The following is a 288,358-nucleotide window of genomic DNA, read 5'->3' on the forward strand; positions in this document are numbered from 1 at the left end:
CCTCTTAATCTGCAGTTGAAGACCCCTATATATTCATAAGTAACAGTATCATTTTAAGAAGAGTTACACTCTTCTAACTGCAATAAACCAGTAATCTGTAGAATTTAGCTGTACAGTTCTTTGGTTTCTGACACTGAGCATTCGGTGCAAAAGCAACTTTTATGAAAAGGTAGGTTTATACACAGAGATTATTCAAGGTGGTATTCTTTTTATACCTAGTGAAAATATATTACATATGGTTCCTGATACAAATGTTAAATAAGCAAACAAGGTACCATTTGTTTCAAATCCAAAGTATTTTGTGTTTTCATACCCTGTCCTTGTATACTGGACAATAAGTATGGCTGAGCTTGGTGAAAACTCCCCCAGCAAATGGGCAAAGCATAGCAGCCTAATTCTTGGGGGGGGGGGGCTTTCTATATAGCCAGACCAAATACCTTTTGTATGCAAGTCATTCTATTGCTATGTGATTAACTAAAGCAAATGAATACAGAGGGTCATTGCCATGCGAATCAAAAAACCCTAGCCTAAATTTATATTTAAAATTTGTGCTTTGATGCACAGGATAAAATTGCTCTGAACCAGAATTTTCAAATTATTTTTCCCGTTTCTTCGAATAAAAGGAGATTGGGTCTGAAACTCAGCCCCAGGTTGGGCTGCAAATGTTGTGCCGGAGGCTCTTTTCCATTATCAATTAACAATTGTTCTTCTTCTGTATCAAAGGGCCCTGGTCTAAGGGCTGCTGTTTAGAGATGTGCATAATGTCGCTTTAAATTTCATTGGGAAACTAAACAAAAACCTCTGGCCTTAAGGCTGCATGTTCAAATGCCACAGCCCCACAATGTGTTACACTAGTCAACACTTCTTTTCAAATGCCACCCGCATAACAATTAACCTCACTTCAACCTTGAGGTCTCTGATTAGTGATGGCCTATTGTTTAAGTTCCATTAACATAGCCCCTGTGTTGCCCTATTCTCACTCAAATGGACTAATCAAATCAGTCACCAAGGTCTTAAGCTCAAGGTCCAAGCTCTTGAGTGATCAGTGGCTTTCAATTTAAGGAGAATGGTTTATGTCACCAACACCGTCACAATGAGTATAGGCCTAGCATGGAAAAACATTCCTAATGATCCCCGAACTGGGAATATCAAGAGCCCCTGGAACCTACCATATGAGAATTTCTCTCTATGGATACTAGAAAAATTACAATATCAATGGAGAAGTCATTAATGTGTCCTGTTTGCAGCTAGCTTGAATCAGAGCGACGGCAGCAACTCCAATGGTTTCTGCTTCATTTCCGAATGCAAATAGTCCACTGAACTACTGGCAGGAGTGGGGCACAGAGTTGGTGGGTGCCTTGCAGACTTCCTCTGTTTGTTTACTATGCCATATTTCTCTGTTGAAAATGACGGTGCTGCTGTGCTTTCTTCAGATATAGTTAAATACAGTGTAACTAATCTACACAGGCCTCTATTATAATAATTTGGGATGTTCAAAGAAGTTAATATCATTCGCATTAAATGATAATATGTAGCCTAGTAGGTTTCAGTGATATATAATTAAAATTTCTGTAAGTATTGTTTTTGTGGCTGTTTTGTGGGGGGGATGTCTCCTCATTTCTTTCAATGTAATGAATGTTTATTCTATAACCTACTGGGATGCTACAGCTGGAAACATGGAAAGCCAGAGGTGCTTACAGGGCAGCTTTTTCACTAAACACAAATTGAATTCCTGTTTCAGGTAGGTAACTGTGTTTGTCTGCAGTAGAAGACCAAGATTCAGGTCCAGGAGCACTTTAGAATCAAGAGAGTTCGAGAGTCAAAGCTCTGTATCTGACTAAGGAAGTTTTGACTCTTGAAAGCTTATAACCCAGAAATCTAGCTGGTCTTTAAGCTGCTATTGGTCTTATGGAGACAGAAGACTTATGGACATACAAGATTCTTCCTTGTGTGGTAGGACACAGGGGAGGGGCAATAGCTCAATGCCTTACCTGATCTGGGAAGTCCCAGATTCAATACCTGAAATATTCCGGTTAAAGCATCTCAGCACGCTCTGAGGAAAGCTTTTCAGTACTCAGAGCTGAGGTATACACTGAGCTAGGTGGACTGATGGAGCAGTGTTCTGATTCTTCTGTGTATGTGTACTATGGTACATAACTCTGGGGAGGATCCCTTCATTGAATGGCACTGAGAAAGGATGTGAATTTTGATTGTTTTGATGAATTCAAAGGGGCCAAGATATGTTTTATGCAAACAGAGAATGGAAAGGGATGTACATAACAAAGAGTTTCCAGCTTTAGCAATTGGAACAGAGATAGGCAGGGAGCTCAATAATTTGTTTGAAGGACATTTTTACTCTATACATCCTCGAAGTTGTTCAGCTCAATGTGCATAATTCTTCCACCCTCAATTTTATCCTCACTTGTAAGATGTTAAATGGCGAGAGAGGCAGAGACAGTAGGCCAGGTTGACTTACTGAGCTTCATTTCCCCATAAGGATGTGAACCCAAGTTTCTTTTCTTCTAGTTTGATATTCTCACGACTATACTACTTGTCACCATATTGCAGCTAAGATAAAACTAAAAGTGATTTTGAAACTTCCTGCTCAGGCAGAAATGTTCTGTTTCATACAATTAGTGAAACCGTTCTGCTCAAGAGATAAATTATAACAATACAAGAATAGAAACATTTACTGGCACTCAAAAAGCTCTGGGAAAAGACTCACCTTAGAAAAGGCAAATTAGTGTTAATGATTTACTGCTCACTTATCTACATCCCTGTGTACCAAAAGGACAGAGAAGGCTGTACATTACAAAAAAATTAAGGAACTTTTTCATCATGACAACATTATCAAGATGAAGCTGTCCTAGCTTTTCTTGAAACTTTCTTTAAGTAATATACACACAATAAATAGTACTATTTACATTCATTCTCTTGCACCATTGAACATAAGAATGGGAACAAAGATGCTCTAATTTATGGCTACTGGACATTACCATCATATGCACACTATTTTACTTTCCCACATGACAGATGATTTCTTGGGGGAAAGATTTTCAGTCTCACGGTAAATTGGAATGTAGGTGCCTAGTCGGGTGTTCAGAAGATTCCTTCCGTCTTCTCCTATGCTACCCAGATGAGTTATATAAATTAACCTGATGGGCTTTTGCACACATGAGACAAAAACATCTTGGAGCATCTCATGCACTGATTCTTTGTTAATGTGAAACAGAAAGCAAAAGAGAGTCACTATAAAATGAACATTCTATTACAACCACTGTGAAGTTTTTCATTTTAAAACTCAAGAAATGCAGTTTCAACACCCTAGGGGTATTTAAGGTGCTGGTTTTAACCTTTAAGGACTTATGCAGTTTGGGACCTGCGGACCTGAAGAACCGCTTATCTGTATGCACCCCCCAAAGAGCACTCTGCTCAGCCAGTTCCACTGTTGTTTGATTTATGTAGTAATTCTAACCTGCTGGCAGTCCCTGGCCCTGGAGAAACATGCCTGGTCTCAACCCGTGGCAGGGCCTTCCCAGCCCTGGCTCCAGCCTGGTGGAATGACCTACTGATGGAGACTAGGGCCCTTACGGAACTCCCAAAGGGCCTGTAAAATGGCACTCTTCCACCAGGGATTTGGTTGAGTCCAAGGTCACACTGTTACCATCTCAAAGACCCCCCCTCTAAATCCCTGGCTCGGGCTATTGCCTAGGCCACTTTCCCTCTATTAAACTTGGGTCAACAACGAGACTACCTACTACTGTGATTCAGGCCTATGAAAGAATTATCATAGGATCGAGTGTGTGATCAGAAAATTTTTACAGCAATTTATTTTATGTGTTTTAACTATCCATTGTATGGGGATTTTATCATATTTGTTGTAATCCATCCTGAGACTACCATGCAGATGGTTGGCTCAGAAATACAAAAATAAAATGAAATAAAATATTAAAATGTGGCCTGTCCCTTTCAGCTGGTTCATCCTCCAGAATATTTTTCCAAGACAAAGTATATTTTAGAAGGTCACTGTGCATAGGGTATCACTTGGTCAAGCAGGTGTTTTGGAGCATCCACAAATCTTCTATCTTTAAAGGTTCATTTTTGGTGATTTTCCCTGCTTTCTTTCCATCTTCCCCAAATCTGACAAGGTATTAACATTTGTGTAAAGATCCCAGTCAAAGCAGGTTTGTATGCTCTGGAAAGATGCACATTTTTAAGGCCCTGCCCACATCAGCAGTATATTCCTTACTTTACCCCCACAACAGCAATCACAAGATGTGGAGGTAACCACTCCCTTAGATGGCTTTAAAAAGGGCAAATTTAGGGAGAACATGAGCCTCAACGCCTAAATTGCTTCAGCAGGGTCAGAGGCAGAAAATCCCTGGATACTTTGTGTTGTGGGCAAAAGTGAAAAATATGCTTTCATGCCTTGCTTTGGCTTCCCAAGGAATATCATGTTGGCCATTGTTAGAAACAGGATGCTGGACTGGGGGATCTTTGATTTGACATGGCAGGGCTCTTGAGCCCTTCATTCTATTCTTATGTAGTGCTACCAGAGCAAATATTGTTTGACCACTAAAAATGTCCCAGAATAAACGGAATTTGATTCTAAATTCTATCCCAGCTGTGGCACCAGATCATTAACTTCAAGAGGAAGATGGCCAAATGTGTATTCCGTGGCTTCATTAACAAACTCAAGGACTTACAATAATCAGAACTGGAGAATGCTTCACATTCCATCACCATTGTTTTTGTGACATCACCTCAGGGCTGTGACCCCCCCCCTCCCAGCCCCCATCTGCCTCCTGTTGCTCTTTTGTAGGAGAGGAAACTTTTGGTTCAGAGGCTGATTATTAGTTTTCTTTTCTTCTCCTTGCCCAAGTCCCTCTTTAACTAGATCATCCCCTATTTTCCTCCTCTCTTTCAAGGGAAAACAAAACAAAATAAATACCTCCTTCCAAATCCTTGTCAGAAACTTCTTACTGTCATCATTCTCTCCCCCTCCCCCTTAGAAAAAAAAAATAAAAGGAAGACACAACAAAAGCGGGGAAGGCTTTTAAAAGAAATCAGCAAAAGACACAAACATCATTTAAAATCAGTCTGTTTAAGCTGATTTTAACCATTTAACTTATGACTCGTTTTTGCAAACTGCCCTTCAGACCATGTTTTGAGATTAGCTTCCCTACTGTGTGAAACAGGTTCAGTTGTCTTTTTGCATCATAACGTGGTAGCCATTTTTAATGGCAAAATCTTCATTCAAACACTGAAAGCTGAAAATTCTGCAAGCTTTGCATCTTTGGGGAAGGGGAGCAAAAGCAAACCACAACAGGAAACAACCAATTTCATGAAAATTCCTCCCCCTCCCCGCCCCCAATTCATTTTTTTAGAAACCACACGTGTTTTTCATGCCAAATGCTGCTGTAGCATTCATCCATTCACCAGCAGAGGAAACAGTTTGCTATGCTTCTTGAGCGGAATATAATTACGTTGATACCCCAGCAATATGTTCTCCTTTTGGAAAATCTGTAGTGCCTGTATCATCTGGAATGGATTCTCAGCATTCGTGGGGTGCTGGTGGACTGAGACCACAGCTGCTACTAATCAGAACCGAGCTGCCAAACCTGGGCCTGAATAAACTTCAGCTGGCTAAGCTGCGCGCTTTCTTCGCCACTCTGCTCAGAGAGACCACATGACATCCACTCTCTGGAGAATCCACTCGCTTTCCATTTATTTCCAGCTGTAATTCAAGATGGCATAGCGATCCACAAGGGCCTTAGAGCTTTCAGTCCCGTGTAAACTGGTACGCCTTCTCTGGCGAGCTTTAACCTAGCATTTCAAGATCAGCTGGGCTGCATATGCCAACCTGAACACTCCTAGGCCTTTCTTAGCGACGTAATAAAGACTAACCAACAACAAAAAGGCTTGGATTTTCTGAAGGAGAGATGCCCTTACTTCTTTTAGACTGGATCCACATATTGTCAGATATCTGACTGTTCACCTTGTAGGTTGAAAAGGCAATATCCAGTGAGGCGTGGGTCCTATCTGAACCACGGTGCAAAGGCCAGACAAAGCAAAGCTATCTTTTAACTTGGGTTAGTTTATGAAACCGGGGTTTAGTTCGCAGATGACTACTGACATCCTGGCTTGCCATACCGATACAGTTTCCTTGTTTTTGTTCTTCTTTGGGGCATCACCACAGAGGCCCAGATGGCATCTTAGCCTACATTGCAGTGAGGGTGGTTCCAGGAACAGGCCTGGATTAAGTCAGGATGTTTGCATTCTTATATCATAAAACCACCACTAACTTCATATTGAATTCTGCATCATGATTTGATGCACCTTCGCCAACATAGTGGTCGGTGGTTGCAAACATTATTTTGATAGCACTTCCCGCAGTTCTCTGTCTGGGGTTACGCAAGAGCTCCCTGGGGTTACACGACCTTTCACAGAAGTTCAGATGGTTGCTGAGATCACTAGGTGTCACTGGAGCCCACTTCCTCTGTTGCTCTATAGGCCTAATCTCTTTCTCCACAGTGGAAAGGGTAAATGATTGATTGACTGGTTGGCTGACTGGCTGGCTCTTGGGTCTTACTTCTCTGTCCACTTCTTTGAAGGGATATGTCATCACTTCTGGGGTTCCGCAAAGCCTGAAAAATATTTCAGGGGATCCTCCACGGTCAAAAGTTTGAAAAAGACTACATTAGATTCTATTCAACAGGAGGAAAAGTACAATAAGAACCCCAAAGGGAAAGTTAAACAATAGAATTACTACTACTTTTTGGCACCTTCCTACTAATTCAAGTCTGCTTCAGCAAGTACCTGACAACTCTTCATTCTTCATGGGGAATATTTAGATATTTACATCCTGGGTTTTTTTCCATTTATGGACCCAATGTGCCTTACCACACTGTTCTCTTCTGTTTTATCCTCACAACACACCACCTTGGCTGGTAATGTAGGCTGAGTGAGAGAATAACTGGCCCAAGGTCACACAGACCATTTACGCACTGGAGATTTCATGCTGGGCTGCAGGCTGGAGTTTTAGTCATGGCAGGTTGCCCCACCTCTTCCTGCACCCGCACGGGGTTAGAGTGTCAAATCAGGCACTGTAAACCCCATGTTCAAATCCTCCGATGCCATAAAGCTCAATGGGCTAATCATTCTGCCTTAGCCTCACCTACTTCATAGGGTTGTTGTGAAGATAAAATAGAGATGGGAGGGTCATGTATGTTTCTCTAAGCTCCTTGAAGGAATAGTAGAATCAAAACAGATTCAATAGACATTCAAAATCCCCCACCCCTGGGTTCTATTTTGGCTGAAAATGTCAACAACACAGAGCAGAGGTGATTCAGACACTTAATATCGATATGTAACGGACCTTAAATTATTTTGAAACAACAGGTGTTTCATGTAACTAACATGGCCAAGCAATCCTAAGCAATAGGAACAATAATGTAATCACAAATGAAGCCATTTCCCCCAGAGACCGGGATGCAGTAGCTATAATATTAGGAACATCTTCTTCCAGATACCCAATATCCATAGGATTTGTACAGTCTTGGGATTTTCCCATCATTCATGTCCTGTAACAATATCAGCAGCCCTCTCAGTCTATTTCAGGTGGGCTGGAGAGGAAGTAGACCTCACACACTGCTCTAGGAAAAGGCACAATTTGCTGCCAGCCTAGCTCAGCCTAGGGACCCGAGAGAGATGCCCGAGGCTCCTTATTGGCAGTTGCTAGGGAAACATTTTAGGGAATCTTTTTCATAAATTCATAGTAATCTTCATTTCTCAAATGTCAAGGCTAATGACTCACCCTTTGATTACAAATGGGATTTGCAACCGCAGAATTGCTGGCAGCCTTCAAACCTAAATTGTATTTCTCGGCATTTGAAGACTTTTAGTATGCTGGATACCACTGCTCCCCTCGAGTGAGCAGACGTAATAGAGATCCATGAATATTTACCTCTTTCTAGAGCCCATTTAGCTGATGCCCTTACAGTCAGGCAGACAAAGACATCAGCTGTTTGGAAACAGAATGAAAAATTTGGAGGTAGTGTCTCTGGCTTCCATTTTGTTTCCAAACAGGAAAGGCTTTGTTGACCTCCGATACTTCTGCAAAATGTCAATAATTCTTCATTTTAGTAATTCATTGTTCTTCTAGAAATTGGCTCTCCCATCTTCAAGGCAATTGCTATTGGAACCCTGGGAAAGAGACATAGATTGGTAGTGGAGTACATGCATTGCATGCATCAGTTACCTCCGGATAAGGAAATGGGGCCGGGCCACAAATCAGGCCTTTCTTTGACAAAGACCCTAGAGAATCATGGCAAGTCAGAGAAGACAATACTGAGCTTGGTGGAATCACCGTCACAAGCCATTTGGGGAGTGGCAGTATAAAAGTTGAAATACAAATGAATGAATGAATGAATGAATGAATGAATGAATGAATGAATGAATGAATGAATGAATGAATGAATGAATGAATGAATGAATGAATGAATGAATGAATGAATGAATGAATGTGATAGAGTTTTAGAATTCAAACACTGGAAACTGCTCAAGAAGACACATTTGCTTAGCAGATGAGTGGAGTGGAAAGGTTGGTAAGTAGGAAGAGTCACAAACTGCATTTTTGCAGTTCCATTCATGGTTTGTGGATGAACCACAAACTGAATCACAAACCAATATGCTACTTCAGAAACCAAACTGATTTATATTGTTTTTTAAGCTATTTAAAGTTTAAGCCCCTGCTCTCTGCTCCCCATATCTTTTTGTGGCAGCTCTTCAGTTTGCGAACATCACTTTACAAATCATAAACCAGCCAAAATTCATGAAGTTCATGTCAGTTTGTGCCCATTCCTTCTGCTAAATGCGCATGCTACTGAATTTAAAAAGAGATCAAGGGAAAGCATCCTATAGATCTAGGACAAAGAGGACAAAGGCAAAAGTTTTTCCGATCTTGGAGAAAGTTTCTACAGGAGTGCAGGGTAACTATGTAGCTCAGATGGGGGCAGAGAGAGATTGGTAAAATAGGTTTACCAGAATCTGAAGAATGTATGAATTTACATTAGACCAAGAGCAGTTCTGTGAAATCTTTGAATCTCAAAGATGAGCTATTATTGCATTTTTATTAATTTAATTGCGTTTTAATTAGTAATTACATCCCTGAATTTTACTTGGCTGTGAAGAAAAACATATTTAGAACTATGGCAAAAGAAAAGCTGTAACTTACTCATGGCTTTTTCACAACATAAAGAAAGTTAATTTACTATACAATAGGATCCTTTGTTTTTATTTTCCTTTTCTCCCCATGTTGTATTCTCTTGGCTTTTCCAAGCTCAAAGATATCTCCTGTAATGCTGACACAAGGTTATGGGAATTAACTTAAAATATTATTATTATTAGTTATTCCACTATCATTTAATGATATTCATATTTAATATTAGTGTTAAAACTCATTTTAAAATCTGGTGTTCAGAAATTAACTTTGGATTTGGGATGGTCATTGAGAAACTGATGTTAAGCATTTTTAAAGTCCTGTTGTCTAAAATGGTACAAATGGGGGGAGTTAGTTCTTCAGTGTTTTCCTCACCGTTCAGGGAACATACAACAGTTTCTTCTGTGCTTATCTACTACAGACAAAAACCTTTGCTGTTTTCTTTTTGCTGAAAATAAATTAATCCACAACATGTTATTTCTTCACTTGTTTATGCAGAGGGACGTATATTTTGAGAGTTTCCCCAACTCCAAACATGGAAAGTATTCCCGTCTGCAATATGAAGGGGGAGGGGAGGAGTGATTAAAATACTTACTAGAGTCAGCTTCGAATGGTGTACTTCCACTTTAAAAAGTGCTGTGTGGTTTTTGTATGTATCCTTCATGGTGAACATTTTACTTGTCTGAACTGTTCCTGCCACTACTGTTACCCAAATTGCTGGGGATAGCAAGAGGCTGGGTAACACAGGATCTTTACTACCAATTTTTACGGGGTCCTTTCCCTGGAAGAAACCCTTTTTAAATGAAGAAGACAAAAGCTTACACTCATGGGATTTATTTGGGGAAAATATTGGGATACACTCAAAACACACACAGAGCAAAAACATACATACACTAAGTTCTACAGGGGGACAAGTTCACTAAGTTCTACAGGGGGACAAGTTCAAGATACTGTACCTTTCTTGGATCCAAGCAGCCCAGACACAGGGTTGACGACATCAGGGGATGGACAGGATGCCGGGTGTGGACAACAACACTCACACACACACAGGGTGTGCGCAAGGCTTGATATAGTATTTGAAATTCCCGGGCCAGCCCCAGAGACTGCCCACTGGGAGGTCCATGATTGATGATTGGTCTCTGATATTATGAGTACCTGATAGGTGGGTTTGAACTGTGAGGTCACTAGAGTGGGAGGTGTGGAGTAATCTCATCAAGTACCTTGGCTAGGTGTAATGTGTGGCTAATGGCCTTGTCTTTGTTTTATCAGGAAGGACTGGGGGAAGACATTTGGGGATAAGAGATGGTGCTAGACAGAAATTACACTGGACAAGAGAGACAAAAGAAGTTGCAGTTAGTACCTTGAAGGGATATTCCTTTCCTGTAGATAGTCTAATGGTCTTTGGCTTGGGGGGGGGGGGTGATTTAGATAACATGCACATTTAGCTCAGTCAGTTGGGCAAGGAGGAAATTAAGAAATCTAGTGAAGCCCAAACAAGATGGAGACTTAGCCTGGCTTCCTAGGTTTCTTAAGGGGCCCTACTGACTCCATAGTCAGTCTCTGCCAGGCTGGTTTCTGTGTGTGCCAACCTGCTCAGAGTCCAGTCATGGGCTTCTGTGCATGAAGGTATCTCTGTGTGAGGCACCCTTCCATTATGGGCTACCTCTCGGGTAACACTATTGGACTAGAATGTCACATCTGGTCTGTGGAAATCTGAGTTGAAATCCTATGTCATTTTCCAGATTTACTGGGTTATCTTGGGCTATTATCAAGTCACCTTAACATACTCCATAACCGTATAGTTAAACATAAAATAGCAAAACCTCCTATATGCCGTTTTGAGCACCTGGAAGGGCAGGATACACACAAAAGTGTAGTAGTCCATCTAATTATTAGTAGTTAAGACCTTTATACCAGTCACGGAATCTAGGCCAATGGAATACTTATGAAGAAAGGATAGACTCTGGGAATATTCAGTTTACAAAAAAAAAAAAAAAGACTAAATAGGCACATCAGAGGTTTGTAAAAATATGCATATGATCGAGGTTTTGGACGAAGAGAACTTTGTATTTCTCACCTCAAATGCTACAACTTGAAGGCCCCCAATGAAGTTGATGGGTTCAGACTAGGCAGAGGGAAACTCTTCTTTTATCAATGAGTAATTAAACTGTGAAAATCACTGCCAGTGGACATAGTGATAGGCATGATAGTAGATGGCTTTAAAAGGGAATTAGATACATTCATGGAGGTTAAGTCCCTCGATGGCTACTAGCCATGGTGAATACACCGTTGCAGAGGAAGTAAACCTGTAAATACTAGTGACAGGAGGCAGATCAGGAGAAAGCCTGGGGCTCTTATGCCCTGTTGCTTGGTTGCTGTGTGGATCAAGATGCTACGCTAGATGGACCACCAATATTATTCCAGTTGTCACCCTACATTAGAATAAAATTTTCTCAGTCTATATGGTTCCACAGGAATTCTGATTATTCTTGCTGCAACAGACTAACACAACCATCTTTCCGGTTTAATCATCTTGAAGCCAACACTTCATTTCAAGGTATACAGAAAAACGTTATACTATGCAAAGACATGGATTCAAGAAGGAGAAATAATTAGGAAGGAGGGGATAGGTTCTTGGGGGGGACATGCAAACATTTTGGAGGGTCCCCTTCAAATATTACCATAAGCCTATATGCTCCTCCTCCCCAAAACTTTTCTGAACAATGTCAGGTGTTAGCTCACCTCTGAACATAAATCAAACTGTCCCACTCTAGAACTTGACTCCAAAGTTCTAGAATGGGACAGTTTTCTCCAAAGAAATCATTGTTATTAAGAATTTCTGAGTACAGGACTTATTTCTGTTCTACCTTAAGACAGTGTAGTTTGGGAATGGTAAGCAATGCACATGAAAATCACTTTTTCTTAAAATTAATCCATATACAGTTAGGTTATATGATATGCAGAGAACAGAGTGACCTTTCCCTAGGAGCAGCATGAAAATTATTTCCCCAGAAATATAGAGGACAGTTTTAAAGAATTATAGAATCATACAGATGAAAAGGATCTAATGGATCATCTTGTCTAACCCTGAACTTTGAGAGGAGATGTTCTGAAGTATCTTTTGCCAGATGTCTGTCCAACCATTTCTTGAAAAACCTTCAGGGAATCATGTCTGATCAATTTATTGTAAAATGATTTGATTCATACCATAATTTCAGAAACGGAAAGGAATGGGGATTCCCTAAGTTGCTTCTTCCTCCAGTTCACGTAGACAGAGGCTCCAAGAACCTATTTGTTTTCTGTAATAAATTACTTTTGTTTATTAAATTAGTGTATATCTTGTCTGATTCAACATCTGTTCCAGGTGACTCTCAAAATGAATAAAAACCACATACATTTAAGATCCAGGAGTTACATTCTTGAGATTGCCAAGTCATGTGCCAACATGGATGAAAGTGAAGAATTCTGACATTTACATTAGGAATATTTGCCTGTGATTCCCATTCTTTTCCTTATGCCCAGTATGTTTATGGTGCTTTGAATGCTCACAAGATGCCAAATGTTCACAAAAATAGCTGGAAAGATCCACACTTTGTATTTGAGGGGGGGGGGGGGAGAAGCCCCTTACCTGAATCACACATATGCAACCACATCATGCACACATACAGACTCCTTCTGCCAGCTTCATTTGAATGAACACTGTATGGGGCTCAGCCTTTGAACAAAGCTTTGAATACTATATTCACTCCTAGGGCCTGTAATTAATAAACAATAAAATTCCTCTGTACAGGTTCATGGTTTATTTTTTACTACAGGCTACCTCTCACATCTAGCTCTAAGGGCAGGTCTCTTGGACTGATTTTGACTCCAGAGATGCAGAGAAATTAATAATAGAATTGTCTTCTTGGACTTTCTGCTTCAGAGATATTCCACAATGTCTAGACTTTTGTATCTTCTCTTCTCCCCACTCCTATGTAATGCACAAATTATACCCTCGTACTCGGAGAGAGAGAGATACAGAAGTTCCACTTCCAAAGGTACAGAGAAACTTTGATACAATAAGCACTAATACTGTTACTTTCTTATTTGCTACCATACATTTGTCTATGAAACTCTGAGATTGTTTGGATATTGCATAAAACCTAGACTGGCAATTGACTTGTCCTTATGCATTTGGTGCTTCCTGCCTAATGCCAAAGTAGAAACTCTCATCATAGATAGATGAAGAGACTACTGTTATAAAAAAGACCTGCCATTCTGGCTATTGTTTGAAATCTGTGATATGCAGGTCAATTGGGTAGAAGGCATGGCATACCTTCATATATTTGTTTGATATAGGACCCATTTTCCATGCATTACATAGATTGCTGTGATCAACTGGTGCCTAGCTCCACTGATCACTAAACATTACGAAGTTGAAGTTGCTTGTAGACAACTCAGTCCCTGCCTGATTGGCCCTCATGGGGTGTGTGTCACCAATAGGGAGAGAGCAGTCTGCCAATGAGAGCCAATAAGTTCAGACTGCACTCTGCCAATGAGGGCCAACCAAGTCAAATTACATGCAGACAACTCACTCTCCACCAATAGGGAGAGAGCACTGCCAATGAGGGCCAATCAGTTTCCCCATGAAAGCTGGCCTTTGAGAGAGGGTGGGAAGGAGGCAGACCCTCCACACACACACACACACACAGCCTTCCCCACCCGGCCTGTCCTTTGGGAGATGGGGATGGGTGGGAAGGAGGAAGCATATCCCCTTTGGTCTTCCCCAAGTAGCCTGGCCTTTGAAAGATGAGGGAGTTATTAGGAAAGAGGCAATCTCCCACCCAGCCTGGCCTTTGGAAGATGTAGAGGAAGGGATGGGAAGGAGGCAGCCCCTCTGCAGCCTTTCTTGCCTGGCCCAGCCTTTGGGAAAGTGGGGGACAGGAAGGTGGCTGCCCACCCCCCACCCCCCTGTGGCCTTCCCAGCCTGTCCTTTGGAAGATGTGGGGGTGGGAAGGTGGCAGCCCATCACTCCATGGCCTGCCTGGCTGGGGAGGTGAAGACCGTGGTGACCTGTGTAGACACTATTTTGGGGGTGCAAGATGTGGACCACTTTACCATACTAGATCTCAAGATCAAATGGGGAGCGGGGGGGGGGGAGGAAGGCCAGAGCCCAGGAAAGTCGTAACTGGTGTGTGTGCTAGCGCCCACTGTTTTCCTGGATGCAACAGGCTTTGCCTTTAGTATTTATTTATTAGACTTATTTCCCAGCTTGTGGCAGATCAGAAAAACAGGTTCCAATACAAAAAAACTCAATAAAAAACCATTAAAACACGGTTGAAACACAATAATATAATATCCTAACAACATGGTGGTAAAAATAACCCCATCTTATGGTGGAGCACCCACCTAGGAAGGACAGTAATGCAATAACCGGTCACCACCAAAGATGCCATAGAATTGGTAGTGAGTGTATTCCTTGGCGGGGGGGGGGGGGGTAGTACCAGATCTATGGCCTGAAAAACTGGCCTGGCAGAAGAGCTCTGTCTTGCAAGCCCCACAGAATGCTGAAAGCTCCCACAGGGCCTGTACCTCTTCCGGGAGCCTGTTCTATCAGGTAGGGGCCAGGACCGAAAAGGCCCTGGCCCTGTTTCGAGCCAGAGAGGCTTCTCTGGGGCTGGGAATGACCAACAGTTTAGTGCCCGCAGAGCGTAGAGCCCTGTAGGGGGCATAGAGCAGCAAGCGGTCCCACAGATATGTGGGTCCCAGACCGCAAAGATCAAAACCAAAACCTTGAACCAGATCCAGGCCACAACCAGCAACTAATACAGCCACCTCATCACAGGCTCTGGATATGCCCCCTCCAAGATGCACCCGTGAGGACCCTAGCAGCCGCATTTTGCACCAGTTGCAATTTCCGGGTCAGGGACAAGGGCAGGCCTGTGTTTTATTTTTTTATTTCTATCTTCAGCTTTCTTTTTAGCAGGATTTGGTTTCAGGGTAGGACCGAAGATCCTTTTTCAGCTGGAGAACAATACAGCAGCAGCCATTGTGTAGGGAGAAGAACAGCCTCTGATGGCGTTGCACCACATGAGACTGAGGGCATCTAATGCAATATCGCATATCACTTTCAGAAACCAACTGGTATTTTTCCTGGCGGTGCACAGGAGCACTCAGAGCAGGATGCTGCCGGAGGGGCAACGCCAGTGCAAGATCACGTTTGAATCACAAATGGAAGCTAGATCTAGAGCAAGAGATTGCAGAGCCACAGCCATTTGGCATCATAGTAACTTGAACTTATTTATTAGGGCACATCTGCAAGAGAATTTCTCCTGCTTTCGCTTTCGCATTCCGGAACTCCAATAGAACACTGTCATTAATGACTGGTTTAGTTTTTCTTTACTACAATGCAACGGTTCAGAAATCACCTGGGTCCTTAATAACACTGAGGTCCAAGGTCTTCTCTGTGAGAAAAGAGCCAGAGAGATTGAAAATTGTCTCTAACATTAAAGGTGTCACTGATTCCTTCATGCTTCTTTTAGACCCCTGCGAGCACCCCAAATGAGTTAAAATGACTTTGAACAAGATGGGCCCCCATTTTGACAAGCCCTTGCAAACTAGCTTCAAGCTAGAAATGTAGACTCATTTGCTCCAAGACGCAGCCTTACTGTTGCATCTTTATTCAACATCAGCTTCCAGATGGGAACTATTTTTCATGGTTCATAAAGCCAAATCCAGCTGCTACATTTGGACCTACATAAGGAATCGACATTTTTATTGCTTTAGCAGGGCTCAGAAAACAATTGCTGTTGTTTCTTCAGGACTGGTTCATTTCACATCTCTCCGAGATACTTACAATATCCGTATTTTCTCGTTTTAAATAGCTTTCTAGTTCAGCAAAGGAGGCCAGACTTTTGCAGATCTCTCCCACAACTGCAATAAAGGAGATCTCGTAGAAACAGCAGTCAACAGAAAAAGCCATACGTCTGAGCGACTTCCTTGACTGCTCTGGCTGTTTTTTTGCGGAAACCACAAACGGTTCTGAAATCACCGCTTATTTTCTTCAAAAGAGACCGGAAGTGGACCTACAATTTCCTCCTCTCTCTACACCCACCGTCCCTCTTTCCCCTCTCCCCAGCAAAAGCCATTCTTTGATATTGATGAGTTAGGGAATAACATGCCATTTCTCACAATGCATAATATTCCCACCACTTAAGCCAATATTTAACCCTCAATAGGCTTCTGGAGGGGAGGGAGTTGGAGGCTGGGTGCCTGAAGCAGAAGAAAGCAATCCCTCATTAGGAGTAAACCTAATATTATGTGAGGAATCAAGCAACACTCACAGCTCTTTTTATAGTCTGGCATAATTCATTTGCATTTTAGATGGGATTGTCAAAGCAACCAAAGCAAAGCGCATCAGTTCCGGAGGAGAATTATTCAGGCTGGTCAAATTACCCATCGCTGTGTTTTTGTCATTAGTCAGAGATTTTTAGTGGTGTGTGTGTGTGTGTGTATGCGCGCGCGTGCATCTGTGCACACGCACCCGTTTGCATTCGTTCACATGCATTAAGGCTTTCCTCCCCCTGCTCACACTCGGAAACCGTGTATGTCAGCAGATTCAAAGAGCCCCCCCCCCAAAAAAAAACAAGGAGAGGCATGCAGAGAGTTAATGTCCACGTATGACACGGAAGCAAGTTTGCTGTGAATTGGGAAGCACAAACTGTAGTAAACCATGGGCTAATCCCCACCCCGCTAAGTGGCTTCCCCAGAGGCCTGATACAGTGCCAAAGCCTCTTACGCATACTGAGACAAAGCCTCTTGCAAGGCGAATTCAGCTCCTGAAGCCACCATACTGCTCCCTGACAGCCTCCAATTGCATTGCCTCTGTGTTTGTGATTCCTGCTGCTTATATTTACTTGTTCCTGGGGCCACAACAGGCTCCATAAACAAACAGTTGCTGTTGCAACGGGCTTTGTGCAGGTACAGGGCTCTGTTTTCCCCTTCCAGGAATCCCCCCCCCCAATCTCTCCTTGCATAGATTTGTGCAAATAGGCTTTTAATACCTTGGAGAGATTAATTTGGCAATTACAAGCCAGTTTAGAAACACATGCTAAACAATTGGTCATATAATCACCATCCCTTCTAGCATAGCACTAGTGAAGCTTAGGGAAAAGGGTTTCCGAAGCGGAAACGGCATGTTTGCTCTATGGATTTATTAAGGAATAAACTTTAATGTGTTGATTGGTTCCCAGTGGATATTTTGTGGTGTCTTCTCTCTCTCTCTCTCTCTCTCTCTCTCTCTCTCTCTCTCTCTCTCTCTCTCTCTCTCTGTCTCTCTCTCTGGCCTGCAGATAAACAAAAAACTGCTATGCCTGATTTCAGGTGTTCAGCATCTTTACAAAGCCATGTAAAAGTTTTTTCTAATAGCGAGGCCTTAGTTCCCTGCTACCTCCCAACCTTTTCATTAGAGAATCATAGAGTGGGGCGGGACCTTCAGGGTCATTTAGTCCAACCCCCTGCATAATGCAGGAACTCATAACTACAATGCAGGAACTCACAGCAGCATAATCCACCAGCCAAGGCACATCTGTGACACAAGGGGCATGGCAATGGATACAAACGAGTAAAATTTGGTAGGAGAAGCGATGTGCTTTGCAAAAAGGACCCAGCAAAGGGATGCTCCCAGTGCCCCTCCCATCTGCAAGACAGTAACAGCATTCGGTGGATTTCATAACACTTTTAAATTCAAAGAAAAGCCCCTAACTAAGAAAGCAAATGTTACAGGGTAAAGTGAAGTGCTGAATTTAATTGCATGTGTAACAAGGGTGGATTCCCATGACATGCTTGTACTACAGCGCCACCCAGGTCAGGTGATTCTGTTCCTCTAAAGCAGGGGTAGTCAAACTGCGGCCCACCAGATGTCCATGGACTACAATTCCCATGAGCCCAGCGGTTGCTGGCAGATGTCCCATGGACATCTGGCCGGCCACAGTTTGACTACCCCTGCTCTTAAGCCACCATGCTTTTCAACCACCCCGAAGGCCAGTTCACAGGACCACTAAGTGTTTGGTTGGCCATTTTGCCCAGCTGTGACTCTTAAGCCAATATTGGACAGTATCCTCAGTTGTGATTGCATATGCGGTAGGACTTTCTCATGAATCAACAGCAAAGAGCAAACTGTTATCTAGCCTACATAACCAGCAGTCACAAACAATTGCTAAGGCTCCCCCAGAGCCTGAAGCTTCCCTATGACTTACATCCATAATCTCAGTTCTTCCTAATTAGGGGCCAATATCCTCAACAAGGACATTTATGGAGTCCACAGGGGTCTCCTCCCATGGTAGATGTTTCCTACAGTCAACAAACACGGTGGGTTGATTCCTGTGGCTCTGCTCCCCTATGGGTGGTGCTTTCCCCCCCCAAGAAAATGCCATTGTGAGTGGTGTTGAGCCATGGGATCCAAGACATTGTGTGCAGAAAGGAATCGGAAAAACAGCCCTCTAAGAGGGGAAGGAGCTTTTTATACCCCACTTTTCACTTCCCAAAGGAGTCTCAAAGTGGCTTACCCTTACTCTCTCTACAACCCACACCATGTCAGGTAGGTGGGGCTGAGAAAGCTCAAAGAAAATGGCTATGCGAGAACAGCCCCAAGAGAACTGTGACTAATCCCAAGATCACCCAGCTGACTGCATGTGGAGGACTGGGAGATCAAACCCAGTACTCCAGATTAGAGGTTACTGTGCCATGCTGAATGGTTGACCCAGTCAGCACTCATCTACCATCCTGCACTTATTTTGATTCCTTTGAATGGTTATTATGCAAAACACTTCATTAATTTTTTTTTTCACTGACTGAGTATGAAGCCCTTAGGACAAACCATTTGTAGCTTTGGGATTGATTGTCCTCAATAAGCTGATGATGCTCAGCTCCGTATACCAACATTCATATCTCCTGGGGGTGTAGTAGAAAGCCTGAATCGCTGCCCAGCCCTACTGATTAACAGACTAAAAATGAACAAATTGAAGTTAAACCATGAAAAGACAGGTAATGCTGGTTGAGAAAGTGGAAGTCCTGAAGGACATTGTTTGCCCCACTTTTGATAGAGCTCAACTGACCCTTACTGACTCAGTTAAAAGCCCTCGGGTCATACTGGGCCTGCCTTTATTACTGAAAAAGCAAATTAAAATAACTGCAAAAAAAAAAAGAGAGAGGGGCTTTCTTCCAGCTCAGCGTAGCTGATAAAATGGCCCCACACTGTGACGTGCCTGACTTGGCCACCTGGATCCACACTGCACCACAATGACTCTTGTCTTTTCTTAAGGTATATGCTCAGCTCAGTCATTTTAGCTTGCGTAGAGTATTTTGGTGTAGTGGTTAGGAGTGCGGACTAGATTACTGTAACATACCATACATTGATCTCTTCTCAGAATGAACTCAGAAACTCCATCTGGCCCAGAATGCTGGGAGCTAAATGGACCATGCCTATTACTCCCATTCTGCAGACCTGCCATCGGTTGCCCATTTATTACTGAACTCAGTTTAAGGTATTGGCTATCGTATATAGTACTCATCATGGCCTTGGCCCCTCTTCTTTCTGAATCGCCTCTCCTCCTATGCTCTGCTCATGTCTGCAGGAGTTTCTGCAGGTGCCAAAATCAACAACTGCCCAGCTCCCACCTTGTGGCATGACCTGCCCAAGGAGGTTAGAAAAGTTCTCCCTCTCCTGGCCTTCCGCAAACTATGCAAAACTAAACTATTCTAGAGGGTAATAAGCCTGCCCAATGCAGAATAGTTTTCACAAGCATATTTGGATAAATGATTGGGACTTGGGGGTCTTTACTGCTGCTGTAGGGGGTCTTATTATGTCATTTCTTTACTGCTTCATGTATCATGTTATACTTATGGTAGGCTTCTGTTTCTTTCTGGTGATTCCAGACTTCTAATAACCTAACACATTTGTTATTGAATGTTGCTTTTTTTAATTTGTACTGAATCATTACAAGTAATCCTCCTTTAGTCCAGGTGAGAAAGGCAGACTATAAATAATGTAAATAATAAAAACTAAAAATAAATAGAATGAGAACAAGGGTTGGGTTTTATACTCTGCTTTTTCACTTCCCAAAGGAGTCTCAAAGCAGCTTCCAATTGCCTTCCCTTCTTCTTCCTACCACAGGCACCTTGAGAGGCTGAGAGAGCCCTGATATTGCTGCTCTGTGAGAATAGCTCCAACAGGACTGTGACTGACCCAAGCTCTCTGCATGTGGGGGTAGAGCAGGGAATCAAGCCTTGCTCCCCAGATTAGAGGCAACCGCTCTTAACCACAATTATACCAAGCTGTTGGGGTCATAGAAGAAAACAAAACATACCCAAATAAAACAGTAGCTCAGAAGAAGAAGTAGAGTTGGTTCTTATATGCTGCTTTTCTCTACCTGAAGGAGTCTCAAAGCGGCTTACATTTGCTTTCCTCTTTCCTCTCCCCACAACAGACACCCTGTGAGGTGGGTGAGGCTGAGAGAGCCCTGCTATGACTGCTCAGTCAGAGCAGCTTTATCAGTGCTGTGGCAAGCCCAAGGTCGTCCAGCTGGTTGTATGTGGGGGAGTGCAGATTCAAACCCAGCTTGCCAGATTAGAGGTCTACACTCCTAACCACTACACCAAGCTGGCTCTCTCAGTCTATCAGCGGCTTTCAAGTGCCCTCACTGAAACCAATGCTTTGCAGAACAATTCATTTCTAAGTTTGCTCTTTGATACTAATTAGAAGCAATTACATAAGTTTTGAACTTTTGCTCAGAAAACAGCAACAGACTCATCAAACCGGAACTCAAATCCAAATTGTTATTCTTTCTCCCCGTTAAGTTACTGAATACTGATCTTCTCTTTCTGTCGCTGTCCGATCAGTGAAGTTGAATTACTGGGATATAAGAAATGTTTGTTTGGGAGAAACTGATAGGATAACAAGTTTTTAATCTGAAACATACTTCTGGAAGTGGCTTATACTTGGCCGTGCTAATTGAATGCAAGCGGAGACCCGTGGAGATTCACATGGAAAGGGGTGGGGGGTGGGGATTGAGACCAGAGGAAATGCATCCCCCAGCACCAGTTCCATTTTTGTGATGAAGAAACTGCCTTTTCATTGCCCAAAAGATCCTTTAGTGAAGGAAAACTAGGAGGCCACTTCCTCAGAACAATCCTTCTTGAGTGGAAAGGATCAGTGCAAAGTAATTTACCAAAGAACAGCCTGATGCCCTGAACCAAAATCATTCATCCCTATCCTAGAGCAGAGTTATTCGAAATATGCACAAAAGCAGCTCTTACAATACAACTATCTTTAGATGCAAGTTTTAGAATAAGAGCGTGTGTTGAGTGCTGTGGAGTCTCTTCTGGCTGTGGGTGACCCCATGAATTAATGTCCTCCCAAATGTCTGAGCCTTGACAGCCTTGCTCCAGTCTTGCAAATGGAAGGCCATGAATTCCTCTATTGAGTCAGCACATCTCATGTTGGATCTGCCTTTTTTCTGTTGCCTCCTGTTCCTTATTCTTAGCATACTTATTTCCCCAGTGACTCTTGACTTTTCTTAAGGTATATGCTAAGTTCAGTCATTTTAGCTTGCGTAGTGTATTTTGGTGTAGTGGTTAGGAGTGCGGACTTCTAATCTGGCATGCCAGGTTCGATTCTGCGCTCCCCCACATGCAGCCAGCTGGGTGACCTTGGGCTCGCCACGGCACTGATAAAACTGTTCTGACCGAGCAGTGATATCAGGGCTCTCTCAGCCTCACCCACACCACAGGGTGTCTGTTGTGGGGAGAGGAAAGGGAAGGCGACTGTAAGCCACTTTGAGCCTCCTTCGGGTAGAGAAAAGTGGCATATAAGAACCAACTCTTATTTATTTATTTATTTATTTAATTATTTATTTATTTATATTTATTTATTTAGATTTCTATACCACCCATTTCCTTGCAGCTATTCTTCGTCTTCTTCTTCTTCTTCTAGGGATAGTTCAAGTTTCATTTGGTCTAGAACCCACTTATTCATCTCTTTTAAAGACAGGCTCTTTTCTCAATCACCAGATTGAGTTTCCTGAAAGGTTAAGGAGTCTCTGTGGTGTATGAAAACCCTCACCAGCTCCGCAAAACCATATATGACTCAGCTCTCAGAGTCCAGACGTAGAAAACATGGACTGTTCTTTTGTTTTACTCAAAAGTTATTGCTACCATTGATAAATATTGGCCTATCAAGGGCCAGTAGCCTGGTAGATCTTTACAGTTTTGAGGATGCACTTTGAAAGAGACATAATAACTTCTTTACCATATAAATGAAAGCAATGTGCTGAAATAAAAGAGCGCAGTACTCAAATCTATTTGAGATGGATTCAATCTACACGTTAAATCCAACAGAATAGCAGGATGTCAGTTTGGCCCACTGGGATGACAGGGATCAGACTTGGCATGGTGTTGAAATGTATTTGCTGTGTTTAAATTATTGAATTCAGATATGAATAGCTTTTATGCTTTGAAGCTGAGTAGTCAACCATTGAGTCCCGTTCATTTATTATTTTGTTGCCATTCCTGGTTCAGACAGTTGGAGGCTAGATTACTTACTGCACATGAAAAATGCAATGTAGAGATAATCCTAAAAGCCAAATTTCAAACTATTTATATATAACCCAAGAGAGTTCTATGATGTTTTTATCCCCAGTTATAAATACAATGCAAGTCAGATTTAAACAGCAATGTTTGGATCCCTATGAAAATCTGAATAATCTTTTCCTGGAGCCCCATCTTTCCATCATCCCCATGGCTGCCATTGGCTGTCCACTTATATGGTCCTATTTTCAGACCTCAAATAGCATCAAGAGTTGGTTGCAGATTTCAGGACCTGTGACTGTGGCCCAGAAGCTATTCAGTTAGGATTGGCAAGTCCCCCTGGCCGCTGGTGGGAAGTGGGAGGGTAAAATTGCCAGAACTACACCAAGAAATTCCTGAAGATTTAGGGTTGGAGCCTGGAAGGACAGGGATCTCAATGGGGAAGAATGTCATAGAGTCCACCCTCCAAAGCAGCCATTTTCTTCAGCAGAACTGACCTCTATAGTCTGGAGATATGCGGTAATAAGCTGGGGATCGCCAGGTCACATCTGGCATCCCTATATCGAAAATACCCAGTGAGTGCTGGAAATTACCATTTGTCATGCCCCTGTCAAGTTTCCAATAAACAGATCTGTTGTAAACAAGAAATCTCTTTATTGAAGAAAGTAGTGAACAAAAGGAAATGTTTCCTTGCTGAAGGTGTCAAGGCAAACTACAATCATGCTCTTATGTATTCCTTGCAATCCATAGCTGTAATTCAGATTTTGGTAGTCTCACTCATGTGCCATGCTCCTCACTCTCCCAGGCCAAGTTTCCCAGCAAAAGCGCACGATAACCTTCGGACACTACATGCATTCCTACACACTTAAATCAGACCAGCTAGCAAGGTCAACATTATAAAACTGCTACCAGCAGAGAAGCTGTGAAAAAAAATCACACAATTAAAATACAGGTTAAATACAGAGGGAACAAGACCTAGGCAAAGCTAAAAAGAATATATCATAAGATGGTTCAAGAACATGGTACATATAAACAGGTCAAAAAAGCACTACATGGCAAGATCATAAAACCTAGAAAAGCAGGATCTTAACACCCTTAAATCTATAAGACAATATTCTTTACAGATATATGCAGAATTTTTAAAAAAACTTGATTCCATTTCATCAAATGGGTGATTAAAACTATTAATTTTAGCAATTGATTTATTTCCTTTCCAGGGGCTTCAATGGGGAACATATTTTAACTTATAATTTTTTTCTTCCCATCCAATTAAAAAGAAATACTCAAAGACTGTTGCCCTCACCCATGGGACCTGTCTGATCAAATATTAAAGATGGTTAGATAAGATGCTGCAGATGACAGGATGTACCACACTCTACTGCATACTCAGGTTTTGTTCTGGAATCAAGCTCGCTATCCCACCTTATGAACAACTTGTAAATACCCAAAGCTACACCTAGTTTGACCCTTACTTGAACTGCCTAAAGAAACCTGTCTCCCCTCCCCACACCCCTTAGCATCCTGCATGAGAAAAATAAAACAGGTCTCTGGTAGTCCCTTAGGGAGAATTCATTCCAACACAAACTCACTTCCTTAGTGTATGTTCATCAGATAGACTGCCAACCTCCAAGTGGTGCCTGGTGATCTTTTGCTATTACAATCAATCTCTAGACAACCAAGATCAGCTACCCTTTAAAAAAAATGGCTGCTTTGGAGGGTGGACTCTGCGGCATACCATGCTGAGGTTCATCCACAAATCCTGCCCTTCGCAGGCTCCCCCAACAACAACAGCCAGGTACTTCCCAACCCAGAGCTGGACACCCTATTTTTAGGTCAATCCATTTATGTACTCTACAGAAAGGGGTGATATGCTGCAAAGAGAGGCCATTTTAAAACAAGGTCCAATCAAAGGAATAATCAGTGAGGGAAGGGGAGCTTCTCTACTGGAAATGGTATATGGGGAAAGGGTCACCTCCCTTTCAAACTTTCCCAAGATGGTTGACTTTAAGGAAAATTAGGGATCTGAAAAACTCACTAAAGACCTCTTGTACTTTATCTGATAATAAGTTGTTATATTAGAAACTGGCAGGTCTAGCATTGGTTTTTTCTCCCTCTTATCTATCTGCTTTAGAGGCAATCCTGCATTTGTTTTTTCTCCCTCTTGTCTATCTGCTTTAGAGGCAATCCTGCATTTGTTTTTTCTCCCATTTGTCTATCTGCTTTAGAGGCAATCCTGCCTCCCTCCCTTGGGAGAACAGCATCCAATTGTATCCCCCTCTTCCAGTCTGCAGCAGTGATCGGATGTCAGGATACACAACAGTTGCCCACATCCAGTAAAGGCAACATCACAGATAATAGAACAGCAAGCAGCCACTGTGCATACAAACAGAACTCTCCCCAAACCACTCCTCATGACTGGGATAAATGTTTTGGAAAGGTAGACTTTTCTATGTGATCCTCTTCGGTGACAAGATCTGTCCTGTGACGGGAAGACATCCATGTCAGTTTCATACCAGCTGAGTTATTCCCTTGTGACTACCAACCAACCAGAGAGGCTCCAGAATAGTCAATGTGGATGTTGCCTAGAATATAAACTGTTAATTTTTTCCCCCCAGTTTGGAGTTGTTGTAATAATCATATGATGAAATATAAAAAAAATTTCCATCCCGGTTTTTATAGGTTCAACATCCAAATGTATCATTCTTACTCATTTACAGAACTGGTCCAATTGCTGAAGAGGAGTGCCTGGATTATCTGTGAGCAGAAGTGTTATGCTTGACAGGGCACTGAAGGCAGAGAGATCCACTAGGGTGGAACCAACCATCCTTTTAGTAGATTCAAATGAGTAGCCGTGTTGGTCTGAAGTAGCACAATAAAATCAGCTTGCACTCGAAAGCTCATGCCTTGAATGAATCTGTGTTGGTCTTAAAGGTGTTACTGCAGGGATAGTCAACCTGTGGTCCTCCAGATATTCATGGACTACAATTCCCATGAGCCCCCTGCCAGCAAACGCTGGCAGGGGGCTCATGGGAATTGTAGTCCATCAACACCTGGAGGACCACAGGTAGACTACTCCTGTGCTACTGGACTCTGATTTTATCAACCTTTTAATAGTCTTCCTCCAATTTGAGTAGCTCTTCCCTCAACAGAAGAACCATGTAAGTTAGAGAAATATGCTGTAAACCGGAAGAAGACTTCAAACATGAGCCCAAATGAAAAACACGCTATAAATGTTGCAATGAATGAATGAATAAAAGGATAAACTTTGTTCAGTGGTGCAGTAGGATCAGGGCAAGATCCACCTCGACATCTTTTTTTGCCAGGGTAGGTCTCTAACAGATCATCCTCCTACAGAACAAAGGAATTCCATGCCCCCCCCCCCAGATTTCTTCAAACAATAGTTTATCCACATTAACATCCACATCTATCACATTTTGCAAGTTACTGTAGCTGCAGGTGGTCTGGTAGAGCCTTTCTTACTGTCAGAGATCCTACTATTACTTTACAGATGCAACCAAGATGCCCTGAGAATAGCTTTGGGTGTTCTAAAGAGGCCCAGGGAGAGGAAAGACAAGCATGTTGTGCTTCCTATTCCCACACTTGTATCTCATTTGACACTCAATATGTGCCCCATCTGGAAATGTGCATGCTGTCTCATCTCCTCCCAGGACAGGAAGATGCTGCCATTCCCAGGAAACGAAGGAGGACAGAGGAAATGCTCATACTTAATTCTTCATTTTCTAAACTCACAATGGAACATTTAATTTCACTCTGATTTCCCCCACCGCCCTTGGCTGTCCATTTGTTCTACCTTTTCAGCCCATCCCATACAGATAGGCATTCATTAATTAACAAAATGAAACCACATGTCGTGATAACAAACATGAATTGGACAGCAAATAACCATTGTAATTCTTTTTCTTTTCATTCTTGTACCTGCCAGGCTTGTTTAAAGAGTTGCAGCACAGATCTAAGGTATGGACTGGTGAAGTCAGAAATTAAGGACACTGAGAGGAGACTTTTCCAATCATCATAGTCAAACAGATGCTGCCCCATGAAATATTTTTTTTCCCTAGAAGGCCTTTCTTTCCAGTTTCTCCACTAATCATCATTGTATTGGAGAAGGTAGTCATTCTCCCCCTCCTGCCAGCTTCTTTTTGTCTGAGTGCTCTTTGATACTAAGCATTTTTCAGGTTGTTTCTAGTGCTTTACAGATTGCATAGTTATGATCTTACTGTGTGACTGACTTGTGTGATAATGTATTTGATTTGCCATGTTTGTTAGTGTGGGAGAGAATCTGGTTGTACAGTTGATGAGGTTTTTCTCTAAATCTGCTTGGATCAAGGCACTCATTTATAAAGTCTGTTGGCAAATATAGTCAGGGAGCTCCATGCTTGGAACTGAATTCTCAGGCACGCAACAGCCGGATCTATACTGGGTCTGCAAGACATGGCGTGAGGGTATTTAAGCCTTCTCCCCGCAAGTCATTTTCTTACTTGATATGGCCCCAGAGAGCCACTGTTTTGCCCTTTGGGAGAACCAAACCCATCAGTACTTGTAAGTTTCTTACAAGTAGGGCTGTGGTTCCTTGAAGCAATTTTGGATCAGAAAAGTCATTTAAACCCCTTCTCCTCCCCATAATCCCAATCCTAATATATTACATTCTGAGCACAGAGAATGTCTGATTAACAGAATCCTTGGGAGATGTGAGGACTTTATAATGTGTGACTTGACCCTTCATTTGTCTATTAATTCTGTATTCTGTCAGTCTTGCAATATCACTGTCACTGACTTGGACATTACAGTGTTGATAGGCATACACATTGTGGATTCTTATATAGTGCATTTATCAATAATTGGTTTGTGTGAGAACGTGTGTGCTCAGAATTAAAATAATTTCCGTTTGGACCCTATAACGCCCAGTGTTTGTTTTCTACCAAGGGAAGACTCACCAAGCTGAGCAATAAATAAGAGACAGAGACTTTCTTGGGGTGTCAAATGCCTCTCTCTGACCATTCTGTATGGAAGAGTACAGATACCCAGAAATGGTATTGCAGCTTGCTGAACCGCAAAGGCAATACACATGAAAACATATATTGCACAGCTCTGCCATCTTCTAGGTCAAGCATCATTCATCCTAAGGTCCAACAGTGAGGTCTATTTGGTTGTTTTGAGAGCTGGCTCAGGTTCCTTCCCTCTTTTCTCTTTTTAATCTAGACAGCTTTCATCCTTTCTCTGGTGGAACTCAGGTCCAGTTTAAGGATTTGTGGGGTCCATAGCACCAGAGCCAGAGCAGCTTCCTTTTTGTATTGTCCTGTATCAGCCATCATGGAAATTAGTTTGGAAAGGGCTACAGCCCCGTGGGCTTCTTTTTATCTTCTTCCTCTTAGCACTGGGAAGTAAATGGCCCTGGAAGGGAGCCACTGCATGGGGCCCCTGAAAACTGGTTAGGGTGGAATTTATAGACTAAGAAATTTTAACTCATACTAAAATACTTAAGGAACAAAGTTTGAGTCCGGTGGCGCCTTTCAGACCAACAAAATTTTATTCAAGGTATAAGTTTTCATGTGCAGGCATCCTTTTTTGGCTACCTGAAATGTCAGGAAGAAAGGACCAGGCAACAGATAGTGTGAAAGACCCCGGAGAGCTGCTGCCAGTCAGGGTAGACAATACTGGCTTGATAGACCACTGGTCTGATTCAGTTCAACAAGACTTCTTTATGTATTTTTATTGTGATTTTTAATATTGAGTGAGATTCAGTAAATATGTCTTCTTTACAGTACCATTAAGGCATATAGCAAAAGTTTCTCATGGCCTGCTCAAGACTATGAAATTTTACCATCTTGGTAACAAGTTTTTAAAAGTTCTGAAAACTGTATTTCCCTTGGTTGGCGTTTGGAGGCCAGTGCCAGATCTATTAAAGATCAGTAACTGTAAGCTATCTGTTGCTGGATGTACTATCCTACTATATTCCCATGCCATGCTTTGTTTCCTTTCTTCTTGGTTTCAGAGTTTTGCAGTCCTAATCTTATTACTTTGCCTTTTGGATATCCCACCTAGTTGATTGTATTCACTTACAGTGGCACATGGAAGGTCCCAGCTTCAATTCCTGGAGTCTCCAGGTGAAAGGGTTGGGTAGGAACTCTACCTGAAATCCTGGAGAGCCACTGACAGTCTGCAAAAACAGTGCTGACCTTAGTGGACTCATGGTCTGATTCAGCATAAGGCAACTTAATTTTTTTAAAATTACAATACCCTCAAAGTATCAGGGCATATGTATATGCCAGCCATTGTGCTAAATGTTCTGAGTCACTTGTTACAAAGACATGCACTTGAGTTCAGTGCCACCTAGATGCATGAAGACTAGTCCAGTTTCGTTTGGGACCACGGTGAGAGATAGAGTGCTTAAGCCTTCTTCTCCCCTTGATACTTTCCTGTCCTGAAACAGCCTCTGGAGCTATTACTTGCCCCTGTGGGGAAATACAGGTCTTCCAAAAGTGGCTTGCTCCAACAGGGCAAACAGCAGTTTCTGGAGACATTTCAAGTTGAGAAAATGGCACCAGGGAAGGCTTAAGCACTCTGTGTACTGAGGTCCTGTTTCACAGCAGGCCCATATGTACATTGGAAGCAGTGAACTCCAGAACATGTGTGAATCAACTCATAGTAAGAAGATAAGATCACTGCTGGACCAGATCAGTGGTCCATCTAGTCCAGCATCTTGTCTCATGCAGTGGCCGACCAGTTTTTTTGGAGTGACAACAACATGGCATAGAGATCAAGGCCTTCTCCTGATGTTGCTTCCAGGCACTGGAATTCAGAGACTGACTGCCTTCAAACCAGGAGGGTCCCTTGGGTCACTGTAGCGAGTAGTGACCGATTGATGGATCCTCCATGAATCTGTCGAAGCCCCTTTTCAAGCTGCCTTTGCCTGTAGCCATCACTACATCCACTGGCAGGACTTCACTCCATGATTTTTCACATCCTAAATAAATGAGCATTTTTCTCTAAAGTTCTCAATGTAAGCCAGTCGATTTCATTTGGCTCAGGCTAGAGTCACTCAGCACAGGATGGCCCTGCTGTTCTCTTAGCCATAGGCTGGTATCCATTAGATGTTCAACAAAACAAAACACCAAAGAACTTTTGTTTTGGTCTTTACGTCAGCTGCTTGAAATGAATGCTTCTTCAGTTACTGGGTGCTTCACTCCTTCCTGCAAAATGAAAGAGACCCAAAATAATTAATTTCAATAAATCAGGAGACTTAAAATATACTTTTAAACAGTCCAAATATACTTTTAAACAATATTCCAAACTCTCTATAGACCATTATTTTTAAAAGGATTGAAAGCAAGCTTATAAATATATAGACCCAACCCAGAATATGAATATGGCCACATTGTTTTATCCCTTTAAAATTGTCATTTAAATGAACTCTAAAAAAATTGCAGGTTTACAAGACAGCACTAGTGGTTAAAAATGAGCAGTGGGGAGTGGTTGTAACATTGATATGATGCATCATCACCATGGGAGGAGCAGTGCTTCTGAATGTGGAAACAACAAGGGCAAGGGGTGGGAAGCAGCAGGCATCTGACTCCAAAACTTAGCCTAAGTTAAGAGCCAGCTTGGTGTAGTGGTTAGGAGTGTGGACTTCTAATCTGGCATGCTGGGTTTGATTCCATGCTCCCCCACATGCAGCCAGCTGGGTGACCTTGGGCTCACCACAGCACTGATAAAGCTGTTCTGGTCAAGCAGTGATATCAGGGATCTCTCAGCCTCACCCACCTCACAGGTTGTCTGTTGTGGGAAGATGAAAGGGAAGGTGATTGTAAGTCACTTTAAGACACCTTCTGGTAGGGAAAAGTGGCATACAAGAACCAACTCTTTTTCTTCTAAATCTGAATCCTGTTTGCTAGGCACAAGCTAGGCATCTCAGCCCTGGAAGTCAGGATATGGAATGTCTTGAAAGGTTAACCCTGAATCATACTTTGACAAACAGCAATGGCACACATTATAGCTCGCACAGAAACAGCAGCATAACAGTACACCCTGCAAAGCAAGTGGGGTGAATCAATATATAACAGCTTATATAATGCATCTAACTCATAGACCATTTACGCACTGGGAACTTCACTGCCTCAGCTTCCATGCAGAAGCACAAATTGGGGGCGGATGAGGTGCACCAGGCCAAATGCTCTCCCATGTGGGTGCAGGAAGAGGTGGGGCAACCTGCCACGACTAAAACTCTAGCCTGCAGCCTGACATGAGACCTCCAGTGCATAAACGGTCATAGTGTTGCACTACTACAGTGACTCCTTAACCATCAACAAGACCTTTAGATTAGTGAGTGGCTGATTGACCTAGTATGCACTATAATAAGAACATAAGACGAGCCCTGCTGGATCAGACCAATGATATCTAATCCAGGATCCTGACTCACACAGTGGTCAACTAGTTCCTCTGGACAGCCAATCTAAAGGCATAGAGGCTGAGCTCTTCCCCTGCTATTGCCTCCTGGCCCTGGGACTCAGAGAATTAGTGCCTCTGAATGTGGAGGTTCCTCTCAATCACCATGGCTAGTTCCAGTGATAGATTTATCCTCCATGAATCTATCTGATTGGTTTTTAAAGCTGTGTATTCCTATGGTCCACACCTATATCCTCTGGCAGAGAATTCCAAATTTTAGTCACTCTGTGATGGTGATGATGATGATGATGATGATGATGATGATGATGATGCCATAGGTTTAAGAGTGCTAACTAGGCCAGAAGAGGGAAAACAATAAGCCACATATAAACAATGACAGATGTATGCTTAGCAGCTCACTAGTCTCCCTTCATTTTTGTATGCTCCTCTCCATGTACACAAACGCATGCCTAGAGCACCCATTTATAAAAGCAACATGTCACTGAAAATCAACTGACTGCTCACTTTTACTAATGAGCAAGTGTACTAGACTTGCAAGATTATCACACCACAAAAGACTTTCATCTTTAACCATGAGCAAGGCATGGAAAGATGCTCGTGAAGCTCTCTGGGAGACTGACAAGTGATGCAGCTTGGCTGGTGTCACCGTTCCTCTGGCCAAAAAAAAAAAGTTTGTTGCTAAGCAACAGAATGTATATATTACATTTGCCTTTGGGAATTTAACATATGCATTTTCACTTTCATGTTTGACGTGTAGTTACGTTTCTTTGCTTTGAGCTCCAAGATGAATAGAAACTGTCCAGTATTTGGATATGCAAACATACTGAAAAGTGCAGGGAGTGATTTACAAAACCCAACCCATTGTTTCTCACTTTGATTCAGTAGGAAACCTAGTGAGGGCTATTCAAAAGTGGCCGGGCTGGTTTCTTTAATGAGAAAAGATGCTGGGTTTTGTGTATAGATGATTGACCTTCAGAAGTGCTGGAGTCCTTCCATATATCTTGGTCCACTAAATCCCAAAGAATTTAGACTGGAAAACGTTGCTGAAATGGAAGCGCCAGTTCCAAACATGAGGTTTCTCAAGTATTTGAGACTGGTGTTTAAATCCTGCCAAATCTCCCTAAGGAGATCAGGGCCCTGACAGAACTTGAACAGTTCCACAGGGCCTGCAAAAGGGAGCTCTTCCGCCAGGCATTTGGTTGAGGTCGACCTGAACCATTGCTTCCCATTGGCCCCCAAGCCTTCCTCCTACCACAACTACTACAGATCCGCCCAACCCACTGGGCCTCAGTATTAGACGAATTCAACGCTCTTCGCAATATTCTACCGTTCTATAATGTCGTTATTGTTATCACCACGTTATTATTACAATAATACAGCTACCTGTATCGTTCTAGTTTCGTGTATACCACCATAAGCCTTCAGGAAGGGCGGTATATAAATACAAAAATAGGTAGGTAGGTAGGTAGGTAGGTAGGTAGGTAGGTAGGTAGGTAGGTAGGTAGATAGATAGATAGATAGATAGATAGATAGATAGATAGATCTAAATATCCACTGAAAACTCACTATTTTGGCTTCATATTATGAGCTGAATTCTGTATAATTTTCAGTGCAATCTGAAACAGAGTTACATCCTTTGACTTCAATATAGATGGGGGATGCAAGAACTGCCCTGATAGTATAAGTCTGCTTTGATTCTTTCACTTACTTTCTTGTCCTCCCATACTGACTTTTCTAAATTAATCTATATTTTTCATCGTGGGGAGCAACTAGTTTTCCACAGATCATTGCTAACAGCTTTGCCCTCTCTCCCAATTTCAGTGCACTGGGCCTAGGACACAAAATAAAAGCGGTTACTGCTTACAAAAGACAACAGGATGTAGTGAGAACGTTCCTTTAAAACCCCACTTAACATTATTATAATTAGATATCAACCGAACACAAGGGTTATAAATGTTTTAAAAGCCATTGACATTTTATTCAGTGGCATTCCAGGAGAACCTTACTCATTCTTGTTTTTACATTTATTCACATTATGTTCTCCATAATTAAATTAGAAGATCTGGCATGGAATTTACCCAACAAAAGGCTCGTGTTATGATGAAAAAAGAACAGGATATCCGTCACTTCCCTTTAGGTTTACTATTGTCTTTATTAATAAGCATTAAAGAGAGAAAAACACTGGAGGAATTCTCCCAGTGTACGTGGCTTGCATTTTACTACGCTTTTCAGATTAGTTTAATTTCCCACTGGAAGCTGGCTCTTCATAAATATTGGCCTAGGATTATAAACATGTAAGTCAAAACTCTTGTGCTAGGGCTTTTCTGCTCCATTCCCATTTGCTCCTAATATGCAGAACTAGAAACATCAGCCGTGAGGGCTAACCATGCACTAAGTCAGACAAGGCCACATATGCTGATCTCCGTTAAAGAAGTTAAAATATTTGGAAACCTATCAACAGCACTGGAACATTTCTGAAGATATATCTGATATACTATTGTTGAATATGTTCAGAGTACCTCCCCCTCATCATTAAAAACCCTCTTCGGGTTCACAGTTGAGCAGTATTGGTATTATTATTATTATTATTAGATTTTTATACCACCTCTTTCATAGAATCATAGAATAATAGAGTTGGAAGGGACCTCATGGGTCATCTAGTCCAACCCCCTGCACTATGCAGGACACTCACATCCCAATCGCTCATCTACTCATTGCTCATCCCAATCACACATCCCAATCGCTCATCCTACTCATTGCCCATAAAGAGCAGGAAGAGCTTTGGGGTTAAAGGAAGCTACACTTCTTGTATGTGTATATTACTTCCACAGGATATAAAGACAGCCACAGCTTAAGGCTGGTGTAGTGGTTAGGAGTGTGAACTTCTAATCTGGTGAGCCAGGTTTCATTCCCTGCTCCTCCACTTGCAGCCAGCTGGGTGACCTTGGGCTTGCCACAGCACTAATAGAACTGTTCTGACCAAGCAGTGATATCAGGGCTCTCTTAGCTTCACCTACCTCACAGGGTGTCTGTTGTGGGGAGGGGAAAGGGAATGTGATTGTAAGCCGCTTTGAGACTCCTTTGAGTGGAGAAAAGCGGCAACTCTTCTTCGTCTTGGACAATATTTTTTGCCAATTGCTGTCCTGGGCAGCTCCTACACAGGAGAGAGATGACTGTGGAAGGGAAAGTGTCACTTGGGCTGACACTTCCTATTTGAGATGCCCCTTCTGCTTAACATATCAGTGGTACCTCCAAATATCGGTTCAAGGACTTAAGATCCCAAACTGGTGTACATATCACTAACCAGAAATGATTACTGACTGTGCAATCTGTCCAATAAGTCTATCCAGAATTTAAGTTCCCACGTGAATGTTTGAAAATGGGGCAGGTGCTTCATACAGCCAAGGCAGGTACGAGCATCTTTTATTTATTTATGTTTTCATTTATAATTTGATTTCTATACCACCGCTCCCAGCGAGCTGGCTCATGGTGGTTCACAGCATATGTATAAAAACATGTTTACATAAAACAATCTTATGACAATAAAATGCCCAAATCTTCACCCCATGAAATAAAATACAGTCGAACAATAAAATACGATAGAACAAGATGGCGGTACAACTAAAGCATCTTCCCCAGTCTCCAATGCAGTGGGCTGGAGAGGCTACAGATGTAGAATACAACAGGGGAGTTCGAGCCATGGTTCTGTGTAGGTCTAATACCCAAGAACCAGGGGTGGGGGGAGTTTGAAATTCCCCTGTAGATTTCTACTACTTCCACTGGCATTATTATGATCTGATCCAGCTCTTTGACTGTTTTCTTAAAGGATTTGACCCATTTTTGGAGGACAGGTCTACCAGCAACTGTGGATCGTGATAGGTGAATAAAGCCTCCAGATTCCTAGTCCGTTTCTTCTTCTTTTTTCCCCCTGGGAACAAGCAATACGTGATGAACATCAACAGCTTGCTCTGCTTATGACTTTCAAGAGGCATCTGGCTGGTAGCTGCTGGAAATGCAATGCTGGACTAGATGAACCTTTATCTGACCCAGTAAAGCAGTTCTTATGTTCTTATGTTCTTAGGTCACAAGTTTGTAGAGGGCTTTTCATTACAGGAGGTTGCTGCTTCTCTTGGTAAGGACGCCACGTTTCCTTTTGTATAGCGTTTCATTAATTTCAGGTTAGGCGTACTACTTATCAGCTGAACACATCAGATTTTTAAAATAGAAAACAAATGTCTCCGGACCACTCTGACCAGTCCTTTTCCCTTGCCAAACAGAACAGACTGAGGCTGATTGTAATTTAGAGGATAAAGTCACAGAGTTTACAGTACATAGAGATTTCCTGAGATTTGCCATTTATGCATGCAAATCAGATTGTAGCCTAAAGCCATGAGAGATTTGTGCTAAACCATCTCCAAAATTTGGAATGCATTAAACAGTGACAGCCGCTTCGTAGTTTCATTGTGGAGCTTGCTGCTATTCTGCCATCTGACAAATGAGAGACTTGCATTTCTGGTACCTCTGAGACTGGAAGTTTTGTTGTTACGCAGGTAGCTAGCTTTCTAAAAACAGCCCTAATGTTGTAAATGAACTTTATGCTACTATTTGAAATTAACTCTGCAGTAGTTTTACTAGAAAAACTGCTCTTGATCACACTTTTGTGTTTAAAAGGCATCAGTACCTGTACATTTCAAATGAAGTTGTTTGCCTTACTATCAGAGGTAAGGTACGAAGCTAGCAGGCTTCAGGTATTTTCCATGGAGGCACTCTAGTTATTGATTAATTCAGAGATATCTAGATGACACCTTTAGTGGTCTTATTTATGGCGTCCTTGTGTCGTTACAATATCAATGCCTTAGGCATCCTATTGATTAAAAAGAGAAATATTCAAAGTGCATCGTTTAGCATCGAATGCGGTACCATGTCAGATATCATGGGAAATAGATTACTTATTTGAATGCATCTCACTCTCCTAAAGTTGTAGCCTGGAAATTACATTGACTTCTCTAGCAGATACACAGCTGTGAGTGAGCATTTCTCCTGACCTGCCCTCGTTATTCACCATTCTCTGGTATCCGATATAGAGCTGCTTATTCTGGAATTTAGAGGCGAAGCATAAGTAAAAGTGACTCAGAAATAGCTGGGCAAGAGTCGCAAAGCTCTTGCTTCTTTTCAACTATAGATCTGTGAAGAAACAGTGTCCAGGTCAAGCTCTGGTGAGTAAGCTTGCCAAATGAGAGTCAGTTTGGTGTAGTGGTTAGGAGTGTGGACTTCTAATCTGGCATGCCAGGTTCGATTCTGCACTCCCCCACATGCAAATAGCTAGGTGACCTTGGGCTCGTCCCAGCACTGATAAAACTGTTCTGAGTTAGCAGTAATATCAAGGCTCTCTCAGCCGCACCCACCTCACAGGGTGCCTGTTGTGGGGAGAGGAAAGGGAAGGCGACTGTAAGCCGTTTTGAGCCTCCTTCGGGTAGGGAAAAGCGGCATATAAGAACCAACTCTTCTTCTTCTTCAAATATGCAGGAGAAAAATGTCCTGCCCTTTAACAGGGACATCATGGGATGATATTTACCAGGGGATTTTATTTACCTTAATGCCATGAAAAACTATTTCTGCACATTAAGCCAAATTAAGACTGAACATTTTTATCTGGGAATTTTGGTAATTCTACTGATGATGCTGCTCACAGCAAAATCTCCCTGTATGAAGAAAGATAGCATGTCCAAAAGGATCCTCCTAGCCTATTGGACATGCTTTCTACATGCAATGAAAGTATTGGTGGAGATGTGTTCACATATGACCTCCTACATAGGCAAACTGAAGCACTGCATCCCCAAGATGACAGTGTCATCTGCCCTTATGAATATATGAATCTGTTCTAAAAGAAAGGCAGTGTCACATACTGGTTAAGGTCTGGGAGAACCCTCATTCATTGTCATAGCTATGCTCAATGTGGAACTCATTTTATGAGTTTGTTGTTGTTAGTTGCGAAGTCGTGTCCAACCCATCACGACCCCATGGACAATGATCCTCCAGGCCTTCCTGTCCTCTACCATTCCCCAGAGTCCATTTAAGCTCGCACCGACTGCTTTAGCGACTCCATCCAGCCACCTCATTCTCTGTCGTCCCCTTCTTCTTTTGCCCTCGATCGCTCTCAGCATTAGGCTCTTCTCCAGGGAGTCCTTCCTTCTCATGAGGTGGCCAAAGTATTTGAGTTTCCTTTCAAGCTCATTTATGAGCTTGGACCTGTCTTTTCCTACTTTCGCAGATTATAGCAAGGATAAAAAGAAGGAAAGGAAATGCAGGCTATAAATAAATATACATGTGCATCAGGCACCAATGCTTGGGAGAAAGGTAGCCCTCGAAATTTTTTAAATAAATAAATTTGCACTTACAAAGATGTATTCTGTCCTTGATTTGGCATGATGTGACACCATAATTTTGATATGACTTCTATTTAGTGTTGGAGAAAGAGGGCGGACCCCCGCCCCCGCAAAAAAAACCCCAAAATACAGTTACACCTACAGAATAGCACATCCCAAATGTGAGCTGCATCAGTGCTGAAATCTAGAACAGGATATTTGCCGGCATCTTCTTTGCCTTTTAGAATAAAATCTCACTCAGCCTCTAGGAAAATATTCATGAGGTAAAGCTGGCAATAGAAAAATAATTATTTGAAAAACATTCTATGAGGAGAGTTGTGTGCTTCCCTACTGGATGCCAGTTAAAATGAGCTAATTTGTTTTACCAGTAGCTTAAGAAAACCCCTGCACAGCAGCTCAACAATTATATCCAGGTGCAAGGACTTAATTCAAGCAATTCTAGGTGGATCCTTCCAGGCTGCTCTCTGGGCCCCATCCTAGGCTGCAGTTAGGAACAGATGCCCTTGAAAATATGATCCAGTCAGCCTTGAATGCCAAGCCTGAAACGCTTTCAGAAGGGAAAGGGGGAGGGGGGAGAGAAGGGGATTCTCTTATAGCCAAGAAAATCAATTCAAACACGAGTAAGAAATATGAGCACTGCAAGTCAAAAGTGAATCAGCTTCGTCTCTCTTTTGGACACATTCCGATTCTCCCAGCGTACATGTTAAATCTCAGGCTCTGTGGCATATTTAAGAGAAAAAAAAATATGTGGCCCAAAACCTCAACATGTTTCTTCTGGAATAATATCATCTGCAGCAATGCAAGCCCTCAAGAATATTTGTGAGTCGAAATAACGGGATTATTTTTTTTAACTATAGAAATAAATTCAGCACATTATTTATGGTCCTGGTCCAAGGTGGAAATAAAATGGTTTGATATGTTCCATGTTGTGTCTAAATCCTGTTCTGTTCTGCAGGCTGGATGGGTGGGGAAGAGAAATGCCCACATTTCAGTGCTTAAGGTTGGCAGCCTCCAGGTGGGAGCTGAAGATCTTCAGGAATAACACCTGATTTGCAGATGACAGAGTTCGGTCCTCCTGCAGATGGCTACTATGGAGGGTGGACTCTGTGGCATTATGCCCCGCTGAAGTCCTCCCCTTCCCAAATTTCATCCCCCACCTCTAAATCTCCTGGAATTTCTCAATTTGGTGTAGAGCCAGATTGGTGCAGTGGTTAAGAGTGCGGATTTCTAATCTGGCATGCCAGGTTCGATTCTACGCTCCCCCACATGCAGCCAGCTGGGTGACCTTGGGCTCACCATGGCACTGATAAAACTGATCTGACCAAGCAGTGATATCAGGGCTCTCTCAGCCTCACCCACCCCACAGGGTGTCTGTTGTGGGGAGAGGAATGGGAAGGCGACTGTAAGCCGCTTTGAGCCTACTTCAGGTAGAGAAAAGCAGCATATAAGAACCAACTCTTCTTCTTCAGCCTGGAACTAGAAATCTTCTACGGCATTTTAATTGTGTTTTGGTTTCAGAGCAGATTTGCTCTTGCATCTGGATGCCTTTTGGCAGCTTGCCCATATCTTGGGGGGGGGGGGGGGAATGAGTCAGAACAGACTGTTTTGCCAGGATGAGAAGCCAGTATAATGCAGTGGTTAGAGCATCAGATCAAGACCTGGGAGTGTGGGACTCCAATCCCCACACTGCTATAAAAGCCTTGACCTAGATAGCCCAGGCAAGGTCAACACCATCTGATCCTGGAAGCTAAGCAGGGCCAACCCTGCCTAGTATATGGATGGGAGACCTTCCAAGGATTTGGATGTTCATTCCTCCAAGGAACACGGGGGTCATGACGCTGAAGCAAGAAATGGCAAAACCCCTCTGAATGTCCCTTGCCAGGCTGCCAGATAATCCTCGGCTCTCCTGGCTACATGACACACATGCCATATATAACAAATAAATAAATAGTTCTGCTATAAAAACTTGCTGGGTGATCTCGAGCTAATCACTCACACTTAACCTAACTGATCTAATGTGTAGATCTGCTGTGGATCAGTGGCAAAACACCCTTCTGAGGAGGATGAAACGGAGGGCCCGAAAACTGTACCCCACCTTGTTCTCTCCGGAGGAATGGTGAGATTAAAAAGTACTGGATAGGTAAAGGAATCTATGTTTGTTTCAAAGTTGGTTGGCCCTTGAAAGTGCCAAATATGATCAAAACAAAAGCACCCTTCAAAAAGTTTAGCTCTTTGTCTGTGAGGTACAAAGGGAAGAGTTATGCTTCAGTTGTTGTAAATCACAAATTATTATTTCATCCATTACTCAAACGTCCTGTAGCTCTCCTTTATCATATTCAAGGCCAGAGTTAGAAATAGGATAATTGGCCCATCAGGAGAACCTTTAGCCCACAGGATGGGAGGGAGAAAATCAGGAGTGATGAGGCAATTTTCTAGAGGATTCCAGCAAGAATGCATCCTGATTGGATTGTCATTATCACCTGATGATAGTTGGCAAAAACTATAATTGAGCCTGGAGAAGAAAGCTAGCTTGGATTCTGATGGACTAAAGGCCTGGACTATGATACTAGTAATCAAGCCCGCTGTATCTAAATACAGCGGGCGCTAGACCAGGGAGCCCCCGGCAGTCGCGTGGAGGGCGGCTGCCAGGGGCTCCCTTTGTCGGGGGCCTAACGCAGTGAGAGGTGCTTCGCGCCTATCGCTGCGTCAGGCCATCGGGCAGGGAGCTCCGCGCGGCTGCCAGGGGTTCCCTTTGTGGGCGGCCTGAAGCGGCGTCAGGCCACCCTCAAGGAAGCAACTGTGAGACGCACTCTGCACGGCTCACAGTTGCTTCCTTCAGCAGGCTGGGAATCGGCCAGGCCAATCAGCAGGTGCTCCGCGCCTGCCGATTGGCCCGGCCAATGGTCTGTCCAGAGGAAGGGGCCAATCAGGCCCTTTCCTCGTCACGGACAAAGCCCTCCCCCCAAGGACGAATTATTTAGTCCGTGTTTTAGGTGTGTTAAGGATGTTCCAGTGGACAGCTGTGTAGAGGATGCTAAAACTAAGGCCTTTGACTTTGGGACTTTTAAGACTGTGCCATCTAATGCAGGCTTCAAATGTGTTAAATAGTTAAGCTAAATTTGCTCTTTTTTCTTTGCTTTATGCTTTTAGAATGGTATGTTGCCTATCAATAAAACTATTTCTGAATATTCTTTAAATAAACATCATACATATTTTTACAAGGGTTGTTTTTCTTATGCATACTAGCACTGGGAATTCACGGGGTTCAGACTTGGAATCCTTGGCAGATCCTCTGCAGTTCCACTAAGAACTAATACCAGCTATTTCCGAAGGGACTCAACAGGTTTTATTTACATAAATACCACTGGGGCCTAGCAGTCCTAACTGCAACAACTCTAGCAGCCATGGCAACAACCACCACTTCTTCCTTGAGATCTCTTATTCAGCTCTCTGACCATGTGAATTAATCAGGAGTTAATTAAGAACTTTGCTAAACCTGAGCAGCCCCTGCCTAAAATTTCTCAAGATCTTCTTTCAAGGTCTTATAAACTTCCTCAAAGGGAGCTTGGATCATATTTACCTTTATTACCACACAGAGAACTGGCTTTAGATGCCAGTCCCCAGGGGGACCTGAGAATCCCCCATTTTTACAGCTCATCTCCGAGCAACAGAGATCACTTCCACAGGAGAAAATTGAGAGAGTGGACTCCCTAACATTATACTTCATTGAGGTCCCTGGCTTCCCCAAATCCCACCTACTCCCAGCTCCACCCCCAAAGTCTCCAGGTATTTCCGAAACCAGATCTGACAACACTAACCAGCAATGCTTTCCAAAGAGCTGGCGTGTGATTTTGCTTTGGTCTTGCAAGCTCAGCTCAACTTTCAGCAGGGCAGGAATCCAGCTCTTCCTCTGCCCTATAAGCCAATATAATTATTATAGTTTCATGGCCAGTTGTGCACGGGATGAAAACAAAACCCTTTTTTTCCACCCGGCAAAAGCAAAACCTTTAATGTGCAAAATTGGAAGTACCTGGATGACAACCCCCGATGCTATTTACATATAATCAAGGAAGCAGGTGTAATTTGCATAATCAAAAAATGCAAGGCTGGAACGTAGCGAAATCATTGACTGCCTTAGGATGCTTCCATACTGAGGACTTCTAGAATAGCTTGCTGTTTACTGATTCAGCACAGCTGACGCTCAAAACGCAGATGAGGACAATGTTCATGGTTACTTTAGTCCAAATTATAGATGGGGAGGGGGAAGAGAACAGCAGGACTGCTGCGGAGACACAGTCGACAACTGCATGTGCAGCGAAATACCCTCGTGCAACTTAGTACGTCTTCTGTACTATGTCCGTCTCCCCCCGCCCCCCCCCCCCCCGTTCCAGTATAACACTACAGCACTAAATCAGCCGTGGGGGGAAGCTGCCGTCTGGATGTTGCACAGTTATTGATTCGGTCCCATCATTAGAAGAGAAATAGTTAATGGTTGGCTAGCTAGGCCGATATGCTGACAACGGTAGCCTAGATGTGAGAACAGAACATCGGCACAGACTTTGTGGGCTGTTGTTTATTACAGAGGGTGCTGCTTGTGTTTCCTCCAAACGGACAAAGTGCTACTTAGGCGGGCTGTTCTAGGCTTGGGGAGATGTTGTCATTCCAATTTCACCGTCCTTACGGCAATATCAGATTGAATAAACAGATAAAGGCAAAGAACACGTAAGGGGAGATCCCGTGCAGTGGGGGCTTATGGCCCACTGACGCCATCTGTTTATGGGGGGAGTTCAGCGGGCTTAAAGCAGCCTGGGAGCCGGATTGCAGCCATGCTGTGGTGTGGGTGTTTTTTCCCTCCCCCAAAAGGCACAGCTCCAACGAGGGGCGAGCTTACACCAGCAAAAGCACTGGCACCACATTAGCCCTGCTGTCCGTTGACCCACTCGAAGGGTCGCCCAGCCCCGGCTCACACCCTGTTTATGCTGCAGATTTACAGTTCAAGAGTTTGCTCAACAGAACTCTGTTGGTAACAGTTTGCCTGGCTACGATTTCCCATCTTAACTAGCACTCATTAGGGGTGTACCAGACAACTCAGATTAGACTAGTGAGTCGTGCTTATTCAAATATAATGTGAGCAATCTGGACATCTTGAAAACCTGCCAAGATGGGCTCGTAAAGAAAAAAACCTGCCAGAAAAGCTAAGTCCTGAGTTCAGCCAAGCATGTGTGGCTGGTTCCCATGAACATTGCAAATAAAATTAAAACCAGTTGGAAGTCTTGTTTTTTGGGTCCCCCCCCCTCCCCCAGAGCAACAGAACTCCTTCCCCACCCTAAAGAAATACTTCAGCCTAATAGAGCCTGCCCTTTTAAACCACCTCTCGGCACCCAGAAGAAAACGCCGAGGACGAACTGAAAAGAGGTTTTTGTTTTCAGCCTCTCTCTTCTCTGTATGGTGGGTTCTTGACAAGGGTGGGGGGTGAGAAGGGAAGGGGAGGGGAACAGCCAATGGAAACACATTTCTCCAAGGGCTATACATTTCATCCTGGAATCAAAAGCACAGTATTTCACCAGCTCCTAATTTAAAACATACTTTACAGAGGCATATCTTATTCAGATGAGCCTTTGAAACTCTGATTTAAGGTGAGAATTAGGAATAAAAATATATAGGGCCAAATTTGCTGCCAGATAGAAAGGCACAAACGCATTACACCAGGTTTAAATTTGACTTTGTGGTGTCAGGTTTTGCTCTCAATTAGTTCAGATTTATTACTCCAGTTGGGAAACTGACTTCAGTTGCATATCTTGAGGCTTCCTGCAGTCCCAACGACTGCAAAATGTTCCTTGCAGACAGAGATAAAGCAAATCCCAGCCAGGAAGGAGAAGAATGACCTGGCTGCCTGTAGACTGCAGGTACACTAAACTGTATTCTACAAGGCCATCAAATTCCAAGGACTTTAATTATTAGTCAGAATGCACACTCTGTCCTCATATGTATTAGCCGCCTTGCCTCCCCCCCTCCAAAAAAAAAATCTTTATGAAGCCTTGAAAGAAGAGGTTGAATAGAACTGGCAACTTCCAGGTGGTGCCTGGAGATCTCCCAGAATTACCACCTATCTCCAGTCTATACAGATCAACTTTCCTGGAGAAAATGGCTGCTCTGGAAGGTAAACTTCATGGCATTATTCCTGGCTTGACGTCCTTCCCATCCCCTCCCCTCCCCAATCCCCACCTTTCTCAGGCTCCAGTCCTACACCTCTAAAAGGTAAAGGTATCCCCTGTGCAAGCACCGAGTCATGTCTGGCCCTTGGGGTGACACCCTCCAGCGTTTTCTTGGCAGACTCAATACAAGGTGGTCTTGCCAGTGCCTTCCCCAGTCATTACCGTTTACCCCCCAGCAAGCTGGATACTCATTTTACCGACCTCAGAAGGATGGAAGGCTGAGTCAACCTTGAGCCGGCTGCTGGGATTGAACTCCCAGCCTCATGGGCAGACAGCTTCAGACAGCATTTCTGCCACTTACCACTCTGAGCCACAAGAGGCATCTCCTAACTCAACGTTTGCCACCCAAGGGAGACAAGATTGACTAACTGCATGGCATAGAACAGACTCTGTCAGATCAGGGGCCTCCACAGTAAGTACTCATCTCAAAGCATCCCTCTCAGCCTTGTGACCTGCTTTTCTTTGCTAGTCTTGTTTCAGCCCCCCCCCCCCACGCACACGCGCACACACACACACACATACATACAGAGACAGTTTTCATCCAGCATTCTGTTGCAGGCCCATTCTCCTCACAAGCATTTTCCCCTTCATTGAACTTAACTCAGCACTCTGCATGTACTGGGGAAGATTTTGTTGGCAGAGTTTAAATATGCAAAGGAGGGCTGAAGTACCAATTGCTTAAATAATAAATAGCTTTACTGAGAAGATAAACAACTTTGTAATGAGAGAGGTGAGAGTGAGCCCTGACTGTCTAACTGACTGTGTTCTTCTGGAGGTAAAGAGAGAGGAAGTGTTCTCAAAGTGAAAAGGCAGAGCTGAAATTCTTGTTTAGCAGCAGAGCACGAGAAGTTCTGCCTGGAAACAAGATGGGTTGGAGAAGCAGCAGACTAGATAAAATCTAAGAATCCTGGCACCCTGTTTATCATGTAGACCACTGATGTAAAAATCAGCTTATTGGGATGAAGGTAAAGGATACGGATACTAATGCTTATGCAGAAGTATTAGCATTGTGGAATCATCACTCCTGGGGGGACTTAGAGCTCATTTTAATGCACATGTGATGAATGAAGTTGTATGTTTTGGGTGTATGAATGTGAGTCCACCCAGGAACCACCCCTGGGGCAGGGGCAGGGCAGGTGTTAAATAAACTAAACGTATAAAAGTTTGAGCGAGAACTCTGTTCTAATCAAAGAGGACAGGGGCTTGTCCCCTATTTGCAAATAAGCCATTCCTTTCACTGAAGACCTTCTGGATTGGAGTCTGTGAATTGACCTGACAAAAGGAGCAGGATGTCTCCAACTGAGCCAGTCAGGACACAGAAGTAGATTATTTGATAAATACCAAGAAGTTCCTGATCTAAATACACTAATTGCACATCTTCTCTGATGCCCCCTGTGGGATATTCTTCGTTCTCTATTGAATCATCCACATGACCGATCTGGCATACTCCAACACATTTTGGCCGCAAGTCTCTACTAAGGTGAGCAACGTCTTCCCCAGTGCAGTAGGGAAAGCAAGCCTATTTCTAGTGGTGAAGAAATTACTGGTAGACTCCGCTAACTAAAGGTTGGTTGGTTTGGAAAATTTCTGTGCAAGGTGGCTTACAAAATGAAACATCATAAACATATAAAAACAACATCATGCAATTATTAAAACACAGTATGCAAAAGCACGGCAGAGCTCCAAACAGCATAAAACATGGAGCAACTTAAAAATGGGTCATAAAAGTTTCTAAGGGTGAAAACAAACTGTAAAACAATGTTTTAAAGATACTTAGTTTAAGAGGCTTAGCCACTGTGAGCTATGCAATGGTCACCTCCAAATTAGACTTCTGTAACTCCTCCAGAAACTCCAGCTGGTCCAGAATGCTGCTGCTTGGCTCATGAAGAAAGAGTCTCATGGAGAGTACATGTGCTCCCAGCTGCACTGGCTCTACGCTGGAGACTGAATCAAATTCAAAATATTGACTCTTATGTTCAAAATCCTAAACAGTCTGGGATCCCTTATCTTTGGGACCAACTCCTACCTTATACGCCCCCCCCCAAAAAAAAACATTAAGATCACACAGTCTAAATCTGCTTAGGATCCCCAGCCACAAAGAAATAAACATCGCAAAACTAAGTTGTTCCACCAGGCCTTTGGTTGAGGCCAGGCAACAATATCATGAAATGCTGGCCTCATTACTCCAAACTTCCACCAACAGGAACCCCTCCAAATTCTGATCAAACCCCACAGGGAGACATATGATAGGAGGAGGTTCTTATGAAGGATTTTCTGTTTTACTGCTTACTGTATTGTTTTCAAGTGTCATTAATGGGCAGCGTGGACTTACCCGCATGCCCGGTTGACGGGTAGGGGGCCGGGGAAGAGCGCGGCTCTGGCTGGCTGAGTTTTGGCTGCCTGGTGGCTCGCTGCAGCTGCAGCGCGCGCAATGGGAGGCGGGGTTGGGAGCATCCTCTTAGGACGTTGCCCATCTCCTTCCCGCCTCTTTGCCAACCGCGCGGGGCAAGCTACCCTCCCACCCCCCCCTTAAGCTGTTGTTTGTTTAAATTGAGTTATGTCTATTGTCACAGCGGATGTTGGCACAAGAGAATGAAGCTGTTGGAGGGGAGCCGGTGTGCGATCGGTCTCCCCGCGGTGACTGGGGCCTCCTTAAAGAGGTGGTGGTAACGAGCCGCAAGCAGACCCTGCAGGGTAGGCTTGGGTAGCTCGTTCATGACCAGTTGACCCTGGAGGTAACCAAGGCGGTTTGCGCCCCTTGGCCCCCCATTGGGGTCAGCTCCCAAGATTAGGCAGATCCACATGGGAGACCCGTATTCTCAGCGGGGAAATTGATGGGCTCCCTGTGGGTTTTCATATTCGGGCGTTGCAGTCAGCGGACTGCATAGGTCAGCTTCAGTCCCTTGTTGCCTCCAACCCTCTTCATGGGTGTTGAATAAAAAGCTGTGGCCATTTTAATGCCAATGGACTGGAGTCGTGTTTTCTTTCCTAGTGACCCCTTGCCTGACAACTGCTAACAGGGACGGGGAGGTATATAAATAAAATACTGGTTGGTTGGTTTGTTTATAAGCCTGAGCAAATAGAAACATCTTGGCCTAGTTCATATGGTGGCTAAGCATTCAAAGTAGTATGTACTGAGATCAGGTATAGCCTCTGTAATCCCATCCAGTGTTTCTTTCCGGTTCCATGTATAACACTATTATTTGTTAAAGGGGGCTGGGGTTATTTGCAATTCAACCATTTATACTAGACCAATGATCTTCGGTTTGTGCACATGACTTTTGGACTAGAAATCACAATTGTTTATTTCATGATATGGATCCATCTGAATGTATTACTTCCCCCCTGATGCTGTATCCAAACTGTCTACTCCACCATAGGCTTTGCCGTGAAAGGATTTTTTTTACTTACATGAAAAACGGCAACCTATTCTTAAAATGTATTAATAAGATAATAAAATGTACCTTTTGGGACATATGTATTTAAACATATTATCCATCCCCCCCCCCAAACTCCACTGCATTAACAATATCCTCAGTATTAAGAAATGTTTGTTTTCAATTGTTCCTTAGGCAGTGGGTAGAAAAAAATATTTTTGGAAATATAATTGGAAAATGACTAGAACATTAGTATTCAGTTGGGGAAAACAGCTTACTGTATGCTTTTTGCCGATGAATTGCAAATATAAGTTTAGTATTGTTTAATAAGATGAGTAATTTTAGCTTCAAACACACTGATTTTAATTTCAGACTTTTTTCCCCCTCCTGTTTGCTTATACTTCATAACAGATAATTACTGATGTAATCATTACTGGTCATTGGCCATCAGTTTGCTTCAGAGCGGGTACCTCGGTGGGCAGTAATTACTGCACAGCCTTCAATAAGATATCATTAACAAAATGAGAAGACCAGAAAAAATATCTTAATTACTGTAAGTGCTGTATTGGTTTCTCCATGGGATAAACAAAGTCAAACAATTAAGATCGCATATGCATTTTACCAGATTATATTCTGCCATGCGGGAGAAGGGAGGGAAGCCAGAACGTGAAGATAAAGACAAATAACGTCTCTTTTAAAGTTTGTAACGGGGAATTATAATGAAAACAATAATGAGTATGAACCATTGGCTCACACCTTGAGCAATTATTCAGTCAAAATTCCCACTGAATTTAGCTGTCATTAGGATGTATGTATCAATCTGAGATGAGCATGTCAAGCTGCCATATACTGATTCACCCCATTGGTCCTTATGGCCCACTCTCTTGGGCAGCATCCTCCAGGGTTTCAAAAAGAGATCTTTTGCATTGGCTGCTTCCTGCTCTTCTACAGCTGGTGATTCCAGGGAAGGAATCTGCAACCTTCTACATGCAAGGCAGGTGTTTTAATTCTGAGGCAGAATCCCGCTTCTTTCCCTTGCACTATCACTGCTAGCTAATACAACAACAAGGAAAAACAATGTGCTGCTGAGTCCTTCATGGTACATCTAACTACAGGTATCATTTCTTTTTGCTATGCTGAAGGTCCCAGGTTCTATCCCCAGCATCTCCAGTTAAAAAGAGCAGGCAGTGGGTGAAATGAAAGAACTCTCTGCCAAGTTCTGCTACTATTCTCAGTTGACGATACATAATGGACCAACAATCTGATTCTGTACAAGGCAGGTTTATATAGGGGTGGACATAATTCAGCTCATGAAATAAAGCTCATTACTGATTTTTGCCTGTTCATGGATCACAAACTGAAAAGTCGCCATGAACTTTTGTGAATTTTGAGGCAGTTTGGGGTAGTTTGTGAAGAACAGAAAGCAAAGGTTTAAATTGATTGGCACCTAGAGCCCAGCCATTCAAGATCAGTGTCAGTATGGCCAGGACTTCATCCATTCATATCCTCCCACTGCAAAGTCTCTGAGCACCCTGAAACCAAAACGGAATGATTCATGGTATGTAACATGGACTGTGCACACACCCAGGGGATAAATAGAGACTTATAGCATAATCCTAAACAGAGTTAGATCCTTCTAAACACAAGGATTTCAAAAGATTAAGAAAGGTGTACCTCTAATTTTATTTTGGGTTGTCCAACTTGCCGGCACATAACACACATAATGCTGATTAGAATTGCACTACAAAGGACTCTTATCTGTCCCATATATTTCTGGTAGGGCCTTGGAGGAGGATCGTGTCTCATGGCTAGTGCTTAACACCCACTCAGGTAGATGTCCCACCCCTGAGTGTCTCCTTCTCCAACTGGCTTGCCTGTCTGTCCAGCAGCCAGCCAATTGCCTTCTGTGCCCCACCCCTGACCACCCCCACTTCCCTCTGAAGCTTGGAAGCTGGAGATCCCTGCCACGTGAGAGCTGGCCCTGCTGGTCAGTTCTATAACAGCTGCCTGCAGCCTTTCCAGGTCCTGGGAGGAGGGGGAGGCCCTCTGCAGAGTTCTTTGACTCCATCCCCCCCCCCCCCAATCTAGCACCCGTTGTATTCCTGAATGCAATGGGCTTGGCTCATAGTTTTTCTATAACATTTAGCATATGACTGGTATGGAAGACATGCCAAGGGATTGCTGTTACCATCATCACGGGCTTCTGAAAATATCTCTTCTACTTTCCCACATGAAGAGGGCAAAACGAGAATGTTGTAAGGATTTCTGACTAGGAATATACTATTTTACTTTTGTAGACCTCAGTGCCTTGCTTAATGCCCTTAACAAATCCATAAATTAGTTACTTAGCTGTAACCATGATAGATTTTTTAAAAAAAAACTCTGAGTTTATCCAATGAGTCCATTTCAGAAATAAACAGATTAAACATGACCCAGTGTTTTCCTTTCTGACAGCTCTACTATTGAATGGATCTTATTGACTAAACATGACAGAATAGACATATTTTTCACTTTTGAAAACTTCACTTTTTAAGCTCTCCGACATAGCAGTCAAAGCATTGCTAATATGATTTACAGCTAAATTAAACATAAAAACATCATTAAGAGAACTGGTGATCGGGTGAAGACCTATTGCCATAAATATTCTAAAGATAGCCGCTTAAGCAGGCTCTGCATAGACTTGGGATCATATCAAAAGACTGCATATTTAGACAAGAGGAGATAGTAAACACATTGCACTGCAAAAAACATTTTTCCATCTTTGCCAGGCAAGGCTACCAGTGCCCTACCTGTCCCTGGAACACCTGGCCACAGTGATCCGTGCAACGTTCACCTCCAGGATTGACTTCTGTAACTCGCTCTACACAGGCCTACTCTTGTCCTTGCCCCGGAAAATACAGCTGGTAAAAAATGCAGCAGGTAGGGTCCTCATTGAAACACCTTAGAGGGCCTATATTCACCTGATGCTGAGGCAGCTGCATTGGTTGCCAGTTGCAGCCTGAATCAAGTTCAAGATTCTGGTTCTGATCTTTAAGACCCTTCATATATCTGAGGGACCACCTGTAGCCTTATGCTCTTCATGGGGCCTTGTATTCTGCAGGTACTAACCTGTTGCTGATTTCTGGCCCTTGAGAGGTTTGCCTGGCCTCAACCAGGGCCAGGGCCTTTTCGGTCCTGACCCTGACTTGGTGGAATGAGCTCCCAGGAGAGCCTTCCAGGAGCTGCCACAGTTCCGCAGGGCCTATAAAACAGAGCTCTTCCTCCAGGTCTTTGGTTGAGGCCAGGGCACAGGAGATCCCTGGGGCCCCTCAACAACTAGAACTGTCAGCATCCCTAGGGTCTGAGTCCCCGAGGCACTGAGGGAGGGGTGGACACAGGAGTTGGAGAAAGGGGGGGGGGTTATTTTTCTCAACACTGGAGTATGTTGGGATTTGGTTTTATGGTTTTTATGCTTTTATGTATCGGGGTTAATTCTTCTTGTAACCCACAACGAGTCCACTCTGAGAGCAGTGGGTAAGAAATCTAAATGATGATGATGATGATGATGATGATGATGATGATGATGATGATGATGATGATGATGATGGAGGAGGAGGACGGCTAACATGTGGATTGCTGGGATTCATGTATTTGGGAGTTGGGAGAGTTTGTCTATGAACCTACTTTATGCCTATTGTCTCATTACAGGTCCATCTAGTTCAGTTTTGACAGGCAGCAGCTCTCCATGGTCTCACACACAGAAAGATCTTCCCCAACACCTGCTGCCTCAGGTACATTAACAAGAGATATTGAAGTAGAAAAGAGTAGGAGTCCAGTAGCACCTTAAAAACTGATAACATTTGTGACAGCGTGTCAGCTTTTGTGAGTCTCTAATCATTTCTTCGGATAAATTTAATAAGTGGACTCTTGTTCTTTTTTACCGCTGCAGACAAACATGGTGTCGAAACCCTGTGGTATTTGATATATGTTGTATTTCGGTTTTGAGTTGGTTTTATAAATGGACAGCCATTAAGCCCTACAAATCCCACATGTCTCTCAAACCTCACACGTTGCTCACAACCTCTAGTGCACTGCATGTTCCCCACATCCTCCTAGTCATCTTTTGTAATTCATATCACCCGCGGCTGGCCTGGCACCTATTGAGAGTAACCAGCCCCACCATTGCCATGCTGGCCACTTGCAATCCCAGGCAAAGTGTTACCTTGTAGGGGAGAGGGGGTAGGCCACTCAAAAGGTATTTAAGACCTGAACTGGGGGTATCTCTCCAGTTCAAGCAAGAACCATGCATGCTGTTGTTTCGATATTTTCCATTAAAGGATTCTGATTTCTACAAATCACAAGTCACCATGTTTATTGATATGCTGTGTGCTTCTGAACTTCTAAAATGTACTGGAAGCTGAATGGTTGCAGGCACAGGGTCGCAAGGTGGTTCGGCTCGGATAAGCTGAAAAGTACCTAAATCAGTGTTGATTTGGGTACATTTCAGCTCATCCTAACCACACCACCCATACCCAGCATTCAAATGTCTGAATCGGGGTGGCCAAATCGTGATTCACAATTTAGCCATGATTTGGCTGTTTAAACGCTTCCCCTCAGCTTTCTCGTCAGTGCCTGAGAAGGCAAGGTGAGAGAGTGTGCAACTAAAAGCTGACAATGTCTCTAGCCGCTCCCTTTAAATCCCTCCCTAGCTGAGGATGGAATAAAGGGAGCAGATATGGCCCTGTCGTCATCAGCTGTCCAGCATGCTGATCACTCCCTTTAAATGTAGCCAGCACGCCCAACAGCTGATAATGACAGGCGCCCCAGCCACTCCCTGTTAACACCTCTCAAGCTGAAGAGAGGAGGAGGTGGGACCCCTGTCATCATCAGCCATTTGGCAGATGCTCTCCCCCTCCCCTTCTAAGGCAGTAGAGATGCTGCTGGGGGGGGGGGAGCAGAAGCATGTGCACGAAAGCCCCAAAACTCTTCAGAGAAGGCCAGTCCAAAAAGTTGAAGGGATAACTGAATCACTTCTGATTGAATTGGAAATGGTACGTTTGTTGTTGTTGTTGTTGTTGTTTGCACATGCCTAGTCTCAGATGGTATCAGGCAGCTCTGAAAGTTTCATATCTTTCTGTAGTTTGGGTGTGAAATCCCAGGTGCCATGGGCTACCCAAATTGTTGACTTTTAAAAAATTTCCAGCACAGCCAAAGAAGAATAGTGTAGACAAGGCTGATTTTGATTGACCAATGGACTGACTCAGTACAAAGCAAACTTCAAGGCCGATGGAAAAGAATCGCTTGAAGAAGCACATTTTGATCAGAAGTATAACAATAATAAATGATAAAAAGAGAAAAGATGTCAACATGGTAAAGAGGTGAAAAAGAAGGCAAATACGGTCTTGGGTTGCCTCAACAGAAGCGTCATATCAAAATCACAAGAGGTCATGGTCCCACTGTATACCGCATTGGTCAGACCCCACCTGGACTACTTTGTGCCGTTCTGGAGGCCTCACTTCAAAAAGGTCGAGGACAACATTGAGAAGGTACAGAGAGTCCAAATAAAGCTTTGCTTCCATAGAGCTGCTAAATATAACAGAGGGTGCAAAAAGTTTTTTCATAGTTGTACAGAGCAGGTATCTTCACAGGAACAGCTTTTCCTTTCCGGGGGTTTCGATAAGGGAAGAAGTTCTTTCTTCCACGCCACAAATCAAGGCCCAGAAGTCCTAACTTGCATTGGTTGTGCTATCCCCACCAGTCAGGTGAACAACAGCATGGCTGAAATGTGATACGGTTGTGATATTCACCTTCAGATGTCCCAAAAGACTAGCCCACCATGCAGAAATTTTACAGTTGAGAGGGGAAAGGAACAACCTTTCTTTTCCAGCCCTACCACAACCCAGATGACATTACTCATGTCTGTAGCAGTGGAAGGTACAGAGTGTTTTGTTATGGGATATTAAGGAGTTTGTATGGGACATTCTGTGCAGAGAGAGATGCAGCAAAAGCTTTGGCTGAGAAAAGAAATATCAATCAGCAGATGGCCCTGAGCAATACAGCCTTGATAAACATGGGAGTCCCTACACACAGCTACTGGAAATCCCAGGTTAGCTAGAGGCTGCCTCATAACCAAAATAAGATATCAACAACTTCATTAGCAACCAAGGAAAATAGTGAGCTGTTGACTATTTATTAGATCTGCTGACGTCTATTTATTTGTTTTTGCCTTTATATTAGGCTAGCAGTGATGAGCCTAGAGCATTGGTTTAGAAGTCAGCTTGGCATCATTTGGTTTGTACCCCCAAATCATAGCAAGTTCTGAGAGGGGCTTTTAAAAACAGAATTGACTTCCTTATGATTAGAGAGAGCATACTGAACACAGAAAGAGTGGGTGGCCCTTGCGCCAGTCATAGTTCTGCCCCACTGCATTGCAGTAACATTATTAGGGCATACACGGCAGCAGTAAGATCTTTTCCACCAGGAAGAGCCATAGCTCACCAGCCAAAGTTTGTGAAAGGCACTGATGCCACCACTGCCACCTGTTTAAGCAAGAAGGGATTGGGGTCCAGGAGCACCCCATGAGCTACCCCCAAGCACTATCATTCTTCTGGGCCCTGTACAACTTAGCAACATGAGCCCCCCGCTGTATACTTTCCAGTAGATTAGCAGGGTGGGGAACAACATCCATCTGACCTTAACTTTGAAGTCCACACTTCTTGGCTTTGTTTATTTGTTTTTGTGTTGTTTTTCGGGTAGGTTAGGGGGTCCATTTTTCCTGTGTTCCGATGACTATTGACTTGGGTCCACAGTGAAAATGCAGCAAAAAAAATTATAAATACATTGTGCATAATTTTCATCAATAAATCATCAGTAAATGGTTCCTATGACAGCTACTGTGGTCTTTGGCTAAGCCATTAAATGATTTCCCCACAATCCCCTGAATCTACTTCCTGGCATGCCTCCACAAACACTCCAGTAAGGGCATGCCAAATGCTGACTCCTGAACACAGCAGGCTTTCCATGGGTGAGGATAGAGCGTTTGTCCTGGAGCTAACCTTTCCTGAGATGATCATATGAGAAGGCCCAGTGTAGGCTGAAAATCTAGGCATCACATCGAATAAACAGAGGCATTAAGAAAAGGATGTTGAGAATTACTTGCATAGGTAAATACACTTACATTTTTATAGGCACCCAGGAGTTAATGGCAGCTTATGTTAAAGCAAGAAATAAGAGTGTAATTATGAAAATGAATGTATAATTTATGCAGAGAAGATGGAAAATATGCAAGGTATGTACGGTATATGATTATATTGCACTTTCTTGTTTCTATTGATAGACGATAAATCTTTAGAGCCTGGAGAAACTACACATTAGCTTGCATTACTTTCAAGAGTACCGTGATTTTTGCAGAGAGTTTTTTTGCTGTTGTTGTTTTTAATTAAACTACATTTCTCTGCTTTACTATGCCAAAGAAGCAGAAGGAAATATAAACTTTGAGATCTTTCTGATTTATTTGGATAACGGAGCGTTTTGCTCTCGCGGAAACATTCCTTGTGACATGAATATGGATAGCTTCAAATCGTAGACGAGTTCATTACGAAAGGTAGCATATGTTTTTGACTCCTGAATCAGGAGGGGAAATGAGAACACCCAGCTTTGCCAAACAGTAAATTGTAAACAGTTGGTACCCCCGTAAGCAAAAGACTGAAATAATTACTGTAGCTGCGCCTGAGAGTAGCCAGCTCATTTTTATGTTTCTTCACTGTTTGCCTTTCATTTTGCTGATTTAATGCTCTTTGGCAAGTTTTGTAGATGCAGGCTAAATATATATGTTTTGAGCTTGCACCTTTGTGTTTTACAAGGTACAGATGCCACATAAATTCCAACTACCCCTGTTTGCCAGGGACAGCCCCTGTTTCTTGATCATTGTTAACGGTACATCACTTTGAGTTGCCTTTGTTTTTGCCTTTTGAGGATGCGATTTTTTTTCTTTTTTAGTGCAGATTGTTAGACTTGTCATTCTTCAGGGTTTTTCCAGCTCCTTTCCTAAGCTTTACAGAAGTGGAATCTTTGAGATAGGGATAGATTACATTGTTTCATGTGCACATCAATGCAGAAGTAGGTGTAAAAACACAAAGGGCTAAACAAAATTATATTAGAAACCTAAAACTGGACCTCCTCACATGTATTTTAAACTAGAAAAGTAGTCCTAGGTACCCTATTTGGATAGGGCTGCACACACAACCCAGTGCCCCATGCACATTTGCACACATAGATCATATTCCCCGCATGGAAATGGCACCTCCTTTTCCTGCTATTAATCCTGTCTTTTGTTTCCAACCAAGAATTATTATCACCTGGGGACAGGATCTGATTTCTGCAACATAAAGAAAGGCTAAGCCTGCCCCACTGTTTTGGCCCCAATCCTAAATCTGGGCACATATGCTTGCTCCCGTTCCATAATGGGAGAGTTGCAGTGCTATCTTAAGCAGAGTGCACCCTTCTAAGCCAGTTGATGTCAAAGGGCTTAGAAGGGCATGACTCTGTTTTGGATGGCTCTGCCAGTCCCCAGCATAGCATGTCACTTGGCCATTCGGCACCATCACAGACTGCAGATGCTGTGGCACATACTGAACTACTGGTCATGTTTCATAGGGCTGAGATGTTTTGGAATAGATCCCTGGTCCAATGCTTTTGGCTTTTCAATCCATACAGGCCAGTCTATGACAGGGGGAAGATAGCTGAGTTAGGGTTCTCAGCTTTGGGGTTGGGAAACTCCTGGAGAGTGGAGGTTCAGCCATGGGGAAGGGAGGGAGCTCAGCAAGGTTTAATGCCGTTGAGTCCACACTCTCAAGCAGCCATGTTCTCCAAGGGAGCTGATCTCTGCCATCTAGAGATCAGTGGTAATTACAGTTGTGATCTCCAGGTCCCACTTGGAGACTGGCCACCCCAAGCAGAGAATGCACTGCAGGGGAATATAGCAGATGTGGTAGAGCCTTTGACAAGTGGGGTGTGCTCATGGGTTGGATTGATCCTTTAGTTAGTTCCTTAATATCGTTGGTTATTTTTATTCATTTTCTTTATTATGGGTGACATTTTTATTCTATATTTCCCCACATTGATTTCAACAGGAACCCTCTTTTCTTGCTGTAACATTTTAACTGAAGAGTTGTACCCTTTACCCAACAGCATCTCTTTTTTTCCTGTTTTGGTTATAACCAGCTGCAGGAGAGGGGAAACCTTAGAGTTGCTAATACGTGAAGCCCAAAAGACCTCAGAGGAGTTCACAGGACCTTAGAAAGCTGATCCTCACTGATCTTTCACCTTCAGAACTCTGAGATTATCCTTCCTCTCAGATCTCTCACAATGTGTACATTTTAGCCTTGCCTTGGTTGGGTCGGGAGCACTCACCTCGTGCCCACCCCACCCAGCCTGCTTTGTGGCAGCCTCCTTGCCTGCCTTGCAGAGAACATGAGCAAAATGTTTGCCTCTCATCCCTGCATGCATGTTACCTGTCACAGAAGAATGGGATGGTATGATAGCCTTGCCTAGCCTAATCTGCCCCAGTCCTGGCCAGTGACCCATTTTAGTCTTTCTTCTGCAGCTGGCCGATCTATTTTGTGCAAATCCCCCTTCCCTCCCATTCTGCAGTGTTGTATGACAGAAAGTATGAACAAAATGTTTGTTTCTGGCAGGCAAGCAGCTACATCATGCCTTTTTCAATAGGATTAGCAGGCAAACAATATCAATTTATATAGAATAAAGAGATTTCCCAGAGCAATCAGTTGTGAAAGTGAACATGCTATGCACAGAAATGCCTGTTGAGATGGTCCTCTTTTCTTGGAGCATCTGCTAACTCTTCAGAGATGGGATTTTCATTCTCTGTCCCTGCACATGTTTTAAATGATTATCCCGCTGATGGCTCTCTTCTAGCAGTTAAGGCTCCAAGACCTGAGACATCATGTTGGAGAATCAGGCTCAACTGGGATAGAAGGCATCTCACTTGCTGACATACTTTTGGCTTACACCATGTTATTAAGACACCTCCAGGCTGTTTGCTTCTCCTTTTCCTGCCCTGTGATTCAGAATGTATGCATGGGTAGAAAGAAAGAAAGAAAGAAAGAAAGAAAGAAAGAAAGAAAGAAAGAAAGAAAGAAAGAAAGAAAGAAAGAAAGAAAGAAAGAAAGAAAGAAAGAAAGAAAGAAAGAAAGAAAACTGTGCAGCTATTATAAGAGTACACAGATATCCTATTGTCATGGATATGGCCAGATATATAGGTGAACAGTTGCTGGACTAAGAAACATAGAGGATATTTTTGCAGGCAAGAATCAGAGTTTGCCTAGTCTCTCAGCTAAACACTGAGACATGCCAAATATGAAGTGCAGAGATCCAGAATAAATCAGCATTGGACAGGGACATGGAACAATAGGAGTAACAGACTAATATGGCCTTTTGTAGATTAGAGAAGATCAATAAATATATTACGTGCCTTGGCCCAGGTGTGAGACACGTCTGAGAATGGGAAGAATAACTCAGTCAAAGATGAGTCCTTTGAAAGCCATGTGTATTAGAAATTTGAAGTCTCTTTTTAATATGTTTTTTTATAAAAACAAGTAGGCAAGAAAGAATTAGCACGGCTTTTATATATTTTAAGCAAGTGAAAAAATCTCAATAGCTTTGTGCGGCGGTATAAGATATATGTTATAAATTATAAGATAATTAGCTAGCCAAACATGAGCCCTATCAAATGGGAAAAGCTAGTTATCATTAGAAGATGCCTCTGGATATCTGTAAATATGGGAAACTGAATTGATCTGGAGTGGCTTGTCTGAAGATGTTCCTTGCCTGTAACCTGCTTAATTTTGATAAGAGATAACTAATGGGCTTAAGAAGCCCGAGGCATCAAGTTAGGTTTTCTATAACATATAATTATCGCAGTTCAGAATTTCCCCCACACCATACTCACACCATTGATATATTCATTAGTTAATTTAAATCTGTTTTTTTTCTGATCAATGGGGACCTGAAGTGGTTTGCAACATCATTCTCCCCTCCTTGATTCTATCCTCACAACAACCCTGTAAGGAAGGAAGAAGAAGAAGAAGAAGAAGAAGAAGAAGAAGAAGAAGAAGAAGAAGAAGAAGAAGAAGAAGAAGAAGAAGAAGAAGAGTTGGCTTTTATACCCAACATTTCACTACCCGCAAGGGTGACAAAGTAGCTTACAATCACCTTCCCTTCCTCTCCCTGCAACAGACGGCCTGTGAGGTAGGTGAGGCTGAGAGACCTGTAAGAGAACAGCTCTGTGAGAACAGCTCCAACAAGACTGTGACTAGCCAGCATGTGGAAGAGCAGGGAATAAACCTGGCTCTCTGGATTAGAGTCCACCATTCTTAACCACTACACCAATCTGGCTCTTAACCACTACTCCAAGCTGGTTAGGCTGAGAAAGAATGACTGGTTCAGGGTCACCCACTGAGTTTCCATGGCAGAGTGATGATTTCAATCCAGATCTCCCAGCTCTTAAACCAACACTTTATCCACTGATTGGAGAGAGTAAGAAAAGAAGACAGACTGAAAATATAGGCTCTCGCTGTTGTCAGCCGGACCTGTTCTGAAGTGGTTTGCACAGTTAGCCATTTTCTCAGGACTCTTTTTGCAAGTGCATTTTAACATGTCGTTGTGGTGACTCTTCCAGGAGCATAGCCAACTTCTTTCTGGCAAAGCTCGTGTGCCTTTCAGCAGCTGCCTGACACACAGATATTTATCGGATGAAATTTTCCCCATTACTGTCTCCATCTTCACCTTCTGTACATGTCATACAGCTGTTGAAGGAACAGGATAACAGCCAAGGGGAGGCGGGGAGGGAGTGGAAATTGGCAACCCCATTCCCAACACAAAAATACTTGTGAATCAGTACACTGCTGTTTTGTTTTTTGTAATAACATGGCAGCCCCAAATAATTTATTCCAGAACATGTAATGTGATTCCCCATTCCCACACAATGGAAAGTTTTACTGCGGAAGAAAGAACCATGATGCGAGGATCACTTATAGACTTCTCTTCTTAAATAAGGCAGATGTGCACTCCATCGCCGGAGAACTTAGATGTAAAGGGAATGAGTGGAGGGATAATGATTATTTACATAATTGTGGGTGGTAGATTACTTCAAGGCAAAGTGGTTCTCCGGTGGTCTCCAAGGATTTTCCTCTTGGATGCATTATTATTATTTAAGTCCAGTGTTCTAGATAGCGAGGTACCACAATGAACATCTAAAACAGAAATTGGATATTTTCAGCACTTTAAAAAATAATACTTAGATGGCATAAGAGAAATGTCATGCATCCCTGAGAATATTACGGGCATGAGCCAACAGATGGCTGGGATTCTGTTGTAATCAGATTGCATAATCAATGTGTGAGGTGAGGTGTCATTACATTGAAGGATTCATGATTCATGATCTGCTCAGATCTTATTTTTCATTCCCCGTCCCCATAAACTTTTTTTTCTTGATAAATATTATCCCCATCGTTCTTGGATAAAATTCTTCCATTTTCTCTAGGACAGGTACTTATTTAATCTTCCCTGTTTGCTCTCCTTGTCACATGGATACTCTGATGGAATGGTGAAGTGAGTGGAAGAGTCCTCTAGCCTGAAAATCTACCCAAGACAGTATAAACCAGTTCATTAGGGCTGAAGGAATGAATAAGAGATCAAAAACACGCTGATAGAAAATCTTAACGCTTAACGCTTCCAGATAATGATCTAAACATCTGAGAATCTAGACAGGTTCTACCTTGCAGAAAATAGCGGTCAAAAGTAGAACAATAGTTAGAACAGCTGAATTAAATTTGGGTTGAGTTTCTGTCCCTCCTCTGTTGTTAGGGATTTAGCCTGGGCAGGACCAGAGGTGCATTTGCATCAGCTGAAGGTTCTTGTCTCCATTCTTAATTTGTGCCCCTCAAGTAAATCAGGCCAATGAATCCAGGACTAGACCATTAGGATTTTGTCTGTTTATTGAAACTGCATTTTGTAGTCTGCTTGGATCTTCATAGGGGAGGGAAACTGTATAAATTAAATAAATCTGAGAGTGTACAAATGTCTACTGTTGGAAAATCCATTTTTCAGTCTTGTATACCAGAGAGAAGCAAGCATGCAATCGTCTCCTGGGACATAGAGAGATGGATTAGGAAGAGCCAGTAGATAAAGATTCGTCCACAGTTAGAATGGCAACATCTTTGAGGGGTGGTCTCTGGTAAATTGGGGGCAGGTCCTGTTTAAATTGGATACAGCATTATCACATTGGAGTTAGTGCAAGAAAATGTGGTCAGCAAAAATAAAAGAATAAGGCTCTGTTTATACATCTTTGAAGTGAGCTGCTTGAGAACTACATGTTTGCTTAGTAGTTTGTGTGTTTTATAAAAATTTATATATCCCACCTCTCTGCCCTCACAAGGCCCACCAAGGCAATTAACAAATTCAAATATATATGATAAAACCACATTTTGAAACCATTAAAATCAATCTCCCTCAAAAATACTCATCATTAAAACAATTATAAACAGAATCAGAAGACCTTTATTGGCATACAATTATAAGCAGAACCTAAAATACATAGAACTAAATAAAATGATTAAAACATCAATCAAGAAGGAGGTATCATTGGAAGAATGCCAAATGAAACATACACACAAAACCTTTTCCCACTGGTAAAAGGTAAAGGTAAAGGTATCCCCTGTGCAAGCACCGAGTCATGTCTGACCCTTGGGGTGACGCCCTCTAGCGTTTTCATGGCAGACTCAATACGGGGTGGTTTGCCAGTGCCTTCCCCAGTCATTACCGTTTACCCCCCAGCAAGCTGGGTACTCATTTTACCGACCTCGGAAGGATGGAAGGCTGAGTCAACCTTGAGCCGGCTTCTGGGATCGAACTCCCAGCCTCATGGGCAAAGCTTTCAGATGGCTGCCTTACCACTCTGCGCCACAAGAGGCTCTTTTTTCCCACTGGTGGAAGATGGCAACAGAAGGGGACAATTTCCATGGGAAAGTGAATTTCCTTGCTTTGGTGCCAAGGCCAAGAAGGCCCTCCCCTGGATTGTCACCTGCCTAATCCGGGAAGATGGGGGTCTCACAAATCAGGGCCTCTGAAGGTGACCATAGTGGTTGAGTGGGTTGGAGAGTAAGCAGTCATTCAAGTAAGTTGGTCCCAAATCATATGGGGTTTTGAAGGTCAAGATCAGGACCTTTAATTGAGCCCGCAAGCAAGTTGAAAGCCAGTGTAGATTGAACTATTGGCAGAGTTGAAATATGCAAAGGAGGGGTGAGGTAGCTTAAAAAATAAATAGTTTTATTCAGGTGACAAACAACTTTGTAAAGACAGAGGAAATAGTCCTAACAGTTTAACTATACAACTGTTGTGCTTCATCTTCATCTGAAGACAAACAGGGGGAAGTATGCTCAAAGGAGCAGGAAGTCTCCCGTTGAGCCAATCAGAACCCTGAAGGAGATTAATTGAAAAATACCAGGAAGTTCCTAATCTAACTATGATAAATACAAATTGTGTCCGATGCCCCCTGTAGGATTTTTTCATATGCTGCTGAATCACACATCCTGCAGAATTTACATATTCCAACACCCCTTCCAAGATCTTGTATGCATAGTCCTTGATATTCATCTTCTTCTATAAAGTCTTCTGGGATTCTTCTTAGAAAACCCACCTGTATCCTGCTGCTCTCTTGCCTGGAGGCAGGTCTGTGAATGTCCATGTTTGGTCCTCAATCAGAGCTCCAATTTCCACTTCTCCAGTCTTCTTTCACCTGTCTGCTGGTTTGTTGGACATTGTCTTCCCATGTGGAAGGCTCTGCCACAACCTCTGATTCGGTTAGACAGGAGAGCCTTCTTGGTAGCGCTCACTTATTTGCTCTAGTTGATCTGACTTCAGCTTCTGCACCCCCATCTGGTTCTTGTGGTTCTGCTGGTGTTTCATCTCTGAAGTTCATAGTGCTCTGTTGCACCGCTTCTGCCTGCTGTCCTCTGTTTTCTTCCCCCAGTGTGGATTCTTTGCAAAGATGTTCACTCTTTCTGTGTTGGTAGGTTTTTGTTTTTCATTGTATGATGACAGGTTTATTGGGTCCTAATGGAGCCAGTGAACAGTTTTAAGACCGTGATAAAAAATGGGGAGGGAAATAGTGATTCAAGAAAAAAATGATTTATTTGTCCAAACCCATTGACAACTTATTGTAACTTGTGCACTAGGAGAGGAATGGGAAGGCGACTGTAAGCCGCTTTGAGCCTCCTTCGGGTAGGGAAAAGCGGCATATAAGAACCAGCTCTTCTTCTATTGTGTATTTCCCCCTATGTCTTAGATTGGGAGAAGACCTTGGGATTCCTCACCACTACACAGCAGCATTTTCTTATTTATTGCTCGTAAAATGATCCTATGAAAAAATCCTTAGGGAACCTTCTGATGAATGCTTCAGGAGTCTTCATTTAATTGCTAAAAGGGATACGTATGTATCTGTGTGATGTCTATATTAGAGCTTCGTTTTTTATTGTCCCCTTTTATCTGCCTCAAATACAGAGCAACTGGCGGCGGTTGCTCAAGTTATGCAAAAACCTTCTTCAGCCTGACTTCCCAAAAACCAGCTATTGGATCCTACCCATCATTATCAGTTTATAGTAGTGTAAAGGGCTGAAATTGCTCTAGCATAGACCTGTGCTAATTATTCTTTATTAGACATTATAATGGGCAGGGTTTACAGGAACTTTTACATTTCAAATATTCTAAAACTAGTTTTGGAAAATGTGGTACTGAGTTATTGATTACCAAGTGCTTATTTTTTTTATTGTGCAATTAATCTCATGAGGAAATGAGGCAGCATTGAATGGGTAATTTAAAAAAAAACAACAACCCTGTAATCTTAATCACTCTAAATAACTCAAATATCAACATGGGTAGGATAGCTACAGACTTCCTGGCTGCCTTTCCTGCCCTATCCACTAGACTTTTGGATTACTTTTCAAATCCACTCTGTGGCTGAAAGCCATTGTTCTCGCTGGATTTGTTCTGTCTGTCATGTTGAATTGCACATTGCCTTCCCCACCCCCTCCACACTATCTCAGTATATCCACATTTGTACCCGAAATTTTGCAATATGAAAGCAAAACCCCAAACTGATGCAACTTCATTATGCTTGGAAACAAAACCTCCCTTTGAATTTGAAACAACGGTGGCAAACTTGGCCTGAGGTTAGAATGTTTAATGATGCCCAGCATTCTGCATATATCCCAAATCAATTCATGCATCTCGGGCAAAAAGCTTCTTTTGTTCCTAAGATAAATATTGGTAGAGTCTAGTATTTAGAATACAAAGGGCAATGCCTTTATTATCTGTTTAAATCTGTGGAAAAGGGGTGTCAAGGTTCAAGCAAATGAACATAGCTCTGAACTGCAATATAACTTGCTCCTTTGGGCAAAGAAAGAAATCAACGGCAAGGAACAGCTTCAACAGTAACAAGGCCATTGTTCTGACACTAAAGAGTATAACATGCCCTCTTTGTTCCACATTTGTTCCATGCAGTCCTCAAGTAGAATTTGTTCTGGCTTTATTCAGATTGCATTGTGTGAACGTATTCAAAGAATGCGCACACAATGATGGTCCAGAAGACAACTGACACATTTGTCTCTCTCTCTCGTCACTCGCTCTCAATCTTGCAAGCAAAAGCAGATATCAACCAACATTTTTTAAATGAACCATAGCCTCTTTCATTGTCCACTACTATAAAATATGGGAAATGGGGAGGTGGGCACAAAGACCATCATGGGGATTCCTTTCAAGTATATCTTAAAATACTGGCTGGAGGAGTGCAGCATCTCAGGAGAAGGCTTTGTGTATTTGTGATAGTTTGGGGAAAGGACTAGAAAAGACAAAACATTCAAATGTGATATTCATGCTATTCTTTGGGTCACACTTCCACACATCTTACACACCAGTGTCTCCTGCGGGTTACATAGAAAGTGGCACTTTTCCATTGTGCAATCAATAGGGCCTAAATTTATTAAAAAAGAAAAAAATGAGAGAGAGAGAGAGAGAGAGAGAGAGAGAGAGAGAGAGAGGGGAGAGATGGCGGACTCAAGGCACAAACAGATCTCTCAAAATACAGGTTTCATGAAGCCAGACTTAGCTTTTCAGTGCACACATTCAGAAATAAAATTAATTATATTTTATTAAAGAAAGAAAACAAGGCATTCTGTGAAGCTTCTCTGCCAACTAGACAAAGAAACCTGACAAGGACAGAGTTTTCCTGCCCTGGAGGTGAGGGCATTTCCAGGGCTCACTCCTAGCCCCAAAAGGGATTGTTGACCTGAACTCTGTCAAGCCACCAGGGCTTGGCCTGCAGTGCCATCCTCCTTTAACAGGCCACATAGGTCTCTAGTTCTGGACTCCCTATAAGAACAGAAAACAAGGATGTGATCCTATCACATTTCACTGAGAGTAAGCATCATTAAGTATTATGGGAATCCCTTCTATGGGAATCCTATGCGTGCATAGGATTGTGTTGAAAGTGTTGCTATATTGATATATATCCCCTCATTTCTTATTTTCTCCTCCCAATTCTCTATCATCTCTTTCCTGGCCTGGATAGCCCTGGCAAGCCTGATCTCATCAGGTTTTGAAAGTGAAGCAGGGTCAGCCCTGGCTAGTACTTGGATGGAGACCATCAAGAAATCCTGGGCTCACGATGTGCAGGCAGGCAATGGCAAACCACCTTGGAACATGTCTTGCCTTGAAAACCATGCAGGGTCACCTTAAATCAGCTGTAACTTGATGGCACTTTCCAAGACTATCCTCCATTTTCCATTCTCATGTTTCCTGAGTGATTCTGCCTTCTTCTGTTTATCCCTGGGCCATAAACATAAGTTAAAACTGATTTTAACAATGAAAAAGTAAATCCCAGCATTCTTCATAATCTAATTATGGTTTTCTTGTTTCTCATTTTAACTTCTTCTCAGACAAATCCTTGATACCTATCCTTTTGCCTACCTTCGGCCTTCCTCAGAATCTCATTAACTAGTACCACTGTGATGCATTTCTAAACTTGTTCTCCTTCTCTGTTATCATGACATACTGTATGATTGCATTTGTTCTCCTCCCTATAATTCTACCTTGATTACTTTTATTTATATATCAGCATGATGTATCAGAATGTATTTATCAGCAGTATTGCAGGACTTAAGCCTGGAAAATTTGCCATTCACAATTAAGCATCATTTTACTCCCAAGACTGGTCCTCTGGTGTCTTATTATAGTAGGAAATACTAGAGTCACCAATTTTTGATTGGGAAATGTCTGCAGCTTGAGAGGGCAGTGTTTGGGGACCCCAGTGGAGAATGAAGCCAGGCATATATTATACCCTCCAAAGCAGCCATTTTCTTCTCAGAACTGATCCCTAGTCTGGAAGTAAATTATAATTTCAGGAGGTTTTAAGGATCCAGCTGGAAGTTGGCAGCCCTAGGAAGCACAGTAACATAAATTACTCCAGCTCTATGGAAGGAAAAATTCTTGAAGAGCCCAGCTTCCCTACAGAACTTCTTAAGCATTATTCTAGTGCCCTATGTCCTTTGTGATGGTGGGGACACCCGATGGTGGGGGCACTCAAAGCAGGGCCTCCAGATGCCTCCAGGCATCTCCCTGGATTCTTCCGGAAACATGAGATACGGTTGAGTATCATCTGTGTACTGTCAAAACTCTACTTAGTGTCCAGATGACCTCTCCCAGTGTCTTTATGTAAATGTTGAAAAGCATGAGGGAAAAGATAGAACCTTGTGAGCACCCTTAAGCTAAAGGCCAAGTGGCAGAGCAGCAGTTCCTATATATGTAGAGATGACATTGTGGTATCACCATGAACTTGTAAGTGCATACAATAGCTTTATGCCTTCATTGAAGAAAGCAGACCCTCCTTCTTGGCCCTTCCCCCTAGGACCATATGTCCTTTTCTGCTGAGAGTTCAGCCAAAGCTGATCTTTCCCAGGCATTAGAGATGAAAAGCACACTGTCGTATTCAGTCAACTCCTCTGTCTTAGGGTGGGCTTTCCTTCCCACCACTGATACCAAACATAAGACCAATTTCATCACTTTTATAACTACCGTAAGCCTGAAATTACTCCAGTGACGCTGAAAGCCAGTTGCTTTTATATTTAGACCTTGAGGCAGGCCTTACTGAGACAAAACAGCCCTGAGCATAGGAGTTTCCAAACTGTCTCACAGTGAGCCTTCCCCAGCATTCAAGTTGGATAGCCAATACCAAGAGAGGCAATTCAGTGGGGACAGCCCTCCTCGCCCTGGGGAGAGAAGCCCAGTGACTGTCACTGCTGTGCTGTGGGTGAGGCAGACCTTTTCAGCCAAATCATATGCAGATGCCCTGAGGAATAAAAAAGTCCATGTGATCTAAGGTTCCCAACCTCCAGATGGGGCCTGGAGCTCTCCAAGAATCAGAACTGATCTCCAGCCTAGAATGATCAGTTTCCCGGGAGAAAATGGCATCTTTTAGGGGTGGATTCCTAGATGAGAGAGACACTCCTGAATAAGCTAGATCAGGGGTAGTCAAAGCTGCGGCCCTCCAGATGTCCATGGACTACAATTCCCAGAAGCCCCTGCCAGCATTTGCTGGCAGGGGCTTCTGGGAATTGTGGTCCATGGACATCTGGAGGGCTGCAGTTTGACTACCCCTGAGCTAGATAAACTACAATTTTTGGCCTTTAAATAATGCAGGAAGTTACATTACCCCCTCCCCCAGCCTAAGTGTCTGCCCAGTGGACCTCAGACCAACCCTGCTCCAGTAACCAAGACAGGAAGCCAGCAGGAATTTCTCATCCAGCTGCAATGCCATCATAGACTACTCTAGTGGAGCCCCTCATGCAGATGTGATTTAGTGTCTCGACATCTCACATTCCAGCCCTGCCCACTGCAACTCACCTTAAGTTTTGAAAGGATGACAAGTAATTTTTCTCACATTACTAGCAAGTTTTGACATTTTCACTTTTTCCCTCTTGCTCTTTTTTTGTTTAGTTTTTGTTCAAGACAAGGAAACACGCACACACCGTTGTCGTCTGAGAACAGGAATGCTTATCTAGCAATCACGCCTAATCGCTGCATTAGAGCCACCTCTTATTTCTCAAAAGGCAAGCCGAAACGTTTTTCATGCTTATACCTAATCAGAATAATTGGTGGACTATTTCTTGCACTATTAAACACAATGCAATGAAAGGGGAAAAAATAAGTTGCTGTATTGAACGGCTTCCACAATGTACTAATTGGAAGACCGGAGCTTAAGGGCCAAAATCCACATGCAGGCACAAAACTGTAGCACTTTGAGGCACAAAATGTTCAAAGGTGGTTTGCCATTGCCTGCCACTGTGTCGTGACCCATCCAGATACCAGCCTGGGTTGACCCTGCTTAGCTTCCAAACTTTCACAGTATCAGGCTTGCCTAGGCTACCCAGTTCATGTCAATGAATTCACTGAAACTCTAAAACAATTAATGTATTCAGAGCCATGCCCTAGATGTTTAAAGTGCTCTTACATACTGGGGGTAATACCAAGGGGCTTAAGTTTCCTTCTGATAAGGAGTGCTGCCACTTGACTATGTAGTCAGAACATTTGTTTGATTTGTCTGTATTGATCAGAACATAGAGGGAGCAAACTGGCTTCCCTGCAGCAGGCAGTAGCTCAACTAACCCTGCATCAGGATCTGAGAGAATGCTAATGAAACTCCAAATGCTTTCCCTCCAGCCAGCGCTCAGCTATCTACCTGTCCTATTCTACCTGGCTTCAAATTCCTTCTCCCACAAAGTTGAGAATCATCTTCCTGATGGTAATACACTCCAAGGCTGGAGAAAGATTCCAAGCTATCATAAGAACATTTCCGATCATCAACTCCCCCTGAATAAATATGAAAAAGCTGCCTAGACTGTTAGTCAGACAGGGACCAGTTTACGAAAAAGGGAGTCACTCAGTACCCAGAACAGTCTAAGGGATTCTGTGGATTTCTCACCACTCAGGTATGCCAGATTTCAGGGCTTGAAACAGCAAGTCTCAAGTGATTTATTTAAAGAGAACTTTTATTTTATTTTTAAGAAAATGAAGTGCTGCAGTTCTTTGCAGCGTTCAATCCATGTACTGCTTTAGGCACTAAGGTTTTGACAGGCCAAAAAGAACCAAATAAGATCTAATATGGATGGCCTGACAAAACTAAGCTAAACGGGGGTCATAGTTAATGTTAACATTGCAACTGTTAGTTATGAATTGTTATGAAACTAGTGCTATGAAACCACTCTTGTTCAATTGATGCTATTCTGGATTATAATGTATTTATCTTTATGTTCTATGTAAACCACTCTGAGCCTTAAGGGAAGGCAGTAAATGTGGACGGATGGACGGACGGACAGAGAGAGAGAGAGAGAGAGAGAGAGAGAGAGAGAGAGATTGTGATACAGGCCTATATATGACACACTTGTACTGTAGCCATCCAGTACTTTCTGCTGTAGCCATACATTTAAAAGTTTTGTCTTCTGATTACAAGTTATAAGGATTTCTAGTGTTTTTGTCAGTCTTTCGATTTGTATAACAGTCAGGGTATAAAATCTATAAAATCCAAACCCATCATAATATTTCAAACAGCCATGTGTTTTGAAGGGGGATAGTTTTGTCTGATAGTTTTTAAAAGCGGTTTTGTATTTTATTTATGGGCTAGTCAAACATACCCATGCTTCATTATTTTCTGTGTCCAAACATGCACCAGTGCAAAGCAGTGTGAATACAAATTTGTAATGTTAGTATGAAGCAGGGGGCCACCTTCCTATCTACAGTCCCATTTGAGGTTCCTTGTGCAGAGAGGTGGTGGGGAGGAAATGACAGCCAGGTCCAGAGTGGGGGGTTGGCTGCCTGGGGGCTGAGGAGCCAAATTCTGGCAACAACGGTGCAAAAGTACAGGCTCACCCCCTCCCTAGAAGGAGCCTGGAATTTTGCCTGGAGGAGGGGAAGGGGTCCACCAGCTGAGGACATGCCACAGTGCACATTACAACAAAACTTGGAATAAAATATTTGGAACAAAATTCATAGTAATGTAGTGCATATGACTCAGTCTGTAAGAGAATCGAAGATAATATGAGCTATGCACGCAAAGATTAGAATTTACCACTCATTTAGTTGAGAGCAAATCTACTAAAGTTAGATCAAATTATTAACAGCTTTCAGTTTGGCAACAAGACATGTACCCCACAGGAGAACTGTTTTACAAAGACAACACAAAAATACTCCAACAAATTTCCAGAGAACAGACTCAGATAGGCTGCCATTATCACATGGCCAAGATAGCCATGTCATGTCACTGTCTCTTGATATAAATCCTTGAGTGTGAAGATAAAATTCTGCTTTAATTAGATCTCTGTAGAGTCAATAGGAAAATCGTCAAAATACTTCTCTGAGCAGGTTGTGATTGAGTGACTAATAATGAAGCATGATCTCTGCAAGGATTAAAAAACATACATATAATATAACCAAATAAAATAAAGTTTTAAGGCAAGTCAGGCTATTGTTGTGGCCTGTTGCCCTTAAACTCCAACTTGGTTATTTACCCAACTTTGTGAAAACAAATTCCAGAAAGATCTGAGACAGTACAACAGGAATTATATACAAATAAACTGATTCCATCTCTTTAAATGATTTTTTTTCATCTTTCATTAAACTTAAGATTCATTCTATCTCAGTACCGGGTTTGTTGAAACTACAATGACCCTAAAGTTCATTCTGAACATTTCTGACATTACTTGTTCCTAGAGCTATTTTAACAATAAATACAACATTGTTGAGAAAGGGGAGGGAACCAAAGAGAGCATCTTATAAAAACAACTAATCCTTATAAAAGGTCCCAAAGTATGATTAGAAAAATGATAGCATAACGAGCATTTGTTGAACAAGTTAGTTCTACCAAACCCTTAAATACTAATACCAAATTACCATTTATCATGGTCTTTAATTAAATATTCAGTGGTTTGAAGAAAATATTAATCACTGAGTCATCCGCAGTTGCTTTTTTTAAATTGTTAGATAAAAGGAAGAGAAATCAAGCACATTTTCATAAACAACTTTACATTTGCAAGATATAAAATGAATTCTTATGTCTGCTGCTGGAAATAAATACTTGAATATGACTGTGAGTTTTCTAACCTGACACTATCCATGGAAGTGAGCCCAACTGATCTCAGGAAATCCCATTGATTTTCCTTCCAAATGGAAGTCTGGCATGCTTTTTATCATTTACTAGGGCAAAGCTTACTTTAAAAGCAGGCTGAGAACTGATGGCAGACCCCCCCCCTTCCTGCCAATACTCACTACTGGAGGCTGGCAGCTGGCAACCACCCACCACCCTGCCAACTCTTGCTTTGGGAGGCGGGTGCCCATGGTGGGGGTTGATGGTTGTCCTCGCCCTGTGCAGAGGTGGGAAAGCCAACCAGAATGGCAGGTGGCTGCAGCAGAGGCTGATGGCACTCCTTGCCCTGCACAAAGGGAGGAAGGCCTGCCAGAATGGCAGACAGCTGTAGTGGAGGCTGGTGGCACTCCTTGTCCCATGTGGTGGTGGGGAGGCTGGCCGCAGCTGAGGTTAACAGGGCTCTTTGCCCCATGCGGAGGTGGGGAAGAGCCTCTGATTGACCCTCAGGGCAGGAGTGCCTTCCCAGTGAGGGCCAATCAGAGGTCCTCTGATTGTGCTTCCCAACAGCTCCTCTGAGTGGCCCTGGGGGGGAGGGCCAGCACATTGTTATGTGGTATGATGTGAAACTGTTAGGGGAGGGTGCCCAAAAATTAGGGCTCTGTTGTCATCATCATACAGATGACCAACAATTCTCAGGACTGATTTTTCCAGCCATCAACTGGTGCTTGAGATCAGTGATGGACTAGATGAGGATAACAAAGTGAAAGCTAATCCAGGCAAAATGGAATTACTGTCAACAAGGAATCCATTAAATCAAGACCATGCAGAATAGTTTGCAGCTTGAAGAGTTTCCTTGATTCCACACAGATGTTCAGGTACTGATTTGGCCAAAGACCAAAACTGGTTTGCCTTTTCCAAGAACATCATATATCTAATTCTGAACTTGGCCGCAGAGTGTGGATTGAAAAGTCCACAATGGAGACAAGTACAGGAAAGATCCTTCCACAAAAATGGGACAGTCTCCAGGTTGGGGGGAAATGGCTTAAATGTCATCAATATGGAGAAACAATGTGTGCGCCTGCACATATTTTACAACTTAAAAAGATTTCATGAGAGTACAGTCAGTGTGATAGGGTTGCCTAGCAATTTGTTGTTATGTGCGAAGTCGTGTCCGACCCATCGCGACCCCATGGACAATGATCCTCCAGGCCTTCCTGTCCTCTACCATTCCCCGGAGTCCATTTAAGTTTGCACCTACTGCTTCAGTGACTCCATCCAGCCACCTCATTCTCTGTCGTCCCCTTCTTCTTTTGCCCTCGATCGCTCCCAGCATTAGGCTCTTCTCCAGGGAGTCCTTCCTTCTCATGAGGTGGCCAAAGTATTTGAGTTTCATCTTCAGGATCTGGCCTTCTAAAGAGCAGTCAGGGCTGATCTCCTCTAGGACTGACCGGTTTGTTCGCCTTGCAGTCCAAGGGACTCGCAAGAGTCTTCTCCAGCACCAGAGTTCAAAAGCCTCAATTCTTTGACGCTCGGCCTTCCTTATGGTCCAACTCTCGCAGCCATACATTGCAACTGGGAATACCATAGCCTTGACTAAACGCACTTTTGTTGGCAGGGTGATGTCTCTGCTTTTTAGGATGCTGTCTAGATTTGCCATAGCTTTCCTCCCCAGGAGCAAGCGTCTTTTAATTTCTTTGCTGCAGTCCCCATCTGCAGTGATCTTGGAGCCCAGGAAAATAAAATCTGTCACTATCTCCATTTCTTCCCCATCTATTTGCCAGGAATTGAGAGGGCCGAATGCCATGATCTTTGTTTTCTTGATGTTGAGTTTCAAGCCAACTTTTGCACTCTCCTCCTTCACCCGCATCAACAGGCTCTTTAGATCCTCTTCACTTTCTGCCATTAGAGTGGTATCATCTGCATATCTGAGGTTGTTGATATTTCTCCCTGCAATCTTGATCCCAATTTGTGACTCCTCTAATCCCGCATTTCTCATGATGTGCTCTGCATACAAGTTAAATAGGCAAGGTGACAGTATACAGCCTTGTCGAACTCCTTTCTCAATTTTGAACCAGTCAGTGATTCCATGTTCAGTTCTCACTGTTGCTTCTTGACCTGCATATAAATTTCTCAAGAGACCAATAAGATGCTCTGGTATTCCCATCTCTTTAAGAACTTGCCACAATTTGTTGTGCTCCACACAATCAAAGGCTTTAGCATAGTCAATGAAGCAGAAGTAGACGTTCTTCTGGTACTCCCTAGCTTTCTCGATGATCCAGCGTATGTTGGCAATTTGATCTCTAGTTCCTCTGCCTCTTCGAAATCCTGCCTGTACTTCTGGAAGTTCTCGGTCCACATATTGCTGGAGCCTAGCTTGTAGGATTTTGAGCATAACTTTGCTAGCATGAGAAATTAGTGCAATGGTGCGGTAGTTTGAACATTCTTTGGCATTGCCCTTCTTTGGGATTGGAATGTAAACTGACCTTTTCCAATCCTGTGGCCATTGTTGAGTTTTCCATATATTGCCTAGCAATATATGTCCAATAGTCCTTAAGGAGGGAGGGAGGAGAGGGAGAAAGGGAGGCTGGAGAATGGAGCAAGATGGTAGTGGGAGGAGAAAGAAGTAGCAGCAAGAAGAGGGAAGGTGAAAAGGGTAAAGTGTAGGCAAGCAAGAGAACAGGTAGCATTAACTCCTCTCCCTATTAGTCCCTGCAGATCCCTTGCTTGTAAGAGCCCCATGTTTTGTTTTTTTAACGCCATCTAGGATAGTCTAGGTGAGAGCCTCTTGTGGCGCAGAGTGGTAAAACAGCAGACATGCAGTCTGAACCTCTGCCCATAAGACTGGGAGTTCAATCCCAGCAGCCAGCTCAAGGTTGACTCAGCCTTCTATCCTTCCGAGGTCAGTAAAATGAGTACCCAGCTTGCTGGGGAGTAAATGGTAATGACTGGGGAAGGCACTGGCAAACCACCCCGTATGGAGTCTGCCATGAAAACGCTAGAGGGCTAGAGGGTCAGACATGACTCGGTGCTTGCACATGGGGATATCTTTACTTTACCTTAGGATAGTCTAGGTACATAAAGACAGCTCAGTGTTTGCAAAAAGTTCAAAATTCTGCCACCAGGCTATTGATGGGAGCTGGCTGCATGGATCATGTCAGTGTTGCATTCAGTCTCATTTCTAATTTATTTCTGGTTCCCATTCAGCGTGGGGAGTTTTAACCTCAAAGTGCTCAACTAGATCAAGACAGATGGCCGTGTAAGTCTGTCTGTAGCAGTAGAAAAGAGCCAGAGTCCAGTAGCACCTAGAGACTAATGTTTGTGGCAGGGGAGGAGTTTTCATGAGCTTTCTGAAGAGGTGAACTGTGAGTGACTCATGGAAGCTCATACCTTGCCCCAATTGCACTTAGTCTTTAAGCAGCTACTGGGCCCTTGCTCTTTTCTACTGCTAAAGCAGAAGCTCTGCTCTTGGTTCATTGAGGTGAGCTTCCTGAAATTTTTGTTGAGGGGGTAATGGTTCTCCAAAAATGCCACAAGTTTGATGATCACAGACTGAAATGGTCCAAGTTAAAGGTAATCCAAGTTAAAGGTAATCCAAGACCACTTTACCCCCATATGAGCCTAGCTCCAGTTTAAAAGCCCCCAGAGACCCCGTTGAATGTTCCCTCAAAGCCTGAGCTGATCTTTTCAACAGCAGCACTAAAAGTCTGAAACTCCTGACTCATTTTGTGATTTACTTTAGATGGCACCAGTCCTGTATTGCAGGACATTTGGCTTCTTCTCTTTTTTTTAGGTGCACTTGACTTTTACTTGGCTGCATCTCTATTTGTTGATTGCATTGTACTCCATTGTTGTGATGGTGTGATGTAATTAGCTGCCTAGGGGCTTTGGTAAAGAGCAGGATATAAATATTTTAATACATTAATCAATAAAATATACTTGCTGTGAACAGACCGCGCCAGTGCTCGTGTAAGGGCTGGCTATGGGGAGCCATCACTTAAATCCAGAGGTTTCTCATGAAGACTATTTTATGTGCACACAGATAGTTAGTCTTGTATGAACTACTCAGATCTTTTCATTTCTTGCTGCATATGATACTGGGCATAGAATGGCCCTCTGCACTGGAGTTCTCACATGCTGGAGTGCCATGTGCACATTAGACCAGGGGTAGTCAACCTGTAGGCCTCCAGATGTCCATGGATTACAATTCCCATGAGCCACTGCCAGCAAAAGCTGGCAGGGGCTCATGGGAAATGCAGCCCATGGACATCTGGAGGACTACAGGTTGACTACCCCTGCATTAGACCATATGTGGGGCTCTTGCTCAGGCTGGTGTTTGTGTGTTTGTTCATTGAGCATTAGCTGAAAAGTTTCCATGAATATACTGGATAGTCCTGCCTTCACACTCAGACAGTTCCCCAGTAAAGAGGAAAATAGGACCGCTCTGGAGTGTGTTAAACTGTGCTTGTACACAGAACTGATTCTGACTACTTTGGGAGGAGGAAGTTGAATATCATAAAATGTAAGAAAAATGGAATAAAAATAGTCAGTACACAACTAGAAACTACTATGGAATCCTAACCTTTTTTGTTTCAATTTGTATATGAGCCCAAAGCCATCTATCTCTTCTACTCTCCTGTCTTAATGTAAGATTGCCCCTTACATTGTAAAATAATATATTTTATTGTATATGTACGTGTGTTCCTTGTTTGTCTGCCTGCAATCTTAGAATGATTCTTTTCTCTCTTTTTTTCCCCTCCAAGAGCTTCAAGGTCACACTGTGTTGTTTACCTGCCAAAGGTCAGAACAATTTTTTGATTACATTTATGTTGACTCATTTAATCTTAGCAGATCCATTTAGCTATATGATTTCTTCCAGAAGAAAGCAGCAGAGCCACAATGTGAAAAAATAAACTCTCCAGTATGATTAGACCTCAAACTCCTACTGACTGCTGTCCTTTGAGTGGAATGAGGGCAACAATATATTCAAGACAGGCCAATGCAAGGTGGAGGCAGCACAATATATTTCAGTGTCTGATGTGATGGTTTTTAATGAACCTCTTATTAACTTTTAAAAAGCACAAGTCATCTAAATAATAAATGAAGGTTACCTAATCAATCTATGATCCAGCTATGTGTATCTGTAAGTTATGGCAACCAATTAGAAGCATTTGCATGGGCCTTGTTTTACCAATAAGCAAGAAATTCCAGTTCGGGGAGGGGGGTTGGGGTGGTATTACTGAGTTGTATTTCTCCTTGCGTTCTAATGTAAGATGTCAAGTTGTCCAGACAGCATATTCTCATCTATATTTTTCCATTCTATAATATTATGAAGTGAGAAATATTTTATATACATATTAATATTTTATATATATTTATAGAATATGTTTGTATACATATACATATATATAGAGCCTCTTGTGGTGCAGAGTGGTAAGGCAGCAGACATGCAGTCTGAAAGCTCTGCCAATGAGGCTGGGAGTTCAATCCCAGCAGCCGGCTCAAGGTTGACTCAGCCTTCCATCCTCCTGAGGTCGGTAAAATGAGTACCCAGCTTGCTGGGGGGTAAATGGTAATGACTGGGGAAGGCACTGGCAAACCACCCCATATTGAGTCTGCCCTGAAAACGCTAGAGGGCGTCACCCCAAGGGTCAGACATGACTTGGTGCTTGCACATGGGGATACCTTTACCTTTATACATATACATACATATATACATGTGTATGCACACACACACAAACACACACACATAGAGACTGTGTGTGTGTTTTGCATCATTTATTGTCATTGAAACATTCACATTAAAAACACATGTATAAATATGAATTTCTATATCTTTTATCCAATCAGCATTTGGATGGGAGAACACCAAGGAAAACTGGTGTTGCTACAAGAGAAAGGAAATGATAAACCACCTCTATGTGTCTCTTGTCTTGAATACCCTATGGTTGGGATTGCCATAAATTGGTTGAATCTCTATAGCACATTGTTCTCCTTATCACAATAATATCTACGTGTTTTAGTAATTTTAGGCTTAATTTTGAGTCCAGGGGCACCTTTAAGACCAACAAATGATTTTACATTTTATTCTAGTATAAGTTTTCAAAGCATAGATCTCATATGTGATGAGTAAATCTTCTCTTTGCTTTGAAGAACCAGAATATGATTCTATGATTCTATAAACTTTGTAAGAAATGCTCTACTAGATTAGACAAAGGATCCATCCAGCTCAGCTTTCACAGTAGCCAACCAGTTGCTCTAGAGCAGGGGTAGTCAACCTGTGGTCCTCCAGATGTCCATGGACTACAATTCCCATGAGCCCCTGCCAGCATTTGCAACCAACATTTAAGCATTTGCTGGCAGGGGCTCATGGGAATTGTAGTCCATGGACATCTGGAGGACCACAGGTTGACTACCCCTACTCTAGAGGGCTTACGGGAAGCTGAGGCTTCCCCTAATTTTGCCTCCTTAACATTGATATTCAGATGTTAACAGACTCTGAATGTGAAGGTTAATTTTTAGTCACTATGACTAGTAGCCACTGATGGACCAATCCACCATAAATCTGTCTTAACACCATTTAAAGCCAGAATAGTTCTTTGGATTGTAGGCTGTACATTCCAGAGACAAAGAAGAGAGAATCTAAGGTTAATAAGCACTGCGGTTTGGAGCAGTGTTTTCTGACATTGAGATTTCCCCATCTGGCTAGTCTGGTGGGCAAACCAGATAATTATACGGCTCTCATTCTAGCCAATGATAATGCATTGAATGAGATTGTTGGATTTAATAGGCACGTTTGGCAGCCTTCCAATATTGAAAAAGTTTTCCAGGATTCCAAACTCTGTTATGTCCCAATAGTACCTAATTCTGTTAGAAGGTACAATGGAGGTGTGCCAGAATTTAAGCCTTTGACATAATGAGTACAGATGGCATAGAACTACTCATGTGCTATCTATCACCCTTAGGAAGCACTGCCACATGGATCAGGTATTTGTGATCTGCATTTCTAATTTTAAGCTCTATTAACATCACTGCATTAAATCATGAGGTAGGACACTTTCTGTGTCACATATACAACTATATCCTACCGCTACTAAATAGTATTCTACTATTCCCTACTGTTCTTAGTAGAAAATAAGAATTGTCACTTTTCTCACACTTTATAAATTCTGCTAAAAGGATTGGCAACAGATCAGCAATACAATAAACATCAACTTTTAAAATTCAAAATCTACAAATATTACTAAGCAATTCTTAATATTAGTCATTAAAGTATAGCCCGTAGAATTGCAGATTAATGAACTGTGTTTGGGAAACCAAAGTCCTACAAAGTGCTATAGGTTATTTACTTATTTACATTTTAATTATATCAAAGACATCCATTAACTAACACTATTCTTTGACAAATGTAAAAGACCTGGAAAAGTTCTAAATACACACAATACAAAACAGAAGATAAATCATCCACTTGAAGAAGAATGAATCATATAGAACTGTCAGGGATGGGGTCAGGGTTGTCAGATCGAGGTTGGGATATGCCTGCAAATCTGGGGATGGAGCCTGAGAAGCACAGGGATCTGTGTGGGATACAATGCCATGGACTCTACCTTCTAAAGCAGGGGTGGGCAAACTGTGGCCCTCCAGATATCCATGGACTACAATTCCATGGTCATCTGGAGGGCCACAGTTTGCCCAGTCCTGTTCTAAAGCATCCATCTTCTCAAAGGGAACTAATATTTGTAGTCTGGGAATGAGCTGTAATTCTGGGGGATCCCCAATCTCCCTCCACCTTTAGGCTAGTATCCCTAGGTGTATCTGTGAATGACCATCCTGGTTGTAATGGAACTGTCAGGAGTCAGCCCATGGAGGCTTGTGATGAGGCAGAGGAGGAGGCAGAGGAGCCCCAGCTGAGTACCAACAGAGAAGCTGTGAGCAGGAGGAAGCCACAATAGAGCAGCGGACTTCTTGAGCAACATGGCCGAGACAAGACCTAAGTCTTTGACTGAAAAGTACCCAACTGGCTGCTCATTACAACCAAAGGCTAGAAGATTCACTTGAACCATTGCAGGATGAGGACTGAAAGACCTGAACTCCCTGTGTAAATCTTTGCAGGTGCTTTACTTGTTCTCTACCTGTGCCTATTTGAGGCTAAGGCACTGAGTGCTCATTCTGGATGCAACAAATGAGACTGCTGCCATGTCCATGGCTGTGCACCTGAAATCTTTCCCAGCCTGTTTTCCTGTCTGTTCTTGACCTGGATTGCCCATGACCTTGTTGACTGCCACCTGTCCTCAACTCTTAGACTGTTTAATGACTATGCCTGCCTGCCTACCTGCTTGCTGACTTTGGGACTGCCTATAGAACTGTCCGGCCACTCACGAACTGGTAAAAGACAAATTTTGACTCTGTGTTGCATTCCCACCTGCTGGCTGAGGCTTTGCACACATTCCTCTGCTGTACTGTTGGCCTCCATCCAGGACTGATAACAGCACAGCTGGAAACTCTGCCAGTTCCAAGGTCAGGATGGACCAAGCCAAGCTGGTGTCTCCTGCCCAGCCTGGAAGACAAGCTGGGGTTTCAGCCAGCTATCCCAGGAACCATGTAAAATAATATTCTGCATAGTGGGGAAGTATATCTAGCTTGTAGGTTGAGTCTGTGCGTGCAATTCTTAAAATATACTGCTTGTCTGTAGAAGAGCAGGGGAACTGAACCCACCCTTCCCCGAAGCAGCTGCTTCTACTGCCAAAGTACATAGTAGTGACTAGCTCTTTAGTTGGCATGCACGTGGAAATGTGCATAGCTGTAATGTGCATATAGCATGCCGCTGCATAGGAAGAAATACAAAGCGATTCTAGTGTATCATTTTAAATGTTAGTTGCAAACATAATTTTCCCTTCTTAATGCCATTATTATTTATTAAATTCCCATACCACCTTCCCAAAATGGCTCAGGGTGGTGTACATAATACAATTAATAATTAACAAAGGGCTAATACCAACATAATAAACATAATAAAACCGTAATTAACAATTCAGCAGCATTTAAGTAATAGCAGCCCATAATCACTGCCCATAAGTTTCCAGACTTATGGTTATATGTTTTAAAAGGCACTGAACTCTGAAAAGAGTGCTTTCAATATGGCTTACTCGGATATTTTGGAACAGAATTGCAAACTTTGAGAATATTTTTTGTATACATTGAATTACTAACTTTCTTGGTAATTAGCTATTTACCATGCACTATGCAGCTCTTTACTAGATATTTTCAAGTGCACAAGATATTGTCTAATTTAACTGCCCTATATGACTGGCAATGTACCAGGTCTATCTCGTAACTGTTCTACATCACGTTTATTCATGTGGTGAATAAATGTATGAGTTCTATTCATTTCTGCGAATGATGCAAGCTCTCTTTTTGCTCCTTCTAACATCTTAGCAAGAACTATGTCGTAGCAAGCCTAATGCAAACAAAGCAGCCTAGTTTCCTGTGGAAATCTCTTCCTGTCCGCCATCTAATAGCAATATTTCTGTAGGAATTTTCAAGACAAAATGATACAAAAAAGGTAGGTGGTTGTTACTGCTTTAAAAATGGAGGGTTTTTATTTAAGCAAATCATATCAGTGACTGAAGCCTACCGGATTATCTTCTAACATATGGTAAGTATTGGTTATATGGTATGCTAGCTTACATTTCATTGTTGCAAAAGCATAGAAAACTGATTTTAGTGTGCCTTTGCTTGCAGCAGCAGGATATAATCATTTTTAAAAGAAATTATGGAACAGAGCATTAGCATACTGTGTAAAGTCAGGATTTATGGAAGGATGTCATATATCACACACATAGCTGTTGGATGTATTAGGAAATCTGCAGGGCCACATGTCACTGTTTCCGATTGGTTTGAAAGGGTAACCATGAATAGTAACAGTAGTTTCATTTTATAATAGCAGTTTTACTATAAACGTATTCAACTGAATCCTGTCTGAAGACTGAATGGCTATTTAAGAGTTGTACTCTGTGGACAGAGCATTACATTTTTCACACTTTCACTACACTATTTAATCCAAGAGTATTTACAGTGCCATCCTAAATAGAGTTACACCCTTAGAAGCCCAAGACTGCAGTCAGCTGAGAATGATGTAGCTCTATTTAGGATTGCACTGCTGTATTGATCCCAGAATCAGAATCAGAATACTTTTATTGGCATAAATGTTGATCTCACCAAATACGGGTTTAAAGTGTTGTGAACCATCCAGAGTCCGCTAGCAAGGAAGGTGTGGTCAATAAATTAAATAATAATAATATAATAATAATAATATATCTTGGATTTTATTTATCTGTTTAGGCAGAAAGATAATTTGTTTAAAAAGGCTTTGTAAATCATTAATCTCAGTTTAGACCAGAGATCTAAGGAATTTATGAGCAAATTGGTCTCCTATTTTACAGGTTTCAATAGTGCTGGGGTATCTTTTAGGTACCTGTGGAAACAAAAAATTGAGTTGTATTCAGAATTTACCATGTTGATGTTTGGGTCCTGACATTATTTCCCAAGTATATACATCTGACAGCAGATAATATCCATGTTTGTCATGGAATTATGGAAACGTGGGTTGAAACAGGAAGGTAGGTTGAGATTTGAAGAAACAATTCCTACATTATTTCTTCTGCATTTGCATCCCCCTTAAAATTGCTATGCAAAGTCATGACTTTTTGGATAAAATGATGCTCTTTCCACATTATGCCACTGGTTATTTAGTTGCCTGCCAAACTTCTCTCGGATAATTTATTGTCACCTAACAGGCCATGAATAATATTTTCTCTGCTAATATTCATGTCAAGCCATATTTCTGCCAACTGAAGCTTAAAATAAACTACCTTCCAAACTGGAAAGGACAATCATCCTTCTCTGGGTCAGTTTCCTGTTTCCAACACAGCCATACCAGATTCTCCTACAGAAAAAAACAGTACAGCCATTGCTAGTTAACACAATTATAAGGTGATTTTTCCCCTCCTTATAAGCAATCTTGATCATCATACATTCACATGACTAAAAGTAACAACTGAAGCAGGCAAGGCAGATATGCCTAGAAGATATGGTTGTCACATAATGCTTTTTCCAGGCATCACAACAGTGGAAATTTGCCATTTGTACCACATAATGTATTTCTGGTAAGGCCTTGGAGGAGGAGTGTGTCTCATGGCTTCAGCGCCACTCAGTGGTGAACACCCACTAAGGGCGGTTGTCCCACCCCTGAGTGCCTCCTCCTCTAACTGGCTGGCCTGTCTGTCCAGCAGCCAGCCAATTGCCTTCTGTCCCCCACCCCTGACCACCACTCCACGCTCTGAGCTTTCCAAATTGAGTGCAGAACACTTTCTGTTTCAATTGGGGTGGGGGTAGAGGAAGGCCCAAGTTCAAATCAATCTGAATCCAGCAGGATCCACACCAGAAAAAACAAAGTAAGTGGAGAATCAGCACAGGTCCTGGGGGGAGGGAGAGGCCATCCACACAGTTCTTCCACCCACTCCCACTCCCCAATCTAGCGCCTTTTGTATTCCTGAATGCAATGGGCTTGGCCCCTAGTTACCCATATTCTGGCTCATCTTTAGTGCAACATTCATATGTTCTGCAAACTGTTTGCAAATATCCTGAAGATCAAATCCCATGACTCTCCATGGCACATTTCACTGCTCCATTTCCCACAAATAGGATAAGAAAGGTACAGTTGTAAGCAAACTTACAAGGCCATAGACACTACTGAGTGGAATGAGACTTATTTCTAAGCAGATAAATTCAAGCGGGCAGCCATGTTGGTCCGAAGCAGCAGAGCAAATTTTGAGTCCAGTAGCGCCTTTCAAGCCAACAAGGTTTTATTCATGGTACGAGCTTTTGTGTGCACGCACACATTATAGCTTGAATAAAACCTTGTTGGTCTTAAAGGTGCTACTGGATGCAAAATTTGTAAGCAAACATACTTAAGATTGCACTGTTACTCTTCTTTAAAATTTTGACTTTGTACTATGTGAATATTGTCTTCATTAATCTGGATAGGTAGATTTTGGAAGTTGTGCATTTGAGTCTGTATTTTATTTTGTATATACTGTCTTCTTGACTGTGAAGTGGTAAAAACCTCAACTATGCAATAAAGTTATGCTTCAAAATCCACAATAGCTGTGCAAATAAGATTTTGACCTGTCTTGATTTTGTTTCCTGTTTCTCACACTAGCTTGTCTAATATGTGTGCATTCAAAGTAAAGAGGAACGAACTCTTGATTATGTGCTATGATTATTCCAGTTGACAAAGGTATAAGGAAGGAAAACCATTTCTGTTAGTAGAGCTGCCAAGTCAGCAATAAATATTAAAGTCATACATTTCTACACTAGATTGGTTATGACACACAACACATGGTAAAACTGTTAACTCATATCAGCCCAGAAAATTTGTGGTCCTTTCTCCATTGTCTCTTTAGTTCCTCATCTGTATCCTCCATATAATTCCATAGACTTTATTAGGAAGGCAAGCTTACTTTTTCTCTTAACACTTTTACAAATACAGTGTTAATTCATTTCCAACACAGGGAGGCAGGGTAGCTTAATTTAAACCAAATTCCTTAATGCCTGTTAGGCCAGTGATGCTGTTGTCTGAGATCCTGCCATAGTTCAAATAAGGCATGGGAACTTATTGAGTAGGAACAGCAGTTGCCCAGGCTATAGGAGATGGCAGTGAGAGACCTGTATGGGCTGTCTGGCACATCCCATCCTGAATATGCTAACAGCTTTAAGTCATTTTCTTTACATAAAAAAACTAAACCCAAGAATGCTTTTTTAAAAAAAATCTGGGAGTGATTTTAGTTTGAAGTGTTACTTGAGCTTTAACACTGATTCTGCATAAGGAATCAGCCCCTGGACAGCCTCCGGATGTTGATGGCTTTTAGAGCCCTCTCCAAGTGACATCACCTGCATCCCAAGGCTGTCCAGGAGCTGCCTCAAATTTTGACCAGATTTAACTTGATATGAAAGAAATTACCAAAACTCTATTTGCCACCCTCAGTCACATGTCCCATTGGTGAACAACCAGAGAATATCCAGGAGTTTACCTGTATGGAGGGGGAAACATGTAATAGTCTAGGAAGCATTGTCCCGCCCTCGCACCCACCTCCCTCTCCCCAGTTCCTGACCATGGACATTTTTTTAAATGGTGCAGTACATGCAGCAATGTGAACGTGCATCTGCACAGATGCAAAACGGCAAACAAAAAAATCTTTTTAAAATGAGTGTCATACAAAGTGAACATTAATACATTCCATAGTAAATCAAAGGAATTCACAAAAATCTAATCATTTAAGGACACATGCTTATGTTGGAAGCGGGTGGCACAAACACCTAGATATATTTACTTTTGGGGTGGGTGGGTTGGAGAACATAAATGAGTGAGGAGGGGAATTTTATGTAGGAAACCTCTCATCCCTTGCTGGGCATCTCTGTTATGGGGGTATTTCCTCCGTGCTCAGAACACACAATATTTTTTGGTTTTAGACTTTGCTGGCAAAGCATTCCAAGATTGAAGTTTCCTTATTAACAGCTTCAAGGCTCATGATCTGAGATCAGAAGTAACTAAGGTTCAACTAAGGAATTGAAGAGGTGTGATGCGGTGGCTGAGAAGCATGGGATGAGTTTCCCCTATCGAGTGCCACAAATGTGAGCTTTATAATCCTGCATTTGTGAGTCAGAGCCCACACACGTTTTAGCTCTCCATGTGGAATCGGTCTAAGGTTCCCCTATGGAGTGCCACAAATGTTCTATCTAACTGTATAACCATCACCTGCAATCGATCTTCTGTTGTAGAGGCTAGTAGGGAGGAGGTATGCTCAAAGGGGCAGAGTGCCTCCAATCGAGCCAATCAGGACTCTGGAGGAGAGTATTTGAAAAATTCCAGGAAGTTCCTAATCTACCTATGCTAAATACACATCTCCTCCAAATCCCCCCTGTGGGATATTCTTGATATTCTGTACAACCATGCGCACTGCAGATCTTGCACATTTCAGCACAGCTTGATCAAGATTTGGAATTTATGGTCAAAACTACCCACCCTTGCTCCAGTGTTTAATGGCATACACATTCAACACTGAATTTTTGAAAGCAATTTTTGCTAGGACATAGGTTGTCTGCTGTTCCAGTGAAAAGATTTTTTACAAATGGAACTTGGGCAGGCATGCCCAAGCCCACACAGCCCCCATTAGACATTCTCTTCTGGTAGCCTGTTGAAATCAATGAGCTTTGTGCACAAACCTTTTCCAACTAGGTTGCCTAATGATCATTGCTTTCCCAATTCTTCATTTGCTGAACTCATTGCAGTCACTTTTCCCTCATTGTGTCAAAGAAATATAGAATTTTCATTAGCCCATATTCTATTCAATGTCATAATTTTAGGAATAAATTCAATGGACAGTATAACTGATGTTATAACTGAACTTCACACTGGTCTTTTTCATGCTTGCCTAATGTTTTCATTGCTCATCCAAGAATGCATTTTGCGGGAAGTATCAGATGACTTCTTGGGATAAATACAATTGCTTAAGGACAATCTCTACTCATCCTGCCATCAAAAGACAGTATTTCATGTAGGATTTAAAAGTGTATTCCTTCTGTACTACGTAAATACTTTGGTATGGTACTATTAGTAAAAATATATATACTTGTAAGTGAGTAGTTAAGATAGTATCAGTTTTGCTAAACAGTTACAGTGCATTGATTTTCACATCAATACAGAGGAAACTCATTGGAAAATATCCAAATATTAACTGGCTGTCCTGATTAGTACTCATCATAGGGCCATGTGAACCATCTAGCCCCTGCTGTTGCATGCACTAATACCACCATATAATTCTGCAGCATTCTCTGTTTCAGAACTAATAAACACAGTCAGAAGCAAAAGGTAAAGCTTTTTCTAAAGAAAAAAAGAGGCTCTTTCTAATCATTCTATACTCATTTTCTGTGTGTAAGGAAGCTCCCCCCCCCCCATCAACTCTACTGATGGGAGAAGAGTAGAAGCCAACAGGAAGTCTCTAGATATATACTGGTCTTCTACTAGAGGGGATAATATATTGCTTTCCCCTCCCCTATATATGTCTGGCTGATTTTGGATAAAATAACCCTGCAGGATAACATGCATAGTCCCCATGCTCTTAATTGTATCACTACTGACCTTCCACTCTGGTCAGAAATACAACAACAATGGGCTTTGGAATAAATATTGCCTTTTGCAATGATTTTTCCCACTATTTTTATCATGTTTTATGACTTGATGGTTTTCTAATGGGTACAAAGGTCTGAAAGGGACAAAGATTCAGCTAGTCCTGGGACATAACATCACAAATGCCTGTAGGATCAAACCATCTCATCCAGCATCCATCTGGTTTCTTCAGCTGGCCTAAAAGCAGAGCATGGAGGTCAAAAACTTTCTCTGTAATTTTCTCCCATCAACCGATATTCTAAGTGTAATTCTTCCAGGCATGAAAGTTTCATTTAGCCATTTGGAACTTTCCTCCATGAGAGTCTCTAGTCTTTTTTTGAAGCCATCTGTGCTAATGGCCATCACATCATACTGCATTGGATGGCACTAGTTAATTGTGCATTGTGTTCAAAACTCTATTTTAACAAAACAAATATTGCAATAAATGGCCTGTGGTCATTTTTTTTTTAGAAATAACACAAATGCTCATTCGCTCAAATGGAGGCATGTTAGTATATATTTTTTTGTTGTAAATAAAGTATAGGATTTAAATTAACCCACAATATGGGATGATGAGGATTTAGTTTAATTTAATTTGAATTATTACCTTGTTGTTTTACTTTGTATTACTTAAAAGAACCTTAATAATATGAGACAAGCCATTGATACAAATGAGTAGCTAATAATCTGAGGAGAAAAGCTTGAGCAGATGTTTCTTCTTTCAAGAAATTTCTTGTCACTCTTCCATTGACCTCTGCCATGGGTGAAAAAATGTGAACAATTGACTCATCATGTAAAAATTAAAATAAAGGTATAACAGGCACTAGGGGTTATGGAATGGTATAGCTTGATCTTGTCAGATCTCAGGAGCTAATGAGGGTCAGTACTTGGTTATTGTGTGGTTTCTGAGTTGTGTTGCCATGGTCTGGAAGTTTTAAGCCATGGTGTTTTGCCAGGCACTGGCTGGCATTTTCTGAGGCAGGACACGGCAAGATGGGGATCACTCCATCCCAATGTGTGGAGTGTGTAAACAGTTACTGGACATTATAATTATTTATTTTGTGTGTGAGAGAGACACACAGAGACAGAGAGACACAGAGAGTCAGTGATGCATCACATTTCTGTCTTATCTTGGAGTCTCTCTGGGGATGAACTAGAACAGGAAGTCCATTCTTCCAAATCCTTTAGATCAGGGGTAGTCAAACTGTGGCCCTCCAGATGTCCATGGACTACAATTCCCAGGAGCCCTTGCCAGCATTCTCTGGCGAATGCTGGCAAGGGCTCCTGGGAATTGTAGTCCATGGACATCTGGAGGGCCGCAGTTTGACTACCCCTGCTTTAGATGAATCCTGGGCCACCTTTAACATGTAAAATGTAGACCCATCAGAAGTGTAATGGCATCCCAAAGTCCTGATTAATGAAAGCATATGACCATTTAATATTATGCAATACTCAAAATAATGGTTAAAATAGCTGGGCTTACATTGCCCAGCATCCTGTATTATAAACAAATTGCATAAATCATTAACTGTCTGTTAAATGTTTGGACAATGCTATTTTCTTTAGAAATTGATAGCGCTTCAGTCAATTGAGTAAAGTATTTCTTTGTAGAGGTAATGTAATTATGTTAGAACTTGTCATATTTTTTTTAGCTAATAATCCTCCTTTTAGTCATGATTTTCAGCGCTATGAAGGCACACCCAAATGCTCAGCAGGGAAAGATTGGAGAGCATACTTCATGTTTCATGTTCATTAAGAGCTAAAGCAGCCTTCTTTGTGAAAAGCTGGGGTTTCATTCTCTAGCGCAGGGGTAGTCAACCTGTGGTCCTCCAGATGTTCATGGACTACAATTCTCATGAGCCCCTGCCAGCAAATGCTGGCAGGGGCTCATGGTAATTGTAGTCCATGAACATCTGGAGGACCATGCAGTTAGCACCAAGGCTCTTTTGAGGTTGCCCACATTATTGGCATGCCAAACTTCTGAGTTAGCCTTGCAGCTGGATCAGTTCGTTTTGTCCACAAACAGGACATCAGTGCAACCTTTTACTAATATTAGTTTACACCACTGCATCCTGTTACAAGCAACATATCTGATGTGCCCTGCACAATTGAACTTGAAGCATGAGACATCTAACCGTGCAGGCTGTTCATCGGACACGTTTATTGTGAAATTTTGTTTTTATTTTCTTTCTGGTATCATTCACTAGTGTTTATTTGTTTTGATATTCTGTTCTGGTCTTGAACGGTTTAGCATGCCCAGCTAAAAGTCAAAATGATGCACTATCCATTCAGTTCTGGAATATATCATCAGTATCATTCTTGTTGTTGTTGTTGTTAAAACTTGAATCGGAACCAGAAAAGTAATGCCCCTCTACAATCCAAATCTGAAAGCTTCATGGAAAGCCAGTCCTTCATGTGTGAATATCTATTTGAATTTTTTCCCAGATTGATTTTGTTCCATTGATTTATTATTCCCAGTAGCTTCCTTTAGTGTTTTGCTGTTTTGTTTTGTTTTAAGCCATTTTAGTGACTTCCAGTAGGGAAGAGGCCCAAATGTTTTCCAAATAAATATATTCATATCGTATTTTAAATGAATGGATTTGGAAATCATGCACAAATGACCTGCTTTTTTATCCATTGTTGAGCAACTACTATCAGCATCTCCTACGTTAGCAGAAACATTTGTTTTTCAGTTTTGCATTGCATTCCACCCCCCAAAAAAGCAATCTCACCTTTTTAAGAAAAAATAAACTAACAATGTTTAGGAAGATTTTTTTTTAATGATATGCTAAAACCTAACCCAACCTCTCCTCCCCAAAAAACAGTTTCATTGACAGCTACATTTTAAACCTCCATAACTTCATGACAGACTATATTTATACCAAACAATACCAAGATATCATACAAAGCACCATACAAAGCACTGTAAGGCCCACAAACTTGTTGCAGGAGTGGCCAAACTATGGCTTTCCAAATGTCTATGGACTACAATTCCCATGAGTCCCTGCCAGTGCATGGAGAGTCACAGTTTGGCCACCCCTGTGGAAACACTGTTTCCTGACATCTTATTTAAACACAAAGAGACTTCCATTTGAAAACATTGTCTACATGTTAGCATGACATACTAGTCTGTAGCTTCAATTCGAATTGCGAGGGTCAAGTCAACAGTGTGACCAGCTTGATCATCCATGTACTGCTTACTATGAGGTCCCAATATTAGCTCCAACCCTGCCCCCAGTTACTTGTGCAACGTCTGAGTGTGGTCAGTAGGAATTGTCTTCCTCATTATTAATACTGAGGTCCCCCCAACAATATCTCAATCCAGAAATATATATTGTATACCAATTAACGTCTAGAGCGATCACCTGTTTAGCAGGGATGAGGGCCAGTTTTAAATATTCTTTAATGCACCCTCAGCAGGGAAAGAGGTATTGGGAAGAAGAATAGATTTAATCCCAATTTTCTCATATTTTCAAAACTAGCAGTATTGACCCTTTTAGGAAGTGCAGTCCAGCCATCAGTTCTCCAGAAATATCACCAGTTTCTGTGGACACTGCATATTTAGGCCTAGAACTAAATTCAGAATGCCACCAGCAGTTCAGGAATGTGAAACCAGGTCCCCCCAGCTACTGTGGAGATGTAAGAGCCCACCTTCATTAGGTAAGGAAACATCCTTTCATATATGTGATTACTGCTAAAAGTGGTAATCTGTCCACAGAATCCTGCTTCCACATGATCACTTGGATTTCTATATGAATACTGAACAGTCATTCACAATTAAGCATGAATTAACACTTCCAGGAAATCTTCCTTATTTATGCATTTACATAGTAATCGGACAATTATATCCTACCTGCCTCTGTGTAATGTTATAATTTACGGTAAATAGAACATCTGGGGGGGGGGATATCAGTCAAAATGGCAGTGGAACTAGATAAACCTTCCCAGAAATACATTGAGTAACAAGAGGACAAGTAAAACAAAGGTCTGACTTTCTAGGCTTTCTTCACCAGTGGCCAGTATGTATTACAAACAAAAGAAGACCCATTGTCCATCTATGTCCAGCATCCTGTCTCAAATAGTGACCAGCCAGTTCCTCTAGAGTAGCGATCCCCAACCTGTGGGCCGCAGACCACATGTGGTCCGTCAACTAATTGGAGGTGGGCCACGAAGGACGTCTTCTCCCCCCCCCCGGTCCTTTACAACACACTTCGGGTGTCATTGTCTCCCATCACTCCCAGATGGGACTATCTCGTTGCAGAGAAACAAGCTCAGGGTTCCCATTGATTTGTCATTGTCATGAGTTAAAATTTCCATGAAAATAAAATGTTCCTTATGTGCATTGTTGTGGCATGTCTGTATCGTATTTTGAAGGGATGTTTAAGCATTACCATAGCGATCAGAGAGCGTTTGGGCAGTGGTTGAGAGTAGAGGAGTAAACTACCCCCCCCCCACCGGGCCTCAGTAAAATTGTCAAGCGTTGAGTGGTCCCCGGTGATAAAAAGGTTGGGGACCACTGCTCTAGAGTACCAACAGCTGGGCATAGAAGCTGAGGCCTTCCCCTGAGGTTATCTTCTGGCCCCAGGATTCAAATGTTTATATCCTCTAAATGTGGAAGTTTCCTTTAGTCACCATGGCTAGTAGTCATTGATAGACTTATCCTCCATGAATCTTCAGTGGTTAATGGTTTGCTGTAGTGGTTAAGAGTGGTGACCTCTAATCCAGAGAATCAGGTTTGATTCCTTACTCTTCCACCATGCAGCCATCTGGGTGAGTTTAGGCTAATCACAGTCTCTCTCAGAACTCTCACATCCCCACCAGGATGTCTATTGTGGGGAGAGGAAGCGTAGGCAATTGTATGTCACTTCGAGACTGCTTCAGATAGTAAAAAGTGAGGCACAAAATTCCAGCTCTTCTTCTTAAAGCTGTCTGTGCTTGCATGCATCACAACATCCTCAGGCAGCTACTTCTACAATTTAATCACTCATAGTGTAAAGAAGTATTTCCTTTTGTCCATCCTTTATTGAATAACATCACGGATTCACACATGCCCAGGAAACACTGAGGGAGTAACCCTCAGTCCCCACATCTTACTCCCACACATGAAGAAATGGAATGCATAACAACAAGTTGTATAGCATAGGTTCACTCCACACAGTCAGGAGGGTAGTAAAGGTCTTGGTCCCCAAACATGCATATGGAGTCTATTTTCATACCAGTATCAGTACACAGATTGGGCAGTATTGGTGGGCTTGGTCCCTCCCCTTCCCCTCCATGTATTCTGTGGCCACACAACAGAGTTACAGAAAAGGCAATCCCTGAGATACATTGTCATACAGTTATAGAAATGGCAATCCCTGAGAAAAAGCAATTCCTGAGTTATAGTGGTGGGATCCATGGCTTCCTGGGGCCACACACAATGCCTTCCCTCCATGGATCAAGGCCATAGCCTCTCCTCCACCTTTTCCTTCCTTTTGGCTGCAGTCTGGCTGCTCCCACTGCAATTGTACTCTGCTAAAGGCACGCAAATCCGCAAACTGGCTCTGGTGCTACGGGTCCCACAAATCTTTAAACCACTTCTGGTGGGATCAGGGGGAATCTTCTAACTAATTTCAGGATAGTTACTGGAATTAGCTGTTGTCAGCTGTCCTGAGCCTCTAGGGAAGGGCAGGGTATAGATTTCAGAAATTTCAGACAGCTACAAGAAAAGTTATGTTGGAATGGGTGATTCCAAGAATGTTAATTGAAACCATCTTCTTAGGTTGCCTCCCAAACAGTTGTAACATTATTTTTTTCTCTCAAAGTTTTTCTAGTACTTCCTTTTCAGGATAAATTCAGAAGAACTTCAGTAATGTTTTAATAGAAAAATTAAATATAATTGTCAGTTTTGATTATGAATAGGAGTTCCATAATTGCAACTGTCCTAAAGTGGGTGCATTCTAGGTAATATAGTGAAAGAACATGAGACAGAATGGGATGAAGGTAACCATTGCAATATAACCATATAAAGTATTTCTTGATAAGTCATTTTTCCCCAACTGAAAGACAGAACAAGACTGTATAATGCATTCCCAAAGAACCAGCAAGGGACTAACACAATTAAACCAATAATTGGTTGTTGAATGCTTCCACATTTAAAAATATTTTCAACAAAAAAGTTCCTTTTTTGACCTTAACATTTGAGTTTATGTTTCATTGATTTTTACTTAATCATGTTTGAATTGAGTTGCAAACTGACATCTTTGTCCATGACAAGGAATTCTATCTGCATTCAGATGCTTACTGATTTGTGGTATTTCAATAATAAAACAGCAGGATTGAAGGCTCATGATGAGATATCTGGCTAATTACCTGTTAGATGATAGATGGTTGTAACTTGGCAGTGCCAGTCACTAAAAACAAAACACTTTTAGATATCAATCAACTTCCCAGCAAATTCCATTTCATCATATACAGTGGGCAATGAAAGTGAATTTTTATCTAAGTAACTATGTAGCATTGACTTGTAGTTTTCAAATATGCATGATGGTGTGTTAATAAAGTAGAGGGCTTTTTTGGAAAAATGATAAATTAGTTTTTAAACATCTGATGTATTCATAGTTGAAGCTCAAGGTTGATAGAAATAATTAACGAAGTCTGATTCCATTCTGTCTCCTTCTATCTTGTTCCATCTGAGAGGGTAAGGTACAGTCTAGTTTTTCTAGAACCAAATTATTCACAACTTTAACGATTCAATCAGTTTCTTCTTTGTGGTATGTGAATGATTCACATCTGGCACACAATCAAAAAGATTTTAGGCCCCAATATCACTGCTAATGATTACCATAAACAGGAAAAGGAAGAGGACTATGGATTCACATGAGTTTTTTAAAAATAGGATTTAAAAAATGCAATCTTACTCTAATCTCATGAACACAGATTTGAAAGCACAGAAGTTAGTGTATATGCCAGTTTGGATGTAGGTTCATCCTCCACTATCAGATCACTCTTTAAGGGCTGCTCAAGAAAGTGTATTCATACATTATTTGGGCAAATTTACTAAAAGTTAGTCAAGATGCTTTATATTGTTAGGATGAAAGTATGTGAATGGTTCAAGGTTACTCAGTAAGCTTCCATGGCAAAGTGGGGACTCAACCCTGGCTCTCCTAGATCCTAGTCTAAAACACTAACCAAATACACCAGAAAGGCCTACATGTATTGTGTGCTGTTGGGTAGAAAGAAACTGGATTCACCATGGTTACTGCCATGCTTGGCCCTCTCTCAAAGGCCAAAACAACCCTGCCTCCTCGTCCACTGTCTCTTACTGACAGAAACCCAAGGTTTGAGACTGGCAATACTGTTGTGGTTGCCTAGCAATCCTCACAATGGCCAATTTGTTTGTTTCATAAAGGTCCAGCTGCACCTTTTATTACCTGGGGGTTAGCCCCCATGAATTATAATTATTACTATTATTACTATTACTATTATTATTACTATTATTGATCAGAGTATTCTGCAATCAAGAGCTTTTCTTACATTTGCAGAAAGAATTGTCCTGTTTGTTCTTGGCCCCGGTATCCACAGAAAGGATCACACTGAGAATTACATCTGTTGATAATCAGCTGGGACCAAACTGATTACTCTCACTGGTTTCTTAACTGGGCCCCATCCTTTAAATTTTATCAGTGGTGAAGCCTGTCTGTTCATACCACCCACATTTTTCACCGCATGGAAGGCCATGTCCAAATGAAAGGGATCCCAACAATTCCTCTGTAGAGTAAGTGGTCACCTGGCTGCTGAACAGTAAAAACTCTGCACGAGTGCGCCATTCATTTTGCACCGATAATGAACAAAGCAGAGCAGGGTCACGTCCTTTTAAAAGAGAAGCTCATATTTATTTTTCTTCTTCTCTTTAATTTGTCTTATGGAACAATACAGATGTTGAAGTATGTTAATGTTAAAATGGAGTAACAGTGGGAATAAAGTCCAAATAAAATATTTTGCTGAACCGCTGAGAAAACAAATTGCCCAGAATTTTCTAATATAAGTCTCCTAGCTCTAGAAAAGTAACCAGCTGATCCTGAAGTGAGGTTTTAGAAGTGAACATCTGTCAGATATAATTTACATTTAGTGAATTATTTTACAGTTCAAGGGGTTGCATCCTTAGGGTCTGTGCCAGTCTTATGATGCTATATTTAATATTGTATTAGAGGAAACGAAAACAAAATGTACACAAAGTTGTAGAGCAAGCCATTTTGAACATCTCAGCAACATTCAAGGTCTTTGGCTCTAGTTTTTAATTAAGGTTCTCTTTCTGTTAAGCTGTGTACACAGACATTCACACAAGTTGTAAAAGATCTTCCATGAACAGTGCAAGAAAAAAGCGGGTTCTTACACCAAATGGAAAAGGTGGGTTCTTTTACTAAATGTAGGCAGCACACCACCATTTTTTTTAAAAAAGGAACACATTGTCTAAACCCAACATGTCTATGAAAGGTCAACGAAGATTTTCTCGAGCAAAGTCATGCACAAAAAGTCACTGCAATGTGTTTCCACATGTACTGTTTTAAAGCAAACAACCACACTAAAAATAGCTGTGAGAGATGGCCTGATTTCTCATCTAAATATGAGTGTAGGAAAGTAGAGTTTTTTTCTCTTTGGGAATGGGTTCTTTCCCAAGCATATGACACCTCAGACTTGCATACTGCCGACACCTCTTGAACTAATAAGAGTTATACAGTGGAAAGTAGCAAAAAGGCCTTATTAAGGATCCTATTAGCAAGCAAATAAAATCAAAGTGTCAGCATTGGAGGATATGCCCCCTCTAAGTCATCACTGGAAATGATCTCCCTTTAGAAATAAAATGAATGTGGTCCAGGCCTTGAGATGGCTAGACTTGGGGTTTACTGAAGAATCATTGCATGTACACAAGTGGGAGCGATAGTAGTCAAAGTAGGGCTTATATAAAATGTTGTGGAAATTAGGCAAAACGCCCAGATCTGAACGCTTCACATGTAAAATACAGTTTTTGAGATTTAGCCAAACAGTACCTTAAAATATATTTTAAAATGTCTTGGTTTATTTATACCAATACAATTCAAACATACCAAAATTAGAACTTGGTCACTTTGGTGGGGATCCAATAGACTATCAAGGGAAATTCTTGCCAGTGCTGGTGGGGATTCTGATGAGGGAAACAGGAACATGATCACGAGACATTGCTTCAGGCCTGGTATGAACTTGCCCCAAGAGATCCCCCATATATACCACTCATCTACCCCAAACACACCATCCAGCAATGCATGAGAAAGGCAGCTCTTTCTTAAATAAGCCATATTTTAGGAATTGATTGCAGTCTGGGTTAAGATTTGCCAAATCCCTGAACCTGAATAAAGAGTGCTGTTTCCTCACCTCCAAACATGGATCTGGATAGGATAGGATAGGATAATCTTTTTTTTACAGTTTTCCCCAAATGCATCAGTACTTCATTATTTCTTAAAATAAAGCTTGTAAAGAAACATAAACTCAGCAGCTGATAAGTGTGAGTAGTTAGGCATCCCACACAGGGCATTGTCCCAGGAGCAAATGATGACTGAAGGAAGAATTCAGGGGAAGAATCATTCCAGTTATAGTTGCATGGTTGCTTTTCTGTGCAAGGCTACGTTCATTCTTTTTTTTTCTTTTCTTTTTTTAAGGATGGCAAAGATAGCTCAGGCATAAGAGTACTCCAATTGTAACTCAGGCAAGCGCCCAGATTAGGATTACCGTTAAAGAGCTGCAAATAGTTGTTTATGATTAAAATATATCATTTCTTTTTACCATCAGGACATGTAGAGACAGTACTGGGTTTTCCACTTCCAGTATATTTTTGACTGACTGTGGTTCTTTTCCCATTCCACCCCCAAAGTGACACTGCCGGCTGAAGTGCGATTCTAAGCAGAGATGGACCCGTCTATGTTCCCTGGATGGAGTCACTGAAGCAGTCGGTGCAAACTTAAATGGATTCCAGGGAATGGTAGAGGACAGGAAGGCCTGGAGGATCATTGTCCATGGGGTCGCGATGGGTCGGACACGACTTCGCACCTAACAACAATAACAACAACAACAAATGTTTCCTGAAGTCAATGAGTTTATAAAAATGTCCTCTGCTTAGGCTTGCACTGTTGATCGCTGGTAAAGCTCACCTTCTATTGCCCTGTGTAGGCTGCCAGGCCCCATACCAGCACCCCTGTGTAATACATACTGCAGGTGCCTCTGAACCTTATTTTCTGTTGACTCTTCATTGCATCATTCCTAGGCCCATGGCTAGGGAGGGAATACCAGACGTGAGGGAGAGAATATCAGATGCAATAGCAGGTAGATCGCCTGAACCTTTAGCACCTTTAGAAAAGGAGAGGACTGGCAGATCCAAAATGTCTCAACCCTGTGCTGGAAACTGTGTCTGCCAAATGTTTGTCTCCTTCACAGTCATTAAGAATACCCTTCCTTCCTTCGAGATGCCTCATTCAAGACTTAATTGTACCGTAGCTGACCTTCCTAAATCTTTTCTACAGTTGTCATGTTCTTGCTACAGTTGCCATATACAGGGCAAAGAAGAGTTGGTTTTTAAGAAGTCTCAAAGTGGCTTACAATCGTCTTCCCTTTCTCTCCCCACAACAGCATTCTGTGAGGTTGAGAGAGCTCTGAGAGAACTGTCAGTGGTCCATGATCACCCAGCTGGCTGCATGGGGAGGAAGAGTGGGGAATCAGACTCGGTTCTCTAGGCCAGTGGTCCCCAACCCGCGGGCCGCGGTCTGGTGCCGGGCCGCAAAGGCCTTGGCACAGGGCCACGGCTCCCTCTCCCCGCCCCCCCGCAGTAAAAAACTTCCCGGGCCACAAGCTTGTGGCCCGAGAAGCTTCTTACTGCGGGAGGGGTGGGAGAGGGAATCAGGGCCGCGCCAGCGCATTGTGCATGCATGGCCGGACCGCGCATGTGCACATGCGCCATGCGCGGATGAAATTGCGCATGTGCTGCACTTTCGCGTATGTGCGAAAGTGCAGTGCATGCGTGAAAGTCCTGCGCATGCGCGATTTTGCTTGCGCATGCGCAATGCGTGGGCGCAGCATCCACGGCATGCGTGGGCGGGCAGTTGCCCTGCCGGTCCCTAGCCTCAAAAAGGTTGGGGATCACTGCTCTAGGCCACCACTCTTAGCCACTATACCACATTGGCCAAGGCAGCCTTTCTCAACTTTTTACTGTTGGGAAACCCCTGAAATATTATTTAGGCTCCAAGAAACCCCAGAAGTGACACAATCATGCAGAAAATGGTTGACATGGTCATATCGTCCGATAAATTATATCTTCCGATAAATTATACATTTTTAAATGTATAAAAATGAATTAACTTCCACCCATTCAGGAAACCCTCCCAGGGCTGTCAAGAAACTCCAGTTTATGAAACCCTGGTCTGAAAAAGCAATATGTATCTGGACCTTAAAAAACTGGTAAAATGAGAAAAGTTTGCTAATCAAGGTTGCCAGCACACAACTGTGTCTGCCTGGGTGTTCAAAAAGCTGTGTGGTGTGGGGATAGTGAGGGCCATTTCCCACGGCTTAAAAATAGCACAATGGTTGCTAATTGAAAACGCTACTAATTTGGCATTACCCACGACGTCGTAGACAATCTGCAACACTCCTGAAACCGATCAGCAATAAGCGCTTCGTTTTAGCGCTTTCAGGGGAATCCAGAAAAGTGGATTCACCCTCCGGATAGCGATACACTCCTGCAACCAATCTGCAACACTAGCGCTAAAGACCTGTGCGTTACCATTGTTGCTGGTTCTTCAAAGCCCCTCCCCCTGGCTCTCTTCTCCAAACTTCCGGCGAAGCGATCGCCATTTTTTTTTCTCGGAGCGAGCGGGGATAAACGCACCGGCGAGCCTCTTTCTGTTTAGAGGCTTCCCTGGCTTCATTCCTTCACCTTTATTCACTAAGCACAAACCACTTAAAAGCCCGTTTGCTGGAATAAAGTCCCTTTATTTTTTACACATAAATTCAGCCGAAAATCGAGCCCGTGAGAAGGGGGGGGGGGAATTTTTTTTTATCACTCGAGGCAGCGTGCAAACGATCATACAATCAAACGACAGCTCACATTAGGCAGCTGGATGGGTCTCTCCGTAGCAAAGAATCTACACAGATTCGTTGCTATGGGTCTGTTTTTTTTTTAAAAACCTTTCTTAAAGGGAAAGGGGCTGTTTGGGAACATGCTAACGGCTGCCCATTGGCTGCTTGACGGCCAGGGGCGGGACGAGCTTGGCAATAGCGCTTCCTTTCTAGCGATTTCTGCCGAGACCGGAAGCCTGTGGGAAACGCTAAAAAACGCAACTGATTCCACTACAAAGCCAGGTGTGCAAAACGACGAATTCCACTATTTTAAATGGCGATTTTTCATTCCGCAAACAATTTGCAACAAAGATCCCCGTGCGAAAAGGCCCTGAGATTAGCAAGTTTCAGCAGACAACTGGAACATTTACCAACCCTGGAATTACAGCTGATCTCAAGACCACAGGGGTCAGTTCCCTTGGAGAAAATAGTGTAGAGCAGCATTATATCCTGCTGAGGTCCCTCAACCCTGTCCTTCCCAGGCTCTGTCTGCCAAATCTCCAGGGATTTCCCAAACTGGAGCTGGCAACCCTACCTACAGATCTTGTCAGTAAAGATCCTTGTTCCGATCAGTCTGTCTGTCCAAAGCATTGTTTACACCAAGCCCTGTCTTGAAGGAAGGATTTGAACGGATTCCCTGTTGGTTCCTGCCTACTGCCTAATTATTCTGTTCTGTCTCAGACTGAGCCTGCTAGATAGAAAGGAAATTTTGGTCATTGCACAGGCAACATGCAAGAAGGCCGTGCTACGAACCAGGCAAGACAAAGGTAAATATCCACTTTCACCCTTCTTCATCCACAGCAACAGGCAGCAAATCTGGTGTCCTCTTCGTATGAGTGTGCTGCCATCAGCAGCACGGAGACGGAGGGACAGAGCCAGACCAAAGCGGATGAGACGGAGGAAATCAGCGATGGGATTGAATCTACAATCTCTCCACATTTTATTTCAATTGAAAGCAGCCAGCCACTCTGTTCTCTGCGGGGCAGGGGGAGGAATCACACTCACAGCTGCTATTAGCCCAGGAGGAACAAAAATAGCCAGCTTCTTGTTCACACAGTAAAGAAATTGCAGGGAGAGCTGTTTTTTTTAATGTGGGAAAACCCTGTCCTGTCTTACTGCAGAACCTTAATGCTGCCCCCTAGCCCTGTTCATTTCCCTGGGATTCATTCATTTCAGCTCATCCTTGTTCAGTTATGGCACTGGCGGTGCAGTATTGGGTACGCTGTGGTTCTGTGGCAGAGCTTCTGCTTGGCATGAAGAAAGCCCCAGGTTCAGTCCCCGGCATCTGCAGCTCGTTTTGTATGTGTACATGTGTGTGATCAAGCACTGGGGCACAGAACAGAAAGAAAATGGTTTCTCCCTCTTATCCCGGCAGGGTTGCCAGCAGCCTGGAGGGAGAAAGATCTGTCCCTTCAACAGAGGCTTCATGTATGGAACGTTGGCAGAGTTTAAATTTGCAAAGGTCGAAGCACCAGGCCGCTTAAGAGATTAAAATAGCTGTATTCAGAAGAGAAACAACTTTGTATAGAAAAGTCCTAACTCTGCTTGCCTCCTCAACTGACAGAATTGCTACAGAACAGACAGTTAGAGTCTGTTCTGTAGCAATTCTGTCAGTTGAGGAGGCAAGCAGGGAGGAAGGCTGCCATTGAGTCAATCAGGATGCTGGGAAAAAATTATTTGAAAGATATCCGGAGATTCCTCACCTAGCTATGCTAAATACACATCTCCTTGTGCACACTAGAGGTCTTGCATATTTCAACCTGGGCAGCTGATAAATAATGTTCAGTTAAGCCTCTATTAGTATGGCAGGATGTTCCCCCACTCTCGGCAGTGGAAAGCCTATATGCTATTGGGGGAGGGCACATCACCTGATTAGATCTTTCTTATTACCCACTGCCTGATTAATCAGCAGCTAAATGCGTGCCTTTGCCCCTATGAAAGTAAAAAAAAATCTAGTTGCCTGTAAAGTGGAGGGGGAGGGGGGCTGGTCTGGCTGAAATTGGGCTAGGGGGGTTCTTTGAGTAACCATTATTAAGAATGTCATTCCATGGGACTAAAAGATAAACACTGCAGATCGTATTAATGAACAGAATAAAGACAATGAACATTTCTGAGAAGTACAACAAAGGAAATAAATTAAATCTAAAATGAATGGAAAGGGGTAAAAAAAAAAGAATATTCCTACTAGAAACCCATCCCACATGGAGTATTGCAAAGAATGACCATACTTAATTACGTAGAGAAGAGGTAGCTTATCTAAAAGGCCCTCTCTTTTCTGAAGCAATATTAATAAATGAAGAAGTATAACCTTTTTCTCTTATTCAATTTATGGCTTTGATGTTAGAGAGTCAAAGGTGAGCTCAGATGCTGGAAGTCATTGCTAGATTAGTCATCATGACTATCTTCACCTTTTGTTTTTCTTTTAATGAATAGTTGCAAGATTTCCTATCCCTTTCACAAAACAGTCCCATTCATCCTCTTAGTATGACATGTCCTTCAACTACCTGTATCTCTTGCCTCACTTATGACAATCCTAATACATGCTATTCTTGGATGCAAGGGTGGGGGAGAGATTTCTAGACAGATATAAATAAACCATAAACAGAAACCTGTGGGCATCTTAAAGGCTAAGAACAAAACTCAGGGGTGGCTAGACTGTGGCTCTCAGATGACTATGGAGTACAATCTCCATGAGCCCCTACCAGCATGTGTTGGCAGGGACTCATGGAAATTGTAGTCCATGGACATCTGGAAAGCCACAGTTTGACCATAACTATTTCATAGAGTAGAATTTACTTTGTGGACCAGAGGATATGCAAGCATTTTGACAATCTACATTTTGACGTAGTGGTCACTAGTTCATAAAAAAGTTATGCTAGAATAATAATATGTCAGTCTTTAAGATACCACAGAATTGCTGTTTATTCTTCTGGCTATTATGCTAGTAATCTTCTGGCTCGTAATTTGCTGCTAAGCCCCCCACCCTATCCCAGATATCTTAGCCTCATGATACTGTATATATATATATTCTGGTCTGGATGCATGTGTTTGGAACACAGGGCCCACCTCTGTCCTTCAGCCCATCTTCATGCTGTATATGGCGAATCTGTGAATCTGTGAATCTTCTGTGTTCTAATATCACTGTATATTTTCCTGTGGTTGAATTAGATGCCTAATGGGGAGGGGGGTGGAAAGTGTGAAAAGCTGCAGTTGATTTATAGTGAGGCCCTAAGTTTTTCAAGACAAGAGGTAAACAGAGATCCTTTGCAAAGCAATCATTAACTTGAGGGTTTCCTGTCCTAGTATTAACCAAAGCTGATCCTGCTTCATTTCCAACATCTCATGAGATCAGTCTAAGAATCTAATCTGCCAAGGATAATTCAATACCTTGAAAATTTGCCCCCCAGATGAAGCCATCTTAAGTATTGTACGCAAAGGCCCTGACTCAAGCACTCCACCAATAGCCATTATAATAGGAAACAGCATGCAGTTGGCATCCACATGTATCTCCTTGCATTTTAAAAGTGGCGTGACGGAATTGACCTCAGCCAGTACAACTCTCACCATGAAGCTACAATTACAGGAAAACCTGTACCCCTTTCTGGTATGCCATTACCCAAGGCTCCAGGGCCTTCCTTATATCGGAAAACTGGAAAACGTTAAAAGTGATTAAGAGCTGTTTATTATATATTTGTTTATCAACTGAAGGGAGGCTACTAGAAGTTAAAATCAGACCTTCCATCCATGACAGGCAGGCAAATGGTGTTCCGCCAGCATCTGCCACCTAATGCAAGTTCTTCACCTTCTTTGGAATTTTGAAAAGGCTGGGCTGTTGCTCCCAAAAAGAAAATAAAAGAATCAGGAAACCTGATTGAGAGAGTTTGCCTCAGACTTCTTGCTGAGTGACCACTCAGTTTCTGTTTGATTTGTTTGAAACTGCAGACTAGGATTTATCAAGAAGGCTCGGGGTGTTATCAAAAAAACAGCATGACTAGTAAACCTGTGGCAACAGGACGAGCACTGGCTTTCCTCAGTCAGTTGCTGAGGAAAAGACGCAAAGGGGAAGGATTCGTCTCTGGTATCAAGGCAGCCAGGTCCGTGCCCTGGGCAAGGAAGCTGTGGGAAGAATGAGGCCTGTCACAGATGAGAGGGATGGCTGGCAGCCAGTCTCTTCCTCTCCGTTTCTGTGAGGGGGGATTCACCTGGCATCCATGAGGTAAAAGCATAACTGCTTCCCCTGAAGGATCCGAAAATCATAAGGGCCTAGCACAGCATGTTAGGCCATTACCAGATCATCAGTAGCCACATGTGAGGATGAGCTCCCCACTTGCAGGCAAGCCCTACGCATAATACCTCTGGCAGACCAGCGTCCTCAACGTTGACCAAAAGCAGCTGGCTTCTTTCCCACAATGCTGCAGCTTGTCAGCACATATGGATCGTATTTGCCTGCGTGGTGTTAGGTTTGGTTTAAATGGTTTTTGCAACGGGAGCTGGAGCCAATTTGTCTTCTAAACCACATCACTATCCTTTTCAATGTAGTTTGTCATTTTGTATGCGCTGCCAGACTCTGGTACAGCATGTGCTGCCACAGATCTTTTCTCTCCCAAGTGAATTCAGATGACATTTTTTCCCTTCAGACATCGCATGGCGATGAGCATGAGGAAGGAATTGGACAAGGTGAAAGGTCCGGCATGCATCGGGATCAGAGACTGATATAAATTTGGCAAAGCTCAAAAACCAAGCTACTGAGAGGGCTTTTCCCCTCTGGGCTAGAGCACAATTTACACCTCAGATGTTTTGAGTGTGCATCTAAAAACATTAAACTGTCTGTGGGGGTGGGGAAGGCTTGCCACAACTAAGTCATACAAATGTGAGATGGAGTTGTATGGGTCCGGAGCAAAATCCCAAAACCAAAGCAAACCAAAAATGAAAGACACATCATAAAATAAGTCTGTTAGAACAAGCACAAAATGGTGTGCAAGCTCCAGAAAACTTCAACAGACTGCATATTAAAAGGAGAAAGAGAAAAGAAATTGGTGTTGCAAGCCATAATCCTGTGCAGAACACCAAGCAGGGTTATGAAGATAAATTGTACTGTGTGGAATCGATGTCAAGGTGTACCTCGTCAGAGAGGGTTGGTTCCTTCAGAGGCAAATCCTAGTTTGTCTCTGGGAAATGCATGCAATGGATCCCAATGGAAGCACACTCAAGCAAGCATTGTATCTGAGCAAAGGATGAACCAACTTTACCTTTTGAAGCACAGCCAAGGCTCAGCACTCGGACATATGAGGCAATAATAAAGAGAGGTTAGCAGTGTGAGTTTCTAAATCCTTGTCTTCCAGGCTGACTTGGCCATCGACGTCTCTCAAACAGAAATCAAGCAATTATTTTATCCATCACATACCAATTTCAGTGGGAGTATCTTGAGGCCTGCGTATTAGAATTTTAAAAATTTTCACATGTGTTCCTGCCTATGAGCCAGTTTATACATTGTGGGAAGATGGTAAACAGTTCTAGAACACTGGACTATTTCACTTCGGATTGTAAGGGGGGCTTATTGTTTTGATGTTCTACTGAATAAAAAGGTATCTCAGTGTAATAAACTAGAGGATCAAAACGTGGGATTTGTTGCTAAAGGAGAGTACAAATCCTCAATAGTTTTTCACTTCTGGCAGCTGATTTTGTAGATTTGTTTGCATTGTGTACACATGTTATACATTTTTTATGCACAATTTGTATATAAGTATACATCCAATGCATGTTATACATATATAATATATATATGTATAATGTTAACTTATTGGTGCATAATTCACATAGAAATATATGTGTATTTACAGGGGAAATTTAATGTAAAAGAAATAGAAAATAGTGCATACATTTAAAAAAAAACATTTTTTAGTTCACATAAGGGACAAAGGAAATGCATTTGGGAGTTAAAATAAGAATAATTTCAAAACCATCCCTATTTGTTGTCTGATGCTATTTTCTGTTTTGAGTTCAGTGGTATGAGGACCACCCATACTGATAAAATTAGAAGTGAATAATATTCAAATACACAAATCAGAAAATAAAAATATCAATGAGTCTGCCAGGTCCAAATACTTTAAAGAGAACTCAATCTAACTGAATATTGCTGACTACTTAAGTTTGAAGTATTTGATGATTGGGAAATATATTAAATATACATTGCTGGCTGCTTTCTGAAGGATTTGCTCAGCTGTGAAATCATGACCCTATACCAGGCATGCAGGTAATGCTGCTATAGCATTGCAGCCCCTGACATGTCAACATGGCTGCTACTTTAATTGTATTTTAGACTAGAGTAGTAAATAAAAGTTAAATGCCCTTTCAGTGAATATCAAGAGGCAGAAATACAGCGGCTTGAATACAATGTCATTTCCAATTTATTTTCAGGTAATAGGGTTGCAAGTGCCCAATTTGTAGGCTCAGTGCACAACAGCAATAAGGTCAGAACTTGAAAAAATTGTGATCATATTAGCCCCGTTTCCAGATGACCTTGTAAAAATGTCTTGTAACTCCACACATGTTCTACCATGCAAGAAGAATAGCTTGCCAAATGATTTAACTCAATTGAGGTTTATGTAAAAATGATTCACGGAGGGCACCTGAAATGGTAGCTATCATTAGCTTTCCCTCTCAGTCTGCTCCTGGAGTTTAACAAGGGCAGGAGGGGGTTGTCTTTAATAGGAAAACGCACGTAATAAAGTTTCATGCTCTCGGTAGAATTTCTGCGGACTGCAGTCAAATAAATTTCTAGGGTAAATAGCAGTAAGTGATGATGAATAACTCCCCAAAAGTACAGTATTTGGGAAGCCATATTCTCATCCTGAGTGTGAGCTGGTGAGGCTTTAGAACCTTTGTTGGACTTCATGTAAGTCTTTCTACCCATTCCTCAAACTGGACTACAAATGAACTGGGTGAACCCAGAAGTTGATGTGTCAACCTCGATGCTTGCTAAGAGACAGCAGCACCAGGGACAAGTGTCACAGTCAAGAGGAAGATGTATTCAGGTGGGTAGCCGTGTTTGTCTGAAGAATCAGAACAAAGTTTGAATCTAGTGTCACTTTTAATGTGTCACAGATATAGTGTTCATGCGCATGAAAGCTCATACCTGGAATAAAACTTGGTTGGTCTTAAAAGAGCCTCTGGATTCAAGTGTTGCTTTAGTCTAGGGGTAGTCAAACTGCGGCCTTCCATATGTCTTTGGGAATTGTAGTCCATGGACATCTGGAGGGCCGCAGTTTGACTAACCCTGCTTTAGTCACACAGAAGTGAATTAAACTTAAATTAACAGCTTTGAAACCTGTGTTGTAGCTTTGCAGAAATTACTTTTATTCTGTACTTTTTCACATAATTATTGTGGGATCCACTGTTGAGTTTGTATATATGCTGACTTGGGAGTAAACCCTATTTGAACGCAGTGGCACTTACAAGTATTCTTGCATGGGATTAGACCAGACTTTCTCAACCAGGGTTTTGTGAAACCTTGGGGTTTCTTGATAGCCCTGGAAGGGTTTCCCAAATAGGTGGGAGTTAATTATTTTGTTTTAAAATGTTAAACATTTATTCAGTGAAATGACCATATATGACCATGTCAACCTGCCTTCCCCCCCCAATGACCAATGATGGATTTGGAGGGGGTAGGAAGGGGAGGGGCCCTGGGTGGGCATGTACTCAGCTATGCTTCCGAACCATATTCCGAACAATCATGCCACTTCTGGGGTTTCTTGAAGACTGTTTCAGGGGTTTCTCAATGGTAAAATAGTTGATTAGATTAGACCAAGCATTGCTGAACATAGGAGCTGTGGTCTCAGAACCAGCACCTAACTGGACCTTTTATCACAGTCGTCTTCTGAGGAGCTCACAGCACGCAGTACATGTGCTCATTTTACTTTGCAACAGTCCTGTGAAGTAAGTTAGGCTAGGAGAGGCAGAGACTGTTGAAGATGACTCAATGAGCTACACAGCAGAGATGAGATTTTGTTCACTCAAAAGCTGACTGCTGACATGTGCTTAGTGTGAAATTGCCACTGATGACTATTAAAAAGCTGACGTTGGTACGAACGATGGCCTGACAGGAGCACAAGAAGCCCTGTGGTTTGCTATGCCTTCCTGGGCAGCCCTCTGCATTTCCAAATAGACATGTAGATGCAGCGTAGGACATCAGAAGCCTCAAGGGACCCTGGTACCGGGAGGCTATAGATGAAGGTACACTGCAGCAGAAAGGCACGGGTAGATCATATTCAGGGTTCCTCATTCAAATCCCGCATAGAGCTGGTCAGCCCAGGGAGGACACCAACAGCACAGCTGAGGTTTCACAGCATTAAACCCAACCGCTTGGGCTAAGTCACCCATCCTGATTAGCTCCTCTGTCTACCATTCCTTTGGGTCACCACTTCCCCTCCCTTCCCCTCCCTATGCTGCACAAAGGAAGTTCATTACCAGCACCTGCTCCTGTTCATCCCAACAACTCTGACCTTTATTTATTGCATGGCATGCGGTGTAATATAACCAGGCAGTCCTAAGATTGTCTGTCTGCCAGGCAAGAGACATTTGGAGGTGGTTTGCCAGTGTCTGCCCCAACATCACAACCTTGGAGGCTACCCTTCCAAGTGCTAGCCAAGGCTGACCTTGCGTAGCTTCTGAGATCTGATGGAACAGAGCTTGAAGAAATGAACAGTCCTGTGGGAAGTTTGCAGCCTGAGGTGATGTACTAATGAGAAATGCTTTAGCACAAAAGCACTACAAATGTACTACAATGATTTTTATTCTTTTCCTTGGCTGTTTGTGTCAAATACTCCCTTTTTGTGTCAGTGCACTTCCAATGGAGTTCCTGCGGCAATCATCCTTAAAAGTCCTGCCTCTCCTCCAGGGTTCTGACCTTGTGGTTTTGGTCTCATGCAAAGCCAAGTGACTGCCAGCCAATCGGAGTTCATGGAGCTCTAGTGGATGGGGGGGGGGCAGCTTTAGCTTAAGAAGGTGAAGAAAACCTCCCCCCTTTTGGGGGATGGGAAATTTGTGGTTCTGGAAAGCAGCATCAGCTTAGTCGGGCTTTTAACTTATATTTGTGAGACAAATAAGCATCCAGTTAAGAAGAAGAGCTGGGGGGTCCATACTTTTTACTAACTGAAAGAGTCTCAAAGCAGCTTACAAACTCCTTCCCTTCCTCTCCCTACCTGTGAGAAAGGTGGGGCAGAGAGAGAACTGGCCCAAGGTCCCCCAGATGGCTGCACGTGGAGAAGAAGTGCGGAATCAAACCCTGTTCTCCAAATCAGAGCCCACTGCTCTTAACCACTACACCAAGCTACATCATTCCTCATCCTAACTAGTTTGTGAGAGTTCTGTAGCACGGTGCTCTGTGAGAGAAAAGAGCACCCTTGAACCTGCTGAAGTAACCTGTCCAGAGAAAGGGGAATTAAATCCTCTCTTAGGGGTTATATACTCCTAAATAAATAAATATCAGAGCCAGCTTTACTTTATAAACCTAAATTGTCCACACATCATATAAAGGTAAAGGTATCCCCTGTGCAAGCACCAAGTCATGTCTGACCCTTGGGGTGACGCCCTCCAGCGTTTTCATGGCAGACTCAATACGGGGTGGTTTGCCAGTGCCTTCCCCAGTCATTACTGTTTAACCCCCAGCAAGCTGCGTACTCATTTTACCGACCTCGGAAGGATGGAAGGCTGAGTCAACCTTAAGCCGGCTGCTGGGATCGAGCTCCCAGACTCATGGTCAGAGCTTCAGATAGCATGCCGCTGCCTTACCACTCTGTACCACAAGAGGCTCTTAATACATCATATATACCTTTTTAAATACTTCATTTTCTGTTAAATAAGCCTTTGTTCCTCATCTCCATCTATGACTTCTCTGTCAAGTAAAAAATCTAAGGGGTTCCTGTTTACCTCACATATAAGTACAGCCTTAGTCTAGCAGGTTTCCAGATAAGGGACCTTTTGGGAGCCCATAGCTCACATCCTACCAATCTTTAATGTGAAGCTTATGTTCTCTTTTTTATTTGATTGTGGGCTGTTGAGATATAAAGAATCTATAGGAGAGGCCAGAATGGGAGGACTGGACATTTTTCAGATCAGAAGGCTTACCCCACCCCACAGCCACCATAGTTCCCATCACCAAAGTCTCTCCAAGGAGACTGATGCAGGGCTATTGGGAAGTAGCTAGTTGCCTGGAGAAGAGCCTAATGCTGGGAGCGATTGAGGGCAAAAGAAGAAGGGGACGACAGAGAATGAGGTGGCTGGATGGAGTCACTGAAGCAGTAGATGCAAGCTTAAATGGACTCCGGGGAATGGTAGAGGACAGGAAGGCCTGGAGGATCATTGTCCATGGGGCCGCGATGGGTCAGACACAACTTCACACCTAACAACAACAACAACAGTTGCCTTGCATGCTATGATCTGAGCTATTGGTCTCCTGGCTGGGAATTGTATTGTTTTGGGAAACCAAGCTGGCTATAGATGTAGCTGCTACCCTAAGTCATGCTATGGCATGTGTTTCTGTTATCTTTGAGCTCTGTGGATTTTTTCTAACTACACTATGCTCATCACCACTGCAAGACCCAGACTAGAGAAGGCTAATATGCCATCTAAGCCTTGCTCCTCCCCTGAGATGCTTCTCAGTTTTACACCCTCACTGGAGTTAAACCAGCACCCAAAAAGCTGGGAAGAGCTCAGTCAGTATCCGAATACTAGAGTTTTTTCTCTGATAACTTTTTGTGTTCAGCTGAGAGTGGTAAAGCTAGAGAGGGAGAAAGATCATTGCAAGCTACTAATAAAAAGACAGACACAAAGCAAAGCTATTGAAGTTTTGATTGTTCTGACAGTGACCAATTGTGCACGGCAGTGGCCACACCAGGCCGCCACTGCGAGTTTCCAATGGGGCTATTTGCTCTGTTGCTTCCTGGGCCCCCATGAGGGACCATTTTCAGTGGCAGACCCCATCCACCCCAGATTTCTGCCTCCGTGTGAGGCAGCCAAGGCAGAAAGTTTCCACCATATCGGGGGGGGGGGGAGCATTATTTCCACTAAGGCGGGAGTCCGTAACAGCACAAGCCCACCTTCGTACAAATAAAAATAATTTCCATCAGTTCTGCACCACCACTAAACACCATGAAGCCAACTGGGGTATTTTTGGTCCCATCCAGGACACCATAGCAGGGGGAAGAGCTGGGCCTGGAAGACAGAATCAGTCAGTGATGACTGTTGACAAGATCTGAAACAGAATGCAGCATGGGTCTAAGCAATGGGAGAGGTGGATGATATTGGCAGCAGAATTTTAGACACAGGCAACAGAACTGAAGTAGGACAGAACTGAAAATATAAAAATTTAACAGCAAAAGTCAATAAGGACGCTGAAGGGAATAGAAGTCATTGTTGTGTATTCATTGTATTTTTTTTATTTTGAAAATGCTACCTACCTTGTATATTTAAGGCATGGTAGGGCAAAATATACATTTAAGCCAAATGAATACATAAATTTTATTTGAAAACAAGTACCACTGATTTTTACAGGACTTCCAAAATATTATTTGGCTTGCTAGTAGTAGTAGCAGTAGCAGTAGCAGTAGCAGTAGCAGTAGCAGTAGCAGTAGCAGTAGCAGTAGCAGTAGCAGTAGCAGTAGTAGTAGTAGTAGTAGTAGTAGTAGTAGTAGTAGTAGTATTTGACTTGTAGGCTGCCTTTTAGCCATAAGGAAAGGATGGATTTTAAATGTTTTAATAAATAAAATCCAAATGTCTGGCCTCAGGAAAGGTCACTCTTCCTTGGGCTCTGCCAAAGCCTCAAAAACCAGGAATAATAATAACTTATTTTACTATGTTGGGCAATGATTGAGATCATAATCTTCTTTCAACATTAAGAATGGCCATTAAGCCAGCAATAACAACACTCCTCCTTGCCAGCCCTGCCACCTTAAGACTCATGTCAATGCACAGTATTTGGTAGATTTTGAAAGGATTCAAAACCAGCATATATTTTAATGCTTTAAATCCCTGAAAAGCTCAATGATGTGTAGAAACACCAGCTAATAAATTTGTTATGGGAAACACAATCTTATCAGTTCGGTCTGCATAATCTTCAGGGCTGTTCACTTACACAGTAATTTGGTTGTACGACACCTTCTGCAATTATTTAGAGCTTTGCCTTGTCAGCCATACAAATTTTAGCTGCTCTTCACAAGAAAAGGTGAATGATCTTGTGCGAACCAATAGTAGCTGGATCCAACCAGCACTTACCTCAATCTCACCCAGATCTCCTCCTAACTACAGCCTTCATTCCACATGGCCCTTTGTCATTGCATCCCATCACCATCACCACCACCCTAGCATTTTAGGTCAAAGGGGACTCCTTTATCCCTATTTCACCTGACAGAAAAGGCAGGATCCAACTGCCTATACATAAACCCATGCATTTCTTTATATCTCTATCTATATATTAAAAATATTTTCTATCATAAGAATAGTTACAAAGGCAGAAATTCATACATTTCTGATACAGTGGAGGAGAGTCAGAACAGCACGGAGCTGGAAGAAACCATCCAGCCCAACCCCTCCCCCTCCTTCTTGGGGGTTTAAAAATCACACACTCCTGACAGGTGCTCATTCAGTCGCCTCCTAATAACTTCCAATGAAGGAGACTCCACCACTCTCCAAGGCAGCTGATTCCATCTGCAAACATCCCTCACCAGCGTGGTGTATCACCATCTCATTCGATCTGAGAAGCCAGTTTGGTGAAGTGGTTAGGAGTGCGGACTTCTAATCTGGCATGCCGGGTTTGATTCTGCACTCCCCCACATGCAGCCAGCTGGATGACCTTGGGCTCGCCATGGCACTGATAAAGCTGTTCTGACCGAGCAGTGATATCAGGGCTCTCTCAGCCTCAACCCCCCCCCCCCCCAGGGTGTCTGTTGTGGGGAGAGGAATGGGAAGGCGACTGTAAGCCATTTTGAGCCTCCTTTGGGTAGGGAAAAGTGGCATATAAGAACCAACTCTTCTTCTTCTTCTTCTAAGCAGGGCTGAGACTTGGAAGGGCGACCACCAAGGAAGACTCTGCAGAGGAAGGCAAGCCACTTCTGCCTCTCACTTGCCTAGAAAGACCCTTGCTGATGTCGCCACAAGTCATCGGCAGATTGCTGGCACTGTGCGTGCACATTTCAGAGACGAGTATTTATTTGGAGCAAGTCCAGGAGAAGCAGTATGAATTCTGACTGTTCCAAACAAACATATCCCTTGAGATAAACATTTTAGCAAGCATCAGTACTTAACTAGGGATTTTTAAATTTTAATATTCCGTTTTCAATTTGCTTCTTAAGGATAAAAATCATAATCATCGTCTCCAAAGTGCCTGTCTTTTTAAATAGCTGTTAACATTTCCTTGCTTGCAGCTTTTTAAAAATTACAGTGGGATCATTTACATTATACAATAGATATATAGTATATAAAATAGTACACAATAACAAAAGCACTATGGGAAAAAAGCTGGCGCAACGCCCAATCGAACTGTTCCCATGCAGGCTGAATATTCTGTGCCTCATCTGAATTTTCACAAGAGTGAGCTTGTTGATTGTTAGGAATTCCAAAGGGATCCACCTTTAGTAATGTGGCTTCATTAATTTCTATAGTGTTGCTAGGTTAGAAACTTCTTTTAAGCCTTCTTGTGTTCATTCCTTAACATTAGTTTTATATTTACGTACAGCGGGATAAATACATATTGTAGAAAGCAAAGGAAACATGTCTAGCCTTTACTATTTTTGTTTATTATAGCATTATTTTAGGCAAGCAGGGATCTGCTTTATTTTCTGGAAAAAGCACTTCTGTGTAGAAAATTGCACACAAAAATTGCACATGCGTGTATTTTACTCTGTATACACTTACGAGCAACTCGCCCTGGTTACGAAGGAGAAATGCTCTTTGTCTTTCTGTCATTTAGGTATCTCTCTCTTTGGTATTTCGCACCAGCAGTATATCAGATATTATCATGTATCTTTGAAATGGAGCAGGGGGGAAGTGAAAGCTCTCCTTTCTCTTTTCTAAGCCCAGCAGCAAATTTCACAAATTATTGAAGATTGTTGAAGAAGACTACCGGGTTTTTAGATTTTAGGGGGTCTCTTGGGAAGTTGTGTGGTATAGACATTACTTTTAAAAACAGAAATCAAATCCCCAAAGATAAATTCCAAATTATGTTTGTAAAATTTAAGAATATTTAACATGTTCTGAATTTCAACACCTGAGTTTAGTGTGACTTGGATCCATCTTCGATGGATTCTGTGGAGCTATTGTCCATGTTCACATAATCAAGGACCAGTGATGGGACTACGATCTTTTTCATAATTCAGAGGTGAAAGTGTAATTTCCCAAAGATCTGAATTCCCGATTCCATGAACCTACAATTTGTTACTCATTTCAGAGCATTAGTCTTCCATCTTTTTATCTTCTGAATCACAGCACCACCCTGAGTCCATGGGAATAGGTGGGCTGGGAAGAACAGCTCTATTTGGAACCCAATTAAAACAGAAGTTCTTTTATTTAAAATGAAATAACCCCATTGAAATCAATTATGTTGCGGCTTTGGCTGTCAATAAATAAACTGAACTGCTTATGCGCAAATGGGCTCGAATTGCATGAACACTCCCTGCATCAGCACTAGAAAGGCAAATTATTTTATGTTCTAGTTAGCTGGCAAATGATAACATTTAACTGGCCCTCCTCTGAGGCAGGGTCTACACTGTTGCTTACTCCACCTCATCATTTCGTAGCACGTTTGGGCCTGGATGTCTGAATGAGGCCGCCTGGGTTGAAGAATTCTAGATCAACTGGGCTGTCCCTGCAGGTTACTATGAGAGTGGTTTGGTTTCCATCCTCCTCCTTGGCTCTCCTGTTCTGTATGGTTTCTACCATAGCAGAGCTGGGCATACACCAGTTTCCTGATGTTTCCTCCAGCACAGAACGCATAGCTCATCTAATGCACACTCCGTACACCTCTGATCAGTAGTGACCGTCATGGCAAATTCTAAGGCACTAAAGGCTAAATCACACAATGACTGATTGGGGAAGGGGAGGGAGACAGTCTCATTCTGTTTTTTCCTGTTCAAAGAAATATATGTTCCTTCACACAGTCCGAGAGCAGTTAATTTTCTCTTTGGAAAAAAAAAATCTATGAAAAATTTAGTGAGGAGACACTGAACAGAATGTAAGACAGAGAAGCATTTCGGCTTCCCTTAGACACCCCTTGCCTTGAAGCCACATGAAATATTGTTTTCAGAGTTAAGCGTCACAGAGCATCAGGGCTTTTGGATTTGTTTTAGGGCAAAGTAATAATAAGGGCGTTAGAATGACTCTATGGGACGTTCCAGAACTTGTTTGTCTCCAATCCATGATTGTCAATGAGGTGCTGAGAAACTAGTTTATCAAATCAGGCCATAAAATGGTGTCACATACAGCTGAGCAACATGTTGTCACAGCCTCTTTGTAAATCTTCCAAGATTTACGCGCCGTACGCCAGAGCAACGGTATCTAATATTTATATTCTTTCATTATTTTGTTTGCCTTGGAACTAAACTGACTGACTTATCTAAAATCCAGCATGGTGTGTTAGAAATAACAGGGCTCACTTGCAGGATTTATTGTCGAACACAAAGCATAGACCAGGCGCAATAGTAATTGCAAAGCTACCAAACAGCTGCATGGCATTTACTTAAAATACTTATTGAGAGGAATTTGAAATGGCTTAGCTGGAACTGGGTAATGTTACCCAAAAAAAAAATCCATATATCTTTTCAGTAAAATTTTTAAAGTAGAATTACAGATATACTGAAAGCCATATTATAAGAGTGTCCACCATCTTCCCATTTTTGTCCTGGTTTCTGACATGTTAATTCTTTGTTCGGGAAAGGAAAGTTTCTAGCTCTGATCATTCATGCTGAAAAGCTTCAGTGTTACTGTTTACCTTGCTTTCATTTTCCCCCCGTATACTCCACTGATCCCCAATAAACATGTATTTCCTTTTACTGTCATACATATAATCTATTTGCAAACATCCCAAACACCTCAATCTGAAAAAATATAATGAAACATCAAAGCCCCATAAATACTAGCCGCTATAAGTAAAAATGTAATGAATGTATACAGAATATGCAAAATGCATAGATTCTAGATATTTTATATATTATACACAGATATGATGAAATCATGCAGAAATCGAATTGATATAGAATCATAGCTTGGTCTAAACAAGAATATTAAAATACTCAAGATGCTCTGCAGATAGACAACACACCAAAATGTCTCAAATAGTAGAGAAGAGAGTGATGGAAGATGCTTTGGGTTCCCATTGGGAACAAAGAGGAGGTGTAAACTGAGTGGGGGGGGAAAAAGCCCCCAAAATATAAGATTTCATCACGGATTCCAGGTTACCTGGTCTTCCCCCCAGTGGGGTCCAATCCTGAACAAATTCACTTGCAATCAAATGATATCTGTGTTACTGTGCTTACTTACTTTCAAGTAAGTGTATATAAGACTAGGGAGTTTGGCTTCAGTCATTTGCTAGTACAATGCAGTATTTAGAACAAATGCCAGATATAACTAAAAGAGGGGGGGATCTCATTGCAAGTTACAGGTTTAAGAAAGTAAATATATTGCTTTTCTGGTTGGACTTTTAACTGGGCAAGGGAAGTTTCCTGGGTAAGCTTGTTTTGTTTGTCTCCCCTTCCTCACATGCCTTGAATGTACTGTGACACATGGAACGATGCAGCCTCTAGCCACAACCCTGCACAAAATTCGGGAAGTTTAAACTTAGTGTGTGGGGGTTCTTCATTGGATTGTGGCCCCTACCTGAAAAGGGGATATTAAGGTTTGTAGTTCATGCCAAGGTGTTTCTTTTCAGTGGCTCAGAGTTTCCTTAACATTTAAAGTGTACCAACGTGGTTTCTCTACATCGGGCAGATAAAGAAAATATATACAAGTTTATTGACAACATAGATGAAGGAAAATACTCCAGTTGATCACCAGAGAGGTTTCAGCACTTGTGACAGTACTCCACTATGGCTTAAAATTGGAATTTCTAAATACTGAGTAGATTTGCCTTGCAAGAAAATATTGCTGTTTTACTGGAATTCTGCAAAATAAAAAGTATAGCTGGGCTCTGGGTACCACCTGAGAATTTCATACACTACTGTAGAATACATGTGGTCATGAACCACATTTTTTGCTCTCTGAAATCTGAGACACTCTACTTAAAAGAAGCTTTATATCTAAAAGCAACTTTTAGATACAAAGGGATCCTTGCAAATACTATCTTTGATATGGAAAAACATTTCTGTGTGAAAGAGTTCTCAACTACAGCTGGCAGAAAGAACATGAAAATGATTTCCTATATTTTTGTATTAATTAACATCATTAAAATTGTTCTTTTTCCATGTGGTGTGCATATGTTGAACCCTGTAAAGTGTATTAATATTTGTATTGAATCAAGGTTTCAGGATTGGTTGGTTAAATCCCGAACCAACAGTAACAGTTATGTAATATCGGGAGGAACTAATATGTTGCAAATTAGTGAGCAAGTTTCCACATTCTCTGGAACGGGATGAAATAAAATATACCACACACCCACATGACCACACACACACACACACACACAAACACAGAACAAAGTTGCTGTTGGGCATGATTTTTCTTCCCTAAGAGGCCAGCACGGCGGCTTCTAATGTTCCAACAATATCCAAATCATTTTTATATGTTGGCCCTTTGGACAATTGTTACAAAGCTCCCTCTGGACCTAGAACATCCTACCTTATGAAAGTAGCCACTGTTACCTCAATATAGTTCTATTTTAAAGCTGGACAGCCACATCCAACAGGAAAGGATAAAAGGAAAACCAGGCTGGACTGCTGGACTTGAAGGGGGTGGGGTGGGGGTGGGGAATCCCCGTGAAAAATAAACTGGTGACTCCTTAAACTGGGTTTCTCTTTCAGGTGCCATGAAACTCCTGCTTATCTGTACCATACGCTCCTCAGTAGTCTTTTGAGGAGGCAAATTTATTTATTTCTCTTTTAAGTAAAAGGATGGCAACTGGGGGGGCGGGAGAGGTGGGATAACTTGGTGTCCTTGGGTACTTGAATGGCAAGGAGGATCAAAAGCAGCTCTGGAACCTGCTTGTCCTGACACCTGCGTGGGAAGGTCTGATCCAGTGCCCAGGAAAGCAACTGGGTCCCCCCCCCCCCCCGCTGATACTGAAGGAAGAGGGGAGAAGGTTGCCACGGGGGTCTCTCTCTTGCACGTTTGTGCTCATGGGCAACCCAGTCCGCAAGTGAGGGGGAAACAGGGTCCCTGCCGGGGGAAACCTCCAGAAGCCAGCATGGGAAAGCCTTTGGCCATCCACAGGAACTCGCCATGCTGGTTCAGCTGTGTCAGGGAGGGCAGAAGCCAAGGCGCATACTCAGAGCACAGCTTCCTGTGCCTGGAAGTGGTCTTATCCAAGACCCTGTATGCCAGCAATTACATAGCGAAAGAACTCCTTCCAGCTGCAGGATTTCATTTGTGTGGTTGACAAACATCCACGGGAAGGCTTTGGAGCTACTGGGCAGAAATTATTCGAGGTAGTAGAGAACAAGCTACTGGGGGGTAGGATGAAGCGGGGGGGGGGGTGTCCACTCTGTTACTCTTCCACCCAACCCCAAAAATGGCACCCCCCTCCTAGTTTCATTACATGAAAGAAAAAGCTTCTTGAGGCCAGTGGGACATGCTTGCTAGGGACGTGTAGGGTCGGAGTGTTAGATGATATTCTTAGTGTGTTCTCTAGAAAACCTGACATTAACTTCTGACTGGGAAGGGGGGGGGGGGGGCTGAGGCGTTGCTTCCTTTTACGATCATGTGCGCTCTCAGCCCTCCAGCCCTGGTTTGGACAGGAGCCCGACCAAGAGGTCCGGCGGAGTTCTGCCTGGCAGCAGCTGGCGGGCTAAAAGCAGAGAGAACAGCGGCCGTCCAGCCAAGCGGTGTTTGCCAGCGCACGCAAAAGTGGAGGCATCTCGTTTTCCAGAAACTGGGGCTTCAAGACAAGGAGGGGGGAAGGGGGGAGGCGCACATGATTAATTAGCTCCATGTTCTGGAGATGCAAAGAACGAAAAATGACGGGCTGCAGGATGCAGATAGGACAGGAAGTCTTTTCAAACGGCTTTTATGTGCAGCCGCGCCATGAAACGTTGCAAACCGGGGAGAAAGCCCCACCACTGATAGCCGTTTCCATTTATTTCCGGCACTCGTGGGCTCGCGGGCTATTTCAGTCAGACGAGTGCCCGTTTTGGATGCGGAGTTGTTACGCGACGTCTATTTTTAGTCCTCCTCTGATTTAGCCTCTCGGAGATTTCAGGCTTCCCTCCCCTGCCAAGAGTCTGTCATCGGGTACCTTTAGAAGCACTTCGGGATTCGACTTGGGGGAGGGGGCAGGATGCAGCGGCCGGGGGGGGGGGGAGAGAGGGAGCGCGGTTGGGGCAGCGCAAGGGGCCCCACGGAACAGGGTCTCTGGTCATCTCAGCGGCGGGCCAAACCCCTCGGGCTCATAGCCCGCGCAATCAAACCGAAGTCTTTGCCTTTTCCTCCCCGGACCCCCAACCCGCAATGAAACGGGGCCTTGGGAGAGCCTCCGGCTGCGCTCCCACGCCCCAGGTGAGGTCCCTGCAGCCTCCCTGGCGGGGAGGGGGCTTTCCGACTGCGGCTGGAGAAATGTGGTCGGTGGGAGCGAAAGCCCCCTCCGTGCGCCAGAGATCCCCTGGCCAGATTGGGTTCCCATTCCCCTGAGCATCCAGGGTGGGGATCCAAGGCGTTGCTCAGCTCCAGCTCAGTTGCGAGACGGGGGTTAATCTCTGCCCGGCTCTTCAGCACGCTGGTTGTCAGCGAGTCAGCTGGACTGGGGTCCGAGAGGAAAGGCCGAAGGCGCGTCGTCGCCTCCAGGACCAGAGCCAGGCGGCCTTTAACACACGCGCTCTGCCCAAACGGACCTGCCTTTTGTGTCCCTGTCTAAATGCACCTAGGCCGTGTGACTTGTAGTCGGATCCCCTGCATTTCACCGGGCTTCCTCTAGCTCCAGGAGGCCAATCAGAATACTGGGGGTCTGTCTAAAATGGAGGCATAACAGGAGGCCTTTTAAAGCTGTTATGGGAGGGACGTGTGTGTGGCGGGCATCGGAAAGAGGGCTCAGCACACCTCACCGGTGGCTCTCATGGAAGCTGCAATCCTAAACGCACTCCCGACTGAGTACATCCCAGTCTTGTGCCATCAGATGCCCGGACCAAAGGGCAGCGCTTGACTTTCACGGCCATCTACAAAATAGGAGAGTCAGGGATGGGTGGGCGACTTTCCTGTCCTCCAGGGGACTTTTCTTATGAGTGTATCCTGGGTTGTTTCTTTTCCTGGGGAAATGCTCGCGCTGTCCAGAGAAGCTTGCCTGGGGGCTGGAGTCCCCTTGGTCTGCTTGAAAAGGGAATGGGATCCAAAGATGCCGTCTTGGGGGATTCTGGTCAGACTCAGCGCGACTCTGCCAGGGCGGAAACCTCGGTGGTTTCGGCGGCAACAGCGTCTCCCTGGCAATGAACCGACAGAGGGGCTCAGCCTTACAGTTGCCCTCCCATTCATACATTGCCATAGAACACAGGATCTCAGCCCATTTTCTTGCCCAGCCGCCGCCATTGATTCAAAGGAAGAAGCGGTTTTCTGGCCGTGGGTCTTTTGCAAAACCGATTATTAGATGCATTTTTCGTTGGCACCCGGGAGGCTTCGGGCAGTGGAAACCACTGGGAAGCAGACTGCCAGTCTGGCTAGTGGGTAGATCTCCACTAGTCAGGGAAACGTATGGATTTTCACCTACAGGATTTAAAGACAGGATTCCAGAAGGAAACAGGGTTGCAGGGAGTCTAGCCAGCACCCTTGGACAAGTGGAGGGGGGAAGGGGGCAGGGAAAGGGGGCATCCTCTGCACTTCTAGTGATACTTTCCCGCCATGCCCCCGGGCTTTGGCCAAATGCCAGTGGCTATGCCCGATCAAGCGGCTTGTGGCCCTGGACTCCTTACAAAACAGGCGGGCCTGCTAGCGTCTTACATGAATGTACTCAATGCTGGTCTCGTTTAATAATACTCGAGAGAAGCAAACCGGATCTCCGGTTTCTGCAAACAGGTCAATCTTATTGGAAAGGGGGTAGGGAGTAGAAACAAGAAAAGAGATGTAGTTGTGGGGTGGGGAAGAGATGGGGCAGTGTTTGTTTGCTTGGTCCCGGAAGCCAAAATCATATTCCCCATATTAATTCTATCCCATGAGGCAACTCGGATTGTATATTAATCCGTTCCGAATTTCTGAAGCCTGCATTTACACACAGGCGCCTCTTCTCTGTCTTTTTAAAGTACGCCTTTTTCTTGTCTTTTTTTTTTAAGGTGGGGAGGGATGCGCTGGGCTCCCACTTGCCCACCCTGCAAGAGCGACGGGCCACTTGTTAGCGCTCGCCAGAGAGCTCTCGGCGGCGGGCGGCCTCCTCACTCGGGCGACCCGGGGAGAGTCACGCCGAGAAGCTCTCGAAAAGCGGCGAGCGCCGTGAACTTGAAGGTCGGGCTGCTGCTACTCCCGCCGCTGCCGCCGCCTCCTGCTCCCCCCCCCCGCCCTGGGGGAGGTCGTCTTCCCCCCATTGTGACTTCCAGGGCGGGCGGGCAGTCTCGAGGGGGGATTCTAGCTCTCTTGAACTTTGCTCAACTTCCAGACCCGGAGGATGAGCCTTTGCCCTGATTTCGGGGCAGGGGAGGGAATGGGGAGAGAGAATCACCTCAACTCCTCTAGCTGAGGCAACCCTCATTGCACGCCATCCCCCACCAAGGCGTGTCAATGAAAGGTCAGCCCTACACAGCGGTTGCATTCACTTTCTCCTTTAAAAAAAAAAGGAAACAAAGCGGGGGGGGGGGAGGGGAGAACCCAAAGAAGAATCCCAAGGAGACCTCGTCTGAATACCTGTCTCCATCATTCCGAGTTGCACTTTCGAAGATGGGGGGGGGGGGTCCGTACTCAGGAGTGATTGGCTGCAATACTTAAGGCTCCTGGGGTGCCCCTTGCCTGGCTAGGGCACTGAGAAGCCCGGTCTTGGGGCTGGGGGGGGGGCGGGGAACTGTGGTCACCCTAAAATGCGGGCTGCACTGAGAGCTGGCAATCTTACCCGAGCAAAAACGAGGGGGAGAGAATGCAAGCTCCCCATCCACCTCTCACTGGGCCCTAACCGAAGACTCCAAAAGCCCCCCCCCCCTCCGCCCCCCAGGCCTCGGCCGCTCGCAGGGGTGGTGCCTTTGTGGCCTGGGCCCAACTTTGGGCCAAGGCTGGCCTCGGTGCCGCTACCCAGTGGACCGGGCAGCTCTACCGTCCCTGCTGCCCCAGCAACTCCATCTGCGCCCCCAGCGCGCTGCGCCCGGGCTCTCTCCTTCCCTGGATTTCTTCCGACGCCACCGGAGGGGAACTCTGCACAGGGCTGAGCACAGCTCGGCGGGCAAAGCCAACCGCCGCCACAAAACGCAGCCACACGCCACTCACACATGCACACACACACACACCCACACGGTCGGGCCATCCCGGCAGTGCCCTTGTGCGACGGAGAACGCTTCACTTACCAAGACGGGCGCCTAAGATTTTCCGTCAACGCCGCCAGTGGGTCTGAGAAGTGACTAACAGGAGAAAAGTTTCGGAGTTTGCTTTTTTTGTTTTGTTTTGGAGCAGGCAAAGAGGGGAAGGGAGAGCAGAGCGCGCTCTGGCTCTTTCTGGCCGCCCCGGTGAAACAAAGATCTGGGAGTTTGGAGCGCAAGACCGTGCCAGATCTATACAGAAAGAGAGAGAGGAGAGGGGAGAGCGAGGAGGGGGGGATTAGAGTCAGGGCCAAATCTCTGTGACAGTCCCTCAGGCTAGCGCAAAGGGTTAACCGGGCCGGAGGAGGGAGGGGGGTCACCCGCCAATAAATATTATTTTGTAAACAAAACAGCCTTCAGACCAAGGTCCAGGCGGATGTGCCTTTTGTTTGGTTTACTTTGGTCTACTTTTGTCTTCTTGTCCCCCTTCCCCCACCCCCACCCCCAAAATCCCTTTTTAATAAAATGGAAGCAAGGAATATTGTAAGAGGTTCGATGATTCAAAGGATCTCAACAGTGCGTTTTGTCTGTTGTTGTTTTTTATTTTTCCTCCCCCCCCCCTCTCCTGCACTGGAAGGTTATTTGTTTGCCTTTTATTGTTTCCTTGGGGAATGGGGGGAAGCTGTGTATCTGAGCCTATAATGCAGTCCTGGAAGAGGCACCGGCGGATCAAGCCGGAGTATAGATTAGCTCCATTCAGCGTGGTTAGGAGAAGCAATTTCGAAAGTGTCAATACAGGTACTGTGATCTTTAACGGAGGAGGAGAAGGAGAAGTAAAAGGAAAGCAACAGTTGAGGGTGGGCGGTGGTCTTTCTCCTCCCCTCATGTTTTTTTACTGAATGAACTGAATGAACTGAACCTTTCTATTGACAGAGAGGCTGACCAGTCACGTGGTTCTCAGGTGTATGCGTGGGCATCCCTGTGCTTCAATCCTCTCTCCCAAAAACTCCCCTCCACACACACACCTTCTCCCTAGCTAAGCATATCTTCATAGAGCTATGTTGCTAGGTTGGAACAAACCTGCTTTCGGTCTTTGATCTGTAGAGGCTTGTTTGTTTGTTTGGTTAAGATTTTTTTTTAAGTGTAAAAAAGTGTAAAAAACAATTTTTTAAAAATCTCGATCTCCTATATAATAACCCGTAGAAACATCAGATCAAGAGCTGCGATTAGACCTGTAGCCATATCTACGGGCTGTCCCTCCCCCTCCCCGGGTCTTCCTAGGCATCTGGGGTCCAGAATTTGAATCCCAGGTGGTGTTTTTTGTTGGTTGTTTTTTTGTTTACAAACAGAGAGAGGAAGGCAGGGGGAGGTGATCTCCAGGGCAGACAGTGTCCTCCGAGGAGCTGGGGCCCATCCATCCCATAATAGTCCTTCCGCTAACGCTGGGAGTGAGAATGGACAGGTCGAAGGAGGTGACTGTTGAGGCCGCTTGAGGAAGGCCGGGCGACAGCGCCATCCGGGAGCTGGGCTTTGCTCCCTGGGGGAAGGGGGGGAGAGAATGCAGGAGGCGACTCAGAATGCGTCTCGACGGCACTGGATGGTTCCTAAATTTCAGTCATTTAGTCCCATCTGCAGCTCAGATAAATGTAATTTTTTTCAGCGTTAAGCCAGTGCTCTGAGGGGGATTTTAGCAGGATTCTGCAGGGTGAAAACCCACGCGCTTTGACTGAGTTGCCAACTTGGCTAAACCCACCGGAACGGGTCCTCTGTGGTTAATCGAGAGCCCAAAGTGCTGCACTTGTAATGACTAACCGGTTTCCCCTTTATCACAAAGTGCTACACTTGTAAACTATATGTAATACACACTCGTGGAGCAAGTCATTTGTATTTGTTTATTTTATCCGGAGTAGCTACAAGTGGACCTTAAGCGTCGTTTACCTGGGAAGGGAGTTCCACTGAAATCAATGCCTTTCCAGAGCCGAACAGAGTTCACGCTGTTCGCCTTTTGATTCAACAGCACAGGATAAGATCTGCAAATAAATTACGACCTGGTGTAGAGAGCGCTGCAACGAGATACTCTGTGCAGCCCAGAGCCAAGGGACACGAAATCCATATCGCCTTCTCTTTTCTTTTTCCCCCTGGGCAGCCGGCCATCTCACGTCACAGAAGGCGATTGTGCTAAGCGGGCAACTTCTCTGGGGGAAGTTGTGTGTGTGTAAAGGAGGGTCTGGCTAGACGACCCCATATCCCACAAATGGGTAGAAATGAATTGCGTAGCAGCGGTCTTGCACTATGCATAGGAGATGTACCAGGCATAAGATTGCACTGCCTGTTGTTTCCAGTGCGTTGAACGGCAGCAACTCTACATAGGATTGCCCAGTTCCTTCAGAGAGAGAAAGGGGGGGGGGGGGGGCTCGGAGGAGAGACAGAATGGACCAGACAGGAGTGGCGCTGCCCAGGCACTGGCGGGGGGGGGGGGGGTAGCTCCGGGGATGCAGCAAAAAGGCAGCGAAAGACCCCTGTTGGGGCCTGAGGAGCGATTCATCCGAGGCAGATAATTGGGTCCGCCTAAGCGTGGAGTCAAATGAATTTGCTGATATCATTATTAATAACACAACAGAACGGCAGCTTATTTGGGGGTGGGGGAAGGGAGCAGCCCCGGGGATCGACTTCGTAAACAAGGCTCTGAGGACAACTCCGGGGCTTCCGGGCTCAATCGGAGTAAAAGGGTTGTTCTAAAGCTGCTTGGAGAACCGTCTGGCGGCGGCGGAGGCCCTCCGGAGCGCTCTGGCTGCTTATTCTTATTCTTATTTTTTTTTCTCCTTCTCCCTCCAAGGGTGGCTGTTTATCCATCAAGGTTTTATGAACCTTCTGCGCCTCGCTGGATTGCGATCTGCCTTAAACCCTCGATGTCTGAAAACAAACACGTGCATATATTCCCTCTACTAAACTATTTTGGGAGCCCAGCCAGCGGTTTCCCGATGATTTAGGCTCTGTGTGGTTACCTTCTCTAGACAGTTTAGGAAGTGCAGAGAGTTATAAATATTCAAGAGCACGTGGAGCTGGTGCCGGAGGGAGGGGGAGCGAGGCGCATGCGCCGTGAGGCTCCATCGAACGCCGGCCAGTGCGTGTCTGTGTCTCTGCGTGTGTGCCTGTGTTTGTGTGGGTTCTTCAAGAGAGCAGCCTGTTTCCTATGTGGCAAAGAAGCGCTCTCGCAGAAAGTCCTGGCAGCAGCCCCGGTCAAGCCAGAAAGCACCGCCGGGCTTCACAAACCGCCGCCTTGCCATGTTTTCCAGGAACGCGCCTTTGCCAAAAAAGAAAGAAAGGATGAAAAGGAGGGGGGGAGCAGGCCTCCTTACCTATCTCCAGTTTCCCAGGCTTTCTCGCCTGGAAAGTGTCAAAAAGAAAACACACCGTCTGGCAGTTGTTTTTCCTCTACAAATGCAATTTATTTCTCTCTCTCTCTCTCTGTCTCACTCTCTCTGTCTCACACACACACACACAGAGCAGAGCTGGCCTTTGGCTCTGGAAACAGGCGCGCTCAGGGGGCATTTGGGGCCTGGCTGCAACGAACGTCAGGTAAACATAAGCATCGTGGCCAAACATCTGGTAAACACAAACACCTGAAGGCCCCCGTGGGTCTGTTGCTGCGCGGGGAGAAGTGTTATGACGCGCGCCGACCTGAGCTCTCGGCCATTTCTGTGCTAGCGGTTGGGTGCACGTGTGCAAACCCAAACAACCCCCCCTAACACACACACCCTTGAAATTAACACCTCGCTTGGAACGCCTTTTGCTGGCTACCCTTCCAGGTGTCTCTTGTCTTGCGCTTCAACTATACGTCTGGATACACCTGGACTTGCTGAAGTGTGCCGTGAAGGTACACAGTATATGGGGGAGATTTTTTTTTTTAATTTTGGGGGTGAAGCTGGCCTGACTGTCTCTCTCTTAAAAGGCGACTTAATTTGCTTCCGGCCTCCTTCGTGCTATTTTGTGCTATCGTTCTGAACAGGAAATAAATGTTACCAATTGATCACAGCTGCCTGGTAAAAACAGCCCTCTCGGCTTTCGCGGGAGCCTTTCCTTGCGGCCGGGGGCTGGAGCAGACCTCCCTTGCGGAGCAGACCTGGAGCTGCAGGCCGGGGCTCGGGGCGGCACCGCCTTGTGAATGCGCAGGAGCCTTTCGAAGGGGACTCGTGGTGGTGGTGCGCAGGTGTGTCTAGGCGTGGGCAGGCACACGTGCGCCTTGTTTCTTTGCCAGAGGGAACAGGAAAGAAACCTGGCGATGGTTTCCATTGTCTTGCCTCTTCATAGTTGCAGGTAGGGTAAGCACGCCAGAAAGTGGAAGAGGAGGCAAATATCCAGGGAGATAGAGAGTGGGGAGTGCCTGTGAGACACTGCACGTGGGCCTGCATAGATGCACATGAATGTCTGGAGGGGTGTCTTAAGGCAAAAGGCAGCGAACAGCAGCAGCAAAATATACCCTAATTATGATTATTGTTTTAAAAGTCCGTATTTAAACCACCCGAAGCAGTATAGAGAAAAGTTCAACCGTCACAGTGCAATAGGTGAGTAATAGTGGAATATTTATATTCGCCACAAGAAAACATGCATGTGTACAGGGGAAGCATAAAAATCCAACTACATAACAATATGCATGTTAATAAATCTAGATAAATCTAGATACCGGCTCATAGGATTTTTAATTAAAATCTTTGTTTTTTGGCGCTCTGGAATACACTTAAAAAAAAATCATTACAATTCCTATGTTCATTCTTTGTTCATCCAAATCATTTTTCCAACCCTTTGGTTTCTCTCTCCTTTCAGCAGCATCCCAGTCTGTTTTTGTTCCCTGGAAAACGCAATAATCTCTTAAGTAGCCATTCGCTCAGGATCTGGGATATACACCCTTCCTCCCGCAGTCCAGGGTCTACTTGCGCCCACAGAGGTGAAATGGACATTTGAATACACAGAACAGTAAAGTGGTGGGGGAGGTATTATAGATACATTATACCAACAAGTTATACGATATATCCAGATGATCAGACGTGATAGCAGCGCTCGTCTTTTGCAGGTTCCCAGTGCATCAAAACACAGCCTTTTTGACAGAAAACACCAGCTTCGCTTCAATGATCCCATTAGACATTTTTGGCCATGCTAACTTGCAGCAGACTGGTGCTTAAGGTGCATTTCATCGATAGCTCCTCGCCTCTCCTTCTTGCCTCCCCCCATCTTTCATTGTGCTCTAGTCAAAAGTGCTGACTTGGAAATTACTCAATGTATTGAATTTCAGCAGAGGTTCCCTGATCAATCAATCAATCAATCAATCAATTAATACAAACGGAATTTTATATTCTGATCTCTCCAACGGAACACCAACAAGGACTGGGAAATACACTCTTTTTTATTCTCTAAAAATGCAGAAAAGAAGAGCTGGCCATCCCTAAAACCTCAAGAAATTTCCAGTGACCTTCCTCATATTTATTTCCATCGCCACCCCTCTTTCTCAAAATGCCCCCTTGTAGTTTAGCCAGGCTTACGCAGGAGTAAATCCTCTCGATTTCAATTGGACTTGCTTCTAAGTAAATAGGCCCCAAAATTGTTGCAACCTGCTACAAAGGCTGACTCTCTCTAAGCATATTTCTATATACATATATGAAATATATATATGCACACACATATAAATGAGGGGAGTGGTCGAGCTCTCCGGGGAGAATGCTGATCGTTCGACGAAGCCATCCGAGGGGCGCCTGGCGAAAGAAAGGCCGAGCCAGGCGCCTGCCCCTCGGCCGAGGCATGGGCGAACCGGGAGGACGCGCTCCCACCGCCGTCCTGCCCGTTTGAGGTCGGGCTTCGGGGTGGTCCGCAGAGGCTCTGGCTGGGCCTCCAGAAAGGCCAAGAAGACCAAGCAGAAGCCGCCTCGGCCGAGCTGCAGGCGCCGCCGGCTTCCTCTGCGCAAACGCCGCCCTGCAGCCTCGTCTTGGCCTCCTGCGAAAGAAGCGTTCGCGGTCCCTCCAGCGCCGTCTTCCCAGACCTAATCGCCCGTGGAGAAAAGACTGCGAAATGCATCTCACCCGGCAGACCCTCGGAACGGTCCCCGCGCAGCGGCCCAGAGCGCTGGACTTCCTGAGGCCCTTCCAGGCACGCCTCCCCCTCCCCCAAGCCTCCTGGGCAAGCCCCTGGTTTTGTTTGTTTTTAAAATTCAAATACCCATCCTCGCCAGGTATTGGTCTCTACAGCGAAGACACTGTCACTGTCGGGGCGAATGATCGCTCTCCTTTTTAAAACAAACAAATCAACAAACACAGCCGCCTAGTAATTTAAAAAAAACCTCTGTTTAAATCTGTATAAACTGTAAAGAAGAAGATATTGTTTTGTTTGTAGCATGGTTTTTTTCTGATATACGTCACCGAACCGGTCGTTTCAAGAGACCTATGACTTGTGTTGCTTTTGAAATAAAAATATAATAGTCATAAGAAGAATTGTAAATCATAACTTTTCATCTTAGCAAAACATGAGGTTGGGGTGCTGGCACATTTCGGAAAGGGAAAGAAGGCAGGGTTAAAGCGTAGACAATATTCATCGCTTTGGGTCAATCTCAGAGCGCCTCGACTCCCTTCCAGTTTCTCGGAATTCTGCTGCGAGAGGGGGAGGGGAGGGGAAGGGAGAGAAGTGGACAGGGCTGGCGTGCCGGGCCCACCGCAGGGCTGTCCTTCTGGACCAGGGTGCTACAAGCCCACCCCCCTACGCCTCAGGCCCGGTGCTTGGCCAGGGGTTGGGCCAGTTGCTGGGGCTAGCGGCGGCGGCAGCTCCCGGGGAAGCTTGTCTGCTTCTCGGGATTTCCACCTCCAACTTTCTTTTCAGTAGCCGCGAGCCCTGCAAGGTGGCGCTCTTTGCACTGACGACGCCGAGAACAGGAGCAGCTTGACAGCACAACCGTTTCTAGAAAGTGAAGTTTAAAAACAAAAAAAAGGAAGGAAGGAAGGTGGGGAGGGAGGAGGTAGGGAGGAAAACTCGACCATTTCAGAGGGTTTCTTTGCAGCGGGAGAGAGAAATCCATTGGAGCCCAGCTCCCGCCTGCTTCCCCATCAAGGCAGGCCCAGGGGAGCTATAATAGGACCCAGCCCACCCCTCAGCCCTCAGCCCTCAGCTTCTGTCTCCCGGACAATCTCCATGGAGCCACGAGGGCAGGGGTTCGCTGTGCCTGGGGTTCAGACTGTGCTGGAAAGAAAGAAGCCACAGGGCAGCCTTTCCCCTCCTCCTGGCTCTTAAAGTTGGCCTGGTGTGGCTAAATAGTTCGCACCACCACCCCTCCCCTCCTCTGCCATCCAGAGACAGGTTTCCAGGGCACCTGCTGCAGGGCATCTCGGCCCAAGAGAAGGTGGGCCTGTGCCTTTCACTCCATGACATCAGATCCCGAACGGAGCGCGCAAGAGAGAGAGAGCGCTTTCGCCCCGCTCTCTATCTGCGTTGTCTGTTGATATGTTGTCTGCTTAATGGGGCGGTCATGCAAGCTACGCCGGGGAACAAAGCCCGGCAGCTCCTGCGAGCCTGCGCGAAGTCAACGGAAGCGCCGCCGCTTGCAAATCTATCAAACTAAACTGCAAGGGGAGACAATCTGATTTAGACGGAAAGGCGTTCTGCTACAGTCATTAAGCACAAGTAATTTAGATTTTTATATATACATACATACACACACACATATATATATATTGTCTTCTCATTTACAAATTTACTGTATCACCGCCAGCCAACGGAACGAATTTCTTTAGTAAATAGGGTGGGGGGAGGAGGTATAAAAGAGATAATCAAACGACATCAGCCTGCCCCCCTCCCTCCCCAGCTTGCTTCATTTTGTTGATGGTGGGGTAAAGGTGGGGGGGGAGAAACTATTAACATGGGCAAAGCCGTAGAAATGATAATAACCGCCCTAACACAGGTTGGGAAGAATAACAATGGAGCGTATTTTAGGGAGACGGGATTGGGGCGGGCAGAGGGGGGGAGGAGGAGGAGGCCTGGCAGAGAGGAAATGCTTCAAAGAAGTTGGAGCTGCAGCCTGTCCATCTACAAAACAAAACCACACACACAAACTCCGAAGTCACCTCAAGCATTACCGCCAATAGCAGAAGGGAGGGGGAGAGGGGAAAAGTTCATTTTAAGAAACTGTTCCACTCCAAAAGAGGCCTGGGGGAGGGTGGGTCAATCTGCACTATTGACATCCATACACCTCCTATTTATTGCTCTCACATATTATTATCATTATTATCCCGCCATCTGAATTAAATTTGGGCCCCAAACTTCTTGTATATACAAATAGGAATCAATCTAAAAACTGAAGCCAGCAGAGACACCGTTCATAGCTCACACTGATATTAACGTGGCTACGTTGGAGACGACCTATGGGGAGACCAGGGGCGGGAAGCGTTCTGGGTGGGGTGGGGGAAATCTCCTGGGTCCAGTCGGGAGTCGGCTGTCCTAAGCCCTGGCTTTTCACTTGCAGCAGCAGGCTCAGTCAATAAGGATTCCTACCACGGCATTCTGGGATTTCAGAATCTTTAATAAGGTACGAAATGTTACCAAACAGTTCTGTAAACTAAATTGTACATACCAATTCTTCTATCCATAAATATTGAATATCTGTAACATGTATAACCGGACCTTTACATGCGGATAAATATGGAAAATTAGGAAGTATATACAGTATGTGGTTGTATTTGCCAAAAGCAACGGACAGGTTATAGTTTATAGCTTTTTTTTTTAATATCACTTTACATAAACAAATGTAACAATTTGACACGCAGATCCAGGCTTGCACTATACGAATTTCTTGACAGGACGTGTAACAACATTTTACTGCACTACTTAGACTGGACTTGGCGACAAAATGTTTGCACTTTATACAAAAGAAAAAGCACATTAATACCAATAATAATATCCTTGTTAGATTGACGTTTAGACTGTAATAATACAAAGTAATTCACATTTTGGTACACATTTACTAGAACATCCTTGCCATTCAGTACAAATAGTTGATTTACTAACTCCTCCCTCCTTTGCCCCCCCTTCCACCTCCTCCCCCTCCCTTCCCCTATTCCCCTCCCCCCACATATATGCAAAGACCACAATTCCACATATCCCCTTATTCAACTTGTGGTATGACTATTTACAAAATCAAACAGTACATTGTAAGCTAATATTTCTGTATTTACACAAAGAAAGAGGGAGAGAGAAAGAGAGAAAGAAAGAAAAGGGGATGGGGAGAAAAGGAACCTGCAGCCAGGGCCGCTGCCCAGAAAGACATGCACTTGGAGAATCCAGTCAGTGGTTTTATTCAAAACGCCCTGCAACGCTGACACAGACGGCCCGGGACCCCTGCTCTTCTTAGGCGCCCTACAAAAACCTTTCCAAGCCTTTTGACCCAAATGCCACGAAACCCAAAGCCAAATATGAGAAACAGAAGGAAGGAAAAACCGGGAAAGGAAACAGAAAGAAACCAAAACCTAATATGCTTGATTTGATTCGGTCCTGGGTCTACTGGCAGCATATTATTTTTTTTTAAGAACAGGAAAACACCCGAACCAAGCCAAAAAAAAAAAATTGATTTCAAAGTGTTCATTCATTTTTGGAGTCTTTTTAAATAGGTTGGATTTGCGTTTGTTCATTTGTTTGTTTAAACGTACCATTCGTTAAAATTTGACGTGAGCGTGCTGTGGCTGGACGTGTGGTGGACTGCTGAAGACGAAGGGGATAAGGAGCTGGTGGTTTGGTTTTCTGTCGACGGAGAAACGATCGTCGGGGGCGTAGAAGACTCGTAGCCGGAGCTGGCCGCGGGAGAAGGCTGGGATCCCTGGGAGGACGATTCGTGGACCTGGAAGACAGCAGAACAGATCACAGGAAGGGCCCAGGTCGTGGCCTGGCAGGGAGGCGTCCACGCAGCCATGGGCCTAGGGGTGCGGCAGACCCGCCTGGCTAGAGAGGGCGACCCTTTCCATCGGGAAAATCGACTCGCACCAGGTCAGCTGCGTGGCTCGCCGAGTTAGCTCGGCTTCCAGGCCCTGGCAGCGGTCACCTCAAGTTGGCGATCCCGCCTGGCGAATAAGTGGGCTGCTCGGCCTCTTTCGGAGCCCCCGTGGCTCTCGGACCTCTCCGCCCCAAGCGCCTGCTCTCGGCGCCCCTTGCAGGCCCAGAAGGCGGTGCAGGGCCCGGGGAGACACCGAAGACTTGCCGGATCCCGCCGAGCCAAGCTTGCCACCCAAGCCGCAAAGGTGGCTGCCTGCCCACCCGCTCCCCTTGTCGGCTTCCCGCAGTTGCATCTGTCCTCCAAATCCTTCCCCTGCAGCCATGCGCCGCCCTCACATCGGCCGGCCCAGGAGCCAGGCCCGAGACTCTCCTCTGGAGCTCTAGCGTGGAGCTTCCAATGTCCGGCAACGGACGCTCCAGAAGCTGGGAAGTCTCTCGGCAGGCGGGCCAAAGAACCTGGGCCGGAGGCTTCCCGCTTCCCGCCTGCAGCCTCCAGTCGCTTCGGCTTCATGGACCCATCTCCCCTCCCTTCCGCCCCCCCCCCCAACCCTGACCCCCACGTAGAGCGCAGCGCCTTATCCAAGCGGCCAGGGGACGCAGAGAGGCGAAGGCCAAGTGGGCCGCGGAGCTCCCGGAGCCTCCGGAAGTGCGTTTACCTTCATATGTTTGCGGAGGGAGCTCGGGTGCGTGTAGGACTTGTCGCACATTTTGCAGAGATAAGGCTTGTCGGAAGTGTGGACGTGCATGTGCTTTTTGCGGTCGCTGCTGTTGGCGAAGCGCCGGTCACAACCCTCAAATTCGCACTTAAAGGGCTTTTCACCTGGGGCAAAAATAAACCAAGTCGACCCAGTGAGAATTCGGGCGAATATTTTTATTGCTCTTGAATTATACCAAGCAAACGCCCTGGCCTATTGCAACTCCAACTATAACTTCCTGAGCACAACTAAATAAAAGCAGCCTAGAGAACCTTCCTTCCTTCCTTCCTTCCTTCCTTCCTTCCTTCCTTCCTTCCTTCCTTCCTTCCTTCCTTCCTTCCTTCCTTCCTTTGCCTTCATTTTGACCAGCTGCATATTTTATCAGCAAGGGGACGCCTGGCAAATAGTTTTCTTTTGTGTGTGTGTGTGTGTGTTTTTTTTTTTTTTAGCACAAAACCTCAGGGGTTCACTTGCCACGTTTATGGCTAAATCAAATGTTATTTTATCGCCTCTTTCACACACACCCCCACACTTATTTTATATTCCCCTTCCATATATCCTTCTACGACTGTACAGTTGTTAAACTTCCAGCGTATTATACAGCTCTGAATAAGCTACACAAATCATACTAGCTACCGCTCTGGATTCTTAGATAAACAAACGACAGTTTAAAAAAAAAGAGGGGGTGGGAAGTGGAGGTAGAAAAGACGGGCTATGGGTGATTTACAGGAGATTGCAAGGATCCCAGCCCCTCCGTTACCCTGTAATAACAGATAAATCCGTACGGCTCAGATTACTTACAATTGCGCCACATAATTAAATATTTACAGAGGTGGGGGGATGATAGCTGATAAAGCTGGTCTCGCTAGCCATATATTCAGCAGAATTTCTCACCACAAGACAGTCAGGGCCCTCGACTACCAATTAATTAAAACCAATAAATTTTAACACTTCACGTTGCTGCCATCTTTCTCCTTCCTGCCCAGATTCCCTTATTTCTAGGCTGGTAGATTCCTCCCCAAAATGTATAATTCTACCCCAACCCAACCACCCATTTTAAAAAAGACAAGTGGGTGAGAGAAAATAACAGCAGGCATCATTGAAAATGAAACTCCCCGGAAGAGTGAAGGGGATCCATCGCTTATTACTGAGCGGCGGACCCTCTCTTCTGCACCCTCCATTCCCCCCCCCCACTTTCCAATTTCTACGGGTCTGTCTCCCTCCCCCCCCCCCCCCCAGGCTCAGTGAGTGTCCGGGCCGTACCTGTGTGAGTCCTTTTGTGGATCTTGAGGTTCTCGGATCGCGCGAAGACTTTGCCGCAGCCGGGGAAGGGGCAGGGGAAGGGCTTCTCGCCGGTGTGGACGCGGATGTGGTTGACCAGCTTGTACTTGGCCTTGAAGGGCTTCCCCTCGCGGGGACACTCTTCCCAGAAGCAGATGTGGTTGGACTGCTCGGGCCCGCCGACGTGCTCCACCGTGACGTGGGTCACCAGCTCGTGCATGGTGCTGAAAGTTTTGTTGCAGGCCTTCTTGGGGTTGGCCAGCTGCTCGGGCTCGATCCACTTGCAGATGAGCTCCTGCTTGATGGGCTGGCGCATGTAGCGGAAGAAGGCCCCCGCCCCATGGTGTGCTGCCATGTTCATGTTCATGTGGCCGTAGCCGTGCAGCTGGGGCGAGGCGTAGTGCTCGGAGCGCGGGCTGGTCACCTGGCCGTACTGCTCCGGCCGGCCGTACATGTCTCCCGAGAAGCCCAGGCGCATCTGCCCGTTGACCACGTTGGGCGAGGCGTGCCCGGCGGCTTGTGCCTCATGGAGGCCCGGGAAGAGGAGGTGGCCAGCCGCCTCGCCATGCCCGTGGGGGCCCCCGAAGCCGCCGGCCGCCGCCGCCGCCGAGGCGAAGAGGCTGTGCTGGGCGCTGGCCGCCGCCGCCTCGCCGAAGCCCCGCTGGCGGAAGAGGAAGTCCCGCGTGGAGTTGAAGGCTGCAGCGCTGGAGTAGGAGCCGACGTGGCCCGGGTGGTGCGGGTGGTGGTGGTGGCCCAGGGCGGCAGCGGCCGCGTAGCCGGGGGCCTGTGAGGTGAAGGCGGTCTGGCCGGCCGACGCCAGCTCGTGGCTGCTGGGGTTCAGCTTGAAGGCGCCCATGCCGGCGTCCGCGAACGGGTTGATGCCCAGCCCCACCTCGCGCTCCGCCACCTCACCCGCCGAGTGGTGCCGAGAGGAGCCGAAGGTCGTCACGCCGAGGGCCGGGTACTGCGGGCCGGCGTCCAGCAGCATCTTCGGCGGTGGCGGCAGCGGCGACCGCCCGGCGCAGTCGAGTCACAAAAGAGAAAGGGAGCGAGCAGGAAGACCCGCGGAGAGAAGGCGGGCCGCCGCGGGCAGGCAGGAGAGGGGGGGAGCAACAGCCGCCGCCGCCGAAGTGCGGGCAAGAGCCGGAGAGCCAGCCGGGGAAAGCCGGCGCTGCCGAGCCCCGCAGCCTCTCTGTGCCTCTCGGCTGCCCAAAGTCCGCGTCCAGCCCCGCTACGGCGACCACATCGGGAACTCCCCCCTCGACATCCGCGCGCACCAAAACCAGAAAAGGAAAGGGGGGAGAAAAGAAAAAGACCGGAAAAAAAAAAACCGACCCGCCACCAAAACCCGAGAGGGGTGGGCGAGGGCGGGGGAGGGGAGAGAGAAGCTGGAGTCGAGCGAGCAGGGGAGGGGGCGAGGAAAAAGGAAAGCTAGAAGCAGAGAAAATCGGACGAAAAGAAAAGAGACATCGGCGCGCACAAAAAGAGAGCGAGAGAGCCGGAGCCCTGGCCGCCCCCTCCCTTGCTTGCCTCTCGGACTGCACTTTCCGGGGGGCTGCGGTGGGGAGGAGGGAGGGAATTCAAAAGACCCCGCTTGCAAATAACAATGGGGAGGCGAGAGGGAGACGCAGGCACATCGCGGGAGGAAAGGGGGGGAAGGCACAGCCCCAAATTCAACTTCCTTCAGCTCGGGGTTGATAAATATATATATATATGTATATGTCTACGTATACATGTATATATATGCAAAAGAGGCTAGAGGAATGCAGCGACCGAGCAAGCGGTTTTCTCTTCTCTTCCAGCTCTTGCGCTCTTTTCTCCTTCCGTCTCTTTTTCCCCTCCTTTAGCTTTTTTCCTCTTCACTTTCTCTCTCTCTCTCTTTTTGCCCAGCTTTGGGAAGGAAAAAAAAACGCGGCGCAAATCATGCACAATATTGTCTTTTGCGGTTTATCTTCCTGGGGAGAAACTTTCACCTCCTCAGCCGGGCGGTGAACGCGAGACTGATAGCGGCAATCATTCCTGCAGATAAATGAATTGAAAAGACGACACCGTCCCCCCCTTGATGAATGGGAGAAGGGGGAGGAGCGACGTGGCGGCCGACGTCGCCGGCCATTGGTGCCCGCCAGCTCCCACTCGCGCGCGCTGCTCCCTCCTTCCCCGCCGACGAAGGGTGAGCAAAACCTCGCGCCTTGCCTGATTGGCCAGCCCGGCTCATCAATCCCAGGTATTGTGAAGCGCTTTGACACCGCGTTTGACAAACAGGCTCGGCCAGGACTAGCAACTTTTCCAGATCCATCTAGCCAGAGCCATACGTTTTAACAAATAAAAGACATCGCAGTTGTGGTGTTGTGTTGGGGGGGGGCTTTGCTTCCCGTACCCCCCACCCCACCCCGCCCTCCTTTTGCAAAGATGCCTAAAGCGATGCTTGGCTTCGACCTCGTGCCTGGAGCCATAGAAAGGGGTCGAGGGGGCGTCCGTCCCTCTGTTTTGACTTCTGGCTTAGGACGGGGCTGCTGACGAGATCCTGGCGGCCGAGACCTTTGAGCCCCACTGAGCAACTATGCAGGGCTCGGACCGACGGAGTCCTGTGGCTGTGCATTGGCCCTTTAGCACGGGGCGCTTCCCTCCTGGTCTCTGGTGGAGCGCACAGGCGGCTTCCATCAGAGCCCTGCTTTCAAACGACAGGCGCGATTTCTGTGGGAAAGCGACTGCAACCGTCCAGGTCTCTCTTTCACTCTTTCCCATTTTTTTCCTGAAAAAAAAATTCTAGCACCCCTCAAACGGCAGGTGGGTGACAGTGCTTAACTTTTCTCCTTTTTTGTGTATCCTGTTGATGTTGTCTCTCCCTCCGCCCTCACTTTGTTTCTTATTCTCCCCTCCCCCGTCCTTTGGGTTAGACCTCTTTAATGCAGGTAGGGGGAAAAAACACCCTGTAAATTTCCCTAAAGTTGCTTTTGTCTCTTTCTCTGCTGCATGGACCTCTCGGATCCTGGGGTTTGAGAATGTATTTGAAATCCTCGCTAGATAGGAGCAGTATAAATTTTCGGGCGCTCAACCCTTTTCTAGTTCACAAATCAGTCACCCTTGTCACATTTATTGAAATTCCTCAACTTGCCACTCCAGGACGTTGGAAAAAGCAGGCGGCGCCTTTGTTGCCTGACCAGGCTTGTGATCGCCAGAGAAAATTTACTTACCTTCAGATGAGTGAGCAGAAAAAGAAATAACACTCCCTTTGATTTAGTTAGGAAAATGCAGACATTTGGATTCAGTGCAAACATACAACACTTGCTTGTTTTCTAGATGCAACCCCTCGATTAACCTGCCTTTCCCCCAACTCGAGCCTATTGAAAAACTGCGGATAGTCCTCCTTTGTCCCCGCTACGAAGAGCCATTGACTATATATTAAAATGACTGTGGAGATGTAGAAGAGTACGGTGCGTAAAAGGAGACAATCCCTGTGACTCAAATCAATTAAGCAAAGCAACATTCGAAAGGGGTTCCCAGTGATGCCCGAGGGTTGAAGGAAGGGGGGTGGGGGTGGACAGGAGCTTGTGTTTCACTGAAAATATAGGCTTTTAAATCTCACCCATTCACTTGTTTTCTAGTCTTGAGAGAGGGGGGTAACTTACCCCCTCCAAAAAAGAAAAAGAAAAAAACAGTGGAGAAAATCTAACCAGGACAGAATCCTTCGGGCTTGAGCCTTTGTCCAGACTTCCAGTGATTCCTTCCTGTCCCATCCACCCCCACCATCAACCCCCAAAATACCCCCTGATTGCTCTTGTGGACTGTCTAAGGGGTTGGGAAACATTCCTCTTGGCAGAGATGCCGCAAGAAAGGCTCTTTCATACTCAGAAGTTGCACTTTTTCAGGAATTCTAGAGAGTTGCAAGCGGGTGCCCAGCTCTGATCCCCCCCACCTCTCCTTGGCATTTCCTCCGTCAGTGCAACGCGGCAGCGCAGATTTGCCAGCAGATTCGAGAGAGAAAAAGGAGGGTTTCCCAGGCAGAGCGAGGGAAGCCTTATAGGTGGACGTGGTTTCCAAGTTTCTTACCACAAACCCGGACCTGGGAGGAGGGGGGAGAGACTTGCAGAAATTTTAAGATGCAAAGCCAAAGTGCAACAGGTCTGGGAGAATCACCTCTGGATAAGAAATGCTGCAGCTGGGTTAGCGTGGCCCGGGAGAGGAGCGCTTACTTTTGAGTGAAAGAGCGAGAGCGAGCGGGAAGGGAAATGACTGAGAAATCTTAGAGAAATCATCAAAGATCCATGGAGGTTGCCAAAAGCAAGTCCATGGGTCTCTCCAAGATACACAGCACCTCCCTCCTCTCCCGAAGACCTATTCATCTTGGAAATGTATAGTCTGAGGGATGTAAGGCGGACGGTCAAATATGAGTCTCCCAGCTCGTGTGCGTGTGTGTGCGTGTGCGCGTGTGTGTAAGTGTTGTGGGTTGCAGAAGTTATCAAGTGGGGCTTGCAGCAGGCTCTCTGCTGGAAACGAGCGCGGCTCCCGTTCAAAGCCACACGCACCAACGTGACATATAAGCCATTAAAATATCATCCTGGCGGTTCCTTTCTGCTTCATCCGACATTCCCCCAACTGCTCCCACAAAGCAGGAAAAAGAAGAAATGAAGGATGACCGCCTCGGTGGAGTCGCCAGAGAGGGGCTTGGGTTTCCTGTGATCCAACCGCTGCCCACTCGAGACCCCCAACCTCTCCTCTCCTCCCTCCCCCCTTCTCTCTCAGTCTTTCTTCCCGGCCAGTTCTTCTGTCCTGCGAGGCAGAAATGAGGGGACTTCTGCGGCAACAGGTGACCTACGGTAAGTGACTGAGTCGGGCGCCGGGGTTAGGGGGGGTGGCGGAGGGTAAGCGGCTTCCCTTCAGCCCAAGCCAGGCTGAGCGGGGGAGCAACTGGTCACCTCCAGGGGGAAGCCGAAGGCGCCTCTCCCCCACTGGTGGAAGGGCCTGGACGCCTTCTCGGAATCGTGGGGGAGGGCTTGGCGCCCCCCCCCAAGAAAGACTCGCGCTTGGCAGGCCAGGCAGATCCCGCAGCCCCTTGTCCGGCCTCGACTCGGAGGTCCTGTGGGCCAGAGCAGAAGGGCCTGGGACGCCTGGCGTTTTCCCGCCAGGACAGAAGACCCACTTTGGCTCTTCAAGGAAGGCCGCCCTGCCTGCGGGAGAAACCGGAACGGAAGCGAAGCAGTTGCCCCCCCCCCCGACAAGTGGGAGGCTGGGGGGGGGGGGGTTCCGGCCATGTGTGTGTATGTGTGTGTATGTGTGCGCTTCTGGTCCTAAACGGTTGTGTTTCGGAGTTGTTGTGCTTGGTGCAAGCCGGTAAAAGCTCTCCTTCTCCACCGCCCCCTCTACGCCACTGAGTTTTGTTCCGGGGCCGAGAGAGTCGGCAAGCAGCTGCCGGTTCGCCTAAAGCCGTCCCTCCTCCAGAATTCGGCCCCAGATTTCCAGCTCTCACTCTGTGCCTGGGAAGGTAAGGAAGGAGTTAACCCCGTCTGCCGCTAAAGGTCTAGTTGCCAAGACTTTGTAGCTTTTCACAATGGAACCCTCCACCCCCACCTCACCAAGAGCTTTTCTTAAGCCCAGACTGCAAGCCCCCCCCCCCCCCTTGCGCCTTTGACTCAAGCGAGTCTTCGAACCTGCTCTATTTCACTTCTCCAAATGACGCCGCCATCCCTTCCAAATGCTTGGACTCCCCTCTCTGTCGCTCTCCCTATATTTCGAGAGCAGAGGAAGTACAGAGCTTTGGGTCATGCAGGTCTTAAATCTGCAAGGGATGCCCTAAAGTGACTCTCTCTCTCTCTCTCTCTCTCTCTCTCTCTCTCTCTCTCTCTCTCCCCCTCTCTGGCTCGCACTCACACAGAGACTCTCCCCCCACCCCCACCCCGGTCTCCCTCGGGCTACGGCCATTGCTCCCAGTGGCGAGAGAGGCGAGGCCGCTTCATTTCCGTGGCCCCTGTTGCTCGTGCAGTTAATCAGTTTGGATAAGTGTTGAAGGCGCGAGCTCTTGAAGTGGCCGGCTTTGCAAGCACCCTGGACGTTGACCTCTGACCTGTGACCGAGCACATGTGCCTGGCCCACAGTATCTGGCACAATGCTTCCAGTGTGCATCTTGATTGGGGGGGGGGGAGAGAAAAACATTGGTTTGCCCTTCGGTTGCAAGCGGCTAGCCCCACCTGGTTTCCTGCTCTCTGTCCAAGTAAACGTCCACTTAGCATCTTCCAGCGATATGTTTTCAAGACTTGGAAACACACCAGTCTGGCCAAATCTGGTCTTCTTTCTCTCCCGGCAATGGGGCAGGAAAGGACATCCTCTTTGACACTTGCATGTTCATTATCTAAGAAGGGCGTTTTGGGTAGGCACGATTTCTGTTTTCTAAAGAAGACAGGAGCCTCTTCAACAGGCTATGCCTGCTTGGAGGCCAGAATGTGCTCCCCAGAAGAAGCCCCTTCCCCGGTTTCGCCTGAAATCTCAGAAATCGGCCTCTCTTTACCAGCAATGGGTTGCTGACTGCCAAAACTGTATCGAAAGCCAGGCTTTATCTAGATGTACACACACACAAACAGGCCTTATTATATTTCATTTCAAAAGTTTAATACAAAAAAATTCAAATTACATCAGTATTTTTTTTTGGAAAATAAAATAAAGCACAGGTACTTTGTGAGACAGAATCAACTTAAGCCACGCTCCCATTTCAAGTCCACTTGAGTGTTTGTTTTAGGGGAGGGTGTTTTAAACTCAATTTGAGAGAAGATAAGTGTTAGTGAGAAGAGGGCATCTCTTGTAGGTTTGTATTTAGGAACTGAAGCACCTTAAAATATCACCCTTTCTCCCTCCCTCCGTCCTTCCCTTTGAGTTCAAATGTTGATTGGAAAATGCACTTTTTCTCCTTGCAGTTTGCACCAGAACCTTCTCCCCACGCTAATTGTCTGGCTCCATTTGATCTCATAGTCGCGGGCAGGTTTAAACCTTATTCGAGTTAGCTGAACCTGCTTGGGATTTCCCTTTTTGCTTTGCCCTAAAAGTCTCTACGAAAAAAGTATAAAACCTGCCCTGGAGCCTCGGAAATGATCACTTCCAAATGGAGAACTTCCACCAAGTCCTTCCTTCCTTCCTTCTGCAATTTCCTCTTCTGCAATAAACAAAGCAACACATTTATTGTTGTTGTTGTTGTTATTGTTGTTATATCACCTGCATTTTAATGCCACCATATGAATACAGCATCCTATATGATCTCTGTCTGATTCTTATGGAATCTCCATAAACCCTTCCCTCGGGCACATATGTCTCTGGGAAAATAAAGGAAAAGGGGGGAAAAAATCCGAAGCTCAGTGAATTGTGATTTCTGTGGCTACATAGGAGGGCTATGGCATATTCTGTTCTATTCACAGTTGCCATGAACACTCAGATTTGGGCTCGGGAGGGGGGGTTAAAGGCTCCTCTCAAGTCTGAGGGGAAAAACTGTTCCAAGACAGGCTGATTTGGCCTCTCCTTTGAAAGCGGAAGCAGCAAAGCACCGGTTTTCGAGAACCATCTCCCGGCTATACTATTTGATTTCAACCTGAGAGAGCCATGTGGGTTTGGAGCTGTCTAGGCAAGGCGGCCAAGGGCAACGTCAGCTCTGAAAAGTCTCCAAAAATGCCCTCACGTCAGTGGTAACCCCTCAGTTCTCTGCCAGTCAGGCTATGTGTGTGGAGGGGGGTGGAATCTTGTCTTCACCTTCTAGCCTTAAATGAGCGCTAGGGTGGCCCTTTATGGTGTGTGTGTGTGTGTGTGTGTGTGTGTGTGTGTGTGTGTGTATGTATGTATGTATGTATGTATGTATGTATATATGTATATATATATATATATATATATATATATATACACATACATACACACACACACAAATATATACAATATATATACAAATATATATGCAAATTTGGTGCACCTTGTACACATTTCCCTTGGTTGCCCCGTCCAGTCTGTCCCGTCCCATCCTCAGCCACTTGCCATCTTTGAGAGACACAAAGACCACATCCCCAAAGCCATGTCAGGCTTTTCTTCTGAGTGGAGGGGAAGGATTTCACGCCGTTCTCCAATTCTTTATCACTTGCATATAAACAAGACCATTTTTCTTAACCTGCCACCCCCTCTTTTCTGAACAGGAACCGCGTCAGGAAATAAGGCACAAGTTTGCCCCTTGTAATGAGGAAAAGAAGGCGACTTTACAGAAACTCCCCGGAACAGTCAAGTAAGTTAAAATATGACTTAAAAAAATTGTGTACATATCACTTTTGTTTCGGCCTTTGACCTTGCTTACCGAAACCCAGATCAGCCCTTCCTCCCAAGGTCCCGGCAACCAGTACTTCGACTCGCTCCCTGTCTCTTCCTTTGGGGGTTCTCGGATTAATCCTTGAGGAGGCCCACGTTGAGACCACTGCCCCCCCCTGACCCTCTCGGATCGCACTGTCACATCATCCAATTACATGTTCATCCGGCATTCATTTACAGACGATTTGATGGGAATGGGGTGTGACACGGATTGGATCCCATTAAAAAGGGGCTCTGATCTTGGCGGCAAAGGTTTGCAGGATACCGATCATCTATGGCCTTCCCAACCTGGTGGCCACCCAGCTTCCACCGGGCTGGACTCAAACTGGCATTGGTTAGCATCACTGGGTTGATTGCTGGTCTGAAAACTGGCTGAAGGGAGAGGAGTGGAGCCCTCCTTCGAAACCAAGAACCACTTTGTCTTCCTTCTGTTCACTGCCTCCAGTTAGGTACAACATTACCTGGCCTTTTTTTCCTTTCCCTTTTTCTTTTTGGTGGTATGTTTATTAAAAGAGGCAAGGGGAAAGATGTAGGGGTGCAGGATATCTCGCCTCATCCAATCAATGAAAGCTTTCCTGGACCAACATCTCACTAAGAGTAACTATTCTGGCTTTTCTCAATATTCTCCTGCCCACGTTCTGCCTCCGCTGGGTGAGAGTCCTTCCCAGGGGGCTCTTCCTCATTTCATCAGGGTATGGAATCCAAGTGGTCCCCTTTGCCCCCCATCCCAGTCTCTGAATTGCGCAAGGGCCAGAGAAGTGACTGGAGACACGTCCCCCTCCATTGTAGTCTTGCAGCCCACAGTTAATCCTCCCGATCATTTGGACTGTCTTGGCGTTGAAAACCTCGAACCACATCTTGAAGCTTAAGAAAGCTCCCTATGGGACTTTCTCTTCCCCCCCCCCCCATTTCCAATGGGATCAAGTTGGGCCCTCATTTCAGAAGTGGACCTTGGCTTTTAAGGCGATGGGGGAGGGACGGAGTCGCATGAAAAATTCTGTCTTCACCCGACCTTCCTTCTTCATAATCAGCGGCGACCTTCTTGAAGAAGGTCAGCGCTTCCTTACACTGATTCAATGACCCGTCACTGAGCCGGACAGAGAGCCGCGGGAGAAGTTTCTGCGGCTCTGAATCGCCTGGAGAGTTGGGCTGCTGGAAAGTGGAAGTGAAAGGGCAGATTCTGCTAATGGATACATAGCCGAATAAGGGCTGTCGAAAGAGAGGAGAGGCAAGAAAATACCTGCGGCTCGGGAGGCCTGGTTATTGCTCTGCCCGGGAAAACTTTCTTTTTCAAAGAAGAACGCACACACCCCTCTTCTGGATATTGGAGCGGACCAAGCTGGCCGCAGTAGCAACTGAGAAGGAGCTCTCCCCGCATTGCCTTGGATCAGACCCACGTGTGAGCATTGACGAGGGGAGCCTTAAAAGGCGAGGGTTGTCTCAGTATCATGGAGAAGGTCAAGATTAGCCTGAAAAAGGGTGAGTGTGGAAAACAGTAACAGTAAAATTCCAGTGTTTATTACAAACTTCAGATCCGCAGAAGGGGAGATTTTCCGCATTCAAGGCAGCAAAAAATAAGATGGTATTTGGGAGTCGCAGCATTTGGAAACCAAGGACATGTTATCTGCGGCAGAAGAAATCCAATCTCTGAACCTGTAGCAGGCATTTGGCGCCCTTTGATGCCAGCATCTGAAACAGCCCAGTCTTCGGAGGACGACCGCAGAAAGCAGCAGAAGGCCACGACCCTTCGGCCACTTCGACCGACATCCTGAGCAGACTTGAGTCGGCCTCTACGGAGCCCTGCTTAGGATGGCGCCGTTGGTTGCCATGGGGGTCAAAGGGACAGGGCGCACTTGACCAGTGCCTACAATCCAGGACAGACCCAACCCCGAAAGGAAAGAGCGCCCACGGGCCCCTGCGCGGCTTTGCGGCCCATTTTCAGGAGCCGCACTTCTGTTAGGCTATGGGGACTTTTCCTTCCCAACACCTGTCTCTTCCTGCCCCGCCACCTATATTTCTGACAGTGCGTTTCCTGAAGGCACCGGCCTAGCTCGAGTGGCGGACGTCCCTGGCTACCCCAATTCGCTTCTGGATCTGGCCTGCGCTGTTAAGCTGAAGCCCAGGCCCTGAGGCCTGTCGAGACAGCTCCGTGGATTGTCGGGCTGTCCCACGGCCCTTGTCAGGTTCTCGGAAAAAGGGGAGAGAGGGGCCTGGAGGGCCTGCGGGTCTTTGCGGAACCAGGCCGTCTTGGCGAAGCCAGTGCAGGGGAACGCCCTCAGCAAGCCCCCGTGGGGCTCCAGGGATGGGGATCAGCGTTCCCTGGAGCCAAGAGCCCGAGCGGGACCCTGAGGCAGAGGCAGCCTGGCGGGAGTGGGGATTCCGCAGCCGGCCGCACCATTGCGCGCTCTTCTTGGAAAGGGCCCCGCTCCTTGTCAGCAAGTGCCTTGGCGTCAATATTTATATCGGAAGCGGAATCTCTCCATGAGGTCTGTGCCAGTGGCCAGATATACGGCCGTCGCCTCCCTGCCCTCCAGGTCTATTTCTGCGCCGAGACAGGAGGCCATTCGGCCCTCCCTGGAGTCGAGTTAGGTGTCATTTCCCCCGCAAAACACATCAGATCGGGGTGGGGTGGAGCAACGTTGGAGGGGGGGTCTGAATAGAAAGCACACACCGGACAGGTCAAAGCCATGCCCCCCAAATTCTCCCCGAGAAGGGTAAAAACTTTCTCCAGTCCTCCTTCTCGCCGTTTTCTCCGCCTTCTGGTCATGTGGACAACCCCTATCCGCCACCCCCACCCTCCCCCTCCGGCTTTCTCTCCTTTCCTTTACACGCGCACACACACACACACGCACACGGACACACGCCCAGGCAGAGATGTCTCCCAAGGTACACAACAAATGTTCGGGAGACTACTAACTTCACCTAATATAATGAGAGAGACACCATGGGCCATTTCTTTTCCATTGGATTCATGCGAGGAAAGGGAGGGGGCGAGGGGGGAAACCCCTGTGAGGAACCTCAGGGTTTTAAGTAAGAGCGGATAAAGCCATTAGTGGTTGACAAGAAGCCCTGCCAATATTTTAGACTGGCCTAAGCCCAGCGATTGGCAAGATAGATATTCTATAGATGGTGGCTTATGATTATTTGCTAAAGGGAATGGAGAAACGGTTCCAGATGTTTTTTCCCTTGACTGAGGACTGTCAGGTTTGAAGGATGTCAAGTGTGTCAAGATGAAGTGGTGGTGAGGCAGGAGGAGGAGGAGGAGGAGGAGGACAGCTTTATTTGGAGCACACCCTCTCTCGGTACCTCTGTAAGTAACAGCTTCCCAGAGCCCCACTTCCTAAATGTTTGTTTCTGTCTCGTGATCTCCTTCGGAGGCGGTCAGGGTTGAGGAAAGGGGAATCAAGATATAGAGATATATGAAAATTCTTTTTGGCTTACGGCAAAGGGACTGGCGAGGGAAGCTTGCCTGGAACCGCGGGGGGAGGGTTTTAGTTGTCGACATAAACATGTTATGTAAGAAGGGCTCGCTAATTACTGCGTGTGCGACTAGTTGGGTCCTCGGGGCATAGAAGTGTGCGCGCCTTGCATGAACTTGGTAACAGGCATTAGGGCTAGCCTTGCCTAAACGGGTTGGGCTGCCCCTTTGGACAGTTTGGGCAAAGATGTCTCCGTCCACGTCTAGGATTCCTCCCCGGCTAGAAAGGATAATGAAATGGCCCATAGATAATTACTGCTAGAGCAGTCCTGAAAATACAGCCCTTCAATATTCCGCAAAATGCCAGGCGCTTTCCGATTTTGCTTCTTAAACCGAAAGCAGAGGGACACCAGCGGCTTGAAGTCGGGGACTGTAATTTTATTAAAGCAGAAGTCTAAAATGTATTTAGGCTATCCGATGACTCCGGATGTGAATAGATGTGATAGTTCTCCTCAAGAAGTAAATTAGGGAGATGACCCCTGGAGATGATTTTCTTCTTTGGGATATTAAGAACTGGGCTCATTGTGTGTTGACACCTTTGCCATGAGCAGAGCAGGGGAGGAAAATTGTGGTTGTGTTTTAAATTTGGGTTGCGCTTTCCCAGGAGATTTCCACCCTCCACATTCCCTTTGGTTCAAAATCTGCTTCTTGAAGACGAGAAAGGGAACTTCCTTCGCTAGTGAAGCTCCAGCTCAATCGGCCACCCCATTAAGCTGAAGTGCCTTTGAGCAAATTCCCCTTCTGTCCCGTGCCTGGTCTTCTCAGATACCAGTCGGGCTAGGGTTGCTGCTGGGGGAACCAGGCGACTCCAGCGCTGGCCAGGATTCTCACAAGGGCCTGAACCCGCCAAAGCCATCCTAAAGTGGGGTTTAGCGTTGCGCTGGAACTCTTCCTAGTTTTACCAACACGTTAACCTGGGACGGAAAGGAGCAGAGAGCCCATTTTAAAAGAGCTTGGGGATCTTGCGAGCGAATTTGAAGTGAGGAACACCCAATTTCTTCTCTAAACAGACCCTTCGTCCGTACCCGCCCGCTCCTTTAAAATGTAGACATTAAAGAAAAAGAAGAAGGAAAAACAACGTAGAGAAAAGAATTGTCCCATAGGAGACAGCATCAGGTCTGAGCTGTCCTGCTTGCGTTTTCCACGCCGCAGCGGAGAAGCCCCTTCGGCCTCCGCGGGTTCAGGGCGAGGGGAGAAAAGTCGCTTCTTCCATCCGGATCACCACCGAGCCTTTAGAAAACGTCACTTCAGGCTGTGTGCCCCCTACGGAAAGGGGGGGGACCTAATATTTTCTTTCACACAGAAAACCCCAGAATTTCGCCTGGTGTGTTTGACTCGCAAGTCGTTCGTTGAAGTCGCTCTGCGGTTTTTCCGGCTGAACCTCCGCTTTGCCATTTCTTCCCAAGGAAAGCAGGCACACTGGTCAGCGAGACAGCGAGACCTTCCGGTCGACTCCACGGGATATTCGGGTGCTTTGCAGTCCTTCTGACCAAACAAAGGTCCACACCACAATGCCCTGATCGGCGGCCGGGAGGTTTCTTGCCCGGAAGATTCGGATGGGACTGAGGCTGCCGTTAATGGCCAGTGTTAGGCCAAAGAGGAAAGAAGGGGGTGGGGGGGGGGAGAGAGAGATGCTGCGGTCATGGGAAAGGAGGACGTGGCGGAGCTTTTGTCGCTGTCTGCTAAAGGCCCGGTTCTCTCCGGCCGCCAACAAGTGTCAGGAATCTAAAGACCTCCTTTCGCCGGGCTCTGCTTCCCAGGACGACTTCTGTATGCAAAGCCTGTCCCTTCCTCATTGTCCCCCTTTCTGTTGGGAACGGCCCCGGAGATTTGTGTGTGCTATAAATAATCGGCCGTCAATCGGATGGCGGGGTTGGACTCGGGTGAGGCAGCCCGGGCGGTGGCGGTGCCGGAGGTGGGAGTTGTCTGAGCCGGGAGGAGCGGATCCTTCCTTCTTCGGAAGCCTCCTGGGTGGATCCTGAGCTTCTGACTCGCTCCACTTTCTTCCACCCCCACTCCAGCCCGCTTTCCCCAAAGCCAAAATTGCTGCTCCCGAGGAGAGACTGCGAGGCGCCCCACAAGGGAGAAGAATGGCGAGGAGCCTTAGGGGGGCGGGGGAGGTAGGAAGGCTCCAGTGGCCCCGGGCTGCCAAATGCATACCCCAGCCGGACAGGGGGAAGGTGGAGAGAGGGGAGCGAGCAAGCAGCCACCTCTCCGGGTGCCCCTCCTCTGGTCTGGGCATGGGTCCCCCCCCCCAGCCCCCCAGCCTCCGAGTGGAAGTGTTGAGCCCAGCCCCCGCATGGGGTCCTCCTCCTCCTCCTCCTCCTCTCTTTTTGTGGCCTCTGCTGCTGCGGGCAAGAAGGAAACGGGCCGGGCTGGCACAGCGGCACCGGGGCAGCCCCACCACGAGCTCGCTGGCGGCCAATCAGGCCCTCGGCCCCGCGAGCAGACGCCGACCAGAGCGCTCCATTCAGCCGTTTGCTCCTGACGTGCCGAAGCGGGAAAGCGAGACGGGGGGCGGGCAAGACTCTGAGCCCGCAGCCAAGCCGGGAACTCCTCCGAGCATCCGCCAAGCCCAGCCCAGCCCAAGCCGCCATTGGGAGGAGCGGGAGGCAGCAGCAACCTCCTTGCCACCCCCCCCCCCCCCCCCGTCCTTGGGCAGAAACCACATTAGCGCTTTCGCACCACCACAGTCCCCCTCGCCTTGGACCAGGGGCACTTTCCAGCTGCCCGGAAAACTGTCAGCCAAACGCAGATTGCAATTGGGGGGGGGGGGGCTGCCGCGGGATATCAGTGCAACCCCCTCCCCCCACACACAAACAAGCTCCGGGTTAGGGCTGGGCGTGTGGGGGCGGGGTGGAGGGAAGAGGAAACATCTTTTGAAAGAGGAGCAAAGGAGGGGGGAGAGAGAGATTGCAGCCCAGAGTCGCATCTGCGCAGATCTCCCGGCGTCCTCTTCCTCCATCCCTCCCCGCCCCTTCCTCCCCCTTCCTAAATCTTTTCAGACTTCAGCGGGGACCTGTCATCGCTGACGTCGGTCAGGCGGCTTCAACCAATCCGCGGCTGCCTTGATTGTTTCGCTCTCCGGGTTGGAGCCCGACTCTCTGGAGCGCTATTCAGCGGCCTCCCAGCGTCCCGCTGCTGCTTCTCAAAGCCTATGGGATTCCACGTCGGCGTTTTAAAAAGGAGGAAGCCAAAAAAGGAGGGGTGGGGGGGGAGAGAGAGATAAAAGAAAAAGGACAGGACAGGACAGGGGAGGAGGTTGAGGAAAGAAAGAAAGAATGACGGGGGAGAGAAAGAAAGAAGTAAAACCCAAATAAAGGCAAAGAGCCCAGGCCAAGAGAGCATGGAAACAACCTTTGGGAGAGGGGGGGAACTTTTGGACAAGTTCCCCCCCTTCTCTGGCTTCCCCCTCACGGTCCCCCTCCCTGCTGTCAGGTGACTTTTCACAATTGCCGAAACCCGTGAGTTGGGAGGTTTTGGGGGAGCCCGGGAATGGACTCTGCAATGCTCTCTAAACGGAGCAGGGCACAGACATTAGCTGCCTCGGCAGGGGCTCCTCCTCACCCCCCTCGCTGCCATCGCCACTCCCCTCCGAGCATGACAGGTTTCGCCGGGCAGCCCCACTCCCAGGTTCCCACGCACCCCAGGGCGCACGCGGCCGAGTCCCGCCTGGGGATGAGCCCCTGCCGGTCAGAACACATGGGGCACCACCGCCACCCTCCTCATCCCCACGCAGCGCCCCTTCAGCTCAGCCCTGCCCCTGCGCCTCACCCCCAGCGTCCCGGGGCAGGCCAGGCCCAGGGGGGGCCTAGCCCGACCGGAGCCTGTGGCCCCAGGCAGCCCACCGCCGTCCCTTATGCGGTCCCTCAGCCGAGCCCAGCTCTTCCCGCCGGTAGGGACTTCTTCCTGCACACAGATCTGACGGCCCCCGTCATGCCCGGGCTCCCCTATCCACAATCTGCTGCCACCCGTTCTCATCAGGGCATGTTTGTCTCGACAACAGGTAGCTTCCCCGGACACCATGCTCACCACCACCGCCACCACCACCGCCACAACCACCACTCCGAAGCCGGAACTCCCTCGCTTTTTACTGGACTCCACCATGAGCAACCTCCCCATGCAACTCCAGGTGGCCATCTAAACGGACAGATAAGACTGGCACTACCTGGAGAAATGTACGCCAGGTCTGAGCCTTTCACGCCGGTGCCAGCCTCCAGGACAGACCCTTTCGCCGCCTCTTCTTTCCACGGCTACGGTGGCATGAACCTGAACGTCAATTTGGCCCCCCATCACGGCCCGGGGGCTTTCTTCCGCTATATGAGGCAGCCCATAAAGCAGGAGCTCATCTGCAAGTGGATCGAGCTGGACCAGACGCCCAGGAAATTATGCTCGAAAACTTTCAGCACCATGCACGAGCTGGTGACCCACGTCACGGTGGAGCACGTCGGCGGGCCCGAGCAGTCCAACCACATCTGCTTCTGGGAAGAGTGTCCCCGCGAGGGGAAGCCCTTCAAGGCCAAGTACAAGCTGGTCAACCACATCCGCGTCCACACCGGCGAGAAGCCCTTCCCCTGCCCCTTCCCCGGCTGCGGCAAAGTCTTCGCGCGCTCCGAGAACCTCAAGATCCACAAAAGGACGCACACAGGTCAGTATGGAGAAGTCTCCCTTAACTCCCCCCTCCCTTTTTGGCCAGCCGTCTACTCAGCCGGCGATTCATCTTAATACGATGGATTTCGTATTAATACTAGTGGAGACGTGAGTTTTAAGCTGTATCTCTTGGGTTGCAGAGCTGACGCACTTCGGATTCTAAATGGATGCATTTTGATGGGTGCGCCCCTGACTTTCCCACAGACTAGGTAGGGATTTATTGGGAATGGGAGAGTTAAAAGACCGAGGAGGAGGCGGCAGAAACCCTGGGATTTTGGCGGAAACCCACAAATTAGGAGCGGACAATAGAAAGTGCAAGTTGTCCGCACAGTTTTGAGTGATGACTCCAGGGCTGCTGCTTCGCCTGTCTTCTCGTGAGAAAAGCACAGCTGCAACGGTTTCCTCTTTTTGTTCTTTCCAAGTCCTCCGCTAGCTCCGCTAGGCCTTTTCCTTCCACTGTCCAGGGAAACAAGGGAAGATGCGCAGGTTTGGGGGTTCAAGAAGGCAAGGAGGGGGGATCCATTTTGGGCTGAGCGTTTTAGAAAGTCATTGGCAGGAATCCTGAAGGGACCCGGTTGTCCAAAAACATTTGTTTGTCCTAGTTAACCCAGAAAGGCAGGGGTCTCAGGGGGGAAGACCTGGCAGAAACCCTGGTTGACCCCGTCCTGCCACAAAAGCCTGGATAATGAATGAGGCTGCGCCTAGAAAGTTTTCACACTTCCCGGAGCAGGCTGTGAAGTTGCAGGCGATGGGCTGAGGTTAGCAGCCAGAGTTTGTAATTTGTTGCGTGGCTCCCTCCCCCTCCCCCGTCTTGGCAAAAGATAAGAAATAAGCCCTTTTGGAAAATTCAATCCGTTCCAGAGTACAGCTTGTTATCCCGCCCCGGCGCACACTCTCACCTCCTTCCCCGCCACCCTTATATGCTGCATGGAAACGACTTAATCCTATTGTGAGATCCGCTTACAGCCTGATGAAATGTATTCACCCTGCAGTTGGAATATGTCTCCCCCCCCCAAAAAAAAAAGAAACCCTAGACTTGGACTTTGCCTTGACCCGGGTTCCTTTATTTATTTCCTTTTCCAAATCATATGTGGGAACAGGTACAGTTGCCGGAAGTACATTTAACAGCAATGAGAAGGACAACAAACAGGACCCCACCCCCATCCTGGGTCCCCAACCCAAGCATCCTTGTGGCGGGGTGTTCCCTGAATCGCAGCGCCTTGCTTAAGTAAACAAACTTTTACTGCCCCTTTCGCTGCCTTGCCCTTTGAAGTCTCCCAGGCAGAAAGTGGTCAGGTTCTTGGCCCATTTGCCCTAGAGCAGCGCGCTCGGCGGCGGGCACAGGAAGGATGCTAGCTCCATCGTCCCCTTATGGAGTCCTTTTTCCCCTTGAACTTCCCCCCAACTAATTCTTTTTCATTTTGTAGCGGTGGGGGTGGGGGGAAGAGGGGGGAGGAGCAATCCTATAGCCCCCTTTACAAAATTATTCCAGCGCAGTGTTTTTCGCAGCGTTTTTCTCACGGTCCTCCCCCCAGATCCTCCAACCCAAATGTTTCTGAAACGGCAATAGAACGGCCTACAAATTATTCATGAACGCCGTTCTAGATTCAAACGAGGAAATAATTGCCTCCTGAAATATGAATGACTTCGCGTTGCCTTCCCTTCGTCTGGGCAAGAGCGAGGCCCGGCCTTCTGGAGCCATTCCCCCGGAGAGGGGGGAGTGGAGGACGGAGCCTCCGTGGCCCAACCCAGACCGAAACTCTTACCCTGGGAGCCGGACGGGGAGGACCGAGTGGCCCAGGCGCTACTTTAGGCCGCAGGCGGCGCGAGTCCCTTTCCTTTCTAGTGCTGGCCCGGCCAAGCGACGCCCGCCCGCCCGCCCGCGGCTGGCCTGCCCTCCCCCCTCCCTCGAGAATGTGGCAAAGACTTTAATCCAGTCCCGGAGTCGGGGGATTACGCTCAAAGGTCCGAGCAGGCAGGGCCGGCCCGCCACTCGCTCCTCGGCCAGCCACAAGTGTCGGGAGAAAATGGCGGCGCGGCAGCTTCGGCGGGTTGGGCGCGGGGCGGGGCAGGCCCGCTGCTCGGGGCGCCCTCAGCCACAGCAAATGGGCGGTGTCGGAGGAGGGCATCAGAAGGCCCTCTCCCTCGCCCCTCGCCCCGCAGGCACTCCTTCCCGGAGCTGGCCACGAGGCCTTGGGTGCCCGCGCAGCACGCCGGCCCCCTCCCCACCCCCGATGCGCCGAAGGGGAACCCGTCCTCCCCACGCCCACCGCCTCCCCTGCCCTGGCGGAAGGAGAGGCGGCCCCGGGCTCAGCCTGACCTGCCCCCATGCCCCACCACAAGCCCAGCCTTGGCGGCGGCCCCTTCCCCAGGGCCTCCTCGCTTAGGGCTGGCTGTGCGAGGTCAAACGGGCTGTCTTCATCGGGAACTCTCATTGTAACCCCGAAAGGGGCGTCGAGAGACAGGGATGAGCTTGTTCCCTTCCCGAAGGAGCCAGCGCCCTTCTTGGGCGCCTGGACCGGCCTCTTTGGGGCCTGCAGTGGAATGATTTCCAGACCCTTCCCCAACACTGCGCCCCTTTCCGGATGTCTGTTCACTGGTATATAGGCAGTGTGTCCCCCAGCGTAAAAGAAAATAAAAAATAATTATTAAATCAAAATGTCAGTTTTATGCTCAAGTTGTCCCCTGGCTTCCGTAGCGAAGTCGTGTTTAAGCAGTGCCTCACAGGTCACACAGATGCTGTCTATCCCCCCCCCCCCCCACACACACACAAATACTCCTCCCATGCATGTTAACTTACCCAGCTATATGGTCTCAGAATGCCATTCAGAAACACACAGCCAATTGGTTTGCATTCCCCATCCCAGTCCCTTTCTGTGGGAGATTGCTTTTCTGGGCCTCTTTTGTATACTGAGCACCGCTCTGGCTGTTGATTTTTCAAAATAATACAGCCGTGGCCCATGGAGACTTCAGCACACGTGGCTTCTGTGCAGATTGCTTTATCAGTCACAAAAATCCTGCTTTCCTTATCAAGTACACAAACCCCTCTCAGAGTGGTTTCCATGAAAAGTCATGTTTTCTTCTCACTGACCCCCGCTCCCCCTCCAATGCTATCCCCATGCAGATCCATTCAAATTCGGAAGTGTCTTGCCATTGACCTCAATACACCTTGGTATATGTGGCTCCCCTGCTAAATACATGTCTTTATACTCCTTATTGCTTGATAGGGAAAAGGCAAACTTGGCCTAGTCTTTTCCATTGGGAAGCCAATGCTATTGCAGGCAGAAATACTCATTTGGATCTTTAATTGTGCCCAATGTTAAGAAGGGGAAGAGATCCCATCATAGTTCTGGCATTTGTATCCTGCCTTTCCTCCAAAGAGCTCATGGAGATATACATGTTTCTCCAGATCATTCTATTCATTTCCAGATACACATGCACACATACTGAAGTAAGAAGTTTGAGTCTACTGGCACCTTTAAGACCAACAAGGTTTGTTTGTTTGTTTATTTATTTGTTTGTTTGTTTGTTTATTTATTTTAGGTATAAGCTTTCATATGCATGCACACTTCTGCAAATACAATAAAATGGTAATTAATAGTCCATACGTGTAGGTAGAGGGTGAGCAGTATATTAGCATACAGCAAAATAAAGAAGTTTAATGGATTCAAGGACCAAATAGGAATAACAAGCTTAGTTTGTACAGTTACCATTTGTTTGGGTTTAGTTCTGAGGGGAAAACATAGTGAAGGAAATAAATTGATCTGTTTGGAATTCTAGTCAGGGTATGGAAATGTTTTACATTTTTAATTTTCGAATATGTCTTAATGCTCTTACATGCTATAAGCATTTGCAAGGGTGGAATACAAATTATTTTTTTAATTATATGTCAAAATATGAGATTGATGGGCAGATATATCCTTAATTGTGGAATGCTGAGCGTAATCAACTAAGATCCTGCCATTATGTTCCAACTGTCTCCTCTCAAGTATGTAGGTGACCTTACATCATATTCTTCTTTGAAGTAGAGTATCTCCCCTGCCCCCAGACAAGAGAAATACATCCCAATCTACTATTCTAAATTTCATTACACTCAAGTATTATTTATTTATTGCATTATATATGGCTTGCAGCAACTAAATAAAACATTTCAAATACAAAGATTAAACTTGACAAGACATGATACATTAAAACAATTTTAAAAATCTCATCCACCTCCATTACATTACATTACATTACATTACAATGTATTATTATAATCTATTCTTCCAGATAAGAATAAACAGAATGTATGGCCCTTCTGTGGGATTAGTGATAATACAGATTTAAGGGCTGAATGAGGTTAGTATATGTAATGAGATAAGAAACCAATATCCCTGTTATGTCCTGGGGACTCTATTTTTCTGTGTGCTGTTACAACTTACAACTTAGCAATTTCCATTTCTAGTCAGCTCCAGAAGTTCCCTTGTAATAAAACAGTTATTTTGAGGTCACACATTGAATGTCCTGGAAGGTTGAAGTGTTCTTCAACAGGTTCCTCAGACTTGCAATTCTTATTATCAAATTTATGTTCATTTATCCTTTGGTGTAAGGTTTCACTTGCTTGCCCTATATAGAGAATTGAAGGGCACTGTAGGCATTCAATGGCATATATAATGATAGTAGATAAGAAAGCAAATAAGCCTGAGATGGTGTAGCTGATGTTGTTGGATACAGTGATTGTGTTATCTGGGTGTATGTGGCAACAAAGTTGGTATCTGGATTTATTGCAAGCTCTGGTACCAGTTTTTATATTCAAATTAGATATTGTATTATTGTGGGTGAGGAGTTGTTTGAGACTGGGGAGGGGATCTGTCTGTGCTCAAGAAAACATCCTTCCCAATACTTGTGAAAGAAATCTGTCATAATCCAATAGAGACTGGAAGTCACTGGTGAGTTGTAAAACTGTTTTGAATACAAAGTATCTACCTGATGAAATCAAGAAACAGAGTAACAAAGCTAGAATGCTACCCAGAGAAAACTATGTCAGGTCCAAAAGAGACGGTAACTGAACACCACTAGTAGTTGCATACAGCTCTCAACATAATTACTGGACTTAACAACATCAATGGGTGACCTCAAAGTAGCTGTTTTATTACAAAGGAACTTCAGGAACAGCATAGAAAGGGAGATTGCTGAGTTGCAAGTTATTACAACACTCAAAACAATGTAATCCCCAGGGCTCAACAGGGATATTGGTTTCTTATCTCACTACATATGCTAATCTCCTTAGATCTGTATTCTCAACAATCTCACATGCATCCAATTTATTTTATTTCTTATTTGGAATAATAGATTAGAATAGTACATTGTAATGTAACAATGAATAGTAGAATGTAATGTAATTTGGAAGAGTTGATTGAAATACATTTCTCTGGACTGGGGGCAGGAGAGAGACTCTACACAGCCAGTCACCACATTTCAAAGAAGATGCTGTTAAATCACCTCTGTGCTAGAAAGGAGACAGGGTCTCTATTAATTACTCTCAGCATTCCACCATCTGCTCATCAGTCTCCCATTTTGACATACTTATTTCCTTCACTATGTTTTGCCCCAGAATTAAACCTAAATGGTAACCAGATAAACTAAGTTTGTTACCCTGTTTGGTCCTCGAATCTATAAAAACATCTTCATTTTGCTGTATGCTAATTTACTGTTCACCTACCTATATATGTATGCATATGAAGAAGTTTGTGTGTGCACATAAAAGCTTATATGTTGAATAAAACCATGTTGGTCTTAAAGGTGTCACTGGACTCAAACTTTGGTCTGCTGCTTCAGACCAACACAGCCATCCACCTGAATTCAGGGAAGAAAAGTTACCAATGACTACTTCTGCCTGAGGCATGAAAAGTATTTCAGAAATGACACAAAAAAACTGGCCTTGGCTTTCAAAGGATGCACCTTATTTTTCTGCAGTGGCTTACCTAGGCTTCTCCTGCATAAATTCGGAGTATTCACTTCCAACCTGGTTCTTCTAACCTATTGTTTGCAGGTTGGGGAAGGATTAGAACTGAACAGACAGGTAGTCGAAATTAGTATTGTACTGATGGGCAGGGAAACTTGTGAGAAACAGGGTGCCACCACGCCTGCACCCACTGCTCTAGCTGGCCATTCAGCCCAACTAGGCAGATTTGAGGGGTGGACTTGCCATAGGGGAGAAATTGCCAAAAGAAGAGGAAACAAGCAAACGAGGGCTGCTTTGACTCAGAGGTGGGTTAGCCTAAGGGATGGATCAGAGAATCGTTGGGCCCTGCCTGGGGATCCCAGGGCCTTCCTTCCAAACTCTTTCCATCTCCAGGAAGGAAGGGCATGGGAGGGATGAAGAGGATGGCCCCTGGCAAGCAGCGGCTCATGTGCCCTACCTGAAGCCCTGGAGACATCCCTCCCCGGCTGGTTAGGCCCCTACAGCCCTGGCGTTCACGTGCGCTGAGCGCCCAGTTCTGTATCCGGCGAAGGTGTCCCAAAAGGTGTCTCCAGCCAGGAAAGGGGAGGCCTTTATGGGCCTACATTTGTGACCCGCAGACACCCGTCCCTCCCCCTTCCCCTTTCCCCCTTCCCCCTTCCCTGCCGGAGCGGTACCCGCAGTCTCCCTGCATTTCTTTTCTTCGCAGGAGAGAAGCCCTTCAAATGCGAGTTCGAAGGCTGCGAGAGGCGCTTCGCCAACAGCAGCGACCGGAAGAAGCATTCCCACGTGCACACGAGCGACAAGCCCTACAACTGCAAGGTGCGAGGCTGCGACAAGTCCTACACGCACCCCAGCTCCCTGCGGAAGCACATGAAAGTCCACTGCAAGTCCCCTCCCCCCAGCTCGGGTTACGAGTCGTCCACCCCGTCGCTGGTGTCGCCCTCGTCGGACTGCGGCCGGGACCCCCCGCCGCCACCCCCGCCGCCGCCGCCGCCGCCTCCCCAGCCGCCCAACGCTGCCGCCGCCGCCTCCTCGACGCAGGCTGCGGCGAACCTGAGCGAATGGTACGTGTGTCAGAGCTCAGCGGCCAGCGGCATCCCGACGCCACCCAGTAACTCGCCGTCGCCTCGCCCGGGGGAGGCCGCTTTGACGAACTGCGAGCCCCGGCCCACATATTAGAGGCATTACGGTAGGACGGCCGGCCGCCGGCGAGACTGCATTGGTGCTTCCCGGGGTGCCTCGGAGCCTCTAGTCGCACCCCAGACGGAGGACTGGTCGGCGGGCCCAGGGCTTGGGGGCGCGGGGATCGACCGACCCTCGATCCAGGGAGCAAGCCAGCTCTCCCCGTCCTCCCCCAGACCCCCGCCCGCCTTCCATCAGAAATGCTGCACAGTCCACAGGAGAGAAGATACACTGTAAAATAAACCCCCGCCCTCACCCCATTTTGTATTTATTAAGGTGTCAAGCACACCAGACAGGAACTCTCCCCCTCCCCTTCTCTCTCTCTCTCTCTCTCTCCCCCTCATGTTGACCCCTCCTTCCTAGGGCAGGTGCCTCGGACCATCTCCTTCCTTTACAGACCTCGGCCTGAACAGAACCCCCCTTTTTGTATCAATCAACCAAAGTGTTTTAATACGGATTTCTAGCTGCGACCGTCGGTGCTGATACTTTTGTGATGGTGTTTTCCTGGATCCTGTGATTCACCCACCGATTCCTTTCAACCCCCCTCCCGTTTTCTTTCCTTCCCCCCCCCTTTTTTTCCGGCTGTGTGCGGGTGTTTAAAGAAAGGGATCTGAGTATCTATAAATACATTATTTGTTTCTGAAGTTGTAATAACGAATCGATCGATTAAATACTTTGATTCATTCACCCGTTCAGTTGACATTTTTGGACAGAAGATCTCTTCTGATCTAATCCCCCCCCCCCACATACACACACTATTCATAACTTCCCTACTAATAAAGTAAGCCCAAGGGGCGCTTAATGATTTATGGTACATTTTAATTTACGCGAGCGATGGCTTTAAAGACACACCTAATTTCTTGGACTTTCCACCCCCTTCCCGCTCTCTCCCATGTTATTTTTGTTGAATTGTGAGTATTTGTGATTTCCTAGTGTATGGAAGGTGAGATCCATGTTAATTGGGAGGGGGTGTTATGGATGACTTTGTTGTGGTTGGGGTTGTCCAGAAGGACTCATGGCTTTGTCGATTGTAAACTGAGTGCTGGTCGTTTTCAAACGCACAACGTTTGTAATGTACAACAATCATTCGGGATAAGAATTCTTTCCCTTTCCCTCTCCCTTTCTTCTTTTCTTTTTGTAACGCAAAAAAATAAAATGTTTTTTCAAATCTCGAAAACATCTAGATGTCTTTAAAACTATTATTCATATAGAACTCGGCCTGCTGCCCCTTGTCCCCATTGGGGGAAAATATATTCTTGATTGACCATTGGGAGGCTAGCATACTCGAGGCGGGCTGTAAGGCCCAATCCTATGTGTGATTAATAAGAAGTCCCAGTGTTGTTCCGAGGGGTTTCTTCCCAGGTCAGTGCACACAGATGTGCAGGCAAAAGGAATCTAGCCAGATCCTCAACACACACTTTCCCCAGTCATTCGCACGTATTTCTGTGGACTTTACTTCCAGGCAACGCATTTAGGCCTGGAGCTGTGCCATAGAGACCAGCTCCCAAATAGTCCTCCCATGCAATGTTGCCGAACTCCACCCCCCCCCCCCCCCCAGCAGATCTACGCCTTGGGTCTCTCAGTGGCGGAAATGGTTGACCTGACCTTGGGTCTACTGCACCTCCCATCCAAATCTCTCCCTGAACTTTCTCATGCAGCAAGACCCCCCCCCCGTGTATATATGTGTACCCCAGAGTAATAGAGACCCCAGAGTCCAGCGAGACATTCCCCAGCTAGTGCAAACTCCCTGATACTTATTTCCAATGAAGAAACTGCTAAAATTGCTGCCCTAAGAATCGTTTCCTGGATGTAGGCCTGGACTTCAATAGGCTTCTGGGTGGACTAGCACAGGACAGCAGGGTTCTCAAAGAAGTCTGTCCGCCAGTGGGTCATCCGGTCCTTCCGTCTCCACTGTTTGGAATAGCTTCATGGTAAAGGATTCTCATCCTTCAAGCTCATCCAGGCCACATATTGAATGGGTCCACTGGAAGAACATGCAAATAAAGACCCTTGGCCATCGTCCCTCTCCCAGCCAAAAACTAGAAAGAGACTATGGGGGAGGGGGAGGCGAGGAGAGTTACCCGTCGGGACATTGCGTGAACCTGCAGATATATGGAGGCCTTCCTCCAGTAGAGGAGATGTTTCCACCTTGCCTAGAGCAGGCCCTCCCTCTTTCTCTGCACTGATCCCCCCCACCCGAGCCTTTTCTTCTTGATTTCTTTCTTTACAGAAGCCAGGGTTTTGGGGCTGGGCTTTTTTTTTCTTTTCTTTTTTTTTGATGTGTAGGCTAATCACCTTTAATTTTTCATTTGCTTGTTACAGATGTCTATCCCTTTGCTCTCAAGGTAATCTAGACAGAGGCAGCTGAAAAGCCTCGCATCTTATGCCTTAGACATCAAAGCAGACTCTCACAATGCAAGTATTTCTCCGCAACGGTGAATCTTCATGGTGAGTTAAGATTTCTAAAGCAATAGACAAGTCATACTTTAACAGAGTGAAAAGCGAAGTCTGGAGCCCGTCCAGCCTTTTCATGAAGGACATAATATTTACGTCTAACAGATTCTTTTAACCCCCCCACCCCACCCCCTTTCGCCCTTCACGCCCCTCTAGTCTCAGTCTTTATTTTGGGGTGAACCCTCCCCCTTCACCCTTGTCTTTCTTTCTTTCTTTCTTTAAAAAAAACTATCTATTTATTTGCATTTTTTGTGTTTGTGATAGACGTCGAGGGCATCGTTTTTCTCGAATTTCCGGGGCAAGAGGGGAGGGGAGGGGAGGGGAGGGGAGGGGAGGGGGAAACCCACGCGAATGGGGGCCCTTGTTCCAGCCCCCTCATCAGAATGGATAAGAATGTCAGGAAGAAAAAGGGAGCCGCTTGAATCGCCGCCCGTCCGTCAGCTCAGTTTTGTTTCTCTTCTGGGCCGTGATCAGAGACGGCCTTTGGGATTTGATGGCGACTTTTTCTAAAGGCGAGGAAATGGGTTTGAAGGAGGGAAAAGAAAAGGAGAAAGGTCTAATCAAGCCTGGCCTTGTTCAAAGGCTCCGAGTCGGGGTTTCCCCCCCCCCTCTCTCTCCTTTTTTGGGCGGGTGGGGGGGGGGCTAGAGGTTTGAAAGTGTGAGCTTTACGGTGCATCAACATGCCACGTTAGGATCGCTATGGTAATGAGCGGAGCAATAGCAAGAGCTGCTGAAAGGGAGGCACACTCCATTCGAGACAGTCTATTAAGATACATTTGCGCTGACCTTTGGTTTCATGCTAGCTTAATACATTCAAGCTGCTCTTCCTCGGAGATGGACTTCCTCCACCTCGCCCCCTTCGCCTTGCCTGGCTTGCTCGCCTCCTTAAAGGAAGGCTTTTGTTGCCGCGTCTTGGGCCTCTGCGATTAAGAGACCCAAAGGGCGGCAAAGGGGGGGGGGAGGAGCGGGGTGGGGGCGGGGGCGGGGGGGGGGGGGAGAAGGAGGGCTGAATGGTCTGCATCCCTGGAAATCGGTTGGGACTTCGGTCTCCTCTTATCCCCAAGCAGTCGACCGACCGGGAATGCGACTACTCGCGAACAAGTCCACAGCCTGCCGATTGAACAACGGTCACGTCTGTTTGGTTAACAGGTTCGCAAAACTCCTTTTCTGTCCCATCGCATTTTCCTCCCTCCCCTCCCCCCCAAAAAACTCCTCTTTCCAAGAATCTCCCGATCAACAGTGAAAGTGTGAAGTCTATAGTCAGATATGCCGAGTTTCTTCAGCCTCTGTTATTTGTCCACAACTGTCTGTTACTGACTCTCTCTGGGTACCAAAGGCAGTGGGATGGATTCCTGCCTCCCTCACTCCCCCCCCCTCCACGCCATTAATTCATGTTTATGTATACCCATCCCCTAGGCGTCTGAGAAAGGGGTGCCAAGATGGGCTTCCAGATGAAAGCCCAGGCAGTGTGATCTTTTGAGTGTCTTGGATGACCCAATGAAACAAACAAACAAACAAACAAGCAGGCAAACAAAGAACCCATCGGAGGTGTGTAGTTCAAAGAGTGTGGCAAGCCTGAGGCCACGGGCGCTGGGCCACAGTCTTGGGGAAAGTTAGAAGTTCGTGTTGTTGTAATTGTCTAATTGTTTATTTTATCCAAGTACCCGACTGAATAGGGGAAAAATAAACAGGCTGCCTCCCCCCGAAAAAAAAAAATTCAAACAGTCTTTAGAGCTAGCCCTTGTGGCTGAATAAAAAAGGATGGTCCAATTTCTATTGAGCTGAGAAATCTTTGAAGTGGGAAGTTATTATCTGAGAAATTCCTGGTCGTCGCCCTAACAACGCTGACGAAACGTAAAAAGGTTCTTTGTCAGCGATTTGTTCTCCTCTCTGTCAAACTCCCTCTGCCCCGTTCTGTGGGACCGTTTCTAAAGAGATGAAACCAAACTTCTTAGAAGATAACGTTGGGAATGGAGACAGAAATCGGCCCAGGACTCAGCCGTGCCGATGCCTCTCTACCTATGTCGCTCTTCCCCTCTCTCCAGGTGGGGCGAGAGAGAGAGAGAGAGAGAGAGAGAGAGAGAGAGAGAGAGAGAGAGGCACTTCTAGCGCCGTATTCCTTGGGGGCCTTTCTCGCTGGGACTTGTGTGCTTGCTTGTTTTTGAGCCATTGCCTCCCACCCAGAACCCAAGTCCTCGCAAGCCAAGCACCCAGCCATTAACGCCAGGTCTGTAACTTCTGGACGGAACCCTCCGCTTTAGCTCCAGCATCATGCGCGCAATCCCAGACGCTTGGCGGACATGAACGCTGAAACGACCGACTGGAAGCACGTTTCTCGACTGCAAGGCGCTCCAACGGCCCCGCCTTCGAAGCGACGGCTTCCATATGGCGCCAAGTTTTACTGTCAGCCACCGGGAAGGCTTACCCGGCCCCTGCTTGGTACCCCCAAATGGGAAAGCCAAGAGTCGGCAATGAAAGGGTGTCCTGGGGTGGGGGTGGAGGGGGCCAACGCAGGTCTTGCCACTTTGAAGGGCTCGGGGTCCCTCGGAAACGAGAGACTCGCGGAGTGTTATGGGATGCCGCCGAGTGCTGTAAACCCCAGGACCGGTGGATTGTCAAGGTTTGGACATGGGGCCCATTTCACCGACGTGCCTGGGAGCCCCGAGGCACAGTCAATCCCACTGACGGGCCGGTTAAGTTGGAGGATTTGTAACTTAAGACCATGGCAACCGAATCGCACAGTCCTTGGAATAGTCCCACTGAAGTTCACAGTCATGGCTCCTACGAATCACCTTTGCTATCGACCTGAGAGCCCCCCCCCCACACACACACACATTTGCAATAGGATTCCTGGGGGTACTAAACTATTTGCAAAGAATCCCCCCCCCCATTTCAATAAATGTCTTCATCTGATGGGGTGTGAGTTCAGCACTACTGGCTTCAAACCACAGGAAAAACGACATATACAAGACAATAGGTGCATTTCACAAAAATCCAATTCCAAACGGACTGTAATTGACAAAGCAGGTTTCAATCCCAATTTAGCCTTCACCCCCACCTTCTAATGAATTTGGGTTTGTCGATTTGGAAAGCGCGTATTTGTATTCATTCCAGGAGGTGTTCGTTATTTGGGAAGATCGCTGTTCCTTATTATTATTATTATTTTAACAAAGATGAATTTAAAATGTGTCCGTTTTGATCTTACTGTGCGCTTATGAAGGGGTGTGTGATGTAAACCGCACAAAGGTAGTTGTATATAGCAGGTATAATGTGGATTAGTTTCTGACGCCTCGGCAAACACTGTGATTGGACAGAATGCATTATGTTTTCTATATAATTGGCCAAAACGTCGCTAATACCCGAATGATCGATAGTATTGGCGGTAAAAGTGTACTTTTAAAAATAAAGATCCGCATGAGCAATTGTGCCGCTGGCTTCTTGTGCTTCAATTCGCCTTCACTTTTCTCTTTCCCTCTCCAGTTGATGCTTGAAAGAATCAGGCATTCGTTGGGAAACGCTGAAATATGCTGAAAAATAGAACGGACTCTGGCGGGTTAGGGATGGAAAGCTAATGCTGACCTTTAAAAAAAGTTTGCACAAGAAGAGTTTCCTTTCCTTTCCTTTCCTTTCCTTTCCTTTCCTTTCCTTTCCTTTCCTTTCCTTTCCTTTCCTTTCCTTTCCTTTCCTTTCCTTTCCTTTCCTTTCCTTCCCTTCCTTTTTTTTTCTAGGGGGAAAGCAAATATCTTCCGGAACTGTGGCCTTTAAAAATTGCGTTGAAACGACTTCAGTGACTCAAATCAGATTATGGTGGCTATCACCCCGTTTCCGGGTGAATAGCCCCTCAGGCGCCCCCTTCCCCTCTTCCCTCCCCTCCGCTCCTGGACATCTATCTGCGCGGCACTCCTGGCTGTCAGTGCCTACTGCGTGCTGGCGCACATGCGCATTCGCGAAACACAACGTGAGAAGATGCTGCCTCGCACGTTAATTCCACTTGGGTTTTCTCCTGCCCAGAAACGTGAGCTGGGGGAGGGCTGGATCCTATGTTCTAAAGTCAGGTGGTCTTCTTACTCTTAAGAGGACGTTCCTGGGAATCAAGGAATGTCTTTTGGTCAGTTTATTCACGTGCTTGTTGCACGTGTTTCATACATATCAGAATGTATGGCGTGGGGATGTATGGCGTGGGGCCCTTCGCATCACGCGGGGCCCGGGGCACCACCTCCATCCCTCCCCCTTCCACCCACAAAATATGCAGAGTTAACTTAGGACAGACTTAGGAGGCTCCCCATAAAAAAATACAATCAGAGTCCAGTAGCACCTTTAAGACCAACAAAGATTCAGGGCGTGAGCTTTCGAGTGCAAGAACTCTTCCTCAGACTAATTGCTGGTCTTAAAGGTGCTACTGGACTCTGATTGTATTGTGCTACTTCAGACCAACAGGGCAGCTCATTTGAATCTATCCCCATAAAACAGAAAGAGGTCACATTCATGCGCCCTTAATAGCCATTGGTCCTTAATAGCCATTGGTCATTGGTCCCAGCTGTCCCCAAACGGTCTGGATCCCATCCACTGAAGGGCTAAAGCCACGCGAGGGAAAAGGACCCGGGAAAGGGATGGAAGGAGAGGGGCTATGGAGGAGGTTCCGAAGGACTAGGCACTGGGTGTGGCTGATGCGAAGCAGCGCCATACTCCCTTCTCCGGGCGACCACCCTCTCAAAGAGGGACACGAGTGGCGCTTGTGCCACCACTGCTCCAACATGTCGGTCCATCTGAAAAGCGCGGGGGTGGGGTGGGAGGTGCTGTATGCCACCGTGGGTTGCACCCACTCCTTCGAAACGACGAGATGTCCAGTTTAGTGAGTTGGGAACAAACGCCTTTCGAACCTGGCTGCCACCCACGATCTGAATTAGCTGCTCTGCTCACAAATGAGGCTCTCAAGGTTTCTCTCTGCTCCGCCTGCTTCTTGGCGGGCCTCGGAGTTATAGGATGAGACGGTTTCCTGCCCAAGAACAAGGTGCCAGCCCCATGACGTAAGAAATAGGCACGTGACGCCTCGTGTATATGCTTCCGTGACCGCATGTAAATATCAGGGACGCCACATAGCCATCATCCCACAGGAAGTTCCTGCTTCACCTTCTTGCTGTTTTTGATTTTGGCGGGCATGGGAGAAACAGTCAGAATCTAATCAGGAAATTAAGTGGGTTTTTTTTTTAGCGATGGCATATCCAAAATCACACAGAGGTTGAAGCTTGGAAGTTTTGGCTTAAAACCTTGAAATATTTTGACTACTTACTGTTTTACTTTCCCTTCTATGAATGGTGTTCTTCAAATTTAAAGGACAATATATCCAAACCGATTAAGGGGGCAGGGGAGTGACAAATAAGTGGGCTCACATATATATTTAAGGGCATTTCTTCTTTTGTAATTCAAGCATATTTTAATGTACAGGTAATTTAAATCCTTTTGATTTTTTTTAAAGATATACTTTTTCTGTTGAACTAATAGAATGTAAGCCAGCTCAAATACGGTGTTTCCGAATTGCGGGGGAAGGGGAGGGAAACTTGACAAGCTTTCATAAACTTCCTTAAATTGGTTATTCAACCTCTTGGTTGCCACCTGTGAAGTGCTGGCCAAGCGTTCATGTTCGGGTGTGCATCTGAAGAACCCGACCCATCTGAAGACACTTTTACACAATTGCAGGCTAACTTCAGTTTTTAAAAAAGACCCCCCCCCCCCAAAAAAAACACCCGTGGTTACTGCACCTGCTATCGTTAGAAATATCCCCTCCCTTCCCACACTGACGATCTTCAAAGGTGTTTGCAAATTAACCTTTGAACCCTGGCCGAATCCTCCTCCAAATGTGAGACCCGAAGTCGCTCAGATACACTTTAAAAGAAAAAGAAAAAGAAAGGAGATTTAGGCAAGCCCTTCTTTCTCAAACTGGGAATGGAGGCTTGATGCTAGCCTCTCAGATGTGTCGCATCTAAACACTTCCAGTGACAGGTCTTTTAAAATGGCAAGAAAGGGGGGGGGGCTTCTGCAAAGGCCAGGATGCTGGAGAGAAGAGGAACCTCCCCCCCCCTCCATTTTGTTCGAGTCATTCAAACACCTGTCTTTAAGGACGACTCTTCAGCTCGGGGAATTGGCCGACTAACCGCGCTGGTTCGCTCGACCTTTGGGGGGGGGGGATGCAGAATCTGGGCCTCTCGGTCAAAGCCGGCAGGAAACCGAGGGGCTTCGTCGAATCGCTCCTTCACCTTCAGCAAGCCTCGGTCGCTGTGAGCCCAAGTCCCTTTGTGGACTGACAGCCTTCGGGCCACGACTCTGCCGCCTGGGCCCCCAGCCCTTCCATATTTGGGGAGCAACTGGCCGTTCTGAGACATCTTCCTGACAGAAAGGAATACAAACAAAGCAAATGGATCCGCTTCCCTTGGAGAAATCGTGTTCATTTTAATAGAACTACTCCCGAGTAACCTTAATGTGAGCCATGCAGTGTATTATTGTTGTGCCAGTGATGAGTGGGGGTTTAAAACTTGTCTCTCTAGTCAGTTTGTGACAGTTGCATTCTCTCCCTTTGAAGAAATAATCCTTGTATGATAAACCGGCACATTTTTGCTAAGCTGTTTAAATGCCCTGTCAGCCTGCTCTCCAAAGCAAGGGGATTTTATTTATTTACACCTGGAAGGTCCTTTTTTTTTTTTTTAAAGGAGTTTACAACTTGATATTAAGGGGGGACTGCAATGCAATTTCCTTAGGGGGAAATAATTTCAAGAATCTGTGGGTTTTATTGTGCAGGAAGCTAGCCAACTTAAGAGGTGTGTGGGGAACAAGAAAGCTGTAAAAAAAAAATCCAGAGACTCCTTTAAGTGTGAAATATCATTTCATTGTAAATAGTTTAAAAGGGAGTTGGTAATCCAACTTCCGGAAAGTGTTGTGAATTATTTCAGCAGACTCTTTTAAAAGGGGATTAGCCGGGCTTTAGGGGCACAACCCTTCTGTTTTATTCAGGCTCTGATTTTATGTTATAATTACGAGATGTAAAGCCTCTTGAATTAGTATGCAGCCGCTGTCCAGACATTATGCAGGTGCTATTCTAATCATTCAGCTTTTTAATTAAGGGACGAGGTAAGAAAACAGAATCATAAAAACACTTTTGTGAGAGCTGAGAAAATTGTGGGCGACTGCATGAATGAAGCCTTTATACCTTCTCGTGACAGGTCAGACACCAATTGCTTGACTTACGACCTTTTCTTGGTGAAACAAGGCCGAACAGCTTTCTCACCTTGTTCCCATTATATGGCTTTTATACTCGGAGAGAACTTATGGAAATGCCCACCAGATTCTTACAGAAATTGGAAGAGGAGGAAGGAGAGAGAAAGAGAGAGAGGGGGGCTATTTCCATTAGAATAGGTAGATAGTTTATAAGAAATTACTTCCTCTCTGCATTTTCCCAGATGGGTGGCTGCCTCGTGGAGGCCTAGGGAACTGAGGGTTGTTAATTTTTTTTTAAATAAAGTTTTTGTAAATAACTTTGGCATAAGGCGTTGCTGGTGGTGGAGAGGCAGGTTTCAAATAAGCATCGACGGGGTTCATGAACTGGAACAAGGCATACTATTTACAAGGCAGGCTCCTAAATTATTTAAACAACTGGATAGTAAGAAAGTCCAAAGGATTTAATTAGAGTTTGAGACAATGAATTTATATTCCACTTTTCTCCCCCATGAGGACTTACAGCAGTTTACCACTTCATTCTGACCTCTTCCATTGTAAACACATCATAATCAGGTAGGTTAGGCTGAGGGCATCTGGTTCACCAGCCAGCCAGCCAGCCAGCCAGCTCCTGTTCTGAAGTGGGAATTAGAACTCAGATCTCCCAGGTTTTCCACTCTAACACCTGCATTATCTTTAGCACCCTTACTGCTAACCATGTGTATCCTTTACTATTTTTTGGCTAATAAAATCAGAGTCCAGAAGCACCTTTAAGACCAACAAAGATATATACAAGGCATGAGCTTTCGAGTGCAAGCACTCTTTGTCAGACTATGAACTCCCTTCATGACAGTGGGAATATATAGCAAATATTAATTCTGTTAAATTAGTAAATTCTGTTACATTAATAGTCGTACATCCAAATACAGCCATATGACAATTCTTTGCCAAAACAGCCAATCAACCCCCTGGAATTCAGTTGTGGTTCACAAAATGATAGGAGAAATAAAACTCTGTCAGTGATCAAAGGATCACACCCCACCATTTGCTGTTTGCCCCATCTGTCACCATGCAAGTGTGAAACATTCCTGTAAGGGAATTGCTGGCAATAATCTCATCCCAATATTACGATTTTTTACTAGTGGGAATTACTATCCAGACTATGGGTTGACTCCTTGAGGTGAGCTCCCAGTCTTTTTTCATGGAAAATAAATCTGACCAGATTAGCTACTGGAAGGTGCAGGTCTCCTTCAACCTAAGACCTTGTAATCTCACAGAGGCCCAGATCTCACTTAAGTACAGATCTTCTGCCCTGTAAAATGACAACACACAGGTATGGCAAGCCAGGATTAAAGGCATGGACTTTGTGTTATTATTGTAAACCTCTGGAAGACCTGTTGTTATTTGGGAAGTACTCCTGACATGCCTGAAGCAAAGCTTCTGGGGGACTCTGGCTTGGTGGCGGCTGGCCAGGGAAAGGCACTCTGCTCATGCTAAGAGTTTTTGTGTAAGCTCCCTTCCTTTGGCATGGCCCACAAGCTATGTCATCACACTTTGTTGTCTCGGATGAATCTTGGACTCTGGAGGACCAACCTTCTCTACTTCAGCTAGGGATTGAGTCTCATACAAGAGGCAGTAAAATGAGGTGGGTCTAGGATGCTAGACCATCCCAAAATTCCTCTACAGCTGTGAATCCCGGCAAACAGCTCACTAGCACCATGTAGGGAAGCTTAGGGGAGAACCTTCGACAAGGTGGTTTTGATAAAGAAACAAAAAAATCTCCAGGGAGTTTGAAATAGAGAACTATTAGGATTGCAGTCCCTTCTTTGCAGGCATGGTGACGCAGTGGAAATGATGACATCACCCCAATGAGACTTCCTCCAGAAACAGTTTCGACCTAGGCTGAAAGGGGTGTAATGTGGCGGAATATTAAGCAGTCGGTTGGCACTGGTAACTCCCCACACACACACACTCTCCCAGTCTCAGGGGTTATGAAGGTTCTTGTTTATTTGGGTGACAAACATTTTCATTGACTTGGGGCTGGCCTGCTTGACAACTGTGGTCCCACTAGTCAAATGACACCCCCTCCCCCAAGTCCCTCTAGCCAAAGTGTGCCCGGCATCCCCGAAGCCTCCTACATCAACGCCTGGCCTGCGCGTGTTTGGGGAGCCAGGAGGGACGCCCACTTGCTCTCGCGGCCAATCCGTCCCCGTTATACAAAGTGATAGCCCTAAATTGCTTTGGCCTCCTTCAGAAGAAGCTCACGTCTGTCCCTGCTTCGCTTGTAAGCACGAAACTAAAGGGGAGGGGGGAGGGGAATGTGTGGGGAGCGTCGCCAGACGCCGGGGCAGGGAATGCAAATGGGGGACCTTGGTGGGAGGGGGGGTTACTCGGGAGATGGCTTTCTGTGTTCAGATGGGAAACGTCACTTTCACATCTCCCCTCCCTCTCCCCCCCCCGTACATGAATCGAGCCCGACTACTCTGGGGCCTTTTGGGGAGTGGGGCGGGAAGGGAGGGGCAATGCCAAGTCTCAGGATATCAGGAACCCTCGACATGATGCTGCTTTCGCGGACGGGAAGTCTCTCATCCCCCCCCCTTCCCTCCCTCCCCCCTCGGGCTCCTCCTCGCCGTGTAAATCAAGCGCTTCCCTTCTGGCAGGCTAAGCACTAATCTCGGGCAAGCGCCTCGGAATGCGGCCGAATGCGCCGCACCACCCCGCACCTGCACCCTCAATAGAGGCGCCCTTTCAATGGGAGACACGCTTGTTGGCCCAGCCCTCCAAAGAAGTTGTCCGAAGAAGTCAAGCGCGCTGAATGCCCGCGCTCGCTTTCTCTTGCTCGCCTTTGATCAGGGGGAAAGGCCTCCTAATTTGTCCATCCCCCCACCCTACACACTCAAACAGGGGGCTGAAGCATCTTTTTTAAAAATCAGAAAATAGGGTACGTTGCTCCGCCCTCCCAAAAAAACACAACGAGAAAATTTCTTTCTGGGCTAGCAGGTCGCTTGGGGGAAAGCACAGAAATGCAGGCAGCCAACAAGTCCCGCTGGCTCGGGGCCGTTTGGACAGAGAATGTGGGGAAGAAATAGAGGGTCGGCCTCAGCTTGTCTCATTGCTTTCTAGGCTGCAGTTCGGACCGATGCAAACTTGGGGGTCAGCCCCAACGAACGCCGAGTGGGATTTACTTCTGAGAAACTGTGGGCTGGTCTCGAGCTGAAGGGTTCTGTGGGAGGGGCCGGGGAAGGAGCGCCTTCCTCTCCCACTCCCTTGGAATCCCCCTCCCACAAGGATAAAGGGGCTCTGAAGGCTGAGGACATCGAACTGCCCTAACAGGCAGGAGTGCAGGCCTCGTGGAAATCCTATAAGGTCTAGGGAATATCACTCTTATAAAAACCCTGAAGACAAATGATCCTTGTGGCACTTCAAAGAGTGCAAGCCTAGACAAAGTTACATCCTCCTAAGACTATTCCCTTCAATGCACTTTGAAGGGGCAACTCTGCTTAGGCATGCCTCTGCTGTGGGTCTGGACCAGCCTTTCTCAACTTTTTTATCATTGAGGAACCCCCTGAAACATTCTACAGGCTTTGGGAAACCCCAGAAGTGGTGCCATCTGCAGAATACAGCTCGTACATACCCCTCCCCTTCCCACCCCTTACAGGCCCATCACTGAGCGTTTTGAGGGGAGGGGCGAGAGAGAGAGAGAGAGAGAGAGAGAGAGAGAGAGAGAGAGAGAGAGAGAGAGAGAGAGAGAGCATGATCAGATATGGTCATATCACAAAAATGTTTGGGAAATTTTATATACAATTTTATATACAATATATAATTTTATATAAAATTAACTCCCACCTATTTGGGAAACCCTTCCATGGCTGTCAAGAAACCCCAGGGTTTCACAATGAGCCCACAATTCAGCTTGTATAATACTCCACGCCATCACGGCCTGAAAGCTGTTTCTGTCTCTCCCGTTCCCTTTTGTTATTGTTTTTATATCCAGCCTGATGAGGAGTTCTGGAGAACTCAAAAGCTTGCGCGCTGTCCCCTGTCCTTTTACTATAGCGGACTTAAAAACAAATTCGCTTGGGACCAATGGGGTTCCCTGCAAGCTGCGATCTCCCTTGGGACTTATAAACCATCATGTCTCATTCGCAAAGTCCGACTCCCCTCCCCCAACCGAGTCCGCGCAAGCCTCAATTGGTTCTGCGTTTGGAAATCTGCTTATCAGATCAGAAGGGAGGATTCCGGCCTTTAGAGCACTGCTCTCCTCTCAGGTCCTTCGGGTTCTTGAGCAAGCACAGTTATCCGGGATCTCTTAGCTCGTTGCCCTGGACTGCACGCAGCTGGGGCTTGCAGGTAAGATGTTTCCTGTCCGGAACGGATATGGTACTTTGCACACCAATGGCCGGGCTGTTACATAGCAACGAACCCGGGTTGTCCTCGAGCCGTCACGTGGTAGGAAATGCTCCGAGTTCTTTTCCTAGCTTGGACGACGCGGAGCTCCACAATCTCAGCCCACTGCTCCCCTGGGAAGGATCTCCAGCGCCTGGAAACCATCCTGCCCCCCCTCCCCCCAAATCCTAGCCGATCTGTGAACAGCATAACCACAAGCCAGGTTTCTCCCCTCCCCCAGTCCTCCACCTTTTCCTACGGGCTCCTTCTATGAACCCCAAGCGGTTCTTTCCTGATATTACCATCGGCTCGGACTAATGGAAAACGGAGATCTCTCCTACCCGGCTCCCCCCTCCCCCGCCAGTACAGAGGAAAAGCCTTTGATGTCTTGCCAAGAAATACACTTCCTTCAAAGAGGCATGTCAACATTTGTTTTTCCCATTAAATGGCGTTTAGTTGCGACTGGAAAGGGGGGGGGGCGAATTATGCGAAAGGGCCACTTTTTAATTCGATGTCTAACAACCGCGGGGGTCTAAGAGAAAATAAGGGCGAAAGCGATAGACACAAATAACTAAATTACCAAAACGTTAGTATATCGGCGAGCTTCATTAATATGTAACAGACTCCCCAGTTAATCTCCAAAAGCCAGTGTTCCCCCTCTAAAATAGCACTCTGGGACGAATTGTACAGGAGATCAATCACTGCTAATGCAGGAAGGTTTACTGCGAGGGGGGAAAGAAAAGCTATTTACACCTTCAAATGGAAGCTTTTGAGATTTAAGAGTAAGGGTCATACATCACCAAGAATAAATGATTATGAATTGGTAAACGCGCCCTCCAGCCATTAGCTTTGCCACGCGATTTATCATTTCGGGGTGTTCCCCCCCTCCCCTCCGCCACCCCGCCCCCCTTTAAAAATCATCGGGCTGTTTGGAAAAGGGAAGCATGACGGATTTTTTTTTTTAAAGGCCACCGCGGGAAAGTTTGTTTTTGCATAGACGATAAGTCATGCGAACGCGGCCATTCAGGCAGGAGCGGGGGCCACGGATGGATCGCTGCGCGACTGAGACAATGTGGCCCTTTCGAGGGGTCAGTCCTGACGCCCGGGAGTGGGCGGCCGGGAGGAGCGGAGCAGGCCTGACGCCGCTCCCCGTCTCTGGAGTGGCGCGCTTGGGCGGCGCCGGGGGCTGAGGTGGCATCCCCCGGGGAGGTCTCTTGCCCCAGCCCCGGGAAAGTAAACGCCCCGGGGAGGCCCAAGAGGAGCGGAGGAGTGGCCAAGGGCTGGCTCAGGAGAAGTGCCAGCTGCATATCCGCAGCTCCTGTCCATTCACATGGAGGCCCCCTTTATTTCTTTATTTGCCTGTATTTCTTCTTCTTCTTCTTCTTCTTCTTCTTCTTCTTCTTCTTCTTCTTCTGGCCACTTTGGGAAGGAATTTTTCTCCAGGCCTAATTGGACAGGAATCCTCAAGAAGTTTTGCCTTCCCTTGGGCATACAGCAGAGGTTGCAAGGGGAGGAGGGGAAGGGAGAGTGGGAGAAAGTTGTGAATTTCCCTGCATTGTGGGTTGGACTAGATGCCCCTTGATGTCCCTTCCAGCTCTATGTGTCTACAAACTCCCTCTGCAACAATGGTCTTCATTCTCATGCAAAATAAGCCAAGGAAACTAACCAATTGACCTTGGCAGCCACACAAGGCTGTGTATTGAAGGACGTGATTTGTTCCATAGCCAATGCAATGCTCTGAGACCCAGTCCTTTGCTCAGGAGCTGGCTTTTTGAGAAACAGAAGAGAAAAAAAAAGTCATTCTCCCATCTCAGGACCTGCTCACACATTCTGTAGAATCAGTCCAGATTAGTCCTTCTCAAAATGGCTTCTCAAGTGTGTGCAAGAATAGACAGTACGTATAAGAGGTAAGGGTTTGCCATTGCCTCCCTCTCTGCATAGTAGCCGTACACTTCATTGGAGGCCACCCATCCAAATTCTAAGCATGGCTGACCCTGTGTAATTTCTGAGATCTGATGAGAGATGGCTAGCCTGTGCCATCCAGGTCAGGGTCTCATGCATTGTACATTCCTGCATCTGTTCCCTTGAAATCTCTGTGGCTTTAAGTGAAGATTTGCTTGATAGCCACCAGCTGGACAACATGAAGAGCATGGGGAGCCCTGGGAGGCCACCCCCTGCTTTTCTCCTGTGTCATGTGCCCTCAGCAACTCCTGTGCCAGCCACCTGCTTACTAATTTATTGAAAGATCCATCCCCAGAGAAAAGGTATAGGACTTCTCTTGGACTTCCTCTGCCAACTTGAACTTGGGTGGCCAGTAGATCAGGTTGCAACACACACGCCTCTCAGGGAGGAAGCCCGTATAAATGTGGAGTCATTTCAGTGGAGTTCATTTTTTACAAGACCTCAGAGGCCAAGCTCTAGATGCTTTCTGCTCTAAGGCCCTATCTCAAGAGCAGCCCAGCCCACACTCCCCTCTTTCCTGCACTCCCCATCAATAGGATTTCAGGTGGAACACTTCTCTCCTTTCTGAAGGGGTGGAAAGAGATTTAATAGATGTAGTTCAGACACTCTTTTGCTCAGTAGGCAATGAGTGCTGATGGGGTCCTAGAAGCATCAACTCACGGAACTGGAAGGGATCTCCAGGGTCATCTAGTCCAACCCCATCAGAATGCAGGAAACTCATAACTATCTGCCCACCCACAGTGACCCCAATTCCAAGCCTAGGTGATCCCCCCCCCAAAAAAAAACCCAGAATCTCTGGCCAGTCTGGCCTGAAAGAAATTCAACTCCCCATGAGAGCCAGGCACCAACCCAATCCCTTCTGCCCACCCACTCACAATCTGCCTAAATTTTTAGAATCAGCATTTCTGTCAGATAGCTATTTAGCCTCTGATTAAAAACTTCCAAAGAAGGAGAACCCACCACTTCCTGAGGATGCCTGTTGCACTGAGGAACTACTCTGTCAGGAACTTCTGGGTGTTTAGCTGAAAATGCTTTTGATGAATTTCAGCCTACTGGTACTGGTCCCACCCTCTGGGGCAACAGAAAACAGCTCTGCTCCATCCTCTATATATGACATCCTTTCAAGTACTTGAAGATGCCTAGCATCTTGTCTCCAGGCTAAACAGACCAAGCAATCTTGCTTGCACTGCATTCTGCACTCATAGGGCAATGCACTTTCAATGCACTTCAGAAGCAGATTTTCCTGTTCCTCGCAGGAAAATCTAGTAGCAAAAGCACATTGAAAGTGCATTATAATCCAACATATGCGGAAGCAAAGAACACAACAGGGCTGACTTCCGAGTCACCATGTGCAGAATCCATAAGCACAACAGTATATCATTCCAGAGTTCAGAGGAGGATGGAAAATCTTTGATGGAATTGCCTTTTCTTTCCTTTCCTTTTTTAAAATTCCAGACGAGCTCCTGGGCCATTCCAAATCTAATCCTCGTGTGGCCCTTTGCCTGACTATGTCCAGCCTTACTCCCTGTGCAATGCTTTCTCTAGCACTTTCCAATCATGGTGGCTCTACACCCTGAAGCGCAATCTCTGCTTGAGGCCAAGGTGGGTTTTCAGGAAACCCAAGGCATCAAGGAAAGCTATACCCCCTTTTGAATCTCCAGACTGTTGGAAACCTGGGAGTACAAACACAATTTGAAGATCAAGTCCTTTAGGTTATCTCCTGGGGTGACATGTGTCCCTTCCTGGATTGGCAAGCCAGGCTTGTGTCCTCCAGCATTTCCTCTCTGGCCTCAGTTCCTGCTGAACTAGCAACACCCCCCCCCCCAGCACTGTGAGATCAACAATCTCCGTAGATCCATAACATCATTCTTTTTTCTTTTCTTTCTTTCTTTTTTTTGGTCTGACTTTTTCTGGGCTTCTCCGTTGCCTGTGTACATTCTTGTAATTGCTTGGCAATGTTTTCCAGAGATGACATTCCAGAATGTGTCATAGTAAATTACCTTTGTAATAAAATGTAAAAAATGCAAATAGCTGTTGTCTTTATTACGTTTTAAACCATTGGTTTATCTGCACTATTTCACTTGTCAGTCGCACAATATGTCGGGGGGAAAGGCGAAGGCACAGTTTGAGAGCAGATAGATGGGACCTCGTGTGTAATCTTGCAGGCATCCACCGTTTGGGTCATTTCCTCCTCTCCCGCAGAAAAGACATTATCCCGCTCGTATTTACATACTTTTCAATATTTGTCAAACAATCATAAATTATAAATTAATGAAATGTTCGACAGTCTTCAGAGATCACCCTAATGAAGGCATTTTACCTTTCCGGCGATTCGGAGGCGCGTCTTGATCAGGTTTAATGACATTTCGACTCGCATGGTTTATTAAGCTTGATTAGATTTGGCCTCCTCTCCTGCTGTCATTTCAGATGTCTCTACATAAACATCACCTGCTTCAGGTACAAGAACAAATCGACTCTTTTTGTGGCTTTCGTCCCCCCCCCCCTTTTCTTTAGAGCTAACCCACAAAACCAGAATATATGGACCTTTTGAAATGGGGGAGGGGAGGGGAAGCGCCGCCATTTTTGTGCGAGTCTGGAAGGCCAAGGAAGTGCATTGTTGTGGATTAATTTCAAGTAGACCATGATGGGGCTCCTGGCCTCTGGGCCCTTACTGCCTGATCCAACGGGTCGGTAGTAGACTTCTAGTGATCTGGGTTCCCTGAAGTCTGGGAAACCCAGCCCCCGACAGCTGTTCTTAAAGGAAAGACTGTTTTCAGCCCAGGCTCAGGAAACAGCAAATGCAATACATTTCATCTTAAATACTTCTGAAGGTACCACTGGAATTGCATCTAATTGTCCCCTCAGGAGATATCTGGACACAGGATCCGGATCATCCAAAAGAGATGACACCCTTCTCCGAGCCTCCGTTTCATCCTCACAACACCCGGTGAAATAGGCGAGGCTAAGGGGGTGTTACCGGCCCAAGATCACCTCGCCAACTTCCATGATAGAGGAGGGGACTGAGACCCTTGTCTCCCACATTGTACTTTGGGGTAAAGAGCTCACTTCCTTCTAAACAGGATTATAGCCTGGCACTACCATTCCTTTTAACCCCATAAATCTAAGCAGCTCCTGTGTGGGATTACAGCTGCCTTAGAAAGGAGGGGGTTCTCATAATGGTGCGGAGGGTCTCCAAAGCTCTGCGGTTGGGGGCCACACTCACTCCCCCAAGACCAGCTTTGTTTCGGAGTCAGACTCCCGGTGCCTCTAGGCCAGGCCTAAGGACTACTCTGAGCAGCGGTGGCTTTCTCAGGGCCCCTTCCGTTGCCTTCAGGATTTCCTTGGAAGTGTCCTTGCACAGGAAAGCTTATGCCTCTAATAAAGCTCAGTCGGTCTCAAAGCTGCCACTGGCCTCAACCTATGGCCTTCTGCTTCCAACCAGCACGGCTGCCCACCTGAATCTGTCCTGCAAACGATCCTTCCCTTGCTGGAATGCGGAATCCGGAGGTTCTGGCTGATGATCTCAGCTCCCAGCCAGGTGGTCTCTCTCTTCCGCCGCAACGGGGGGGGGGGGGGGGGGACGGACGGATTTCTCTGCTTCCCGCAGCCTAATTGAGTTTGGGTCTGGGGTAATTGAGTTGGTAAATTTCATCAGGCCTGTCCTGGACACGGGCTCCCCGCAGCCTGTCTGCCCCCACAATCCTTTGCGCGCTCTGCCAGGCTAGCGAGATCAGCGCGGGTTTGTTGGCCTTGCAAAGGGAGTTGCCCTGATAGGGGGGACCCTTTGGGCGAAAGCCGGGCCTTTGTCTTCTTGTCATCCAATTATTAATTCCTATCGAAGGCGAGGAAAAAGTCTGGGAGGGAGGCAGGGGGGGGGGGAAGAGGCGGAGAAGAGCCGAGCACCGCTTTCCTTGGCTAGCCCTAGCATGTGTCAGATCCGAGAGCTGGCTCAAACCAGCCTGCCCAAGTCGAGCTGGCGGCTCTGCAGGGCCGAGCTGAGCCGAGGATGGAGGTGGAGGGGTTAGTGGCGGGAGGGAGCACTCAGTCCCCGGCCTGGGAAGCGGACGGCGCGTTAGCCTTTGCACTTTATAAAATATACATCGGGCGGGAAGCTCGGGCCATTAGTGTGCGCGCTAAGAAGCGATAAAATTGTTTGCAGAGACTTCCAAATATTTCCAAACAACGGTTTTTAAAAACACAACGGAGAGTTATTAAAGCGCTTGTTGGTAAAGTGAGCATGTGTTCTGCAATCATCAAAAATTGATATGTGCGGCCGGTAAAGTAATTATGCACCATCCTGAGGATACGAGAACAGTACATTGTTAATCCACTTGCACACCCGTCGGCTTGCAGCATCAGGCTGCAAATAGCTTAATTAAGTCTGCACGTGGAATATAACCATATTGTTGCATTGTATTACGCACACTATATCTCAATTTATTGGGACAATTAATGCGAGCCATAGACCTCGGGCAAGAAATATGAACTGCGAAGCACTAAATTTGCAAGCCTCTGACATTTGCTAGGGAGGGGAGGGAGTGTGTGTGTGGGGGGGTAACCCCCCCCCAACATACAACCCCCCAAACCCACAAGGCAGAGTTGCCAGCGGTTGAAAAGTAACCCGGCTGTTTTGCTGCCATCAGTCTTGAGCAGCTGGCCTTTGGCAGCCACTTCCGCTTCCCATCCCCTCGACTTCACGGGGTGAAGCCGGATCGGTTCCCCCTTCGGGCCAAGGCACTGGCGGTCTCTCCGCCACAGTGGAAAGCCAACTTGGTCTGCTGGTTACAAACCGGTGTTTGGGTTCCCCTCCCCTCTCCACGGGAGCTGCCGTCTCCCATGGACGGCTAGCCCGACCTCATCCGCTGGACCCTGGCGGGCGCCTGGACAGATCGCTCCACAGAGGCAGCAGTGGCAAGCCGCCTCGGAGCGTCTCTTGCCTTGAAACGTCTAAGTCGCTCCGACTCGAGGGGGCTTCCCACCCCCAAACGTGTTTAGGATGGCAGCCGTCCTTCTGAGAAATCCAACACAGCGGCTGAACTCAGGGATGCCTTCTTCTGAGTTCTAATGGGGCGGCCCCGGGGCTTTCATTCTCATGCGTTTACCTGGAAGCAAGCCCCGCTGAGCACTGTGGGATTTCCTTCCAAAGAGCATGCATTGAATAGCTCTGCAGGTGCATAGAAATCATAAGGAATGCTTTTGACTGCAGGATCCTTGGGAGCAGAGCACCCCTTTCCTTCCTTGAGTATATGAGGAATTATACCGGAATCTGGCAGAAAGCCCTGGTGTCGCCTTCCCACAGCCCTCCTTTCCCGCGGCCCCCTTTCCCAGAGGCAGAGCCCCCGAGGAAAGCCACCTCGCCTTCTCAACCTTGCAGCGACTCTCCTTCCATATAAAGTACATGGGAAGATTCCCGAGGGGGCTGGTTGGCGAACCCCAGCCCACGCTGCTTTGTGCCGTTCGCCCGAATGAGCCCAGCCAAGCCCTTAGGTGCCAAGGTGCGGAAGGACAGGTGCATGGGCGGGGCGCCGCCGGGCAGAAAAAGCCTGGGACTTCGCTTCCAATCCAATACTCCCTGATCCAACATAGACACCCACCCACCGACCCGCGGAAGAGCCGTGGATCCAACAATTGTGTTCGAGATTTAAAAAAAGACCTGTTCCAGGTGCGTGGGTGGGGACTCCCTTAGAATATCGGAGGGCGCTTCAGCTGTAGTTCTTCTGGACAGACTGACGGACAGTTTCTGCATTCGATCCCCATGTTGCCTTCTATGGATTTGGAGACAACCCTATGTGAGGTTTAAGAAAGGCGAAAGTGCTGAAGATGGCCTCGAAGAATATGGGAAATCAGGGGTTCATAAAAGTCCGAGGCACAATCTGTTCACAGAAAGAGTTCCCGGCAAGCCCCTCTGAATCTCACGTGGGCAGTTTCAGGATTCGACTGTGGCCCCCTGAACTGCCTTGGCTTGTTTCATATAACTCTTTTCTTGAAAGCCCCGCGTGTTTGTGTGGTCTCCTCCAACTTGTCCTGGACCTGCGGATGGTAGCTTTCCACCCCGCCCGCACCCAAAAAGTCTATTTGAAAGTCAGCCCCATTTATTTCAGCAGCAGTCCCTACCAAGTCAAGAGGCTTAGAATATCGTTCCCAGACAAACAGAGAAATTTGTCATTAGATCGCAGTTAATTTCCTTCTTTGTTCAATTCATCTATCCACTAAATACCGTCTCCCCACAAGCCCATTTATTTTTGCTGACTAACTTATAGGTGTCTGCTTTATCCCCAGGCGGAAGGACTTCCACGGTCATGTACTAGGCGCCCGATCCTTGACACCCTTTGCGCGGGTTTCATTCCCGCTGTGTTCAGTTAATCGCAGGAAATTATGCGACGGTGGCCGAGTTCTATAGATTTCAAAGGACCAGAGGCACCTGTCCTAAACACCCGGGGTAGGCAGGTAGGCAAGGAGTCCTATGGAGGTGTATCTTGTCGGCCATCTTGTTGGGACTGACTTACCTTACTTTACTGACTCCTGAGTCAATCTGTTTGTGGCTGCGCAGCATTTAGGATTAAATCCAAACAATCCCGGGTTCTGAATTAGTTTGCTAGCTCATCAGGAATTTCAATGCAATTCGACAACTGTACATATATTTGTTATTGTAATGAAGGCTCGCAAGATCTGATTTATCGAGACACCCCCCCTCCCCCCTGAATGACTTGACTTCTTGAACTGCGGTGGCAGCTTTACGATATCAGGGGGGCACGAAGCCTCCGAAGCGCTTGGCTTCCAGTCCAGGTCTTTTGTGCACATTATGGAAGTCAATAAGGTATCAGTGGGAGGGGGGCGGGGGGCGGGGAGGTGAATTCTTACGGGCGGCTTCTTCCTCTGCAGGAACGGATCGCAAACAGATCCTAAAGGGGACCGGTCTACCAAACTGCTGCGCCCAGACTCCCAGTAGTTTGGGCAAAGATGGAAATTGGGTTTGTTGCCAGGATGTCCTTTTCATGAATATATTTTTGTCAGTATTTAGACTGCTTTTCCTTTAGAAGGCATAGGAACCACACTTCAGCTCTTCCGTCTCGAGAGCGGGAAATGCAGCTCTTATCTCATGTGCTAAACTATCCCCGAGACCCATTTCTTGAGTAGGTTCTGACCCGTTGCTTGTCTATTTGCTTATTTGTTTTGTGTGCTTCTTTTTCTACCCCACCTTCCTCCCGGAGGGGACCCACAGAGGCTGGCATCCTTCTCCTCCACCAGGTGACGAGTTCACCTGGCAAAGATAGTTTTACCATCGAAGTGAACACCTACGCCAATGTGCGTTTATGTTCCTTGACATATTTTGATTTTAAAAATATATTTATCCGTTAAAAATTTGTTTATTTTTAATCAATTAACAACCGCCTCAGTTTTTCCCCCCTCCTTTACTTTCTCCTCTCTTTTGAGATCCGGCTGTATTGCGATCAGGGAGAAAGGAGAATTTGCACCGGAGCATATAAATGGATCTAAAAGTTCAATTTAGTTTTGTGGAATTCGCGGCTCCCTATCACTTTCCAAATTGGCTCAGGCAGGTAAGGACAAACTGAATAGACGACCCGATCAGGCGCCCCTGAAGGAATCGGGCTGTAATTTCCGATGGCTTATTGTTTAAAGAAAACACTGCTCTTTTGTTCTCTTTTCTTTTCGTTAATTTTCGTTTCGTTTTTACCATTTTGTCAAAGAAATACTTCAAAGAGTCTAGTTCTGCTGGACAGACACGTCCAACTGGATCTTGTGGTTTATCGTTCCAATTCGGAGAGTGAATGCATTTCCCTAAGGCGGCTCACCGGCGGCCCCACCTCACAACGGAATTGGGATGCGGAATACTTGGGGCCGGTTTGTTGAATCCCGTGGCAGGATTGGATGTCTTTGCTTCAGGAATCAGGCGGGTGGCCACACCTTGTCGCCAAAGAAAACTGAAACACAGAAACAAAATCGAACCACGTGCAACAGCAAAAAGGGGGAAGGAATGGAATCGCTATATTAAGGAATGCAAATATCCACCTGGCCGGTCACTTTAACTGCAAAGACACCCCATACAATAACCTTGAGTAAATTAGGCATGATCCAGCCAAACCTAAACCTTTATTCCAATGGGATAGATGTCAGCTAATGTGTATAAAGGTGACCTGGCATGAGATGGATTTAAATGTCTTTAATGTCAGGATCATCCCGTTTATACATTGATCCCTATATGGAGAAACCTCATGTATACTTGGCTATGGCTCAATTAACGCATCATTATTATTATTTTCCACCTAATGTATAAAGTGTCTGGTGTGTATTCATTCATAATATTCAGCCTACCCATTTTCTCCTAGGAAGGACTGAAATAACAGTGCGATCCTATGCAGATTGACTCCATTCTAAATCCACTGGCTTAATGGGTTTGAACAGGAGTGGCTCTGCATAGACAATCCTCAGCTCTATAGCAAGGGAATCGATTTTAGTGCAGAGGAGATATCAAGGTCAGCCTAAATTCCCGGCTGCGCGCTCACCTCGCCCTTTTGTGAAACTCCCCTCCCCCCAGTTCAGCGGTGCTTGCAGAGATCTTTCATACCCAACCCTCAATCCGTCCAAGAGGCATGGGGCTTTGCGAAGAGAGCCAATGTGGCGCCAGGACTACAGGGCTGTGGTCGAGCCAGGGAGACCCAGGTTCAAATCCCCGCTCAAACAGGAAGGTCTCCCAGTGGTTTGGATGATCAGATGGGGTGGCCCCCGGAAGCGACCAAGACTGCGCTGACCAGGACTGAAGGGCCCATTGCTGAACATTTCTCGTGTTTCCCAAAACTAGACATTCTTCAAGCTCCCCCGAACTTATTATGGCATGGTGGAAAGTGCCACTCAATCACCACTGTTTGATGGCGATCCCTTGGGGTGTTCAGGGCAAGACAGCGGCAAAGACGGTTTGCCATTTCCTGCCTCTGGCCAGCAATCCCGGGCCAACCATGCTTAGCTCCCGAGAAATGAAAAAGAGTGAACTATCCTGCGCTATCCGTCCGGGCTCTACGTGCTGTAGGAAACCACAATAAAGAAGAAGGGAGAATCTGTAGCGTTTCCTTATCCCTGAGCATTTTCAGCCATAGGAGAAATGTAGGTGCGAACTCCCTCCCCCCCCAAGGCATAATCCCGGAACCATTCCTTTTAGAAGTTTCTGGAAGGACGCTAAACATCTCTTGTCCTGTTCGCTGGCAGTACAGCCCGTTTCAGCCCTACCTTTTCCATGGGTTCACACAAACAAGAATCAGGCAGGCAACATCCGGCTGGAGCCAGTAAAAATATCCCATGGGTAAACGGAGTAAACAACAACAACGCCTCATAAATAGTTGTTGCCATCCTGAGAATCAGTTTCTCCCTCTCTGAAACAGATCTCCCTTCTTAGAAAAAAAATAATACTCATGATACATCACCAGCAGAACATTCTTCTTAAGGACTCTGACAGGGAATTCTTTGGTCTTAGCAGTGCCCCCAAATGGGGATGGGGTGGGGGTGGGGATCCTCATACTTCTGTTAGCTTTAATGCTAGGAAAATGTTAGCCCTGGAAAGACGCAAACCCAGGTCCTTTTCTTTTTTTGTATACGCTCATTGAAAGTTGATGGGATACTCAAGGATTTGTTTATTTGTCAGATAATTATGGCCTTTACATGGGTGCTAAAGTGCATTTTACTATTTACTGTAATTATTATTAGCCTGTTAATAAGACTGGACCACTGCCTCTGATAAGGGTTGCTTTCACCTAGCCTTTATAGTGCGCACTGCATGCTCCAGGAGTTTCATCCTACAACACCCTTGCAAGGTAGCCTGTAAAAAGGGTCACTGGTACAGTACTTTGGAAACAGGACGTCACAATCAACTCTTCAATTAAGGATCATTTTGATATATTCACATTTCCCAGATTGGGAAACAGAACTCTGTAGACAGCATTATATGGTGGTGTTAATTTGCCTTTAAGAAAACTATACAGCATGAGTCACATACCGAGCAGGAGGGGAAACAGCTCTTATAATGCGATTGCTGAGGCCCATTTCTCACCCCCTCCCCCATTTTACGGACTTCAATGGCCTTGAAAGGAGGTAATTCTGCCTGGATTGTAGACTGTAAATTCACCCCTATGCCTATTACACAAGTAACTGTTGATGTTTTATTTTGCATGTAGGCAGTGGTTTTTTCATGGTAAACCCTGAGACTGAACAGTTCGCCTGCTCTTCAAGGAAAGCCAAGACAGCACGGCACATGAGACGACGGAGGCGGAAATTGCCATTAAGTCTCCGCAGATCAGTTTTCCGGCCGAGAGAGGGGCAGAAGGGATGCATCGACGGTGGATTTCATCTGTGGTCTCCCATGCAAATACTATGCAGGGTCGATCCTACTTAGCTTCCAAGGTCTGATGGGACCGGTCTAACCTGGGTCATTCAAGTCACGTCAATTCACCCCACCCTAAACGTTTAGGCTGGGCAAACAACATAGTGAGGAAGGGGAACAAATGAATTCTCGCCCTCACGCCTGTCAGTTGAAAGAATGGCAGAAAACCAAGGCTAGAGGGGAAGTACATTTAAACTTCTGAGGGGGAGAGGGGAATACACTTTTTAATTGGCTTGGGCGTCCGCATTTAAACTTCCAATGCTCAGCTACTGGAGACTGGCTTTATAATGTTGGCTCTGCCTCATAGGGAGAAAGGGGTCAACCTATGTCATAGCCTCAGACGGCTGGTCTGTCGTCGTCACCCACCCCCACCCCCAGTCTCTCTCTCCCTCTCTCGGCCCTGCAGAGACGCCTCTCCAGTCCTGCAGGTGCGCAGCGCGTCTCTCTACAGCCGGGAGTTCAATGGGCTGCGTAACAGAGCCCTTGACCTCCGGGTCGACCCGCGGCTTCCATCTTCACCCGGACAAACGGGGCCGAGGGAGCCAAATGAGGAGCTAGCCCCGGGCCTCGCAGCCTCCCTGGAGGTCTGTCACCCCTCCCCCGAGGTGCATGGGCGTTTCCCCTGACGCTGCCCAGCGCTAATGAGGGACCGACTTGTCCCTCCACGAGGAGCTATTAGGGGCTTTGGAAGAGGGGACGAGAACTTCCAGACCAAGAGAGAGGCCGAAGAGCTTCCACACTGAGTGGCAAATCCGGGGTGGCACTGCTGCCCACAGATCCAAAGAGGTCCAGAGGCCAAAGGTCCCCTGACCTCCACCCTCTTGTCTTAAGCGGCATCCAAAGGAGGCCATCCGCTTTAAAAGATCCACAAACATACATAGGGAGGGGGAGGAGAGCTCACTTAGGCTGCCCACCTGCAGAACCAACAGTTTGTATAGACGAGCTGGGTTTGGACCGTCCAGGCTGCAATCCTTCTTACCAGGGAGTAAGCCCACTGAATCCCCCTGGGAATTATTTCCAGTGCTAGGAGCATAGGATCGGACTTCACATATCCCGAGGGCTTGCAGTGGGATTCCCCCAAGCAAAATTGCAGAAACACAATATTAACAGCGTCTTTTGATCCTTTTTGTGCTTTTTCTGGAAGTGGGAGGAGGGGAGAAAAGAAAGAACAGGAAAAAAGAGGAAAAGATATGCCGACCTCCCTTGCTTGCTAGACAGAGGATGTGTTAACAATAACCTTATTATTAATGATTGGCACTTGCTCAACTTTCAAGAGTCCATTTGGCTACCTAACTAGAATAAACCAGAAAGTTAGTGAGAAGGAATGCTATTCTGGCTTTGAGTTTTTAAAGTTGAGGGCTGTTGCCCGGAGTCAATAAAGGTTTGTACGTTTCATGTTCTTTATTTGTTTAAAGCCAGTTCTGCTGCTGGGTCGCCTGGAGGGGATGGTCGGAGGCGGGGGGGGGGGGGGGGGGCGGGGGAGGGTGCAAAGAAGTTGAACTTCCCTAATTCTGTCTCTTGGCTTCGGAGGGAGGGCGAGTCAGCTTACCTATGTGGCCATCTGGCCGCTCTAAGCTTTGGCCACATGCTGTATGATTTTCTCTCAAAATCTCTTCCGCTGCAGCCCGGCCTTTATTGAATTCATCAAAAGCAAACTTTCCCCGAGTTTTTTTTTTTTTTTTTTTTAAGAAGGGGGCTAAAATAATAAGTCGACCACTGTGACATTCTTTCGGCTTAGGCCATTTTTCATAACGCAGCTGATACTCTTTTGTGAGGCTGAGGCCACTAAACAGATGAATAACGAGGAAAGGCTCCCGGAAGGGGAGAGAGAGCGAGGGGGGGGGGGGGGGAAACCACCGTAAAGCTTCCAGTTTTTTCTCATCTTTATAAAGTTAACTGGAAGGAGAGGTGCGTATTAAAAAAAAAGAAAAAGGAAGAAAAGAAAAGAAAAAAAGGCCCAGCCGCCAAAGAGCTGGCAAACACACCGATTCTGGCTCGACCGGATTCAGAACCGACTGCCCTGCTCGGAGACTCGCTTCGCCCCCCAAACTTTGGCAGCTTGTGAAGCGACCCAGGTGGCGAGACGCGGGGCTGCCGCCGGCGAAGCGCTGCCAAAGGGGACCCGGGCCTCGGGAAGCCGCCGCCGCTGAGACTTCACAAACTTACAGCAAGTCACACAATATCTCTGTAGATTTTTTTTGTCTTTATGGGGTTGTTTGGGGGGTTGCCTCTGCGTTCCTCTTGTAGTCCTGCGTCTGGACTCTAGGCTCGGGAAGCAGGAAGTGTCTTCCAGGAAGGAGGAAAGCAGGGTGGGGGATGGGGGGCTTGGTGGGGCGGACACGTGGGCTTAGTTTCATTTTCCATTCCCCCTACCCGCCCGCCCGCCCGCCACGCACGCGTTTGTGAGTTAATTTTGAATGTGGTTTATTTGTAAAATGCTCTCTGTGTTTTGGAATAAACAAGAAGGGGGGGTGGGGAGAAAAAAACAACAACCCCAAAACCGAAATGAGTTGGAAGACCCTGGTTGTGTGTGCACATGTGCATGCGGACGCGCGCGCTCGCACCCATTCCCCTCGGAATCCTCGTGCTCATTTCCCCTCCCACTCCCAGACCCTGTTTGGATCTGATTTGCAGTTTTTTTTTTTCTGCTTGGGATTCTTTCCCCGCTAAATCAAGACGCTCCCGTCTCCTCCTTCGGTGGTTTCCTACGGCCTGGTGGGCTTTTCAGAGGAGGCTGATAGGGGAGGTTGTTCAGCAGGTCCCAGAAAGGCTGTGAGCTGCAGGTTTGTTGACTGTGTTACTGGGAGGAAGGAATCTGAGACCGTTTCGGTCCCGATCCCAGCCAAGCTTGGAGTCCTAGCCATGCTGACTTGAGAGTAAGCCTGATTGATTTACGCAGGGGGGGGGGGGCAGCGACATATTTCCGAGTAAACAAGCCCAGAGCTCGGCTTCTCTCCCGCTTATGCCGTGTCGGTGTGTATCTGCCTGCGAGAATAATCATAGCGAACCAGCTCTCAGGGTGGATCTGGGGCAAAGGCGGACTGGGTGCCCAGCCGCGTGCCAGTGAAGATCCCGGCCATGCCGGGTGGCAGCGTGCTGGAAGCGAGTCCCTGTGCTAGGCTTATGCTCTTAAAGAGGCACCCACCCGCACATGCCCCACTGAACCCCTGCAGGGCACCCAGGTCTGAACCCCGGAAGTCCGCCCTCCGAAGCGAGTATGAGGGACTGCTGCGGTTGACAAGGGAGGCGAGGTCCAGGGCCCTCAGTGGGGCCGAGCTTCCAAGCAGACATGCCACAGTCTCGACTGCAGGGAAGCGCTCTCGAGGTCAAGCATCTCAAACAACAACAAAGCCTGCTCTGCGGGTCTTGCAGTCGGTGGGGCAGCATGGCCGGCCCCACGCCAGATCCCGGTGAAATCCTCCACTCGGCGCCTGCAATGGTCCTGGGCGCGTGCGGGATCTTGAGCGGAGCTCAGCCATTGGCTCAAATATCGCGGCTCTTTATTCCAAGGGGGGAGCCTCCGGGAGTGATCTGGGGAGGGAGATCTTCCTCTCTCTTTTTTGAAGGCTTCTCTGGTTCCGTAGTTGTTGACAGCCGTCCCTGCGCTCCCTGATTCAACTCTGCTTCATAAAGGGGGGAGAGGGCGGTGATTCTTTTGCATTCAGAAGCCAGTTCGAGAAATACCACGCCGGAAGCCTAGCGGAAACGGTAGACGGGGTCTATCCAAGGCCCAACGCGAGGGTTGTCATCAGGGAAGGGGCTGGGTGCCGATCTAGTCAATGCCTTTTGGTGCAGAGCTCCTCATAGACTAGCCCTGTTAAGGAGCAGTTTCTGCATTTCTAAACCCAGTGGAGCCAGAGCTGCTGCCCAGCTTGTTTTGCTGGTTCAGCTGGGTAGTCTCCCCGTGGCGGTCCATTCTGTTTAAACCAGAAGGAAGCTGGTTGGACCGGGCTGTAGGCTGGGTCCAAGTCCATTCCCAAGGCAGCCCAACTGGAGGCGGAGGGACTTGGGCCATAGAATCAGGCTGTCGAATCCCCAGTCCCCACCCGTGCCTACCAAGAGCATGCCACCTCGCTCCTCTGTGTCTATGCTTACTTCTGTCTCCCCTGACCTCGGTAAGAGTTTACTCCCAAACGCTACCCTTCGGTGGGGTTAACGTTTAGGCGACTCCCCCCACTCCGGAAGCTACTCGGCGGTGGGGTGGGGAGGAGAATGAAATCAGTTCCGCGAAAGAATGCAAAGGATCCGGGTGATCAATTTCCCCTTTTCTTCTCGGGCAGGGCAAAAACAAAACCGCAAACCATATGGGATGCTTCGCAGACAAGATCGCGGCCGGAGACGCTCCGTCCCGCCCTCCTTCCGCTGCAGTTCGCAGGGACTGGGCCAGCGAAGCGGCCCCTGACACGAACGCCCTCCCCCGCTCCTCCGGCGAGCTAGGTGAATTAAGCGCACCCTGCCGCAGCACAGTCCTTGACCTTTGCCTTTATGCTTGCTCAAATGTTTGCCTAAAACACAATCACCCTTGACAAGGGAGCCTGCTCCCGTGTGACACCCACCGCCGCTTCAATAGATAGATGTCCCCCGCCACACACGCAACCCGGCGCAGCGCTGCCAGTGGCTCAGGGCTTTGTACAAGCCCGGCGAAATTAAGTCGGATGCTGGCGAGCCGCTGGTTAAAGAGGCGGGCGCTGGACCGGGAGGCTATCAGCCAGTGACTGGGTGGCGGCCGGGGTGGGTTGGGTGGGGGAGACCCCGGGGTGGGGGAGCCGCAGACTGGCACGCAGATAAGAAACCACAACCAGGAAAGCCCGCCCCGCCCACCGACCGGAGCGGGTCTTGAAACCAGACTTCGAAGGAGGCGTTGGGAGAGAAAGCAACCCTCTTCCAGCCGTCTCGCAAATGCACACAGGGCTGAAAAGGTTCCTCCGAAGTCGACCCCATCGGCAAAGGAGAAAGCTCGAAGGAGCCCTCCTTGGGACAGCGCCCCCCCCCCCAACACAGTGTCACTCCGAAGTGACTCCTGTTGAGTTCCATGAGGTTCACGTGGCAGTAAAGAAGGATGGGAAGACGGCATGGTCTTAAAGGGCTCGCGGTAAACCGAGCTAGGGACCGAGTACAAGAGTCCAATCGTATCTTTGAATACTGGGGGGGGGGGGGGGGAATGCGTCAATTGGTGCCAAGTTCAGTTCAAGAAAGGAGACTATAATTCTGTACCAACCAGGCTGAGAAGAGTGGGACTCGTGGGGGTGGGGGACACTTTCAGATTTTGGGCCATTCAGCCCTCAAGCCTGTCTCCTTTCTTTCCCCTCTGAGCATCACTGGAGCGACCCCTTTTGTCTCAAGGCCCGGGTTAGGCTGTGCCTGAGAACTGCTTGACCCACCACCCCCTTTGAGCACCTTGAGGCTGGCAGGAAGATGCTAAAGGGAGGGGTTCATTTGGGCCGAGAGCAGCGCTGGATCCTCAGACGCCAACCCGTGCTCGAATTCCCTGGGCACGCTGGCTCCGTTCTCGGGGACTTACTCCCAAGTCTTCACCCACCGGCCGTTAGCCCGAGAATTTCGCCCCAATTGCTTGGTGGATCGGGCTAGGAATCCCTGGGAAGAGCTTCCCTTGAGCCCCTTGGGTATCTCCAGGGCTGAGAAAGCGCTGTTGTCGTCTTCTCGGGAGGACAGACGCTGAAGCCATCTCCGTGCCGCCCCTCCTCCCCCTCTATGACCTTCCCGCCTCCAAGCCATAAAGCGTCGTCTGCATGGCCCGATGGCCGTTTGGGAGGCGAGGGGCTGCGGGTAACCGTGGCTATGGCGTTGTCACGCGTCTCTTCCGTTCGGGGTTCTCGAGACCGTCGCGTCTCCTCCGCCTGTTCGGCGCCCGGAGGGCTGAGTGGTTAGGCTGAGAGCGAAGCACACAAATGCCGATTTCCTCCCCTCCCCCATTATTATTCTTCTTAAAACTAATCTCCAAATTTGGAGAGGAAACGCTTTTGCCCTCATCCCAGAAAGCCCCGAACGAAGGGAGAATCCAGCTCTTGGGGCAGCAAAAGATGGGAGAGTTTTGCAGGAAAGAAGCGAGTTCTGTGCTCTCTCTGTCAAGGGGGGCGACAGCTGGAGGTTACAGGGGCAGGACAATTGTAAAGGGGCCCTTTCCCCGAGAGGGGTGTCCTCCTCCTTCTTGAGTCCAGGGGCATCATCGAGACCTTCCAGATTTTCGGGGTTCCTCTCTAAGGGACTACTGGGCAGGGACGGGACTGTTCCACTTGGCCGGCACTGTTGTCCTCGTAAACAAACTGTTGCCTGCCTTTGATTTCTGCTCTCCTTGCTTTAAGAGCCCCCAAGTACAAATATCGCGAGGGATCATATCCCAGCCCATCCCCATCCCAACCCCCCAAAAAACCCCAATGTGCTTTGTGACTGGATTTTCCTGGGCAAAACAGGAAAATCCACTTCCACGGCGAATCGAAACTGCATTATCTGATGTGTGCAGAATCCCTAATCATGTTCCTTGGTGACCCCAGTATCCGATTTCCCCATCTATAGAAGTGAATGGTGACTCCTCCTGCCCGGCCACAAATGTCCGCCTTTAAAGAGCTCCTGGACTCTTGCCCTTCCTCCTGTCACAGGCAGACTACGACGGCTGCCCATCTTGTGATCCACCCATCAAACAGTCAGGTCCCTGATAATTCTGACAGAGATCTTGTGGGAATGGATAAGGCCACTTAGAGGCACTCTGCGGTCACCTCTGTGTCTTCACTGTTCGTCCGATTGAAATGTTTAAGGGACGCCAGACCGACCCTTTCATGAACTCGTTTAATTTGGAACATGCTGGAGTTCAGTCGTGAGTGGATGCCAGTTTTCCTAAGATTCCGCCCGGATATTTGGACCGAGCTTTGTCACCAATCTCACAGTAAAGCGGTTTTGCCGTGCTTTGATGGGTGGCAACCCAGAAAGCGCTTGTGGAGTCATCTTGCAGGATATAAGGTACTCGAGACGCTGGGTCTTTCATGACTTTGATAAAGACCAGGGGAATCGCATCCGTCCTGTGCTACCTGTGTTAAGAAAGATACGGTTCCTTCCCTATGGGCTCTTGGCATTTTCACACAAGGCAGTGATATCTTGCAGGCGGAATGGCTGTTTTCTGTCGTCTTAACCCTCCCATGGTTACTTTGCTGCATACATACATCCTCTCCAGTTCACGGGTTGACTGGCGTCCTGGAATGAGTTGACTTGCAGCTGGCCAGCTTGAAATGAAATGAAAGGCACCTATTTTGCAGATTTCTTCGTTCCACACACCTTGGATAATGCACTTTCTATGCACGTTATTTCCTGTTTCACACAAGAAAAACCAGCTGCGCAAGCACATTGAAAGTGCACTGTCCAACATGTGTGGAATATGGCGGAGCAGGAGAAACATGGAGACAAAGATAGCGAATTCCAGGAATTCTCATAATCATCGCTTCCTTCCTAGTATGAATTTAAAAGGTCCCAAGTGAGAGTGCAGTTTTGTGTTTTTTCAGAGAGCCAGCTTGGTGTAGTGGTTAAGAGAGGTAGCTTCTAATCTGGAGAGCCGGGTTTGATTCTCTGCTACTCCACATGCAGCCAGCTGGGTGACCTTGGGCTAGCTACAGTCCTGATAGAGCTGTTCTCACAGAGCATTTTCTCCCAGAGCTCTCTTAGCCTCACCTACCTCACAGAGTGTATTGTAGAGAGAGTAAGGGAAAGTGATTGTAAGCAGCTTTGAGACTTCTTTGGGTAATGAAAAGCGGGGTATAAAACCCATCTTCTTCCTTTTAACGTGAAAAATGATCAGGCTTAAAACTCGAGTGCTTTTATTTTCGGGCTGTATGCGGTTGTGTTTGGGGTTTGTGTACGTGGGTGGTATTGCCAGAAAAGGGCAAATCCTCTTTAAACTGCAATGTTTCACTGGGCCAGGCCTCAATGATAGCCAGCCTGAAAGCAGATAGTAGGAGAAGACCGATCAGAGAATGGGGGGGGGGGGGAGCTCAAGCCTTTATTTGGGCGAAAGGGCTGAGCTGGGGCCAAGAACCAGGAATCTCTCTTTGAATGATTACTGAGCACCCACAAGAGCCTCATGCCCCAAGCTCTCACACCCCCCCCCCCCAATTCTCTGATCGGTCTTCCTCTACGATTTGTTCTTAACATTGGTCGGGTATTATTAGACAGTGATCCCTCTCTGGTGCTTGGCAATAAAACAGGCGTGTTGTTCATAAGGAAGCACAGCTGAGCTTTTGAAAGAAACGTATTTATTTAAAAAGAAGGAAGTATTCATCAGAGAAATAAACATTTTGCTCCACTTTTAGAAGAACAGCATTCGCCCTCAGACAGGGGCTGAGAAGCTCTGTGGTCAGCAAGGCTTACTCCTAAGTAAGCCTACAGCTCACGTCCATCCAGAAGCTCCCTTGAGCTCACTGGGGCTTCCAAGCAGGTGTGGACAAATAGTATTAATGCGGCAATTAGAAGCACACTTCTCGGAGGCCGCAAGGAAGTCAACATACTCCCGAGTCAACATGCGTCGGATCTACAAGTACGTCCTCCCTCTTTCTCCAGTCGATATAATATAGCCGCGCAAGCACGCTGTAATTCGGTTTTACAGGCTGAAAGGGGAGCTGCCCGTCGCTCTCCACCGCTCGCTTATTGACTTTGAACCAATTTAAACTGCCAGCCGAGACACACTTCCTTGGGAGCCAGTTTCCTTGACATCTGCTCCTGAGACAAATTACTTGGAAGGGTGCCACCGGCTTTAGTGGGGCTTGTTTCCGAGTAACCAGGAAGGGTGTGTGTGTAACCACGTGAGAAAGCACATGAAAGGACCTGAGACGGGGGAGGGGCCGGGAGAGAAGAGGAGATAGGATCAGGATCAAACCTTTCTGCTTAACTGCCTGTCGATCGGGCGTGGGTCTTTCTGAAGCGTTTGAGCTGGCAAGTCTCCCACAATTAGCCTGTGGTTAGGATGGCTGTCGCTGAAATAAGACAGCAACTAGAGTTTTCCAAGGAATGCGAAGTAACTTTTCCAAACACGGACACAGGCCACAGTTCCCTTTGCAATTCGCAATCTTTTTTTGGGGGGGGGGGGAGGAGGGGGGGAGGGGGAGGAGAGGGGAGGGGCAGGGGGACTTATCAGGTATGCCGTCCGGTGCCTCCCCCCCTTCCAACGCCTGCAACATAAACAACCACGCTTGTAATGACTCTCTAATTTCATTGTGGTCGCTCTGGAGAGCTCCTGACGTCGCGGGCCCTATTGTCCACTCAGTATGTTTCCAGAAGCTTTCTATGATGGCTCGGCTGGACTTTGTCCAGCCTGTAGCCAATAAAGGGGATTTACAACCTTGACACATCGGGAACCCGTCTCGCCCCTCGCTCGCTCGCCCGCTCCCCCTACCCCCGCCTGCCCGGGCCGGTGTCAGAGAAGAAAAATGGCGAGGCAAAGGTGTCTCCGTCTTTCTCCCCACTGCGGCTCTCCATAAAGCATCGGGGAGAGAAGGGAAGGCACAAAACGATTCGCCTCCCTGGCCCGAAAGAAGACGGTTGTTTTGTTTGTTTCTGAAGCTGGGCATGAAATCACTCCCCGCCATCCTCAAGACGCTCCCTGGCCATCCTTTATTGGAAGCGCTCCTTCGAAACCAAGGGGGGGGGGGAAGAAGACGGCAAGGCGTCGCTTCCCTTCGGAAGTGGGTTTTTGCAGCCTGGCTGCCCGGATCTTGGGCACGCTGACTCTCAAGTCAGTCCCGCTAACTTCCGTGGCTGAACCAACCAGCCCTTTCCGCTAGTCCTGGGACTCGGGGCGAGTAGGAGCCCCCCCCCCCCATCTCCCAACTCACTGAGGGCCACCCGGCCTCCGCTGGTTTAACACAGTCGAAGAGAGCCAAGTCAGGGTGTCAAGACTTCAGGGAGTCAGTCCGTGCCAGACTCACAGCAGAATCGATAAACGAGATACTAGCAGCTGGTCCGGGCTGGAAACGGCCGGTCGCAGCGCCCTGCCGAACAGTGATTTGCATTGGCCCATTCCCTGATGGTGCCCTTTAAACGGAAGCAATACCGGCACCCCCATCCTAAGCGCACTTCCTCGGCTCTGAGAGCACGATTTCCAAACAAGGGTGTCTAGATCTACTGAAGTGGCCCAGGAAGCATCATAACATCAAAAGGCCCAATACAGGCCATTTAGTGCAGGGTCAGCCTGAAGAATCCATCAAAGGAGGACCTTGCCCAGCGCTGCTACCTTTCCTGCTTTTCCTTATGAACTTGCCCCAGCAAACAGGCAACTGTACCATACAGGGCATTTGGTTGAGGTCGACCTGTACCACCACTTTCCCAGGGCCCTCCTCCCGAGCCTCCCTCTTATCACTCTTTGCTAAAACAAAATCATCATATCATCATGTGGCTGAATTAGGTTGTTGTGACACAGTTTATTAATTTAACAGAATTACCTTTAGCTTTCTGTTCCCACTGTTATGATGGTAGCTCATAGTCTGAGGAAGAGTGCATGCACTCGAAAGCTCACGCCCTGAATAAATCTTTGTTGGTCTTAAAGGTGCTACTGGACTCTGATTTTGTTGTGCTACTACAGACCAACATGGCTGCCCACTTGAATTTCACTTCATTATTGTTTATCTAAGTTATCTGTATCGTTCTGTTTTATGTGAACCACCCTCAGCCTTCAGGGAGGGCAGTATATGAATATAATAAGTAAATAAGTATAATATAATAAATATAATAATAAAGTAAATATAATAAATATAATAAATATAATGAATAAGTAAATAAGTAAAGGCTCCCACAATGCATTAGCTAAAGTGTGGGAAGGGGGTGGGGTTTGGGGTGGGGAATAGTTCCACCACAATAACATGTGATGTAGGGCTAAATTGATCCAGACTTGTCAGAGGTGGTGGGACTGCGGTTTGTGTGCAGCTGGTGTGTCAGAAGCTGAAGGGAAAGGAAGGGGGTGAGCCTTTGGTTGGAGCTCAGGGACACTCAGTCAGGGGCACCCATTTCCACAACGGTTTCTGAGCTGCCCAGAAATGGCTAGTGGGGCTTTCCTATCTTGTCAGATAGTCGCAAGTCCCGCAGTAGTGGCTGACAAGTTCTTCGGAGGAGACCTGCTGCGGGTGCGCTTTCCTGGCTGCATGGGCTTAATAACCAGAGTGCCAGAGGACAAAACTGATCAGATCAAACTGGATACTGCTAGTTAGTGAGGCCAGAAAGAACTCTTGGAATCTGGATCCTAAAGTTGGTTTATGATTAAGAGCCTTTGAACACACACGTTGACCTTGACATTTTTAATTATTACTATAATCACTAAGAATAGTTACAGTCAAATATTCAACTGGTAGATGGTATTTCTGCAATTCCAGATGTAGCCGAGTTCTTGGGAACTGCAGAGGGATCTTTGCAGAGGTTCTGGCTGTTCCAAGCATTGTCTTCTCATGCTGAGCTGGTGTTTTTGCCCAATGGCCCAGGTGTTTCTGGAGACTTCTAGGCACTGCTCCAAGGGCTCCAATGACAACTGGCAGGATAGTCACCTTGTTCTCCCAGAAGGGCTCTAACTCCATTGGTAGATCTTCATATTTGGTGATCTTTCCCTGTTCTTTCTTTTCCATTCTGCTGTCACCTGGGATTTCAGTGTCAATGATCTAAACCCCATGGGGATCCATTTGGGGCCCAAGGGCTTTGGGGGTCTCCTTCCCACTGCAATTCTTACAGTACCATCAACAGTCTGGTTTTTCACAGCCCCTGCAGCCCCTTTTACAGAAAGGACTGGGAGAAAAAACCACTTTCAAGCTGGAGGACACAAACACCCAAGGCCAGTCAACTTCCATCCCCCTCAGCCCCACACTGTCCCTAAACACCAACTGCAGTCCCACAAGATGGGGAAGGTCCTGTGGACACCTTATAGAGTCTCTGGGGGATGAGCCGTCACAGATGTTTTCAGAGACTTCTTTAAGTGACCATTACAGTCGGTGACCTAATCAAGACCCACTGAAATGTATATGTGTGTGTGGGGGGGGGGGTAGGCAGAAAATGGGAGCAGATCCTTCTCCCGTTCACTCCTTTTGCCTTCCAGCATTGTGGCAGATTAATTTGAGGACAGAGAAGCTGGACTCACAGTGAGTGAAAAGCTGAAAGACAATGCAAGCTCCAGTCCCCCTACTCCAGATGCTTCTGTTGTTGGCTAGTTCTGAGCATCCAAAGCATTTGGGGACACAGTTCCCATGGAAACTGCATCCTTTCCTCCAAAGCAATCTACCTGAAGGCCTAGAGACAATAAGGAAGAAGGAAGACTGTATTTTTAAAATGCCATTTACCTATAGAAGAGCCTGAAAAAATGAATCCTGGCAGAGACTTCTAAACTCCTTCTACACAAAAGGCTATTTTGTTCCCATCAGAGTGTCTCTAGGCAAAAGTCGCTTCCATTCCTATGAAGGAGGGAGAAGGCCACCCCAAGCAAGGAACTTCTGGAGAACTGAACATGCTGGGCCATTCCCAGGAGCCCTGGGAATTACAGTCTGTCTGGAGGCCAGCTCACCAAGCCAGCCATTTCCTGGGGATGGAGGTGGGGGCAAGACATAGGCCAATTTAGAGACCACAAGTCTGATTCTGGTTTAATAGAAATAGCTGCTCTTTGGGGAGCAAAGATAATTGCCTAAAAATTGTTTGGCCCTGTGGCTGTCAGTGATCTCGACTTCTGTTCCTACATACAGCTTTTGTTCTGTGGTCCCAGCAAGCAGCAGTAAAAAGAAGGAATTTAATGTTAGGAATTATAAATTGGGGTAGACTGGGTAGGATTATGGAGGAGAAAGAAGCCAGAAATTCCAACCTAACCCTGGAATTCTCTAGGAGGGGAAGTGAGGTGGCTGATTTCTCCTCCCCACTTTTTAACACTAACCCTCAGTTTGGGCTCAATATTTGGCGCCTTCTTACTAAGCAGGCTTTAAACTAACGTTTCCCTTTTAGTTAATCTATAAAGGCATGTTTTCTGCATACCTGGGAAGTCTGCCCAGCACGTAGAGGCACCTACCTTGTCTCTGAGTGGTCCAGTGTGTCACTTCCTTCACCCACACCGTGTCATTTGGGAAATGTCAGTCTAACCAACCTCAAAGAGTTGCTGTGAAGATAGAATGGAGGGGAATGAATCAATGAACGTGCAACAAATGCAATCCAGGGGAAACTAGATCTGTGCAACAATCAAAACCACTATGAGATCTGTATTTGCATTTTATTAGCTGGAAGACTTTATTGCTTATGTTAAAGGTAGAATAGCATTTTAATGCTATTTTAAATCTGTCATTTCTCTTTAATTATTTCTCTTCTGAACGCATAAGTGATATCCCTTAATTGCCATAGGTATCCATGGATCCTTTGCATGGTAGGAACATGGTGAGCTTTGCTGAGAGCAGATCTGGGCAGTAAGCATGCCTTGTTCAGGGGCTGTGATCACCTGTCAGCTATTCCTCAGACCCATTCCATTGCCAGCTGTGTGAGCTGTACAGCTATGAAAAAAAGCTTTGAGGCTGCACAGCAGCTGTGGTGATAGTGTTTCATTTCTCTGAGCTGAAGTGCTTTTGCATCTGCACAGTAGATTCTTACTGGGCTCATGGAAAGAGAACTACACCTCCCATAAGAGTCTGCGAAAATGTGCATGTGCAAGATAACCTTGATAACATGGACCAGCATTTCTCAACTTTTTTATTTCCAGGAGTTCAAAGTGTGTCTTGGTTGGCCTTGGGATATATTTTAACTGGTTTTTGAGATCAATTTTTAAATGACTAATTTAGTTGTTCTGTTAGTTTGTCTTTATCATCTCCGTGCCGGCTTAACGGACAACTTATTTGTCTTATGCGAGTCTTCTAATCTTTGTTTTGCAAACTGCCCTGATAGTTTTCTGAATAGAAAGGTGGGGGACAAGCAAGCAAGTGCATATCAGTGACACCCTAATAAAAACTAGCACCTTAGCACCATCATATCCCGTCGCCCAGAATTAACCTATTTAGGGTAACCATCACCCTCTGTTAAAGCCAGTAAAATGCTGTAGAAATCTAGTCCCCCTGTAAATATGCCCTGAAAAAGCAATGCAAAATGGCTTATCATGATGTCCCCTGAGCAGGTAAAAGGTCAATACCCTGAGGAAGATACTGATCTCCAGCAGCGATCTTGTACATATGATGCCCCCTAACAAGGGCCCTCTGTTGTCTTCCACAACTGCATGTTGATTTAGAAGCCATCCATGTTAATGCAGAATTTGTTTTTTGGTCAGGGGCTCTGGCCCACATGCCCTGTTCCTATAATGCCATGTCACTTCAACTCAAAAATGCCTTACCAGTCATTGATTGGTGCTCTGTTCTCACATGGGAATTATACACATCAAAGTTTGTTTCCATTCACCATTGGAAACGGTGCCATTGTTGCCCTTTAGCAGATGTTCACCACTGGCTCAGCCCATCAGGCCCAGCCAATCCAGGGGCAAGCAATCGCTATAATACAAGTGCAGCTCCTGTCCAAGGATAGGTGGAGTCAGGACTGTCTGATACACGCAGCACTCATTTGTAAATGCTCAAAACCCAGACAAAATGATTTCCAGAGCCTGGGAAAGTTTAGGAACTTTGCCTCATTGTTTTTAAATTCATCTCTCCCATATTGATCTCTTGAGCAGTGGCAGGAGCTGGAGCTGCCAGGGAAGAGATTCGTACTGCCTGCAAGCACTGAGGGCAGTTCCAGGAAGCCCTCTTGCCCCTCAGGGAACTTGCACTAGCTGGTAGTCAATCAGGGATATGTGTTTGTGTATGGAGGTGAAATTACCCCCCCAGTATTCCCCCCCCCAAAAAAAAAACAAGCCTTGTGCTTCTCTTGCAGGCAGACTGATTTTTCTTTCTCTCTCTCTTTTTCTGATGCTTGATTTATTGAATATACATCTGTCCTATGGTTGGCTCTCGACAAACTTTCTGAGGTTATTAGGGGGCAGAAGTAAAGGTTTCACTCTTTCCGAGAGTAGATGTTCACCCACTCATGCTAACAACCCCTGAAAGATGAGTGGAGAGGAAGGATCTGATTTGCCTCTGCATCAAGTGCTAACAGGGGCCCATTTGTCATTTCCTCCGAAAGCACTAAGCAACAGAACATTTGTCCTCTGGAGATGCATCTCTCCCCTTTCCCTTGGTTGTCACAGGCCCTGGAAAGGAAGGGCAGAGATCAGCAAGTGTACAGGGAGCAAAACAGGGATATGAAGGTGAGGGAAGCTAAGCTCAGACCCAATTTCTAGTTTAGCTGGGGTGCCAGAGCTCTGTGTATTTATTTTATTTATGTTTATATTTTTATGCCACCCTTCCTCAAAATATCAGAGCAGATCACACCAGGAGGAAAGTGTAATCTAGTATATGTTAAAATCTAAACATTCTAATTTTCTAAAAAAACATAGGATTGAACTATCCCCCCCCCCCAAGTTGTCTCCTTCTCTCAGAGGATACAAAAGTAATAAATACTCTTGATAGTGAATTGGGTGGATCTGGGGCAGGAAGCCAACTGGTTGTTGATGTTATTCATAATTTATTATTTTGAGGGCTCAACCATAGGTCTGGCAAAACGGTACCATCTTGCAGGTATCTTGCAGGCCCTGCAGAGTGGGCTAAGATCCTGCAGGGATTTGATCTCACTGAGGAAAATGTTCCTCCAGGCCAGGGCTGAAAAGGCCCAGCCCTGGCCCTGGTTGAGGCCAGTTGATTCTTTGGGCAGATCCTGTGTTGAGCAGGGGGTTGGACTAAATGGCCTGTATGGCCCCTTCCAACTCTATGATTCTGTGATTCACCCCTCTTCAAGTGTCTGTGTCGGTCACTGTGTGAACTATTTTTTTTCCTTCCTAGTCAATATAGCAGAGAAGAACATTCCAATAAAGCAGAGAAGAACATGTTCACAGGACTGCTTAGAAAATCCTTTTTCTTGGCAAGGATGATGAACGTCCATCTTTGTGTACAGGGTTATGTGTGCATGGCAGTGAAGGAATAGTAGCTATGGAGTATCTTCTGTAGTACCCGGCAGCTTTGGCTGGAGTTCACGTAAAAGAAACCCAAAAATTGGCTCAGAGCCCAAGAAGTTAGGAGCTGGGGATTAGTTGGCAACTGGGCAATCAAAATGCCTTCTGGGGTACCGATAGCTTCTGCTAAAGTCCTGCCTTGGGCAACAGTTATCTCCTTTGGGGGCAGATTGACAAATTTGGGGGCCTTGGGCTGAAGGAATCCTGTGGCTCACACTCATGCCACCAACAGAGATGGCCTGTATGTTCCATAATATAACATTGTCATTAATAACCATTGCATGACATTAATTGCAGAACTATCCATGTATGTGCTATCTGTCTCCTGACTATATTGCATTATTTTGCAATTAAGACAAACATTTCTATTAGACCAGATTGTTAAAAAATAAACGCAACAAAAACTGTCTCCATCACTTTTGTAGGTACCACTGCATAAAACACAACCACCAGGGAAGTGTAAGGCCAGAGTTCTGGACCCTTGTTGCTCCCTTGCCAGACAACTAGATCTGTCCCAATATTTAGAGCCAAGAATTACTGATCCAGAAAATGGTATATTTGAGCATTCATTCACACTGCTCTGAAAATCGCATGCAATTTCACAAGGGTAAAAAGACAAACAATTGTTTTCCATATAATGTAAAGAGGCCTTTTAAAAAAAAGCAATTAGTGTGGGCAGGAACAGTTTATGTGTCTTTCTCTTTTGCGTCATTTTTGTAACAGATTCAGCTTATCTCCTAGGAGATATTTTCTTTTCCTCTGGAAGCAGTGTAATAATATCAGTTATAAATTAATTAGAACTGTAGTCATTATTTTTGGTTTGCAAATTCTGAACCCTTTCTGACAAAGGACCATGGCAGACTCTCTCTCTCCTACTGCACATGTTTCCTCTGCTGCTAATCTTTACCTCCCACACTCACATACACTATATATATTTGTTGTTGTTAGGTGCGAAGTCATGTCCGACCCATTGCGACCCTATGGACAATGATCCTCCAGGTCTTCCTGTCCTCTGCCATCCCCTGGAGTCCATTTAAGTTTTCACCGACTGCTTTAGTGGCTCCATCCAGACACCTCATTCTCTGTCGTCCCCTTCTTCTTTTGCCCTCAATCGCTCTCAGCATTAGGCTCTTCTCCAGGGAGTCCTTCCTTCTCATGAGGTGGCCAAAATATTTGAGTTTCATCTTTAGGATCTGGCCTTCTAAGGCAGGTAGGGCTGATCTCCTCTAGGACTGACTGGTTTGTTCGCCTTGCAGTCCAAGGGACTCCCAAGAGTCTTCTCCAGCACCAGAGTTCAAAAGCCTCAGTTCTTTGACGCTTGGCCTTCCTTATGGTCCAACTTTCATAGCCATACATTGCAACTGGGAAGACCATAGCCGTAACTAGATGCACTTTTGTTGGCAGGGTGATGTCTCTGCTTTTTAGGATGCTGTCTAGATTTGCCATAGCTTTCCTCTCTGAGAATGAATTTTCTTTTAGACTCTGCTGAGCTGTAGATTTTCCCCTCGGATTATAAAAAGCAGAGGATTTCTCTGTGAATTGTACTCATTTCTATAAAACTGGTAGTGTTAACTGTGACAAAGTTAAGGCAAAAGAATGTAGACTTAACTTGTGTGGATGGTCAGGTAAGCATATAAGTCAATAGCCTAGTTCAGTGAGAACGCTTTGATTTCCTGGGACCATTCAAGACTAGCCCCATCATGCTTAATGTATGTGCTTGGAAGCAAAGCCCAGGAATCTCAAAGTACCTTCATTTATAAGCTAATCAGATGAAGACTCATGTGAAGCAGTATGCAACCAAATGTTCTTCAATATTTCTAGATCACAGACAAGAACTAATCTGTATGTTAGTGCTGCCACACAAAAGCACCCCAAATGTTTCTGGTGGACAGCAGTTCCAGGAAGCGGATATGAGATGTGCATCTCCTGATCCCATAGATCATCTGCATTATGCAGAGAGTCTTCATACAAACGCCAGTCATCACCAGGAATGAATGGTGTTGAGGTGGCTATTCTCAGTGTGATGAGTAGAATCCATGTGGTAAGTGGTGTTCTACATTACAGCCAATGCACAAAGCAGATGCCATGCAGATGCTTGTTTGCAGACCCTCCATGAAGGACACAGCAAGTAGCCTCCAAAATGGGAACACTACTTTCAAGGTAGTTTTTGGACATCCATTTGCCACATCAAAACACATGTGGTTTCACATATGTGTCATTTATCTGAAGCAGGTTTCCTCTCAACTAGGGTAATGTGCTCAAAAACACAAGGTCATGTTGGTGCTGTTTTAGGGTAATTATTGGGCATTTGGAAACACACATTTCAGTCATGCCTTTCCCAAACCATGTCCAACAAAGTTTCACAGCTGCAAATGGGAAAAGCCTACATTCAAAGTGTCTAGGACCAGTCTCTGTCTCCAGTGTCCTCTGTTTCTGGCACCATCTCTTGTCCCCGTCAAAGGAAGAAAGAGATGTCAAATCCCTCCCCTCTGGAGCAACATTAAAAAACAAAGCAAAACAAAAATCCCACTGGCACTCCAATGTTTCTTACTGACACCATGTCAAATGCTTAAAAAAAAAAAAGGCCCAGGTTGCATATTTTAAGAGCTCATATAATCCTGGGGAAAGGGGTAGGGGGAGAGAGAGAAAAAAATCATGGCTTCAAAGCAAGCCCAGGATTCCTAAAGCTTCTGTTCATGGTTACTCATGCAAAGTTTGCACAGATCAATCAGTTCAGCTGGGATTAGAAAGAGTGGTACATCTGCACCACACATTAAAAAGAGCCAGGAAATAAAAGAGCTGGCTGCATTATTAGAAGTAGCACAATTAATTAAATGCTAGTGGAGGTGGTATTAATAATGCGTGTGACAATTTTCAATGGCCCTTTTATGCTTGTTGAATTTACAGACTCGTGTCAACTTTGTGCAAGGAACCTCGCCTGAGAAATAGGAACCCTCATGAATCAAGGGTGTTTTTTTTTTTTAAAAAACTTTCAATAACAGTAGCAATCATAACAAAAACAATAACATCCATGCTACATTAAATGTGCCCTTTTCATGTTCATCAACCATAATCTGTCAAGAATCATGAACATTAGTTGTGTTGTACACATGACTAATGGCGTAAGTAATAATACGAATAGGAGATATACTAATAGTATTTATTCATAGGTAACCTGAAAGGAAAAATACAGAATGTCCCTATTTCTGCTTTCTCTATTAAATAAAATGCAATAATGTGATGAAAGAGAGTTGCATTCTGTTGAGACTCCTGTAATATTGTAACAGAAATATAGGCTCATGGTGTATGTGGCAGGGTCCTGACATAATACAAAAGCATTTGGTTTGCATGGAGGTCCCAGTCCTAGGCATTTCACATTAAAAAGGGTGGATGGAAGATACTATGCCAGACCCTGAAGAGCCACTCTCAACCACACTAGGCAGTACTGACCTCCCTGTAAGGCAGGAGAGACCTGGATTCAGATTCCCACCCAGCCAAGAAACTCATTAGGAGATCTTGGGTTTATTGGGGTTGTTGAGAACCGAAATTGAGGGAGGGGCTACAGGGAGCTTCTTGGAGGAGAGATGTGCTTCAAAAACAATACTTTTGCACACGGAGACATTTGGGATAAGATGGTGCTGTAGCCTTTTGCCAACATCCTTTAAAAAAAAATGAAATGGTAGAACTTTAACCTGGAAGGACAAGGTGATGTCGCATGTCAGCGCCCTCTGGTGGAGGACACGAACTTCCCGGGTTATTTTATTTTATTTTTTTTGGTTTGCAAGGGGGGAGTTAAAGGGGGGAGTTAGTTAGTGGTCCCTAATTTTTTTTAGTAGGGGGGGAGGAAGGAAGGAAGGAAGGAAGGAAGGAAGGAAGGAAAAAAGAGGGCAACTGATACAAGCCGTTTCTCAGGACAGGAGAAAAGCCGAAGGGGAGCAGCGACCGACGCCTCCTTCCTCACCTAAGCAAAGAGATACAAAGTCGACCAGGCTGGGCAGGGCACCCGGGGGAAGAAGATAAAAAGGCCCTCCCCCTCCCTCTCCGCCTTGACTTTGTTCTTTTGAATAGATCAAAGGCGGGCGAGGGGGAGGGGGAGGGGGAAGGCCCCGGCGGGCGAGCCGGCCCATTGTGGCCGTGACAAGCCGGCGAGGGCTCGAAGGCGAGCGGCCGCCCCATCGGAAGTGGCGGCCGGGCCGCGGGAGCGCCTCCCTTCCCGGGGCATTGTCTGCGGGGCCGGCGCTGCGGCTGGCCCTGCCGTGGGGTCGCCCTGGCAACGCAACCTGCTGCCTCCCGCGCGAAGGCGGCGGCGCTGAAAGGCCTTCAAGGGCCGGCGGCAGAACAATATTTTGATTCATCGGGCGACGGGAGCGAGACTCGCCGTCCCTCCGCCCCGGCCCCCTGAATGCGGGCTTTGTCGCGCCTTTTCGGCATCTGATTCACCATATCATCACCCCCAGGAAGAAGAAAACATCAATATCCCCCAGCAATGGAGATGTTTCTATGGAAAAGCCAGGCATTTGCGGCCCGGACGGAGCGGGGCTGCGGGCCAAAAGCAAAGGAGATCAAAGACGGCGCTCCCCCGAGCGGGAGAGCGAGAGAGGCGTCGCTGCATTAAAGATGGACGGGGCCCACTGCTAAGCGCTTCCCTTCCCGCCTCTTTCTCCCCGGAGGCGCTGTCCCCACGTTACACACTGCACCGCCACCCGAAGCCAGAGAAAAGTCGCGGGCGCGTACGGCGTCTGAAGGTTGGGGGACGGGGGGGGGGCGTCCCAGTGGGGGTCCCAGCCCGAACCACGCCCTCCTGCCGAGACCAGGCCAGGAAGGCTTCCGAGAGAGCGAGCCAGAGATGTTCGACGTCAGGACCTTCATTCTGGCCAGAGGGGAGGGAGAGCAAGGAGCCGGTCGCTGGGGCTGCGCCTCCAATCCGAGCCACGCACCCTCCAGCCACCCGCGAGAGCATACCCGCCCCTCTCCCCAAGCGTGATGCTGCGCGGGTTTTACTGGCAAGAACCTCCCGCTGCAGCCGAAGGGGCGTCCTCGCCGGGACTGCGGTGTTCTAGGGCCGCTGTGGCCTTCTTGTCCTTGTCCGGCCAAGCCGTTGGCCAAAGCTGGACTTCCCCAAGCCTGGCTGCGCTCCATAGGAAAATCTAGCCGCCAAAGGCCATTATTGAATGTGTGCAAATGCCCAGGCAAGTTTGATCCCATCTTGAGAGCTAAGCCCAGCTAATCCTGGCCAGTATTTGGATGGGAGACCTCCAAGGATTTGAGTGGTCGTTCCCCCAAGGAGCACTAGGGGTCATGATGTGGAGGCAAGAAATAGCAAACCACCTCCAAGCATCCCCCACCTGGCTGCCAGACAATCCTCAGATCTCTTGGAACCCTGCACACTCAATGCCATACATACCTGCTCCGTGCTGGATCTCAGGAGGCGGGCTAGGAGTCCCAAGAGGGCAACTGTGCCTTGCTGACCCCCTCTGTTCCAGACCACAGGGGAGGGGCACTGTGGCCTCTCATCCTTTCCACAGCCAGGCTTTTGGGGATTTGATATTACCAGGGCCCAAAGAAGTAGTGATGATGCCCAGGAATATGTTGTGGAGTCCTAAGGATGGCATCCCTTTCTTTGCACCTTCCCTGTTCTCTTGCCCTCCAGGGAACAGGATTGTCTCAATTGCACTAGCTGGTAGAGAAAAAGAAGAGTTGGGCTTTATACCCTACTTTTCTCAGCACTATGGAGTCACAAAAGTGGCTTACAATTCCCTTCCTCTTTCCACAGCAGGCACTTTGTGAGGCAGGTGGGCTTGAGAGAAGTGTGCCTGGCCCAAGGTCACCCAATAGGCTTCAGGAGGAGGAGTGAGAAATCAAACCTGATTCTCCAGATCATACAGTTCACTGTCTTAACTAATACACCCTGAGGGCTTGGCCTTGTACCTGAAGAGCTAGGCATATGATTGGTGGGGAGGGGGGGACAGGACTAGGATTTTGGCTCCTTCAGAGATGGCCACTGGTGCAGGATGGTATCTTAGCAGAGGGTGCCAGAACTGGCCCTTACTCAAAGGCTTCGATGTGTCGTGTAGAGAAAAAGAAACCAGGTGCATGCAGGCGATACGTTAAAAATTGTGCATGTTGTTGGAAACAGCTCTCTGTGCGATGTCTCCTAACTTGTGGGGCTGTAAACAGGAACTCTCTGCACCATAGAGTTAGTGAGATAGACAGGGACACTGACTGCTCACCTTTGATCTCACTGACCTGTCCCTAGAGCGTAATTTCCTGTTTCCCCAGTCTCTTCCTTCTCTTTCTCCATCTCTCAAGCCTGCAACATGATGGAAGGGAGATGCCTCAAACATCTCTCTCCATCCAGCTATTTAGATTAGACTTGTGGCGCAGAGTGGTAAGCGGCAGAAATGCTGTCTGAAGCTGTCTGTCCATGAGGTTGAGAGTCCGATCCCAGCAGCAGGCTCAAGGTTGACTCAGCCTTCCATCCTTCCGAGGTCAGTAAATGAGTACCCAGCTTGCTGCTGGGGGGTAAAAAGGATAATTACTGGGGAAGGCACTGGCAAGGCCACCCTGCATTGAGTCTGCCATGAAAACGCTGGAGGGCGTCACCCCAAGGGTCAGACATGACCCGGTGCTTGCACAGGGGATGCCTTTACCTTTTAGGAACCTTATATTTACTTCTAAGTATGTAGTATTATAATACAATCCAAGTCCAGTAGCACCTTTAAGACCAACAAAGATTTATTCAGGGCGTGAGCTTTCGAGTGCAAGCACAAGGAGTGGATTTTATTATGTAGTATTATGTTCTTTATTAAATAGTTCTTATATTAGTTAAGTACCGCATTGGTGAACGTGTCTTTGTTGTTTTCTGACCACGTGCACTCTGCCTCACGCTGAATTACTTCCCATACTAAGGCACTCTGCTAACCTTCTGGATATTAATACTTTACCAATGCTTAATATCCTTCACATGTGAGTATTTGTGTTCCCATTGCCTGCCTCTGTGAGCTGACCCTTGACTTCTCTTGGTGGACTCCCATCCAAGGGCCAATCCTGGTGAGCTTCTGATGAGTTCCTGCTAGTCTGGACCATCCAAGATAACAGGATCCATACAGTGAAACCCCTTTGTTCGTCATCTGGTCATCCTCTGAGGTCAAGCACAATAAATATGTTCCAAGCAGTGTCCCAGTTAAGATCTAGGTGATAACCAGTGGCTGTGTATTGTGTAAATGCATACATGTGTGTTCCTGTGCAGCTTTGCAGAAAGATGTTCTATGTAAATCAACACACATGCAACGCTGGCATTGAAGTTCTGCAAGTAAACCCATGTTGACATCTGTAGATTTTATTTCTATGATTTGCCGACTGTTATTTCGATAAGAAGATGAAGTTGGTTTTTATATGCTGCTTTTTTCTACCCCAAGGAGGCTCAAAGCGGCTTACAGTCGACTTCCCTTTCCTCTCCCCACAACAGACACCCTGTGAGGTGGGTGAGGCTAAGAGAGCCCTGATGTTACCGCTCGGTCAGAACAGCTTTATCAAGGCTGTGGTGAGCCCAAAGTCACCCAGCTGGCTGCATGTGGGGGAGTGCAGAATTGAACCTGGCATGCCAGATTAGAAGTCGGCACTCCTAACCACTACACCAAACTGGCTCTCAGTTTGACCATTTATGCTGGGATGCAGGCTGGAGTTTTAGCCGTGGCAGGTTGCCCCACCTCTTCCTGCACCCACATGGGGGAGCATTTGGCCTGGTGTACCTCATCCGCCCCCAATTTGTGCTCCTGCATGGGAGCTGGAGCAGTGAAGTTCCCAGTGTGTAAACGATCAGTTTGAGAATAAATCCCATGAGCCTTGCTGGGTGACTTGAGGCCTGCCTTTCTTCTCTAGCCTCACTTGACTTCTAGGCTGGTTAAGACAAATAGGGGGAAGGGGGGCCATGTATGCATCCTGAAGTTCCTGGAGAAAGGGCAAACACAACAGGGGATAGATTATTAGCAATTTATATTTACTTATTTGCTTTAGATAATGATTATACTGCCCTTCACAATGTAAAAAGCTCACTCAAAAGCTCACAGACATGACTTGGTGCTTGGGTCAGACATGACTTGGTGCTTGCACAGGGGATACCTTTACCTTTATAGGTCATTAAGACAAACCTGGGAAAAGATATATTTTTTTAAAAGGCCACCACTAAAAATGTCCTGCCTCAGGCTACCACCAGCCCCCTCTCTGGGGGGGGGGCAAAGTAAACAGGGTTTAAGAAGATTTTTCACATACTTGTGTGTGTACACACTCACATGTACAAACCTACAATACCCCATTCTTCAGGTTTAACAACCCTCCCCCCCTCCTATTTCTCTGGCTTGTTTCCTTTTAAACTGCAAGGCTCCAGTGCGAAGCTACAGAAGGGCAGTTCCCCTGCTCTCTCTCACATCTCTATCTCTCCGGCACTGATTTGCAAATGCTCAGGCAGGCAGTGAACTCAGCAGGGGGCCGCTGAGGGGCATCCCCTCCAGGGACTCCCATCAGAAGCAGCAGAGATGGGGTCTCTTCCCCTTCAGGCCGGCTTCCAGAAACGAGCCTTCCAGGCCCTCTTGTTCCCGGTCTATCAAAGCAGACCCAGAAAGCGGGGAGGGGGCAGAGAGACCCGCAGGTCCTTCTTGAAGCCGTGACCTTTTCCATTGACTTCCCCAAGTGCTTCTGGTCGCGCTTGCCCACCTCAGAGAAAGGCTCCATTAAACAAACACAGCCCCAAACCAGCCCCAGAACAACACAGCTCCTTCCAGAGGGGTGAAGACCCGCCCATGTCAATATACCCCCCACCCTTTTAAAGAGAGGATGGAGGGGGGGGGGATGTGCTAACCTGATGGCTAGTTTAGTCTCTCCACTCTTCCCCACTCGTTTCCTTCCCTTTCTTCCCTTTCTTGTTTTAGAGAACAGAAAGCAGATGAATATTCCGGGCGAGTCAATTAAATTGTTTGGAAACATTGGCGGAGGAGAGGGGGCGGGCGGGCGAGTGGGGGGAGAGCCGGGGGCCTTCCCGCGAGGAAGAAAGCCAATTAAATGGGCTTGCTCGGCATCTGGAGCAGCAACAAGTGCGGCCCAGAGGTCAGCGGCCACCCGAAGCCAACAGAGGCGGCCGGAGAGGGGCGCTTTTGTGGCGGCCGCGCAGCTGGCCGGCCTCCCTTTGTCCGCGCTGAGATTGGGTGCGGGCGCCCCCGGCCCCCTCGCCAGCCCCAGGCACGGGGGTAGGGGAAATGTTCCGCCTGCCTGGGCAACCTGCTGCCCCCCCCCCACTCTCTGGGCCTGCTGGAGGAAGCGGGCGGGCAGGTCTGGGGCTCCCCTGCCCCCCAACAAAGGCGGCCTGTAAAGCCGCGCCGAAGCGAGAGAGGCCAAGGAGAGAAAGCGCGCCGGGTCGCCGCACAAAAGCAGCGGAAGTCGCGAGGAGGCATAAAACGGGGAGCAAGAATTATCTTGTTAAGCGGAGGCGCTGCCCTCCCCCGCGCCTTTGTACGCGGCCGTCGGGAAAGTAGCCGGAGGAGGAACTGGGGGGGGGGGTGGAGGAGGGGGGGTGGAGGAGGGGGGGAAGCCGCCCCTTTCCCCCCTCCGGCCCCACAGCCCGAAACTCCAGCCGAAGACTTGACGGCTTATTTCTCGGGGAGGGGGGAGAGGTTGAACTCTCGTAAGACTTTTTGGGGAGGAAAAAACGGAGGAGGGGTGTCTCGGTTTGGGCCCCGTCGAGTCTTTACTGAGTCTCCTGCAAAGACCTTTCCCCGACACCCACCCGCCCGCCCCTCAACTCGCCTTGTCGGAAAGAAAGGGCCCCGAACTGAATGGCGGAGGGCAGCCCTCTTGGTCTGCCCTGCAGTCACACAGGTCGATGCACGTCGGACGAAAGGAGTCTGATCTCTCGAAAGCTCTCTTCCCCCCCTTCCCCTCGGGACTCCGGTGGGTCTCGGGTACTTCTGGGCTCGAATTTTAGCAGCATTAGAAGGAAAGGCCAACAAAGGGGGGAGGGGAACAGTCGCAGATATTGCGTGTCTGCAGAAGCGTGTGCGCACACGAATGCTCACACCTTGAACAACGCTCTGTTGTTGTAAAAGATGCCACTGGACTCAAACCTTGGTCCTGCTACTTCAAGCCAAGACCGCCGCCCCCTGAATCCATTCGGAGATAGCCATGGGGGGTGGGGTGGAGGGGGGAATGTCAAGAAGGCCATTGGAAGTTGGGAAGGCCATTGGAAGATTCTTTAAAAATCCTGTTCCTACATTCATGTATTGGGGTGACAAAACTGGTGACGCAGCCAGGGGAGACAATAGTCTGCATGACCTTTACAAAAGTCTCAGGTTTCCAGTACGGGACTCGCTCCTGCTCGCTGGGCAAAGATTGCAGACTTCTTCTTCTTCTTCTTCTTCTGTCTTTCTGAAAACGAGGTGGCTGGAGAATCACTCTGACTGGAAACGCTCGATTAAGTCAACTCAACGTAAAACAAACACACACACACACAAAACCCAACACTTTTCACACTGAAGAGGCTTTGGTAGGCAGAGGGAAGACGAAACCCACTTGCTGGATCCTCAGGCAGAGTTGATGGAAGGGCCAGACTGACTTGGGCAGGTTTTCGCGGGGCTTGCGTTTGCAGCTGAGCGATCACCGCAGCCCTCCCCCTGCGGGCATAGTCCAGATGTTGCTGCAGAGGCCCTGCGACCATTCGATGAGGAAGAAGGGAGGTGCGTAGGGTCGCTCCTGGACCGCCACCCGACGTCTGTGGCAGGCGCTTGTCTTCCCGAGGGGAGGGCAGAGGGGGCGTCCGTTCTTCCCGAATTCGGGCGCGACGATTCCAGACCCCCGCATCCTGTAGGCCCCCAAAGCAGGGAAAAGACGGACTCTTGGCACAAGTAGTCTTGTTGTTGGAGCGGTGTTTCTGGGAGAAGTGACTGGAACACTCTTTCCGGGGGAGGATTGTTAGGAGTGTGTGTGTGTGTGTGTAGGATATCTTTGAGGGATTCACAGCCCAGTCCTGTGCAGATTGACTCAGAAGCAAGTGCAACTGGATTCAATTAGGTTGAATCAATAGGATTGTAGCCTTGGCTATGCTGCATATTTGTCAAGGATTATTCTGTGTGCTAATCACAGAAGCCCTGCCTGCCCATGCTCCCCCCCCAAAAAAAAACTACTTTTTGCTTCTCTCCATAAAATCGAACAATCTAGCTCAGGAGTAGTTTGACTACCCCTGAGCTAGCTTTTTGGAATTTTTTTCTCTGAGCAGCCAAGAGGAACTGCTGGTGGGAAATGTACTAGCTTTCCTGGTTTACTTCTCAGTGGTCCGTCCCCTCACCCGCCCTGGCGGAAGAAAAGTTGCAGTTAAAATGCAATACTCGGGGAAGGAGCCTGGGCGCGATCCTGTCAAGGCTCAGCACTTTTCCAATCGCTCAGGTGTCAGTGTCCTTGCTTGGCTGGCCTCCCAAAATGAGCAGCGGGACTTTCACTGTCCTGTCCTGGGAATTCACAGCTCAACCCCACGAAAAGTTCCCGGGGGGGCTAAGACACCCCCCCCCCAAATAGGGGGTTTCTGAGCTGACCTGTTCAGGGTTGGCTCTGTAAACCGCTGGGATTTCCAAACAACTTACTGCCTTGTGCAGGTCATTGAAGTCCTGCCCTGCCCAGAAGAAACTCCCACTGATTTCGGTGGGGCTGACATCCAAGGAAGTGTGCGGAGGCTGGCAGCCTTACCGTCGCTACTGGAGTGGTACAAGTGGATCTTGGAAAAGTTTTGGTGTTAAACATAGAAAGTCAATGGTGGATTGCTATATTGCACAGGCCAAACCCGAATCCTTGGGGGAAGGGCGACTTTCTTACTAAAGGGACAACCCGTGTACACCATGCTTGTTGTACTTGGCAACAGTCCTGCCGGAGCATTTTGGAATAAATGGGTTAATCTCCCCCTCCCCCCCTTAAAAAACTGTTTGATTGATTCTCTCTTAAATCTGAAGCTTTTGAAGAACATAAAAAAGAAAGAAAACAGCCCCGTTGTGTCTTGCTTGAATTGTATTTTAGAACGTGACAGATCGAGGCACCAGAACAAACAAGTTTCGACCCCTGTCAAGCGCCCCCCCCCGGCCGCCCCCCTGCAATAAGCCAGAGAGGGAACGCTTTGGTAGTCCAGATCGGAATCCCTTTTGTCTTTGAAGTCTCCTCCAAGGCTCAAACTCGGAGTCGGGCAACTTTGGGGAAGATGATGGATGGCTTCCCTTCAAAACCATCGCCTTCTTTTCAAGCCCCACACATTGCAGGCGGCTTGCTTGGCCCGTAGTCACCCCGCCGCCCCCCATCCCAGCGGAAATTCGATTTAGGGAAAGCTTGGTTCATCTCCCAGCCCAGGCGCAGCTTGTGGGTATTAAGTTATTACGCTCAGATGTTACTGGCCTCTCTCTCTCTGTATGTGTGTTTGTGTTGAAAGCAGGAGACCTGGCTTCTGAGCAAGTACAGATAGGATCCGGCTCCGTTGTCCCTGGGTTTGAGCCGATTCTTTGCCTGTGATATACAGCTAAAGCTCTATGCAAAGGCAGCCGAATGTAGACCTCTTGGATGCCAAAGGACCCGTTTTCAGCAGGTTCTCTGCTTTCTGTGGCTGGAATAAAGAGGGCTGGAAAGTCTTCAGTTTGGCAGGGAGGGAACCGAAATTCCTCCGAGTTTAACGGAGCTCGCTTCCGATTGAAGCTCAGAAGAAGCTCCACAAATAAGTTATGTTCCGTGTAGGAATGAGCCTCCATGCTGGAGTTTCCAATGGCCAGAAAATAAAAAATGGTGGTCATTATGCCTTTTCTGAATCATGCCTTATTTTCCTAGATTTCCTGCAAAATACCATATTTCTCTAGATTTCCTGTAGACTTGCTTTGTTTAGGAGCTGGAATGGAACAACAGAACTTGGCTAAACCTGTCAAGCCATTAAGGTTTCCGAAGACTAAGTTTCTCTTTGGCGAAAAGACAAGTCCCTCACAGGAGGCTTCTTCCAGCTACACTGGCCCAAACTTCACCTGTAGGATTTCTGCCTGGCACAGAGGCGTTAAGCCTTGTGCTCTCATTCGCAGTTCCAGTAAGCAGACTCCTTTGTCAAAATGAAATCTCTTTATTAAGGAGGCACAACTGACCGCAAGGTCTCCCTTACTCAAACTGCTTTACAGACCAACTAGGATAGCTCCATGGTCTCTCACAGTCCCTCCCTCCCCCATGCAAATTATGGCCCACACACTGCCACTGCCATACAAAACCTGCCAAAGGTCCTCTAGCCCAGGGGTAGTCAACCTGTGGTCCTCCAGATGTTCATGGCCTACAATTCCCATGAGCCCCTGCCAGCGTTTGCTGGCAGGGGCTCATGGGAATTGTAGGCCATGAACATCTGGAGGACCACAGGTTGACTACCCCTGCTCTAGCCACTACAGCATCCCACAGGAAACATCTCAGCCTGCCAGGGCCAGAGCACAGAAGATATCATGGGAGAGAGTTCTGCAGAAATGTCCTACACAGCCAATCAGGGGCAAAGAACATGAGAATGCTACATGACTAAACCAGAAAACAGGCCCATGTCTATTTATTTATTTAATTTGTAGACCACCCCTCCCTGGGAGCATGCTCGAGGAGGTTAACATCATAAAATCTCATTCCTACATAGTTAAAATCCTAAATCATAAGACAATACATTAAGACCAGAAAATAGTTATTAATACAAAAGTAACAGTGAAAAAGATTAAAAACAGTAGGGCTATACCGTCCAGTTATTCACGAATTCCGATTACCTGTGGTGGGGAAGCAAATGGGAGAGAAAAGAGGCCCCCATCTCGACCTCACAATTACTCTATCACACTTCTTTGGGGCCAGGGACTACCAAGGGGCTGGAATGAGCAGAGCTGTATAATACTAGTAAATAAAGATCTTCAAAGATGACTTGAAACTGAAAAGAAAAGAAAACAATGTAATAACACACCATGGCAAGATCAGGTGAACCTGTGAACAGAATCTGCCAAAGAAACATCAAACTGTGGTTACCCTTCTTAGCTGAGGGGCCTGCGTGGTGCAGTGGCGGCTTCTAATCTGGTCAGCTAAGTCACAGCCCTGATAGAGCTGTTCTCACTGGAGCAGTAATATCAGGGCTCTCTCAGCCCCACCTACTTCGCAGGGTGTCTGTTGTGGGGAGACAAAGGAAAAGATGTTTGTAAAATGCTTGGAGACTCCTTCGGCCAGTGAAAAGCAGGGTATAAAGACCCACTCTTGTTCTACACCTGATTTATTGGCAAAGGCCCGAGCTGGCCCTGCAAGCCTCTTCCGTCGCCGCTGCCACCTATTCCTGGCCCTAGCTAAAACTGCATCCCCCCCCCCGTGTTCAGCCAACAGGTGAGTAACCCACTTTGACTGGGATGGGCTGCTGCTGCTGCTGCTGGGGATTCTCGCCGGCAGTCTGCTGGGTTTGCACAAGCGTGACCGACCTGCCTTGAAAAACCACCACCACCACCACCGACAACAGACACCACTTCATTAAGTCTAACGTCGTTACTTTTGTCCTCCTGAATGGATGGCGGGTCCGGGGCCATTAGACCCATTGCAGCCAGGCCCTTTCTCCGGGTGCGGGGGTGGCGGAGGGGAGGAGGAGAGGCGGTCTCGGGACATAAAACCGTGGGAAAGCGGAACCGACGCGGCTCTGCTTCGGGCTGCAGGCTTCGCAAACGGGAAGCAGCACCGGTGGGACTTGCGGCTGACTCACAGCCGCCGAATGGAGGCGGACCTGAGAAGCCGCCAGACCGCTTTTGCCCGCGGAAATGACTAGGATCTAAGCTCCATTTAACTAACTGGGATTTATCTCTGCTCTAAACCTGCCTCCGATTGGCCCGCAGCTCCTGTTGTGTGCGGAAGCAATTCATGAGGAATTCTCAACACTCACCCCTTCCTTTGCTTAGGATGGACCTCCCAGGGTCTTGCCAGGTAGCCGTAACCCCACGAGTTTGGTGGGGATCCTTCCCAAATAATGGCAACCCCTGGCCGTAAAGTACCATGGGACCCAATCCAGTGAACCCAAGCTCACTGCTAAACCCGGGTGAGTTCACGGGAAAGTCAACCCCACCGAATTCCAGGGGATTTACTTGGGAATTGTCAAAAATGGGTCAGCCGCACTTTAACTGGGCAGGTTGTGCATTGGGATAAAGAGGAATTCGGAGGTGCTTCAAAGAGCTTCAACCTGAGGTGGGAGATTTGGGACTCCTATTACTTAAAAAGGTGCATGGCTAAAGAACCTATTACCACGTGTCTCCTTCTGGGCAAAAACAAAGGTGGAATGTGGCTTAACCTGGGGACACGATCCTGCCAAGGCGAAGACAGGCGCTGCGCGGTCCGATTCAGGCATACACGGAAGCACGTTCCACCGCGTTCAGTGGGCCCTACTCTCCAGGAAACCCGCTTTGCGCCGCAACTTTAAAATCCTCATTGATTTTAACTGGAGCAATTTAAGGAAGGGTTTTATTTTTGTTAACGTCCCATTAATTTCAATGGGAAAAACAAAAATGGGAAAGTATGGCTGCCGGAAGGGTTTTCAGTAGGAGCTCTAAAAGCAGAAAGAAAGACGGAGGGCTCCCCGATTGCGTCTCAGCAGCGTCTGCGGGAGTCTTGGAGGAATCAAGGCGAGACCAGCTGGGGGGTTCGCAGGGGGGAGGGGGAGAGTAAAGTTTGAGCAATGAAGCTGGGGGACCCAGCCCCTGGTTTTGGGAACGAGACTTGTAGGAGTGAACGGTGCCTGCTACTGGGAAAACACGCCTCGGATCTTCCGGACAAGGATCCCGACCCTCATGTAACCCAAAAGCAGTCCCAGGGACGCCAGAGGCGCTTATTCCCAAATTCCTCCTGCAGTCTTTCCTGCAAAAGGGTCTCAGGGGCTAGAGCGGGGCTTATTGCCGTACAAGTGTCCTCTTCGCCGACTCCTCCTTCCTCAGCCACCAAGGTGGTGTCCAGGTAGACTCTCGCCATTCTCTCGCAGGAAGGGCGCTTTGCTCCCAACGCATGGGTTTTATTGGCGTGTGCGGGTCTTCAACACCATGGGGGGGGGGGGGGAGAAAATAGCTCCCTAGGCCGTGCAGCGGAAACTCTCTGCCGCCCCACCCGCCCCTTAACACCCTGTCTAAAATCCCTTTCTTGGAGGAATCCGTGGGCCGCGCGGCCTAGCGAAGTGGCCCTCTTGCTCGGGCCTGCCCTCTCCGGCTCTTCTCACTGCAGGGGGCCTGCCCAGAGCTCGTGCTGGGATCTGGCCGAATGGCGACCGGGCAGGGGAAGCCGGCTTGCGGGGCCCGGCGACTCCGGCCCTCCCCTGGCGACCTCTTCCCAGGCCAGCACCTTGCGAAAGGAGGCGAGCAGCCACGTTGGTCTGAAGGCGCAGAAGAGAGTTTCGCGTCCAGGGGCACCTTGAAGACGGACCAGGTTTTATTCAAAGGATGAGCTTTCGCGTGCACTTCCTCAGATACAAATCTGTCCACCCCTTTACATCTGCCTAAGCCGCGGCCATCGCCCCCGGGGTGTTGGCAGTCCAATCCCGGTTCTACGGAACCCTGCTGCTTCTACTCTGACCCGAACCGGCTAGCCCTTGCATAGGGGGCGGCCGAGGACTTCCCAGAGTGTTGTGCGCAGGGCACGAGCGATGCGCAGCCTTTGCTTGGAATCTGTCGCGCTGTTGCACGTGGTTTCCTAATCCTAAATCTGCGCAGAGTTGCATTTTTGGCCCCACGCGTGAATGCCAAGCCTGGGAGTCTTTCCAGACGGCCGCTCTGAAGCTCGGGACAGGAAAGGATCCTCCAGTCCCCGGGGCAAATCGACCATGCACACTCCGCCGGAAACTCCTGAGGAGGAGGTCCGACGACGGTTCAGCGTCCCCGGGAACAACTGCCGGGCGGTCTCCAATTAGTCCGCTGCCCACAGATCCAACACTAGCCAACTTCAGCGAGGCGACCTGGTCCGTCCGCCATCTCCTCGGGGTGGGGCGTTTGCAGCAGGTTTCATGGATAATTTTGTCCTCGCTGCAACCGCCCCCCCCCAACCATACAAACAGCCCGGAAAATAGAGATGTGGTTCGTTTAGGCGAGACTGGCTGATAGTCCAACACAGTTTGAGTCCAGTGGCACCTTTAAGGCCAACAAAGATTATTCAAGGTGTGAGCTTTCGAGTGCCTGCTTGTCTGAGGTAGAGCGCCCGAGATCATGCCTCGAACAAATCTTTGTTGTCCTTAAAGGTGCCACTGGACTCAGATTTGTTGTGTTACTGCAGAGCAACACGGCTACCCATTTGAATCTGGCTCTTGGTTGGCATTTGGAAAGCCCTGGTAAAGTGGTGGGTAAATATTTGCAAAGAGAATCGATTTTGTTAAAAAAAGGACAGAAAGAACTGCGTGGCGTTTGCAGGACGCCCATCAAGCCGAGGTCCGGGGAGGACAGCGGAAGACAAGCCCCACCCCAGCCCCCAGCCCCCTTTGGCTGTCCTGCGCCAGTCTCATCCATGGCTCCATCTCTCCTGGCCCTTCCTGGCCCTGAACCCGCACCGAGTGGAGTTCTTCGGGGGAGGGAGGGGCGGAGAAGCCGAGCGCCTCGGGCAGCAGTTAAGGGGGGCACATCTTAGGCGTGGCATCTTAGGAAAGTAGCGCCTTTAAAAGAATGGGCTAGAGAAAAACCCAGGTGTGGCTTCTTTACTCCGAAGTAAAGACCAGATTTTAAAATTATTTTACACACACCCGCCCGTCCCATCGCATTCTTGTACAGTTTCTTCATGTCCGTCCCCCCAAATACGGGTGCGCCCAGGAGCTTGGCTTGCACAAGATCCCTGCCTTCTAGGGGATGGGGAAATGGCAGCGGGCGTGGCTTCCTCCCGGGTGCTACCCCTTGGTCCGAGGAGGCGAGGGGGCCCTGCAAGCAGCCTCTGTCCCTTTAGTGAGCCTGTTGGGCTTCGTGCCAGCAGCCCTGCCCCGGATCAGCCCCAGCGAAGCAGGATCGGCCACGGCTAGAGCTTGGCTGGGAGTCCACGGCTCAAGCACAGGGCCGGTGTGCAGAGAAGGCCATGGCAACCCACATCTGCAGGGCTCTGGCCTTGAGACTCCGTCGGGGCTGCTCAGATCTACGGCCCTGGCGCTCTCCGCCGGTCCCAGCGCTCTGCTTTCAGGGGCACAAGGACGTGTGGATGTGCCCACGGGGGAGCGGACGATCGGCAGAAGGGAGATTCACGCCCGGGCAATGTCAGGACAGGAGCCACTGGGGTGTTGTGCTGCTCTCTGATCTGGAGAACTTGGTTGGATGCCCTGCTTCTCCTCCACGTGCGGCCAGCTGGGAGACCTTGTGTCATTCAGAGTTCTCTCAGGGCTCTCTCAGCCCCACCGACCTCCCAGGGGGTCTGTTGTAGGGTGAGGAAGGGAAGGCCGCTTTGAGAGTCCTTCGGGGGGATAAAAACCCGGCTTTTCTTGTGAAGGGAGCTTGCGGCGGCCTATGGCCTGCTGGCCCCCAGGTCGCTTTCCTGCCCAGCCGCCGCCTGCCCCGGCAGTCCGCCCAATGTGAGCGGGGCGTTCCCCTGGCGCGCTGTTAGTAGGTTAATGCTCTCGCCGCCCCTCGCTCGAGCGAGCCGGCAGCCGCCCCGCCAAGCCCCGGCCGGCGAGTCGCTCCAGCGAAGCCCTCCCTCGAAGCTCCGGGGCGCGGGGCAAAGGCGCAGCGGCGGCGACACGCTCATTAACCCACTTTGCCTGCCGCGCCGTTGACGGGACCCGCATCGCTCCGCTCTGCTCCGCCGGCCGAGTTCTCCTGGCCTTGGAAGGGCTGAAGGAGACGCAGGCGCTGCAGTCCGAGGAGAGCAGCTGCCAGCTGGCCTGTCCCCCGCGGAATCTCCAGGCCCTTCCCAGGCGCTTGGCCTCCGAACTCGGCCGGGAGGGAAGGGCTGCTTTCCTGTCGGACTTTCAGGGCACCTCAGAAATAGATTTTCCCGTTTTGCACCAAACCAAGTGCACTATCTCACAGGTGCAGAAAGGGCCCAGGCAGCAGATCCCCAAATTGACACCCCCCCCCCCCCCCAGCATCTCCAGGAAGCTGCCTTGGACTCAATCACAGCTTTGGTCTATCATCTCCCCCCAGGGTCTTAGGCTGAGGTCTTTCATCTAACTTAGGGTCCGATCCTGTTTCTTGCTGAGTTTCAAACCTGGACTCTTCCCAACTCTTATCCTGCCCTGCCCTCTGATCAATTGTTTAAAAAATTAATTGGATACTGTGTGAATACAGAAGAGAGCTATAGCGAAGGTTGCTACATTACCTGGGGAGAGAATTAATATATGCCAAACAGGGATGTTTTGCAATGGCTGGAGAAAGCTATCAACATGGTCTTTTCCTGGGTCATTTATTTCCAACTGAAGAATGCCTCTCTTTATCGGTTAGATGGAGGACCTAATTACCTATCTTTATGCCTCTGCCTGTTTGACTCAGGCTTTTCAACAGTTGTGCTCTGGGAATTCCAGCCCTTAAACTAGGTTTCCTTTGGATATAGATGAGCGACAGATAAGTTTCCCTGGTGGGGCAAATAGTGGCTCTGCCAGGATGAAGCTCTTTCCCCCTAGGTGGCATGGCCCTGATTCAAGTTTAGGATCCCCTTTCCCTGGGGATTAAGTTCTGAGCATGGGAATCCCCGAGCATGTTTGTTGGAAGGACTTTGAAATGTGTGATGATATCCTCAGGGATATTTCCATATTTGGGGGTTCCAGTAAGTCATGATGGTCCAAAGAAGGGGTAGTCAAACTGCAGCCCTCCAGATGTCCATGGACTACAATTCCCATGAGCCCCTGCCAGCAAATGCTGGCAGGAGCTCATGGGAATTGTAGTCCATGGACATCTGGAGGACCACATTGACTACCCCTGGTCCAAAGCAAAAGCCACGTCACTTTTAATAACAGCTGAAGTAACACAGAACCAAGTGAAACGATAAAGCCCTTCAAAGGACAATCAGAAATTGGAGGCTGCCCTGTGATGTTAAATTTGTGTATCAGTCACGCCACTTTTAATCATGCAGATTTGTGATTCACCTTGTCAATAGGCTCATATAAGAGAATTGCTTTCCCACACTCTGCAGTTTCCAATCACTTGATTCCATACTCCTGTACACTCTAAAGGTTGCCAACTTTTGGTTTTTTGTTTTTGTTTTTGGCTGTGCTCCTCCTGTTCCTTTAGCACATCTGTTAAATCTGCATTAACAATGGCAGGAACCTGTGAACACTTAAGTGTGTGTTTGGCTCCTGTTTACAGATTTAAGAAAAGGGTCTGTTAAAAAAATGTGGCAGCCAAATCTTGCGATTTATAAGAACAACCAAGAACTGGATTGTGTTATGCTTTGTGCCGTACGCTGAGTGGGAGGTCCTGGAAGAGGTTTTGCATTTCCCCTTGCGTGACTTGGTTGGGGGCAATAGTATCCACATGCAAGTGAGGACCTGGCTTGAATTTCTGACCGCTTGATGCCAGGGATCATTTGCTTATTGGTCATCTGGTGTGTGTAATGTAGCCAGGAGCCCCAAGGATTGTCTGGCAGCCAGCAAGGGTGGCTTGCTATTGGAGATGGTTTGCTACTGCCTGCCTCCATGTGATGACCCCTAGTGTTTCTTCGAGGTCTCCCATCCAAATAGTAGCTGGGTTGGCCTCACTTAGCTTCCACGATCTGATGGGATCAGGCTTTCCTGAGCTATCTAGGTGTGGATTTGATGGGGGGGGGGTCAGTGCCATCAGGATGCAGACTTCAAGAAGAGACAATGTTGAACCTGAGCTCAGGGGACATGGGGCAAGTGAGGAAGACGCAAGCCTGAGAATACTGAAGTACCTCAATGGTGATTAATTATTTGCAATGGAAATGGTGACTCTGCCTGGCGCTTCCCTGCCATTGCCCCTTGTGTCTGCCATCCTCACCCCTGCCAGAGTGCTTTTGGGGCAGGCTTAAAAATAGGAGTAGGCATATCACGGTAGTGTTGTGACATGAGCACAACACACCCACTACCAATTTTATAAAACTGTCCAACAGGCATGGGGAATGAATGGGCAAGGAAAAATGGCTCTGGATGGGGTGTGCAGATCCAAGAATCTGCACCTTCCGGTCTGCACCACAACCAAGCCCACTTTGAGCAGAATCTCTATGGAAAGATCATCCTAAAGCCGGTCTGGGGAGAATGGGCTGTGAAGCACAGAGAAACCAAGAAGGAGGACAATTGAACTACAATGTTATTTGGAAATTAATTTAAAAAAAAAAGCCCTTTGGGGGAAGAATGCAGAGCAAAGTCTTAGTGTTGAAGAACCCTCAGCTATCTAGTTTCAGTTCGACTGTGTGCAACTCCATGAAAACAATGTAATGTAGAGCTCTGATTTCACGTGCCTGTCATGTTATTTACAGTGCAGCTGGCAATATTCCAGTATGCTGCAAAGATTTCCTTGGCTTTCCCATTGTAAATCAAGTCATATCTGAACAACACTACGGCTATTGGGTCTGTCCTCATAATTGGGGGCAATTGGGTTACAATAGCTGGGCATTTCTGCCGCTTTTTCTGCCGTAGCCAAAAACTCTGATTGTGGGAGAAAGGCAAAGTGAGAGGCTCCATGACCAGTCAAACTGTAAAAGTCTTGTGTGCTTGGGTGTTTGTGAGTTGTTGTTGTGCATTGTCCTGTACTGTTCAATACACTCAAGATGAAAACAGGGTTATCCATTACAGAGCAATTGGATGACATACAGGCTTTGGCTTGTTTCTTACATTTTCCAAAGGACTAGAGATGTTAAGAGATTGAGGGGGGCCCACCCATGCTCCTGTCCAAGTTTATGATCTAGTTATGATGATATAAAGTTGTGTCCCCGCCGCCCCTGAATCAAAGGTTGAGTTTGGGAGAAGTGCTATTTAAGGACGACTTCACATTTGGAGTCTTTCGAAAGTGCTGTTTTATTGTCTGCTGAGGACAGGCGAGTGAACTGTTTGGGAATTGGACTGTGGAAAAGTAGGAACTCTCAATTAACAAGAGGCCGGGAGCTATTTCTTATGTTCATTATTTTTGCATCCAAGTCCCAACATGTGCAACGAGGCCTCTTTCCATTCATCCTTTCTTGAATTATGTATGAAATATCAAAGTGTATGAATTATGGAGAACGAAGTGGGGAGAAAAGGGTTTCATCTTAGGCTACTTTTCTTTATGGCCTCTGGAGAACGGAGGGGTGGAAGAAGAAGGAAGCCCTAAAAGTAATGCTATTAGTCTGAGCTCAAACAATGGAAAGGGACCAAAGGGACCAAGGGAAACAGCATTTTGCCATGTCACTTTCTGTGTCCCTCAAGGACTCACTGTGGACCAAAGAAGTCTTAATGGTAACAGGCACACACACAAGCCGTGTCTTCAGTATGGTTGGTTTTCTCTCCACCATCTTTTGGATGCTACATTTCTTAATGTAGGGGAGACAAAGGTTATAGCTAGTCATGTTGGTTGATAGAAAAACCTCCCCCAATACTAAAATGCATTTTAATGCAGGGGCAGTCAACCTGTGGTCCTCCAGATGTCCATGGATTTTCTGGCAGGGGCTCATGGGAATTGTAGTCCATGGACATCTGGAGGACCACAGGTTGACTACCCCTGTTTTAATGTACTTTACAGTATGATGGATGATACCGTTGGACCTGAAATCTCGAGATTGGGGTCCTTACCTGAAGTTAGTTTGGGATAAAAGCTTCATAAAACCTTCACAACATATACTTATTTACCAGGATTCTAAATTATGTTCTCTAATCCACCACCCAGGATTTGCAAATACTAGATGATTGCAAGGAATGTAATAATCTAAATTTGACTTTCAAGTGGAACTATGATTTAAGTTGTCACAGAGCCTCTTGAGAGCAACATGCAAAAGTTAAACTTGAAACCACAAGAGCTTCCCAAATCAAGTTTGAACGCTGAAATATTGCCTGAGTCTCGAAGGAGTGTAAATTTCATTTCAGCTCTGCTGCAAAAATGCATCAAAGACTGATGTGCTACACCTTCTGCTAAAGGACCAGCTGTCCATAGGAAGGAATGAAAAAAGGCTGTTGTTCAATGGGATTGCTGCAGTTCCTTGTTTTCAGTAGTTCCCTGTACACTTCTTGTGGGCAGAACTTTCTTGGGACAAGCAGAGAGTGTAGTACCCAATCTCTTGATAGGGGTTGATGGATGGTATGTAAACCTGGCAGTATGGGAATGGCTGGCCCAGGGTTCCAGAAGCTCAACTTTTGTCGTAACCAATATAGTGACAAGCCCTATGATTGAAGAAAGTACCAAAATACATCATTCCTGAGAAGGCAAGGGAAGTAGGAAAGACCTCAAGAGGCTTAAGAGAAGAGGACGGGAAGAAGTAGGACTAGTCCTTGCAAACAGAGAAGATGCCATCCCGTAGTCCTGAATCGCTGGGATCTTCATAGACCTCAGACCCTGAAGGGGAAAGGCAATGGGTGGACAAGTGAGGTGCTTAAGACAGGGGAAGAATGGTGCACTGGCCAGGCTCGGAAGAACACGGGTGAAAATTGGCAGGACTTAAGAGGTAAGCAGGGACCGAGACTAAATCCTGATGGGATTCTGTGAGAAATTTCATCCACACACTGAAGACTGGCAAAATGTTCTAAAAAAAAAAATCCGACCAAATATATCATCCGCTTTTATTTCTACACAGGACCTGTGCAGCTCCATCGTTCTATTGTGAGCCAAATATTTCTCTCAGGGAGTCTACCAAAATATCACCAGCGCTATTACACTACGCCGCAGTAACTGCGTGCACAGAAAGGAAGTATCAAGCTGTTTCCTACTCCCTCCCACCATGCAAACTGGCAGCATGTCGGGGTACTGAAAACAGACACATTTTGCGAAAACGCTTGCCTGACTGAGCTTGCCCTCGTAGGTTTAATTTTCCTGAAGGGGATTCTGCTTTTAAAAGTTTTTGGGTACGTAACCTTATCCAAGGGAGCCGGAAGCCATGGAGTCCTTCATTCGTTTTCTTTTTTTAAGTGAGCGAAAGGATTCTAAATGAGATAAACAATAGCAATTTTAGAAAGATCACCTGTTTCATTATAGTCAGGCCCTTGGAGATATTAAATACACTTGCTACGCAGCCTTAATTGCCTCAGGATGAGGCAATCCTGTATATCTTTTTAGAACCATTAATAACCTACTTCACCTGATTGCAGTGAGTGTTTTATCAGAAGGATTGTCAAATGGTAAATGTGAGGTCGTTTGGTACAGGAAAAAAAAATTAACAAAAATGGACCAAATTTAGCTTGTGCTTGCAGTGCAAGCTCATTTTTATTTTCAGCTCCCATTTAATTTGAAGCCTAATAGCTTTTGAAAAATTAAGCTGGATGACTTTCTTACAATGGTTATTTTGATTAGATCAGAGGTACTCACTCCCAGCTTTCTCAGTGGTTTGCTATCAAGTATTTTATGTAATTTATAGCTACGTTTTTTTTTATTTCTGGCAAGATTCTTTTTTTAAAAAAAACAGACCAAGAAGCTACAGACATTTCTTTTTTTAAAAGACAAAATTGCCACACAAAATTTGTCGTGTATTGAAATGAGCAACGTAGGAGGTAGGCTCATTCATTATGGGTGAGGGACATTCAGTATGACCCTCTTGTGTGATGCAGAATTGCACAGACCAGAACATATAGGCGCCATAAGTCCCACATTACAAACATTAAAAAAATCAATGTTTACAGTTTCCCAGAGTCAGCCTCCCACCCTCATGACAAGAATGTCCATGGCTGCACCTTTTTCAGCAATGATGTGGCCGACTAGTATTTCGTTTTCCATACCATTTCTGAAAGCGCTCAAAAAACCAAGGTTCCATTTGGGCATCTGAAACCCAGCATAAGTTTTAGTGCTGTAAAGCAGACTCTCATGGCTGCTTTATAATAAATCTAAGCAGTGTCTTCTGTATGGCAGAATTCTTATCCCCCTCCCCCTGAAGAAAAATTTTAACACAACATATGCTTGTGGAGGTTTTGATCGCTAGCTGGTGTTTGGAATGCATGGCCTGTGTTTTGCTGAAGAAAAACATGATTTTCACCTCATGCTCAACAGTTGAAAAGGATACAGACTTGTTTTTGAGTGCTTTCTTCTACCCAAACCAGTCCATTTGCTCTTCCAAATCCTTAATAGTGGATTCGTTTTAATAAAAAATCTTTCTTTCTTGTTCATCTTCCCTCCACCTTAGAGCTAGGTCATGTAATAAACATTCCAAAGGATTCTTTTTTGGACTAATGAAACCAGCATTTGTGTCATGTTGCTATGAGGTACCTTCTATATCTATATAAAATTATTTTTAATCATGGAAGCTAAGGACTAGCAAAGGAGATAGAAGGCAATTGGTTCATGAACTGATTTGGAAAGCGAGGTGGCTCTTCAGTTTCTCCTTTCCCTCACATGCTTGATCTTGAGCTTCAGATGTTATCATTAATAATATGTATCCCAATGATGGAGGCAATATATTTGCTTCAGTTGTTCCTGCTGAGTAGAATTAAAGTTCAGATTAAAGAGCATTGAACATTCCTGAACATTCATGTCCTGAACATTCATCTAGTGGTGACTGAAAATCCAAGGATGACTAAGTACTGTGTTAAGTGTCCATAAAGTTACCTTCAATCTGGGATGCACCCTTTGTGGATGTTCTTACCAAGAAACTTAAAATGGAAGAACATGCTGGCCAGTGTAGGAGCTATGTTTGAAATACAGGAAATTACCCAAACTGATGAAAACACACCATGCGAAAATAGCTTCCACTTAGATTTATAAAACATTCTGGACTAGGCCTTCCTTAGTCTCTGTTTCTGATATTCTTTAACTAATGTTGTAGTCCTGACTTGGATAGCTCAGGTTAGCCCAATCTCATCAGAACTGAAAACTAAGCAGGGTTGATGCTGGTCAGTATTTGGATAGGAAACCACTGAGGAATACCAGGGTGTCTATATAGAGCAGGGGTAGTCAAACCGCGGCCCTCCAGATGAAGAAGAAGAAGAAGAGTTGGTTCTTATATGCCGCTTTTTCCTACCCGAAGGAGGCTCAGAGCAACTTACAGTCGCCTTCCCATTCCTCCCCCCACAACAGACACCCTGTGGGGTGGGTGAGGCTGAGAGAGCGCTGATATTACTGCTGTGTCAGAACAGTTTTATCAGTGCCGTGGCGAGCCCAAGGTCACCCAGCTGGCTGCATGCGGGGGAGTGCAGACTCGAACCTGGCATGCCAGATTAGAAGTTCGCACTCCTAACCACTACACCAAACTGGCTCTCCATGGACTACAATTCCCATGAGCCCCTGCAAGTGTTTGCTTATGGGAATTGTAGTCCATGGACATCTGGAGGGCCACAGGGTGACTACCCCTAAGGCAATGGCAAGCTGCTTCTGAATGTCTCTTGAAAGTCCTACGGGTTTACCATAAATCAGTTGAAACTTGACAGCAAACAACCCATAAAACCACACTGGTATTGGAAAATATCAGGGAGGGAAGGAAATGTAAAAAGATGAGGGCTATCTGAAGCCTGGCTTAGCGAAGATAAAAGCCCTTTGCACCACACCAGCCTTCTGATGAATTATTCCAGCCAGCAAGTGTCTCATCTCTGCAGCAGTCCCTGACAGCAGAAAGAAAAGAGGGAAAAAAGGATTTCTTCAAACATTTGCCATATTTCCCTACCTCCCCACAAAAAGTACAAGGAGGGTTCATCAAGCAACATTTATTTTTCTTCCTGCGTGTGTCCACGACACAAAAAAGATCCCTGTAACCTGTACAAAATGAACTTCCTCCATTTACATTTTGAGAACCTTCCCTCATTTTCATGCACTTTATTGTCATAAAAAAATATATGAATTATTTGGTAATATCCAATTCCCTTCTGAAAGTGAGGTGTTTTGATGCATGCAAATTCCTTTCTAGAGTTCAGGGATTAGGATCCAGACAGATGAGTGTGTATTTATTATTATTATTAGATATATTATTAATTAATTATTATTATTGGCTTGTGGCGGGTTACAACATTAAAACCCCACAATAAAATATAACCATCCTCAACTAAAACCATTCTAAGTCCAATGACCAATTAACCCTCTCCTCACCCACTGTTCAACAACACCCCCATCCGACACCTCAGGTAGAAAGATGCAATGGGAGGGCCTGATGTCCTGGCAGAACTGAGGAGGGGCTCTCAATCTTATTGCCACCCAGCCTCAACCAAATACTCAGTGGAAGAGCTCCATCTTGCAGGTCCTGTGGAAGTTCTATCAGGGCCTTCAGTTCTTCAGGTGCTCATTCCACCAGGTCAGGGCCAGGACCAAAAAGGTCCTGACCCTGCTTGAGGCCAGGCATATTTCTCATGGGCTGGGGATTACCAGCAGACTCATACCCGATGAGCGCAAGGCATAAAGTGATAGGTGGTCCCTCAGATGTGTAGGGCCCAGACCACAGATGCCCTTGAAGGTTAACATCAAAACCTGATCCAGAATGCAATTGGCAACCTGTGCAGCTGCCTCAGCTGGATATGAGATCTCCAAGGTGTTCTAGTGAGGACCCTAGCAGCTGCATTCTGCACCAGCTATAATTTCTGGGTTAAGGACAGGGGTAGGCCTGTGTAGAGTGAGTTACAGTAGTCAAGCCTGGAGGTGACCGCTGCATGGATCACAAAGTGACATCAGCTATAGGTACAACTATAGCTTCAACTGTCTAACATGGTTAAGCGTTACAGTTTTCAGATTGCCAGCTGTATCTGGCAGATCACCATGCCCAGGGAGTCACGTTTCTCTAGAACATAACTAAACTCAATGATACATGTGTGAGTGATGTTTTTTCTGCAAGTTTCTCTGGTTGAAATTTGTCACCTTTCCACATGGCATCTGATCCTTTGTTCCAAGTTTGAAGTTCTACACCATGTGGTTTTTCCCAACATCAGTGGCCTCCTATGGAGATCTGGTGCTAGTGTGAGAAGTACCCTTGTGGTTTCAACTGAGCTTCATGTCATGCACAATGTGCTATTAATATAACATATTATCTAAACATTATGTAAGCATGGTTGCCCACATGCAGTAATCTGCATGGTCTAAGGCCTAATGGTTTAAGGCCAGAATCAAGTCAAAGTAAGAGAGGGACCATGGCAATGTCTTACAGTATATAGGAAACAACTTGCAGATCAGGCATGATTTTAGTTCTTATTATTGCCAGTATTTTGGGTTTGAAATGGCAGTCCAAAGCATTATTGTTTAGATTCTTATCATATTGCAATTTTAACTGCTTAACAAGGGCTCTAGAAAATATCACACTGGAGGAATCCAGATTTCCTTTTCACACCTTACATGTTAGCAGGGGGAAATGACATTTATGTTAATAATCTCTGCAAAAGTCAATAAGATACAACCAGTTTATCTTGAAGGTATTGGATTAAAATTGTGTTTCTGTTAAATAAAGACAATAGTATCCCATTGTCTTAAATTACAGGAATGTCCAGTTACTGAATATCATAAGATCCAGAAATGCGTATGTAGCATATAGCCTCTTAAGGCAGGCCTATCATAATTTAATTGAAATAGCAGCAAAGATAAGCATGGCACATATTTGGTAATACAATTTCCCAAGGCACGTGGTGTAGGAGGAAATTTAGGATTTGGTATTTAAAGAGGGAGAAAGCTGGCATGGCTGCCAGTAGGCTAGGTCTTTGACCTTGGATAAGGAAAACTTTAAAAAACACCATAGTTTGGGGACAATGTTATCATATATGTACATTCATGAATCCCACCATCTTCCCTTTGCTGAACATTTGCTTTAGCCCATTGCTTATACTGGGCTGTTCCGCACATATTAGAAGACACTTGCTATTGACTTCATAAAAAATACCAATTGTCTCTGTGAAGTATAACTGGGCAAAAACATTGACAAGATATATAAGGAAATCAGTGGCAGAGATTTGGTTGAGTAAAAATACATATTGTCAATGTAGAAAGGAATTGCCATAAAATGCATGAAAAAAGTGCTCTAAAGTCTTTGAGGCAAGGTAACACTTACAATGCAATTCTAAGGACAGTTACAGCCTTCTAAGTCTGCTAAGTCAATGGGTTTTGAAAGGAGTCAGAGTGCATTGTCAGAAAAAGAGCGTAATGATAAAGCCGATAACTGTCAATGTTTTTATTTGCTCGGTACCACTGCCTTTTAAAATCTAACCTACTTTGTTTATCTGTTCAGAGGAGAGATGTGCAAGAAGGCTTTCTATTTGTTTCTGAACCTTTGGGGGTAGGGGGAAGAAGAACTACTTCTGATTACTCATAAATACTGCTAGAGTTTGATAATCTACATTTTCTACTGAAGTTTTAATCACTACATCCATCCATCCTTCTTTATCAATTTCCAGTTCTTTGTCATGGGGCCGTATAACAAAGATGGCTCACTGAAGTTTGTCATGTGAGAGCTTCACTGATGGATGAAAAATGCTAAATTACAGCTTGAAATTGACCCTTCTAAGAATGAGACCATTTTTTGTGGCTCCACGTTTTCCTTAAAGCATTTGAAAACAACCAATCCAAGTACTCAAACTGCTGCATTCTTCTTCCCACTAATCAAAAACCCAGCAAGTGATACATATTGCAAGAAACAATTCTGCTCTATTCAACATATAATAAGTATAAAAATTTCTTTTATACTGGACAGGGTTGGGTTTTTTTTTAGTATTATTAATACATTGCTGGCAATACATTGTATAGAGTAAAAATGGTAGCTCACTTTCCCTCTGAGCAGGCAGTAATTATTGGTATTTTCCAAAGCTTATAAGGCATGCAATGTAACATATGCCACAGATAGTCCACCCCTTGGCCATTATATCCCTGTAGAAATAAATGAAACTTACATGCAGAGCTCTGGCAGATGGCAGTTTCAGAGTTATGATACAACCATCAAGAATAACATTCACTGTGCTAGAACCAGGCATGGACACCCAGAAAGTTATAGGCATGATGAGAACGGACTTTTGGTTGACTATGCACACTGTGATGGAGCCTGGTAGGAACCTAGAATTCTAATATACGGTCAGAAAACCATGGAACATGGAATATAGTCCTTAACACTGAATTTGACAGATCATGCAGTCACAAGTGGATAGAATCCAGCCACGTTTTTCATTCAGTCTTGCCTGGATCGCCTCCCCATTATAGTCCTCCAGCTTTTGTCACAGCTGTCCCAGCATAGCCTTTTTGGTAATCAAAGAGGATACCTTGTTCCCTTTTCACCAGTGAAAAAAGTGGGTTGGCTTTGACCCTGTATTTCCACTACACTCTCCTAGCCCTTGTAGTTAAAGTTGTTGTTAGATTCCCAAGTATTAGTGCTCAGTACTTAGTTCAGTTTCCCCATGTTCTGCACATGTGTTTTGGAACTGTCAGAGCTGTCAGCACCAGACCTCTGTGAGGTACAGTGTGTGCAATCCCAATCCAACGAGAGGAACTGTGTATGCAGACCAATGTCAAAATCGCCTGAAATGACCATTTCTTTAGTGTGTAGGGAAGGTGATCTGTCCCATGGATAAGGATGGCCTGTTTCCTCATACAAATGATCCTTGTTGGATAGGAATATATATACTTTCATAGAAAAGGAGTTTTTCTTCAAATGAAACCAATCAGTTATGATACAACCATCAAGAATAAACCAATCAGAGCTAATGCTCTGCAATTTCCTTAGCCAATTTTATGGTTCTTTTGATTGGCCTCAGACTTTGCATTTCAACATTTTAAAGAATCTTGTTCAGTTTTTGTACTTGCTATATCAGGATTCTTAAATTTCATAATGACTGTCTTCTTTTTTGTGGGTTGAAGTATAAAATCTGTGGGTTCAAGGAAACCAGGGCCACTGGGAGTTCAATTTCTTTATTAGGATCTCAGCATGGTGGTACAAGAGGCAAAATTGAACTGAGAACCCCCTGATAAATCCCAATTTATATGCAATCATGAACAATGGATCTTCACACCAGTGCGTGCTATTGGTCTGTTTTGGTTTTAACTGACTGGATCCTGTAGATGGGATCTAGTAGCACATTGCCCGTTTCAATCCTGCCTCGGACCTCAAGCTTGGTCCTTGGCAGAACCACAAACACAACAGAAGGTCCTTTAAGAGGGTTATTCTTGATGATGCGAAAGTACATAGTATCAGATGAATGAGAATAAGAAAACAAACCTTGGTGCCTTCTCTCTTCTTATAATTTTGGTTTGTTCCCCACATTTCTGTTGCTTGAGTTTAGTAGTTGTTCATTACATCTTTGACTACATCCATCATTCTGATAGTTCCTTAAGGATTGTTTTCCTTGGCTCATTTAGCTTTCTGTCCCCTAGACACTGCTGTTCTATGTCTAGAATGCATGGTATAGTGGTTAAGTGTGGTGGCTTCTAATCTGGTGTGCCAGGTTTGATTCCGCACTCTTCCACATGCAACCAGCTGGGTAGCCTTGGGTTCATCACAGCCCTGATAGTGCTGTTCTCACAGAACAGTTTCTGTCAGAGCTCTCTCAGCGTGACCTATCTCACAGCGTGACCTATCTCTGTTGTGGGGAGAGGAAGAGAAGGTGATTGTAATTCACTTTGAGTCTACTTCAGGCAATGAAAACTGAGGAATAAAAACCAATCCTTGTTCTTCTACTACTGGGCTACCATGTCACACCTGGGAGGAATTTGGCTCAGTGAGCTGAAAAATTCAAATTGCTGAGGAAAAAAACCCAAACCAACCAACAAAAAGCAAAACAAAACAATGACAGGTTTTTTTTTATGGTCCTAGGGAAGAATTAGGCTCTTCTCAATATAAGATATACCCAGATGGGTTTTTATAACAAATGCCTTCAATGCAATATAATAGTTGAAAAACTAAATGGAAAAATATTTTCATTCTCAGGGGTCCTTGAAAAACAAATAAAATCTCATCCAAGTGCTGGAAGAGAAATACAGACTGATGAAAATGTAGGGAATTAAAGAAGACAGCAAATTAAAAATGAACTTTGCAACATGGCAAAAGTAACTCCAGAGTGCTGAAGAATCATATACGGGGAGATAGACAAATATCACAGGAATTGCTGACTTGAAACAGACTCACAAAAAACATGTTTGGATGGCCAGAGTTGGATGGCCACAAAAAACAAGTTGGGTGGCCACTTTGACACACTTATCTGCAAATAAAGAATACTAAAGCTTAAGACTGGTCAGTCTGTTTTTGAGAGCTGGTTCAGAATCATATGATACAGGCCTCCCCAAACTGTATTTTTAACATATAGGTGTTTGAACAATCAAGTTGATTGTACGCTTAACCAGAACTCACTGAGCATCAGATAGCATGGAAAGGTCTAGAATCTGTAGCTCATTCTGACTTTCTGTAACAGTCACCTGTTTTTTTAAGGGAGATTTGATTTAACAATATTATTGTTATACAGAGGAAGGAAACCTAGAAAGGTTCATTCTTGAGCCAGTTTAATAACCCCTTTGTCATTTTTTTGGGTAATGAGTAGACAAAAACAATTGTGCAATTATAATTGCCAATGATCCCATGAATTTTAATTCTTAAAACATTTTGAAGGGTAGGAATGAGAAGCAAATTAAAAAAAATTAAAGGCAGGTTTTCATCAGCACTAATAAAACTGCAGGAAAACATTTTTATATTTTCCTGTAGAGCTGTACATTATATGCCCTGGGAAAAATATAAAAAAGGCTCCTGGGGCTTTTTTGTTGTTGTTACAAAGTTGTTGAGTGCTAAAATATGTGTGGTTAAATATAAACCAAATCCACTCTCTAAAAAGAGGGAACATTGAAATGCTATCTCTGTATGTGCCTGCATATGAGTAAGTGTTTTATACTAGTAATTAAAAGAAGACGAAAAGAGTATGCTCTTCGTCTTACCACAGTAGTTCAACCCAAACAGTAAGTTGCATCCTTTTTGAAGGCAAATAAACTTTGAAGTCATTAACAACCCCGCCCCCCAAAGTGATAAATGCAGAGGCTATCAGAGATTAATCCCATCAACCTAGTAGGGTAGCCTGGAACAAACAAAATCAAATACAGGAAATAAAATATAATAGATGTTCATCACATCATTTATGGAACGAATTAACATTCTTTTTCACATCCTTCAGGGGCATGAGGGGCCTATGAAGGTGAATTTTGGGGATGAATGGGGATTTGAACCAAGGTTTTCCTGATCTCAATGGAATGTTATGTTCAATGCACTCCAAGTCAATCCAGACATAACATGAAACAATGACTTAATTATAAGTACTTTGGGTCTATATCAAACCAGCGTCTGCAACCATAGTTTTGTTTGTGAACCAATATCTGAACTAAGCTTTGGTGTGACTCTGCTTTGGGTGCCTCATGGGCTCCCCTTTCTGAAACTAGATTATGGCAGTCCGAGAGAAGGCCTTCTCGGTTGTGGTGACCTGTCCAAGGACATTAGTCTGTCCTTGTCTATCACTTTCTATCAGCAGGTGACATTTCCACTGTTTTGTCTACTGTTTCCATGATCTCTCCTTCTTGTCTTATAGGTCAGTATTTTGCATTCTGTTTTACATATGTATTTTCAGCTTTGCTTTGGGTTTTTTTTATTATGCAGTTTTAATTCTGGGCTGCCTTGTAGCCCTGATTGGGCAGTAAGGTGGGGTATAAATGTAAATAATGTATTAGGGTGAGGCCTCCTCCATGGCCTGAACCAGTCTGACCTCTCTGGGGGTTTCTAACTAAGTTGTCATTTAAATTATGTTAATTTAGAATCACTGTAGGATTACTGTTATCTTCGCCTATGTTATATGCTTAGGTTGTTCCATGTATTACCCTGCGACATTGTATGTTAACTGCCCTGAGCTGCATGGGAGGGCAGTATAAAAATCTAACAAACAAACAAACAGTAAGGCCAGTTTGGCCGAACAGGCACAGGGAGCTTTTGGTTAAGATTGAAATGCCAGTGTAGAGTAGAATAGCTAATTCAGATTTTAAAAGAAAATCGATATCTTCCTTGGGACACTTATGTGACTCAAAAACCCTTGATAAATTTGGCATTGTGAAGAATCTATAAAGTGTTAATTCAGCTTGATGGGGTATCTTGGTGGACTAACAGGAAGATTGCCCTGCTGGATGCCCTGCACTGGAAGACAGATGGGGAATATAATCTTGTTGATTCTCCGGTGGCTTTCAGTGTCACTGGTCATCATGTCCTTCTTGACTAACACTTGGGATTTGGAGGCATCATTTTGTGCTGGTTTTGTCCTCCTTGGAAAGTAGGTTTCAGAGGGCACGTGTTAATGCTGTTCAGCTCCTTGACCTCTGGAGTTTTGAAAGGTTCCATTTTGTCACATCTGATTTTTTAACATCTACATGAAGATGTAGATACCAGGAAGGCTATGGAAGCCAAAAACAAATACCTAGAGGCAGTTTTTGGATGGATGAGCAAAAACATGCAAAGTTCAGGTTCTTAGAGTTTTAAATCCCTAAATGGCTTGGGGTCAGGGAATTTGAAGGACCATCCTCTCCCATATTGTTCAGATTACCAGCTAAGATCTGATTCACAAGACCTACTCTTTGTGCCCCCACATTTAGAAGAGCAGTAAGGCAACTTCATTGCCCCACCTCCCATGCAGGAGCACAAATTGGGGGTTGATGAGGTGCACTGGGCCAAAAGCTCCCCTGTGTGGGTGCAGGAAGAGGTGGGGCAACCTGCCACAACTAAAACTCCGTCCTGTAGCCCGGCATGAAACCCCCAGTGCATAAAAGGTCTTAGTGCCTATGTCTCTGTCTTGTGAACACCAGGCCAAAATGTTTCTGTTAGCCCAGGCTTTCATTTTTTAATTTTTGTTTTATTTTTGACATCAAGTCACAGCTGATTTATGGCAATCTTGTAGAGTATTGAAGGCGAGGGATGTTCAGAGGTCGTTTGCCATTGCCTGCATCTGCATAGCAATCCTGGTATTTTTGGTTGGCCCTACTCCAAATGCCAACCAGGGCTCAGCATGCTTAGCTTCCAGGATCTGATGAGTTTGGGACAGCCTGGGCTATCCTGGTCAGTCTTTTATTTAAGGGGCTGTTTTTTTTTCAAGTTCCATTTTAAAGCACCATTTTCAGTGGATGGCATGCACTGTTCCCACTGCATTTCCTTATGTCGATAGGGTCTTCGGCAGAAAGCCTGTATGCCATTGATCAATGGAATGCATGGAAGTCAGGAGCGGGAACAGAGGGCACCATCTTGCTCCAAAGATGTGTTGCTTGAGTAGGGCTATTTTTCCCTTTTGTATTTTCCTTTATCATTGACTAGACATTTTACAATCCTGTTCCAAACCATTCTTCCAAGAGCTTGTATACCACAACATTCCCTGCAGTGGAGGGCATGGATCAATCCAATGAGGAAGCCATTTTTTACTGGGCTTTCACAAAAGGAACTCTTTGGAACAGGCCTTTGCATGAGCAGCTGTGTCCTGAGAAATGAACAGCTCGAGTTTGTATGTGAAAGTCACTTGGGCAGAGGACACTGGCAGGGGAGTTGGGAGAGCAGGCAAAGGGTACGAATTTGTCACTGCCCATGGGAAATTTAAAAAAGTAATTCTATACTTTGCCAGTCCATTTTGAAGCCTTTCCTTGTGACACTGCTGACCAGGGCTATGGGCCAAACAACTCAAGCCAGTTCAGGAGGAATTCCAAACTATTTGTCTTGTCAGCATTTAAACAGAGAGCATCTTTGTGACATTGCCACATGACATGATAAATCTGCATGACCCTGAAAGGCAATCTGTTTGTCTTTGGCCCAGATCCTGGGACTGAATCCAAATGCGATTGCATCCAGCTTGTACAAAACTGCTTCTAAGAAGTCCATTCAGATCAGTATCCTGGTGGAACTTAATAAGCGTTTGTCCTTAATACAGTTACCGGATTACAGAAAATATTTACTACTCCTTGAACGGATCCACATAACCATTTCCTTTTTGATGGCTGTTGTCCTTTCACCCACTAGTCTGTGCATGTTTAATGAAGGCTGATGGCATAGGAAGATCTTTACATACACTGACTGGTAACATATCTGCTCTCTGAGTAACTCTTCCTGCAACTGTAGCCACAGACTAATTCAGAACATGTGGATAGCTGTGAGCCAGTCTGCCTTTGCAGAACTGACTCCATATGTAGCACTCATGGCTAGAAATAGACACATGTAGCTATTGTCTTTCTGGAGGTGGTCATAACAATGACCTTACAGTTGTCCCAAGAATCCCAAAGAAACAGTAGAACAGGGAGCATGCAACTAAACTTTTACTAATTGCACTCTACCTAGTGGAAGATGCATTGTGTACTAACCCAACTGAGCAGTACATCTTTCTTCTACAAATGAGACACACTGCTTCTGTTCCTTATCATTGTCATCATTTTCTTTGCGCAGCATTTTTGAGAGTTTAACTGGATTGGAATTACAGATAGCCATGTTTAGTAGACAAAAATCCAAAAGTAGCAGTAGAGCAATAGCATTATTAGGACCAACTATTTTTTTGTAAAGAAAAAAAGAGACTTGCTTGTGTTATAACAACCAAGTTTCCAGACTGCACTTTGATTTATCAAGGTGTCTGAGCATGTGGAACTGAGGCGAAAACCCATCAAAGCTTAGACTGTTATTATTAGGACACTTCAAAGCCAGAGAGATTTCTAAAGCATTTAAGTTTTATGGCAGGTGCATGGAAAAGTACCAGGTCATCTGAGGGTGGTCAAGAGAAGACAACATTGGAATGAAGTTATCTGTCAAAGTGTGGTAGGAACCTTGACTCAGAAAGAGTTTTAACAGTGATTTGAATACTGAACATCAAGGCTCTCTGATTACAGTGCCTCTCAGCATGGTAGCTTGCAGTCATGGACTCCACCAATGGGCACATCTGGGGAACAGAAGAGTGGTCCTTCTGATGCGATGACAGACCATAGGGCTTTCCTCAGTACAATCGAGAATCCCGGTTTCCAAAGCCATCAACGCTTTTTATAAAATGTCTTAGATCTCAAGGCAGGCATATGTGTGTGTAATCAAAGGGGACGTATGTGACCAATATCAGTCCATATTTCTTTAATTTTTTAAAAGAATCAAATGCTTCTGCTAGCTCACACTCTTACAGGAGATAAAATAAGCCAAAAGAAGAAGGGGAGGGGGAGAGGCAAAGAAAATAAAAGCAAACCCCTAGACAAATAAAAGCAACCTCCCCAAGATCAGATGGGTTTGTAGTTTAAATAAAGTAGAGCAATAAATCCAGCATCTTCTCATTAAAGCATCCTCATCATCCCCTAATGGGAGATTACACAAAGCTATATGGAGAACAATATTTTCACAATCAAATTAAATGACAATGATGGTTAATTTTAGCTGATTAACTATATATTCAGTGGCTGCAAAGAGAACCTTTTCTTCCTTAGCTTTTATATTTTTTAATGTAGATTTCTGTTTTCATTACAGCTATATTAACCTCATATACATTAATTTAATATTGCTTAACAAATGTATGCTACTTCCTGGGCTAAAAAAACCCACCCTCCCTTAATGGTGATGTTTGCATTTTATTAAAAGCAAGTGAAATATACACAGGAAGCCATTCAAAATACCCTGAGACAAGGAGCGAGTTTTCTGCTAATGAATTAATGCATTAAATAACACAGTTTAAACCATTTTGCACACTACTTTGATCGTTCACTTACATGTCATTAAGTAGTCCGAGCAATTGGAGTGTCTGAAAAGGCGGTGTTTACAAATTAAAGCCAAGAACATGCTTCCAGCGGAATTCTAGCATTATCTATTGCGCTTTATTTCTGCAGAACATGACACCACCATAATATTAGAGGCAGATGATTAAAAGAACATTACCTGAGCCTTGAGAATCACTGACTGAGCCATGCTAAATTGGTTGTTTTCTGTTTTGTGATTAATTGTTCTTCTAAACCATATTTTAGTGTGCTTTGTTTTTCTGTCCCCAGTCATCCCATATTATTAAAGAGAAATTCTGCATATCTCTCCTGGAGTCCAATTAAGGATTTGCATCATGACTAGATTTTTCACTTTAATTACTGTATATAAAGTAGGTTTTGACTTATTTCCATATTTATCAAACTATGCAGAAGAAGCAAAATTCATCAAATAAACAGATATCGGTAGCTATAATTGCAGCCTGCATTGAACATGTAGGAAGAAAATATGAGCGTCCAAATTTCATTATGTAGAACATAATAAACATCTGAATAATTAAACTGTGTGTAAATCATACACTTGGCAGTGCTAAGAAGAGAAGAGACACCTTAGTTTTGATCAGGAAAAATATTTCAAGACATACTTTCTAAGAATGTACACTAAGCCATTATTCAGTCAGCTATGAGCAGGGAAGACCTCCCTGTTTGCTGTGAGATGGAAAATACAACAGATGCATTTAGCAATGTTTTTCATTAATTGTAACATATGATGAGCTCTGCTTGTGCACACATCTTGGTAACATGTTCTCAAGGAAAACAGATGTAAACTACTAAACATAAAAATGCAGTTATGATTCATGCATTTTTTCCACGTTATAAGCATCACTTAAACCAGCTCTTTGGAAGGAGGCAGCCCAACAGTTATTGAGGCAGGAGTTCAAATCTTGATGCTCCCACAAAACATATTCCTATTGTTTTCTATGGGATCATCACTCCTGCCATTTTTCCTAAAAAACATCCTCTTGTATTTATATTGAGTTGCCTTACTTATAACCCATTGCTCAGCTCCAAGGATGCCTAAGACATATAGGGGTACAAAATAATTTGAAATCTACTACATTAAAATGGTAAAACCATTTTAAATTCAGTGATAATATCATCTATTGATTTGAAATAAAATGACCTATTCAAATGTTGCAGACCTAGGCAATTGGACCTGGGTGCTCTCCTTGGACCACAGCTGCACAGTAGATGTAAAGGGATATGGAAGAAAATGTCTGTGGTCTGCCTTTTACTTATTTTCTGTAGGGTGTACCATGGAAACACCAGCCTATCTGTGATAAACACAATTGATACATATTGTTGATTTCGGCTCAGTCCTGAAAGTGATCTGCTTTCTTGGTTGGAGGTTTCTGCTTGAAGACATTTTTCTTGCACTGCCCTTACTACATCTATACTTGAGCACTGCAGTCTGGGCTTAGCAGGTCTGTAGAGATAGCCAGATCATATTCCATCTGCATCAGACTGCATTTGATGTGTAAAAGATTTCTGGGAACCAGCAGAGCAGACACAGCTGCTGGTTTCTCATTGGCTTGGATCTGGGGAGCCATGTAATTTACTTAGTGGAAGCTGAAGAACAGCCCCTCTCCTCCACCGATAATGCTGAATGGTAAATCTCTCCTGGACCTAAAATGCATTTCAGAAGCTGCTTGTGGCACGGTGTGTAGATGTGCTGTTTAAAGGAAAACAAGTCAACCTTTCTACTGGCTTTGCCTTGGCATCCCAGCTAATGCTAATATTGCGAGTAAGATGTCCTAAACGCTCCTCCTAGTTTTTCTGCATTAATAAATAGATCAGATTTGTCCTCCATTGAGTGTCTCAAATGCAGCTGCAGCATCAACTCCTGCATCCTGAATGCTGTTAATAAATAAAAGGAAAATGTTAGGTGAAGAAGTATATTGTTGTAAGAACAATTGTGCAAAAAAATTAGTAGTGGCGTATCTGATTCTGAATACTTAACACTGCATACTGAATACCTTGGTCGGCACAACATATGTAATTTTGCACTATTGCTCATAATTGTCAGCCAGATACATCTGGTAACACACATGTAAGAAGGGAAGAGAATGATCATCTGCTATATGTGACATTTTATGTTGTGGATTCTATAGAGGAAGGATGACAGAGCATGTTCCTTCCATGTACTAGGTCTTAGATCCAATATTCAGTGAAAAAAGGATGTCATGTGCCAGATCAAAGCAAGTCTTTTCAATGGGGATTGTAGATGATAACAGTCATAATCTTTGATTCAAGTGGGTAGCCAGGTTGGTCTGAAGTAACAAAGCAAAAAATGAGTCCAATAGCACCTTTAAGACCAACAAAGATTTATTCAAGGTGCAAACTTTTGAGTGCATGCACACTTCCTCAGACACACACGAAAGCTCACACCTTGAATAAATCTTTGTTGGTCTTAAAGGTGCTATTGGACTCAGTTTTAGTCTTAAACTTTACATCCTATAGTGCAGTTTCTCTGAGGACCATGACATGATGTAGAAAACCAACCAAAAGAGCCCTTGAAAACCAGAAGTTATTGAACAGATACTTAACAGTTGACAAACAGGTATTTTGACCCTCCTCTGAACTTGAGAAACTCAATAGGTGGCCATGTGCAGGTTTCCTTTTGTTTAATCTCACTTTCCTATTTTTTCCATTGGAAGTGGCGGATTGCTTTTTGAAGACATCTAAGAGAGAAGATTTTATTTATTTATTTATTTATTTATTTATTTATTTATTTATTATTTATTTAAGGCTCAGGGCAGTTTACATAGAACATAAAACATTGCTGTTATATAACTTAACTCATATATCTGGTGGCTAATCATCATTCTAATCCATGCTATTATAGATTCATGATTTCTAATCACCTATATGGACACAATTCACTGTAATTTACACTATACACCAGTGTAACTTTACTGTAAGTTCACTGGAATCAACTGGAAGTAACAAGTCCCACAGAACAGAGAGGTTGCACTAATGTAAGTAAATGGCCTGAAGACTGAGTTTGGGGATGCTATTTTCCTGCCACTGTTTCACTGTCTTTCCACTTTGGACACATAATGCAGTGGAAACTTTAAACTACAATTGCATATCCAAAACAATGAAAAGATCTTCTACAGAGGTATACCTGTATACATTTGCTGTACCTGCCTATATTTTCAATCAGTGACTTCTTGGTTCTAATCTTCATCCTGTTGCTGTTTTGGAATTTAATGTACAGGTCTTGGATATTTCTGCAATAAATTACATCTAGCTAGTGGGCTAAGATAAAGACATTGGATATCTGTTAGAACAAGGAACCTTTCTGTAGCTCTGCCCCCTCGCGTTAATTTAGGACTGTGGCAATGTTCATTCCGGGGATTAAAGGATTTGCACGGACAAATTTGCTATTTCTTGTCACTTCTAGAACAATTATGCATGGGCTGGAATGTCCGTGATGGTGGCAACAGGGCTTCGGGGAAAATCCCTGATTATGAATGATGTCGTCACCATCCGAGGCCTGGCCTGACCCAGGCCCTTGGGAAGACCCGCGTTAAGGAAATGCAGATTTTTCTGTGGGCCTGAAACCGCCGAGGGTGCAGGAGAGGGCTAGGTTGGTCTAGCCCTGTGAATAATCGGAGGACCTGGGCTTTTGGGCCTGACTCCTCCCCTGACCTACGGCATCCCTGCAGAGATGCCTCTCGCCCCTGCCAGCTCCACAGGTCCGCAGAGCTGACAGAGGCATCCCCCACCCCCATCATGGTGGCTGAGCAGCATGCTGCTCCCCACCATCATGCAATGGGGGTTACAAATACTTTTGTGGAGAGGGACTATTACTTCTGTGGAGAGGGTTCCCTAGTTTTGTGCCGTGGCTGATAAGATTTTCTTTTGGGTTGCCATCTGAATGATCTCAGAAGGCAGGAGCATCCAAAGTAGGCCTCAGAAAATGACTGTAGCAGCAGTACTGGTTTATCCATGTAGCACTTGTATCATGTGCTACAGGCCCTGCAGTTCAAGGGGACCCCTGTCTTGTTGGCAAAGCCCCTGAATTGAGTGACAGACAGCTTGACAGAGAGAACGCACATGCAGGGAGCTTATGTGTGTACTTTGGATGCTCTTCTGCCCCACTGGCTTCAACTGAAGCAAGGAGCTTCATTGCCTGGATCGTCAAGCTGCAGAGGAGAAGTTGGAAAGTGCTGGAGATGAGGCACAGTGGAGATCTCAGCTGGCCAGATCTGGGGCAGTTTTTGGATTTCATCCTATTAAACACTTTGAAGGGATTTGTTCATTGTAGTGTTGCAGAAGATGGGCTTTGCAGCTTTCCTTTGGCAAGACGTCCCCCCCCCATCTTTTAGGTGTTCCCCTTTTATGTCAGCTCTGCAGGAAAGCCTGGTTTCAGCTAAGATTCCAGGAGAATCCCAGAGGTTCACTTTTGTAATGGGGCAGAAATAAATCTACAAACTCAGAGGAGCTGCAGACCACAATATTTTATTGCAACTCCTGCAGGAGTCATGGGAGGAGATGTGTATTTAACACAGAATATGAACTTCCTGGAATTTTCCAAATGCTCTCCTCCAGTATCCTGATTGGCTCTTTGGAGACTTCCTGCTCCTTTGTGCAGCCTTCCTCCCTGCTTGCCTCCAGAACCAACTGGCAGAACAGTCAGTTAGACTGGACTCTCTTCACTCTTCTTATTCAAAGTTGTTTCTCTTCATCAGGAGTAGTCAAACTGCGGCCCTCCAGATGTCCATGGACTACAATTCCCATGAGCCCCTGCCGGCTCATGGGAATTCTAGTTCATGGACATTTGGAGGGCTGCAGTTTGACTACCCGTGCTCTTCATAGTAAAGGGAATTTATTCTTTTAAGCAGTCTGCTGCCTTACTCCTCTTTGCACATTTAAACTCTGCCAACCCAGGGAAGGGTAATCAACTGAAACACAGAGTGGGTGGCACAGCAAAAAAGTGATGCACAGTGAAGGGTTTCTTTTCCACATCAAAATTCCCATGGCAAGTAATATCCTCCTGCCACCACTCTAATTTGCTGGAGGAAATAGTCAATATTTTAATTGCTTTCATGACCCTTTCTAGATCTCCATAAAACAAAGAGACCACCTAGGCTTCAGTATTTCTTTTGAGGCAGTTGTTCTGTCTCTCCCTTTCCCAGCAGGGCCTCCAACTAAACCGACTCCAGACCTCTTCTTTTGTGTGGCTTTCAATGACCATCCGAGTTGAATCTTTCCCAACCTTCTTTCACTCATTCCCTTGCAGGAATTCTAAAATGTAGACTGCTCCCCATAGGGCCAAGTAGGCTTCTTTTGTATTAGACTTTGTCTCAGATAGAAAGGAAATTTAAAGTCAATTACTGATAGAGGCATGTAGCAGAACTGGATGGAAACAGTTGGGCATGGCAAAAAGTTCTTATGGATTGGGAGGACTTCCTGACCCAACCAGTATTGGGAGATGGGGGAGACAGCTTGACTAAAGAGAGGCTCTGCGAGGCTTCATAACATGGGTGGATCTAAGTAGAGTATACCAGGGGTAGTCAATCAAGACATGGAAGTGGTCCAGGCAGTACTTAGGCCACTGAAGCCCTTTTTTTTGCATCCCGTTATGAAAATGTCTGGGAACTGTAAAAGTGTCAGAAGACACTTGTTTAACATCTGGGCTGTATTTTATTAGTGAAGTTATGATGTGTACTGGTTTCTGTGCAATATTATTAATTAAGACATAACAAATTAGGACTACCGTATGCCTGTGCAAAACATCTGTTACTTTGGAGATCCATTTTTTGAGAGACGGTTTATTTAGCCTTGATTTAGAATAAAATGGTAGAGTTCTGAAGTGCTAGAACAGACTGTGCCACTTCTAATTATGTGTATGTGTGATGTGTATGTATTTTTAATATTCCCTCCATGTAAAGATTTTCTCCAAAGATTTTCTCCAAAAAATAGCCAGTCTATTTGCTGCTGTGCTCATTTTTCACTTATAGAAAATTATTAATATGGGCAGCTTTGAAAAATGTCGTCTCTCACCTCATTCGGAAGTGGTACAATCCATTCTATTTCCTCAGAGCATTAACATCTCTTGACCATTCTGCTGCATGTACATTCCTTAGCTAAGGAATGTATGAATTCTCTTGAATGTGTCTTGTGTAATTCTTTAGTGACTTTCCCCCTAGGTGAGAATGTTCTTCCTCTGTAGCTGGCTTTTTCATTTTGACTAGCCAAGTTGTGTGTTTCTTATGTATATGATCTCCTGTGGTTGGATGGTTGATATGTAGGGAGTCAGAGCAGCTGGAAGACAAACAGAAATGTCTAGGGAATTTATTGAGATGCATTGTCAGTATATGTAGCACATGGCAGGGGGGCAGTGACCAGATTTTAGTTGACAATATCCAAAGTTATATTCAATGAAAGACTTTGAGATAGTACACAGTTTAGGCAAACTGCTACCATTGCTATTCCCCCTTGCTATTTTTAATTTGATGGTTTTTTTTTCTGCGACTGATTATAGGAGACTGTTATTTCATGGCTGTGTTTTCTCTTGGTTCTTCATATGAGAGTCTGTTAAGCAAAGCAAAGCTAGCTACTTGTTTACATGGCCACAGCCGAGGTGACAAAGAGGTTGCCTGAACAACTTTCTGCACAGTTCATATATCTGGTTGCTGGTTGTTCATCACAAGATCCCACATCAGACTAGTCATGTTTGATGAGGGATCATGTATGAAGCAACCACTGTGTCAGCCTGAAGCAGCTGCAGCACAGATTTCATCCCATGTGGTCCGCCATCCCACAATACCAGAACCTTATCACTGTGCTGTGAAGTCTATCCATGAGGAAGTCGCAACCATGGCCCACCAATCACATATGAATTGTTATATCTTGTAGTTGTGGAGTTGAGTATATCTTGTAGTTGAGTAGCAGCAGGGGAAAGATGGAAAAATTAGTTTTTTTGTTTCTTATGAACTGATGGGCTTGAGATGACTTTCAGTTTAATTTCCTGTCTACTTCTACAGCCTTTTTTACACAGAAGCCACCAGTCCTAAAAGGAGAGACTAGATAATGATATAACATCTTGAAATAAGAAATACAAAATGAAGAACATGATCATGATCATGAAGGTAATCTCCCTAAAGCTTAACTTGGGGCTTTTGCACTTATGGACAGCTGGTTGAGGAGTAGTAAGCATGTAAAATCATAAAGAGGAAAACATTATTCTGAAATATTCATTTAGAAGAAACCATAGCCACATTGTGTTGGTAACTTTGTGACATGGTTTTGTAAAAAAAAGCCTGAGTCCAGTGGCTACTAGATATGATAGTAAAAGAAACTCTCTGTTCTAAAACCCTTGAATTGTTTTAAACCCATTGAATTGTGTCCACAACTATGCTCTATCCCATGAGCCACAGTTGGAGAGAGTGTTCTGAGCTAGATGAGCCGGTAGTCTGATTTATCATAGAATTTCCTGCATTGTAATTTCGATATATTTTCAACCAATGCATCTTGTTACATGCACATAAATGCTGTGGGGTCAGAGAGAGATGAGATGACAATTTAGGATTATTCTTTTGCCACCTGCATTCCCAAAACAATTACCAAAAGTCACTAAGCTCTCTTAGAGAGCCAGCGTGATGTAGTGGTTAAGAGCGGCAACCTCTAAACTGGAGATCTGGTTTTGATTCTACACTCCTCCTCCACATGCAGCCAGCCAGGTGACCTTCGGCTAGCCACAGTTCTCTTAGAGCATCTCAGCCTCACCTACCCCACAGGGTGTCTGTTGTGGGGAGAGGAAGGGAAAGCAATTGTAAGCAACTTGGGGACTCCCTCAGGTAGTGAAAAGTAGGGTATATAAACCAACTCCTCCTCCACCTTGTGTGTCGTCAGGAGCCCAGTTTTGATTTTGGGATTGGGAGCAAAAGTCTTTAGTAACAGGAAGGACACACACCAATCACAGTGAGCTTCTAAGGTGTGTTTTAGGCTATATCCCCACCTAAAAGCATTGTGTTTTAAGACAATTTACAGCAATATTAGATGGCAGAAATCATTAAGGCATAGCTGAAATGGGGAGAGGACACTATAGTAGAAAAAGTACCCCTTTTTACGAATGAAGTTGCTGAAAAGCTCAAAATAGGATAAAGCAGCATGAAACTCCTTACTGATCAGGTTGTACTTTGATGTCACTTATGTAATTTCTTTCAAATGGTTCATCTTCATAGGTATACAGATATAACATAGCCCATCAAATTTAGCTGCATGATGATGTAGCCCACTCTGAGATAGTTTTCTTTGCCATCAATAACACTGTCATGTAGCCAGACCTGAATACTGTCCCTAGGGTTTTGTGGTAAAGAGTCCTCTAAAGGATTATGCAGTTAATGAAGTGTTAATGGTTGAAGGAAAGGCCATCTGTCTCTTGATGGAGTCTGGGAGGAAGAACCAGAAGTTGGTTTTATAAAAAGGCTTCTAGCATGGATGCAGTTATGATCTATAGGTCCATGTTATATAATTCAGGTATTATATAATTCTTTCACATGGTGAGGGAATGGGGTAGGGAACGACCCTGAGGACAGTGCTATGGCAATGCTGTGACTCATTTCCTTGCTGAATCCAGAAGTCATGTCATCAAATCAGTGTGATGCTGCAGGATTCACCACAGAGTTTTGGGCATATCCTAGAATTCACAACAATAATTTCCAGGTACACCTATGAAGTGACATTATGGCACTGCTGGCATGCCTATTTTTCACACAGTTTTTCCTCTCCAGCCTACCAAAAAGGAGACCATGTTGGCTTAGAATTGCCAACTCTAGGTTGTTGTTGTTGTTGTTGTTGTTGTTATAATATTGATTGCCCGCCATTCCCAGTGGATCATGGCGGGTTACATTTGTCTTTATAAAACTCCATTAAAACCCCAGACATAAAAACTTCACAATCCAAATGAACAATGTAAAGAGAAGAACGGCAGAAAAAAAAAAATGAAAAACCTATTGGGTAAATCTTGAAGTTTTGGGGATGGAGTCTGAAAAGGACAGATTGAGGGGAGGGGAGGGCACTTAGTAGGGTCTAATGACATATGCCCCACCCTCCAAAACAGCCATTTTGTCCAGGGGGACTGATCTTTGTTATCCAGAAATCAGCTGTAGGAGATCACCAGGCCTCACCTGGAGGTTGGCAACCCTATGTTGACTTTCTTCCCTGTCTGTCTTTCTAAATTCCATAACAGCAGATTTATCTCTGTTCCTAGAAAGGAGTTTTTTTTTAAAGTAAGCACTCAGTGTACAGAGCAAATGAGGAATAATCAACCAAGATATTTTAAACAATTGGCTTGAGGTTCCACAGAGGACAAAAAGATCGATACAGCATGTATCAAGGAAAGGGCATCTTGTATTTCCAGACATTCATATTTTAATTGTCTGTCTAGAGAATCAATTTCTGACCTTAGAACAGGGCTTCCCAATGTGGCACCCATGACACCTTGCCTGGTACTCAGCAAGTATTTTTAGAAAGTGGATAGAGTCAGGCGGGATTTTGTTCAGCGGCGCTTCCTATTGGTCACTGGAGATTTGATTGGCTGTGAATATTTCAAGACATAGCTTTAATGTTGAAAATGTACTTTTAGACTTATGCATAGCCTAACTCCCTTACATTTTGTGTCTGGCTTTACCTCTTGCAAGAGTCATTTTGCAACTATTTTGGGTCCAAATTCCAAATGCTGAAATTCCATAAGGCATCTTGGGGGAAATCCCTGCCATCACTCAGTAGTCTCAAATTCCCTCCCCATACCTCAATAGGGCCGGACAGGTGAGCTGTGCACTGTGGCTTGCTGAGCCACTTCCTGCTCACCTACCCCTGAGCTTTAACCATTGGTTGTTGAAGAAGAATTGGTTTTTATAGCCTGCTTTATGCCAAGGAGTCTCAAAGCAGCTTACAATTGTCTTCCTATTCTCTCTGCATAACAGTTCCCTGGTGGGTAGGTAAAGCTACGAAAGTTCTGTGACTGGCCCAAGGTCATCCATCAGACCTCAGGGGGAGGTGGAGTGGGGAATCAAACCCAGTTTTCTAGATTAGACTCTTCCACTCTAAGTCACTACACCATGCTGGCTCTGGGTTTAATGCTACTGTACTGTAGCGCTGACTTATGAGTTTCAGCTTGCCCTGACCCTCAGTAGAACAATGGAGGCACAGAGATAACACTCACTCCAAATGCTACATAGAAGAATTTGTGAAACTGTAGTTGGGAAATATGTGACTTCTAGGGGCTTTCCGCACTGGGATCTTTGTAGCAAATTGGTTGCTGAATGAAAAATCGCCATTTAAAATAGTGGAATTCGTTGTTATGCATACCTGCCTTTGTAGTGGAATCCAGTTGCGTTTTGTAGCGTTTCCCACAGGCTTCCGGTCTCGGCAAAAATAGCCAGAAAGGAAGCGCTATTGCCAAGCTCGTCCCGCCCCTGGCCGTCAAGCAGCCAATGGGCAGCCGTTAGCATGCTCCCAAACAGCCCCTTTCCCTTTAAGAAAGTTTTTTTTAAAAAAACACACCCATTGCAACGAATCTGTGTTGATTCGTTGCAACGGAGAGACCCATCCAGCTGCCTGGTGTGTTTGAGCTGTCGTTTCATCGTTGCCACGCTCCCTCCGAGTGAAAAAAAAAATCCCCCCCCCCCCTCTCACAGGCCCGATTTTCGGCCGCAAACAGTGTAAAAAATAAAGGGAAAATACATCAGCAAACGGGCTTCTCTGTGTTTGTGCTTAGTGACTCTGGGGAGGGACTGAAGCCGGGGAAGCCTCTAAACAGAAAGAGGCTCACTGGTGCGTTTATCCCCGCTCGCTTGGAGAAAAAAAAATGGCGATCGCTTCACTGGAAGATCAGAGGAGAGAGCCAGGGGGAGGGACTTTGTAGAAACCGCAACAATGTTAACGCACAGGTCTTTTTCGCTAGTGTTGCAGATTGGTTGCAGGAGTGTATCGCTTTCCGGTGGGTGAATCCACTTTTGGGGATTTCCCTGAAAGCGCTACAACGAAGCGCTTTTTGCGGATCGGTTTCAGGTGTGTGGCAGATTGTCAACGACGTTGTGCATAACAGCAAATCAATAGCGTTTTCAAATGGCAACAATTGTGCGATTTTGAAGGCGTGCAAAAAGCCCCCTAGTAATCACCCCCATCAGTAATCTCTACTCCAGGATATTATACATTTTAACTCAATTCTCCTTCTTCCCCATTTCCCTTAAAAAATTTTTTTTGCTGATGTTCGACTTCCATCTTGAGCCTTCTGGTTAGCAACGAGTCCTCCTTGAAGCACTGCATTAATTTACAAACTAATACCCTTTTTTTTGTATACCTGCTGAGTTCTCGAAGGATGTGCAACCTCCTAGCATATCTGTGGGTGGTCCTGTTCGCTGCCTTGCCAGTAGGCATTGGACCATCAATTCTGCTGTTATAAGGAGTGATGTTCAAGCCATCCTTCAGTTTCAATAGTATTCTATTAATTTAGGATTATGTCGTAATTTGACTTGGAGAGTAAATGATGAACATTCTTTTGGCTTCTGCTCTTGTGCTGAGTCTCTCCGCCTTCTTTACTAATGCAACTTGGATGTCTGTCTGATTCTTTATTCATAAGCATCCTGTGCTGAAGTTAACCTTGGATTTGGAGAGTCTCATTTCTTTTCCTAATCCATCTACTTGTAATTGTAAGACACAAATTGCTGCTTGAAGTTTTTCAAAGCAATAGATTTAAAGCAACAAGCAAACTGTGGCGGAACCAAAACAAGATTAATGAATCTTTTGTGAGCTTAATATTGCTATAAATAGAAGTTGTTTCAAAAGGTGCTATTCAATAATTTTCATTATGCAGCTGTCTCCTTAAATCATTTAATTCTGGCATCTAATCGAACTCATCTCCGTCAGAGACAAATAAGAAACCATATGTGTAAAGCATCTGTGAAAATCTCCCATTTATTTATGAGAGCATTAAAGAGAGACTCTGATGTCAGTTACTTAACAATAATAGACGTTCCTTCTCACCTATAGTGCCAAGTTACTTGAGTATATTCCTCGGTGGTATCTTATACCTACTGCTGTTTCCTTCATTATATACAGATGCACAGCAGTGGAGACAGTAATAGTCTTTCTTAATTAAATAAAGCTAAATGTTAATTAGTCAGAAAATTTGATTTATATCCAGCGTATGAAACTTTTCATTGTGTATCTCTTCTTTGCTAAAGAACAGGTTGTATAGTCATTTAGAACTTTGCATTTCCCTCCTTTATTTCGGGTCTGTATTTGGAGTCTTGGGGTGGGATCTAATCGTCATAGAGAAATTATAGGTCTACAGATGTTTTCAAGATGTTACTCTGTCAGTAGCAGATTATCCCCTGTAGCAAAATCTCATTAAAGTGCAATTTACAGAGCTCTGATGATGTTGCCATCAACTAAAATTAAAGGCATTAATTTTTCAAAGTTCACAGAAGTCCTTACATAAATGATGTAGCTGTTTGCAAGAACAATTTACAGAAGTGTTATTTGCCGAATTGAGAGAACAAATGTTGTAAGGCTAGAAGAAAGGGTTGGGCAGTGAAACTGCAGCTGTTCACGTTTTGTGGAAGGTACTGGATGCAAAAAAAGAAGCACTGAAATGTTACAATGGCTGCTTGCTGGGTGGGAGGATGGGAATGGAAAACCAGCACCTGAACTCTGGCTCTAAAGAGTTAAGCCTATAATAGAGTGATCACCAGTCGGGGACACCCAGTGAGACCTTAAATTCTCCTTTGAAACATCTGTACTCAAGATCTGTTAAAATATTCCCATTTAGGGAATGAGTTTATGTAGCTCACGTTGCGAGTGTGCCTCTTCAATACGGTACCACATGTTTATGCAGGTATTTATTGGTTTATGAGGTCTATACTTCAAATGAGCCTGGAGGTTACATGTTGAGTATATCAGGAAACTCCACTACATTTCATGGCAGGAGAGAAAGTAGCGCAGTGTAGATTCACGTCCATATCTCTGTGTATATCAATCTATGTTAGACATGTCGTATTATATATATAACAAGTTTTGCAATGGATCCCACCCATGGTCCAAATGTTCATATTTAACTTGCTCTTTACTTTCTCAGAGTGTAGTTAAGTATCTAGGATGTAGTGAGAACTCCTGAAGAAAGGAAAAAAGGATCCATGTTTTGACCACTGATAATTTTGATGTAAATGGTAAAAATAACAATGATGGTGGCAAAATACCCGTGGTGTCTTCCTTAACCTACTGGAATACTCATGAGCGACAGTACACAAAAAGAGAACTTCGAAGTGTGTATCTAAATTTGGGAATGGAGCTTTAAAATGATGCTGGCTGTACTACCAACAATACAATTCTAAATGGAATCGCACCCATCTAATCCCATTGATGTCAAAAGACTTTCGCAGTGTTACAGACTTCGATTTGTCAAGTCCCCATAGATTCTAATGGACCCAAACCTTGATCTTGTTATCTACAAAGTCTGTGGTCTTTCTCTGTGGTCTTTTCTCACTGTTAGAAGCAGCTGCCTTTAGAATTTGTCTTGTTTAAAGCTAAAGGTTTAATGCAGTGGTGGACCCTTGGGGGAAACAGCCTCTAGAGTCTGCCAGTGCCCTGATTAAACCATTTACAGGTTTCCTTCAACTTTCAATTAAAAATCTCAGCTACCTTTATTAACAGTCTCACAGTGCTTCAGAGACTATGTTGTCAGTCCCACGAGCCGTCTCTTTCATTGAGCGTTTATCTCATATCTTTGCCTGTTCATTCCTATGAACTGTCTCTATGTGGAAGATGTTGAGTGCTAAAAGCCTTTTTTGAATGCTTTTTGGTACATGCAATGCCGAAATTAGTTCTGGAGTTTGAATTGCATTAATAAGCCAACCAGGATCAAATAACTGTCATCGTGGAGTGAAGAAAAAAAATTAGCAAACGTTTGAAGTAAATGAGATGCCATTTTATCCAAGTTTTACTCCAGAGTGGAATAAACACAAGGACATTTTACTTATTTTTAAAGGAGTTAAGAAAATACATTGCTTGAGGCTGTGAGTCTAACTTTATTGAAATGTGTGGCTCTTTTTCTGCTGGCTTTCATCGAGCTGAGAATGTCCTCTGAAATGGCCAACTGTTCTTATTCTCTAAAGGCAAGTTTAGATCACTGCATCCATTCCATGAGGAGCAGTGTAGCCTTCCCCCCCCCCCCCCCACATCCAATCATGCTTAAACCTTTAGTTTTTTTAATACACTTGTTTTAAACAGGGAGCTTTGACTCTTGGAAGCTCAGCCTCATACCCTGAAAATCTTGTTGATCTCTGAGTGCTACTGGACTTGAATCTAACATATATAAGTGCCTTCAAGTTGCAACTGATATATGGGGACCCTGAGAAAGGGGACTTCCAAGGTGTGAGAAGCAGAGGTGGTTTATCATTTCCTTACCCATTCAAGTACAGATCCAGCTTCGCTTCTAAGATCTTAGGACACTAGGCAATACCATGCTGTCTCCCATCCCACACTAATTTTGATCTTATGCATTGCCTAAAAATATATATAGATTCTATCACATCTGCTCTTGCTAATTTGAGCTGGCTGTTTTAATCCCCTTGTGATAGTTCAGCTTGGGAGTCCATTTTCAGATCTGGAACCTGCATACCCTGCCTAGTCCTAAAAGAACTGAACCTTGGTTTTACCTTCCACCTATGTCTTCTGTTCCCTTCTTATTACACTGCTTTCTGATCATATCTGAAATCTGTGTACAGCATACTTTGGAATTATTCTGTTTGCAAAAGTAATTGCCAGTTTATAATTTAGGTATAAACACTTTATGAAATCATGAATCTTGATGTGTCATACTGATACTTTTAGAAGTTTGTGGTATATGATTGATGGCATGCCACACTTTGCAGATTGTGTGAGCAGTTCCCTTGTGATATGTTTACCTATGCACATGTGCGCTCTATAATGTTTCCTCACTTACCTTATACAGGAGAGTTCAGTTCTTTAAGGCAATTACCATGAAAAGTAGTTTGATCAGCATTGAAGCTCTTATTGTTGAGCCATGATCATTCTGTTGTCTTACAGCATTTTGTGTGATTTCTTGCTTTATGTTGTTTTCCAGACTATGCTTTGCAAGTTGCATGATGTCTCCCCCCCCTTTAACCTTTACTCAAAATAGAGCTCTACGCTCTGCCACTTCCAACTGGCTGGTGGTCCCTGGCCCTAAAGAAGCATGCCGGACATCAACCAGGGCAAGAGCTTTCTCTATCTTGGCCCCACCTGATGGAATAAACCCAGCGAGGAGATCAGGGCCCTGCCTGAACTATCACAGTTCTGCAGGGCCTGTAATACAGAGCTCTTCCACCAGGCATTTTGTTGAGTTCCCCCCAAAAAATCCATCCACATGAACCGAGCCCAAATCAACCAACCTATGAGACCATAGTTAAGTGGGTGAAGCTGAGGGAGCCCTGATGTCACTGCTCAGTCAGAACAGTTTTATCAGTGCCGTGGCGAGCCCAAGATCACCCAGCTGGCTGCATGTGGGGGAGTGCAGAATCGAACCCAGCTCGCCAGATTAGAAGTCCGCACTCCTAACCACTACACCAAACTGGCTCTACAATTACACAAGTGACATTGGCTTCCGGTTAGTCTCTGGGTTCAACATAAAGTTCTGGCTTTGATATTTAAAACCATCAATAACTTTGGTTATTGGTCTGGAGTACCCAAGGGATGGTTCCTGCACCTCCAGCTAAAGAGTGTCTTCTCCAGGACTTCAATCTGGAAAAACACATTGTTGGCCTTAAAGGTGCCACTGGACTTCACCTTTGCCCTTCTGACTGTGTAGTTATTTCGTTTGAAACTGTGTTGTGAACCACCTCATGGGCATCCTGCCCTATAAACTACAGCCTCAGTGGCTCAAACAATTAGAATGTATTAGGTACAGGTTTCCATCCAGAATCTGAACAGCTTTACATTCAAATACTCTGCCTCAACTAGCTTTTCACTTGGAAGATATGCAGCTAGCAGAAGAATACCTTCTTGCTGCCAGAAGTATGCCTGCCAAAACATAGGTGAATAATGTTGCAATGCATGCCGCATTTATAAGAATAATTTAAACAGTGTTTCATAAGTTTAGTTCCGTGAGCAACAGAGTTTAATGGCAAATATTCTAAGCAAAACACTGAAATGCCAGACCAGGGGTAGTCAAACTGCGGCCCTCCAGATGTCCATGGACTACAATTCCCAGGAGCCCCTGCCAGCATTTGCTGGCAGGGGCTCCTGGGAATTGTAGTCCATGGACATCTGGAGGGCCGCAGTTTGACTACCCCTGTGCCAGACGTTTGATTCCTTAAAGGTGGCCTATGAAAATCAGATGGCTTTAGCTTTATTCATGGACGGGTCAGGAAATATGATTTATGTTGGGCGCTAAATAACCTACATGTCCAAGGCTGTTTTTGCTGCCAGAAACACACATGTACTTGATTTTGAATGATATGAAGGAAATTATTTACTGTTTTCTGAATATTACCGTAATTTTCCTACTTGCATAAAAACTGTTGTTCTGTATTCTCAACTCATGAATATCTATGAAAAGACTTTATCACTAAAAAACATTTGGGTGATTTAACATTGGTTTGAATCTGCTGCCTGTTCTAATGAAGAAATTAGATTAGTTTTAGTTATCAGTTTTGGACATAGTGACCTAGGATTCAAAAGCAGAAGTGGTTCAAGGTCAAAGCAAGATATACATTATCCTCTGGGTTATTGATGGTGACACAGAATAGCTGGTTGAACTAAATGCATATCAAAAGCCACCAAGTTCTTATTTTATGTAGCATGCTTTTAATTTTGGTACTTCTAAGAAGCTCAAGGTAATTTATTTTATTTTCCGCTCTTATCCTCTCAACAACCCTATGAAGTAGGCTAGGCTAAGAAAGTGACCAGCCCAAAGTCTTCTAGTGAGCTTTATGGCAGCTTTCCTGATGTCCATGAACTACAATTACCATGAGCCCCTGCTTGCACCATGCTGGCAGGGGCTCATGGTAATTATAGTCCATGAACATCCGGAGAGCTACAGTTTGGCCACCCTTTACTATACCATGCAAGCTTCTGAATATTGCAGGAACTACTCTTCCATGCTCTTGACACCGATGAATCCATAAGGAATGATATTAAATATAACCGAGCTATTTCTTGGAATTCCATTAAAATGTTTATTTTAGGTGTTACCAATCCCATGAGAAAAGAGGCCAGTATGATCTTGGCTCTTCTTCATCGTTCTGGATCTGTTTGTAAAACATAAACTAAATGCATATTTAAGGGCCAGTAATGAATGTTTCCTCCTGACTTGAGAGTGGTCTGGCTTCTGGTAGGACACCCTATAGACTACTTCACACAATATGCCAGCTGTGTACGCCAGTCTCATTCCTGACCTACATATGGTTGTTCGCTTTGAGTACACAGAGCCTATGCACATCATTTGGCTAGTTCCATACAAGTGGGAACCCTTTCAAAACACAGGGTGCCTGGTTAGATGGAAAGAACCAATGTGCACTCAATCTAAATGGTTGGAAGACTGTGAAAGGACTTTCACTGACACTGTCCATGGCCACAGTAAAACTAAGAAGTTGTAAGGACAAACTTGTATCTGTCCCGCATCACCAGCCTTCAGTAAGAGGTCACAAACTTTATTATGGACCAGGGAAAAGATTGGTTTAAAACTCTCTGTAGATCACTGTAGCCAAAACTAAGGCAACTGGAATTAAGTCATATTTTTGTAAGGGTTCGTTGGGCATTAAATAAAGCATTTTCAGGGTATGTAGTTTTCCCCAAACATGAGTTTAAATTAAAATCCATCCAAACTACTTGTTAAATGCAGAGACATAAATTATAGACAGTTGCCAAGCTGCATGGAACTTTATAGCAACACTCTTTGTAATGCAGCCTAAATAAATATATGTGAAATCTTGGTTCTGAACAAGACAAGTAAAGCTAAGGAAGCAGTTAATTTTTCAGGAATATGCTAGTATTAAATGAAACGATTTGAGGAAAAGCAAGCTCCCTTGCAGTTTTTAATAAATGTTTCAACTTGAATCAACTTTGATGTGAGCATTTAAAAAAACACACCGAAAAACCAACAGCTATGAGACCCGTATGGGAACAGCGGAGAGCTCAGAAATGAAATGCATTAACTGCTGTTCACTGTTAATAAACTGCTCCCCACTCTTTTCACCTATAGATCCTGATTAATGGGCAAAACAAGATCCCTCCTTCATTGGTTTTGGCAAGTTCTTACGGCTATTTATTCTTTAAATATGAGTCAGGCAATAAATGGTCTGTGCCGTTCATAAAGAGAAGCACTGCATACCAGCTCCTATGTGGAGCCTGACTTGGAGTCAGCAATCAAATACAGCTTTGTAGAAAAATACCTTGGCTACAAAGACTGAAAATGATTGTTGCTTATAGTCAACAGCTGGAGATCACATGGGGTTTGATTAATCAGAGTGCTCCCAGTTGCCATTTTGTTGCTTCCTTTTAGATCCTTCACAAAATGGTGGCACTCATGATGAATACGTGCTTCAGTTGTATGCTCACTGGGAACAGGCTGGTAGAGAGATATGCTCATGCTAACAGTCAAACAAAACGTGCTTCTCTCACACAGAACAAATCTTTGACTTTGACTTAACAGTGTGATAATAGCACAAAACCTTTAATTTAATTGAACTGACGTCTAAATTTGGGTTTGATTGCTAGTGAATTAACAATCCACTGTTACCATTTATTGTTCCAAGCTTGCTGCTAAGTAGGCTATAGTGCCCTTCTCACCTGTCTTGTTACCTCAGCTATTTTAAAAAAAAATCAAAGCTCAGTATTCAACATTTGGACATTTCCATACAAATGAATAGCCTGGTCCCACAGGAATTTTTCTTTCTGGTTACTTCAGTTCAGTATGTGAAATCTGACACCCCACCAAAGCATCACAAATCTCTTCAGCCCTCTGTCCCCTTGATTTCCTCAGTTTGTTCTTCAAAGCTCCTATTATTGCCCACGTTTGGCCAAGGTCCATTAGAGGCCTTTTCTACCAACTGAGGGGGCCCACACAGACTTATGATTTTGGGGAACCATCTCTTTTAGAACTAGAAACTTTCCCATCAGTTACAAGATTTTCTTATAGTAGCAAGTATAAAGATTTTGGGTTTGCTGATGTGAGGTAAGTTTTAAAGTAAGCAGAGAACATGGAGATAACTGAGGCAGGAGTTTTTATTATTATTCAATTTAATGGCCTCCATTCCCGAAATTGGCTTGTGGCAGGTTACAAATGTGTCCAATAAAACCCCATTAAAATGAACAATAAAACACAACAAAAACAGCAACATGGCGAAATCACCTCCTCAACCTCCCCCATCCCCCATTCCTCCCTCAAGGGGGAAGAAAAGAGAGTCAAGATGACACTGACTGCTGCAGGGGAGGGCATGCTGATCTTCCTCACTACCCCCGGCCTCAACTGTAGACCTGGCAGAAGAGGTTTGTTTTGCAGGCCCTGCGGAATATCAAAAGTTCCCACAGGGCCCGCAGCTTACCCAGGAGCTCATTCCACTAGGTCGGGGCCAGGACCAAAAATGCCCTGGCCCAGGTTGAAGCCAGATGTGCTTCTCTGGGTCTGGGAACAACCAATAAATTATCACTCACAGAGTGTAAGGCTCTGCAGGGGGCATAAGGCAATAGGTGGACCCTCAGGTATATGGGTTCCCGACCACGCAAGGCCTTAAAGTTTAAAACCAAAACCATGAATTGGATTTGGGCAATGACTGGTAACCAGTGCAGCTGCCTGAACACCGGCTGGATATGGGCCCTACATGGTGTTCCTGTGAGAACCCTAGCAGCCGCATTCTGTACCAGCTGTAGTTGCCGGATCAAGGACAAGGGTAGGCCCGCCAATACCAATGACCGCCAATTTACATGACTGTTTTAAAGAACTGATCAGCACAGCAGTACAGGTTTCCAGATTGTCAGAGGAGAAACTTGGCTGAGGCACATAAGTTTACATCTTTAGTGTGTTGTCTGAATTCTCTTTAATACTTGTTGGTACAGATAAGCTTACACTGATTAGCCACTAGGATAGATCTTTTCACATACACAGGATTCTACCCACACCAGCCTTCCCTTACCCCAAAGTCAGACTTCTCGTCACGAGAGACAGGTTCAATAACTGGCCACTTTATTGTCTCCCAAAGATTGAGTTAAACCACTGAGCCACACTACCAGGCAGAGCTGTCCTCCAAATGACTTACTCTTTTGCTGAGGCAGACTCCAAACTATCACTGCTCTCTCTCACTCCTGCTGTCTCCCCCCCCCCCGACATTCCATTCCCCTTCTGAATGGCAATGGGATGCTGGAGATGAGTGGCTGTTTTTCCCCTCAGGGACATGCTAGTTTTTTGTCCCTCCCGAGTCCAACAATTTCTAGACTGTTTCCAGATGGGAGCATGGGAATATGCCTGTGCCATGGCAGCAAGAAGACTGGGAGCAGTAGCCACAATTCCCCATTCTCTGACCTGTCACTGCTGCTGCTTCGGACTCAGCTCCTCCCCTACCCCTTTTGCAACTGCACCAAAGTGGACTTGAAATTTGTTCTGTTACAAATCCCAGAATCTCTTAATATGTCCAAGAGTCAGTTTGGTGTAATAGTTAGGAGTGCGGACTTCTAATCTGGCGAGCCGGATTCAATTCTGCACTCCCCCACATGCAGCCAGCTGGGTGACCACAGCACTGATAAAGCTGTTCTAACCAAGCAGTAATATCAGGGCTCTCCCAGCCTCACCTACATCATAGGGTGTCTGTTGTGGGGAGAGGAAAAGGAAGGCAACTGTAAGCTGCTTTGAGACACATGGTAGAAAGAAGTGGCATATAAAAACAGCTCTTCTTCTTTTTCTTCCCAATGAATAATGGAACCTGAGCCTAAATAAATTCTGTGAGAGGTGACCTTGAATCTTGATCTCTCATTTTGTTAATTGTGCTGCATTAGTTTTCATGTTAGATTACTTTTTCCACATGCTAAACTTCATGGCTACCACTTGGAGTAGCTTCCGTGTGGTAGCTGCTCTGCATGAGGGCACCAACACATATAGCAGCTGACACAATAGAAAGGAAGGCCTTTACCCCATTCCAACAGTTGCCATTTCTAACAGTTGGAGCCTGTAGAACGATTCACATAATAGAACACATGACAAGTTATTCTGCATATTTCAAGTGGCTTCCTCGTGGGACAGAGGGTTATGTATGTGACAGGGGGAGTAAAGTATATGCTGGTCCCACTGGAAGCAAATGTGATTGGCAGATAGATGAAACTAACACTATAGGGGATTTACGAATAAAATATGGTGATCGCTTTGGACATAACAAATTCATTACTGATTTGTGCAAAAATCATTTGTGCTAGAGGATGGTTGCTTTTTTGTACTCCTCACTTTTCTGGAATTTGACATCTAGACAGTCGGTGGCAGGCTCTCTCAGTCTCTCTCTCTCTTTCACACACTTTAAATTGCATGTGTCTAACAACATGGTGCTCATGACTGGAGTAAGGGAATATAATCATTATGGGGAAAATGAGTTTCGTAGCTAAAGATGAAATAATCCGAAGGTCTTGTTAACACTGGAGCCATGAACGAGCACATCTTAAAACTCCTCGTTAATTGTGCATATATCCCTTAACTTATGCAGATCTAACTTTACATGTCTATTTATTATGGAAATACATGCCATCTCTTTCAAACAAAATGTGATGATACATTGATAATTTAGCGATTTAGCTAGAGATGGGCAGATCAGCCCATTCCACAATACGACTAGAGTAACCTGATTCATTTAATAGATGTCTTCATTGGCTTGGATCCTATCAGCTATGCCTAGAGGGGCATTGCATGAACAGTGTTATTCCTGCTTCTGTTCTCCCACTGCAGTCATCTATGGTACCTCAGACATCTCTAAGGAATATGAGATTATCTAGACAACTCAAGTGCCGAGTTCAGTCCCAGATGGCACCACAGACAGCAGATCCCAAAGGATACTGAACTGATTATTGTCAGAGTACTTGATTATTCAGAGGCTGTACCCCCATGTTTGCTAACCAGTGTGCTAATGTTTCACAATTAATTTGGCCTAAAAATAGTCTTATAGCACCTTCTTTCATTTAATGCCATCCTAATTTTCCATCAAAATAAGATGACTTGGTTCTTTTCATTCTGCACTCTCCATTTTATTGAGATTATTAAGGATTTACACATTTTTGAGAACATTGTTTGCAAAAACTAGTAGTGCTACTCTATACATATTAATTCTAGGCACCATGTCATTTTGCTGTTTTCATCCCATTTAATCTGTTGGCTGTTATGGATATAGAAGCTTCTATAGTGTGTGAGACTCTTCCATTTCCTGTGGCTTCCCTGTTCACTGCTGGCAACAGATCAGTTAATACATATGCACATTCCATTCCATGGTGCATAAATGTGTTGCTTCTGATGAGATTGGCGCAGCCCACCAACTCAAGAGCAGCATGTGTTCAGTAATGACTAATATGGCTACTCTTTGAATTTTGTTACTCAGGTAATGTCTGATACTCTAGCTCATTAGTTTAGAAAATTTTGCTTCATCTTTCCCAAGATAATGAATTGGAAGGGTCACAGGTAATTTCTAGAAACATGACCACCACATGATCTTGGGCAATTCCTCTTCATTTTAAGGAGACTTGCTTGTTAAAAATGATCTTAATTTAGTTCAAAGAGATGTGTGTGCAAATGAAAAGGAATTTTTGAGTGAATAAAATTTTGTTACAAATTAACACTGCTATGAAAAATAAGACAAAGGGAGCAATTCTCAAAGTGCCTTCAAAACATTTTCGTAGCATACTTTGGTACGACTTCCTTGTAGCCATTGTAATTCAGGGGGAAAATCATTTAAAGTACATGCTTACATGCTCTGATTAGATCTACACTAATCTTACATTTTTATGTCAAATTACCTTAAAGTAGAAATAATGATTAATTTTACAATAGGAAATTCCATCAAGTTATAATAATTTCAGTCTTATCTCTTGGAGCTGGATTTTTCTCCTATTGCTTTCAAGCTAATTTAGGCCACATTATATATAAAATTAAATCTTACTTTTATAGCTACACCCTTGGGGTTCAATGACAAGGCTTTACGAGCTAGAAATTAAAAGTACTGGATGAAAATACTATTACACTGCACAGGCTATTATTAAGGCAATTTACAAAGTTGGTATTAAAACTATGCACATTTTTCATTGTTAGCACCCATGTATTCTGCAAGCCCATGGGACAATTTGGTATATAATTTGGCAAATAAAATCCATTGCAAGGTAAACAAGTCTGCAGTGTTCCTCCCTGAAGAAAATTGCACTGTAATAATGACAACAGTGACTTAATGCAGTACTGTTAAGCATTCAGAAAAAAAAATGGATTTATACCACACTTATTGAAAATGCCTTTTAAAAAGACATTTTGCAGCAATGTATCCCACAGCTATTAGTTTATACACAAACTCTAGTGTTCCTCCTGTCAAAGAAAACAATATTTTTATGTGCCAGATGTCCTATTTTAGCATAAAATATTCTCATTGGCTATGCTACAGATGCAGCCTTCAATTCCCCTACCGTGGTCTTCAACTGTTTTACTATAATTTGGAAGTTGGGTTCATTGAATATGTTAGATGAGCCCTAAGGAACTTGAAACATTTTGTTTCTTTTTAATGTTGTGATATTTCTCTGTAGCTCTCTCACAGATCTCTGTAATTCATTTATACTGAGCAACATTAAAAGACAGCTTTGTTGATTACAAATTATTATTGTTGGTATAGAGGTCATATTAAAGTCACTCACTTAAGTTAGATTTTGAATAACATCGACATGTGTACATGTGTATAAATTGTTTGAATATGAAAGATCTATATTCTTCAGGAGGCTTTCTCAACCAGGGTTTTGTGGGATCCTAGGGTTTCTTGATGGCCCTGGGTTTCCTGAATGGGTGGGAGTTAATTGATTTTTAATTTTTTTTAATTTGTATGTAATTGAACAGAATATGGAGAATGTCCTGCAGCGGCATTGGAGGAGATGTGTAGTTATAATATTTAGACCAGGAACTTCCTGATAATTTTTCAAAGAAACTCCTCTATGTCCTGATTGGCTTTTCGGTGACCTTTTGCTACTTTGAGGATACTTCCTCCTTGTTTGCCAGACAGAATGAAGACAACAGCACAGTTAGAGAATAGTATGTGTCCCTAGAAGTCCTACCAAATGACATACCCATATATGGTAACTTCCATCCAAATACTAACTAGGACTGACAATGCTTAGCTTCTGAAATCTGAGAAGGTCAAACTAGCCTGGGCCATTCAGGTCCTAAAGAAGTTCAGATAGTTTACATGTGTGTGATATATTAAAGATACATTTCTGGTGAGCCAGCTTGGTGTAATGGTAATTAACACTTACTTCTAATCTGGTGAGCTGGGTTTGATCTCTCATGCCTCCTCCACATGCAGCCAGCGGAAAAGCAGCATATAAGAACCAATTCTTCTGGTGGTAGGATGTGATCTCTTGTCTGAAGTTAGAAGACACCAAATTTTTTTTTCCTGACAGAATTTCCTTCCCCCACCATTGCACCAGAATTCCCCATTGGACATTAAAATGGTTCAAAGGTCTGGAAGCTGGGCCTGGGGATAAATCCACTGAAATCTTGATTGATAACTGAGAGATAATGAGGTAAAGTGACAGCAAAGTGTTGGTAGGTTTTTAAAGAATGAACAAGAACAAACTTTATCCAGAAAGAAATGTGCAATTGAGGTAAATATTAACCAGGAGTTGTGGAATGTTTAAAACTCCCCCACATGCAACCAGCTGGGTGACCTTGGGCTCGCCATGGCACTGATAAAGCTGCTCTGACCGGGCAGTGATATCAGGGCTCTCTCAGCCTCACCCACGCCACAGGGTGTCTGTTGTGGGGAGGGAAGGCGACTGTAAGCCGCTTTGAGCCTCCTTCAGGTAGGGAAAAGCGGCATATAAGAACCATCTCTTCTTCTTCCTCTAAACAGTACACACCCAAGGCAAAACATGGTCTAAAAAGTCAAGTATCTAACATATAAATATAGTATTTCACTTCAGACCAAGCCATAAAAGGGATTATTAACTCTCAGGATCTAGAACAAATATGGCATCACTTTAAGTATTCAGCATTCTTTGCATTCCTTACTAGGCCTGCTTGAGCACCTGCTGTTTGGGCTCACATCCTATTAAGGGAGCTGACTTTTTGAGACTCTTTGTTGACCTTGTTGTGGCTGTTTGGCTGGTTGATTTACCCTGTTCCTTCTGAATGACGCAGTACAATTCACACATGCATGTTCTGCCACAACCTGATGGATTTCTCCTTTCTGTGTCTGTGCTGCACCACTGCTCAGCTTGGTGGGCAATGGTTTAAATAAACGGATTATTCAGATTGTATAAATGAGCCATAAATAAACACTGAATGTAAAAAAAAAATCCTACCATGAAGTGTTTGTCTAAGTAGGCATTAGTGACGGAAATGGCAGGCGGAGTTGTTTGGATCAGCAGCATTTTCACACATGTGCAGGTTGGGGGAAAAATACAAACCTGTTTGGCAGACATTTCAGCTCTCTGGTGCCATACTGAACAGATTGGTGACTGACTCGCATCTGATGGAGAAGAGATTGATATCAGCTGCCTTGAGAAATGTGTGATGTAAATGCAGTAAATAAATAAAGTCAAATGGAGTAAATGTAACCCTCAAATGCATTTGATGTGAAATTAGGAGCATTAACTTGGTTATGCTGATGTAAGTCCAATGAGATGGGAACAACACCTGTGAATATGCTTCATTGATTATGAACTGGATGGCAGGGGGAAAAATGACTTGTACATGAATGGATGAGTAAAGATTTTCATCTGTGTTGTTGTACTGCTGGATAATGGGAAAAGAAGGAAGAATGTGTAAAGTTAGGTTCACAAATGCATGGGATGACTATATATGGTTGCCAGCTCTGGATTGGAAAATTCCAGGATATTAGAGAATAGAGTCGGGGAGGGCAGCGTATCGGGTGGGACCTCAGCAGGGTTTAATGATGCCATGGAACCTACCCCCCAAAGCAGCCTATTTTCTCCAGGAGAACTGATCTCTATAATCTGGAGATTAGTCATAACTCCAGGCCTCTACAGAGAGTTCCATACTTCCACAAAATAGACCACAAAATTAGTTTATTAATGTCATCTGGATGCAGATGTTTAACACTGCCATGCCAAACACATTTTACTAGGGCTTAGCTTCACTGAATAGAGCTGAGTATGATGTGTATGATATAAATGTGATACAAATAATATTTCACTGCTTTTTTTGTTGGTAATGTATTGATAATTTTGGAGAGATTTTCAGAATTTCATGTGCAGGAAAGAATGGATTGTGCCTACAATGATTAGCCCAAGGACAAAAAAAAATGTGTTTACATTGTTTGACTAATCTGCTTACTAACCAAAAATCTGTAAGAACTTTCAGGAAACATCTTATTTTCTCTCCCCCACTACTTCTTCTTTCCCGTCCCTGAAAGTCTCCTTAGGTTGCCCCCTTTAACTCTCCTTTCTACTTTCCACCCACCAGCCTGTCATCACTAAATATTATAAAGTTGAAGTTTTGTGCAGACAATTCATTCCCTACCTGATTGGGCCCTCCCTGGGGAGTGTGCTGCTAAAAGGGAAAGAGCGCTCTACCATTGAGGGCAAATTGTGAGGCTTATCTGTCCTCTTCTTCCTCTTCAAATTGGATGCAGCCAACTCTGCCAATCAGGGCTAATCAGTTCAAACTGCACTCTGCCAGTGAGGGCCAATTAGTTCACATTCTATGCAGACAAATCACTCATTACCTGATTGGCCCTCTCTGAGGGTGTGTCATCAATAGGTAGACAACTCTCTGCCAATGAGGGCAAATTGTGGGGCTTATCTGTCCTCTTCTTCCTGGGTAGAAGAGGTGTTGGCCTCTCTGAAAGGCCCTACTGCTGGTAAGTTGGTCCATCCTGAGCCTTTTCTCACCCCCAAGCAAGGGAGGGACACCAGATGCTTCCTTTTACTCTTGTGTTGGTTTCAGCTCTCTGATGTAAGGAAGCACAGAGAGAATCAGTATTTCAAAACAAAATGCCAAGGGACAGACAGAATGCAATGAATATCTTAACTGAGTCCACTGTATCAAGAGTTCCTTCAGGCAGTCCAAAGGCATCAGCAGAAGGAGCAGGTCACAGGTTGTGTCCATACCCTAGACCTCCAAGCCTCTGTGATGATTCAGTTTTCTGCATTCAGCAACTGTTTTGCTAACATGATGTGGTGCCTTTTAGCCTGGAGCTCTCATCCAACACATAGCTGGCATTGCTTAATTGTCTCAAGTGGGCTGACAAGGTAGGGAGTTGCAGCTGGAGGCTAGGTAGAGGAATAAGGAGCTCCTGCAACAACTTTGGGATCTAAGCCCTGGTTTGTCTGCTGCTGGGCAAGAGCTCTTTGCCTGTTGAACATCTAGCTGGGCTAAATTCTCATCCAGCTGAGGCTCTGGTCAAGCTATGTGTTGGATGAGAGCTCTAGGCTAAAAGGCAACACATCATGTTAGCAAGACAGTTGCTGAATGCAGAAAACTGAATCATCACAGAGGCTGGGAGGCCTAGGGTGTGGACACAATCTTTGGGTTCTCCATCTTTGGAAATTTTTAAACAGAGGCTGATTCTGTGAAGGCTTAAGGGGGTGGCAGGTTGCAGTGGATGAGCGATAAGGTTGTGAGTGTCCTGCATTTGGGGAGGTTGGACAAGATGATCCAGGAGGTTCTGTCCAATTCTGTTATTCTCTGATTCTATGACATTTCTCTCTTAAAGTTACAGATGCTGCTGTGATTATTTTAATGGTTATTAATATTCTCCACATTTTTAATGTTTCAGATTTTTTTGTAAACCTGGGGCTATTTCAGGCTTATATTAAGATCTGTCTTATCTGTCCATGGTTCCAGTCTCTGGATTTAAGTATCCACAGATAGCACCACATAAAGACTTAGATATATTCATTTATTCTTTCCAATTGTGATATTTCCTGTAAAGCAATTGGGGGGGGGAACTAAGCCTAAACTATTTTAAAAGGGATTTTATTTTAATACAGTAAGATTTGTGTTGAAGGGCACCAAATGGCCGCAATTCAAAACCCAAACGTCTGATTCTGTATTGAATTTTTGGCAGTTTGTCTTTAGAGTCTGTTTTGTCATTCTTGGGGGGGGGGGTGAGACACAGTGTTCTTTGAAAACTGCAACATAATGCAAGAACTGCTGTCAGTAGACATTCATATTTTATAGCCTTGGGAAAAGTTAATATATAATTAATTTGATTATAGAAGAAGTAATTCAATTTTATATTGCCTCCATTAATTTATTAAATACTGCACATGATAATACATTAGGAATACACAGGGAAATGGAACAAATGCCCAAAATGTTTAACATGTTTATTGGATGAAAAAAAAAGATTAAAAAAACCCATTTTGCATTATGTAATGCATCAATCAACCTACTGAGATTACATTGAGAAGGCTTTTTATATGGAACAAATGGAGCTTGATTTTTTAGTCTTCTGGAAGAATCTGAGCATGCAATAGTACACATGTTATAAATAATACATTCTTGTTGTTTCTATTGTTATTGTGGAGAGCAGAGTGCTAAATTATGCAGCTGAATTAAGTATAAAGTTCCCAAGAACTAATAATCACCAAAGCAATTGGTATTGAAATAGCTTGGTGGATTTGAGTAGTGGCTGATTTTTAAAATACATATATTTAGTACAAATAGAAGGAAGGCTTTCCATGGAAAATCCAACTAGTTAGATATACATGATATCATATAAACCCTGTCCAATTTTTAAGTTGGAAGGAAAGCTGAACTAATGCTACTATTTCAACCATATGGGTGACTTAGCAGTAGATTAATGATCTGTTAATTTAGATGATTGATGGGTGGAGACTGTACTATATTTTAATCATGTGGGTTAAGGGGCAACTACATACTGAATGCACACATATAATGAAGACTTCAGTGCTATTCTAAGCAGAGTTATACCCGTTTATGCCCATTGATTCCAACGGACTTCAAAGGAGATAACTGTAAAGGATTTCACTGTAAATAGTTTCTAATAGAAAGCAGCTTAAAGAAACTGCAATTTTGAGCCCAGATCATGAGGAAAAAATCTTTTTCATACTTGCTGTTTGTTTTCTCCTCAAAAACTGTTTGCTTGAATTTGCTTTACTCCTACAGTTCAAATGCATTTCAGATCTGTGGAGGGGTATAAAACAACTGGGCACGGGCTGGGTCTAGCAACCAATAAGAAACCAGGGAGGATGGGGACATGGGGAAGGAGGCCATCAATGATGGTGTGATGCCACTTCCAGATTTTCCCTAGACGTAGAATCAATCATCTCTAGGAATCACTGAAAATTCTATGGCAATTTCTAGAGAGTCATGACATCACTTTGAATGGAAGTGATATTATGACATTGCTTATGGCTGCTTCCTGTGTCCCGTCTTCCTCAATGGACATTCAGGTATTTTTCTCCCATTGCCACTCTGAGAGACATCATTAAAAAGGAGCTGGAGCTGAGGGTAGGGTATGTCCTGCTGCCACCAAGGTCTGGTAACTCTAGAAGCTGATGCATTTGAGCAACCCAGCATAGAAGGGGTTGTGCCCTTTTCTTTCTCCATGGAAATCACATGCTTCCAACCTGCTTTTGATTTTAAATTTAAAAAGTGGCACTATTAATTTACTTTGTGTACTCTTATTTTTGAAGTTTCTAATAATAATAATACAATATATTAAAACAATATTTTGGGGACAATATATATATATATTCATCAACATTTGTGAGTCACCATGACCACGTGCAAGACGCCATGTAATCATTTTATTAGGTGCAGTGCACTGAGATGATTCTTGCTTTTGAGTCTATCACAGCCAGAACCTTACATATCTCAGAGACTCCCTCTCTCAAAAAGATAGATTCAAGTGGGTAGCCATGTTGGTCTGAAGCAGCAGAACTAATTTAGAGTCCAGGAACACCTTTAAGACCAACAAAGTTTTATTCAAGGCATGAGCTTTTGTGTGCATGCACATTAATTTGTTCCTCTCCCAATAAGACCTTGTTCTTGAGATCCTTTGCAACACCCAAGAGTAAGGTTGCCAACCTCCATGTGGAGACTGGTTATCTTTTAGGACTACAACTGATTTCTAGGTGACAGAGGCCAGTTCTTACTGAAATTGCAACCAGCAAGTATTTTGGTGAAGTCAGCCTTGAAGGGCTGTTGCTACACTGTTTAAGCAGTTGAGCTGTTGCTGTGTGCTCAGTAGTGGTGCCAGGTGGCCAGTGCTGAGACTGCAGCTATGAGCAGTGGGAAAACCCCAGCACATAGTTTAAGAGCTGATCAGCGTGTGCTTTGCAGATGCAAGCAAGGAACAGCAGCCATTAGTCTCTCTGCAACTGTTCATGTGTAGGCATGTACAATGCTTGAGCATGCCATAGGGGCTTGCCGTGTGTTTTCTTTGCAACTCTGCTTCAGTGAGGCGACCAAAGAAGATGAACATGATATCTGCTTGCAAATAATCTTTCCCAGTAAAGAGTCTTTCTTTTTAAACCTCAAAGTGAACCTCATCCACAAAGATAACTGCATACTTTCACAGTGCTCTGTTACTCTGCAACTCTATTTCTCTGGAGTAACAGAAAGAGGAAATTCCTAGAGCATTGTGCAACACAGGTCCTTCTCTTTTTGTGGCCCAGGTTCATTGATATGGCATGACAATAGATCTGGAGAGTGGGAGATTGCCCTCCATGGTGAGTGACCTGACAGCCCAACTGTATAGTATCTATATGAGAAGCAAAATCATCTGTAGCAAGAAGCAAGTTTGTGCAGTCCTGATTTATATTTTGGACTGTGGCATTCATGGAGAAAGGGCTTCAGCCTCTCTCCCTCCAGGCTGCCTTCCCAATTACTTATGAGTTAGGATGGCTACATATATATTTTCCCCAGAGGGGGATGTGTATTCCAACTTTTCTTCATGCATGCTGAGGTCCAGATCTAAGTTAAGTCTGTATGTGTCTGGAAAGCAAGAACTTTCCAGTGCACACATAATCCAAGGGACTTTGGCCTCAAGAACTTTGTAGAATGTCAACCAGCTTGCCTTGATCCATTGGCATTAGCTTCTGAGCAGTAGAAAATGTATTATTTTAGAACTTAAGGCTTTTACTGGATTTGGGTATTTCATTTGAGCTGTAAAAGGCAGGAAAGGAGCTAAATATTTGCTTATTTCTACTATTATGTACAAAAAAAGGCTTCAGTTTAAGTTCTGCCCAGACATTATACCCAAGAATGACCACACTAAGATGCCAAGTGTATGGGTCTTTATTTATGGATGACCTACATCCTGAAACATCAAACTAACTTTTTATTGTTGATTGCTATTAGCAGGCATCCTTTAGCAGCTACTAACATTTTATCTAGTTCCAAACTTAGCCAGCATATCATTGTCAGCTTTCTTTCTCTTGGCTTAGCCTGGGATAATTGTTCTATTTCATTTAGCATGACTGAATGAGGCACAGCCCAGTCCCCCATTTCTAGGTGATGTCTACCATTTGTTACAAAGCACATATTTCAAAAAGTTCCACAACTGAAGTTTTAAACACTAAAGGCCTCCTTAAAGGTCAGCACGGTGTAGTGGTTGAAAGTGATGGACTCTAATGAAGAACCCTAGTTTGTCCCCCACGCCTTCTCCTGAAGCCTGTTGGATGACTTGGGCCAGTCTCAGAGCTCTCTCAGCCCAACCTACTTCATGAGGCAACTGTTGTGAGGAGAGGCGAGGAAGGCCATTGTGAACTGTTTTGAGATGCCTCAGTAAAGCAGGTTATAAAAACCAACACGTCTTCTTTTTCTTCATCTTTTCATGATGAAACTGCTACAACTCGTTAGTCTTCTTGCCATAATGGATCAAATTTGGACACATCTGAATATCAAATTATGAGGAAATCAGACCGAGATGTGAAACTTTGACATTACCCCACCTTCTTTTCAAAGACCCTGATTTTAAAATTTCAAATTATACTGAACTGATTTGTTAGTTTCAAAGGCTGTCTGACACTAACCTATTTTAAATTGATAGGACTAGCACTGCATTGAACTGTATCCTGGGGTGCCGGAATATATTTTAGAAATCTAATCATATTGAGCTCTTTACTACAAGACAAACAACACCTTAGCCATTCCTGACTGATTACAAAGTACCTGTGAAATATGAATCAAGAAACACTAAAAATATGCCACAAACCTAGGCAAAAATGGATTTTACTTCCCTTATCCAAGTGACTTAACATTTCTTTGTTAGGAATTGCATCAGGCATCCTTGATTGTAAATGTTTCCTTTTGGGGGAAGGGAGAATAGGGTGGTATAAGGGCCAACAGTAAATCATGGATTCAGTTTAACAGTTAGGGGGTAGATATTGGTGTAATGACAGTATAATGTGCACCTAATTTATAATCTGTTTCTTCTACTGCTTCTCAACATTTTTGTTGTTGTACTTCTATTCTGAAGGCCATGTTGTTTTTCATGCATTTTAATGACACTCTAAGTATACTATATGTTTACTTGGTGTCTGAATGATAGCCAATCTTGTTTTAATTAAATATACCTACCCATGTTGTTTTAACATATCAATGAATTCAAATCAGTTAGTGAAATGCTAAGCAAATCAAATTTGCTGTCTCCCTACTTTGAATATCCACTTGTCTCCTTTCGTCCCACCTGCTGTCATGTGTTAATTTTTTTAAAGCTCCATCTATCTGCAAAAAAGAAAAAAAAGAAAAAAGAAAAAAGGGGCAGAGGAAGAGCAAGCTAGAAAGAAATTGGTATTGTCCTATGTTGTTTCATCCTTAAAGTGAAACCATTTACAAGAAAATTATAGGCCCCTAGTGTTGAAGTTCTTTGCATATTAATTTTGTTAGCCTTACCTCCTGTGGTCTTTCATTCTGGAAGGCCTATTAGATAATATACAAGATAAATTCCCCCCTTCTATCTTTCAGCTGATAGAAGGGAAGAACACTACACCCTTTCCCTGAAAAAATATACTATATATATTTCCCCCAATGTTCATATAGATAACTATGTGGTATCTGCATATCAGTACAGGCTCTCAAGAAAGGTGCATTTCTATGAAGCAGGTACATATGAATATCTACACAAATAGATATCTCATGATTTAAATGTGTGATGATTTTGCACACTCAGTCACATCTTAGAGTATTAACTTGATGGAGACAAACCAATAGAGAGATGCAAAAAGAAGAAAGAGCCAGAGAGCTTTTAACTTGAAAAGACTAATGAGATGTTCCTATTCATTCTGTGGCAGGACAAAGATCCCTTGTAGGATGCTTTTAAGAGTTTGTCAGAACTGTCATGGAATGAACCCAGGGAGAAACTGGAATAGTTATAGCTCAGCTGAACCGACGTTATTGTGGATGAATAATTAGGAATGTAATGAGGAATAGGAAAAGGTGAATAGGAACAAAATTTCACTTGATGGTGGGCACAGTGTAGGTAACTACATAAAAGGAAGAAATGGGTGTAATGATGGGAAATGGTGTGTGCATAGAGGTTAGTGTCCAACTAGGGCTGATTCAGGTGGGTAGCCAGGTTGGTCTGAATCAGCAGACTGAAGCAGACCAAAATTTGAGTCTCGTGGCACCTTTAAGACCAACAAAGTTTCATCCTGGATATTATTATGCATTTATTAATTTAATTTATATACCACCATCTTATGAGGCTCAGGGAGGTGTACAGCATACATTCATACAGATAAAACTTGTATATTAACAATAAATAAATCACGGTGTTAACATCTCAGGACTGCCATGCAGTCCTTTCTAATACAACCTACCAGGAGACTTTCTCCATGGGGGGTTGTCCAGGGGAGGCCCATTTGATGTTATTGGGATCACTGCCTCCAACCAAATGCTTACAGGCCCTGCAGAACTGGGACAGCTCCAGCAGTGTGCAAGCACACTTCTTTGGATTTAGGAGAACTGGATTCAAATGCCCACTGCACCATGAAGCTCTGAGGGCAATCTTGGGTATCTTGTTCCCTTTCAGCCAGACTAATCACTTGTCTCATGAACCATGAACACTGTCTTGAGCTCTCCCTGGAAGAAGGGTGGAATGAAAATATAATAGACATTAGGGTTGCCAGCTCTGGCTTGGTCAATAACTGGAGGTTTTGGGGGTGGACCCTGAGTTTAAGGTTGCCAAACTGGAGACTTTGGGGATGGAGCCTGCAGGGGATGGGGTTTGGGGTGATGAAGGGATATATGCTATATACACCACCTTCTAAGCAGCCATTTTATCCAGAGGAACTGAACTCCGTTGCCCAGAGATCAGTTGTAATTTTGGGGGATCCCCAGGCCCCTCCCGGAAGCTGGCATCCCTACCTGGGAAGAATGGGTTTTGGGGAGGGGAGGGAACTGTGCTGGGTACAATGCCATAACATCCATCCTCCAAAGCAGCCATTTTATCCAGGGAACAGATTTCTATTGCCCGAAGATCAATTCTGGGATATCTCCAGGTCCCACCAGGGTGCTGGCAACCCCACTGAGAAGCCAGAAGTAAAGGTCTATTTAAAATAATAACTATATGCATGCACTTCCATTTTCTCATCCAGAAATATCACAGAAGCTTCTTTCTTTGCCCTTTCTGAGAGGAAGAACTGCATAGTTTCTTTTGTTTAAAATACAACTGTCTTTAAAAGATTCTTTCTGCCTCTTTCAAACTACTTATGTAATCCCACCAACTAATCTCTCAAACACCCCCCACACCCACACCATCCCCCTCCTAAATCAATCGTACCATAGAAATGGAAGAAAAAGTCTTGTACATTTACTCAACAGTCAATTCTTGAACCTTCCATTTAAGTGTAAGGAAACCTTCTCACTCAATGCTTCGTTTTTTTCAAGAAGCCATGGGTTCTATCATCAGGTATGAGCTTATGGCATTAGTGGGATTTGACATTAAAGTGTTTTAGATGTGCTCTAAATGCTTTCTGGCAGTGGTCTTGTGCGAAGTCATTATATTGTATTCTGGATGCACGATGGTGCTGATGTACCTTGGCTGTGATATCAGTGCGATTAAGAGAGAAGGCTGTGTGTCCCCGCAGTGGTCGCTGTATGATGCCTCTGTGATGTCCCCCAATGTGATGGCAGTGCTCTAACTGATAGGACTGCAAGACATTGAGAATGTCAGGACCTGGCAGCTCTCTTTAAGCATGAACACCCACAGATGCTCAACGTGTTTCCCTGAATGCTGTTTTGCACGGAAGGCCCCCTTTCTGTGTCCAAATGCTAAAGAGGGAAGACATGCATAGAGGGATGTGTTTTCTCGACTGTTTTTGTTTCCTTAATGTTTCATAGTTTGAGGGGGAGGTTTTAGCAGCATTGTGTCCTGCTCTCAAAATGTTTAGGTATCTGCACTTTGAAATAGAGAATGACAGTGTAATGGCTTTTAGTAGAGGGCACAAAGTCCGTGCTTTGGGGTCCTGATAAGGTTCCTGTAACTGCTTGCCAAACTCTTGCTGCTGAGGAGATGTCTTGGACATGCATGTACTAATACTGTTATCAAGGAGGCCTTTGAAGCACAGCATAATTTGTGTGTGATAGCCACATTCAATGGCCCAGCTGATGGCTCTTCAGAAAGCGAGCTTGTCAAATTGCTCATAACTTGACTCCAAGATTATGCAGGAAGGAGATATAAAAAATTGTCTAGCATACATAATTAACAGAGCAGATTTACTTTAGCTTCTCTCCCATCAAATTGGGTTGCTCTACTGGGAATTAATGTATCAGTAGTACATTTTACTAGCACAACTTACAAGGATACATTCTTAGAAGTAATTTTGTTAAGAATACTTGACAACAATTTGTTTCTAGGCTTTAGGTAGAGATAGTACTCCAAAAGGCAATTGCGTAAATCTTCAACTATATAGTCCCCTACAACTTAACTGAGTGCTCAAAGGGGAGCTTCTAATAACATCCTTCTAAGACCATTACTTTTAAGCACCTGATGAAATGGGCTCTATCCCATGAAAGCTTATGCTTCAATAAACCTGATCGTCTTTAAGGTGCCAAAAGACTCCTTTTTGTATTTGCTATAACAGCCAACACAGCTATAGCACTCAGAATGATTGAGCCAAGTGGGCAGACGGACTACAGAAACATCATGTGACACATCCAGGTGATCAGTTGACCAATAGGAGCATCACAGATGTGGAAACATATAACAATATGTGTAGCTTGTATCTTATACTGAGTTAGACTATTTAGCCTTCTAGCTCAGCTTTTCCGTGCTGCCTGGCAGTGATTCCTCAGGGCCTCCAGCTGAGAAGCATCTCTCTTACTACCTATTACTTGGAATCCTATAATTGGAGATGCCAGAGGTTTAGCTTGGGACTTTCTGCATGTGCTGAACAGGGCCTATTCTTCTATTAGTAGGTTTCAGGGATGGTCAGGAGCAAAGTAAAGCTATAAAAATGGAAAATCCTGTCTGAAACCTCATGGGTAAAGGAGCAGTTCCAGTTGTAGCTTCTGGGACCCCTATCAGACAAGACTGGTTCTAAGGTACTTACACATTTGACCAAGAACCATATGATGCTTCCCAGCAATTATCATGGAGGCATCTCTATCCACATGACAATATTTAAGATTTTTTGAAGAAACAATCTCCTTCCTTCATTTCTGATGTGGAACAAGGGCTATTCTGCACTTCTAAAAAAATAGCGTTAAGCCAACACAATTGCTTAACGGTATTAAAAATTGTGCCCTCCCACCATTTCTCACCTCCTCACTCTCTCACTTTCTTCTCCTGCTGTCTCACGCTTCCTGGCACTCCGCATGGCTGATTAAAATGACTGCAGAGAGGGACTCGCAATACCAGCAAGTCTCCCCCTGCCTGTCAATCATGGCAGCCAGCTAATCAGCTTTCTCCTAGCTTTAAAGGGAAAGCAATCTTTTAAAGTAAAAATTTCACATTTTTATAAGATTAGTCACTGTATGTGGCTCAGTTGCCGTTTACTCTACAATATTAGTTATGTCTCATTTGTAAGTATTTCTCCCACACTGAGAAAAGTATGTGTGTACATACATATATAATGCTGATGAGTTGGCATCTCATTAGATATATAAGCTTGGAAGTAATAAATATAATGTTTTAGTTTAAAGCACTGATACAAGAAAAGATAGATGCTTCTCCATTGACCAGTCACCATCATCCAGAACAGTTTCTCCTTAGAGAAATAAGGGCATCACAGAAAAAGACATGTGCAGAGTTACTGTTTCCAAATAGCTCTTGAAGCTAAGCCAAGTCCCATGAAGCAGCAAAAGACATCTGAGCCTGAGCAAAAATACAGTGATCAGTCATTTGAGGGGGATTTGCTGATTTAATTCAAAGTACCCTAATAGGTCCTGTGGGCTGTAATAAAAATTGACTGGCTGACTAATAGTCACATGATCTCAGACTAGAACATTAGTCATGACTGCCAAAAACCCTGTCTTGCTTTGATTAGTACCTTTTCAATTTCCTGTCTTTCATTTCTTCACTTGCTTTTTCTACTCACTTGAAGGTGAACATACATACTACACAAACAGCCTTCTATTCTGATGCCAGAAACATGAAAAGATATTTAAGCAGACATTTAATGGTGATATAAGCTGGTATTCAGTTATCTATTGGAAGGCATTGGAGGAATGCTATTGAATACAAGAACAAACATTTTGGCATAGAAATGTGTGGCAAAGACTCACTGAAGCTGCCAATTGATGCTGCGGAGGGCTGGCTAGAGGCGGACGTGAATGCCCCACTGGTCCTGGTGTGCTGTGTGGAGCCTGTTGGCAGGGAGTCCAGTGTGTGATCGGACTCCCTGGAGTTTGGGACCTCCATAAGAGGTGGCATGTAAATGAATGTGGCTTACCTGCCTGGGAGGCCAGGGGCTCATTTTGCCAGGTGGCCTGGGGACAGCCAAATGAGATGAGCACCCATTGGCTCCCATGCATAGGTTGCTTCCCTTAGGGTGGACTTCAGTAGGCAAGGGGATCTGCTCTCCCTGCTGGGAATGGTGTGGGTCCCGAGGGCACCTCTGGTCTCTGTGGGTTGTGGTGTAGTCTGCTGACTGCTAGGTCAGGCTCCCTCTCCCATGCTGTGCCAACCCTCCCATGGGAAGGAAATAAAAGCTGTGGCCTTGTTTATCCCAACATTGATGTGTCGCGTCTTATTCCAGCCCAAAAGGCCCTCCTGCGAGTCAACTGTAAATCTGATATCTCTCACTTGATTTCACTAGGCTGAGTTATGAGAAACTCAGAATGCTTCTTGCTGTTTTCGTCTTCATGGAGCTGCGAATGTGCCTAATTCTGATAAGTGCTGAGCACCCACAAATACTTGTAATTCATTGGGAGTTGCGGGTGCCCAGCTCCTCTCAAGGTTAGGCGAGATCACCATCATTTCTTTAGAAGAGTCTCTTCAAAAGCAAAATTACAGAAGGGGAAAAATTTTGCAAGTTTAAAATATCTCAATGAGTCATTAAGTTACATTTTATCACCAAGATCAGAATTAATCACAAGCATCTAAATAACAATCAATTGAACCTCTTAAAGATTAGCTATTATTTGGTCAGTGCCAATGTCAAAGGCATCCTTTTTTTGGTTGTGCTTGTTTTTTATTGACCATAGTTTTTAAATTTAAAGCATCAACCTATTATGATCTTTCAACAGCAGGAATTAAAAAAAAACATCCTGGATGATTATACAAATCTAGCTGGTATATAATAACTAGGGAGGGCATGAACTTAAACATTATGATTCAGTTCTATTCAGGCTTTGGGGTTCCCCCAAAGTGAACTCCAAACTGAGCTGAGATTTCCCCAAAGTGAACTGGTCTGTTTGGATCCCTCTTTCTTCAGATGTAGCTCACCAGGAAGGGTAAAATGGTTGGCAGCCATTTCCCTTGCCTGTTTTGCTCCCTCCCACTTCAAAGCCGGGGGAGCAAGTGGGCAATGTAATAGCTTGCAGCCATTTAAACCTAACAGCTGATGGGTGGAACTAACAGCTGACAGCAATTTCATCCCACAAAAGTGTGGGTATGCCTGTTAGGCTGAAATGGCTGAGAGTCATTCACTGGTCCATTTTGCCTCCCCCCCCCTTTGGAAGTGGAGAAGGTGGAAGTGGAGAAGGGAGTGAAATGAACAGGTTAAATGCTTTCAGCCATTTAAACCTAACAGTTGGTGGGAAGAGCTATAAACTCTGGTTTAAATGCCCCAAACTGAACTGAACAAAAGTCTGATAAATATTCAGGGAAGCTGCCACCCCTGAAATTCAGTTTAGGGGCTACAAACTGGGCCAGGTTTGTGTCCTATTTTGGCTCATGAACTGGTTTATGCCCATCTCTAATAATCAACTCCTCTATTATCACAAAGATATTGCAAATTATAGAGTATATTGAGGCTGCCAATTATAGAGAATATTGAGACATTTATTTGCAGGCAGAGAATGCAGGATCCAATCCTAAAACCAATTGTTAAATTGCATAGGACAGTAAATCTCACGTCAATTTCATGATCCCTCTGTTAGAGTGAGCAATAAAATTTTCCTCTATTCCCTGGCTTATTTTGCACCACCTTTACAAATATTTGTGGAAATATGCAGAAAAGATATATAAGGAAAAAAACCCCATCCCATTACAATGCATTCTAAATACTGTGATGCTATGAATGTTCACACAGAGATCTGTGATCATAGCAAGCACTTTGGTTTTATTCCATGTTGTTTTTGAGTCTGATCAATTGTTACTGTCCTGGACAATTTCCATAGGTCTCCGTTACATAAAACCTAAGTCTGCAGCAATGTTTTAGATCAAGGATGGCTGCCTAGCAGCTTAACAGATTTTAATGCAGCTTTATAGGGCCTTTGGTGGTCTTCCCAAATTTTAATCAAGCTGTTGGATGTTAGTATGCTAAAGGTTATTGTGGTACGTATAATTTTGTGAATAGAATTACATTAGATATTAATGATCCCTGAACATATTTGATGGTTTGTTAATTTTTAATCCCTTCCACTGGAGCTCTTGAAATAACAGGCAAGTTCTCTTCCACATGGTAATGTACCATAGAATGGACATCCTTTCCCAAAGTTTGCGACCTTGTCATTTTGCATTGAAACTTGTCCGAATGAAACATTTTGAAGGGCACAGAAGAGCAAGCAATTAAAGTAAATAGATGTATGCCCTATTCCTTGAGGATACCATAATATAAATAATGCACAGTGCTAACTCATTGGCCACAATGTACTCCTTTGGATCAGTACACTTGAGTAACTTGTATACATTCAGTCACCTTGTCGCAGTTTTTCTAGACAAGACCAGGTTGGGCTAATGTGGATGGATTTTGTTAGATCCGTGGTAGATCTTGTGGTTCAGTGACTCACAGACACTGGAATCGTTGCAGCTCTTTATTGGTGCCAGAACATGGTACAAGCTGTACCAGGATGGCACTGAAAAACCCACCCAGAGCAACCCCACTTATATACACAATTGACACATTAGACTTGGGTGTGGCTGTGTGCCATTGGCTGGATTAGCATTGATTGGTTCAAACTGATTGACTAGATTAGCTCTGATTGATCCACACACACTACAGATATATGTCCAAAAGTAACTCAGACTGTTTAAGGAACTGGCTTGCAGACTTATATCTTCATATTCCTGCTGATTGAGCAGGCTATTGAGGTCACTGGCATTGCTGAAAGGGATATGATCAATGACAAAGTCAATAAACCCCCCCCAACAACTAGTCTACGTTGTGTGTGCATGATGGTCTCTTTATACTAGTTTGGAGGCATTAGTGTTTCAGTACCCAGTTCCAGATGTCTCTCAAAGCTTCACATTGTTGACAGCATGCATGGCTGTTCTTAGCATCCATTCTCAGTAGATGTCTCATCCCCCAACTGTCAATGTTATAAGAAACTGCTGATGCCATATTAATCCTCAGTTTAGACACAAGAACCCCTACCTATCCTGTGAGGGGCTTTTCTGAGTAAACAGTAAAAAAAGCACAACAATCTGTTATTCCTAAAGACGGCACTACAGCTGGACAAGCAGTGCAGTGTCTGCTTGTGATGGATGGGGATGCAAATAGACTTGCTGCAGGGGAGAAAGATGTCCTGCAAAGGGCCTGCTTGGTTACCCTAAAACCCTGTTTTTTTTACAAACAGTGTGTGTTAGAGAAGAGAGTGCAGAAATGATTTTTTAATGGGACAACAGGCTTGCGTACTAGCGGAGCAATGCTGCTAAAGGAGCTGGTCACCTTACCGTAGTCTTACAGATTTTGACTCCAACTTTTGGAAAGGCCATCTGAATGCTGCTGCCAGAGTACAAACCAGTATGCATTTGAATTTTAACAAAATGGAAAAATGATGCTGATTTGTATATATGTGTGTGTGTGGGTCTGTTTGTGTGAGAGAAGTATGTTGGCTACCCATGATGACATCGTTATTGGGCAATGGATGTCTGTGACACTCGATCCATTTAGCATGCATAACGTGGGGAAGATTAGCCCATTTTCCCTGCAGCTGTTTATAGGAAACTGTTTGCTGTGAAATTGCCCTAAAATGTTAGCCTTAGAAAGTGTTTGGATCCCCTTTCAAGCAACCACTGAATAAGTAATAGCTGAGCATTCTCTGCACAATAGTAAACCCAACTGGAAGAGTCCCAAATCATGCAGTCTGCAGTAATCATACACAGAGGACCAAGGGACTTGTTATGTACGAACTAGCTACTCTCTGCTGCTTCAGCAAAATTCTCATGTGATTTGGGTGGTCAGATCTTTCCTTGCCAATGATTCATAGCTATGATGAATGAAGTTACATTCTACAGCAGAGTGGATTTAATCTGAGAATCTTACAATTATTCAAGATTCATTAGTTTAATGTAACATGCTGATAAAATTAGCATACAAAGTGGGTATTCACAAAGTGGAGAAACCAATTAACTCATGAGAGATTGGGGGAAAGTTACTTTGCGATTTTGAATCAATGAGGTCTGCTTCTTCTTTTGCAGCAGGAGAATTACATGCATTGCCAAAATGGTCAAGGTACACCTGGTTACAAATAGGGCACATCCTCACAGCACCTTCCTGAGCAATCACTTTTTGCACCAAACCAGGGGTAGTCAAACTGCGGCCATCCAGATGTCCATGGACTACAATTCCCAGGAGCCCCTGCCAGCGAATGCTGGCAGGGGCTCCTGGGAATTGTAGTCTATGGACATCTGGAGGGCCACAGTTTGACTACCCCTGCACTAAACTGTATGCTCACAAACTAAACAAGGAAAATATTTTTAAAGACAGCCTCTGACATGCAAATTACATGGATCCCATGTGAGCTGTACATTCTGGAAAGGATAACAGGATAGAGGTTTATCCATGGAGTCCTGAAATTAGATGTTCCTTGGTTCTCTGCTTTTACTCTCTGTGGAATTTCCTAGATTTACCTGTCTGGAATATCACCATGATCTCTACTGTGAGATTATGTATGGATGATGAATACATATAGCAGAGAAAGCTGTACATATCCTAAAATCTTCCATTGGCATAGTATGTTTTAGCATATGTATCAAAGTTAGCTCGGCTTTCAAAGCAAGAAACATATCTCACAGAGACTGTGCTGCTTCTTGACCTGACTGGGATCAGCAGAAGGAGAAACTGTGCCCTAGCAGGAAGTCATGTTCTTTGCTTGCTACTGAGGCACACATTTTGGATGCAGGACTGATGTTCCTGCAAGTTAGTGACTCTAAGGCAGACATTCTTAACTTCTTTTACCATTGAGAAACCTCTGAAACATGCAGGATATTGTTGGGAAGCATAGCTGTGTACATACCCATCCAGGGCCCCTCCTCTTCCCAGCCCCTCCAGGCCCATCACTGGCCAGTGAGTTGATATGACCATATGTGGTCACTCAATAAATGTTTATCAAATTTAAAATATATTTTAAAAATTAACTCTCATCCATTCAGGAAACCCTTTCAGGTCCATCAAGAAAGCCCAGGGTTTCACGAAATCCTGGTTGAGAAAACCTTCTCTAAGGTATTCGTATTTTAATTTGTATTTTAAGGAATTTGTATTTTAAGCTGCTGAAGGAGGACAATGAGTAGATCCAGTTGCCTTCTGAATCAAATGCAATTGGATGACGGTGTGAACCTCAGTCAGAAGTATATGCCCAGCAGATGTTCTGCCACTGAGCTATGGCTCCTCCCCAAAGGGGGCCATGACCTCAGCTCCCCACAGGAGCGGTTTAGGCCTTGGTGCTGTGGAGCTGTTTCTGATTTCCATATATTATTCCACACGGCAGGAAGAACAGAGACTGAACTAAAATACTTCTGGCATGCTAATGTGACCTAAGCGGGAGATTGCAGAAATGTATTTAATTGATTAAAAATTACAAATAGGTATTTTTTAAAAAAATAACAAACAATATGACTGTAACTGTATTGAAATAAACAGGGAAACTCACCACCACTTTCATTGATATTACTTAATGTCATTCTGGCACCTGTCTGGTATAGACAATTCAAATTGAGCACACTAGTTGTTGCTGATCTTAGAACATGCCGTAACGTCGCTTCCAGTTTTCACTGGAAATGACATCAGTGTTCTGGTGTGATGCCCCACCCCCTAAATCAGGGGTAGTCAAACTGCGGCCCTCCAGATGTCAATGGACTACAATTCCCATGAGCCCCTGCCAGCAAATGCAATGCTTCTACCCCTGCAATGCTTCTGAAACTGACAGCTATGGTAGGGGCAATATATATCATTTCACATCACTTTTTATATATTTAAAAAAACTGAAAACAAAAAGAGCATACTCTAGCACTCTGCTACAAGAATGGCCTCCGTTTGGTTTTGTACCCTTTGCAAGTTCTGCCTTCCTGATAGACACAGGATGACTTCAAGGCTGGAACTTGGTCACAAAACATGCAGTTGGCTCCCATGTGAGGCATCATGAGTATGATGGCATGGGCTCTGGCCCAATAAAAATGTTAACATCTAAGATGCTGGAAGACTCTTCTTTTTTTATTATAATAAGACACATTCTAGTGTTTCCTCCTCTGGATTAGCCCCAATCAGCTGTTCTCGAGAATTGGTGAGATTTCAATGTGAATTTGACCAATACGTGCCAATATGTCAAATGGATGACAGGGACATCACAAAAATGGCATCTTTTACTTTCACAGGTCTGAATTTAAAGTGGTTTCCTTTTTTAAACTACTCCATGTGTCTTCGTGTCTTTTAAATAATATAACCATAGCCCAGCATACTTTCTTAACAATAAAACCTTTCAGACTCATGGAGGAAGTAAGACACTCCAGGGTGCATGACTATTGTAAAATAACTGTATTTCTTTGGTACTAACAAAGTCACACTTGAACTTTGGCCTCCTGCCTCACTACTTACCTTCAGCTATGGGGTCATCTCACAGCAGCCACCTGCCCTGCAATGTTCTTCGCACAACATATCAATTGCCCTAGCAAAGTGAAAGCATACATTTAAGAGACTAGCTCTCATATTGTTCCCATATGTGAGCTCCTTGCTATGAGAAATTCAGTTGTCACTGCTGGGGGGGGGTACCCTTCCCCTTTAACCTTTTGCCCAAGCCCTGTGAAGTTCTTTCTGATGTGCAAAAGCCTGTTTGTATCAATGCCACGAAAGCCTAGGGTACTGTCTCATAAAGCCCACCCTGAAGCACCCCATTTACACGGAGGCAATCCTGATAACTCAGAGGCTACGCATTTCTCTCGGTGCATCTGTTTCATTTAGAATAGCCAGTTAGCATGCTCCTTGAGTTTTATTTGAAAACATGGACATAGTCCACAGTTAGACTTGAGGTGCCAGTTTTGGTGAAATGTGTGAATCATGCCATAATGATACATTGCAAGGAATCTACAATTCTACTGAAAAGTTATAGGCCTTATTGAAAAATGTGTTCCAGGATGATAAATATTAGCTGTCAAGAGCTCTATGGTAATGTTAGAAAATATTGACTAACACATCTCTGCTATTTATTGAAGAAGCCCATTCTCTACCCCTATTTTATTATAGTTCCTTTCTATTGCTATAGTTGCTGTCACTGACTTCCATTATGACTATTAATGGTATGTACCAAGCCCATGTATAATTGATTCTATGTCTCCAGGCTTTCAGTTTTCTGTGACTTTGTCATTCATTTACATCTATGATTTCTGAGCATAGCGTCTACCATTCACTGTCTGATTCTGACTTCTGCTTGTATTAGTTTCCTATGTTGAAGTCTCTAATTAGCTTACTCTCAAGTTATGAAATCATACCATTATATAGTTGCTTAGATGACCATCCCATCTTGAGGACAAAAGGTGTAGGCAATTTAAACCTGTCTCTTCCCCCCACCCCTTCCCTAACTGTTGCTTGCTGTCCCAAGCATGGCATCCCATGTGAATCAAGTACAATGGATCTTGAAGGCAGAATTCCAGATGTGTGCACTATAGAAGTTTCTCTCATTAATAGAGAAGCAGCACTAAGAATGATTTCAGCTGTTCTTGGAGAAGTGACGCTAGATCCAGAGAATTAGGGTTTCGTCATTTTAAAAGCCTAAACTTGGATGGACAGTTATGTCAAATGTCACATGAAACCATATTTAGATGAAACTGACTGTAGTTGGATTTGAAGATAATTAATGGAAAGTAATCTTAACAAATCTGAACTTCCTGGCTTAATTGTGGCCTCTTTTTCCAGGACTGTCCACAGTATACTGTAGACTGGATCTTGGAAGGGAGAAGAGGGAAAGCACTGGGAACTTCGCTGCCCTGGCTCCAGTGCAGGAGCACAAATCCAGGCCAGACGAGGTCCACCATGGCAAATGTTCCCCTGTGTAGGAGCAGGAAGAGGAGGGGCAACCTGCCTCAACTCAAACTCCAGCTTGCAGCCTGGTGCAAAACCTCCAGTGTGGAAATGGCTCTGGTTTGAGGCAAATGAGGGTTTGAATGAGCATCTATCATCCAAATTTTGGGTTCATAAATTGTGTTTGCAGAACTTTCAATCTTATCAGCTCTTGGAAACTGAGCAGGGTTGCTCCTAGTTAGTATTTGGATGGGACACTAACATGGAAGTTACTATGTAGAGGGAAATTGGCAAAGGACCTCTGAATGTGTCTTACCTTGAACACCCTATAGGGTTGCCTTGTCAGCAGTGACTCGGCAGCACTTTTGACTGCCAGCAACTACATATATATAATTTTTAATATGGCCCCATCTGTGGATAGTTATGTGAAAAGGCTGGGGCTATGGACAGACAAGCCAGATAAAACCCAGAAATTTTCCGAATAAAAAAAGAAGATTGGAAGGGTTAATGCCACACACCCGCCCATGGGAGCTGCACATGTAGCTTTAAGAAAAAAAATGTCCTCAGTGTCTATTGCTAGGCAACCACAACAGTATTGCCAAGACTTCCAGCCTTGGTTACTGGTAGGAAAAGGTAGGTGGAGGGGTCAGGTCCTTTGGATTCTTTGGGGCTAGATCTGGCAGATGAAACAGCATAGGGAGGAGATAAAGGAAAAAGTGAGATACCCTCCCAAATTCCAAGCACATTTCTCACCATGTAACTAGGTCCAACTCAGCCAGCCCTCCAAAATTTGGTAAGGGAAAGAAAAACTAAATACGGGGGAACCCTTGCCACATAATGGCTATTGTGCCAGGCTACAGTCTGGCATTTGTCCCAGGGCAGGTTGCCTCACCTCTTCCTGCTACCACATGGGGGGGCATTTTGCTGTCCGCTCTGGATTTGTGCTCCCAGATGGGAGCTGGGGTGGCAAGGTTCTGCTGTACTGTGGGGTAGCAGCGGCCTTGTTTTTGTTTGTTTGTTTGTTTATGAATGTGGTATTGTGTTGGGAGAGCCTCTTGTGGTGCGGAGTGGTAAGGCAGCAGGCATGGAGTCTGAAAGCTCTGACCATGAGGCTGAGAGTTCGATCCCAGCAGCCGGCTCAAGGTTGACTCAGCCTTCCATCCTTCCGAGGTCGGTAAAATGAGTACCCAGCTTGCTGGGGGGTAAACGGTAATGACTGGGGGAGGCACTGGCAAACCACCCCATATTGAGTCTGCCATGAAAATGCTAGAGAGCGTCACCCCAAGGGTCAGATATGACCCAGTGCTTGCACAAGGGATACCTTTACCTTTACCTTTATTGCGTTGGGATGAATAGTATATTTTTAAACAACAATAACAAATGCCTCAGGAGGCTCTGCCACCATGTGCAGCATGGCAGAACTGCCTGTGGCATTTTTGTCTCTTCTGGGATACCATACTCATGACCATGCAGGGGGGGGAGCTGGGCCTGGATGGCCTGACTCTCTTCCCTTCCAGATGGCCCAGGCCCCGTTGCTGCCCAGGGCATAAAAGGGAATGTGGATATATCTGTGTTCTTCTGCTCCAGGGTAACTGAGGGCCAGAGTTGGGCCAGGCCTGGGGTAGCTCCAGCCTGATGCTGACTTGTAGTGAAACTGAGCAATTGCCCCGCCACCGGATGCGTGGTGAGTCGGGGCAAATTCATGGTGTGGAAACAGTTGGGGATAGAAAAAAATAGGTTGGCTGGTGAGTAGGGAGGAGAGAAGGAAGCAGGAGAAAGGGGTATGCTATCGAGGCTGCCAGGAATGGGAAAGAGGAAACAGTGAGGAGAGAAAATGAGATGCCCCCAGCAAGTCTTGACATATTCCCTGCTTATTATATTTTATTATTGTTCAATTTCATCATTTCATCATTTTAAAATGTAATGAAAATATAATGGCAAAAGTTTGGTTTGTTTTTATCTTTTAAAAAGCTTGAATGTGTAGGGGTGTTTTTTTTTGCTATAAATACTTAGAATATTAAAGTATATTTACAACCAAGTCTATCAGTATTTATCCAAACAGTAAAAGATCTGGCCCAATCCAGAGGAAAAGTCTTCTAAGTAAGCTCTGCTTATCTACTGAAACAAATAGGAACTCTGCAAAAGAACATCTAGGTATCAGAGTGGATTTAGCCTTTTGACATAATGCATGACTTTTATTCATAGACACAATAGTTCTAGAGACTTCAGTTCTGTCGATGAGAGGTACTTTTTTCACTGCCCAATCGGCCATAGGAACAGATATATAAGATTGCCCTGTTACTTCATGTCGTATTCATTTCCACAGGTTTATGTCAACCCAGAGCTTTTCAGAATTGGGTTTTTCATTTCTGAACCAGACTCTCTCTTCAGAGATATCCTTAGCTAAACCAAACAGAGGAAAATGCTTTTTGACCTTTGTATTAGTAATAATATATGAGACAGAACATTTCACATTACTGGGGCACTGATGTTTATTCAGCGTAGCCTTACTGCTGTTTAAATAATATATGGAAAGAGGACACAATGGATGAGAAGTACATTTTAAAAGGTTGCATAGCCCTGAAAGTGTGCGTAACCCAGGCTATTTAGGGCTTTGAAATGATTTAGGCTCCAAAGCAGTAACAGAGTATCAGTTCTACATGAAGAAAAGTACAGGTTCCATCCCTGGCATTTCCATTTGCAAGGACCAGGTAGAAGGTGGTGCCTGTAGTGAGCTTGATAGATCTCTGATTGCTCAGGAGAAGGCCACTTCATATTCTCATTAGAAGGATTTACCAGTTTTTGTCTTTGTACTGGGATTAAGGTTTATATCATTAACAATGTCAGAACAATAACAAGCCCTAAATCGCCATTATCTCCATTTTAGATCTTACAGTGAGACTTGATGACCTGCCTATAGTGCTTTACTCTGCTCTTTCCAGCAGTGTGCATTATGACAACTGTACAGTGCTGTGATTCTATGTGGAACAAAGTCCTTTCAGGAGGTAGACCCAAAGAACAATAAAAGAAGGGGGTTGGTGTTGGATTGTACCAGTATAAATCTTGCCCAAGGTTTCCTAGATAGTTTTTATCAGTGAAACGGGACCTGGTTAAATACAGAAGAGTCTCAGATGAAGTCTGCTATTCCAGCTGTGCAATGTGAAGAACTGGGTTTAAGGCCAAATAATAACTACTTGCTTGTGTAGATCAGTTTTAAATTTGGCTCTGCAGGGGTGCCAAGGGGTATTTCTGAGTAGAAAACAACACTATCAAGTATTTACTTCTGTATTACAGTTTACATTCTGTATGCCATTATGAAGATAACTTCCTAAGGAATATATAATAGTTTCCCATACACCACTCTAAATTTAATTAAGAATTCAGTATTTGTACCTTGCAGCACACATTATTTTCTCTTTTTAAAGGCAGAAAATATGTAATTGAAATAAACACTACCGCTTGTTGACAAACCTAACTGGTTTCAAACCAATATGTATTTCACCAGGGGATATTTAGTTCTGTTTCAAAAGCTTGACTGCATGGCTTCTGTGTGAAGACTCTCTACAGAGGTTATTGATAAAATTTGATGTGTATAGAGTCTGCCTCTTAAACAATTAGTGATTAATGGGGAGAAGCCTAATATAGCAATGAAAACAGTTCTAGACATCGTCAGTTAAAAAGAGACGAGTTAGAGAGCTCAGAATAACCTTTGCCCATGGCCTTGGAAAGTGAGAAGAAATGGCAATCAGCTAGAGAGATCATTGGTATGATTTCATTAATGACATTTAGATGATCTTAATGTGTTCCAAGCACACAGCTCACCTATCTCTTGTAGATAGCACAGAAGAGCTTTCATTGTTGATTGTTGTTCTTCATTTTCCTCACAGTAACACACCAGATCCAAAATAGGCTAGAATATTAAATGTGAACCTGTGCTTTCTGATTAAAATTGACTAGTTCTGCAAATACAAATTGGTTAATAAATGGAGCCCAATAAGCTCATGCTCTTAAGGTGACTCAAACTCAGCATTCCCTCCCCCTCTTGGCTTACTTACCACATTGGTAAATTACAGGTCATGACAAACTTTGGTCACATAACTGTGATTAGTTAAATTTCATAATTTGTTACATTAATCTGATTTTATTTCATGGTGCCCGCCCTTTGTTAATATCAAATAGTTTTGATACAAATATCAAAGTTCAATATTTTGCAAATATGCAATGTAGGGGCAGGAATCCTACAATTTCTGTTTCTCGCCTATCTTTTGGCATCCTCTAGGCTCAACAAAAGAGTGAGCATATTGTTTCTTGTGAGCTACATTTGCTTGCTAGCATCATTTATAGCAGTAGCTGTGGTGATGCTTTATTTTTTTTCCTTTCTGTATCTGTATTAAAAAAAAGAGAGAATGTTCCGTTTGGAAATGCCACAGTGCAACACAGCTGTTTCCAAGATTATTACCAAGAAAAATAAACTGTCCAATAGGCTTATTTTTAATGCAACTAAATAAATAAGTATCTCTGATGCTGGGTCAACAATACCAGCAAAATTACATCAAATTCACTTCATAGGATAGATTATATGAATGGCTTCCAGTCTCTTTCTCATCAGCCTCGTTTATATTTTTAGACAGTCTTTATGTGAATACAATGACTCCAATATCAAACATTTTAAATGATGCTTGAAATATCAGTCACTTGACTTTGATGTCACACACAATTAAATTCAAGCCATCTTCTCTCGGTTAATAACAGCAATCTCCCCAAGTCTAGTGCCTAATTAATACAAGCTATTTGTCACAGAGAGGTGACACATGTATATCAGAAAGCTTGAAATATTGTTTTGTGCTCAAGTCGATCTAGCCAGCTCTGCAATGCAGACTCTGTCTTATGTATGATTGGCTTTAAACATTTCAAAAGACCCAAGAGTTTAGAGTGTTCAAGCTGGGACTCGACAGTGCATAGAAGGTGCTACTGATGTAGCTGGTCCCTTTAGGCGGCTAAAGAGGGAGTTATTTAGAAAGAAATGCAGCTTGCATTGAAGGGTTCACACTTGATCATTCATTTAGGTGATTGGCAGAATTAGTAATAGACTGCCTATGGTAATTTGCTTAACCTGCACTTTTAAAGCTATGCAACAGAATACACAATCATACATTTTCTTATTGTTGAATAAGCATGTTTAGGTACTGTTCCTTTTCTGTTTTGTTTTGTTTTGTTTTTTGTTGAAAAAATTGTATGTCATTTTAGGTATTATTTTTTTTGGATGCTCAAAGAAATGAATTTGCCTGTTCCTAGCCTAATCAAATGTAACTTAACACCATGTTAACATAACTTAGCCTGGAGGGCCCAGGCTAGCTCAAACTCATCAGATTTTAGAAAATCCTATGTCGTTTTCATAAGTCAACAGCAACTTGAAGACTCTTTCCATCACCACCAGCGCCATATAATCAACTGAAGCTAGAAAAGTTTGGTTTTATAGTCACCTTCCTCCCCACACCATACATATGTCAATGGAAAATATAGGGCTGGTTGTGATCAGGAGTATGAAACCATTTAACATGTATCAAAACCCAAGCCAGAGACTGTCCCTACCATTTTCAATGAATCCCAGAGCCATATGGAACATACCCAAGAAATTCTTATGACTGTACATTTCAGGCGGGATTTCCACCTAGTTTGGAACCAGCCTGAACATAAACTGTCTTAGCGAAGCTTTACACAAATATCAAACACCCCTCTTATCCATCTCTCTCTACAGAACCAAAGCTGGATGAGAGTTATGAAACCAGTCCTGCAACCACTACAAAGGTGGGGCTGACTTATGGCTCCAGAAGTGAGGCTGATGGTTACTGCAGCTACAGGACTGAATTTCTTTAGGGTGGCAGAAGTAGGTAGTGAGCCATCTATCCTTGGTAGGCTAGAAACCACAGCCGTGTTTCCATGGCCCAGTGGCAAGCTGATGGGGTCAGGCCAGGGAAGAGGCCAGAGCAAAGTTATCCACATGAAAGTGCAGACCTTTTCCAAGTCTTTCCCAGAGATGGGAGGCAATCCCCAGAATTCGCTGATCCCTCATGAACCAAAGAAAGGCAAATCACTTGCAGGGAACTGGGAGCAGTTGTTTAAGCTAGACCCAAGGAGGACATAGTCAGGGCTAGTCCTCTCTCCATGGAGCTGCCTCAGAGTGAACAGCAGGAAAGTAAAGGAAGAATATTGATCCTGTGAGGTGGACCCCATTTAACACTATTCCTTCCCAGC

General features: G+C 45.2%; 2 protein-coding genes and 2 long non-coding RNA genes across 9 annotated transcripts; 1 reads left to right on the forward strand and 3 right to left on the reverse strand.

Moving 5' to 3' along the window:
- Nucleotides 1-23,433: 23,433 nt before the first annotated feature.
- On the reverse strand, nt 23,434-120,577 carry LOC143843124 (uncharacterized). Its single transcript, XR_013233463.1, has 3 exons — nt 120,372-120,577; nt 81,236-81,309; nt 23,434-29,991 (listed from the first exon to the last, which is right to left on the reverse strand). It is a non-coding gene; the product is annotated as an uncharacterized LOC143843124 (long non-coding RNA).
- A 9,288-nt stretch (nt 120,578-129,865) lies between these two features.
- Nucleotides 129,866-134,326, reverse strand: ZIC1 (Zic family zinc finger 1). The gene is made up of 3 exons (XM_077348742.1): nt 132,299-134,326; nt 130,997-131,160; nt 129,866-130,188 (listed from the first exon to the last, which is right to left on the reverse strand). Exons 1-3 carry the CDS (start codon nt 133,302-133,304, stop codon nt 129,991-129,993), a joined length of 1,368 nt encoding a protein of 455 aa, XP_077204857.1. The 5' UTR covers nt 133,305-134,326; the 3' UTR covers nt 129,866-129,990.
- A 129-nt stretch (nt 134,327-134,455) lies between these two features.
- Nucleotides 134,456-161,761, forward strand: ZIC4 (Zic family zinc finger 4). Of its 6 annotated transcripts, XM_077348739.1 has the most exons (5): nt 134,456-135,103; nt 136,927-137,133; nt 140,476-140,561; nt 148,126-148,767; nt 155,423-157,185. In XM_077348739.1, exons 3-5 carry the CDS (start codon nt 140,516-140,518, stop codon nt 155,893-155,895), a joined length of 1,161 nt encoding a protein of 386 aa, XP_077204854.1. In that variant the 5' UTR covers nt 134,456-135,103; nt 136,927-137,133; nt 140,476-140,515; the 3' UTR covers nt 155,896-157,185. The 6 variants fall into 6 exon arrangements, 5 of the variants coding, with proteins under 5 accessions (XP_077204854.1, XP_077204855.1, XP_077204856.1 ...); XM_077348740.1 differs by lacking the exon at nt 136,927-137,133; XM_077348741.1 differs by lacking the exons at nt 134,456-135,103; nt 136,927-137,133 and adding an exon at nt 137,589-137,798.
- On the reverse strand, nt 138,692-148,416 carry LOC143843127 (uncharacterized). The gene is made up of 3 exons (XR_013233465.1): nt 148,288-148,416; nt 147,139-147,274; nt 138,692-139,457 (listed from the first exon to the last, which is right to left on the reverse strand). It is a non-coding gene; the product is annotated as an uncharacterized LOC143843127 (long non-coding RNA).
- Nucleotides 161,762-288,358: the final 126,597 nt, after the last annotated feature.

The sequence above is a fragment of the Paroedura picta genome, chromosome 8 (genome assembly GCF_049243985.1).
Source record: "Paroedura picta isolate Pp20150507F chromosome 8, Ppicta_v3.0, whole genome shotgun sequence".
Lineage (NCBI taxonomy): Eukaryota > Metazoa > Chordata > Lepidosauria > Squamata > Gekkonidae > Paroedura > Paroedura picta.

Bases quoted from the DNA above. Each gene is read 5' to 3' on its own strand.
- ZIC1 (XM_077348742.1), bottom strand. From the start codon at position 133,304: ATGCTGCTGGACGCCGGCCCGCAGTACCCGGCCCTCGGCGTGACGACC. The intron at 131,161-132,298 runs GTACGGCCCGGA...TTTTTGCCCCAG, and splicing joins CCACAAAAGGACTCACACAG to GTGAAAAGCCCTTTAAGTGC. The intron at 130,189-130,996 runs GTAAACGCACTT...GCTGTCTTCCAG, and splicing joins CCCTCCGCAAACATATGAAG to GTCCACGAATCGTCCTCCCA.
- ZIC4 (XM_077348737.1), top strand. From the start codon at position 147,615: ATGGACTCTGCAATGCTCTCTAAACGGAGCAGGGCACAGACATTAGCT. The intron at 148,768-155,422 runs GTCAGTATGGAG...TTTTCTTCGCAG, and splicing joins CCACAAAAGGACGCACACAG to GAGAGAAGCCCTTCAAATGC.